This window comes from Triturus cristatus, chromosome 1_1 (genome assembly GCF_964204655.1).
Source record: "Triturus cristatus chromosome 1_1, aTriCri1.1, whole genome shotgun sequence".
Taxonomy (NCBI): Eukaryota; Metazoa; Chordata; class Amphibia; order Caudata; family Salamandridae; genus Triturus; species Triturus cristatus.
This window is the reverse complement of record NC_140579.1, coordinates 571,942,174-572,230,531: the sequence shown is the minus strand read 5'-3', so window position 1 is coordinate 572,230,531 and position 288,358 is coordinate 571,942,174. Positions and strand designations below refer to the sequence as shown.

The 288,358-nt window shown below is 45.7% G+C and overlaps 3 protein-coding genes across 4 annotated transcripts; all 3 read left to right on the top strand.

Annotated features, from left to right (window-relative positions):
* The first annotated feature begins 75,754 nt into the window (after positions 1–75,754).
* On the top strand, positions 75,755–282,278 carry LOC146870655 (protein phosphatase 1 regulatory subunit 12B-like). The gene is made up of 9 exons (XM_085643364.1): positions 75,755–75,881; positions 92,308–92,426; positions 130,860–131,019; positions 133,386–133,530; positions 221,809–221,883; positions 231,576–231,655; positions 245,539–245,681; positions 245,963–246,070; positions 282,193–282,278. Exons 1-9 carry the CDS (start codon positions 75,775–75,777, stop codon positions 282,276–282,278), a joined length of 1,023 nt encoding a protein of 340 aa, XP_085499490.1. The 5' UTR covers positions 75,755–75,774.
* On the top strand, positions 105,263–107,322 carry LOC146870657 (uncharacterized). Of its 2 annotated transcripts, none has more exons than XM_085644753.1 (2): positions 105,263–105,913; positions 106,741–107,322. In XM_085644753.1, the coding sequence occupies exons 1-2, from the start codon at positions 105,263–105,265 to the stop codon at positions 107,203–107,205; spliced, it is 1,116 nt and encodes a 371-aa protein (XP_085500879.1). In that variant the 3' UTR covers positions 107,206–107,322. The 2 variants fall into 2 exon arrangements, with proteins under 2 accessions (XP_085500879.1, XP_085500869.1); XM_085644743.1 differs by having other exon boundaries at positions 106,030–107,322.
* Positions 113,205–121,596, top strand: LOC146870656 (uncharacterized). The gene is made up of 2 exons (XM_085644731.1): positions 113,205–113,406; positions 113,685–121,596. The coding sequence occupies exon 2, from the start codon at positions 115,159–115,161 to the stop codon at positions 119,083–119,085; it is 3,927 nt and encodes a 1,308-aa protein (XP_085500857.1). The 5' UTR covers positions 113,205–113,406; positions 113,685–115,158; the 3' UTR covers positions 119,086–121,596.
* Positions 282,279–288,358: the final 6,080 nt, after the last annotated feature.

Genomic DNA, 288,358 nt, shown 5'->3' with positions numbered 1-288,358 from the left:
AATCAGATGAAGGGTGAAAACCCCAAACTGCTTAGGTGGTCCATTTCCCTACAGGGGATGGACTTTACAGTGGAGCACCGGACAGGTACTGACCATGGGAATGCAGATGGTCTCTCCAGGTACTTCCACTTAGGACATGAAGACGAGACTGGTCAAGGCTAGTTTAATGTCCCAGCGTTTGGGGGGGGGTTGTGTAGGAGAGTAGGGTCTGCTATCCTATGGTCACCCCAAATTTTTGCTTTTTGCTTCACTGGTTTTTGACATATTGAGGCTGTGGGCCTGCCAATCAGACCCCCAGCCTGCTGTTCTCTCTACTAAATTAAAACTATGCACCCTAGGTGCATAACCAATTGGAAGTGGATCACCCTGTCAGCCCCTGTACCAGTGTACACTAGGTACCCAGGGCATTGGTGTACCCAAGGCCTGCCAGGGGCTGCAGCATGTATTATGCCACCCCAGGCTTGGCCTAACAATCTGACACAACTGGCTGATCACTCAGCTGGGGTAAGTTGGTGTAATCACCTCTTACTTAGGTGTAGTATACCTATACCTAACCCTAAATGGGACACCTGGTAACCTATAAGTCACTCCTATGGCAGGCCTTAACAATCCTGAAGGCAGAGTGCTTGGTTCCATGTGAGATGGTGCTCTGGCATGAGCTGAGCCTGTCTGCAGTGGTCGGAACAACTTCCTTCTACTGTTTCCAGATATCGTCATACCATATACTCTTAAGTGCATTATGAACCTCGCGGTTAAATGCTATCTTTGGTTTGGCTTTATCAAAACATGTCGAGTAAGGTGTCATACGAATTGGAATACTAACCCCTCGCCAATTCTGGCGACGGGGTTAGCATTCCACCCTTCTAGAGGGACACGACATGTACAGTACCTGAAACCCGGGTAAAATCAGACATAGCCTCAGCTCCACAAAATGGATGCTGCCACCACAGACACAAGTCTGCCCTCCTGCTGCTGGGAGTCCTTCCAGCTTGGGAGGTGTGGACAAAGGGTTTCCTGCCAGGGGAGGTGCGTGCACCACCCCAGACAGGATTTTGTGTATTGGTCAGGTAGGGCTTGAAAGAAACCAGACATGCCTGTGGCTCACAAGGAGCCTCGGTGCATATGCCAGTTCAAACCGGTCCTGGGGCACACCAGTCCCGGGCCTGGGGCGAGCTGGACAAAGGATTGGGGGTGTAACCACCCCCCTTCCTGGTCCCACCCATAGGGAGGGACCTAGCAGGTAGTCCGGCCCCTAGAATCCGAATAAAGGTAGGAGCTGTGTCCTAAGACTTCAGACATCCTGGAATCAACTTGAAACTAAGAAGAAGACGGGAACTTCGACATTCTGCTGCACAGAAGACTGAAGAAAATCTCCCCTGTGGTCAGGGAGTGACCACCTTGCTAACGCAAGCACCATCCAGCGAATCACCGTCTGCTTTGCCGCCGCCTCCCGCCGGAGCCCGAGCCCAGAGACTGACAAGACCTGGACCTCCAGACCTCTCACCGCCCGATCCACAGTCCCTGAAAGGAGGAGACCCGTGGAGGCACCGAGACACGTGGAGCCAGCCATCTTGGAACGACTACGACAAGCTGACAAGTGCAACAACCGAGGCTCCCTCCAAGTTGTGCTTTGGGTCCTGAGAAGCCCAACCCTCGAGCAGCATCTGCACCAAAGGTGAGCCCTCCAGCATCTCCACGATCTGCGTGGGGCCCTTCTGCATTTTGCCACTCGACGCGCCTAACCGGTTGCTGGCCCGCTGGCTAGTGGCCATCTTGGCGACGAAATCTACGACAAACACCGCTGGTCTGGTTGCTCCAGACTGGCCCTTGCTCCCCTCCAAAGGAGCAATCCCTCTGACCTTGCTGGTCAGAACCAACAGCTGATTTCCGAATCCTTCTACAATTGCTTTTGCCAAGGCTTGTTTGCTTCGATCAAGTCGCCGACACCGCCGACAGCGAGAGCCTGCGTGGGACAGCTCGTGAGCCGACTCCTGGACGTCGTCGACCTTCAGGGACCACGTGGCTGCGGAGACAAGCTACCCCTCATCACCTGTTTGCGCCCGACATCGCCTGGTACCCACCTGGTGCCACGCTGGTCACTGGCTAGTGACTGTGAACACTGTCCCCTCTGCTTACAGGTCTTCAACATCTCCGATCCACTCTTGGATCCACTGCATCTCTTCCCGACCGACCGCCTGCAGCACTTTTGTCTACAGGCCCCACGGAACAGATAGAAGAAACCCGACGCACTTCGAGGCCTATGCACCCGCTTCCTGTGGGTGAGGTAAAGCTGGCACACCTGTGCCCAAGTGTAGTATTACATCTCTAGTGCCTGTGTTCCAAATCTTAAGTTCCTAGGTCATCCGGAAGATTCCTTTTGCAGTAACTTTGTACTTTTTACGCACCCATTGAAACCTATGGGAGCACGCGTGTGACTATTTGCTCTGCACACGCCACCCGTGGACCTCCTGGTCACTAACTGACGTTAGCTCCTTGTAGGCCCAGCGATTCTAGAGGCCCTAGGCCTTTTCCCTTTTCTGTTCGTGGTACTTATACCACTATTTTAGTATATGGTTCGAGTGGCCACCAGGGCCTATCCATATAAAGTGCAACTTCTGTGTATTATGTGATAATCTTGTTTGACGATTTGTGCTCCTGTGCTCATAAAGAGACTAGGGGTTACTTTGAGAAATAAATACATATATATTTTGAATATATATCTGTGTGGTGTCCTTTCATTGGTATAAAAGGGGGTTACTATTGGTAAAACAGCTTGCTTAACACGCTTCACGAGTTTAGCCTCAAAGACTGCTTAGCCTACGCTACCACTAGGGCAGCTAGTCCAAAAAGGTTGACTTACAACCACACCATAAGGGTTGCTTGGCATGATACAAGGTGGTCACTAGAACTAGTGAACAGCATATACCAGGCCAACTTCTCACAAGCGGGGTATGTGGTTTCTGTGAGGAGCAGAGGATGTGGTTCCTGTAAGGAGCGTGGGTAAGTGGTTCCTGTGAGGAGTGAGGTGAACATTTGCTTGGACGGATGATTGATGGCATGGAAGTAAGGGTTAACCTAATACCATTAATTCTGAAAGAGCGGAGGGATTCCTTGGGGGAGACAGAGAGAGAGAGAGAGAAGTAAGGGGCGGGAAGAGAGAGCAGAGAAGCAGAGGGAATTTAGGAGGGGGTGAGCAAGATAGGTGTCGCGGAATCGGGGAGAGGGGAAGCTCGTGGGGGAGGGAGGAGGAAGCACCAGGGAGAAACCACACTAGAGAGAGGTGGTCTTTGAGTGCGAGCAGATGAGAGAAAGCATTGAAGGGAGAATAACGGGAAATAGTGAGAAGAACGAGAGCGAACTAGGAGAAAGGTAGAGAGGAGGAAGGTAGAGCAGAGATGAAAGAGAGAGGTGGAAAAGAGACGAGACACGGAGAGCTGGACGAGGAGTGGAGGGCTAGCTGGGAGAGTCGACAGAGAAAAGGGGGCGGCGGAGAGAGCGGAGAATCAAACCAGAGAGAGTGAGCTGGTGAACGGGCAGAGGATCTAGAAAACATTACGAGAGTATCAGGCGGAAGACCCCCCCCTCCACAAACGTAGCTCAGGGTGCAAGGGATCGAGCACGAGCAACCAAAAGAATGTCAACATTGTGCCCATCCTGCTGCACCTACACATCATATTGGAATTGCTCTTACTACACTGACGAAGCCTCAAAGCGCTAATTCGACAACTAGCACGCTACTCGGGAACCCAAAAAGATTAGTTGTGAATTAGTATAGGGAAATATGAAATTATTTGGAGCGGTGGACATGCTAGTCTGTTCTTTGGATTAAAAAACGTAAAGTGGGGGGATGGAAGAGGGAAGGGATTTCATTTATATAGTGCTTGCTATGCCTGATGAGGTGTTGAAGCGGTTTTCAGCAGGTAGCACGCTACTCCAGAACCCAAACAGGATTAGTATGGAAATGAGTATATGTGAATGTTTTTTATTTGTATTGAAAAAGGATAGTGAAGTTATAGAAGAGCGAAGGGTTTGCATTTACAAATATCTCGGAGGTAATCTCCAGAGGCCGAATTCAAACATCTTTAGCCCACCAGCAAGAAACAAGCACACACATCAGACTCACGAGAAAGTATGTAGACAAGAGAACTGTACCAGTCCGTAGGTGTTCAATATCATTTTCAGTATCCCTTCAATGAAGAAAAGAGTGTAAAACCCCCCAAACACAGATACTGCTTTATCCATGTAATTATCTTCTTTGGGATCGGATCCAAGGGCCTCTGGCATAAGCTGTATATGTGCCCGTCGAGTACCGTGCATCAGGGTGACCAGGTTTGAGAAGGAAATAAACAGGGCAGGTCAGACATAAAATTAGGACTAAAGTCTTTATCCTGAATTATGACTGGCCTGTCCCGATATTTTGCTTGGGGGGGGCATCATCGTTTTTAATATACATGTACAAGCTATGCTTACAGAACATTAGCTATGGCTTCACCTTTGCCTGCCCTCCTGCCCCCTGCCCTCCTCCCCACTCTGTCGCTCCTCTCCTGCAGCATGCATTCAGCCCATATCCTTCTGCGCTGCCTGAATCAGACAAATTACACCTTTCACTTCTACTGCACAGGTTGACTTGTCCTTGTCCCAAAAACCAGGACATGGGTTCCAAATTAAGAAACCGGGACACCAGGACACTACTCGGAAAATCGGGACTGTCTGGGGAAATCCGGGATGTCTGGTCACCCTACCATGCATGCCTCCCCGACATTAGGGAAAAGTGAAGCTCACACAGTGTTTACCAGAAGCAGCCGTGAATATATGTCGAGGCTGCCGCCTGATTCTATCCAGAAAGACGTCCGGACGGTGGCTGACTGTGAGAAGTTGGCCTGGTATATGATGCTCACTAGTTAAAGTGATCACCTTGTACCATGCCAAGCAACCCTTATGGTGTGGTTGTAAGTCAACCTTTTCGGACTAGCTGCCCTAGAGGTAGCGTAGGCTAAGCAGTCTTTGAGGCTAAACTCGTGAAGCGTGTTAAGCCAGCTGTTTTACCAAATGCAACCCCCTTTTATACCAATGAAAGGACACCACACAGATATATATTCAAAATATATATGTATTTATTTCTCAAAGTAACCCCCAGTCTCTTTATGAGCACAGGAGCACAAATCGTCAAACAAGATTACAGTAGAATACACAGAAGTTGCACTTTATATGGATAGGCCCTGGTGGCCGGTCGAACCATATACTAAAATAGTGGTATAAGTACCACGAACAGAAAAGGGAAAAGGCCTAGGGCCTCTAGAATCGCTGGGCCTACAAGGAGCTAACTTCAGTTAGTGACCAGGAGGTCCACGGGTGGCGTGTGCAGAGCAAATAGTCACACGCGTGCTCCCATAGGTTTCAATGGGTGCGTAAAAAGTACAAAGTTACTGCAAAAAGGATCTTCCGGATGGACTAGGAACTCAAGATTTGGAACACAGGCACTAGAGATGTAATACTACACTTGGGCACAGGTGTGCCAACTTTACCTCACCCACAGGAAGCGGGTGCATAGGCCTCGAAGTGCGTCGGGTTTCTTCTATCTGTTCCGTGGAGCCTGAAGACAAAGATGCTGCAGGCGGTCGGTCCGGGAGAGATGCGGTGGATCCAAGAGTGGATCGGAGATGTTGAAGACCTGTAAGCAGAGGGGACAGTGTTCACAGTCACTAGCCAGTGACCAGCGTGGCACCAGGTGGGTACCAGGCAATGTCGGGTGCAAACAGGAAGAAAGGTGTAGCTTGTCTCTGCAGCCACGTGGTCCCTGGAGGTCGACGACGTCCAGGAGTCGGTTCACGAACTGTCCCACGCAGGCTCTCGATGTCGGCGGTGTCGGCGACTTGATCGAAGGAAACACACCTTGGCAAAAGCAATTGTTGTGGGAGATGAAATAAGCTGATGGTTCTGACCAGCAAGGTCAGAGGGACTGCTCCTTTGGAGGGGAGCAAGGGCCAGTCTGGAGCAACCAGACCAGCAGTGTATTTCGTAAAGTTCGTCGCCAAGATGGCTACTAGCCAGCGGGCCAGCAACCGGTTAGGCGCGTCGAGTGGCAAAATGCAGAAGGGCCCCACGCAGATCGTGGAGATGCTGGAGGGCTCACCTTTGGTGCAGATGCTGCTCGGGTGTTGGGCTTCTCAGATCCCAAAGCACAACTTGGAGGGAGCCTCGGTTGTTGCACTTGCAGCTTGTCGTCGTCGTTCCAAGATGGCTGGCTCCACGTGTCTCGTTGCCTCCACGGGTCTCCTCTTTTCAGGGACTGTGGATCGGGCGGTGAGAGGTCTGGAGGTCCAGGTCTTGTCAGTCTCTGGGCTCGGGCTCCGGCGGGAGGCGGCGGCAAAGCAGACGTTGATTCGCTGGATGGTGCTTGCGTTAGCAAGGTGGTCACTCCCTGACCACAGGGGAGATTTCCTTCAGTCTTCTGTGCAGCAGAATGTCGAAGTTCCCGTCTTCTTCTTAGTTTCAAGTTGATTCCAGGATGTCTGAAGTCTTAGGACACAGCTCCTACCTTTAAGCGGATTCTAGGGGCCGGACTACCTGCTAGGTCCCTCCCTATGGGTGGGACCAGGAAGGGGGGTGGTTACACCCCCAATCCTTTGTCCAGCTCGCCCCAGGCCCGGGACTGGTGTGCCCCAGGACCGGTTTGACCTGGCATATGCACCGAGGCTCCTTGTGAGCCACAGGCATGTCTGGTTTCTTTCAAGCCCTACCTGACCAATACACAAAATCCTGTCTGGGGTGGTGCATGCACCTCCCCTGGCAGGAAACCCTTTGTCCACACCTCCCAAGCTGGAAGGACTCCCAGCAGCAGGAGGGCAGACTTGTGTCTGTGGTGGCAGCATCCATTTTGTGGAGCTGAGGCTATGTCTGATTTTACCCGGGTTTCAGGTACTGTACATGTCGTGTCCCTCTAGAAGGGTGGAATGCTAACCCCGTCGCCAGAATTGGCGAGGGGTTAGTATTCCAATTCGTATGACACCTTACTCGACATGTTTTGATAAAGCCAAACCAAAGATAGCATTTAACCGCGAGGTTCATAATGCACTTAAGAGTATATGGTATGACGATATCTGGAAACAGTAGTAGGAAGTTGTTCCGACCACTGCAGACAGGCTCAGCTCATGCCAGAGCACCATCTCACATGGAACCAAGCACTCTGCCTTCAGGATTGTTAAGGCCTGCCATAGGAGTGACTTATAGGTTACCAGGTGTCCCATTTAAGGTTAGGTATAGGTATACTACACCTAAGTAAGAGGTGATTACACCAACTTACCCCAGCTGAGTGATCAGCCAGTTGTGTCAGATTGTTAGGCCAAGCCTGGGGTGGCATAATACATGCTTCAGCCCCTGGCAGGCCTTGGGTACACCAATGCCCTGGGTACCTAGTGTACACTGGTACAGGGGCTGACAGGGTGATCCACTTCCAATTGGTTATGCACCTAGGGTGCATAGTTTTAATTTAGTAGAGAGAACAGCAGGCTGGGGGTCTGATTGGCAGGCCCACAGCCTCAATATGCAAAAACCAGTGAAGCAAAAAGCAAAAAATTTGGGGTGACCATAGGATAGCAGACCCTACTCTCCTACACAACCCCCCCCCCCCAAACGCTGGGACATTAAACTAGCCTTGACCAGTCTCGTCTTCATGTCCTAAGTGGAAGTACCTGGAGAGACCATCTGCATTCCCATGGTCAGTACCTGGCCGGTGCTCCACTGTAAAGTCCATCCCCTGTAGGGAAATGGACCACCTAAGCAGTTTGGGGTTTTCACCCTTCATCTGATTTAGCCACAAGAGGGGCTTATGGTCGGTCTGAATCTTGAAGTGAGTGCCAAACAAGTATGGCCTCAGCTTCTTCAGGGCCCACACCACAGCAAAGGCCTCCCTCTCAATAGCTGACCAATTCTTCTCTCTGGGGGTCAACCTTCTGCTAATAAAAGCAATGGGTTGGTCTTGACCATCTACATTAAGTTGTGACAGCACAGCTCCCACACCCAACTCAGAAGCATCTGTTTGGACAATAAACTCTTTGGAGTAGTCAGGACTTTTCAGGATAGGTGCAGAGCACATGGCCTCCTTCAGGTCATCAAATGCCTTTTGACAGCTTACTGTCCACTGAACCTTTTTGGGCATCTTCTTGGATGTCAGATCATTAAGAGGAGTCACAATGGACCCATAGTTCTTAACAAACTTCCTGTAGTACCCAGTCAAGCCCAAGAAAGCTCGAACTTGAGTCTGGGTGGTTGGAGGAGACCAGTCCTTGATGGATTGTATCTTACTCTCCAGTGGTTGAACTTGGCCTCCACCTACAAGGTGGCTCAAATATACAACCTTACTCTGCCCTATCTGGCACTTAGTGGCCTTGATAGTGAGGCCTGCCCTTTGCAGGGCCTCAAGAGCCTTCTTCAGGTGGATCAGGTGATCCTCCCAGGTGGAGCTAAAGACAGCAATGTCATCAAGATATGCTGCGCAAAAGTCATCCAACCCAGTAAGGACTTGGTTCACCAGCCTTTGGAAGGTGGCAGGTGCATTCTTCAGACCAAAGGGCATCACCACAAACTGGTAGTGCCCACCTGGGGTTGAGAATGCTGTTTTGGCCTTAGACTCCTCAGCTAATCTGATTTGCCAATAGCCAGCTGTTAAGTCAAATGTGCTCAAAAACTTAGCAGAAGCTAGTTTGTCTATGAGCTCATCTGCCCTTGGAATAGGGTGTGCATCTGTCCTGGTGACAGCATTGAGTCCTCTGTAATCCACACAGAACCTCATCTCTCTCTTGCCATCTTTGGTGTGAGGTTTGGGGACCAGAACCACTGGGCTAGCCCAGGGGCTCTCTGAGGGTTCAATGACACCTAATTCCAGCATTTTATGTACCTCAACCTTTATACAGTCCCTGACGTGGTCAGGTTGTCTGTAAAGCTTGTTCTTTACAGGCAGACTGTCACCAGTGTCCACCACATGGGTACACCAGTCAGTTTGACTAGGTATCAAGGAAAACATATGTGAAAATGATTGTAGAACCTGTCTACATTCAGTCTGCTGATGGGCTTTGAGGTTGCCTCCAAGGGTCACTCCTTCAACTGAGCCATCTTCAGGGTTCTGAGACAACAGGTCTGGGAGAGGGTCACTCTCTTCCTCCTGCCCCTCATCTGTAGCCATGAGCAAGCCCATGTCTGCCCTGTCAACATATGCTTTAAGCCTGTTAACATGGAGTACCCTGTGGGGACTCCTGGGAGTTCCTAGGTCCACCAAGTAGGTGACCTCTCCCTTCGTTTCCAGGATTGTATGGGGTCCAGACCATTTGTCTTGGAGTGCTGCTGGGGCCACTGGCTCCAACACCCGTACCTTCTGTCCTGGCTGAAACTCAACCAAGACAGCCTTTTGGTCATGCCAAGCTTTCTGTAAGGCCTGGCTTGCCTCAAGGTTTTTGGATGCCTTCTCCATATACTCAGCCATCCTGGAGCGGAGACCAAGTACATAGTCCGGGGAACAACCTTTACAACGCAACTTTTACAACGCACTACCATTACAACGCATTTTTTACAACGCATAATCCATTACAACGCATGACATTACAACGCATGACACTACAACGCATTTTTAAAAACTACCTTTACAACGCATTCCATTACAACGCTGTAGGAGAGTAGGGTCTGCTATCCTATGGTCACCCCAAATTTTTGCTTTTTGCTTCACTGGTTTTTGACATATTGAGGCTGTGGGCCTGCCAATCAGACCCCCAGCCTGCTGTTCTCTCTACTAAATTAAAACTATGCACCCTAGGTGCATAACCAATTGGAAGTGGATCACCCTGTCAGCCCCTGTACCAGTGTACACTAGGTACCCAGGGCATTGGTGTACCCAAGGCCTGCCGGGGGCTGCAGCATGTATTATGCCACCCCAGGCTTGGCCTAACAATCTGACACAACTGGCTGATCACTCAGCTGGGGTAAGTTGGTGTAATCACCTCTTACTTAGGTGTAGTATACCTATACCTAACCTTAAATGGGACACCTGGTAACCTCTAAGTCACTCCTATGGCAGGCCTTAACAATCCTGAAGGCAGAGTGCTTGGTTCCATGTGAGATGGTGCTCTGGCATGAGCTGAGCCTGTCTGCAGTGGTCGGAACAACTTCCTTCTGCTGTTTCCAGATATCGTCATACCATATACTCTTAAGTGCATTATGAACCTCGCGGTTAAATGCTATCTTTGGTTTGGCTTTATCAAAACATGTCGAGTAAGGTGTCATACGAATTGGAATACTAACCCCTCGCCAATTCTGGCGACGGGGTTAGCATTCCACCCTTCTAGAGGGACACGACATGTACAGTACCTGAAACCCGGGTAAAATCAGACATAGCCTCAGCTCCACAAAATGGATGCTGCCACCACAGACACAAGTCTGCCCTCCTGCTGCTGGGAGTCCTTCCAGCTTGGGAGGTGTGGACAAAGGGTTTCCTGCCAGGGGAGGTGCATGCACCACCCCAGACAGGATTTTGTGTATTGGTCAGGTAGGGCTTGAAAGAAACCAGACATGCCTGTGGCTCACAAGGAGCCTCGGGGCATATGCCAGTTCAGACCGGTCCTGGGGCACACCAGTCCCGGGCCTGGGGCGAGCTGGACAAAGGATTGGGGGTGTAACCACCCCCCTTCCTGGTCCCACCCATAGGGAGGGACCTAGCAGGTAGTCCGGCCCCTAGAATCCGAATAAAGGTAGGAGCTGTGTCCTAAGACTTTAGACATCCTGGAATCAACTTGAAACTAAGAAGAAGACGGGAACTTCGACATTCTGCTGCACAGAAGACTGAAGAAAATCTCCCCTGTGGTCAGGGAGTGACCACCTTGCTAACGCAAGCACCATCCAGCGAATCACCGTCTGCTTTGCCGCCGCCTCCCGCCGGAGCCCGAGCCCAGAGACTGACAAGACCTGGACCTCCAGACCTCTCACCGCCCGATCCACAGTCCCTGAAAAGAGGAGACCCGTGGAGGCACCGAGACACGTGGAGCCAGCCATCTTGGAACGACTACGACAAGCTGACAAGTGCAACAACCGAGGCTCCCTCCAAGTTGTGCTTTGGGTCCTGAGAAGCCCAACCCTCGAGCAGCATCTGCACCAAAGGTGAGCCCTCCAGCATCTCCACGATCTGCGTGGGGCCCTTCTGCCTTTTGCCACTCGACGCGCCTAACCGGTTGCTGGCCCGCTGGCTAGTGGCCATCTTGGCGACGAAATCTACGACAAACACCGCTGGTCTGGTTGCTCCAGACTGGCCCTTGCTCCCCTCCAAAGGAGCAATCCCTCTGACCTTGCTGGTCAGAACCAACAGCTGATTTCCGAATCCTCCTGCAATTGCTTTTGCCAAGGCTTGTTTGCTTCGATCAAGTCGCCGACACCGCCGACAGCGAGAGCCTGCGTGGGACAGCTCGTGAGCCGACTCCTGGACGTCGTCGACCTTCAGGGACCACGTGGCTGCGGAGACAATCTACCCCTCATCACCTGTTTGCACCCGACATCGCCTGGTACCCACCTGGTGCCACGCTGGTCACTGGCTAGTGACTGTGAACACTGTCCCCTCTGCTTACAGGTCTTCAACATCTCCGATCCACTCTTGGATCCACTGCATCTCTCCCGGACCGACCGCCTGCAGCATCTTTGTCTTCAAGCTCCACGGAACAGATAGAAGAAACCCGACGCACTTTGAGGCCTATGCACCCGCTTCCTGTGGGTGAGGTAAAGCTGGTACTCCGGTGCCCATGTGTAGTAATACATCTCTAGTGCCTGTGTTCCAAATCTTAAGTTCCTAGTCAACCCGGAAGATCTCCTTTGCAGTAACTTTGTACTTTTTACGCACCCATTGAAACCTATGGGAGCACGCGTGTGACTATTTGCTCTGCACACGCCACCCGTGGACCTCCTGGTCACTAACTGACGTTAGCTCCTTGTAGGCCCAGCGATTCTAGAGGCCCTAGGCCTTTTCCCTTTTCTGTTCGTGGTACTTATACCACTATTTTAGTATATGGTTTGAGTGGCCACCAGGGCCTATCCATATAAAGTGCAACTTCTGTGTATTCTGTGATAATCTTGTTTGACGATTTGTGCTCCTGTGCTCATAAAGAGACTAGGGGTTACTTTGATAAATAAATACATATATATTTTGAATATATATCTGTGTGGTGTCCTTTCATTGGTATAAAAGGGGGTTGCATTTGGTAAAACAGCTGGCTTAACACGCTTCACGAGTTTAGCCTCAAAGACTGCTTAGCCTACGCTACCACTAGGGCAGCTAGTCCAAAAAGGTTGACTTACAACCACACCATAAGGGTTGCTTGGCATGGTACAAGGTGGTCACTAGAACTAGTGAACAGCATATACCAGGCCAACTTCTCACATTGGTGAGCAGCGGTTGGATTTGAGCTTGCTGTGTTTTACCATTGTAATCTCTTGGTTACCAATTGAAAGATCACATAGGTACCTGTAGGTACATATAAAACAAGATTAGATATACATAAGTTCTACTGAACTTAGTTGTTGTAGAGCAAAGGGAGTAGCACACCCTGACTACAACTACTAGATAGGTTTAGTAGGTAAACCCAAGTGTAGGTAGATTGCAACACATCCACCCACACTTAAGAGCAATGGCCGGGGCAGAGGGGTCCACTGTACCCATCTCTGTTGAGAGTGACCCCCAGAGGGCACCATCCAGCTTTGCTACCCTTAATCAGAATGAGCTCAGGCATTTGGCAACTCTTAGAGGCCTTAAACAGCCCAAGAACCCAAACTCTGCTGAGCTCAGAGAGCTCTTACAGAATGATGAGAATCAGAGAGCACTCAAGAAAGCTTCCCAGTTAGCCCCCTTAGGGACAGGAACAGGAGGCCCCCCTTCTAAAGATGCCACTGAAGTACCCCTTCCCAATAGTCACCCCTTAGATGGGATGCCTACCACAGAGGATGAGAGTGAAAAGGATACTGACAGTAGTGAGGATGAAGGGAGAACTAGCCCAGTGCCAAGTGTTATACTTGGCCCAGCTAAACCAAGGCTATTGGGGACTGACAGTGGGTTCAACCCACTGGATCTCCCCAGTGGACTTAACACAGGGCTGGGAAGGCAAAGGAATCGCTCAGGTGACTCCAATGCTTCCCATGGCTCTAGAGGCTCTCAAGGTCACTCCAGGAAAAGGATGACCACCCCTCAGAGGAGGGAACATGAGGCCAGAATGCAGGAAGCCCAGCTGAGGATCAGGAAGCAGGAGCTAGAAGTAGCCCTGATGGAAGAAAAACTGAACAAGGCTAGGCAACCTAGAGAGAGTGGGTCTATACCCACTGGTGGCAGCATTGTCCCTAAGGACAAAGATAGGGTCTTTGACAATAGGAACCTGTCTAAGGTTGTGCCCCCCTACAAAAGTGGGGATGACATCCACAAATGGATAACTGCTCTTGAGAGAGCCTGCAAAGTACAGCAGGTTCCTGAAGACCAGTGGGCAGCAATCCTCTGGCTCTCCTTTGAAGGAAGAGGCAGAGACAGACTCCTCACTGTTAGAGAAGAGGATGTCAGAAACTACAGAGTCCTGAAGAGTGTTCTGGTAGATGGGTTAGGCTTAACCACTGAACAGTACAGGTTAATGTTCAGAGACACCCAAAAGACACAGACTCAGGACTGGTCTGAATACATTGAATGTGCCACTAAGGCTTTGGAGGGTTGGTTGCTGGGAAGTAAGGTATCTGATTTTACAGGATTGTATAATTTGATGATGAGAGAACAGATTTTAAATAACTGTCAAAACCAGCAACTGCATCAACACTTGGTTGACTCTGATCTGACCTCTCCCCAAGAATTGGGAAAGAAGGCAGACAAATGGGTCAGAACCAGGGTTAAGCAAAAGAACCAGAACCAGGGCCAAGGGGGTGATCAGAAGAAAACAGACCAAAAGGGTGGAGATCAGAAACCTAAAGACCAGAAGTCTTCAACAGGGCCCCAAACTACTGCTAAGGAGGGTGGGTCCCAACAGTCCAAGAAGAAGAAAGAAGGTCAGAAGAAACCCTGGTGCAATCATTGTAAAAATACAACTCACTGGACTAGTGATTGCAAAAAGGGTGGAGCCCCCAACACTGTTGCCCCTAAGGCACCTGCTCCCAGTACTACTGTTAGCAGTGTTGGTCCCCAGACAAAGGGTGTAGTGGGAATCACTATGGGAACTGAAGGAGATTCTGACTTAGACAGAACCCTGACACAGGCAGTCTTGATCTGTGATGGGGACATTGATTTGTCCCTGACTGTGAGCCCCAGTAACCTGGGCAAGTACAGACAGACTCCTCTAATTAATGACAAAGTGGCTCAAGCCTACAGGGACACATGTGCCAGTGTCACTATGGTGACACCAGGCTTTGTGGACCCTGGTCAGTACATACCAGGTGAGAACTACCTGGTGACCAATGCCAGCAATGCCACTACTTCACACAGTGTGGCAGTTGTTAACTTCTCATGGGGAGGGGTAACTGGCCTCAAAAGGGTTGTGGTTAGTGCAGACCTCCCAGTAGAATGTTTGTTGGGCAATGACCTAGAGAGTTCTCTATGGTCAGAAGTGGAGTACAGGACTCATGCAGAGATGTTAGGTATATCATCACATGTCCTTGCTGTGACCAGGTCACAGGCCAAAAAGTGCCTCACTGAACCTCAGGTCTTGGATCCTGGAACAATGGACCAAGCACCTACCAAGAAGAAGAACAGGAGGGTCAAGGCTGTGCCTTCCCCCCTGCCTCAGAGTGATGATCAGCCTTCCCAGGAAGCTGATCTAGAGGACCCTGAAGGAACTGTCCCTGAAGAGCTTGAACCTGATCAGGTTGAGTTTCTGGGGACAGGGGGACCTTCAAGGGCTGACTTGAGGCAGGCTCAGTTATCCTGTCCCTCTCTTGAACCCCTCAGACAGCTGGCTGCTGCTGAGGCTGCTGGGAATGCTCAAGGTACCCATAAAGTGTATTGGGATGAAGGGCTCCTTTATTCAGAGGCTAGAGACCCCAAGCCTGGTGCAACCAGGAGGTTGGTTATACCTCTGCAATTTAGGGGCTTCCTTCTTACCTTGGCCCATGATATTCCTTTAGCAGGACACTTAGGCCAGAACAAGACTTGGGACAGGCTTGTCCCTCACTTTCACTGGCCCCATATGAATGAAGATACAAAGGAGTTTTGTCGCTCCTGTGTTACCTGCCAAGCCAGTGGCAAATCAGGTGGCACAACAAAGGCCCCCCTAATACCACTACCTGTGGTGGGGGTCCCCTTTGAAAGAGTGGGAATAGACATAGTGGGTCCCATGGATCCTCCCACTGCATCTGGGCACAGATTTATACTGGTGGTAGTGGATCATGCCACCAGGTATCCAGAGGCAATTCCCCTTAGGACCACTACAGCTCCTGTTGTGGCCAGGGCCCTGCTGGGAGTATTCTCCAGAGTGGGGTTTCCTAAGGAGGTAGTATCTGACAGAGGTACCAACTTTATGTCAGGATACTTGACAGCTATGTGGAAGGAATGTGGTGTCAACTACAAGTTCACCACCCCTTATCACCCACAATGCAATGGGCTTGTTGAGAGATTCAACAAGACCCTAAAGGGTATGATCAAAGGATTACCTGAAAAGCTCAGGCGAAGATGGGATATCCTTCTACCCTGCCTTCTGTTTGCTTACAGAGAGGTCCCACAAAAAGGAGTTGGCTACAGCCCCTTTGAATTGTTGTTTGGGCACCCTGTGAGAGGCCCACTGTGTTTGGTGAAGGAAGGATGGGAGTTACCTCTCAAAAAGCCTAAGCTAGACATAGTGGACTATGTACTTGGTCTCCGCTCCAGGATGGCTGAGTATATGGAGAAGGCATCTAAAAACCTTGAGGCAAGCCAGGCCTTACCGAAAGCTTGGCATGACCAAAAGGCTGTCTTGGTTGAGTATCAGCCAGGACAGAAGGTATGGGTGTTGGAGCCAGTGGCCCCAGCAGCACTCCAAGACAAATGGTCTGGACCCCATACAATCCTGGAAAAGAAGGGAGAGGTCACCTACTTGGTGGACCTAGGAACTCCCAGGAGTCCCCACAGGGTACTCCATGTTAACAGGCTTAAAGCATATGTTGACAGGGCAGACATGGGCTTGCTCATGGCTACAGATGAGGGACAGGAGGAAGAGAGTGACCCTCTCCCAGACCTGTTGTCTCAGAACCCTGAAGATGGCTCAGTTGAAGGAGTGACCCTTGGAGGCAACCTCACTGCCCATCAGCAGACTGAATGTAGACAGGTTCTACAATCATTTTCACATATGTTTTCCTTGATACCTAGTCAAACTGACTGGTGTACCCATGTTGTGGACACTGGTGACAGTCTGCCTGTAAAGAACAAACTTTACAGACAACCTGACCACGTCAGGGACTGTATAAAGGCTGAGGTACATAAAATGCTGGAATTAGGTGTCATTGAACCCTCAGAGAGCCCCTGGGCTAGCCCAGTGGTTCTGGTCCCCAAACCTCACACCAAAGATGGCAAGAGAGAGATGAGGTTCTGTGTGGACTACAGAGGACTCAATGCTGTCACCAGGACAGATGCACACCCTATTCCAAGGGCAGATGAGCTCATAGACAAACTAGCTTCTGCAAAGTTTTTGAGCACATTTGACTTGACAGCTGGCTATTGGCAAATCAGGTTAGCTGAGGAGTCTAAGGCCAAAACAGCATTCTCAACCCCAGGTGGGCATTATCAGTTTGTGGTGATGCCCTTTGGTCTGAAGAATGCACCTGCCACCTTCCAAAGGCTGGTGAACCAAGTCCTTACTGGGTTGGATGACTTTTGCGCAGCATATCTTGATGACATTGCTGTCTTTAGTTCCACCTGGGAGGATCACCTGATCCACCTGAAGAAGGCTCTTGAGGCTCTGCAAAGGGCAGGCCTCACTATCAAGGCCACTAAGTGCCAGATAGGGCAGAGTAAGGTTGTGTATTTGGGCCACCTTGTAGGTGGGGGCCAAGTTCAACCACTGGAGAGTAAGATACAGTCCATCAAGGATTGGTCCCCTCCAACCACCCAGACTCAAGTTCGAGCTTTCTTGGGCTTGACTGGGTATTACAGGAAGTTTGTTAAGAACTATGGGTCCATTGTGACTCCTCTTAATGACCTGACATCCAAGAAGATGCCCAAAAAGGTTCAGTGGACAGTAAGCTGTCAAAAGGCATTTGATGACCTGAAGGAGGCCATGTGCTCTGCACCTATCCTGAAAAGTCCTGACTACTCCAAAGAGTTTATTGTCCAAACAGATGCTTCTGAGTTGGGTGTGGGAGCTGTGCTGTCACAACTTAATGTAGATGGTCAAGACCAACCCATTGCTTTTATTAGCAGAAGGTTGACCCCCAGAGAGAAGAATTGGTCAGCTATTGAGAGGGAGGCCTTTGCTGTGGTGTGGGCCCTGAAGAAGCTGAGGCCATACTTGTTTGGCACTCACTTCAAGATTCAGACCGACCATAAGCCCCTCTTGTGGCTAAATCAGATGAAGGGTGAAAACCCCAAACTGCTTAGGTGGTCCATTTCCCTACAGGGGATGGACTTTACAGTGGAGCACCGGCCAGGTACTGACCATGGGAATGCAGATGGTCTCTCCAGGTACTTCCACTTAGGACATGAAGACGAGACTGGTCAAGGCTAGTTTAATGTCCCAGCGTTTGGGGGGGGGTTGTGTAGGAGAGTAGGGTCTGCTATCCTATGGTCACCCCAAATTTTTGCTTTTTGCTTCACTGGTTTTTGACATATTGAGGCTGTGGGCCTGCCAATCAGACCCCCAGCCTGCTGTTCTCTCTACTAAATTAAAACTATGCACCCTAGGTGCATAACCAATTGGAAGTGGATCACCCTGTCAGCCCCTGTACCAGTGTACACTAGGTACCCAGGGCATTGGTGTACCCAAGGCCTGCCGGGGGCTGCAGCATGTATTATGCCACCCCAGGCTTGGCCTAACAATCTGACACAACTGGCTGATCACTCAGCTGGGGTAAGTTGGTGTAATCACCTCTTACTTAGGTGTAGTATACCTATACCTAACCTTAAATGGGACACCTGGTAACCTCTAAGTCACTCCTATGGCAGGCCTTAACAATCCTGAAGGCAGAGTGCTTGGTTCCATGTGAGATGGTGCTCTGGCATGAGCTGAGCCTGTCTGCAGTGGTCGGAACAACTTCCTTCTGCTGTTTCCAGATATCGTCATACCATATACTCTTAAGTGCATTATGAACCTCGCGGTTAAATGCTATCTTTGGTTTGGCTTTATCAAAACATGTCGAGTAAGGTGTCATACGAATTGGAATACTAACCCCTCGCCAATTCTGGCGACGGGGTTAGCATTCCACCCTTCTAGAGGGACACGACATGTACAGTACCTGAAACCCGGGTAAAATCAGACATAGCCTCAGCTCCACAAAATGGATGCTGCCACCACAGACACAAGTCTGCCCTCCTGCTGCTGGGAGTCCTTCCAGCTTGGGAGGTGTGGACAAAGGGTTTCCTGCCAGGGGAGGTGCATGCACCACCCCAGACAGGATTTTGTGTATTGGTCAGGTAGGGCTTGAAAGAAACCAGACATGCCTGTGGCTCACAAGGAGCCTCGGGGCATATGCCAGTTCAAACCGGTCCTGGGGCACACCAGTCCCGGGCCTGGGGCGAGCTGGACAAAGGATTGGGGGTGTAACCACCCCCCTTCCTGGTCCCACCCATAGGGAGGGACCTAGCAGGTAGTCCGGCCCCTAGAATCCGAATAAAGGTAGGAGCTGTGTCCTAAGACTTTAGACATCCTGGAATCAACTTGAAACTAAGAAGAAGACGGGAACTTCGACATTCTGCTGCACAGAAGACTGAAGAAAATCTCCCCTGTGGTCAGGGAGTGACCACCTTGCTAACGCAAGCACCATCCAGCGAATCACCGTCTGCTTTGCCGCCGCCTCCCGCCGGAGCCCGAGCCCAGAGACTGACAAGACCTGGACCTCCAGACCTCTCACCGCCCGATCCACAGTCCCTGAAAAGAGGAGACCCGTGGAGGCACCGAGACACGTGGAGCCAGCCATCTTGGAACGACTACGACAAGCTGACAAGTGCAACAACCGAGGCTCCCTCCAAGTTGTGCTTTGGGTCCTGAGAAGCCCAACCCTCGAGCAGCATCTGCACCAAAGGTGAGCCCTCCAGCATCTCCACGATCTGCGTGGGGCCCTTCTGCCTTTTGCCACTCGACGCGCCTAACCGGTTGCTGGCCCGCTGGCTAGTGGCCATCTTGGCGACGAAATCTACGACAAACACCGCTGGTCTGGTTGCTCCAGACTGGCCCTTGCTCCCCTCCAAAGGAGCAATCCCTCTGACCTTGCTGGTCAGAACCAACAGCTGATTTCCGAATCCTCCTGCAATTGCTTTTGCCAAGGCTTGTTTGCTTCGATCAAGTCGCCGACACCGCCGACAGCGAGAGCCTGCGTGGGACAGCTCGTGAGCCGACTCCTGGACATCGTCGACCTTCAGGGACCACGTGGCTGCGGAGACAATCTACCCCTCATCACCTGTTTGCACCCGACATCGCCTGGTACCCACCTGGTGCCACGCTGGTCACTGGCTAGTGACTGTGAACACTGTCCCCTCTGCTTACAGGTCTTCAACATCTCCGATCCACTCTTGGATCCACTGCATCTCTCCCGGACCGACCGCCTGCAGCATCTTTGTCTTCAAGCTCCACGGAACAGATAGAAGAAACCCGACGCACTTTGAGGCCTATGCACCCGCTTCCTGTGGGTGAGGTAAAGCTGGTACTCCGGTGCCCATGTGTAGTAATACATCTCTAGTGCCTGTGTTCCAAATCTTAAGTTCCTAGTCAACCCGGAAGATCTCCTTTGCAGTAACTTTGTACTTTTTACGCACCCATTGAAACCTATGGGAGCACGCGTGTGACTATTTGCTCTGCACACGCCACCCGTGGACCTCCTGGTCACTAACTGACGTTAGCTCCTTGTAGGCCCAGCGATTCTAGAGGCCCTAGGCCTTTTCCCTTTTCTGTTCGTGGTACTTATACCACTATTTTAGTATATGGTTTGAGTGGCCACCAGGGCCTATCCATATAAAGTGCAACTTCTGTGTATTCTGTGATAATCTTGTTTGACGATTTGTGCTCCTGTGCTCATAAAGAGACTAGGGGTTACTTTGATAAATAAATACATATATATTTTGAATATATATCTGTGTGGTGTCCTTTCATTGGTATAAAAGGGGGTTGCATTTGGTAAAACAGCTGGCTTAACACGCTTCACGAGTTTAGCCTCAAAGACTGCTTAGCCTACGCTACCACTAGGGCAGCTAGTCCAAAAAGGTTGACTTACAACCACACCATAAGGGTTGCTTGGCATGGTACAAGGTGGTCACTAGAACTAGTGAACAGCATATACCAGGCCAACTTCTCACAAACGCATACTACCATTACAACGCATACCATTACAACGCATAATATTACACTATACTATCCAACACTTACCCTACTGATGCACCCCCTGGAGTTAGAATAGTAATTTTTACCCCTATACTATCCAACACTTACCCTACTGTTGCACCCCCTGGAGTTAGAATAGTATTTTTTACCCCTATACTATCCAACACTTACCCTACTGTTGCACCCCCTGGAGTTAGAATAGTAATTTTTACCCCTATACTATCCAACACTTACCCTACTGTTGCACCCCCTGGAGTTAGAATAGTAATTTTTACCCCTACACTATCCAACACTTACCCTACTGTTGCACCCCCTGGAGTTAGAATAGTAATTTTTACCCCTACACTATCCATCACTTACCCTACTGTTGCACCCCCTGGAGTTAGAATAGTAATTTTTACCCCTATACTATCCAACACATACCCTACTGTTGCACCCCCTGGAGTTAGAATAGTAATTTTTACCCCTATACTATCTAATACTTACCTTAAATGTAATTTAATATTATGCGTTGTAATGGTATGCGTTGTAAAGGTAGTATGCGTTGTAATGGTAATGCGTTGTAAAGGTATTTTTTAAAAATGCGTTGTAGTGTCATGCGTTGTAATGTCATGCGTTGTAATGGATTATGCGTTGTAAAAAATGCGTTGTAAGTGCATGCGTTGTAAAAGTGTGCGTTGTAACGTCATACATCCACATAGTCCACTATGTCTTGTTTAGGCTTTTTGAGAGGTAACTCCCATCCTTCCTTCACTAAACACAGTGGGCCTCTTACAGGGTGCCCAAACAACAATTCAAAGGGGCTGTAGCCAACTCCTTTTTGTGGGACCTCTCTGTAAGCAAACAGAAGGCAGGGTTGAAGGATGTCCCATCTTCGCCTGAGCTTTTCAGGTAATCCTTTGATCATACCCTTTAGGGTCTTGTTGAATCTCTCAACAAGCCCATTGCATTGTGGGTGATAAGGGGTGGTGAACTTGTAGTTAACACCACATTCCTTCCACATAGCTGTCAAGTATCCTGACATAAAGTTGGTACCTCTGTCAGATACTACCTCCTTAGGAAACCCCACTCTGGAGAATACTCCCAGCAGGGCCCTGGCCACAACAGGAGCTGTAGTGGTCCTAAGGGGAATTGCCTCTGGATACCTGGTGGCATGATCCACTACCACCAGTATAAATCTGTGCCCAGATGCAGTGGGAGGATCCATGGGACCCACTATGTCTATTCCCACTCTTTCAAAGGGGACCCCCACCACAGGTAGTGGTATTAGGGGGGCCTTTGTTGTGCCACCTGATTTGCCACTGGCTTGGCAGGTCACACAGGAGCGACAAAACTCCTTTGTATCTTCATTCATGTGAGGCCAGTGAAAGTGAGGGACAAGCCTGTCCCAAGTCTTATTCTGGCCTAAGTGTCCTGCTAAAGGAATATCATGGGCCAAGGTAAGAAGGAAGCCCCTAAATTGCAGAGGTATAACCAACCTCCTGGTAGCACCAGGCTTGGGGTCTCTAGCCTCTGAATAAAGGAGCCCTTCATCCCAATACACTTTATGGGTACCTTGAGCATTCCCAGCAGCCTCAGCAGCAGCCAGCTGTCTGAGGGGTTCAAGAGAGGGACAGGATAACTGAGCCTGCCTCAAGTCAGCCCTTGAAGGTCCCCCTGTCCCCAGAAACTCAACCTGATCAGGTTCAAGCTCTTCAGGGACAGTTCCTTCAGGGTCCTCTAGATCAGCTTCCTGGGAAGGCTGGTCATCACTCTGAGGCAGGGGGGAAGGCACAGCCTTGACCCTCCTGTTCTTCTTCTTGGTAGGTGCTTGGTCCATTGTTCCAGGATCCAAGACCTGAGGTTCAGTGAGGCACTTTTTGGCCTGTGACCTGGTCACAGCAAGGACATGTGATGATATACCTAACATCTCTGCATGAGTCCTGTACTCCACTTCTGACCATAGAGAACTCTCTAGGTCATTGCCCAACAAACATTCTACTGGGAGGTCTGCACTAACCACAACCCTTTTGAGGCCAGTTACCCCTCCCCATGAGAAGTTAACAACTGCCACACTATGTGAAGTAGTGGCATTGCTGGAATTGGTCACCAGGTAGTTCTCACCTGGTATGTACTGTCCAGGGTCCACAAAGCCTGGTGTCACCATAGTGACACTGGCACATGTGTCCCTGTAGGCTTGAGCCACTTTGTCATTAATTAAAGGAGTCTGTCTGTACTTGCCCAGGTTACTGGGGCTCACAGTCAGGGACAAATCAATGTCCCCATCACAGATCAAGACTGCCTGTGTCAGGGTTCTGTCTAAGTCAGAATCTCCTTCAGTTCCCATAGTGATTCCCACTACACCCTTTGTCTGGGGACCAACACTGCTAACAGTAGTACTGGGAGCAGGTGCCTTAGGGGCAACAGTGTTGGGGGCTCCACCCTTCTTACAATCACTAGTCCAGTGAGTTGTATTCTTGCAATGATTGCACCAGGGTTTCTTTTGACCTTCTTTCTTCTTTCCCTTGGATTGTTGTTGGGACCCACCCTCCTTAGCAGTAGTTTGGGGCCCTGTTGAAGACTTCTGGTCTTTAGATTTCTGATCTCCACCCTTTTGGTCTGTGTGAGAAGTTGGCCTGGTATATGATGCTCACTAGTTAAAGTGATCACCTTGTACCATGCCAAGCAACCCTTATGGTGTGGTTGTAAGTCAACCTTTTCGGACTAGCTGCCCTAGTGGTAGCGTAGGCTAAGCAGTCTTTGAGGCTAAACTCGTGAAGCGTGTTAAGCCAGCTGTTTTACCAAATGCAACCCCCTTTTATACCAATGAAAGGACACCACACAGATATATATTCAAAATATATATGTATTTATTTATCAAAGTAACCCCTAGTCTCTTTATGAGCACAGGAGCACAAATCGTCAAACAAGATTATCACAGAATACACAGAAGTTGCACTTTATATGGATAGGCCCTGGTGGCCACTCAAACCATATACTAAAATAGTGGTATAAGTACCACGAACAGAAAAGGGAAAGGGCCTAGGGCCTCTAGAATCGCTGGGCCTACAAGGAGCTAACGTCAGTTAGTGACCAGGAGGTCCACGGGTGGCGTGTGCAGAGCAAATAGTCACACGCGTGCTCCCATAGGTTTCAATGGGTGCGTAAAAAGTACAAAGTTACTGCAAAAGGAATCTTCCGGATGACCTAGGAACTTAAGATTTGGAACACAGGCACTAGAGATGTAATACTACACTTGGGCACAGGAGTGCCAGCTTTACCTCACCCACAGGAAGCGGGTGCATAGGCCTTGAAGTGCGTCGGGTTTCTTCTATCTGTTCCGTGGGGCCTGTAGACAAAAGTGCTGCAGGCGGTCGGTCGGGAAGAGATGCAGTGGATCCAAGAGTGGATCGGAGATGTTGAAGACCTGTAAGCAGAGGGGACAGTGTTCACAGTCACTAGCCAGTGACCAGCGTGGCACCAGGTGGGTACCAGGCGATGTCGGGTGCAAACAGGTGATGAGGGGTAGCTTGTCTCCGCAGCCACGTGGTCCCTGAAGGTCGACGACGTCCAGGAGTCGGCTCACGAGCTGTCCCACGCAGGCTCTCGCTGTCGGCGGTGTCGGCGACTTGATCGAAGCAAACAAGCCTTGGCAAAAGCAATTGCAGGAGGATTCGGAAATCAGCTGTTGGTTCTGACCAGCAAGGTCAGAGGGATTGTTCCTTTGGAGGGGAGCAAGGGCCAGTCTGGAGCAACCAGACCAGCGGTGTTTGTCGTAGATTTCGTCGCCAAGATGGCCACTAGCCAGCGGGCCAGCAACCGGTTAGGCGCGTCGAGTGGCAAAATGCAGAAGGGCCCCACGCAGATCGTGGAGATGCTGGAGGGCTCACCTTTGGTGCAGATGCTGCTCGAGGGTTGGGCTTCTCAGGACCCAAAGCACAACTTGGAGGGAGCCTCGGTTGTTGCACTGGTCAGCTTGTCGTAGTCGTTCCAAGATGGCTGGCTCCACGTGTCTCGGTGCCTCCACGGGTCTCCTCTTTTCAGGGACTGTGGATCGGGCGGTGAGAGGTCTGGAGGTCCAGGTCTTGTCAGTCTCTGGGCTCGGGCTCCGGCGGGAGGCGGCGGCAAAGCAGACGGTGATTCGCTGGATGGTGCTTGCGTTAGCAAGGTGGTCACTCCCTGACCACAGGGGAGATTTTCTTCAGTCTTCTGTGCAGCAGAATGTCGAAGTTCCCGTCTTCTTCTTAGTTTCAAGTTGATTCCAGGATGTCTGAAGTCTTAGGACACAGCTCCTACCTTTATTCGGATTCTAGGGGCCGGACTACCTGCTAGGTCCCTCCCTATGGGTGGGACCAGGAAGGGGGGTGGTTACACCCCCAATCCTTTGTCCAGCTCGCCCCAGGCCCGGGACTGGTGTGCCCCAGGACCGGTTTGAACTGGCATATGCCCCGAGGCTCCTTGTGAGCCACAGGCATGTCTGGTTTCTTTCAAGCCCTACCTGACCAATACACAAAATCCTGTCTGGGGTGGTGCACGCACCTCCCCTGGCAGGAAACCCTTTGTCCACACCTCCCAAGCTGGAAGGACTCCCAGCAGCAGGAGGGCAGACTTGTGTCTGTGGTGGCAGCATCCATTTTGTGGAGCTGAGGCTATGTCTGATTTTACCCGGGTTTCAGGTACTGTACATGTCGTGTCCCTCTAGAAGGGTGGAATGCTAACCCCGTCGCCAGAATTGGCGAGGGGTTAGTATTCCAATTCGTATGACACCTTACTCGACATGTTTTGATAAAGCCAAACCAAAGATAGCATTTAACCGCGAGGTTCATAATGCACTTAAGAGTATATGGTATGACGATATCTGGAAACAGTAGAAGGAAGTTGTTCCGACCACTGCAGACAGGCTCAGCTCATGCCAGAGCACCATCTCACATGGAACCAAGCACTCTGCCTTCAGGATTGTTTAAGGCCTGCCATAGGAGTGACTTATAGGTTACCAGGTGTCCCATTTAAGGTTAGGTATAGGTATACTACACCTAAGTAAGAGGTGATTACACCAACTTACCCCAGCTGAGTGATCAGCCAGTTGTGTCAGATTGTTAGGCCAAGCCTGGGGTGGCATAATACATGCTGCAGCCCCTGGCAGGCCTTGGGTACACCAATGCCCTGGGTACCTAGTGTACACTGGTACAGGGGCTGACAGGGTGATCCACTTCCAATTGGTTATGCACCTAGGGTGCATAGTTTTAATTTAGTAGAGAGAACAGCAGGCTGGGGGTCTGATTGGCAGGCCCACAGCCTCAATATGTCAAAAACCAGTGAAGCAAAAAGCAAAAATTTGGGGTGACCATAGGATAGCAGACCCTACTCTCCTACACAACCCCCCCCCAAACGCTGGGACATTAAACTAGCCTTGACCAGTCTCGTCTTCATGTCCTAAGTGGAAGTACCTGGAGAGACCATCTGCATTCCCATGGTCAGTACCTGGCCGGTGCTCCACTGTAAAGTCCATCCCCTGTAGGGAAATGGACCACCTAAGCAGTTTGGGGTTTTCACCCTTCATCTGATTTAGCCACAAGAGGGGCTTATGGTCGGTCTGAATCTTGAAGTGAGTGCCAAACAAGTATGGCCTCAGCTTCTTCAGGGCCCACACCACAGCAAAGGCCTCCCTCTCAATAGCTGACCAATTCTTCTCTCTGGGGGTCAACCTTCTGCTAATAAAAGCAATGGGTTGGTCTTGACCATCTACATTAAGTTGTGACAGCACAGCTCCCACACCCAACTCAGAAGCATCTGTTTGGACAATAAACTCTTTGGAGTAGTCAGGACTTTTCAGGATAGGTGCAGAGCACATGGCCTCCTTCAGGTCATCAAATGCCTTTTGACAGCTTACTGTCCACTGAACCTTTTTGGGCATCTTCTTGGATGTCAGATCATTAAGAGGAGTCACAATGGACCCATAGTTCTTAACAAACTTCCTGTAATACCCAGTCAAGCCCAAGAAAGCTCGAACTTGAGTCTGGGTGGTTGGAGGGGACCAATCCTTGATGGACTGTATCTTACTCTCCAGTGGTTGAACTTGGCCCCCACCTACAAGGTGGCCCAAATACACAACCTTACTCTGCCCTATCTGGCACTTAGTAGCCTTGATAGTGAGGCCTGCCCTTTGCAGAGCCTCAAGAGCCTTCTTCAGGTGGATCAGGTGATCCTCCCAGGTGGAACTAAAGACAGCAATGTCATCAAGATATGCTGCGCAAAAGTCATCCAACCCAGTAAGGACTTGGTTCACCAGCCTTTGGAAGGTGGCAGGTGCATTCTTCAGACCAAAGGGCATCACCACAAACTGATAATGCCCACCTGGGGTTGAGAATGCTGTTTTGGCCTTAGACTCCTCAGCTAACCTGATTTGCCAATAGCCAGCTGTCAAGTCAAATGTGCTCAAAAACTTTGCAGAAGCTAGTTTGTCTATGAGCTCATCTGCCCTTGGAATAGGGTGTGCATCTGTCCTGGTGACAGCATTGAGTCCTCTGTAGTCCACACAGAACCTCATCTCTCTCTTGCCATCTTTGGTGTGAGGTTTGGGGACCAGAACCACTGGGCTAGCCCAGGGGCTCTCTGAGGGTTCAATGACACCTAATTCCAGCATTTTATGTACCTCAGCCTTTATACAGTCCCTGACGTGGTCAGGTTGTCTGTAAAGTTTGTTCTTTACAGGCAGACTGTCACCAGTGTCCACAACATGGGTACACCAGTCAGTTTGACTAGGTATCAAGGAAAACATATGTGAAAATGATTGTAGAACCTGTCTACATTCAGTCTGCTGATGGGCAGTGAGGTTGCCTCCAAGGGTCACTCCTTCAACTGAGCCATCTTCAGGGTTCTGAGACAACAGGTCTGGGAGAGGGTCACTCTCTTCCTCCTGTCCCTCATCTGTAGCCATGAGCAAGCCCATGTCTGCCCTGTCAACATATGCTTTAAGCCTGTTAACATGGAGTACCCTGTGGGGACTCCTGGGAGTTCCTAGGTCCACCAAGTAGGTGACCTCTCCCTTCTTTTCCAGGATTGTATGGGGTCCAGACCATTTGTCTTGGAGTGCTGCTGGGGCCACTGGCTCCAACACCCATACCTTCTGTCCTGGCTGATACTCAACCAAGACAGCCTTTTGGTCATGCCAAGCTTTCTGTAAGGCCTGGCTTGCCTCAAGGTTTTTAGATGCCTTCTCCATATACTCAGCCAACCTGGAGCGGAGACCAAGTACATAGTCCACTATGTCTAGCTTAGGCTTTTTGAGAGGTAACTCCCATCCTTCCTTCACCAAACACAGTGGGCCTCTCACAGGGTGCCCAAACAACAATTCAAAGGGGCTGTAGCCAACTCCTTTTTGTGGGACCTCTCTGTAAGCAAACAGAAGGCAGGGTAGAAGGATATCCCATCTTCGCCTGAGCTTTTCAGGTAATCCTTTGATCATACCCTTTAGGGTCTTGTTGAATCTCTCAACAAGCCCATTGCATTGTGGGTGATAAGGGGTGGTGAACTTGTAGTTGACACCACATTCCTTCCACATAGCTGTCAAGTATCCTGACATAAAGTTGGTACCTCTGTCAGATACTACCTCCTTAGGAAACCCCACTCTGGAGAATACTCCCAGCAGGGCCCTGGCCACAACAGGAGCTGTAGTGGTCCTAAGGGGAATTGCCTCTGGGTACCTGGTGGCATGATCCACTACCACCAGTATAAATCTGTGCCCAGATGCAGTGGGAGGATCCATGGGACCCACTATGTCTATTCCCACTCTTTCAAAGGGGACCCCCACCACAGGTAGTGGTATTAGGGGGGCCTTTGTTGTGCCACCTGATTTGCCACTGGCTTGGCAGGTAACACAGGAGCGACAAAACTCCTTTGTATCTTCATTCATATGAGGCCAGTGAAAGTGAGGGACAAGCCTGTCCCAAGTCTTGTTCTGGCCTAAGTGTCCTGCTAAAGGAATGTCATGGGCCAAGGTAAGAAGGAAGCCCCTAAATTGCAGAGGTATGACCAACCTCCTGGTTGCACCAGGCTTGGGGTCTCTAGCCTCTGAATAAAGGAGCCCTTCATCCCAGTACACTTTATGGGTACCTTGAGCATTCCCAGCAGCCTCAGCAGCAGCCAGCTGTCTGAGGGGTTCAAGAGAGGGACAGGATAACTGAGCCTGCCTCAAGTCAGCCCTTGAAGGTCCCCCTGTCCCCAGAAACTCAACCTGATCAGGTTCAAGCTCTTCAGGGACAGTTCCTTCAGGGTCCTCTAGATCAGCTTCCTGGGAAGGCTGATCATCACTCTGAGGCAGGGGGGAAGGCACAGCCTTGACCCTCCTGTTCTTCTTCTTGGTAGGTGCTTGGTCCATTGTTCCAGGATCCAAGACCTGAGGTTCAGTGAGGCACTTTTTGGCCTGTGACCTGGTCACAGCAAGGACATGTGATGATATACCTAACATCTCTGCATGAGTCCTGTACTCCACTTCTGACCATAGAGAACTCTCTAGGTCATTGCCCAACAAACATTCTACTGGGAGGTCTGCACTAACCACAACCCTTTTGAGGCCAGTTACCCCTCCCCATGAGAAGTTAACAACTGCCACACTGTGTGAAGTAGTGGCATTGCTGGCATTGGTCACCAGGTAGTTCTCACCTGGTATGTACTGTCCAGGGTCCACAAAGCCTGGTGTCACCATAGTGACACTGGCACATGTGTCCCTGTAGGCTTGAGCCACTTTGTCATTAATTAAAGGAGTCTGTCTGTACTTGCCCAGGTTACTGGGGCTCACAGTCAGGGACAAATCAATGTCCCCATCACAGATCAAGACTGCCTGTGTCAGGGTTCTGTCTAAGTCAGAATCTCCTTCAGTTCCCATAGTGATTCCCACTACACCCTTTGTCTGGGGACCAACACTGCTAACAGTAGTACTGGGAGCAGGTGCCTTAGGGGAAACAGTGTTGGGGGCTCCACCCTTTTTGCAATCACTAGTCCAGTGAGTTGTATTTTTGCAATGATTGCACCAGGGTTTCTTTTGACCTTCTTTCTTCTTTTTGGACTGTTGGGACCCACCCTCCTTAGCAGTAGTTTGGGGCCCTGTTGAAGACTTCTGGTCTTTAGGTTTCTGATCTCCACCCTTTTGGTCTGTTTTCTTCTGATCACCCCCTTGGCCCTGGTTCTGGTTCTTTTGCTTAACCCTGGTTCTGACCCATTTGTCTGCCTTCTTTCCCAATTCTTGGGGAGAGGTCAGATCAGAGTCAACCAAGTGTTGATGCAGTTGCTGGTTTTGACAGTTATTTAAAATCTGTTCTCTCATCATCAAATTATACAATCCTGTAAAATCAGATACCTTACTTCCCAGCAACCAACCCTCCAAAGCCTTAGTGGCACATTCAATGTATTCAGACCAGTCCTGAGTCTGTGTCTTTTGGGTGTCTCTGAACATTAACCTGTACTGTTCAGTGGTTAAGCCTAACCCATCTACCAGAACACTCTTCAGGACTCTGTAGTTTCTGACATCCTCTTCTCTAACAGTGAGGAGTCTGTCTCTGCCTCTTCCTTCAAAGGAGAGCCAGAGGATTGCTGCCCACTGGTCTTCAGGAACCTGCTGTACTTTGCAGGCTCTCTCAAGAGCAGTTATCCATTTGTGGATGTCATCCCCACTTTTGTAGGGGGGCACAACCTTAGACAGGTTCCTATTGTCAAAGACCCTATCTTTGTCCTTAGGGACAATGCTGCCACCAGTGGGTATAGACCCACTCTCTTTATGCTGTCTAGCCTTGCTAAGTTTCTCTTCCATCAGGGCTACTTCTAGCTCCTGCTTCCTGATCCTCAGCTGGGCCTCTTGCATCTTGGCCTCATGTTCCCTCCTCTGAGGGGTGGTCATCCTTCTCCTGGAGTGACCTTGAGAGCCTCTAGAGCCATGGGAAGCATTGGAGTCACCTGAGCGATTCCTTTGCCTTCCCAGCCCTGTGTTAAGTCCACTGGGGAGATCCAGTGGGTTGAACCCACTGTCAGTCCCCAATAGCCTTGGTTTAGCTGGGCCAAGTATAACACTTGGCACTGGGCTAGTTCTCCCTTCATCCTCACTACTGTCAGTATCCTTTTCACTCTCATCCTCTGTGGTAGGCATCCCATCTAAGGGGTAACTATTGGGAAGGGGTACTTCAGTGGTATCTTTAGAAGGGGGGCCTCCTGTTCCTGTCCCTAAGGGGGCTAACTGGGAAGCTTTCTTGAGTGCTCTCTGATTCTCATCATTCTGTAAGAGCTCTCTGAGCTCAGCAGAGTTTGGGTTCTTGGGCTGTTTAAGGCCTCTAAGAGTTGCCAAATGCCTGAGCTCATTCTGATTAAGGGTAGCAAAGCTGGATGGTGCCCTCTGGGGGTCACTCTCAACAGAGATGGGTACAGTGGACCCCTCTGCCCCGGCCATTGCTCTTAAGTGTGGGTGGATGTGTTGCAATCTACCTACACTTGGGTTTACCTACTAAACCTATCTAGTAGTTGTAGTCAGGGTGTGCTACTCCCTTTGCTCTACAACAACTAAGTTCAGTAGAACTTAAGTATATCTAATCTTGTTTTATATGTACCTACAGGTACCTATGTGATCTTTCAATTGGTAACCAAGAGATTACAATGGTAAAACACAGCAAGCTCAAATCCAACCGCTGCTCACCAATGTGAGAAGTTGGCCTGGTATATGATGCTCACTAGTTAAAGTGATCACCTTGTACCATGCCAAGCAACCCTTATGGTGTGGTTGTAAGTCAACCTTTTCGGACTAGCTGCCCTAGTGGTAGCGTAGGCTAAGCAGTCTTTGAGGCTAAACTCGTGAAGCGTGTTAAGCCAGCTGTTTTACCAAATGCAACCCCCTTTTATACCAATGAAAGGACACCACACAGATATATATTCAAAATATATATGTATTTATTTATCAAAGTAACCCCTAGTCTCTTTATGAGCACAGGAGCACAAATCGTCAAACAAGATTATCACAGAATACACAGAAGTTGCACTTTATATGGATAGGCCCTGGTGGCCACTCAAACCATATACTAAAATAGTGGTATAAGTACCACGAACAGAAAAGGGAAAGGGCCTAGGGCCTCTAGAATCGCTGGGCCTACAAGGAGCTAACGTCAGTTAGTGACCAGGAGGTCCACGGGTGGCGTGTGCAGAGCAAATAGTCACACGCGTGCTCCCATAGGTTTCAATGGGTGCGTAAAAAGTACAAAGTTACTGCAAAAGGAATCTTCCGGATGACCTAGGAACTTAAGATTTGGAACACAGGCACTAGAGATGTAATACTACACTTGGGCACAGGAGTGCCAGCTTTACCTCACCCACAGGAAGCGGGTGCATAGGCCTTGAAGTGCGTCGGGTTTCTTCTATCTGTTCCGTGGGGCCTGTAGACAAAAGTGCTGCAGGCGGTCGGTCGGGAAGAGATGCAGTGGATCCAAGAGTGGATCGGAGATGTTGAAGACCTGTAAGCAGAGGGGACAGTGTTCACAGTCACTAGCCAGTGACCAGCGTGGCACCAGGTGGGTACCAGGCGATGTCGGGTGCAAACAGGTGATGAGGGGTAGCTTGTCTCCGCAGCCACGTGGTCCTTGAAGGTCGACGACGTCCAGGAGTCGGCTCACGAGCTGTCCCACGCAGGCTCTCGCTGTCGGCGGTGTCGGCGACTTGATCGAAGCAAACAAGCCTTGGCAAAAGCAATTGCAGGAGGATTCGGAAATCAGCTGTTGGTTCTGACCAGCAAGGTCAGAGGGATTGTTCCTTTGGAGGGGAGCAAGGGCCAGTCTGGAGCAACCAGACCAGCGGTGTTTGTCGTAGATTTCGTCGCCAAGATGGCCACTAGCCAGCGGGCCAGCAACCGGTTAGGCGCGTCGAGTGGCAAAATGCAGAAGGGCCCCACGCAGATCGTGGAGATGCTGGAGGACTCACCTTTGGTGCAGATGCTGCTCGAGGGTTGGGCTTCTCAGGACCCAAAGCACAACTTGGAGGGAGCCTCGGTTGTTGCACTGGTCAGCTTGTCGTAGTCGTTCCAAGATGGCTGGCTCCACGTGTCTCGGTGCCTCCACGGGTCTCCTCTTTTCAGGGACTGTGGATCGGGCGGTGAGAGGTCTGGAGGTCCAGGTCTTGTCAGTCTCTGGGCTCGGGCTCCGGCGGGAGGCGGCGGCAAAGCAGACGGTGATTCGCTGGATGGTGCTTGCGTTAGCAAGGTGGTCACTCCCTGACCACAGGGGAGATTTTCTTCAGTCTTCTGTGCAGCAGAATGTCGAAGTTCCCGTCTTCTTCTTAGTTTCAAGTTGATTCCAGGATGTCTGAAGTCTTAGGACACAGCTCCTACCTTTATTCGGATTCTAGGGGCCGGACTACCTGCTAGGTCCCTCCCTATGGGTGGGACCAGGAAGGGGGGTGGTTACACCCCCAATCCTTTGTCCAGCTCGCCCCAGGCCCGGGACTGGTGTGCCCCAGGACCGGTTTGAACTGGCATATGCCCCGAGGCTCCTTGTGAGCCACAGGCATGTCTGGTTTCTTTCAAGCCCTACCTGACCAATACACAAAATCCTGTCTGGGGTGGTGCACGCACCTCCCCTGGCAGGAAACCCTTTGTCCACACCTCCCAAGCTGGAAGGACTCCCAGCAGCAGGAGGGCAGACTTGTGTCTGTGGTGGCAGCATCCATTTTGTGGAGCTGAGGCTATGTCTGATTTTACCCGGGTTTCAGGTACTGTACATGTCGTGTCCCTCTAGAAGGGTGGAATGCTAACCCCGTCGCCAGAATTGGCGAGGGGTTAGTATTCCAATTCGTATGACACCTTACTCGACATGTTTTGATAAAGCCAAACCAAAGATAGCATTTAACCGCGAGGTTCATAATGCACTTAAGAGTATATGGTATGACGATATCTGGAAACAGTAGAAGGAAGTTGTTCCGACCACTGCAGACAGGCTCAGCTCATGCCAGAGCACCATCTCACATGGAACCAAGCACTCTGCCTTCAGGATTGTTTAAGGCCTGCCATAGGAGTGACTTATAGGTTACCAGGTGTCCCATTTAAGGTTAGGTATAGGTATACTACACCTAAGTAAGAGGTGATTACACCAACTTACCCCAGCTGAGTGATCAGCCAGTTGTGTCAGATTGTTAGGCCAAGCCTGGGGTGGCATAATACATGCTGCAGCCCCTGGCAGGCCTTGGGTACACCAATGCCCTGGGTACCTAGTGTACACTGGTACAGGGGCTGACAGGGTGATCCACTTCCAATTGGTTATGCACCTAGGGTGCATAGTTTTAATTTAGTAGAGAGAACAGCAGGCTGGGGGTCTGATTGGCAGGCCCACAGCCTCAATATGTCAAAAACCAGTGAAGCAAAAAGCAAAAATTTGGGGTGACCATAGGATAGCAGACCCTACTCTCCTACAGTCTGTTTTCTTCTGATCACCCCCTTGGCCCTGGTTCTGGTTCTTTTGCTTAACCCTGGTTCTGACCCATTTGTCTGCCTTCTTTCCCAATTCTTGGGGAGAGGTCAGATCAGAGTCAACCAAGTGTTGATGCAGTTGCTGGTTTTGACAGTTATTTAAAATCTGTTCTCTCATCATCAAATTATACAATCCTGTAAAATCAGATACCTTACTTCCCAGCAAACAACCCTCCAAAGCCTTAGTGGCACATTCAACATATTCAGACCAGTCCTGAGTCTGTGTCTTTTGGGTGTCTCTGAACATTAACCTGCTCTGTTCAGTGGTTAAGCCTAACCCATCAACCAGAACACTCTTCAGGACTCTGTAATTTCTGACATCCTCTTCTCTAACAGTGAGGAGTCTGTCTCTGCCTCTTCCTTCAAAGGAGAGCCAGAGGATTGCTGCCCACTGGTCTTCAGGAACCTGCTGTACTTTGCAGGCTCTCTCAAGAGCAGTTATCCATTTGTGGATGTCATCCCCACTTTTGTAGGGGGGCACAACCTTAGACAGGTTCCTATTATCAAAGACCCTATCTTTGTCCTTAGGGACAATGCTGCCACCAGTGGGTACAGACCCACTCTCTCTAGGTTGCCTAGCCTTGTTCAGTTTTTCTTCCATCAGGGCTACTTCTAGCTCCTGCTTCCTGATCCTCAGCTGGGCTTCCTGCATTCTGGCCTCATGTTCCCTCCTCTGAGGGGTGGTCATCCTTTTCCTGGAGTGACCTTGAGAGCCTCTAGAGGCATGAGAAGCATTAGAGTCACCTGAGTGATTCCTTTGCCTCCCAAGCCCCTGGTTAAGTCCACTGGGGAGATCCAATGGGATGATCCCATTGTCAGTCCCCAATAGCCTTAGTTTAGTTGGGCCAAGTATAACACTTGGCACTGGGCTAGTTCTCCCTTCATCATCACTACTCTCTGTATCCTCCCCACTTTCCTCCTCTGTAGTATGGTTCTCATCTAAGGGATGGCTATTGGAAAGGGGTACTTCTGTAGCATCTTCAGAAGGGGGGCCTCCTGTTCCTGACCCTAAGGGGGCAAACTGGGAAGCTTTCTTGAGCTCTCTCTGATTTTCATCATTTTGCAAGAGTTCTCTGAGCTCAGCAGAGGTAGGGTTCTTGGGCTGTTTAAGGCCTCTAAGAGTTGCCAAATGCCTGAGCTCATTCTGATTAAGGGTAGCAAAGATGGATGGTGCCCTCTGGGGGTCACTCTCAACAGAGATGGGTACAGTGGACCCCTCTGCCCCAGCCATTGCTCTTAAGTGTGGGTGGATGTGTTGCAATCTACCTACACTTGGGTTTACCTACTAAACCTATCTAGTAGTTGTAGTCAGGGTGTGCTACTCCCTTTGCTCTACAACAACTAAGTTCAGTAGAACTTATGTATATCTAATCTTGTTTTATATGTACCTATAGGTACCTATGTGATCTTTCAATTGGTAACCAAGAGATTACAATGGTAAAACACAGCAAGCTCAAATCCCACCGCTGCTCACCAATGTGAGAAGTTGGCCTGGTATATGATGCTCACTAGTTAAAGTGATCCCCTTGTACCATGCCAAGCAACCCTTATGGTGTGGTTGTAAGTCAACCTTTTCGGACTAGCTGCCCTAGTGGTAGCGTAGGCTAAGCAGTCTTTGAGGCTAAACTCGTGAAGCGTGTTAAGCCAGCTGTTTTACCAAATGCAACCCCCTTTTATACCAATGAAAGGACACCACACAGATATATATTCAAAATATATATGTATTTATTTCTCAAAGTAACCCCTAGTCTCTTTATGAGCACAGGAGCACAAATCGTCAAACAAGATTACAGTAGAATACACAGAAGTTGCACTTTATATGGATAGGCCCTGGTGGCCGCTCGAACCATATACTAAAATAGTGGTATAAGTACCACGAACAGAAAAGGGAAAAGGCCTAGGGCCTCTAGAATCTCTGGGCCTACAAGGAGCTAACTTCAGTTAGTGACCAGGAGGTCCACGGGTGGCGTGTGCAGAGCAAATAGTCACACGCGTGCTCCCATAGGTTTCAATGGGTGCGTAAAAAGTACAAAGTTACTGCAAAAAGGATCTTCCGGATGGACTAGGAACTCAAGATTTGGAACACAGGCACTAGAGATGTAATACTACACTTGGGCACAGGTGTGCCAGCTTTACCTCACCCACAGGAAGCGGGTGCATAGGCCTCGAAGTGCGTCGGGTTTCTTCTATCTGTTCCGTGGAGCCTGAAGACAAAGGTGCTGCAGGCGGTCGGTCCGGGAGAGATGCGGTGGATCCAAGAGTGGATCGGAGATGTTGAAGACCTGTAAGCAGAGGGGACAGTGTTCACAGTCACTAGCCAGTGACCAGCGTGGCACCAGGTGGGTACCAGGCAATGTCGGGTGCAAACAGGAAGAAAGGTGTAGCTTGTCTCTGCAGCCACGTGGTCCCTGGAGGTCAACGACGTCCAGGAGTCGGTTCACGAGCTGTCCCACGCAGGCTCTCGATCGAAGCAAACAAACCTTGGCAAAAGCAATTGTTGTAGGAGATGAAATAAGCTGATGGTTCTGATCAGCAAGGTCAGAGGGACTGCTCCTTTGGAGGGGAGCAAGGGCCAGTCTGGAGCAACCAGACCAGCGGTGTATTTCGTAAAGTTCGTCGCCAAGATGGCTACTAGCCAGCGGGCCAGCAACCGGTTAGGCGCGTCGAGTGGCAAAATGCAGAAGGGCCCCACGCAGATCGTGGAGATGCTGGAGGGCTCACCTTTGGTGCAGATGCTGCTCGGGTGTTGGGCTTCTCAGATCCCAAAGCACAACTTGGAGGGAGCCTCGGTTGTTGCACTTGCAGCTTGTCGTCGTCATTCCAAGATGGCTGGCTCCACGTGTCTCATTGCCTCCACGGGTCTCCTCTTTTCAGGGACTGTGGATCGGGTGGTGAGAGGTCTGGAGGTCCAGGTCTTGTCAGTCTCTGGGCTCGGGCTCCGGCGGGAGGCGGCGGCAAAGCAGACGTTGATTCGCTGGATGGTGCTTGCGTTAGCAAGGTGGTCACTCCCTGACCACAGGGGAGATTTCCTTCAGTCTTCTGTGCAGCAGAATGTCGAAGTTCCCGTCTTCTTCTTAGTTTCAAGTTGATTCCAGGATGTCTGAAGTCTTAGGACACAGCTCCTACCTTTAAGCGGATTCTAGGGGCCGGACTACCTGCTAGGTCCCTCCCTATGGGTGGGACCAGGAAGGGGGGTGGTTACACCCCCAATCCTTTGTCCAGCTCACCCCAGGCCCGGGAGTGGTGTGCCCCAGGACCGGTTTGAACTGGCATATGCACCGAGGCTCCTTGTGAGCCACAGGCATGTCTGGTTTCTTTCAAGCCCTGCCTGACCAATACACAAAATCCTGTCTGGGGTGGTGCATGCACCTCCCCTGGCAGGAAACCCTTTGTCCACACCTCCCAAGCTGGAAGGACTCCCAGCAGCAGGAGGGCAGACTTGTGTCTGTAGTGGCAGCATCCATTTTGTGGAGCTGAGGCTATGTCTGATTTTACCCGGGTTTCAGGTACTGTACATGTCGTGTCCCTCTAGAAGGGTGGAATGCTAACCCCGTCGCCAGAATTGGCGAGGGGTTAGTATTCCAATTCGTATGACAACTTACTCGACATGTTTTGATAAAGCCAAACCAAAGATAGCATTTAACCGAGAGGTTCATAATGCACTTAAGAGTATATGGTATGACGATATCTGGAAACAGTAGTAGGAAGTTGTTCCGACCACTGCAGACAGGCTCAGCTCATGCCAGAGCACCATCTCACATGGAACCAAGCACTCTGCCTTCAGGATTGTTAAGGCCTGCCATAGGAGTGACTTATAGGTTACCAGGTGTCCCATTTAATGTTAGGTATAGGTATACTACACCTAAGTAAGAGGTGATTACACCAACTTACCCCAGCTGAGTGATCAGCCAGTTGTGTCAGATTGTTAGGCCAAGCCTGGGGTGGCATAATACATGCTTCAGCCCCTGGCAGGCCTTGGGTACACCAATGCCCTGGGTACCTAGTGTACACTGGTACAGGGGCTGACAGGGTGATCCACTTCCAATTGGTTATGCACCTAGGGTGCATAGTTTTAATTTAGTAGAGAGAACAGCAGGCTGGGGGTCTGATTGGCAGGCCCACAGCCTCAATATGTCAAAAACCAGTGAAGCAAAAAGCAAAAAATGTGGGGTGACCATAGGATAGCAGACCCTTCTCTCCTACACTGACTTATAAAATGTAGGATTATTTTCCGATATTATGTAGCGCAAACTTGACCCGAAGAAATTGGAGCGCTTTACGTCAGCACCAATTTCATTACACAAGGACACATTATTTTTGTGTGTGATTTTACAAGTGTCCTGAGTTTTGACTCATTGTACAGGGGCGCTGGCACACGTGGAGGAGCGGCTTGTCAGTGGAAAGGAGGGACTGCAACAATTGATCCCAAGTAGCTGTGACCTCTGAACTTTGGTTCTTTTTTGATGAACATGTGACAACAGTATGTCATACATGTCCACTGAGTCAGTACATATGCTATTGGTGTCCTCCTTCTCTGTCCACTTTGTTTTAATATCTACTTAGCTATTCCCATGGGTAGTAGATCTTGGCCCTAAAATGAATGGATGAATGGTTTCCTGTTTGATGCATGTGTAACATGGACTTGGGCATCCACCTTCTTTGTCACTCTTTGGTATGGAGTCACTATGGAATGTATTTCTCTCTATAGGAGTGTGTGTGTATATATATATTATCTACTGGCGGTCGCCAGTAGATAGTTATAGTTACAACCTAGTTTCCATAGGAAATCTCAAAATTCTATTTTGAATAACTTTGGCGCCGGTTGACGAATCCTCGCGAAATTTTCAAAACTAATGGGGCGCTCCGTTCAGCTCCTACCCTGAAAGTCTCGGGGTGATTCGTCAAGCAGGGGCCGAGAAAAAAGGGGGGTCCCAAAACGCGTTTTCCCCATGCATTTTTCCATAGGACCTTTAGACACAGCTACAGCCCGAACGGCTGAACAGAATTACTTGAAATTTGGCAGAGAGGTAGCCATAAGGTCAAGGAAGTGCCTTCTGCAGGTCTGGTGTAAATCTGTTCAGTATTTCCTGAGAAAATAGCATTTAAAAGCATATATATATGTGGGCGGAGCCTAACCACACATCTCATCCTGAGATCTGATTGGCTGTCAGCACTTCATCCAAGAAGTGTTGGCAGCCATCTTGGGACCAATATACATGATAGCACCTCATTAAAAAGCATTGCAGTTAATAGAAGGTTTTAAGACTTTAGTTACATTATAAATCATTTGTTGATGGTACCATACTCATTTTAGGAATTGTGGTATGTTCTAAGGTGATTTCACTATGTGAAAAAGCCTTCTGCGGGGATATCATGATTGAGAGAAAAATATTTTTCCATGCTTTTACCACAGAGGTTTGGAAGGTGATCTATAAGCTAAACTGAGAGCTTATTTTCTGTAAATTCAAATCATCTTTCTCAGTCATGTGAGAATGAAGTCTGACATTCTCAGTAAAACATGTACATCCAACAAGGGCAGAGACTGTCAGTTGATTCCTTTGTGTTCTACTGCAGCTTCCCAGAGTGTTCCAAAGAACTACTAGAGCGCTAACAGTCCTACTTATGATAAACGTATGGCACACCTGAAGCCATCTTGCTTGGATTAAAGTGGTAACTCTTAAAACATTTAATTTAAAAAGGAACAAAATGAGGGGGTTCATTTTTCCATAAAAAGTATGATTAGTGCTGCAGAAAGAAAAATTAGGGCACATTTTGAGTGACTTCTCAAATCCTCTTCTATTTCATTAAAAAATTCTGACATGCAGACTGAAACATGCACTTTCAATACCAGCAGCAGTTTTCCCTGGTGAGCAGTAGCTTTACTACAGTGATCTAATGAGCAAAAAGAGTGCTAACATTCTGAATTTATGGCAAATGTGTGACACATCTGAATGCCTTCTTGATGGAATCAAAGTAAAAAACTGAAAGTATTTCCTACTGAGGAGACTGCAGTAAATGAGGAAATTAGGAAACTTCATAACAAATAAGTCTCCCAAGATGGCCACCAGAGACAAAAGAGCTCAAATGTAGCCCAAATATCACCCAGATGTAGCCCAAGTATAGCCCAATGACAGAATGTCCCAGAATGTTCTTAAAAGCAACTAGAGCGCTTACTGTCTTCATTATGACAAAAGTATGGCACACCTGAAGCCATCTTGATTGGAATAGACTGGTAACACTTAAAACATTTAATTTAAAAAGAACACAATGAGGGGGTTCATTTTGCCATAGAAATTATGATTAATGCTGAAGAAAGAAAATGAGGGCACATTTTGAGTGACTTCACAAATCCTCTTCTATGTCATTAAAATATTCTGACATGCAGACTGAAACGTGCACTTTTAATACCAGGAGCAGACTTCCATGGTGAACAGTAGTTTTACTACAGTGATCTAATGAGCAACTAGAGTGCTAACATTCAGAATTTATGGCAAATGTGTGACATATCTGAATGCCTTCATGATGGAATCAAAATAAAAAACTGAAAGCATTTCCTACTGAGGAGACTGCAGTACATGAGGAAATTAGGAAACTTCATAACAAATAAATCTCCCAAGATGGCCACCGGAGACAAAAGAGCCCAAATGTAGCCCAAAATCACCCAGATGTAGCCCAAATGTAGCCCAATGACAGAAGTGTGCAAAACACTTATTATTTTGTGTTTTTGCAGTGTTATATAGTGCAGACTTGTCAGGTATTGGAGTGCTTTACATGAGCATTGGTTACATCACACAAGAACAAATTCATTTTGGTTGTAGACATGGGGAGACTAAGTGATTTGACCAGAATCACAGAATGTCGAGCTGAAGCAGAAACTTCAACCTGGTTCCCCAGTTGCAAAGTCTGCAGTTCTGGAAGTAACACCACATCCTCTCCCCTAAGTGCAACATTTAATCAAGTGGTCAACTGGATAAAAAAAACATAAAGATAACAAATAATTTAAAAGTGCTTTGTCGCTATTTGAAAACTCAGAAAATATGTCCTTATTTTAGTCTTTTAGAGCACTAACCATAATTTTGATGCCAATAAGACCCTCTCATATATGTAATTTCTAAAGGAAATGCTCTAGGTATTACAGTTTTGATTACATCAAGATGATTTCAGGCGTTCCACACTTTTGTAATAAATATAGAATGTTAGCAATCTAGTTGTTCATTAGGATACTGTTGAGAGGCAGAGGCCAGGGGCACGGACTCTGAAAATTGTAGGCAGGTAGGAGGGTGCAAAGGCAACAAATTAACCACACTGAGCAGGCAGGAAGGGCCGTGGAAGCACAACAGACTATGGAGGGCAGTGGAAAGGGGGGCAGGGGCAACAAACCAACAATACAGGACTTGCAAGAGAGGCTGTGGCAATGTAATAGACCATTGTGGGCAGAAGGAAGAGGCAATGGTAATACAAACATACATGCCAACGGACCCGATTCAGCCAGGAAACGTCCAATGTTTTTAAGCTCAAATGGACTTTATTTGATCTGTCTCCTGTCTACAATCTCCTCTTTTTCAATGTAACTCAAAGGGGAAAATCAATACCCCAGTTTTTTTTCAAAATCTCCCTCTTACCAAGTTCAAAATGTTCGCAAGTATGGTACATTGGATCATGGAAGGAAATGGGATAGGGACATGGACTTGGATAACAGAGGACAGGAGGGACATGGAGAGGTGCACCAAACTGACCCTGCAGGGCAGGCATCAGGGTTTGCAGCAGCACAATACACCACACAGGGCATGCAGGACGGGAGTGCAGCACAACAATCCATAGAAAGCAAGAGGGAGGGGACAGGACCATGCACATGGACAACAGAGAACAGAGGGGCAAGAGGCAATGGTAGCTAGCTGACCATAATGGACAGACAGGAGAGAAAGCTGCAGCATAACAGACCATAAAGGGCAGGAGGGACGGATCAGGGGCATTACAATGGAACAGACAAGCCAGGAGGGAGGGAGTAGGGGTCTGCACATGTAAACAGAGGGCTGGGGGCAAGGGGGCAGGGCAGGAGCATCAAGATAGCCATGGAGGTCAGGCAGGATGGGCAGTAGAAGCAAGACACACCATGAAGAGCAACAGTGAGACTGTGATGGCATACACACAGACAATGGAGGGAAGGTGGGAGGGGGTCAGGGGCAGCTAACTGACCACACAGGGAAGGTGGGAGGGGCCATGGCAGCACAGAAGACCATGCATGGCAAGTGGGAGGGTTAGTGGCAGCACAATGGCTATGATGGGCAAGAAGGAGGGTGCAGGGGCATGCACAAAGGGCGATGGAGGATAGAAGGGAGGGTCAGGACCTGTACACAGACAAAGTTCAGGGGAAGGGGCCTCACAACAGACCACACGGGGCAGGCAGGAGGAGCAGTTGCAGCACAACAGACCAGAGAGGGCAGAAGGGTGTGGCAGTACAATGGACCATGTAGGACAGGAGGAAGAGGATAGGGGCATGACATGTGGACAGGCAGGGTGGAGGTGACAATGCTAGGCAGGTGGGAGGGGAGTGGCAGCTCAACAGAACACTCAGAGTAGATAGGAGTGGCAGGTCCATGGGACATGGTGGGCAAAAAGGATGGAGCAGGGGCATGCACAAAGACATCGGAGGGCAGGGGGAAGGACAATAGGGGCAGCAAGCTAAGCACAGAGTTTAAGCAGGAGGTCAATGATGGGGCATAGAATTGGGCAATGGAGGCAGGAGGAGTGGACTGGTACATCATACTAAATTGAGGGCAGTGGCAGCACATCAGACCATGCATGGCAGGAGGGAGGAGGCTAGTCCATGGATTCACACAACAGAGGATAGGGAGGAGGGGGATGGGGCAGCAAGCTAACTGTTCAGAGAAGGAGGGTATTAGGAACTTTATTGTTTTTAAAACATTGTCTGTGCGAACTACTTAAAATATGAACAAGTATGCAGCATAATCTCACTTTTATTCAGGAAGAAGAGGACGTTTGTGACTGTGAGTCCGGGCTCACTTGGCAGAAACACCCCCTGACCCTCCACCCCCTATCGCAAAATGTAATGCCCGTGAAAAGGGTAGGTGAACACAGTGTTATATAGAACATAGTCCTGAGAGCACGATTGAAAATGAAAACTAGATATAGTGTATGGTATAAACTATGCACAAAAAAGTGTGATATAAGATGAACCGGGCGTGAAATATAATATGCAATACATTGTGCGCAATGACAGGTTCATTGGAGAGCGCGAGATAGCACAGGCACTAGCGCGTGCTATGCGATATGCGCCTTGGAGTGTAATATGCACAGGGCAGTGTTGTGTAACCTAACTAGTCTCTAAAGTTGTAATATAAAATATGTGCTGGGGAGTGTAACGTTGCATATGCACTGTGACAAAGATATGGATCCCAGATTGTAATATGTATGGCATAGCACTGTGCGTTATAACATAGGCATCGAGGAAGGCACGTTAGATGGGGCAATATAACCCGTGCGAAGACAAGTGTGGCATGACATATTCACGGGGTGGTGTTACAGTGCACATGGGCTAGAGAGTGTCATAGCATATGCACTAGCTAGTGGAATACAACACAGAGGTGTGTGGCACTCGGCAGGCAATGGTGGGTGTAACACAGCATTGGGCTCTGTCAGGAGCGCGCTGTGACTCTCAAGTGGTGATCGGCCCCTTTCCAGAGAGTAAAATAAAAAGTATTACACATCCGGCAGTGGATGTGTGTTTTATTAACTGTGAGGGGGGTTTCTTGCATAGTTTTGGTCGATTTTTTGTCAAATCCCCTTTGAATGGCTTGGTGTGCATGTGTATTAAATGTGCCCGTCAATAGCTACCCATGTTTGTATAAATAAACGACAAGGGTGTCTACCGGGATTAGGCACGGTAGGGCATCAGACATGTCAGAGCTTCACTAGTGGTGTAAATACATTCCACGTGGATTCATTGCATGCATAGTCGCCTTTTAATGAATATCACACAAATCGTCATGGTGATAGGTACGTACGGTTTGTCCAGCATGTCCTAGGTGTGTCTATAAATATATATTTTTTAAAATAATAAAAAACAGTGGCCGGCCCTGGGGATTGGGGTAAAAAAAATATAATTAGGAGACAGGCCCTGGGGGATGGGGTCATCAGGGCCAATAAATTAGAATAAGAAGGGGAACCACACAGCCCCCCTTCTTAAAAAATTAAAATAAATAAAAGACTGGCATCGTGCCGGAGGCCATGCCCCCTCCGTGCAGCACTCTGGAAACGCGCCCCCAAAAGGCATCTCCAGTATGCGCCAGGGAGCTGCGCTGCAGACAGGTGGTCCAGGCCGTGCCACTTTTTACACCTCGCTGCAACACAGCTCTGTGGCACTTACTGGAGGTACCTAGTGGGCTAGTTGGACCCTAGGGACCCTCAGGATTCAAATGAACTTAATCTCCCAAATAAAAACGGACACAGGGCGTGTTTACACAGTGGTGAAGGGAGGGGACGGGGCCTGAGTTAACGTGTGCAAAAACGCCCTGTGGCCTGTTTTAAGAGGTAGTTTTAATCCCCATGCCCTATTATATACTAGGGGATTAGAGGAGGTCATGCTAATCACAGGGGGACCCCAACGCATAATGTTCCCTAGTGTATGTAGGTGTTTTCACTATATTCTAAGTGTCTTTTAACATAGCACTGGCTCTAGGACTGGTTAGTCAGACTCAGTTACCACCAGTATCCGTCTGAAAAAGTTGAGGGTACAGGATGATTTTACAACAAGGCTTCTTTCTGCTCTTCTTTTTGTTCTTTCTGCACGTTATCCTTCTTCCTGCACTTATCTTCGTATTTGAGGACTTCTGTTGCTTCTTTCTGCACTTCTTTTGTTTCTTTCTGTGCATTTTTTCTTCTTTCTTCACATATCCTATCTCTGTAGGCATAGTTAGAAATTAGCATTTAAAAAACCTTTGAAATTCACAGAAAAAACCATAGGTTTCAGGCACGTTATAGTTAGGAATTAGCATTTAAAAAACCTCAGAAATTCACAGAAAAAAACATAGGTTTCAGGGATGTTATAGTTAGCTGGACTTTTCACTTGTACAAAACCATTGAAATTCCCCTGTTATAGTTAGTTCAGCTAACTATAACTTGCAAGCCCGCAATGCACTGCTGATGACGTCACATATTACATCACTCATGACATGGTCAGTGACATCACTCATGACATCACTGATGACATCTCAAATGACATCATTGATGACATCACTGATGACATCATCCTTGTGATAGAGTGGCAGACCTCCTCTCACCCTAATATAACCTTTGATACACACATTCAAAAATAGAGACTACAATTTTCAAAACAATGGACATACCAATACCAGTTACAACAACCTCTTCAGTAATTCTAAGATCCACATACACATCCACTCATTCACCAACAGTCCTATATAGTCGCTCATACATGTACTCACTCATCACCTATACATCCTGTTACACAATGCCACTCATCCATAGAGTTACTCACACACATAGTCACTCATGCTAATAAAGAATCAAACATAAATTTACTTGCATATACAGTTATACACACACCACCACACTTACTTCTACGGAAACTTATACATACTTAGTCTTTTAAACAATCACTTATAGAAACACATACTTATTCATACAGGAACTCTTTCAATCTCTCACTCTCACATATACTCACATATATACACCAATAGTCACATATACTAGTTTAAAACATATGTACTCATAAAGACACTATTGAGACAGTCATTCACTCACTAACACACCCATACACACACTCATCCACCCATACAGTCCTGCACACATGCTGTCTTCAACACATACAAACAGTGAGTCACTCATTCATGCACCTATGCACTACGTAATACCCCCCACCGAACCATGCAGACACTCAGACTGATACTCAAAAAACCAACTAATAACCTATATAGACACCCATGTAGCTACTCACCAACCCATGCAGCCACTTATACACAAAGTGAGAGACTGATACAGATATTTACATATTTAAACATTACTCACTAAGCCATGTATTCACTATGATACACTTAATCAGTCAGTTACACAATCAATTTTTCAAAAACAAATCATCCATTTAGACACTTGTATACCCATTTATTCTTCCATCGACCTTGAGATATACATATATAAAACATATTTAATTTTCAGAAAAACACACATTCACTGGATGATGTCATCAGTGATGTCATTTGAGATGTCATCAGTGATGTCATCAGTGATGTCACTGACCATGTCATGAGTGATGTAATATGTGACGTCATCAGCAGTGCATTGCAGGCGCGCGAGTTATAGTTAGCTGAACTAACTATAACGGGGGAATTTCAATGGTTTTGTACAAGTGAAAAGTCCAGCTAACTATAACACCCCTGAAACCTATGGTTTTTTCAGTGAATATATATATATGTATAGATATTATCTACTGGCGGTCGCCAGTAGATAGTTATAGTTAGGACCGTGTTTCCATAGGAAATCTCAAAATTCTATTTTGAATAACTTTGGCGCCGGTTGACGAATCCTCGTGAAATTTTCAAAACTAATGGGGCGCTCCGCTCAGCTCCTACCCTGAAAGTCTCGGGGTGATTCGTCAAGTGGGGGCCGAGAAAAAAAGGGGGTCCCAAAATGCGTTTTCCCCATGCATTTTTCCATAGGACCTTTAGTCGCAGCTACAGCCCAAACGGCTGAACAGAATTACTTGAAATTTGGCAGAGAGGTAGCCATAAGGTCAAGGAAGTGCCTTTTGCAGGTCTGGTGTAAATCTGTTCAGTATTTCCTGAGAAAATAGCATTTAAAAGCATATCAATATCTATACGCACGCAGGGTGAGCGCACTGTGCAAGCACTGTGCGCGCACCCTGCCGTGCGCGAGCGTAATTCTGATTGGTTGTTAGATGTCAGTAAACATTCGAATCGGTCGAAATCAGGAAGTGTCGGCCGCCATTTTGTCTGTCGCACTGAAAAAGAAAGGTGGAGAACGTGAATAGGGGGCAGAGTAGGGAGTTCTTGACCCCCAAGCCATTGTCAGGGGGTCACAGTAGGACCACGAAGGGCAAAAAAAATTATTTAAATTTTTTTTAAAAACATCGCGAGGTGCGCACACTCTGCGCGCACCCGAAAAAAAAACATTAAAAAAATAGAAATAAAAATCAAGTTTAAGTGTTTAGATATTAGGTGGCTGTAAAAAGAGCCCTTGTGTTTATTGAGTGTTTTTCGGTACCTACAAGTAAGTACCGATGCAGAGTCTAAAGTTCAAGAGGAAGACTCTGTTCCCTTCATCATTGAAATGTACACCGTCTCCTCTATAAATGTCTTGCATGTTGTAACGCAAGTTGTTGTGGTATAAAGAAACCCATACCATAGTCTCTGAGGAAAGCAGAAACAGACTTATTGACGTGCTTTCTTGCTTTGTTAATCTGCGGACAAAATTGGTTGGACCAGTTCCACTTTTGCCTTTGGCATATATTAGAATATACAAAGGCAGTTTGTGGAAAAAGTGACATCAATTGCAGAAAGGTGTCCTTAATAAGCATTTCCAGACCTACCCCAGTTAAAGTGCCTAGGTCATTTCCACCACAGTGCACAATAATAAGGTTAGGCTGTGGGAGATGTAGAAAGGTTTTCACCAAAGGCATTAATTGGTGCCACTTTAATCCTCTCTGACCAATCCATTTAATGTCTACATTTGGCAAAGCAAGGTCTTTTACAATACCTCTTTTTTCTGCAAATTTTTCACTCCAGAAGACATAGCTATGACCTACAATCCACACTGTGAACATCTTTCAAGGAGAACAGGATGCACTCAGGAGGTGTCTTTCAGTAGAATGGCAATATGAAAAGAAAGACAGTTGGAAAATGGAGGCATACATACTTTTTTTTAATAAAAAGAACTCATTGGCTGATTCAAACCATTATACAGTTAAAACTAGGCTGTATGTTTACATTTTTAAAAGCATGTTTTGGATTGGTACAGAAAAATGTGTTCCCACTGAACATTACTTTGGATTTGCTGTTAGGTTTGAAAAGTCAAGCACTCTTGCTCTGTGGATTTGAAACATTGTGTGCTGAACTTCTGACCTCTCTGCTCACACCAGTGTTCCATGACCTGTTGCTATGCTAGCAGGCAGAAGTCATGTTGGGGGAAGGGATGATTTGGAAAGGGGTTGAAAGTTGCAACCAATAGAAATTTGTGATTCCATTTGAAAAAATGTGGGAAGGACTGTGATTTTACAATAACATGTATATGTGTGAAAAAAGAGAGGGAAACATTGCCATTTACTGGTTGTGGTGAGAGGAGAGAGGTGTACAGCTCTGAGATTCTGGCTCTGATAATCTGCTGTTTGAGTGCCACATTTCTTTCTCAACTAATTTTAAAGGTGAGTTATGAGTTTGAGAGGGGATGTATGTGGTGATTTTTGATATAAATATTAGAATTGTCATTCTTCTTTTAAAGTTGTGTTTTACATTTTGTGTTTTAGGAGATATTTAACTGTGTTGAACTTGTAAGATATTATGGAGTATGTCTTCACTGTAAGTTAAGGTGTAGTGGTATCACTGAGGAATACTGTTTTGTGCCTAGAATCACATCATGAGTCTGTCTGCACACAGGATTTGTTGTCAGAGATTTAATTTGCGTTGCTCTTGTTCTGTTAGCCTTGCACTCGCAGAAAAGGGGCAGTTTGTTTTCTTAAGGTGTGATGGTTAGCATTCAGCAGAAATCAGTTACTCACAAATGAGAGGCAAATGCAAACACAATTGAAAATAGCATGGTACATTTTCCTACTACTTTAAAAGTTGTGTTTTACATTTTATGTTAAGGAAGATATTTAAGTGCCTTGAACATGTTAGATATTATGGAGTATGTCTTCACTATAAGTTAAGGTGTACTGGTATCACCCAGGAATACTGTTTTCTGCCTAGAATCACACCATGAGACAGTGTGCACACAGGAATTGTTATCAGAGATTTAATTCGTGTTGGTCTTGCTCTATTACCCTTGCACTTGCAGAAAAGGGGCAGTTTGTTATCTTAAAGTGTGATGGTTAGCATTCAGCAGAAATCAGTTACTCACAAATGAGAGGCAAATGCAAACACAATTGAAAATAGCATGGTACATTTTCCTACCACTTTAAAAGTTGTGTTTTACATTTTATGTTAAGGAAGATATTTAAGTGCCTTGAACATGTTAGATATTATGGAGTATATCTTCACTATAAGTTAAGGTGTACTGGTATCACCCAGGAATACTGTTTTCTGCCTAGAATCACACCATGAGACAGTGTGCACACAGCAATTGTTATCAGAGATTTAATTTGTGTTGGTCTTGCTCCATTACCCTTGCACTCGCAGGAAAGGGGCAGCTTGTTTTTTGTAACACATGGTCATGGTGTCAAGGAGCTGTTAGGACAAGTGCTCTTTTCTGCTTGTCTAAAATATAAGAAAAAAGTGTCAGGCTGTCACAGTAATTATCACTTACTCCACCACAGTACTAAATGTGCTTTCAAATTGCCAAACAAAATATCGCTTTGTGGTTAGAATCACACCATGAGTCTGTGTGCACACAGGAATTGTTGTCAGAGATTTAATTTGTGTTGCTGTTTTGTAAAACTTGCACTTTTAAGAAAGGGCAGTTTCTTTTCTTCAACTGTGTTGGTTAGCACTCAGCAGAAATCACTATCTCAAAAATGAGAGGCAAATGCAAACACATTTGAAAATAGCATGGTACATTTTCCTACCACTTTAAAAGTTGTATCACCCAGGAATACTGTTTTCTGCCTAGAATCACACCATGAGACAGTGTGCACACAGGAATTGTTATCAGAGATTTAATTCGTGTTGGTCTTGCTCTATTACCCTTGCACTTGCAGAAAAGGGGCAGTTTGTTATCTGTTTTCTGCCTAGAATCACACCATGAGACAGTGTGCACACAGGAATTGTTATCAGAGATTTAATTCGTGTTGGTCTTGCTCTATTACCCTTGCACTTGCAGAAAAGGGGCAGTTTGTTATCTTAAAGTGTGATGGTTAGCATTCAGCAGAAATCAGTTACTCACAAATGAGAGGCAAATGCAAACACAATTGAAAATAGCATGGTACATTTTCCTACCACTTTAAAAGTTGTGTTTTACATTTTATGTTAAGGAAGATATTTAAGTGCCTTGAACTTGAAAGATATTATGGAGTATGTCTTCACCATAAGTTAAGGTGTACTGGTATGACCCAGGAATACTGTTTTCTGCCTAGAATCACACCATGAGACAACATGCACACAAGAATTGTTGTCAGAGATTTAATTTGTGTTGCTGTTGTTCTGTAAAACTTGCACTCGCAGGAAAAGGGCAGCTTGTTTTCTTCAACTGTGATGGTTAGCACTCAGCAGAAATCACTATCTCACAAATGAGAGGCAAATGCTAACACATTTGAAAACCACAGGGTAGATTTTCCTTCCACTCCTGCAATGGGTGAGGTAGTTCCTACATGTTCAAAACTCCAATTAACCTTTACCAAACATGTACTCTTACACACATCTGAAGTCTTCATGCAGTTGAAAAAGTCTCCATGCAGATCTCTCTTGCAACTGACAATACACAGTCTCCAGAAACACACTCTTTGCACACATGCAGCAGCTTCTCCTACACTCCCATGCATAATACTCAGCTCTGTGTTGTGTTTCAGATAGCAGTGTATAATGCAAACACATTCAACGTCACCAAGGCTCATTTCCTTTGCTCTACTCTAATCACTCACCCTGTAACACATGCTGATGGTCTCAAGTAGCTGTTAGGACATGTGCTCTTTTTTGCCTCTCTAAAATATAAGGGAAATGTGTGAGGCTGTCTCAGTAATTATCACTTGCTCCATCCACAGTACTAAATGTGCTTTCAAATTGCCAAAGGAAATATCGTTTTCTGCCTAGAATCACAGCATGAGTCTGTGTGGACACAGGAATTGTTGTCAGAGATTTTATTTGTGTTGCTGTTGTTCTGTAAAATTTGCACTTTCAGGAAAGGGCCAGCTTGTTTTGTTCAAATGTGTTTGTTAGCACTCAGCAGAAATCACTATCAAAAAAATGAGAGGCAAATGGTAACACATTTCAAATTAAAAGGGTAGATTTTCCTTTCAATCTTGTAATGGGTGAGGTAGTTCCTACATGTACAAAACTCCAATTAACCTTTACCAAACATGTACTCTTACACACATATCTGCAGTCTTCATGCACTTGTAAAAGTCTCCATGCAGATCTCTCTTGCAACTGACAATACACAGTCTCCAGAAACACACTTTTTGCACACACGCAGCAGCTTCTCGTACACTCCCGTGCGTACTACTCAGCTGTATGTGGTGTTTCAGATAGCAGTGTGTAACGCAAACAGATTCAATGTCACTAAGGCTCATTTCCTTTGCTCTAGTCTAATCACTCACCCTGTAACACATGGTCATGGTCTCAAATAGGTGTAAGGACATGTGCTCTTTTCTGCTTCTCTAAAATATAAGAAAAATGTGTCAGGCTGTCACAGTAATTATCATTTGCTCCTGAACAGTAGTAAATGTGCTTTCAAATTGCCAATCAAATATCGTTTTATGCCTAGAATCACACCATGAGTCTGTGTGCACACAGGAATTGTTGTCAGAGATTTAATTAATGTTTCTCTTGTTTTGTAAGACTTGGACTCGTAGGAAAGGATCAGCTCATGTGATAGGATTTGAAAAGCTGAAAAACAAATTGTAATGAATTAAAATTACATAAAGGTATTTTTTTTTAGTTTTTTGCAGGTATTGCTGAGCAACAGTGAAATAATTTAAAGATGCCTATAAAATCAAGAAAGAGAAAAGAAAAGCAACAACAACTATATTTGAAGACAACTGGTAAAAAAAAAATAGGCGGAGAAGCTCGTGTTGGAAAACAGAAAAAGTCTTCTGGTAAGCAGACTAAAGAATTTTTAAAAAATATCTTCCCAAAAAAAAAAAAATGATCGAAAGATAAATTCAAACAGTGTTTCAAGTACAAAACAACAGAGTCGACAGCAAAAACAAAATGCTAATGTAGACTCAGAAGTAAGAAAGAGTGACTTAACATGGAAAATAGATTTTAAAAACATTCGTCGAAAAATGTTTCAGAGAAGAGTGATGTTAAATTTGCAAAAGGATGTGAAAAAATATAAGAAGAAAACCAAATTTTATAAGAAAAAGAAATTAATTGAAAGTATTGTTACCAAGGCATTAGAAATAAAAAAAAACTATTCATTTTAATTTTGAACAGGATGCGTAGATTAGATAAATTAGTCAATGCAATGAAATCACAAAGCAAAAGGAAAAGAGAAGTAAAAAAAAAATAACTTTTGTAAAGTGTTCTTAGGAGAATGGAAGCATAGTTCAAGTACTGAACCATTTTTTAATGAAGAGAGTTATCTTCAAAGTAATAGTTTGTTGCATGCAGTTGACACCAATGGTAGAGCATATGAAGTTAAGGATGGTTGTGTAATGGAAAAGGAGAAGATGGTTCCAAGAAATGAGGAAGAAGTGATGGCTGATGAGGTTATGGGGAGACGTCCTAAAGCCCCAGTGTACACTTGGAATTGTAGTAGTATTTGTACTGTGCGTCAGGAATCTATTGATAAATTATGTGACTTTCTAAGAGAATATAGTAAAAAGAGTGTTAAACAGAAAATTAAGGTGCTTCAAAGACTATATCCATGCAGAGTGAGAGAGAATACTGGTTTGCAAGGACATTCTCTGACTTGTCTATCTAGGAAAGTGTGTCAAAGTGTTTTTCCCCATTTTAGGATGCTGGCTGTTCATCATACTGAAATGAGAAAGTTTGTGAGAACATTGTATTTTGCTAAAAGTCCAGCACTAAAGTTAAATGAGTTGAATAATGCTCTGTTCCGTGGATCTGTATCGGATGTAGTGAAGGTTACTGATGAGATTCAGTTTTGTTACTTTGGTCCAGAACAAGTAAGTGCAGAAAATGACAGTTATTGATGAAAATGTGGAAGAGAATGTAGAACTTACTGTTAGTAAAAATTTTGAAGATGAAATGACAAAATTTACTATCATCTCTAATGAAAAACCAAAAATTACTTGTATTTGTTGCCGGAGAAGCCATTATAAAAGTCAAACAAGGAATGTTGATCTCTATAAAAAAAAAAGTGAAAATGAAGATAATTATAAGTGGAAAGATTTTGCAACATATATATTTCTGGAAAATTGTTTTGAATTGGGTGAAGATCAGCGTATTTGTAAATACTGTTATAACAAGTTAGAAGAAAATAGAATGCCAGCAAGAGCTGTACATAATAAATTAGAATTGGTTTATATTCCTCCAGAACTTTCTGATTTAAATACGTATGAGTCTATAATCATTCAATGTGTCCATCCGTTTCCGACCATAGTGCGTATGGAGCCAAAAAAAAGGTAAATTACCTCCTTCGGATTTACAAAGAGGTTTAAAAGGAAGAGTTGTCTATTTGCCATTGGATTTGAAAAAAAATATCGAAACAATTGATGCAGATACTTTGGAAACTGAACCATTAGTTATTCTGGTTAATGGTGTACCTACAAAGAATAAGAAAATTTGGCAGGAGCTGGTGGATGTACGAAAAGTACAAAGAGCAAATTTATATTTGAAAAAAAATAATAAATGGAATGAAGCCATTTATATGGATGAAGATGAAGAAGAAATACTAGAAGACACAGGAATACCAACTGGGCAAATTGAAAAAGTGGATAAGTCAAAAGAAGAAGAAATTCATGAACATTTCAGCATACATCCTCTTCATTCTAAAGAAGTTATGGGAAACGCTATTGATCTGTTTCAGATGAAGAAAGCAAAAGGAACTCCTGTGAGTGTATGGGAGGAGAGCTTGGAAGCTCGTTGTTTTCCCCAACTGTTTCCTACAGGAGAAGGTGGACGATATGATGAACGTCCAGTACAGATTCCTGCTTCGGAGTATCGGACTACAAGATTATATGCAGAAGATCCCAGATTTCATCAAAGTATTCTTTATTTGTTCCATCTTTTATTTGAAAGTGACTTGTCTGCACTATCTTATGCAGTAAATCACATTTTGAAAACTGGAGTACATCTACATAATGTGTCAGCAAAGGACTTTATCAACAAAGTGCAACAGCGAGATGATCATTTGGAATCTCAATTGATCAATTTGATGGCTTGTCAGCGTGGAACTAATGAATATTGGTACCGACGCCATGGAGAATTGAAGTGTATGTTACGGAATTTAGGAACTCCTACATGGTTCCTTATCCTGAGCTGTGCTGAGTACGCTTGGGATGATTTACTGGATTTTCTGCGAGAGGCAAATTCAAACATTAAAAACATACAATACAAGACAGCAGGAGAATTGTGCTCATTGGATCCGGTTAATGTTTGCAGATATTTAATCATAGATTTGAGGCTATGATGTCCTTAATCTGCAATAAAAAAAATGCACCTCTTGGAGAAGTTGTGGATTTCTTTTGGAGAAAAGAGTACCAAGCAAGAGGTGCTCCTCATATTCATATGCTGTTGTGGATCAAGGATGCCCCAAAATTTGGAACAGATGCTGATGAAGCAGTTTTATCTTTCATTGAAGGATATGCAACATGTGCTATACCTAAAAGCACAGAAGAGAAAAACTTAAAAGAGAAAGTTTTACGTTTCCAAAGTCATCGATGTGGAAAATACTGTCGACGAAAGTACAAGAGTAAAGATAAATTCTACACAAAATGTCGATTTGGATTTCCACGACCTGTTCTTTCAAAAGGAAGAGGAAACAGTTTTAGGTCAGCTGTGCGACATACTATCACAAGAAAATCGCCTAAGAATACCTACAACCTAAGAAGAAAAGAAGAGTCAAAATATATAAATGACTACAATCCAGTCATTTTATCCATGTGGAATGCTAACATGGATATACAGTATGTGGCTGACAATTCTATTGCTGTTGCTCGGTATGTCACATCTTACATCACTAAATCTGAGAAAACGGAATTGAAGGAAATGTGGGAAGAGATTTCTCACGAGAAGACTGTCAGTAAAAAGCTATACAGTTTCAGTTTAAAGATGTTATCGCATCGAAAAATTGGATCCTACGAATGCTCAGATAGGTTATCATCTGCAAGTCTGTACTCGAAATCCAGAAGAATAATTTGGGTAATTTTAGGCCTTGCAGGAGTGCGAAATCGGGTACTGAAATCTATTCGAGAAATTGAATATTTAGCAGAGTTCGAACCAGAAAGTACAGATATTTTAAGAACAAACATGTTGGATACATATTACCCACAAAGAAGTCATCACCTTGAGGACATGTCTTTATGAAGTGCTGCAGAACTTCATTTTTAAACGGAATGCCACAGAAGATATCAACAATGGAAAATATAAAGTCAGTGGTGAGGAAGGATGTTTGGTGAAGCAAACAAAAGGAAGTTTGATAAAACACCGAAAGCTGAGTTGCGACACTCCTGACAAAAAGGAATTTTACTACTTGGCACTTTTGCAGCTGTTTAAACCATGGCGTTCAGAGGACGAACTACTTGGAGAATTCCAGAGTTATGAAGATTCCTTCAATGCTAGCAAAGACAGCATAGAATGCAGTACTTTCACAACTTATGTTCAAATGTTAAATGAAGAAATTGAACAAGAAGCAACAATTGCAGCTGAAGTAGCTAGAGACAGTCCTCAAGACAGTCAAAGTTCTGGGACATTCAGTCAAGATCCTCTAAGACAACCAATCGTAGAAAATGAAGCAGCAATAGCCATGAATGAAGTGGAAACAGCTATGAATCAAGCTCAGGAAGATTTAGTAGACTTAACATATTTGGAGCAGCAACTGAATGAAGAAGAAAAACAAATTTATGAAGAAATCAGGAAAAAAATTGATCACGGATTACTACATGAAAATAAAGAGTGCTCATGCACATCTTTTGAACCAATGAGAATGTATGTAAGTGGACAAGCAGGAACTGGAAAAAGTTTCTTAATTAATGTAATTAGAAGCTACCTACAGAAGAAAATGGATTCCATTTTGTCTTGTGTTGTTACTGCTCCAACTGGGTTAGCAGCGTATAACATAAAAGGAGTTACCTTACATCGTTTGCTAATGTTACCAGTAGAGCATGAGAACAAAATACAGTACCACAAACTAGCAGGAGAAGCATGCTTGGAAGTTTCAAGAGTATTGAAGAAAATGAAAGTACTCATTATTGATGAGGTAAGCATGGTATCAAACTTAATGCTTGCCTTTGTGCATTTAAGAATGCAGCAAATTCTGAAGACAGAGTATGACGTGTTATTTGGAGGAAAACACGTCCTACTTTTTGGGGATCTTTTGCAACTTACTCCAGTTAAAGGACAACCGGTATTCCATACACTTACACATGAAGACACGAAAAAGTCGTTAGGAAGTATAGGAAATGTAAATATTTGGACATATTTTGAGTATAAGGAACTCATTACCAATATGAGGCAAGCCAATGATGAGGACTATGCAAGTATTCTGAAAGATATAAGAATTGGACTACTCACAGAACATGTCAGAAAAGTATTAGAGTCGATTGCTGACTAATTTGTTTACAACAGAAGAAATAGTTCCAGAGAAAATATACAAGAAAATTGCTGAAAAAAATACTGTAATCTGCTTAATGCCAACACTACATGAATGCTCTGTATTCAATCAAGAACTTTTGAAATTGGAAAATGAAGAGATCATAAAACTGGAAGCTGTGGATAAAATTCAACTGTAGAGTAATTTTAAGACGTAATTTGGATGTAGAAAAAGGTTTAGTGAATGGAGCTATGGGTAAAGTTGTGGGTTTTGTAAAGTACCAGAAAAAAGATGGAATTGAATTCTTAAAAATAAAATTTGATCAGATTGAAGAGGTTAAAGTCATTAGTCATTGTTCAGTCGTTTTTTGCTAGTGAAAGACTTATATGTACGTAGGAAGCAGTTTCCGATTTCTCTAGCATATGCTGTAACTATTCACAAGTCTCAAGGATTAACTGTTGATACTGCTTTTGTAAACATTGGATCTACTGTGTTCAAAGAAGGTATGGCATATGTTGCTTTGTCACGCGTGAAAAAATTATCTGGTTTATTCATGATAGACTTTGATGACTCAAAAGTAAGTGCTGATGCAAACTGTGTAAAGGAGTATAATAGATTAAGAAGAAGCTATGCTCCTCATTTAGGTCAGTATCCTGTGTTTGAAAAACTTGTTGTTTGTCGGAAAAGGAGATTTGAGAATATCTGTAATGAGGATGTACAGAAGAGAAAACAAAAAGACAGTGATGTGACTGCAAGCAAAAAGAAAAAGGACAGTGTGGAAGAGGTTGTTGGTTGTCATGGTGTCAACTGCTACGCAAATGTAGTGCTGAATGTTGTATTTTATCTTGAAAGTTTGCAAGAGCAGATAATACTAAATCATGAAAAAAGATTCTGTTCTTTGCTGAGTCTCCTTTATGAGAAGCTGAGTAATGATAAAAATAAAATAGAAAGTGCTTCTGATGTTAGAAATCTTTTAGATGTATGTTCTGGATGTACACAGTTTACACAAAATGTCCAGCAAGATGAACAGGAATTCTTGATGTATAGCCTGATGGTACTGGAAGATGAAGGAGTAGACGTAGAAAATTTATTTGGTGTCTCTTATAAATGGGAACATTGTTGTGATAACTGAATGAACACAAGCAGTAGTAATGTTGATTCTGAAAGGTTCATATATTTACCATTACCAGAAAGTAAAACAGTGAGTTTTAGTAAATTAGTTAAAGATGCTAATCACAACATGGAATGTTCTAAATGTAAATCTGAAATGTTGTAAACGTTATTTTCAAGGAAATATGGACAGTATGTAATTTTAATGGTACAACGTTGTAGAGCTGATGGAACAAAATTGGAAACTTTACTAAAGAAGTTTGTTGGTAATCAATTATCTATATCTGGAAAAACTTTTGTAGCAGTTGCAATAATTTTTCATGACGGTCCTTCTATAACTTCTGGTCATTACACAGTTTATCTTAAATGTGAAAAAGGATGGACACTGTGTAATGATTCTCAATTGATTTTCAAGCAACGTTTGCCTTATGATTTACCCAATTGTTACTTAATTTTTCTGAAACCCAAATTTTAAATACTAAAATCAGCATCGGAAGAAAGCATTATTTAAATTTAAAAGGATTAAAATTGGATATTTCACTCAAAAAGGATTTTAAACTTACCATTTGGCCTCAAGGAAAGGTAAAACAAACAATTGTGGACTTCTTTGACAGATATTATTTTGGAAAATGTTCTTTTGCAACAAGATTTACAGATGTTATTGCTTGAAAATTGTTAATGTACTTAAAAGGTATTTTTGACATTTCCATTAAGGTATGTTTTAGTGAGGATACATTTGGGGCTTTTTTAAACAATCTTTCAGATTGTTTTTTTTTTTTGCCCGCTGTTAAATGATGAATACAATTGATTTCACTATTTTCAGTGAAAATCAAAACATTCTGAAAACAGCAAAAAAAAGGGCAAAAAATTGCTTTGCTAAATATGAAAAAACATGTACTGTTTAATAAAATATATTGTTGAATATTGATACTTTTTTCTTTTTTTCAGAACTAGAAAGAAAATTTAGAAAATGTAATTCAGTTTCCTTGCAAATAAAAAAAAACATTTATTTCCAAATAAGTTACTTTGATGGTCAGGTAAGTTTAACATATCTGTATGTGTCACTGCTTTCGTTTCATGCTTCCTTTTCTTCACCTCTCCTTACTCTGCTTTTCTCATTTCTCTTCTCACTCTCTCTTCCTGCTTTACTACTCTTTTGTAACTCCCTCACTCCTTCTCTACTACTCCCCTACCTTTACTACCTCCATCACTAATTTTTCATCCATGTTTCTTTCTCTGTATCCATATGTCTTAGTCTTTTTAACTGCCTTACTCCTTCTCAGTTGTTTGCTTTCTGTCTCTGTATCTGTCACTCTCTGTTTGTCTGTTTTACCCTTAATTTCCTTAACATCTCTGGGGCAGATTTACAAGCCACCTGCGCCACCACTACGTCACTTTTCTTGACGTGCTAGTGGCGCAGGGTGCTCCTCCATATTTACAAGGAGAGGATAAGCCACTCTGTGTGTCCTTTCCTTTCCTTGTAAATACAGCCAATTCAAACGCAGCACTAAAATGAGCTATTATCTTTTTTGATAGGTTTAGGGTACCTATACACAAGTACTGATGTAGAGTTTAAAGTTTAATAGGAAGACTCTCTTCCCTTCATCTGTGAAATGTACACCATCTCTTTTTTAATTACTTTGCCACTCCCCTCTCTTTGTCATTTGAGATGTCATCAGTGATGTCACTGACCATGTCATGAGTGATGTAATGTGTGACGTCATCAGCAGTGGATTGCGGGCGCGCGAGTTATAGTTAGCTGAACTAACTACAACGGGGGAATTTCATTGGTTTTTTACGAGTAAAATGTCCAGCTAACTAGAACATGTGTGAAACCTATGGTTTTTTCAGTGAATTTGTAAGGTTTTTTAAATGCTATTGCCTAACTATAACGTGTGTGAAACCTATGGTTTTTTCAGTGAATATATATATGTATATATATGTATGTATGTATATATATATATATGTATGTATATAGATAGATAGATAGATAGATATCTCACAGACACATACACCATCAGAGTAGAATGGATTAATGGATCGGGTACAAGGGTTTCATTAAAGCTCATCTTTAGAGGTGTGGCGCAGCGGCCAGGGCGACTGACGCTGGACGCTGGGGATCACGGTTCGATCCCTGGCACCGGTGGCAGGTCAGCCCAGCACCATGTGACTCTGGGCAATAGCTCGCTTAATCTTCCAGACGGCCTCCAGCTCCGGGATGCCTACGGGTAGCTGTGCGCTTTACAAATACTGGATTTGCATCTGAGTACCTTAAGTAAAATGATGGCAGAGTATGGACTATGTCAAAGATTTGGTGAAAACTTTGGCCCACATTTAGTTAGGCTTTACAGCGATGCCAAGTGGTGCAAAGCTGCACCTGCTGTTTGCTATCACGCAGGAAAGGTTTCCTTCCTTCAGTGCAAATACAGCTTTGCATCAAGAGGGCGTCAAAGGGGGATTACTGGAGCAGATCAGTTCAAACACCCAAAGATTTTGACACAAAGCCCGATCTAAAAGATAACCAGATTGGGCTTTAAATCTCAAACTGCCCCCTACTTGCAGCAGATGCGAACTAGGAGTTTGTTTCCTTAAAAAACAATGTATTGCAGATGTGCTGCAGTCCACAGTGCACAATCAATGCATGGGAGCTTTCTGAGTTAGTCAGTCTATGCATAAAACGGGGTACTAGAAGGGCATGCTTCCAGTAGAGGTCCTATGCTAGATAGCGCACACTCACATCTGCCCCATGGTGCGAGGCTGTGCATTGCACAGGTCAGTGTGTTTGTGCAGCAGTGCAGGTGATTATAGCAGTGACTGGCCAATCTGGAGAGAGAAGGCTCTCCGCCGTGTGTTTCCCCTGCACAACATGGCAGCACAGATCTGGATTCCGCCCTGCATTGTGTCGAAATGTTTAAACCTGGAACATAGTTCTCACTAGCATGGCGGCTGACATTTCATAGATGTCTCTTTTTCTGTACCAGAGTTTATATTTTACCAAATAGAAGGCAGGGCAGAGACGTCATTACAAATTGCAGTGAGGAATAGGTAGGTGTTTTGGCAATTTCATAATAAACTTTTTTATACCTCCGGGAAATCACCTGCCCAGCCATACTCTTGTAACTGGCAGGGATGTGTCCCTCCCAGCAGCCAGTGTCTGTAGTGCACCTATGTGGATCAGGAACGGCTAAAGATATCTTTATTTCCACTAGGCCTATAGGTGACCGTCAGCACTAAGCATTATGGGATTGGGGACCAGAATACCTCCTTTCAGAATACGTCCGGAAGATGCCAGGCTTCATTCATTAATCCCACTTCACTCAGTGCACACTTAGCATATCATGTGTTTCGTTCTTTTGCCCTTAACTCTGCCCGAGTCTCCATACTATGTCACAGGCTTTGAGGGTGCCACATTGCACTGTGTAAGTTAACGCTGCGCAATACACTCAACACACACATTCTGGTTGAAATAGTAGCACAAATGTGTGGGTGAGGAGATTTGCACATATAGGGCCTTATTTACGAAGAATTGGCGTAGTACAGCATCGCAAGTCATTTTGCTGCGCTGCCCTACGCCAATTTGAAAGGGCAATGTGCAACTCAGGCATGATTGTTTTTGTCCAGGAAGGAGCACTTCCTTGAAAAAAAACATTGTTACGCCTCCCCTGCAGAGGCGTACAGTTTTGATGCATTCCCAGGTTTGAAGATCCTTGTAAATGGGTCAAAATCCATGGGTGTTGCGTGGGAAAACCCACAGCAATGCGCATGAAACACCTCCTTGACGTTGAGTAAGGCCAAGCACCACTTTGCGCTGCCTTGCTGTACTCCATATCTATGAGGCCCTGCAGAGCCACGTAGGGTGGCTTTGCAGGGCCTCATAGATATGACTGGGAGGGCTGCACCACTGGACCATCATAAAATGTTATGCTCCGGTGGCGCAGTCCCATAGGGCCAGATGTACACAGGCCTTTTGCATTTCGTAATGGGCCAAATCGCAATTTTGGCGTTTGAGCCATTACGGAATGCAAAACAGCCTTTACCTATGTACAAAGGCCTTTAGGGATTAAAAAATGCGATTTCTACGCAGCTGAAATTGCATTTTGCGATTCCCTAAATAGGAAATTGCAAATCGGGATTTCCAATTTGCGATTTCTTAGCACACGTACAAAGCATTTCCTGAAAGCAGAATGGGCATTTAGGAAATGCAATTACTATCGACTCCAAGTTGATGGTAACCATGTGCAATTTTAAAAAAGCACCCTAAGATGCATTTTTTGAAGTACAATAAAGTGCACGTACGGGCATTTGTGTGCTCTACATGTGCACCACTATTTTTGTGGTGCATTACGGGTGGCCTTATGCCCATAGCCATCCTTGGTTTAACCTAATAGGAAATCGCTATTTTGGAACTACAAAACCAGCCCATTATCACGAATTGCACGGGATTTCCTAGTTGATATTTCTTAGTAGTTATACCTACTATGTAGGAATCGCTATTAGGAAATTGGCCATTTATACTTATCATTTTGCATTTCCTAAATAGCGATTCCTATAGAGTCGCTATTTAGGAAATGCAAAAGTGCATTTTCGTACATGTGGCTTATTGCAAGCAGAGGAACAACACATAGGCAGATACTGTAGTGATTCCATGCTGCACACTTCGCTTCACTCGGACCATCTGCATTCTTTATATAAACTGTGGTCTACATTTCCATTCACTTTGACACCCATCCCATCGGGTACTGAAGGAGGCTGCTGTGGCATGTCGGGCGCAAGTGGCATAAAAATGATATATTTCAGCATACTTCCGCAGATTCATTCCAGGCTTTACAGCTTCTCTTATCTAACCCTGTCCCACAATAATGTGATGCACAGGCTTCTGAGCTTCTACCTCAGTCGTAGGCGCTATGGAAGGCGCTGAGATAAATAGTCCTCGCGTTTGTAGCCTGCCACTCACCTCATCGCGATCTGCTAAACTCTATCGTGTCCCCTTGGCTTGTCCCTCCTTTCGTTCGTTCTTCTAACCTCGACATTCCTCCATGCATTACCTTGCACAGGACTTTAAGTCGGATGAAAAACTGGGGCGGTCTCTAAATGGGATGTAGGCTAATAAGCCTACCTAGGAATCCTTTCCAAGAAGCTTGGCCTATGTACTTAAGGGCATGGATGAAAATATTTAAACTAAAATCCTGTGCTTCTCATAGCATGCCTCCCAAAAGTATTTTTTGCTTCTATGTGAGCTTTTTAGGTCTCGCGAGCCAAAGGCTCGAAAAGACATTTTATATGTGGGATTTTCAAAGTGCTACCCACAGTCTTTTGGCTGGCCTAAACCTTGAGTGCACGATCACATGCACGTGCACAGCTGCTCCTCTGCTCATTGCATTCCCCCCTCCCTTCTCACCCAGCCCTTTGATGCTCTGCTCGATTACTTTCACTTTAGCCGCTTTGACCCTTGCATTCCCCCCTCCCTTCTCACCCAGCCCTTTGATGCTCTGCTCCATTACTTTCACTTTCGCCGCTTTGATGTTTGATCGCAAACGCGATCACTTCCGCTTGTTTTTAATTACTTTAGTTTACTTCACTTGCAGGAAATGTTCTAATTTTGTGTTATGTAAAAGCGGGTAACAGGTCTGTCAGCACCGGGCCCTCTACCGAGTTCTTTGATATGCGTTAAACATACCGACATTAATGTGTGGAATACTTCCGTGTTTACACAACTGCATTTCTCCCCCCCCCCCTATGTCCTCTAGCCATTCTCCCCTCCCTTTCCTGCTCGTTCTCCCTCTTGTATGTCCTTTGGTCCTTCTCTCCTCCCTTTCCTGCTGTTTCTCCTTCCCCGCTGTCCTACTGTCTACGCTTTCATACTCTCCTGTGTAGTGTCTTCTGTACAGTTTCCTGACGATTGCCTAGTCCCTTCTAGTCTCTATTCTTTTACCTTTCCCCTATGATCTGTCCCCCCCTATGTTCGTAGCTTGCTGCTCTGTTCCTCTCCCGTCACTCCTTTCTCTTTCAGTTGCAGCAACACTCTAGTGCCCGAAGTTACATATTACATAGCATAGCCTAATCCTTACACATGGCACTTTTGCACAGCGTTCTGATCCTGTTCCCTCGACGCCAAATGCCTCCCTGTTCCTCTCAAACCTCATTCTCTGAAAACTGCATCTTATTTCCTCTGTTTTCTCTCCTGACTCGTTCTCATTCACGTATGCACTCAAGAGGATACACAACTTGCCGTCAGCCAGCTTTGCCTTTGACATGCATTGGTTGTGTTAACTCGCCCTCCCAGCCCCCGCCATTGTTTTTAACAACTCATCCTGCTTTTAAACCACCACCTCCTCCTCCCGCTCTCTGCTGATTAACCCACCCCACTTCTTCAGCCACCTCCTGCGCCCTCATTTGTGTCCCCGAATGTATTGGAGTGCTTCCTGCAAGCTTTTACTTCATGCACAAAAATCTGGGGTTTCCACAATTCACAGCTACTTTTCAGTATTAAGACACTAATCCCACTGCTGCGCCGGATAGTGCCCCGTCACCAGGCACCTTAATTCCACATGAAAACACACTTACAAACACAGGCAAAATGCAAAGTACTGTGGTGGGGGAGGGAGGGTAGCGCGCACAAGCCCAAAGACGTGCAAGCCCGCTCCATTCATCAGCTTTTGGATGTGTTAAAATCCACAGTAGTTTAATACACCATAACATAGCATAACATAACAAAACATAGCCTAGCCTAACATAACATAACAAATCATAACATAGCATAACAAAACATAACATAGTATAGCATAACATAACATAGTATAGCATAACAAAACAAAGCATAGCATAACAAAATAAAGCATAGCATAACAAAACACAACAAAACATAGCATAGCATCACAAAACATAGCATAGCATAACAAAACATAGTATAGCATAGCAAAACATAACAAAAAATAGCATAGCAACAAAAAATATCAAAACAAAACATAGCATAGCATAATAAAGCATAACAAAACAAAACATAGCATAGCATAACAAAGCATAGCATAACAAAAAATAGCATAACAAAACTCAACAACACATAGCATAACAAAACAAAGCATAGCATATCAAAACAAAGCATAACATAGCATAGCATAAGAAAACACAAAACATAGCATAACAAAACATATCATAGCATAAGAAAACACAACAAAACATACCAAAGCATAACAAAGCATAGCAAAACAAAACATAGCATAACAAAACATAGCATACCAAAACACAACAAAGCATAGCATAGCATAACAAAACAAAACATAGCATAGCAGAACAAAACAAAGCACAGCATAGCAAAACACAACAAAACAGCATAGCATAAGAAAACATAGCATAGCATAACAAAACACAACATAGCATAGCATAACAAAACATAGCATAGCATAACAAAACACAACATAGCATAGCATAACAAAGCATAGCATAACAAAACACAACAAAACAAAACATCATAGCATAACATAACAAAACATAGCATAGCAAAACACAACAAAACATAGCATAGCATAGCAAAACACAACAAAACATAGCATAGCATAACAAAACACAACAAAACATAGCATAGCATAACATAGCATAGCATAACAAAACAAAGCATAGCAAAACATAGCATAGCATAACAAAACGTAGCATAACATGACAAAACACAAAACATAGCATAGCATAACAAAACAAAACATAGCATAACAAAACATAGTATAGCATAACAAAACACAACAAAACTTAGCATAACAAAACATAGCATAGCATAACAAAACACAACGTAGCATAGCATAACAAAACATAGCATAACATAACAAAACACAACAAAACATAGCATAGCATAACTAAACAAAATATAGCATAGCATAACAAAACAAACATAGCATAACAACGCATAGCATAACAAAACACAAGAAAACATAGCATAACAAAACATATCATAGCATAACATAACAAAACATAGCATAGCATAACAAAACACAACAAAACAAAGCATAGCAAAACACAACCAAACATAGCATAACAAAACAAAACAAAACATAGCATAGCATAACAAAACATAGCATAGCATAACATAGCATAGCATACACAAAACATAGCATAGCATAACAAAACATAGCATTGCATAGCATACCATAACATAAGAAAACATAGCATTAAGTTTGATAAACTCATAGTAGCGGGCTAGCTAGCTTTAACGGCCAGTGAGTGTAAGCAACTCCGTCAACCCAGAAGCAGTCACTCGGTCACCTTTGCTCTTGTATTGCAGTGGCTTCGTTTATTAAACAGTGACCATATTTATACTGTTAGCACTTTACTTGTGCAAATTTCAGGGCTCACAAAACTTTAATGAATCGAAATTCACAACTGAGGCTGTTAAGTTCGTGCTATATAAAACCCTAAGGATAAATAAAAAACATTGCCATTTACAATGTGAATAGCTCCAACAAACACAAGACCTTTTTCAAAGTACAAAACATTGCCATTTACAATACCAATAGCTCCAGCTCCAACAAATGCGAGACCTATTGCATTTCCAATGCTTGTTACTTTTGTATACAGACATAACGACAATGGACATACGCCTAAAATAATCCAGAAACATTGGCTGTGCTAATGCTTATTATTTATATAAGATAAATGAGTAACACTGATTTTGATCAGAATCAAACATATTTATCAATTCTGAAAATGCAAGTGTGTGTAAGGCTAGTGGTATTTGGAGTCTTAATCACTCCGTTTTTCCCTTCACTTCTCTTTCCTTTACAGGTTCTTTATTAGACACTTAAGGCCTTTTTCTCCCCACGTCTTTCTGAAGTACTCCATCTACATATCTCACACCTCAAGCCGTTCCTCTCTTGTACGCTCTTTCCCCTTTCTCCTGCGTGTACTGTCTCCGTCCTTTTTAGGTCTCGGCTCGAGGGCTGCGCTTGCAGTCTCGCTCCGAGATTTAATGACTTGGAGAAGAGGGGCTTGAACCCGCCCCTCTTCTCCCCTCTTCTCCATTGGCTGGCCTCTTGAATGCTGGCCAGCCATTGGAGAAGCGGTTTGTCTCTCCGAACAGGCCCCGTCCTTTTCGGATTCGGGTGGCGTGTTTTTTGCTACTTTTCTAATTATCTCCTCCAGCCAATGGCAAGAGGAGAGAAAAGAAAAACACGCCCCCGAATCCGAAACCGCCGCTGCCTTTCTCCGAGGCATTTCTGCTTCGCCTAGGAGAAAGGCGGCGGCGCTGGGACTGATTTCTTCAAACAGGCATCCCCTCTCCTTGCTGCTTCCGTCCCTGGCCGGTCTCTGCCTCCTGGCTGCCCTCTCCACCTCGGAGCCCGTCAGCCCGCAGAGGAGCCTGGTGTGGGGACATCGTCATGCCTCAGCGCAAACTCACATTGGTGTACAGAGTTTGGTGAATCCCGGCTGTATTTAATTTATGTGAAAGATATTCGATTTGTAAATTACGTTTCCGGGAAAATATTAGCTCTACTGTTAGGCACTGTTGTAGGTAGAAATGTGCACTCCGATATCCTGATTTGCCGAGTTTTGGTCATTGCAATAGATACTGTGTGACTAGTTAAAGGTCCCGAATGTGTAAGCGGCTAAGCTCACGGATCTCATGATCGTAGGAAATTTTAGTGGACATGTAAATTGATTCGCACAGATGCGAATTTCACAAGGTTAACGTCGTTGTGCGGGGACCTCTGGCCAACTGGTATCAGATTAAGTGTGTTAGGCAACTAGGTCTCACAAATATTTTATCAAACTATATTTCCTATTGAGGTAGCCCAGAAGTGCGAGTAGCGTGTGCAAGGGCTCAATCTGGAGTGAGTCCCACCACTTTAAAGTGTACTATTGGGTGCGTGCCTGCAGGGGCGTGGCTTGTCTAACCAGAGACGAATGTTCTCGGTGATATTGTGAGTGAAAAGAAGGGCTGCCTTACACTCTAGACAGAAGCAATGTACTCCTCTGCCACTCGGAACCTCGTGGCGTGGGCCGTTGCACGTGAGCTCCACACGAGGTGGGTGTCTCAAATCCTTAGGAAAATTACGGTCAGGACATTCCAGTATTAAGCGGATCCCGAGCCATCACTGGACAGCTCTTCTGTGGCCAGCTTGTTCCAGACCACGTCTATGTGGCTATGCCGCAGATATCACACACGTTGCCTATACCTAAACATTTCACTCAGAGTATATGTAGGCTTGACTGGTGGGTTGATGGTCACAGGCGTAGCTCATACATGCCAATATTTCGAAACAGGAAAGATGGAAGCTAGAGGAAAAACATTGGGGGGGATTTTTTTCTCTATTGACCAGTATTGAAACGTAAGAAATTTTAGGTGAAAGATGGCTAAAATAAACCCGTTTTTGGCTTTCAAAATAGGGAGTCTCTCACCTGAATCTTGTCTGCTAGCATCTTTGGTAGGTTCTATTGGTGTAGCAGGTGCAGTGAGACTCGGGCACAGAGGGGAACACTGAACCCTGATTGTTTATGTATTTTATAATTCAGACAGCAGCCAAGGTACCCATTTCCTTCCTTGCACTAGGGCCCATGATACACTGGCTACGCTACTGGGCTGTCCTTCCTTAGTCAGCAAGGGTCAGTCCATCCCATGATCCCATCTAAATGTGGTAATTTGCCTTACAATTTAGGCTCAACACTCCTTGATTATGTCATCAAGATGTCATATGAACTTATTATGGAGCACAGAGGTGTCACAATCACAAGCAGAAGTATTCTACATCAATGCTACTTCTAGTCCAAGATGCACAAGGGCTACAAACGCCGGATGTAGCTGAGTGGATGCGTGTTTGCCTTTACGAGTGTAAACAATCTGTGTGACCTGGCTATCCTGAGGGTCCAGGTACTCAGAAAGTGGGGATGCAGGGTTAGTTGAAAAACCCCTTGTGAATAATTACCAATTAAACACTAACCGCTGTTTTATGAATTTTTAGCCTTTTGATAAATGCATTTAAAAAAAACTTTTGGACACTGCTTCTGTACCTCGAAGCCCAGCTTTAAATAAGCAGGATTGCGAATGACGATGTCATTCACCATCTAGCTGTTTTCACGTTGTGCAATTAAACAGTGTACCACAAACATTTGCTAGCATACAATCCACTTTATTGAGGCAGGTTTGTGGTTTCAACTTATTGATATTGAAATACATCATAAAATCATCCTAGTAATTCATCATAAATTCCTGACATTCTTCCTTCCCTAAACCCCCCCCCCAAAGTATAAACATTCCCCCAAAACAACTTCCCATAACCCAAAATATCTATCTTCTATCATTCCCCTTCCCTTGCATTCCACAATGGGTGAAGTTTTGTAAATGTGGGCTACCTGACAGCGTATTCACACATTGAGATTTTAGGGCAATGGCCCCTTTAATCTCCAGATATCACACTTTATTCAGTTAAATTGGAATTCCATGTGTACAGTCGCATGTTTTGTATCATCCCAGACGCAATTTGTCTTTAATGATCAGATGAAATCTCTCCGCATGCTTTCCTCATTTCTACTTAAAGGAGTTGTCTTATCCATCCAGACACAGCTTGCGGTGCCAGTTGCAGGGTCAGGGTGTCCGTGTGCTGTCACCACAGCCCCCACACGCTTCATTGTTGTATTTATGTGCATTCATACCAACATGTGGGGCATTATTAACCCCTTCGGTGCTCATGACGGAATGGTTCCGTCATGACCCACGGTTGAGCTGTGCTCATGACGGAACCATTCCGTCATGACCACACCCGCGCAAGATTCCGTCAGCACAGCGGCGGAATCTGCGCAGCATCGAAGGGGTTAAGAGTGCATTACAAACTCAGTAGACTTTCAGTGATTGAAAGCCTGTGGAGTTCTGAAGCTAACTGTACCTTTGAAGGGGCCTCTACCAGTAAAACCCTCAAAGGGCTTCCCCCTTTCCTTTGCCTCAGAGTGCCGCTGTAAATCACAGAGCATCATGATCTCTTTTCATAAGAACCCCACCTTGGCATCACTTGGCACTGATAGGATGCTGGTTGTGCAACCTGAATAAGTTGTGCAAGTGTGGGCTATGCTGACGCTTGAGTTGTGCAGTATGCATGAAATGCAAGGCAAGAGTAATGCTGGGTATCAATTGCCTGGTGTGTGGTGTCCCCGACACAATATAGGTAGAGGGTGCCTAAGGCTATGCATTACAGAATCTTTGCAATGACCTATGAAGGATATGACTGAACACCTTTCATGAGCAGTGCTGGACATCATTCAATCAAGAGGAGGTATTGTGCATGAGGGAATTATTAGCTATGAGGTGTACAGGGTATGGGCTGTTCTATAGAGGAGATAAGTTGTTCCAGATGTGAGGTGTGCCATATCCAAGGGTTGGTCAGGAGCTATGCAGAAAACAAGCTGTGTGTAAATTGAGCTTTACTTTGCCTGAAGTTTGCAGGGTATGTACTGGAAGAGACAACTAAGCAAATTGCTCGAGGTGGGAAAGGCATGACCTTTGTACTTAACATCTTGACTGACAAGCCAAGGCCTGTTATAAGCATTGCACGTTGATGTTTTATCGTTTACCAATCTTTAGGATTTTCTAATTGATGCATTTACCTTGCTGGTGTCCTGGCAACCCTCCACCACCTCTGAAAGACAGGGGTCATTTCTCAGGGAAGTACTTAAGTGACAAGTTGACCTCTTTTTGCCAAAAGTATAGTCACCTACAGTTTATTGTGCTTATGTTTAAAACAAAATTGTGTAAAAAGTTAATGGGTCAAGTGCATTAAAGTTAGGTGGAGTAGAGATTTCAAGTTAGATATAGTAAAATACTGTGAGCTGGAAAGTCATTTTCATTACTGACAGTGGTTCTAACGTAAACGTGTGCAATATTCGGCAAAATGTAACTATTTGACGCTGTCATGCTTCCAGAAGGCTCCTCAGAAACCTTTCAGATAATCTGTCAATTTTTATTAGTCATTTATTTTTTAAATGCTTAATTTTTAGTGATAAATGCAAAGATCTAGAAACAACGGTGCCACTTCTGCTTTGGCTCCCAAGATCAATGTGTATGTGTCTAGATCTATGTGTGTGTGTGGTTCTGTATGTGTGTGTGGCTGTGTGTATGTGGCTCTGTGTATGTATGTGTGGCTCTGTGTGTGTGTGTGGGAGGCTCTGTGTGTGTGTATGTGTGTGCCTCTGTGTGTGTTGCTCTGTGTGGGTGGCTTTTTTTGTAGGTGGCTCTATGCGTGGGTGGCTCTTTCTGTGTGTGGGTGGCTCTTTCTGTGTGTGGGTGGCTCTATGTGAATAGATCTGTGTAGGTGGCTCTGTGTGGGTGGCTCTGTGTGTGGGTGCAAATGCAATAGGTCTCGCATTTGAGATAGATTAAGCTATTGACACTGTAAATAACAATGGCGTTTCTTTAAATGTTATAAAAGTAAAAACATAAACAAAAATAATGTAATGAGCAGTGCCAATAGCTCTAACTTTAACAATGCCGAGACCATTGCATTGTAAATGCTTGTTGACATTTTCCATGAAGTCTTCCTAGGGATCTGAAATGGCAACATTCTCAGAGAGCATAACATTTGTGGATGACTTTGATACCATTTAACTGACAATTGTTTTTAGATGGTAGACACCATTTCTTGCCTAAAGGATACTCAGGCAGAGTAAAATGCATTCATAAAAGGGAATCCAAAATGGTCTCCCTATATTAATAAAGGGACAGTGTCACACCATTGAGATTATTACAGGATATAGGACATGCACCTACCAGCAGTGCTTGGTAGTGCTGCCAATAACTAAAAAAAAGGAAATGAACAACTTAACGGTTTGTGCGATAGGGCTGTTAAAAATTATATAACCGTTTTAACACCCTGGCCTATGATATATCAACAGTTTATGAACCCTTTCGATGCTTGTGACGGAATGGTTCCGTCATGTTCACCCGTGCTCCTGTGCTCATGACGAACCATTCTGTCACGAGTACAGGAGCACTAAATCCCTCTGCTGCAGACAGAAGAGGATTTTTTTTTTATCTCCCCTTTCAAATGTTACCCTTCCCTAGTGGCACAGGAGGGCGATCCCCAAGCAGGGATCCACCCACTAGCCACTAGGGAGTGCTCCCCCCATAAATTTTGCCACAGACAGTCTTTCTGCCCATAATATGCCCCCGGGGGCAGAAAGCACCCTAGACGCCAGGGGTGGGGGCTGCCCAGAATGCCCCCCCCTCCCCAAAGAAGGCAAATTATTATCTGACCCCTTTCTTCGTTTTCGGTCCCGGGTCGGCTGCCATCCTGGGAAACCTACCAAACCCAGACATTTCTGAAAACTAGACACCCGGGGGAGTTCAGGGAGGTGTGACTTGCGTGTACCCCCCAAAGTTTTCCTACCCGGAATCCCCTGCAAACCTCAAATTTTGCTGGAAAAAATTAAATTGTTCTCAAATCTTTGTGTGGGAAAGTTGTAGGATAACCGGGCTGACACAAATTTCCTTCCACCTAGCCTTCCTCCAGGTCTCCTCATAAAAATGGTACCTCACTCGTGTGGGTGGGTCAAGTACCCGCGACAGGCAAGGGCCCAAAACGTGTTGAGGACACATCAAAATTACCTATCACAAAACAACCTGGTTTTGGAAAGGGGGGTGGGGGGAGTCACCTGAGTTTTTGGCCCCGACGGCCATCTAGGGAAACCTACCAAACCCATCCATTTCTGAAAACTAGACACCTGGGGGAGTCCAACGTGGTATGGCTTGCGTGGATCCTCCAACATTTTCCTACCCAGAATCCCCTGCAAACCTCAAATTTAGCTGAAAAAAACACATTTTCCACATTTTTGTGTGGGATCACCGTGCCGGCACAAATGTCCTACCACACAGCGTTCCTCTCAGTCTCCCGAGTAAAATCATACCTCACTTGTGTGGGTGGGACAAGGGCCTGTGACTGAGAAGAGCCAAAAACCATAGGGATTAAGGGTACACAGCGAAGTCTAAGCGCTACATTTAAAAAAAAAAATGTGTTAGCCAATTCTGCATTGGACACCCACACAAGTGAGGTATCATATATATGAGGTATATGGATATAGATATCCCCCAAAGTAATGTTGGATGTTGAAATTAGATAGGAACGTAGGTTTTGAAACAGAAATTCGCCAATTGTAGTTTTGTAAGGAAAAATGCTTGTGCCAGTCATACACTGCTCAAGACATCGCATATTACATTACTCATGACATGTTAAATCACATGATTGATGACGGGTACAAGTTATAGTTGGTTCACTAAACTATAACCAGGGCTGCTGGAATCATGTAGCAGGGTTAACAAAATTATGCGGGAAGAAAAGGCAAATTATACAGCGTAATGCTGCACATTTTGTGATAGTATTACTTCATTATTTTGTCATTTATACAGATGGTAACTGTCTGGGCAAATGTTTTACCCTAATAATACTAGTGTAAAACCCAAATTCTGTTATAAGGAATTGAGACGACCAGTCAACCTTTCCGTAGGGCCTTCCACCGCCCGGGTAGTAACTTTTGACTCTTTTAAGAAGACACATTTTGATTGTTAAAATTCATGCAGCAGTTGGTGAATTGTGTCTCAAATACGGTCAATCCTCAAGTATGCAGAAAAAACCTCGGTCATAGAATCACATAATTACAGTGGCTCTAGCATAAATTGGCGAATTTCAAGGTTTTTATTTTTAAATCTAAGTTCTTATCTCATTTCAGCACCCAACTATGTCACTTTAAGCTTTTGTTTTTCAGTAAATTTCTGTAGTTTTTGTGATCCTGTTCTGTGTTGAGAAAATGCCTAATCGTGTGCAACCAACTTAGTCACAGCACGCCATGTTCCGATGGCTGTAGCATAGGGTTGGCAGCAGGGTCTGACATCCGACCTTGCCCTGCACCTATCCCTTTACAGCTTCCAGCCACTGTACTCCACAAAACAACCAGCCAGGCCCTGCACCCCCGACCCCTCTTCTGCAGGTAGGTGGAGAATTGGCCACAGCGCCTGGCACCCCTCTGTTGGTTTCTATCACTCTGAAGCCAGTCCTCGGGAGGGGACCATCTGCAGTGGAGAACTGATCGCAGTGCCTAGACCCACCCTTCCGCACCCAGCCTATTCCTCAGTTATACATGACTGTCATAAAGAGCCAACTGACAAGCTTAGAGGCCAAAGTGTTGCTTTCCCTTGCAATATTAATTTGCTCATGTTTGTGGTACAGTGGATTGGGAGCCCGCAAATGTATGTCACACTGAATCTCGACATCATGGTGGAGAAGCTTTCTGAGTCGCACATGGTCATACCAGAGTCAGATTGGGGGTGGTGGTTTTCTTTTACCAGGCTAGGCAATGGGCATCATATTATGGATGCCCTAGTTGGCAAGAGTTTCTACTAGTACATGAGAACTAGCATTTTACCAGGTGCCAGCAGTGGGCATCCTCCTGTGAATGCTGACTAGTTGCCAAGAATTGATGTGTCCCAAAGCTGCAAATAATTCCCACCATTGTGAGTATCATTATTTCACCATAGATAAACAGTTTGCATCATTATCATACTGCACAGCATAAGCAAATAGCATTGGCAAAGCCAGTAGGTCCAAAAGGCTAGACCGGTTGGTTTTGCCAATGCTTATTAATTCTGGCAACGGCCAAGCCCTTTTGTTTTTATTAAAATAATATGGATTATATATTTTTTATCCTGGCTTTCACCAAGCCCTCTATAGCCATTGGGCTATTGTCAATGGTATTTTTCTTCCACCCACTACTGCATGGGGCCAGCCTACCATAGCACATTAGGTGCCTTCCATGAGAGTGATTTCATTTTGCTCTTGCACAGTGTGCACTTATATGAACAAGCATTGGCAGAACCAATAGGTCTCGCCTTTGAGACCTATTGGCTTTGCCAATTGCTTGTAGCCATGCTGTACAACACCCCTGATACCTTGAGGCACGACTTAAGAGTTTTACAAAAGCCTTTGATTTTTTTGGGGCACTTAGTATACAAGCTGGTTGGATAGGTATCTAAAAAGAGAAGTGTTTTTTTTTAAGTTCTTGAAAAGCAAGCAGTGGAATCCCTGAAGGCCACCAATGAACATAACCTCTCGACGGTACCTCTATGAATATTTACAAGCTTTCTAAATTTAATTTCTCTTCTTGTGTATAGTTCCGCTGCATCCATCTCTTACTGATTGTTGGCTCCGAGGTCTGTTACCATCTTACTTTTCCAGTTGTTCCTTAATTTGGCCCTTAAGGATTCTGTAATGTTTAATAAAAATGGGTTTAAACTTTTCTAAACCCATTTCCTAATTTGTTGTCACACTGTTCTTCGACATTTTGTTTTTAGTTGTCTTGCACCGTGCTGTTATGTACTTTAAGCCCCTCTTGCTATTTTGTAGAACACTATGTTTGAAGGGTTGAATAAAATGTCACTCAAAAGAAACTTTCAGATGCTTCACGGAAATCACTGTTAACGGTTGGCATTTCCCATTATAGAGGACTAGTGCAGTTTAGCAGTGTCACAGCACACATTATTCCTCTAATGTGTCTTTCTTGTAATTCTTGCGCAAACCAATCAAACCATGTTGCACTACATTAAAACTAGATTGTAATCTATACCAGTTACCACCATGTACTTGTGCTTTATCTTTGATTAAGCAAAGTGCTGCTATATACATTTTTAAAATCAAAGCTTATGTGATTCCCCCAACCCCCCACGTTTGTGTTCGTAAAAAGAAAGTTAGACCATGTGTGGGTGTTGACCATTAAGGCCTTGCAGGATCTCCCCGTTAACAAAATTCATCAGTATTTGATCCACCCCTGAAAGACTGAGCCTGTTTTGCAGTGATGCTGCAATTTCGGCTCCCAGTAACAAAAGCAGCAAACAAGCCTCAAAGGGCCATGCAGTGCTTCCTCAGGGGCTGGACCGAAAAAAGTGCCAGGGCTGCTTTTGGTTCCAGTCCAGCCCTGGTTGCACCTGTTTCTATTTGCTAGTATACCCCTCCTGCAGTGGGATCTAAGGTGGTAATAGATGCACATTTGTTGAATGTTGTACTTCAATGCCTGCAGAATGACATTTTGCAAGATTCACAACGTGCTAGAAGTGCTGAAGATTGTTTATTGTCCCTCTTTTAGGCCTGCATTGATGAAAACCTAGATATGGTAAAGTTTCTCGTGGAGAATGGAGCTGATGTGAATCAGCAGGACAATGAGGGCTGGACTCCCCTTCATGCTGTGGCCTCCTGTGGATATCTGAACATAGCCGAGTGAGTAAACACATGCATGCCATCAAGACCTATTTTTTCATTTAGATCACTTTTAGGATGGCCCCGTCAGACAACTGCCACTGGTTTTCAAGTGATTTGGTTTTCTTACATTTCACAGATCATGGTATGGCTCGTCTATAAAACAATTAAAATATTGAGGAAAAGGTGGGGAATGTACAATGAAGTAGCACAGAGAGAACATCAACTATTATGGTATGGGTATATGTACATCATTATAAAACACATTAGTAAGTTTTAGGGTTATATGTAGGAATATAGATCTCAGGAATGGCAGCAAAAACACCAACAATTAACTTGACCACAGGTTAGAAAAAATGATTAAAGCAAAACTTTTAAGTTTAACCTTTTGGTAATGGAAGGAAATTCAGCAAATTGGCCCAGTGTATGTAAATTAGCTCAACTGGGGATGGCAGTTCTTCTCACTGCCTTATGTATTTCGACATATGACCCAAAATGTTAAACTGATTGCCAAGTGGACATTTAATGAATTTGGAAATGAGGTCACTCCTAAAATGTAAATTGGCTAAGGAAATTGGGCATATAATATTGAAGCAAACTTCACTTGGTGACATCTTGCAAACATCAAGCCCTGAATGGGAATGGACCTGAATTGCATTTGAAGAAGAGAAGCGAGTGGGACGAGACCAACACAATTTCTGAAAAGCCTCTTGAAAGTGAGGAAATTACTGCAACAAATGTGAATGACTGAATGTGATTAGGAACATTGATGGCCTTCAATAACAGGAATGACCTTGATTGATTGTAGAAGCTTCCCTCATACTCCAGACAAAGGTCTAACCATTTGTGCCAACTCTTTCCAGGTTTCATCTGATCCTGTATCGGAGAAAACCTTGTGTTGACCACTTTCACTTTTGAGCTGCAAGTTAAAAAAAGAATAGACTGTGTGAAGAACTTTTACTTTTAAGTTGAACTGTGATATTAGGGCCAGGATGTTATCCACCATCAAGCCAAGGTTAAAAGAAATCAGTGGTGGAGGTAACTGCCTGAAGTGAAGCCGTTGCGAGGCAGACATGTGGATGAGATGTTTAGTCACTTTGATGAAATGTACAGTTTTGGACGCCTGTTTCTCTACATCCACTGCCTTTGGCACTTGCAAAAACAGATCAATACTGATTGAAATTTGATGGTACGGGGAACTTAGTACGTCTTGGTGAATCTATAGCTGTTTGTACACATCTATGCAAGCAAAAAAACATTGGAATGGATTTTAAGTTTTCTAATAACTTTAGCACTGTTTGACGAATCATCAGAAAACTTTCCACAAAAACGTTGAGCCATCTCAGCTGCTCTTGGAAAGGTATGTGGCGATTTGTCAAGTGGGGGGAGGGCCGTGAGTGGGCACACAAAGGGGACGACACATTTTTCCCATGCAATCTTCCATAGCAAAACTCAAAAGTGTAACAGCGAAAACTGCTGAACGGAATTTCACCTTTTTGACAGAACACTATATGTTTACCCAGAAAGTATGCTTTTCCAGCACTGGATATTTTATAAATTCACATGCTTGAATCATTCCACGTCATCAGATTGGGAATCCCCATATATTAATATAGCAGAAAACGGTGTAAAAATATACCACTAACAGTATACAATGCAAAAGGGCCACAAGAGGAGACTAATAAAATTTCCTGAGCATGATTTATTGTAGCCCCCTCTTCTGGTAATTTTCTGGATGAGCTCACCTCTAGACACTATAGAGACTATCAACCAGTGGTGAAGAAGAAATCTTCAAAAGACATCTTCAAAGGCAATGTCGGCGTCAAGACTGTCTGAAGACTTTTACACTGCCTCTAATGACCTTCCGTCGACGACTATCCTTCCATCAACGGTGATTTCCCCATCTACAGGGTTCCCGGCGACGACTACTTTTAGAGGAGTGGGGTTTTCACCATCAAAGGTGTCAAGTTTACCTCCTGCTCAAATAATCTAATCCGACCACGAAGAGGAGGCTAGTGATTATGCCTCCATGACGGCTTACAGCCCAACTCAGTTGAATGTGAGATATGTTCCAGATTTTGAAGAAGAAATGGAGGATGAGTCCTACAACGAAATTTGCTTAATAAGCAAGATTATAAGACTCCAACTACTCAGATTGTTGAGAGAGAAGCCACCAAGATATTATAGGTTCAAGTGCATATTATCTTGACACAGCACACCAGGGCAATACGTCTTGGGGAATGTGAAGAAGGCTACATTTTCATGCGAGGTACCTCAGGTGGGTCAGGTGAGCCACTCACAACTCAGACATGTCTATTTTAGGAAAATGCAGCACTTAGACAAATATTTTTTCCCAAAGACATTTAGCTAACAGTTGCTACCTTTTAAGAAGTACGTTCAAACATGGCACTTGTAAGGGAAATGTTAAACAAAAACCATTTTTAAGCAATAATTTTGTCAACATTACCTCCTAAAAACAATTTTTAACAACCACACAACCGACTTCTGCTAAATGTAAACCAAAAACGATTTCCAGGAATAACACTTTTTTAAAGCAAGCTAAAACCATATTACACAAAAAGCATTATGGAAATCAAAGGAAAGGTACGACTTTTTTTGTGTGAAATCAGCAAACTAATGCATGTTTACAAATTTAAAAAGTAGTAAATCGGCAGGTTACTTTGGAGGTTTGAAAGCAAATGTAATTCTAAGTGGAACTAGAAAACAAATGAGGAATGAAGGAGCAGAACGTGTGAGTTCAAAGACTGTGGAAAGCAGTGAATTCGTGGAAGACATCAAGAAATTCAGATCCTACAAGTGAAGTAATAAGTGAGTGGAGCCTGCCACTTTCTTCCAAGGTGACCAGTAAGATTAAAGCTTTTCCAGCTAACTTCCATATGTCACAGTAAGAGTGAGGGAGCCTTTTGACTGTTCTAAAATAACATTAATTGGCAAAATGTCTGTTTAATTATAGATTTTAATTATCGTACAGTAACAAAAGTGGCTGCAAACATTGATCTTTGTCTGACAACTATTACAAGGGTAGACGTGGTACAGTTGTCGCACATCCATAATAGGTAAATCAGTACAGATTCTAATACAGATTCGGGTAATAATATAGATTCATCAAGAGTATCTAGAGGGTTATTTGACCATGGAATATTGTAGTAAATAACTTGTCTACTATTCTCCACTCCACTGCTCTGCTAGAATGTTCCATGACATCATACTGTTAGAGTGTCAGTTAGTCAACTCAGGCTGAGCTGTTGGGAGCCTGCTCCTGGTGGGGCTGTCTTTCTACCATCTATCTTCTCCTACCATCCTGACCATCTACACTGGAACCAAGCTACTAATAAAGAAGTAACCTACATGTACAGATGGACTCTGTATCTTCCTTTACAACAATTTTGGCGACGATCTTAAGAACTAACGCATGCATTACGGAGTAAAGACAACTAAGGAACCAAAAGACAAAGATCCATGGACATTAAGGACTTTCAAAATGTCAATTGAAACTTAAAGGTAATGTCCTGGTCAGCCCCACCAGTGTCCTGTACCATCTGGACAGCCTGCAGCCAGGGCGTCTGTCTTCGCATTACTGAGAACACTGCTGTCACCTGGAAGACTTCCTAACAGTCTCTCCAGCAACAAGCCTCCCTGTGCCTCAATAGGTTTGCTCTTCTTGTTGTGTTTGCTTGTCTTACTTGGGCCCAATCTGTGTGGGGAGTCTGAGTCCGACAGCAGCTTCTATACAAAGTCTGCACTCTTCACAGTGAGAGTATCCCAATGTCTTGAGCGAGAATGGTATTTTGAACATTGTGGAGCCTGAACAACAACAACAAGCACCCTTCGTGTGTGTAATTTGGGGCAGTGCTTTATTGGGGACAGTGATTACATCAAACGGTTTTCAGCAACCTTCCGAGAGGAATTGGCCAAGTGACTCGCTGTACGAGTAGCGGCACCTTGTGTGAGACCGTGTGTCTTCGGGTGAAATGGTGCACTTTATTTTCCAGGATTCATCTTTTAAAGTGGACCCTCACGGCAGCGCATCGTTTAAATTCAAAGTCGTGCTCGCGCTTCTCACCGTTTCTCCAGCGTCGCCCGGATCCTCGTTCATGGTGACGTCCTTCTCCCTTCATGCCTCTAAGCTGCTTTGTGACGCCCGCCTGCAGCAGCGCACCGTGAGCCGCTCGGCGTGATGCAGCGTGCCGCCATCTTGGAATTGGCACAGCATGCTGTTCCCGCTACCTTTTGCCAACCACGTTTGTTTTGGAAGTTCTCAACGACTCCTACGGGCTCCAACACTTCCTTGCAGATTTCCATCTTCGCAGTCTGACAGATGCCTGCACTTAATAATGCTGTTTAGCAGACCAATGATGTGGCACGAGCAAGGGCATTGCTTGACGAGCACCAGGAGAATAAAGGTGAGATCGATTCCTGTGGTGACTGCTTTGAAGTTCCTGACGAGTTTGGGCTGGACGTGCTTGTTGCAGTTCAGTGTGCTCCTGTCAAAGTCTGCGAGGAGATGCCTATCCGAGCAGGGGTAAGAACAATGTTCTTGTAGCTGTGGTGGCTATGTGGACAGCCGAACGGACAATACATGGACCCGCAGCTCTTCTACCGGGACACGGAGCAAGTTGACATAATGCATGTCCTGTTTGGTATATGGTCTGTGTGTAGGGATCTCGGGTGAGAAACCGCTCACCGTGCTTAACAAGTGCTGTGTGATTATAACGTCTGTTCTCATTATGCATGTCCTGTATTGCTCTATACTTTCATTTTGTGAGGGGTGCTCAGTGTATAACAGTGTCTTGAGCGGACAGTTAGTTCCCCAGTTTTGTTGTTTATCTACTGTGTACCCTATTTAGGGGACCTTCTAGGTTTAAACTAGTTAGGGGAGGTTGTGTTTGTGGGTAGTCAATGCCTCATGTCAGTTCCCAGGGTGCCTACCCTGTGGTGTACCCTACCTAGGGGAAGTTGTGTTGTTTTCTAAAGTGATTAACTTGTAGTGTACCCATCTCTTTGGGGAGGTTGTGGGGTTAGTCAATGCCTCTAATTTAGTTTTCAGTTTTCCAGGGTGAGTACCCTGCGGTGTACCCTATTTAGGGGAGGTTGTAGTTTTTGTTTTCCAGGGTGAGTACCCTGTGGTGTACCCTACTTAGGGGAGGTTGTGTTACTTTCCAGAGTTATTACTCTGTGGTGTACCCTATTTAGGGGAGGTGATGTTGTTTTCCAGGATGTCTACTCTATGGTGTACCCTGTCTAGGGGAGGTTTTCTTATTTTCAAGGGTTAGTACCCTGTGTTTTTGGTGGAGGTTGTTTGGTTAATTCCTAACGTTACCATGGGTTTTCCTTTCATGTTGACACTATGCTCCGGTCGAAGTCCACCTGCATGGAACTCGTGGCCAAGCGTTTCACGTTTGTAGGACTTTGAGTGTGAAGTTTTTTTTCTAGGGTTTAGACCTCTTCCGTTACTCCTAACGGATTTTAAGTGTCAGCATGCCTTCTACCCTAACCAGGGGAACCTTTGTTTCGTTCCAGAGCGTTTTCTCTCTGGTGTATCTTTCTTGTTGAGGTTGCACTCTTCTGGTTATCTAGAGTGAATCTAACCCCTGTTGTACCTTTAATTGGGGATGTTGTTTTCTCCCAAGGGTCTGTGTTTACACCCACCTTTGTTTAACAGGGTGTCTACCCTGTGGTGTACCCGCTTATGGGGAGGTTGTGTGGGTGACCACCCTTCTCTGTTGCATTGTTTTTTTTTTCCATCTAAGCCATGCTTTGGTTTTCCCTAACGGAGGGGGATGGGGCGTGTAGTAATGTTATATGGCATCTCAACACATTTCTGTTCATGCCAGTGGAATTTCTGATACCTCATGCAATACACCTGTGGATATGTGCATCTCATTGTTGTATCTTCTTGCTAATGATATATTGAGGTATCTTACTTGTGTTTATCTTTACTTCTGCTGTTGTTCCCTAAGGAAGGAGGATGTGTAGTAAATTACTTGTCTACTATTCTCCACTCCACTCTACTGCTCTGCTAGAATGTTCCATGACATCATAGAATGCATGAGTGCCTCTCTGTGTTAGTGTCAGTTAATCAACTCAGGCTAAGCTGTTGGGAGCCTGCTCCTGTTGGGGCTGTCTTTCTACCATCTATCTTCTTCTACCATCCTGACCATCTACACTGGAACCACGCTACTAATAAAGAAGTAACCTAAATGTACAGATGGACTCAGTATCTTCCTTTACAACAAATATCTTGCTACCAGTAGTAACAGCTAAAAGGGTTGGTAATCCACAAGTAATCACATGTATAGCCAGTTAACTGAAGCACAGCATTAGATTCATGTATTACTCCTCGGTAAGACTTTTATTCTTTTTCGTGGTTACTATCTACATCACAGCTACCCTGCATTGTTCATGGTACAGACATTTTATAACCAATTTGATTTGAAGAACTTTACAAGTATCTACAAACAATCGACCTAACAGCACTAACAAAACCACTATTAACTATCAAACGCAACTAAACTTCTAATACAGAAATTACACAAACATGGTAAAATCTAAATTTTCATTTCAATGGAAAGGTTGGAGAGTCTCGAAATTAATTTTGTGTGAGGCAGTTTTTTTACTTAAATGCCTTTTGTAGGTGAAAAGAGTTATCTAGGATTTTCTTTTCATTTAAAGTACATTAATTCTGTCTCAGTAGCCTCCCATAATGATCTTCTTTTAGGTTAGTTTAGGGACAGAGGTGTACATGAAAAAATATAGCATAGATGTAATATTATACCCAAGTGATCCGATTACATTTTCACACAGTATGTTGTATAAATAAATAGACATGGTGTTTAACCCCTTCGCTGCCAGGCCTTTTCCCCCTCGTGTGCCACGCCCTTTTTTGGCTATTTGGGGTAGTGCGCGCTGAGGCCCCTGTAACTTTTTGACCACATAAGGTATCCACGCCAAATTTGCGTCCTTTTCTTCCAACATCATGGGGATTCTGAAGGTACTCAGGGTTTGTGGATTCCTCTGGAGGGGTCACAGAAATGAGCCAAAATACAGCAAATATTAGTTTTTTGGGGGGAAAATGGGAAAAACGGGCTACAAATGAAAGCATCTGGGTTTTTCCCTGCAAGTGTTATCAAAAAAGGGTTTGTGGGGCTGAAATCACCATTTTCCCAGCTTTTAGGGGATACCAGACTTTTGTCAGAAACCCAACATTTTTTACACAGTTTGGGCATTTTTCTAGGACATAGCCTATTTTTGCTATTTTTTGTGCTTTCGACCTCCTTCCAGTTAATGGTAGAAATGGGTACAAAAGCAATAATGGATCCTGGAAAGCTATACATTTTATAGAAGTAGACAAAATTCTGAATTCAGCAAGGGGTCATTTGTGTAGATCCATCAAGGTTTCTTTATAGAAACTAACAGTTAAATATAGGATAAATTGAAAATTTGTTGAAAAAAAGCACCTTTTGTGTCAACGTTTTCACCTGTAACTTCTTCTAATTATGACAGCTCTTTGAAGGCAATATACCGTTACATCCGCTGGACATTACTGGTTGTGGGGATATATAGGACTTATAGATTCACCAAGAACCCAATGAACCCAGAGCCAAAAACTGAGCAGCAACTTGCAATGGTTTTTTATTATGTACCGGGTATATAGTAATTATTCTGTAAAAATGTGTACATGGAAAAATCGGTATGAAAGACACCTATGTATTTCTGAAATGGGAACAAAATATAGAGTTTAGAAACAGTAGATATTTGCACATTTCCGAATTTGGGAATACTCATACTAGCATGAGAATTATCAGTCATTTTTTAGAATGACTTCTTTTTTACACAATGTCTTTCATTTGGAAGGCAGAAATGCATCGAAAGTCAATAGGTAATAACAGTTCCTTTACAAAACTGAATTACCCTAAGTCTCCCGATAAAAATGGTACCTCACTTGTACGGGTAGGCATAGTGCCCACGACAGGAAATGGCTCAAAACCCAACGTGAACACACCACATTTTCACAATGCAAAATTACCCTTTTTTAGCAAAGTGCCTAGCTGTAGTTTTTTTAACCCTAGCTCTGCCGGCACCTAGGGAAACCTAGCAAACCTATACATTTTTGAAAACTAGACACCCAGGGGAATCCAGGATGGGGTGACTTGACTGCCTCCCACCAGGTTCTGTTACCCAGAATCCCTTGCAAACCTAAAAGATTGCCAAAAAAACACTTTTTCCCCACATTTATCTGGTGGAAAGTTCTGGAATCTGTGTGGATCCACAAATTTCCACCCACCCAGTGTTCCCCAAAGTCTTCTGAGAAAAATGGTACCTCACTTGTGTGGGTCGGCCTATTGCCCGCGAAAGGAAACGGCGCAAAACGTAACGTGGACACACCTCAATTTCACAGCGAAAAATGACCCTTTTTTGGCAAAATGCCTAGCTGTAGCTCTGCCGGCACCTAGGGAAACCTTGCAAACCTATACATTTTTGAAAACTAGACACCCTGGGGATTCCAGGGAGGTATAGCTTGCGTGGATCCCCCAACGTTTCCTTACCCAGAATGCTCTGCAAACCTCAATTTTAGCTGAAAAAATCACCTTTTTCACACATTTTTGTGTGGGAAAGTTGTGGCATCTCAAAACGACCTGGTTTTGCAAGGGGGGTCACTTGGGTTTTTGGCCCAGTGCTCGGCGGCCACCTAGGGAAACCTACCAAACCCACACATTTCTGAAAACTAGACACCTGGGGGATTCCAGGGAGGTATGGCTTGCATGGATCCCCCAACGTTTCCTTACTCAGAATGCCCTGCAAACCTCAAATTTAGCTGTAAAAAATCACCTTTTTCACACATTGTTTTGTGGGAAAGTTGTGGCATCACCAGGCTGACACAAATTTCCTACCACCCAGCGTTCCCCCGGGTCTCCCGATATAAACGGTGCCTCACTCGTGTGGGAGGCCCAAGTACCCGCGACAGGCAAGGGTCCAAAACATAGTGCGCCTCAACAGGCAAGGGTCCTAAACATAGTGCGCCTCACTCGCTTTTGGACCCTTGCCCGTGGCGGGTCCTTAGGCCTCTGATACATTGAAGATGAAGACTCCAGGAAGGTAAGAGTAAAGTCTTTTATTCCTGACTCCTCTCTCCACCAGCATGCATATGCCTCACCAACATTCTAAGGTCCCCTTCAGGGACTTGGAACCAACCATTTACAGTAGGGGTGATTCAGGGACATACCATTGGCACATATATTGGTCAGTAACATGGCATGACTAGGAAAACACATCGTAACAGCCTCCCACACAAGTGAGGCACCGTTTTTATCAGGAGACCTGGGGGAACGCTGGGTGGTAGGAAATTTGTGTCAGCCCGGTGATGCCACAACTTTCCCACACAAAAATGTGTGAAAAAGGTGATTTTTTTTTCAGCTAAATTTGTTTGCAGGGCATTCTGGGTAAGGAAACGTTGGGGGATCCACGCAAGCCATACCTCCCTGGAATCCCCCGGGTGTCTAGTTTTCAGAAATGTGTGGGTTTGGTAGGTTTCCCTAGATAACCGCCAAGCCCGGGGCCAAAAACTCAAGGGACCCCCTTTGCAAAACCAGGTTGTTTTGTGATAGGTAATTTTGATGTCTCCTCAATTGGTTTTGGGCCCTTGCCTGACGCGGGCACTAGGCCTACCCACGCAAGTGAGGTACAATTTTTCTCGGAAGACTTAGGGGAACGCGGGGTGGGTGGAAGTTTGTGGACCCACGCAGATTCCAGAACTTTCACCACAGAAATATAAGGAAAATTTGTTATTTTGGACACATTTTTAAGTTTGCAATGGATTCTGGGTAAGAGAACCTGGTGAGAGCCAGTCAAGTCACCCCATCCTGGATTCCCCTCGGTGTCTAGTTTTAAAAAATGTACAGGTTTGCTAGGTTTGCCTACGTGCCAACTGTGCTAGGGCCCAAAATCCACAGGTATGCACATTGCTAAAAAAAAGCCAGAGCCCAGTGGGCTTTCTGCCGCCCTGGGGGGGAATCGGGGAAGGGGGTTTCATCCCGATATGCCCCTAAAGGGGCAGAAAGACTGTGGCTATTTTTTGGTATGACCATTTTGGGCAGCCCCCACCCCCGCGCATAAAAAAAGCCTGCGTACTCGCTGGCGCCTAGTGGGCTTTCTGCCCCCCCAGGGGGCAGATCAGGGGCCGCTGCCGCCAACTACCCTCCTGGGGGGGCCGAAAGACTGGAGTTTCTCTGGGGGTGGGGTGGGGGTATTGTTGTTCCCATTTTGGGGAGCCCCTACACTAATAAAACAAAACAATCAATGGTTTCTAGTGGGCCAGATTGGGGGCTACAGCTCCCATCTGCCTCCTGCGGGGCAGAAAGACTGTCAATTTTGTGGGGGGGGGAGGGTGAGGGCATTGGCGTGCCCGTTTCGGGCAGCCCACACCCTAAAAACAATTGCGCAAAAATGAAACCCTGGTGGATAGTGGGCTTTCTGCCCCTCTGGGGGGGGCAGATTGGGGGCTACTGCGCCATCTGCCGCCCAGGGGGGGGCAGAAAGGCTGTAATGGTGGCGGGGGAGTGGGGGCATTGGCGTGCCCGTTTCGGGCAGCCTCCACCCTAAATAAAATTCATCCCCCTAACGAAAATTGCGCGAAAAAAATCCCTGGCGTCAAGTGGGCTTTCCGTGGTTCCGTGGGCTAATCCCTGGGCTAATCCCTGGTATTTAGTGGGCTTTCTGCCCCCCCGAAGGGGCAGATTGGGGGCCAATGCCCTATCTGCCCCCCGGGGGGGCAGAAAGACTGTAGTAATTGGGGGGTGGGGTGGGGGCATGGGCCTGCCCGTTTTGGACAGCCCCACCCCTATTTTTATTTTTTTTAAAAACTCCCTGGTGTCTAGTGGGCTTTTTGCCCCCCCCCGGGGGGGCAAAAAGACTCAATAGTGCCACAATAATCAGGGGGGAGCAAAGTCCCTTGCCCAAGGGGCCGCTCCCCCCTCCCTGGTGTCTAGTGGGTGGATCCCTGGCCAATTCCCCATCTGCCCCCCGGGGGGACAGAAAGACTGTAGTAATTGGGGGGTGGGGTGGGGGCATGGGCCTGCCCGTTTTGGACAGCCCCCACCCCTATTTTTATTTTAAAAAAAATTCCCTGGTGTCTAGTGGGCTTTTTGCCCCCCGGGGGGGGGCAGATTGGGGGCTAATGCCCCCATCTGCCCCCCAGGGGGGGCAAAAAGACTCAATAGTGCCACAATAATCAGGGGGGAGCAAAGGCCCTTGCCCAAGGGGCCGCTCCCCCCTCCCTGGTGTCTAGTGGGTGGATCCCTGCTTGGGGATCGCCCTCCTGTGGCGATCCCCAAGCAGGGATCCACTGGGGAGGGGTACCATTGGAAAGGGGAGATTTTCCCCTTTCCAACGATACCTATCCCGTCTTTCTACGTGCTCAGGGGGCGAGCACGTAGAAAGTGAAACTGAAATGAGCCTCTTGGCTCATTTCAGTTTCACTTTCAGCGTAATGACGTCGGCACGACGTGCGCGCCTATCGTCATTACACTGAAAGGGGGGGGGGGCTCGGGAGCTGGGGAAGCTCTTCCCCAGCTCCTGAGGCTATTTTTAATTAAAGGGAATCCCTCTGGTGCCCGCATCAGAGGGATTCCCCAGGGAATGCTTCATGACGTGCTGGACTCGTCATGGGCACAGTGCGACTGTGCTCCATGACGAGTCCAGCACGTCATGGGCACAGAAGGGGTTAATGTTTTAGCAATATGAAAGTGGTGAAAGAGTACAAAACAACATTATGGATAACAGCAATGCTTAGTCATAAGAAAAATCAGGTTAATCAGAATTGCACCATATTTGTGCAGACTCTTTATACACTGATTTAGATAAAAAGCCTTTTCCACACTAGCTAATCTTGTAGGGTCATTCAGCCAAGTTTCCACTTGACACTTATTCGTGGATCAGTAAAGCTGCATTAATGCCTTTTTGGCAATGACTAATGCATGTCAGATAATTGTGTTGATAATATCATCCCCAGTGAAGCAAAGCCAAATAAAGAGATGAAAAAAAGACTTCTTACCAGAATTCAGGTACTCTATCTCTAACCTACATCATCTGACCAATTACAAGACACATTTATAGACTTTAGGTACAACCCTTTCCTAAGGTCCCAGGTCTTCATAAGCACTGCTTTGCATCATTTTCTGAAGATTGTTATGCAGAGGTAAACTCAGACAGATATCCAAAGGGTCAGAACAATGTGCCCGTAGTCCTGAACAAGAGTAGTACTTTTGTATTTTTCATATTTAGCTGCTAAATGGATAGACGTCCAAATGTCAGAATACATCCAAAGTAAAACCCAAAGAGATCACTGGCTTGGACATAAGATACAAACCATTGTCAGCATTGTATAGGGTCCTCTCCTCAAATCCTTCATGAATACCTCTTAGTTTTCATTATTTTGCAATGGCTCCAATTTTAATCAAGAGTGGCAATCCTGATGGGTTACCCTCTTTAGAAAGAACTTGTCCAGTAGTAGCTCATAGGTTAAGACATATTCGCAAGTCTTATCGGTCCATAGGGTAAAGGATCTTAAGAAGGGTAGTGTGAAGGCAAGTCTTTCAAGTGCCAGCTGTATCTCAAATGATCCCTCAAAGTCTTTAAAATATGAAACAGTTATGATTTTTCCAATAACCAACCTGCCCTTTATAAATTCTGTTTGTGTAGGATGGATTAGATTGGGAATTTAGTTTTTCTATTCCTTTTGTGAATATTCTAGCTAATACATTCAGAGCCATATTTAATGGAGAGCTTACTTTACAATTGAAGCAATTCAAGGTATCTTGCCCTTCTTTTCGGTTCTGCATTTTCACAGCCATGTTCTTTGAATTGTGTTTGACCTTATGCTGTGTAGTTGAAAGTGGAGCTAAGAATACACAAAATGTCGAAGAGAACTCCATTGGAAGGCCTTACGTACAAGGTGTCCTGACAATTTCTAGCAAATCACTTACTGCCTAAATCTCGTAAGTTCTTGTTTAAGTAAGTTAATAGATCCCTTATATTAGGTCTCAATGACACAACTTGTCTACTTTTTAAATGGGTTGTAACCTCTACTTCAGATGCCAGATTACCATCTCCATATAAAAAAAAGACAGTGTTCTTGATTGAGATACTATTTCTAGAGGCAGTTTTCCTAATGCTCATGTGAACTAACAATTTGCCCATCTCTTGCCTCTGACCAGATTCTTTTATAGTTCTTACAAATACATTTAGACCTTCTTTTAAAAAAAATGCTCATAATCAAGCCTCCCTTTTACTTTTAATTCAATCTCTGTTGCTTCATGTATAAGCAGTGTTACAGCAAGCACGTGGGTCCCTTGCTCACTGTGCCACTGGATTCAAGCTAGCCTGGCTGAAGAAGGGTGACATACCCTGAAACCGGTCCCAGGATGCTTGTTTCCGGTCCAGGGAGGACCTGGCCTGGCAGTCCGGTCTGGACTGTTCCCATGGGGCACAGGGTCAAGACTATTTGCATATGGCTGGGTCCAAACTGGGGTGGCGTATTGGGCAAAACAACAATGGATTTAACTCAGATCTTTTGACTGGGGAGAATGTTTGCATTGTCAGCATTCCGTCCATCATTTGTTTGCCCTAAGTGAGATGGGTATGCCCAGACGTGGTCCCTTGCTCACTGTGCCACTGGATTCAAGCTAGCCTGGCTGAAGAAGGGTGACATACCCTGAAACCTGTCCCAGGATGCTTGGTCCAGGGAGGACCTGGCCTGGCAGTTCGGTCTGGACTGTTCCCATGGGGCACAGGGTCAAGACTGATTTGCATATGGCTGGGTCCAAACTGGGGTGGTGTAGTGGGCAAAAGAACGATGGATTTAGCCCAGATCTTATGACTGGGGGAGAATGTTTGCATTGTCAGCATTCCATCCATCATTTGTTTGCTGTAACACTCGTGTATAAGCAAGCAATCTTTTTAGTGTCATGAGCTCTCCAGCCAAACTGACTTGTAGAGCAGCGTTTCTTAACATTTGTACTTATTTTACTTCTCCGGACCCCCACTGAATTATTATTAGAATCTGGGAAGCCCCACTGAATCATTACTAGAAGCCAGAAACCCCAGCCTAAGCAATATCTACAATTTGAATATAAAAAAATACACATATACAGACTCTACTTTACTTGAAATAAAGAAATTATTAAATCCTTTTTTATTTACAAGCATAGAAAAATCTAACTTTCAATGGAAAGGTTGGAGCTTTTCTATCTTTTATTTCTAAAAGACTTAGTAATATATCAGACTCTCGCAGACCACTTTGTGTTTTTTGCTCCAAATGCATGTTTTCTTTGGTTAGACCATCAATTAACGCCACTCATTGGCCATAGTAAACTCTATTTGCTGTGCTTGCGCTGCTTCCATGAATCAAACTAAAGATACAAACATTATTTTTAGCCTCCAGTTTCAAATTCTTTCATATTTACAGAAAGATTTACAGTTTTTAGTTTTACATTTTGTTTATTCATGTATACTTTATTTAATCTGCTAATGTATAATTTCCTAAACCACTGCAGACCTCTGAGTGGCGGTCACTTACACAAAGTGCCTCAAAGAGGGATTCAGTGAGGGTTCACAGAAATCAAAATATTATCCCAAGTTGTCTGCTAACCATAAGTTAAGAACCACTGTGTTGAACAGATTTCACAAACTGTTTTAAAAGAATATGCAGATCTCTTCTTAGTCTTCAAACAGAAATAATGTAATTCCCCACATATCTGATCTGAAGAAGGGAGGAATTCAATAACTGCAGCTTTTATGTAGTAAGTTTAGATGCATAAAGATCTGTTGACAAATATAGGAGCATGATGTAAAAATGCAGTCTCAGTTGTGCAGGATCTTCATGTAAGCAATGAATGAGATTATGAAATGGGCAGTCCTCAAATAATTAGAGTGGGAAGAAGTAAAAAGCTAAAGGGTTTGTCAAATAGTTGTAAGGTGCTCCAAACATGAGAAATAACGAAGCCTCTTCCCATTTGCTGTTATTTCATGCTATAGTTGTTGTTACCAATGAAATGAGAATGGCAGTAGAACTGTCAAATCGTCAGACCAGAAATTCACCACCTATTGTTTGTGTCACAAACGAGAGAAGATAGTTTTTCTCTTACAAATTGGAAAAAGTTATCGTGGTTAAATTTGGAGCATAGATATAAAAAAAAAATGACACTTTGCACTTCTATAAAAGACAAATCTAGCATAAGGTTCGGAGACTGCTTTGTTTCTGTAGTGATCTTCCTCAAAGGTGTTAAAGCCACACTTAGACATGTCCTAGAGAAGTTCCTGTTAGCCTTTCTCACCAAAAATTGCAAAGCATTTTTCAGAATGTGGGTTTGCTGGTGCAGATTATCACCAGCTTTTTGATCGATTATAGGCCTTTATCTTTAATTAGAAAAGTTTGATCTTAACACTCCATTTTACAAGTTGTTGCCTCAAATTATAAGGAAATATATTGCTTAACTCATATAAACGACTCTTATTACACCTCAAAGTGATTGGTCCATCTATAATTGTGAAAAAGTAACAAGGAAAATACAAGAAGACAAAAAAGTCGAAAGGCTTAAAGCTTAAAGTAGAGAACATCTGCATCAGATACTTTGCAAAGAAAGAATGGCTATGCCACCTTCTGTCCAGACGTTAATACAGTTCATAAAGATATGTTAATATCCATTTAAAAGACAATTGAGAGATTTGTTATTTGATTTTGTTAATTTATACATAAGTAATTTACAATATAAATTGCAGGCACATACAAGTAAATAAGTACAATACTCCAAGAGTGAAAAAAGAAAACACAAATTGTAAACTATATGATCAGTAAATAAATTAATACATTTATAGATAGTGAATAAACTGACACTGACAGGTCTAGTACTTGCCACACAAGGTGCTTTATGAGACTCATGCATAGAAAAAATAAAAAAGTGAAGCTCTGCTATTACATTAAAATGTGATCTCAGTCGTAAAGGAGTTACATGATCAGAAATGCAAGCATGATAAAACAATACATCATCAGGATTGTATTTTAAAAAACAAATGTTCTTGCAAATGTGGCTGAGAAACCCATATAATTAGCTCTGACATTAAGGTTTGCTTCGTTGTGCATCGTAATAATATTGCTAGTTGCCTTTATTCAGAAATTATGGATAGATGTTAGCGATATTTGTTAAAGTCAACTTTGTGTCTTATTTGACTTCAGTCTGGTACATTGTTATTAAAAGTTAGTAATGGCACATAAGTTTTGACAGTTGTGTACTAGATGCTCAATTAGCTTGAGATACCAAAGCTACTGTTAATGGGGAGTAACTTAATGCCTTCCCAACTACTTTGTCACCTCAAAGCCACTTTCAGGTTTGTTACTACCAGTGAGATATTACATTGCGTTGCCTTTTTTCAGATATTTGATAAGCCATGGGGCCAATGTGGCTCCTGTGAACAGTGAAGGGGAAGTTCCGTTGGACCTCGCGGAGGAAGCTGCTATGAAAGACCTTCTGTTGGAGCAGGTGAAGAAACAAGGTAAGCATTGTATGTACGGATGCCTGGATACCTTATCGGGTGATTAGCCGTGCTTTATAAATCTTTATTGATTACTGCATCTTTTAATTATTGGTGTCTGTAGATGCTTACTCTGTCACCTGATATAGTTTGGATTTTGCGTGCTAAAATTGTTTTCTTGCCGTTCTGTGCTAGCTATGAAGGACAGTTCGAGGCATATGAGCTGCAGATTGTACACTTTGCATAGATCGCCATCTGGTATTGGGCCCGGATGTTTGCAGTTTGTTTTTGTTCTTTGTACAGTCTTTGGAAGTCACGAGTTCGGTGACTCCTCCTTTGGTCCGTACTGCGCATGGGCTTCGGCTCCATCCACAGATTGTTTTTTTCCGCCATCGGGCTCGGATGTGATACTTCGTGCTCCGGCTTCGAACTTCTACGGTTCCAGCCTCGACGGAAAATCCTCGTTCATCGAGTTTCTTCATCTATCTTCATCTCTCGAAGAGGCACTTTTCTCGATTCCACACATCGGCACCGGCCTTCGGGCCCTCCTCGACTCCGGTACCGGCCGATGGAAAGGACTCCGTTCAAAAAGTGCCCAAAATGTGGGTCTAAATTTCCCCACACCGACCTCCATCAGGTGTGTAACCTTTGCCTCTCTCCAGAACACGAGGCTAGAGACTGCCCCGCCTATAAGTCTTTTCGATCAAAAAAGACCATCCGGGATCGAAGAGCTCGACGCACCATGGCGCACTCATTGACCGCGGCTCCACCGGACATCTTCGGAGACGACACCGAAGCTTCGGGGCAACACCACACCGAGCAGGAGGAAGACATCGTCAGCGCTTCCGAGGCCGACGACTCCGACCTGGAGGACATCACACCGGCGCAGAGGGTCGTGAGTACTCTACCCCCTCCCACCCCCGCGCCCAAATCCAAAGAGACTTACACCTTCGCCTTCGGGCCTGGGGAAAACCAAACACGCAGCTTCTATCACCCCACCTTCGGGCCCGGTGTCGAAGCCTCACAAGTCTCACGGCAGCTCGGGCTCGAGCCAGCCGACGCCTGGTGCCGATAAGCACCGTTCGGCATCGAAGAAAGTGACGCCCAGCTCGACTCCGAAGCCACCGGTGCTGAAGCCTGGACTTTCGGTGCCGATGAAACACAAGCACAAATCCCTCGGCACCGACGCTCCGGCACCGAAGCCTACCTCGACGCCAAAAAAAACGGAGGTTCCAAAAAGACATGGCGCAGAGAAACCCCCCAAGTCCTCGGCTCCGAAAACATCGGCGCCAGCGGACGATTCGGCGCCACCGGACCATTTTACACCAGATCCTTATCAAAAAACCTTATCAAAGGATCCAAAGACTGGGCTATTGACTTTGACTGTCAAGAAAAGACGTCTTGACACACCAGCTCCTCCTCCACCACCCAAGCGGAAGGACTCTGCCACATCTCCTCTCAGAGTGCCCTCCCCACCACCTCCTACACCTCCTCCTCCTCCTCCACCTCTTCCACCTCCTCCACCTCCTCTCCCTCCCAGGTCTCCGCCACCCTTGCCTCATCATTCCCCGACCCCGTCCCCAGATCCGGATTACGGGGATCCAGATTATGACCCGGCGGACGCCCCAATGGACCCCACACCACCGGGGACCCCAGACCCATGGGAAGATTACCAAAACCCTGACATACCAGATGTGCCTCAAGATGACCTCTACCCATCCAGGCCATCTCCCCCAGAGGACTCACTAGGGTTTCACCACTTAGTGCAGAGAGCAGCACACTACCACGGGGTGGAACTACATAGTGAACCAGTGGAAGACGACTTCTTACTGGATACATTTGATATTCAGGATAAGTCCACAGCCATCTTGCCCATGCTTAAGGGTGTCACCAAGCATGCTGCAGAGGTGTTCAAAGACCCTGTCAGGGCCAGGGTCTTAAACCCCAGAATAGAAAAAAAGTACAAGGCAGCACCCACAGACCCCACATACATTAAGGGCCCTGCTCCCTTAGATTCCCTAGTTATGTCCACAGCTAGAAAGCGGTCTAACTCCCAGTCCTCAGGTGAGGCCCCACCGCCAGATAAGGAATCGAAACTCCTAGATGCGTCTGGTAAACGCACTGCCTCGCAAGCCGCGAACATCTGGCACATTGCGAATACACAAGCGCTGCTTGCGCGTTATGACAGAGCACACTACGATGAGCTTGAGGCTCTTATGCAGCACCTCCCGGAAAAACACAAACGTAAAGCTCATGACCTAATACAGGAGGGAAAGCTCATTACTAACACCTCCATTAAATGTGCCCTCGATGCAGCGGACACTGCTTCTAGAGCCATAAATACTAGTGTCCTGCTTCGTCGTCATGCCTGGCTCAGGATCTCAGGGTTCAAGCCAGAAGTCCAGGCATCCATACTAAATCACCCCTTTGACCAACAAAATCTCTTTGGGCCAAAGGTAGGCGAAGCATTAGAAAAAATGAAAAAGGACACGGACACAGCAAAGTCTATGGGGGCATTACAATCACAGACCCCTAAACGCTCCTTTCGGCGTTCGTCCTTTCGTAGCACAGGCAGAGGCTACTCCACCGATAGCGCCTCTACCTCCTACAAGTCCCCTCCTCAAAATACCTTCTCAAAGGGCTACCAAAGGGGTGGATACAGGGGCAACAACAATAAGGGCAGGGGCAAAACTAACACCACCCGTTCTGCCACCCCGCCCGCACAATGACTTCCCTCCGCTCCCCCCAGACCATCCCACTCCGGTCGGGGGCAGACTACGACACTTTATCCACGCCTGGGAGTCCATAACATCGGACAAATGGGTGACCCAAATTATTCGGTCAGGGTACTGTCTCGAGCTAACATCTACCCCACCCAATTTCCCACCAAGGCACCGTCCAATGTCTCAAGAACATTCCACACTGCTGAAACAGGAGGTGCTCTCCCTCCTCCAAAAACACGCTATAGAGCAGGTCCCCGTCAATCAGCAAAATCTAGGGGTCTACTCTCTGTATTTCCTAATACCGAAGAAAGACGGGACCCTGAGGCCCATTCTGGACCTCCGGCCTCTAAATGCATACATACATTCAGACCATTTCCACATGGTCACCCTACAACAAGTCCTCCCGCTCCTCTGTCAGGGAGACTTTCTCACTACCTTGGATCTGAAAGACGCATACTTTCACATTCCAATACACCCTTCTCACAGGAAGTACCTCAGGTTTGTGGTGGACGGTCAGCATTACCAATTCACAGTTCTCCCCTTCGGGGTCACCACCGCACCACGGGTGTTTACCAAATGCCTAGCGGTAGTAGCAGCACACCTCAGACGTCAACATATTCACGTCTTCCCTTACTTAGACGACTGGCTGATAAAAGCCGCGTCCTACGACCAATGTGTGCAACATACAAACAGCACCATCCAACTGCTCCACCAGCTAGGCTTCACGGTAAACTACCAAAAGTCCCACCTCGTACCATCTCACACAAAGCAATATCTCGGGGCCACTATAGACACCTCCAAAGGTATTGCCTATCCCAACTCAGCCAGGATCGCAAGCATACAAGCCTTGCGCCAAACGTTCCTTGCTCAGCACTCTCCCAGCGAGAGTGTTTATGAAGCTAATAGGGATGATGGCATCTTGCATCTTCATAGTGCCCCATGCAAGACTCCACATGCGTCCACTCCAAGAGTGCCTAGCACAACAGTGGAACCAGGACCAAGGACAGCTGACGGATCTGGTGTTGGTGGACGGCCGCACCCATCACTCTCTGCAGTGGTGGAACACCACAAACCTTTCCAAAGAGCGGCCGTTCCTGGACCCGGTTCCTCAGGTGATTCTAACAGCGGACGCATCGCTCTCCGGCTGGGGAGCGCACCTCCTACACCTCACAATGCAAGGTCTATGGACGCCACAGCAAAAGTCGCTCCACATCAACCATCTGGAGCTCTTGGCGATCTTTCTAGCCCTAAAATCCTTTCAAAAACAGATGTCAGCCAAAGCAGTCCTCATTCGCACAGACAATATGACTGCAATGTATTATATTCAAAAACAGGGGGGGACACACTCTCCCCAGCTCTCCCGCTTAGCCCAGAGCATATGGAGATGGGCAATTCCACAAAACATCTTTCTCCTGGCACAGCACGTCCCAGGCATACAAAACACCATGGCAGATCTGCTCAGCAGACAAACGCAACAACTACACGAATGGGAACTGCATCCACAAGTTCTTCGCCAATTCTTCCACAAGTGGGGGCATCCTCAGAAAGACCTCTTCGCCACCCACGAAAACAAAAAATGCCCAAGCTTCGCCGCCAGATACCCACACCCATTGTCCAAAGGCAATGCGATATGGATGAACTGGTCAGGCAGATTTGCATACGCCTTTCCACCTCTCCCACTAATTCCATTGGTGGTCAGGAAACTGCAACAGCACTACCTCACGCTCATTCTGGTAGCCCCAACATGGGCCAGGCAGCCGTGGTACACCACACTACTACAACTATCAGTGGTACCACATCAAAAACTGCACCTGTCCCCATGCCTCCTAACTCAGAACCATGGAGAAATCAGACACCCGGACCCAGCGCAGCTCAACCTTGCGATCTGGCTCCTGAAATCTTAGAATTTGGGTACCTTAACCTTCCCCCTGACTGCATGAATATTATCAAGGAAGCCAGACGTCCTACCACTCGAGCATGCTATGCCGCAAAGTGGAAGAGATTTGTTGTTTACTGCCGTAACAATACAATCAACCCTTTAGATGCATCCATACAGCACATTATATGCTATCTGCTCCATCTTCAAAGGTGTAACCTGGCATACTCTTCCATACGCTTACACCTAGCAGCGATTGCTGCTTACCTGCAAAACAGACAGCATTTGTCGCTGTTCAGGGTGCCTGCTATTAAAGCCTTTATGGAAGGCCTTAAACGTATAATTCCACCCAGGGCACCGCCTTCTCCTGTATGGAATCTAAATGTAGTCCTTACAAGGCTAATGGGTCCGCCCTTCGAACCACTGCATAAATGCGAGCTACAGTTCCTCACCTGGAAAACAGCTTTTCTAGTGGCTATCACTTCCCTTAGAAGGGTTAGTGAAATACAAGCGTTCACTATACAGGAACTCTTCTTACAAATACATCACAGCAAAGTGATACTTCGTACGAATCCAAAGTTTCTGCCCAAGGTCATTTCCCCTTTCCATCTCAATCAATCGGTGGAATTACCTGTTTTTTTCTCGCAACCTCAATCTGTTGCGGAAAGGGCTCTACATACACTTGATGTTAAGAGGGCTTTACTGTACTACATACAGAGAACACAACCTTTCAGGAAAACTAAACAATTGTTTGTTTCCTTCTCTCCACCGCATAAAGGCAACCCCATCTCTAAATCAGGGATAGCTAGGTGGATTGTAAAGTGCATACAAATTTGCTATCAAAAGGCAAAAAGAACATTATCTGTTCCACCTAAAGCCCACTCTACTAGAAAGTTAGGGGCTTCTATGGCTTTTCTAGGGAACATACCCTTAGATGACATCTGCAAAGCAGCCACATGGTCAACTCCGCACACCTTCACAAAACATTACTGTGTAGACGTGCATTCCAAGCAACAAGCTAGTGTGGGCCAGGCTGTACTAAAGACACTATTTCAAACCGCTGCAACGGATACCGGTGGTCGCCGCTAAGGTTGGGTACTGCTATATAATCTATGCAAAGTGTACAATCTGCAGCTCATATGCCTCGAACGGAATATGCTACTTACCAGTATGCATCTGTTCTTGGCATGTAGAGCTGCAGAGTTGTACACGCCCACCCGCCTCCCCGGCTACCTGTATCCGTTCCAGTCTATCTTATTTAGATACAACACACATGGGTTTCTCACTGTTATTACTACGCTCCATCATTTCCCTGCTGGCGAAAAACAATCCGAGGATGGAGCCGAAGCCCATGCGCAGTACGGACCAAAGGAGGAGTCACCGAACTCGTGACTTCCAAAGACTGTACAAAGAACAAAAACAAACTGCAAACATCCGGGCCCAACACCAGATGGGGATCTATGCAAAGTGTACAACTCTGCAGCTCTACATGCCAAGAACAGATGCATACTGGTAAGTAGCATATTCCTTTTCCTGTTTCAAGATGTTTTTAATCAAGTTTATTTTAATGTATTCTGTTTAAGAAGATTTTCTAATCCCACTTTGGAATCATGGCTCAAGACCAAAATTAAGGCATGTTGGTGAGAAGCTTAGTACACATGCAAGGTGATAGTCTGGTTGAATAATATGTATTCTTTTCAATTTGAATATAAATTGTTTGTTTTACATGATCTCTTAAAATGGCAATTGCAGTAGAAATCTCCATACATGATATCCTAACAGTTTTGTTGAATTTTTTTATTGTAATATCCATTGCATTTTATTTCGACGTCTGCTTTACTGTTGTGAGTTTCATGTGTTGCAGTTGAGCAAGTGGGATTGGGCTAACTGTTTTCTGGTTGTGGGTTCTTGCCTGCCTTCCAGTTGTGTTTTTCCTTGGATATCAGCCTCATTCTTTTGTGCTGATTGAGTTTTCTGGCCACATTCAGCAGTCCTAATTACTTTTTTAGCGGGCAGTAGTATTTTATTTTTGTCACCTGATTAGCAGGGTGATGATGGGTGGTGGCATCTACTTTCAATTAGCTGCTGAGGCTTCCTTACCCCAACTCCGCGGACCCGCTTGGCGAGCCTTTTAAAAAATATTTGGGGCACTTCTCAGTTAAGCCTTCATAACTTTTGTTCCCCACTAAAGTTATCCAGGCTAAATGTCATACTTTTTTCGTCACATGTTGGACATGCTGAAAGTACCATGGATTTGGAGGAACCTACAAAGTAGACAAATTATCCCAACTTGTTTCTTTTTAAATGTGAAAAAATTCTCTGCAACAAAACATTGTTTTTCTGCTAAAAATGCCTATGAAAAATGATTTGCTGTGGTACATCATCATCGTCCCAGGTTTTAAGAATAATTTTTTACAACAGTATTTATATTTTTCTAAATAGTTTTGTATTGTTTTGTTTATAGCTGTTTCTAGTTTGTGGTGGTAACAGGCTTGAACCTGGAAAGTAGACAAAATTGCCAATCTAGCAAAGGGTCATTCAATCAATCAATCTATCAAAGCATTTATATAGCGCACTACTCACCCAGAGGGTCTCAAGGCGCTAGGGGAGGGGGGTCCGCTACTGCTCGAACAGCCAGGTCTTGAGTTGCTTCCTGAAGGCGAGGTGGTCCTGGGTCAGGCGGAGGTGGGTCGGGAGGGACTTCCACGTCCTGGCGGCAAGGAAGGAGAAGGACCGTCCCCCTGTGGGGGCTCTTCGGATGCGGGGGACGGAGGCGAGGGCGTGGCCGGTCGATCGAAGCTGGCGTTTGGGAGCGTAGAAGTTGAGGCGGCTGTTGAGGTATCCTGGGCCTTGGTTGTGTAGGGCTTTGTGTGCGTGGGTGAGGAGACGAAAGGTGATTCTCTTGGTGACCGGGAGCCAGTGAAGGTCTCTCAGGTGTCCGGAGATGTGGCTGCGACGGGGGATGTCCAGGATGAGTCGTGCTAAGGCGTTCTGGATCCGCTGAAGTCTTTTCAGGAGTTTGGCGGTGGTTCCGGCGTAGAGGGAGTTGCCGTAGTCCAGACAGCTGGTGACGAGGGCCTGGGTGACCGTCTTCCTGGTCTCGGTGGGGATCCACTGGAAGATCTTTCGTAGCATGCGCAGGATGTTGAAGCACGACGAGGAGACGGCGTTGACTTGTCTGGTCATGGAGAGGGTGGAGTCCAGGATGAAGCCCAGGTTGCGTGCGTGGTCTGTTGGTTTGGGTGCGCTGCCTAGGGCAGGGGACCACCAGGAGTCGTCCCAGGCGGAGGGTGAGGATCCCAGGATGAGGACTTCCGTCTTGTCCGAGTTCAGTTTCAGGCGGCTGTTCTTCATCCATTCGGCTACCTCTTTCATCCCTTCGTGGAGGTTGGCTCTGGCGGTGGCGGGGTCGTTGGTGAGGGAGAGAATCAGCTGGGTGTCGTCGGCGTAGATGATGTTGAGGTTGTGCTGGCGTGCGATGTCTGCGAGGGGGCTCATGTACACGTTGAAGAGGGTTGGACTGAGCGAGGAGCCTTGAGGAACGCCGCAGATGACTTCGGTGGCTTCAGATCTGAACGGGGGGAGGCGGACTCTCTGTGTCCTTCCGGCGAGGAAGGAGATGATCCACTCCAGTGCCTTCTCCTGGATTCCGACGTTGCTGAGTCGCTGCACTAGTGTACGGTGGCAGACCGTGTTGAAGGCCGCAGAGAGGTCTAGGAGGATGAGGGCCGCTGTTTCTCCGTTGTCAAGCAGAGCTCGGATGTCATCGGTGGCTGCGATCAGGGCGGTCTCGGTGCTGTGGTTGGCCCGGAAGCCAGACTGCGAGAGGTCGAGGGATCCGTTCGTCTCGAGGAAGGCGGCCAGCTGCTTGTTGACGGTCTTCTCGATGACTTTTGCAGGAAACGGGAGCAGCGAGATGGGGCGGTAGTTCTTGAGGTCGGTGGGGTTGGCTGATGGCTTCTTTAGTAGAGCGCTGAGTTCGGCGTGCTTCCAGCTCTCCGGGAAGGTAGCGGTGTCGAAGGAGGTGTTGATGATGTCTCGCAGGTGGGGTGCGATGACAGCGTCGGCCTTGTTGAAGACGTGGTGAGGGCAGGGGTCGGTAGGAGATCCGGAGTGGATGGAGTTCATCGTGCGGACGGTGTCTTCGGTGCTGATCGGGGTCCAGGCGCGGAGGGTGGTGGTGGGGGGCGGTGGTTCGGTCGTGGCGTGCGTCGGTTGAGTGCTGAAGCTGTTGTGTATGTCCGCGATCTTGTTGTGGAAGTAGGAGGCGAGGGAGTTGCAGAGGTCTTGTGAAGGGGTGATGTCGTTGTTACCGGCGTTGGGGTTGGAGAGCTCTTTGACGATGTTGAAGAGTTCCTTGCTGTTGTGTGCGTTGTTGTCCAGTCGTTCCTTGAATGCGGTTTTCTTGGTGGCGTGGATGAGTTGGTGGTGTTTTCGGGTGACGAGCTTGAGGGCAGTCATGTTGTCCGGTGTTGGGTCCCTGCGCCAGGTTCTCTCGAGGGCTCGGCAGTTTTTCTTGGAGCTCTTGAGTTCGTCGGTGAACCACGGGGCTTTCTTGCTACCGGGTCTGCTAGTCGGGGTCTTCAGAGGGGCGAGGTCGTCTGCGCAGTCGCTGATCCACTTCGTGAGGTTGGTGGCCGCTTGGCTGGGGTTCGTTGCGCTGGTGGGTGGGTTCTTGCTCAGGGCGGTCGCGAGCTGGTCGGCTGTGATCTTGTTCCAGCTTCTGCGTGCAACCTGTTGCTGGTGGTGGTGGATCGTGGTCCTTCTGAAGCTGAAGTGGACGCAGCTGTGGTTCGTCCAGTGGAGTCCGGTGGCGTGGCTGAAGGCGATGTCCTTGCTGGATGAGAAGACGGGGTCGAGTGTGTGTCCGGCGTAGGGGGTGGGGGTGGTGACCAGCTGCTTGAGTCCGAGGTTGGCGTGTGGTGGTGTTGCGGTTGTTGTTGTTCTCCAGGTGGAAGTTGAGGTCCCCGAGGAGGATGTAGTCAGCGGAGGGGAGGGCGTGCAGGCTGATGAAGTCGGCGATGTCTTCGCTGAATTGTGTGCGTGGTCCCGGGGGTCAGTAGATGAGGGTGCCTCTGAGGGTGGTCTTGGGGTTGATGTGGACCTGGAAGTGCAGGTGCTCAGCGGGTGCGAGGGTGTCGTCGGTGTTGGTCGTGATGCGGATGGTGTTCCTGTGGATGATGGCGATGCCTCCTCCGGTGTGGTTGATGCGGTCCCTTCGGATGATCTTGTAGCCGTCTGGGATGGCGATGGCAATGTCGGGCGTTGAGGAGGCGTTCATCCAGGTTTCCGTGAGGAAGGCGACGTCTGGGGCTGTGGTGTCGAGCAGGTTCCAGAGCTCGACGGCGTGTCTGTGGACGGAGCGGGTGTTGAGCAGGATGCATTTCAGGTGGCTGCTGCTGTTGCTCGTCTTCGTCTTGGTTGGTGCTGGAGTAGTGCAGGTCCGGATGCAGGTGAACTTGCAGGAGTTGCAGCAGAAGGGTCCGTGGGTGCGTCTCGGGGTGGCTCGGTAGCATCCTGGGCTTCGGCCGGCGTTGAGAGCGTTGAGGTTGGCGGCATCGTACGTCCGGCGGGTGGGCTGGGGTCTGCGGGGGCCAGGGGTCCTGGCGCTGGGCGCGGTCCAGGCGCGGACGGGCGTAGATGGGCTTACCTTTGGCGCACCTTCGGCGCTCAATCGGTGCTCCCGCTGCGCGCGTCCGCTGCGCGGTCACTCTGGGGACGTCATAAGAAGGGAGCCGGTCGGGAGGGTCTGCGGGGAGGCGGGAGCGCGAGCCAATCGGCTGGCGGGGGGGCGGGGCCACGGGCTAGGGCGGCGGGAAAGCTGGAGCGGGCTTGGCGGCCCTCGGGTGGCTGGGGCTGCGGGAGGCTGGTGTGGGCTCGGCGGCCCTCGGGTGGCTGGGGCTGCGGGAGCAGGCACAGGCACAGGAGCGTGGGGGTGACCATTTATGTAGATCAGTAATAGTTTTTTCAACAAAACTAATCCATAAAAAAATAGATAAAGGACAATAAGTAGGAAGTAATAGATGACAACATTTGTATCTGTAAGCTTTCTTGTTTGTAGGATACATAGTGTTTATTGGCCCTCTAGAAACTGGTAGTACCCATAGCCAGTAACTGAGTTGCAGCTTATATTATGTTATTGTGTACCAAACATTCCTCATTTTCTGAGGTAAATTGTAATGAGTCAAACACGGTATGAAGGAAAGCCAGGCATTTTTTTAAAGTTCCCTAGATACTGAGTTTATAACTGTTACTAGTACAACTCTGAATTTGGGATTACCCATACTATTTTATGATGCAGTGGGCGTTTTGGAAAATGTTTTTCTTGCTCACTGGATGCCATTTGGAAGCAATAAACAGACAAATTCAGTTTATAATTAAAATGATCTACTATTCTGTTTTCCCACAAATCTCCTGATAAAAATGGTGTCCCACTTATGTGGGTGGTGGTGTTGGCTACGCGATGACGCACGCTTTCAATGCTTGTTTACAGAGCAGCCCTGTCAAAGTTCAGTTTCCTTTCGCTGGAATTCATGATGTGTTGTTTCAGAGAACCATTTTTTTTCTAATTAGTTTTCCATGCCAAGGCTTTTCTTCAGGTATGGCAACGCGCCTTTCTTTTGTCAGGGACATCGCGGCTTGCTTTCAGTTCAAACACACTTTCACTCTCAGCGCGGTGCTCTCGAAACGGGCGCTGCGCTTTGCACTCCGCGATGGTTCTGTGTCCCTTCACCCTGTGGTGTATGTCTTCTCCGCGGCTCATGGCAAACTCCGAGCGCCGGCGTAGCAGCATTTTAACCCCCTGCTGGTGTCCCTGGTCAGTATGGGAAGTTTACGTGATTTGCCCAAAGTGACACAGTATGTTGTTAAGCCGATGCCGCGACTCAAACTTGGGTATGCTATATTAAAGTCAGCAGCTCCCGGTATGCAGCGGGGATAACTCTGAGTCCGCAGCTCCAGCTGCTACTCTGATACAGTGTAGTATTTAGAAGAGCTGCACACGGCCTTGACCCATATGTGAGCCGGACATGATGACTCGCACACTGAGATAGCTAAGGCGGGACTTCTTTCTACTGCTGCCGGCGGCGCGCTTCAGTTTATCATTAGACAGTTGCAGGCTGCATTCATTGGCAATGGCAGCGCTGCTTGTGCGTGTGCACATTAAATGAAATGCAGATGCCGTGACCCGTAGACCCACTGGTTGCTGAATGAACTGCGGGAGTCATTGCCGCCTTGAGGCTGGCCATCACGGAATTGTTTGCCGGCCTCGCTAAGTGAGTCAGTTCCTGGTGATAACATTTTCTTTTAAATTAATAGAGGAGTCACAATAATCATCTTCAGCTGCCTGCTGGTCTGTTTCAAGCAGGAAGGTGCCAGACAGCGATGTGTGATACTAATCTATGCAGCATGCGCGAAGTTGTAAACACAGTTTTCAGAGCCTTTGTGTAGGTTTGATAAAAACCTTTCATCTTGGCAAGAAATGCAAATATTTCCACTTTTTTATTTCTATTACAAAGTTATGACTTTTACGACAATTTAAATGGCACATTTACTCAGTTACCATTAGCAAATCGATCCGGGGCTCATGTCAAACTCCAAGTTCCTGCATAGCACCATTTTAACCCCCTGCTGGTGTCTCACGTCAGTATGGGGAGATTACGTGATTTACCCAGAATCACACAGTATGTGGAGCTAACGCCTATACTCGGACTTGGTTACCCGGTTTCAAAGTCGGCAGCTCTGGTACCACTGGTCTGCTATCCACGTTACTGCCACGCACCAATGCTACAGCATAGGGCAGTAGTATAGGTTGTATACTACTCGTCACCATGTATTTTTTGACAGGTGGCCACGCCCCTTTGACCACGCCCCTTTGGTCCGTGTGTCTATATTGGACGTGTTCCAAGTCTGATTTTAATCGGGGTTTTAATCGGTCCTTATAACGTATTGATAAGATTATAGCATTTTATTGTTTTATAGGTCGTTATTTTGTGAATCAAGGCTTATAAAATGATACGGCGATGAAATAAAAAATAAAAATAAAAAAAATAAAAAAAATAAAAAGCGTATAAAACGATAAGTTAGGATTTGTGAATCAAGGCTTATAAAATGATACGGCGATGAAATCAAAAAGCGTATAAAACGATAAGTTAGGATTTGTGAATCAAGGCTTATAAAATGATACGGCGATGAAATCAAAAAGCGTATAAAACGATAAGTTAGGATTTGTGAATCAAGGCTTATAAAATGATACTGCGATGAAATCAAAAACGTATGAATCGACCACGCATGCAGGAGGGTTGCTAAGAAGTGGGGGTAGTGTGAAATACGAGTCTACAAACATACCGCGGGGCGTGTCTAGTATGTTCACAGAGGATATAAGCCAGCATTCCGAGGACCGTGTGTTAAGAAACCCCCGCTTTTTTCCGACAAAGAAAAGCTCGAGCTTTAAGACAACTTTGAGAATGTCTTGCTCTAGCGTGGAAGCGGGGCCCCTTGGAGAAACTATAACAGCGATGCTGAAGGAAGCGGCAAATGCTGCAGACGACGCTGCAGAACTCGACGATAGTGATAAGGAAAATTGCGCGCCAACAACGCCTGCGGGTACTACGTCGGAGATGTCGTCGGCGATGCTGAATAAAAAGCCCGAGACAGACGTCGAGGCATCGGCTATGCCGAATATAAAGCCCGAGACCGGAGCCTGCGAAGAGGCGGTTGGTGGCGTTGCTAAAATGGCGTGCAATACCTCCGATGCTACAGACGGCGGTGGAAGAGCGGAACCAAGTGAAGATGACGAGGGTATTGACCTGCAAGAGCCTGAACCCGAGGACTCCAGCGACTGTACAGAGATGGATTCCGGAGAAGAATCTGTAAACGAAACAGAAAAGTGCGAAGTTGGAAAACGAAAAGTAAGTACGAACCGCAATTTTTCGGCAAATCCTCTGGGGTGTTTAAGAGTGTGATGATGAGGCGTGTAGTTGTGAGGAAGGCTGAGGTCGAAAAACCCCTTTTTTCTTTTTATCAGCAAAAGAGAGGAGGAGGAGCCCCAGGCGACAAAACCGCTAGCACGACTATGGAAGTCACACAGCCATCGCTACGTTTTTCATGTCTCTGCTGCTCAAGACAGAAAAAACTTGCCGTAACGCATAAAAACTGCAGCTGTAAGCGCTTAGACGCAATTGTACAATTTTGTCGTGGTGAAAGTTGGAGCACGGATCGATATCGCGGACTTTTGACAGCGATAGCCGCGATCATAAAATTGTGCTTAAAGGCGGGGTGGTACGACGAATGCGAAGGTTGTAAAATTGACGACCCGAGTCAGTTGCATCACGACTGTCTCACGACGGGTGATGAATATGAAGACAGTTTGATACGGAAACTATGTTACAAGCTGGACCCCTATAAGATTATGGCGACGTTGGGGGCGGTCTATGGCTTGAAAGAAATGTCAGTACCCGAAGATTGTAGTAAGATGATTGCGAATGTTTTAAAGTATATTAAGAGAGTACAGTCCCCATCAGAGCATGTGAAAAGTATGTATGAAGCGGGTGATGAAGACATACGCTTGATAATGAAACAGCATTTGAGAAGGAAGAATTACCGTAGATATTTTAAGATCAAGTATCTTTACAGGAGTTTAAAACCGAGGAACATGACATTTCTTAATGTAGAGTAAATGAAAACATGATGATCTTCGCGATTGCTACTATTATGTATGTGTGTTTTTCCGTTGCAGGAAAGTGTGTTTCGACACATGGTTGAGATCGGCGTGCGACCGAGCGTTAGATGCCTGGAAGACGCTTTTTATTTTCTGATCAGAGCAAAGATGGCGTACCCCAAACCAGTGTTTCGCCCGACCGCGCTATGTCGTAACAAGCGATGTGAAATCATCGAAGAGCTTGAAAAAGAACTGGGTCAGAAACCTAGAGGCTTTTACGACGTTGAAAAGAGCAAAATCTTCTTGGGCGCTGACGACGTGCTCGAAGATTGCATCGACAATTATATCAGGCGGACATTTTGCACCCTAGGAACTACTCTGAATAAGAAACAGTTTTTCAATTTCATGAATACAATATCTGATTTGTTTTGTCGAGCCTTCTTGAAGGGGCGTGGGGAGGATGTAAGAAGACTGGTACCGTTCATAGCTAGCAAAATCCAAATATTGATTCTACGTCACGAGTTTTTGAGAGCATTGTGTTAAATATCTATGTTTTTATCGTTATTATCGTTTATAGCGCTGTACATTCCTATATTACCAGTTTAAATCATACACTGTTTAATTCGTGTGTTATTAAATAATCTACTATTGTAAAATAAACCGGCTTCTAGTTCTGATTATTTGATAAAGAAAAATAATAAAACAAAAGTGAATTAATAGAATAGGGGGGCGGGAGTAGGGGTTGCGGTATTTTAGTTCAAGAAGCGCTACGATGCAGAAGCTTTTCAAAAGAGTTTATTACAACCCCTCGAAAGTTGGTAGTTTTGGCGGTGTAGAAGCCTTGTACAAGGAGAGCAAAATCCACAACGACGGTGTTAAAAGAACACAGGTACGCGACTGGTTATCGGGCGAAGATGCCTACACGCTACATAAGGGGTCGAGAAAGCGCTTTCAAAGACGGCGTGTGATAGTCAGCGGCTTAAATCATCAATGGCAAGCGGACCTTCTAGACGTCCGTGAACATGCCGCGGTTAATGATGGTGTAAAATTTATATTAACGGTGATAGACGTACTGTCAAAGTATGCATTCGCCGTTGGCCTGAAGGAAAAATCGGGGAGCTCGGTCACAAAAGCCTTTGATTACATTTTCAGCAGCGGGAGAATTCCTAAAAAGTTACAAACAGATAGAGGAAAAGAGTTTGAAAACAAGACGCTAAAAGCTCTGCTGAACAAGTATGGTGTAAAACATTTTGTTACAAACAACGAAGTGAAGGCGGCGATTGTAGAAAGATTCAACAGAACTCTCAAGGCACGAATTTGGCGGTATTTTACAGCGTACAACACATTTCGTTATATAGATCGTTTACAAGATTTTATTGAAAGTTACAATCATAGCTATCATAGAACCATTAAGACGTCCCCTGTAGAAGTATCCCCGCAAAATGAGTTGAAAATTTGGAGAACTGTGTACGGGTCCGTGTTCACCAACAACCCTGTTTCAAAAAACACTCTCAAAAAAGGTGATCATGTTAGGGTATCTAGATGCAAGGGGGTATTTCAAAAGGGGTATGAGCAGACTTTTACAGATGAGATCTTTGTGATAGACAAGATTTCCAAGCATTCAGGCGTTACAGTTTTTAACTTAAAAGACTATGCTGGGGAGGAGGTCGAAGGGTGTTTTTACAAAGAAGAGCTGCAAAAAATAAAACAGGATCAAGATCGTGTGTACCGTATTGAGAACGTTTTGGCAAAGAAGGGGCACGGGGCACAAAGACAGTGCCTAGTTAAATGGCGGGGATGGCCTGATAAATTTAATAGTTGGGTCTCTGAGAGTGAATTAAAGGATATACAAAGTCTACAACAGCGGATATAGGCATTTAGGTACCGCGGAAGCGCCATGGAGGTCGGACCTTTTTATCTGACGCTCCCGAGTAACGCGTCTTTGGACACTTTCCCTAATAACAAAATTTCAAATTTTACGGTGAAACTAGCAAAACCTATTCATCTACAAGGAGATTGGGAGGTGGCCCTAACAGAAATTCAGTACCCGCACACGTGGGACACTTTTGAAACAGAGGATGTTAGATTTACGGTGGTACGCAAGAAGGAAAGCGCCCACGAACTTTCTTTCCCGCCGGGGCACTATGACAACATACGAGACATTGTAGAAGTAATGAATAAATCCATTGGTAACATATCGGAACTTGTTGACCTTAGATTAACGTATGAACCACGACTTCGAAAAGTGCAGTTGAGGAATGCTCAAGACTACGGTATTTTGGTGCGTGAAAAACTGGGGAGAGTGTTGGGGCTGACGCCTAACGTTCACCACTCTTCATCAGCGGGGAAAGCCTACACGGATGTACACGGCGGATTTTATATGATGTTTGTATACTGCGACGTGATAGAGCATCAGAGAGTGGGGGATAGCTACGTGCCTCTCCTCCGGTGCGTGGAAATCACAGGCAAGAATAATAGCATGATAAACATCATTTACACCAAAAGAGATTATGTACCGATCAGCAAAAAACATTTTCACACAATAACTTTGGAACTGAAGGACGATTTGAACACTAATATAAGATTTAAAGTGGGTAAAGTCATAGCGAAGCTTCATTTCAGGCCGCGACGTGGTGAAGTGTACTAGAATAATGATTTTACCTGAAAATTACGGCGACGCGTCGCTCTATAGGGATTACTATAGAGCACAAGCCGGCTCAGGCCTCCCGGGGTTCCACGGGGCACCTATTATGTACGGGGCGGGTGTTGGCGGTATATTCAGAAGCCTTTTCAGAAAAGCAGTACCGCTTTTAAGAAGAGGGTTCCAGTTGGTAAAACCGCACGTGAAAACCGCTGCAGCAAATATTGCCCGAGACGTCGCAGGGCACGTTTCGGGGGCGGTGATGAAAAAGTTTACCAAAACGGGTCAAGAAGGCTCAGGTTTAATCTATCTCGAAAGAGGAAGGAAGAGAAAAAGGGGTGTATCACTAAGGGGGCCGCCCGCGTTCCTTCAAAGCGTTGTGAAGCGCCGGCGACCGGCTCAAAAGAGTTCGCTTAAGACCCGGAGAAGACACGGAAAAAAACGAGTCTCTAAGGGCAACATATTTTAAATCGGACCATGGCCTCCGTCCCTTGCGGTTCCCAGGAATGCACAAAGTCAGAGTTGGACCTATTCCAAGTACCACCAACGCAAACCAGCATTGAAAGTTCTCTATATGTCGAAGTACCGCCACTTTCAGCCCTGTCAGACACAGCCCCCTTAGAGTTCTTCATAGCTCGGTCGGATGACTACCTGGACCTTTCAGCTACCCTGATTTATCTGTCGTGCAAAATTACTAACGCAGACGGATCCGATTTGGACGCCGCAGCCCGAGTGGCGTTTTCTCCATACCCCATAGCCTCACTTTTTAACCAACTGGATGTGAGCCTCGGCGACCGGCTCATCAGCCAGTCAAACAACACGTATCCATACAGGGCTTATCTCGAAACGGTACTTAATTATGGGGACCCCACTTTAAAACGCCAACTTTCTGCAGGTCTCTTCTACAGAGACACCGCTGGAGAGCACGAGGACACGACTTTAACCGGTGCTAACGCGGGATTTAAGAGCAGAGCTAGCTTTACAGCCCGAAGTCGTAAAGTGGAACTGATTGGGCAATTACACTGCGATTTATTTTTCCAAGACAAATTAATGCTTAACGGTCTAGATGTGAAGATTAAACTGATTCGAAATAAAGACACTTTTTGCTTAATGAGCGGCGACGCAGAAAATTACAAAGTGCATATCTTAGCGGCGTCACTATTTGTGAAACGTGTCAAAGTGAGCCCGGTGGTGCGTTTAGCTCACGCCGAGACTCTGTTAACCAGTAATGCCAAGTACCCCATCGAAAGAGTGGAGCTCAAAGTGTTCAGCATCCCAGCCGGTGCGCTACTATCGAATACTGAGAATATTTTTTTCGGATTTTTGCCAAGAACTGTAATAGTAGCGCTGGTCGATAACGCAGCATTTAGCGGTGAATATGGCAGAAACCCCTTTAATTTCAAGCATTATAATATATCTCACAGCAGCCTCTCCGTAGACGGCCAAGCTATACCGGCAAAACCATACACGCCGTCATTTGGAACTGGGGGTGTGGCTAGAGAATATTTGGGTGTGCTGCAAGTTGCTGGGAAGTACGCATCAGACCGACCCTTCTTTGTGGATCGTGTAGAGTATTCGAAAGGCTATTCTATGCTGGCTTTCGATCTATGCCCTGACAACGACGTGGGTGGCGGCCATTTTTCGATACAAAAATCAGGCAATGTACGTCTGGAGCTCCGTTTTAGCGCCGCTCTACCGTCTACTATAAACCTTCTGATTTACGCTGTCTTTCAGAATGTTATACAGATTAACCATAGGCGAGAGGTGCTAATCGACTATATGTGATGAATACGTGGCAACTGGAACGTTTTCTCGCCAAAGACGAGACGGCAAAACATTCATTTTTAGGTGTATTCGCAGCTGACACTCTACCAATGTATCTGGGTAATCGCCAGCGACCGCTTCATTTAATAGTTAATACAGACGGTAAAGATCAAAGGGGTCGACACTGGTTAGCAATATTTCTAACGGAAAAGGACTCTGAGTTTTTTGACTCCTATGGCGTGCCACCAAACAGTTATCTGTACCCCAATACCATATGGCAATTTTTAAAAAGAAACACTTCAGGCCTAATAACATTTCATGAAAACCAGATTCAGGATGATGTATCATTTACCTGCGGGGCACATTGTTTGTTTTATTTATTTCATAGATGCCGTGGTGTAGACTTTGAAAGCATTTTAAAAATGTATTCAGCTGATTTGAAGGCAAATGATGCTCTAGTAACAAGGTTTGTGTTGAGGCAATTACGCAGATTGAAAAGAGGCCGTGTAAATAACAGACCGATGCAAAATTGTATTTCATTCACTGATAATATGCATGTTTACAGTGTTTATGATAACTAGCAGACATCCACAAGGTCTATTTTACGCTCTCATTGGACTTTTAAAATCATATTTGTACCGAACATTTTTACTCTGTGATATAAAATGTATCTAAATAAATTGCATGAAAAAAGCCCTTAACTTTACGTGTCGGTCTGACTTTTTTCAGCACCTAGCTGCCACGTTAATGCACAGCTGTTATATTCATCCTGAAATGCTTAGACAGGCTATTGTACGCATATGGTGCCTAGTGTCCGGTCGAGGTTTGCAAAAAAAAATGAATGAATAAAAAAAAAGGGGGCCTAACTTTACGTGGCGGTCTGACTTTTTTTCAGCACCTAGCTGCCACGTTAATGCACAGCTGTTATATTCATCCTGAAATGCTTAGACAGGTTATTGTACGCATATGGTGCCTAGTGTCCGGTCGAGGTTTGCAAAAAATATGAATAAAAAAAAAAAGGGGGGGCCTAACTTTACTTGGCAGTCTGACTTTTTTTCAGCAACTAGCTGCCACGTTAACGCGCAGCTGTTTATATTCAACCTGAAATGCTTAGTGGATTGTACCGTTGTGAATTGTGGCGGGAAACTGTCGGGTTTTGGGTATAAAACGTGAGGTCTGCAAGAACATTCAGGCTGGAGCTCTCAGGAAAGCTACGACGCTCCAACCAACGGCGCTGGTGACACCTTCATTCTCCCACCACATCGGTCGCTTGAAAAGCTGAAGCCCCTGAAAGATTTCACCACCTGATGACTGAGCACCGTTTCCATTTATGAACATGTCTGAGGACCAAGAATTGTTGGTAAGAAGATTGTTTTATGTTTTTTATATAATCCTCTAGCTCTTTTTGAAGTTGCGCTTCTATTAGCGTCATCTCTCAAAGGTTAAATGCTTTTTTATCAGGGATGTAAGCTTTTTTTCCGGCTCAGACTGTCACACTAAGACGAATTAGACCGAAGTCCCGGGCAATGTTCTAACATGTGGTTCTAATTAAGTCTTTCGCTCCTCTGTCAAAAGGTTTTAAGCAATAGATAAAATTAGGTGAAACTCGGGGTGTTTTGAATTAACTGTAACTGCTAGTCAGGAACCGTGAAAGATGCATAAAAAAAAGCGTGTGTGTGTGTGTGTGTGTGTGTGTGTGTGTGTGTGTGTGTGTGTTTGGTTTTTTTGCCGGACCCCGTCTGAAATGTTCTAGCATGTGGTTCTAATTAAGTCTTTCGCTCCTCTGTCAAAAGGTTTTTAGTAATGTTACAACAGCTGGCATTTTAAGCAATAGGAAATATGACATGATACTCGGCGTGTTTAGATTTTGCACATGCTCTTACCTCAAAGACTATCTGCTCATTGATCCGTGTTTTTAAGTCAAGGACTAGTCCGCCTCCTTGCTTTACAGATCATGATTTAATAGCGCCCGAGGTCTTAAATAATGTCACTATATAGCCTGGGGCCAGCGAGCCGGGGTTGAGCTGCGGCTTGAAAAGCAGATAATTTGACAACTAAGGTCTGGGTCTATTTCTGCGGTCGTGTGTGTGTGTGTGTGTGTGTGTGTGTGTGTGTGTGTGTGTGTGTGTGTGCTTTTGTTTGCATGAGCTTGTAAATACGTATAGCGGTGCTTTCAAGTAATTTAATTTAAACCGATATAGGAAATGTGTTACAGCTGTTTGCATTTTTGTCTTCGCAGGAAGTGGCCGAGGCGGCAGACGCACTTTTATTCGACACTGCGCTTGAAGGCCCTAATCCTATCGCAGCCAGTCAAATTTGCGGCTTCAGCGCGCATGCTGGTAAGAATTAATTCTCTTTTCTACTGGTAGTATGTTCTACCATAGACCATGCTGATGTGCGCGTGCTTGTGCGTGTGTGTGTGTGTGTGTGTGTGCTTGTGTGTGTGTGTGTGTGTGTGTGTGTGTGTGTGTGTGTGTGTGTGTGTGTTTGTGTGTGTGTGCTGCCACCAGCGAGCTTGCGCTGCCACTCTCAGTCTAGTTGTAGCACTGATGACTATTGAGGACTCTTCCGACTGTTCATTGCTTGAATTAAAATTGTGTTTTTTGCTCTTACTTAGATAAAACTGATGATGCAATCTCCATCCAACACGTGCAGCAATCAAATACACAACAACCGGTTGTACAAAGGAGTTCAAGGTTGCCGCCTGACGATCTGAAAAGCAAAGGTCAGAAGCGTAAAGAAGCGAGGCGGCGAGGGCCACCACAAACATTGCAGGGTGGTTTTGGGGGGAGTACTGTTGGGGGGCCTGCATTGCATGAGTTTCCACCGGTGTCTGTAAATGGTGGCGGTTTGAGAAAGAGACACTCTGGCTGTAAAGAAAAGGGTGATCAAAAGCGCAATAGGAAAGCGAATGCTAATGATAACAATTCTGCTACTCTACAGACCTTCCAGGTTTCGAATTCAAACACGCCTACCCCTGGTTGCGTTCTCCCCAGCCGAAATTCAGAACAGATTCTAGGTGTCACAACGCACCCTTGCAGCGATACTCCGGTATTAGTGCACCCCCCACCTACTCCTACCCCCAAGTCTCACTCTCAACCATCAAAGAACTTGCATGCGCAACCAGCAAACGCCATTATTCCCCCCGATGAACAAGAAATAATTTCGCTGCTTGACGATGATGACTGTTGGGGGGAAAACGCGAATGTACCCGTTCAACAAAACAGATCAAAAGCAGGACCAGCTGTACACAGCGAATGCTCCAAGAACCCACGCTCACAAGGGGGGTGTCACACAGATGTTACAATAGGAGGAGGACCAGCCATCACCATCCCCCCAGTAAGGGTCGCACCAGGTGCTATTCACCATAATTTAAAGACTGAAATTGCCCACAGTGCTGCAGCAAACGGGGCGTCCGCCGCGGCGCTACAAGCTCCTAGACATAACCCCACACCACCCCTAAACATTACCGCAGCAACATCAGCATTCCACGATATTTTACCTTTAATAACAAACCTTAGGGGAAGCACTCTGAACACAGCACCTCTCTGCGAAGCTATTATTTTTGCTTTAAGTAATCGTGATACAGTAGCTCAGATACAAGCCATTGAACGCATCAAAGCAGGCATCGTACTTATACAGCAAAATTTAGAGAAATCACTTTCAGCTGCTTTAGTAACTGCTCAAAATCAGCTAGAGTCCTCTGTCTCCTCACGCGCCATAGATGACGTCCTAAGTGTCAAAAAATCACTTAACGTTGAGATAAAGACACCACTTGACCCCCGCAGTGGGGCTGCTGCTGCTGCTGTTAAAGCTTCACTCCCCAGCGACGCGGCTGTACTTCAGGCAATTTACGCCATTTTTCCCCTAATAAATACCCTAGAAGGATTAGGCTTGAACTCTGCACCCGTCAGTTCATCCGTTTTTAATGTTCTACGCGTACAGGAAGCTTCCGGACATATCGGCGGCATAACAGATGTCAAACTAGCAGTAGAGGACGTGATCCAAAATACTCAGACTTCGCTCGCATCTATTTTAGCAGATGCCCAAGCCAACCTTGATTCCTTGAGTCTCGACTCGGGAAACTGATAATGACCCCCAAAGAGCATAGGTCGCCGAGAAGGTCTGAAACTACAGTCGCCAAACGTAAAGAGAAATGGTTAGCCGCTAAAGTAGTCAGAAATCGGTTAGCCAAAAACCTAAAAAGAGCCAAAAACCATTTGAGAAATATACGCCGTAATATTCAAAGCAACAATGGGTATTTACCACCGAGCCCCACGCAGTTAGAGCAAACACCTCAGAGAACGGCTGTCGCTTGCGATAATTCTAGCATCAGTAACAACCCTGCGCCGGTGTTTTTAGAAAGCGTGCGACAATATCAAAGAGTTATCAAAAAATTTAGAGCTATAGAATTTTATGAAGAATTTCGTTTTGTCAATCTTCATCTCATAGATTCTATTAGACTGGCCCTAGAAGCGGTTATTAACTCTATCCAACTGCTGCTGGACCAAATGGCCCCAGACATAGGCCCCAACGATTATGTACAAATTCGCCTGAGCGGCGGTGGTCTGGCTAACTCTTTTTACACTCGCAGGCTACCGCATCACGACCTAGATGCCTCAGATTTCTTAAACAAAATTGTTGACATGATGAATAGCAATGCAGAGATTCTGGGGTCACAAAGTTTAACACTTGTTGTGACTGTGATAAAAAGTAGGGGCGGCGGTGCCAGACGGGCTCTAAATTCTGTATTGTTTACTAAGATCATTCAAAAGAAACGTCGATGGTTGATTGATTTGAACAACACAGCTGGAAATTTGTGCCTGGCGGGGTGTTTGGCAGGGTTATTGGCTCACGGTCAATCTACGGATAGAACGTTGACAGAGCAGGCACAGTTAATGCACGATGCCCTAAACATCCCCCCAGATACGGATGTCTCTTTGCAAGACATAGAAGCATTTGAAAATTACTTGGGTGTGACGATTAAAGTATTATATCACGAAGGCGGCTGGCGTTATTTCACCAGCGGTACCGCCAACAAATCTAAAATTCTGTTTGTTCTTTTACATGAAAGCCATTTTTACGGTGTGAAAGATATAAAAAAATTCCTCGGCGCTAGGTATTACTGCGAATATTGCCATTCGGCCTATACCCACAAATACAATCACTCGTGCGCAGACTTCTGCAAAGCGTGCGTTACGAACGATTGCCATGACATTGCCAACGATCTCCAAAGGTGTCCGCGGTGTCGACTGTTTTGTCGTTCTTCGGAGTGTTTAGAGCGTCATCGTGCTTTAGCCGTGGCGGGGGAGGTGAGCTGTCTCAGCAAAAAGTTGTGTGATTCGTGCGGTCTCTACGGCCCCGAAAGTCATGAATGCGAAGGCCTTGAATGCGGTGTCTGTAAAGCCCGGGTGTTTTCATTTGATTCACATCTCTGCTTTATGAGCAGACTCAAACCGCCGACCAAAACAAATGATTATATATTCTACGATATGGAGTGCCGTCAGGAAAATATCATTCACGAGCCAAATTATATTTTTGCCAGACATATTAATGGTGAGCCTACTTGGGAGTTTTCAGGTCCTACATGCGTCAATGATTTTATCAACACATTCATTACACCCCGATTTCAAAACTATAGTTTTCTCGCACATTTCTCTAAAGGATATGACTGTTATTTTGTAGTGAAAGCTCTAGTGCTTGAAAAGGTGGCAATGTCACTGATCACTCAGGGAGGAAAGCTCATGTGCGTTACAACCAAAGTACTCAATATCAGGTTTATAGACTCTATAAACTTTTTGCCCATGAAACTCAGTAAACTTCCACAGGCAATGGGTTTCCAAGAGTCTAAAGGGTATTTCCCGCATTACTTTAACACTTTGCAGAACCAAAAATACGTTGGTGCTATGCCCTCAGCAGAATTTTACGGTGTAAACTATATGTCACCCTCTGAGAAAACAGAATTTGTGTCCTGGTATGAATCGAACAAAGATCGGGAGTTTGATTTCCAGAAGGAGCTGTCTCATTACTGCCAACAAGATGTGAACATTTTAAGAGAGGCGTGTATCCGCTTTAGAGAAGGCGTCATTGCCATGTCTAGCAAGCAAATCTTGGTGAACCCGGGTCAGGCCAATGAGTATGCCTATGTTGACTTCATCGACCCCTTTCAGTACATCACTTTAGCTTCAGTCTGCTTGGCGATGTTCAGATTTTGTTTTTTAAAACCTTACACATTAGCGTTGCTACCTCGTGATAATTATCACAGACAGCAAAAGAGATTCTCAACACCCGCTATTCAATGGTTGATGTATTTGGAATACAGTGAAAGAATCACCATCCGTCACGCTTTGAGGGGCGGGGAGCTTAAAATTGGGTCCTATTTTTTAGATGGTTATGCCAATATTGACGGGGTCCCTACTGCCTTTGAATTTAATGGTTGCTTTTTTCACGGCTGTCCAATTTGTTACGCCGGAAACGATTTTAATAAGATGACCGGTTGTACATATGGTCAGTTGCTTAACCGCACAACTATTAAACAGGAGTTTTTAAAAAGACGCGGCTTCAACGTCAGAAGTATTTGGGAACACGCGTGGCGTGAGCAGTTAACATGTAATCTAGATCTGCAGACTTTTATCAAGGATCGTGACTTACCCGAGCCCTTGAAACCGCGTGATTCTCTCTACGGAGGACGAACCAACGCCGTTACTCTTTATCGAAAGGCCTCTGGTGATGAAAAGATTTTTTACTATGATTTTACCAGCTTATACCCCTTTGTTAACAAGACAAAAGTCTACCCTGTGGGACATCCTAAGATCCTTTATAAAGATTTTGGAGCCCCTCAAATGTATTTCGGTCTAATCAGATGTAGAATTCGTCCGCCTAGAGGACTTTTTTTCCCGGTGCTTCCTTACAGATTCGAGGGAAAACTATTATTTACCCTGTGCCGCTCCTGCACAGAAGCCAGACAGACCTTCCGGTGTGATCACTCTGATGACGAACGTGCTCTGACCGGCACCTGGTGCACTGTAGAAGTGAATGTAGCTCTGAAAAAAGGCTATGTGATAGATCGCATTTATGAGATATGGCATTTTGAAAATGTTTCTAGTGATCTGTTTACCGACTACATCAACTTGCACCTTAGAGACAAGCAAGAAGCTTCGGGTTACCCCCAGTGGTGTAGTGATAATGCCGAGAAACAGAAGTACCGGAGGGAATATTTTCAGAAAGAGGGTATTCGATTGCGCTCTAATAAAATCCATGTGAACCCCACTAAAAGACAGATTGCTAAACTGTTTCTCAACTCTCTATGGGGAAAACTGGGGCAGAGAGAAGACCGCTCAGAAACTACTCTAGTGACAGAGCCGGATGAATTTGATCAGTACTTTTTTACTTCCTACTGCGAGGTGTCATCTTGCGAGTTCATAGATGATGATACCGCTTGTGTGTGTTGGCGGTATACCAAAGAACATTACCCGCCTTCATGCAACGCTAACATATTTATTGCCAGTTTCACCACCGCTTATGCTAGATTGGAGTTGTACAAGCTCCTGGAGTTGCTTCAAGACCGCTGTCTTTACCACGACACAGACTCTGTGATTTTTGTGAGCAAAAAGGGCGATGTTAACCCTCCGGTGGGTGACTATCTGGGGGAACTCACTAGCGAAACACCTCCCGATGAACACATCACAGAGTTTGTTTCAGCCGGCCCCAAAACCTACGGTTACCGCTTATCAGGCGGTAAAATCTGCTTGAAGGTGAAGGGGATCACCCTCAATGTTCAGAACCGCGAAAAAGTAAATTTTCAAAACTTAAAAGAGCTGGTCACTCAATATGCCAAGCACGCCGAAAGAGGTGAATGTGTTCCAGAAGATGAAAGCTTAGTAGTGCAGCACCCCTGCATTGTGAGAATTAAAAAACGTTGGGATATTGAGACACGCCCGCTTCGCAAAACGTTGAGGGTTGTATATGATAAGCGCGTTCTTAAAGAGGACTATAAAACCCTGCCCTACGGCTTTTAAGAGTTATGCAGCCTCTGTGTAAACACGGGGCTAGCGAGAAAAAGGACTTTCCGCTTTTGGTGTGTATAGTTTATTAGAGGTTGTTTAAAGTATGGATATTAGATTGCAACATCCGTTCTCATGCATCCTCGCAGGTCCTTCCAATTCTGGTAAAAGTTACTTTGTAAAAAAACTTTTGGAAAATGCGCATCAAATGCTGACCCAGCCACCCACCAACGTAGTGTGGGCCTATTCCTGTTGGCAGCGGCTCTATCAAGAACTCGCGCTAAAGCTTCCACACCTCAAATTTGTCGAGGGGCTCCCCGCCGCCTTAAATGATGACATTTTATTTCCACCCTCTAGTGTTAATATGTTAATTGTAGATGATCTAATGGCCTCTGCTTGTGACAGCGGTGAAATTGAAAAAGCTTTTACTCAGTATGTTCACCATCGTAATCTTAGCATTTTATACATTGTGCAAAACGTCTTCTGCCAAGGTAAGAGCTCACGAACCATCGCTCTGAACACCAAGTACATGGTGCTTTTCAAAAACCCCCGAGACAAGCTTCAAATAACGACTCTAGCCAGACAGATGTACCCGGGTCGCTCTAGTTTCTTTCTAGAAGCCTTTGAGGACGCCACTCAGAGCCCCTATGGGTATCTTTTTGTAGATTTAAACGCCGGCACGCCGGAGGATTACAGATTAAGGACCGGGCTTTTCCCACCGGATCTTCCTGTTGCTTATACTCTAAAAAAGTCCTACCCGGCTATAAAAAGAAGATAAATAAAAAGCAGCGCTCCAGTTTAGAGCTCCAACACACTCATGACCATGTCCAGCCGGATAGCGCGCAATCTAGCTCTTTTAAGACTGTTGGTTTCATCATCCCCACAACAAAGGAAAGCTCTTCTATGCTCCGCGTCTGACGATTTAGTAGCAGCGATATCGGAGATAGCCCTAAATACCTTGAAGGGCAATGTCCCTTTGAGTCCTCAACAGATCCGAGTGCTTAAAAAGAAAAGTAATCTTGTTAAAAAACTGAGCAATAAGAGGATCTCTATTAAAACAAAAAAAAGTCTTGTCAAGCAGTCTGGGGGCTTCATAGGATCGCTGCTAGGCATTGCTATCCCGCTTCTCTCGGGCCTGCTGCGCCGCCGGTGATGGCTCACATTGAAAAAATGTATCTCGTTCCTAAACATCAGCTAGACAGAATGCGGAGTCCCCCAAGCGCTGATACCGACATTAGAAAATCAGCCACGGATCTGTTGGACGCTGAGATGCGCGAAATTCTTCATCGTAGTGATTTACCGGTGCACGAGAAAGCTAAGCTTTATACCGCTATCCTTCAAAAGTATCTGAACTTTGTCCATCATGGTAAAATGGAAAAAGAGGGCCTGACTTTATTCATGCCTGAAAGTCAAGAGCCACCCGTTTCACCGGTCAGAGAGCCAGAATCACACGCCTTTAATCTAGTTAATGAAATCCTTGACAACGTTAACCCCCGGCACAAAAAGAAAGCAGAATTACTTCTTAATAAAATTCATCAAAATAAAGACATCGCTTTCTGGAATGATAAGGGGGAACTTCTTTATAAAGGTAATGTTATACGTGGTTCAAACCTGCATGATTTGATCAGAGGCGCCACCCAAACACACTCTTTTGCAAATAATAAAGCGCCTGTCGGTTGGGATGCCTTCATGCAGAGCCTAGCAGAACTGAACATTCCGACATCGGTGCTAGGAAATGGTGGTCATCGTATCCACTTAGAAGATTTAAAGAACAACGCCGTTGCACCATTTGTTATCCCTTCTCCCCCCGCATCACCATTTTCACTGACCCCTCGAAGAGCACCGACGCTTGCCCTCCGTGATACCGCTGACAATGCTCACGAACCCGTAACAACACACGGCCAAGCACTCCCGCCAAAAAAAAGAAAACACTTCGCGAGATTGCCATGGTTGTCTGTTTAGCACCCGTGACTTATAATAGAGACCTATGCTTTTTACTGGGTAACTAAATATTTTTTTATGTAAATACCTCATCTGTATCACAACATATAGTTTTTGTATAATTTTATGCCCTGTGGCCATACTGCGTATTACTGGTTGATGTTAATACGCTATGGTTTCTTGATTTTTATGTACATCATTTTGTTTTCAGTGTTGATACTGTGATTTATATGCCAAGGTGCATAATGTATTTGCTAACTACGGCTACCTCATTATTCAACTATAAGCTTAAATATGTGAATTCTATATTTATATATGTATTATCGCTATCCGTGATTATTATAAGTTAACAACGATAAGCTGTGATTCTTCTTTTAAAAAATGTATGTAACTTCCGCATATTTGATGTCTGCTGTTGATACTGTGATTCATATGTCTTGGTTTATAATGTATTTGAGAACTACCGCTACCTCACTATTCAACTATAAGCTTGACTATGTGTTTTCTATACTTTACAAATGTTTTATAGCTATCTGTGATTATTACCGGGTACCAAAAATATGCTGTGATTCCTTTTTAATGTAACTTCCGCAGATTTTATGTGTGCTGTTGATACTGTGATTTATATGCAATGGTTCATATTATATTTGATAACTACCTCTACCTCATTATTCAACTATAAGCTTGATTTTCTTTTTTTTTTTCTATTGTCACTAAATGCTGTCAGTATATGTAATTCCATATAATGAAACTGTAATTACATAAAATGTGATTTTCTGTTATGTAAAAAATGGTTTCAATTAAATTGTAAATATTGACCCAAAATAAAACTTCTCCGAGCTTTCATTTTACATTTAATAAAAGCAATTTGTTCTAAAACACGTTATTATTCTTTTCAATAATGTGATGATGGGAAATGTATAAAATATCATTTTAATTCGTAGCTGCACCCCATATATCCGATTACTGAGCCCCCATAAACACGCCTAAAGCAAGACATGCCCGGGCATGCCTGGTCGATTTATACGTACTGAGTCCCCCATAAACATGCCTAAAGCAAGACATGCCCGGGCATGCCTGGTTGTTTTACACGCTTTATGATTTCATCGCCGTATCATTTTATAAGCCTTGATTCACAAATCCTAACTTATCGTTTTATACGCTTTTTGATTTCATCGCCGTATCATTTTATAAGCCATGATTCACAAAATAACGACCTATAAAACAATAAAATGCTATAATCTTATCAATACGTTATAAGGACCGATTAAAACCCCGATTAAAATCAGACTTGGAACACGTCCAATATAGACACACGGACCAAAGGGGCGTGGTCAAAGGGGCGTGGCCACCTGTCAAAAAATACATGGTGACGAGTAGTATACAACCTATACTACTTAGGGCAATTGGACAAACATCCCACCTATGCCATTGCCTCCCTTCACTTTAAGTACCAATATTTTGCTAGAGCATATTATGCTCCCTGCCTTACAAGTAGTTGTAATGTAATACAAATACAAGTAGTTCCCTTCTTTTTATTTTCAATGCCTTTTTTAATTTCTTTGATTCTTCGTATTTTCTGTTTTATTGCCCTCACTCGAATAACTCAACTTTACTTTAATGCTCGTAGCAGTCCTGGCAGCTTCTTTTCCCCTTCTCTCCTCCTTTCGCTTTTCCTGTTGGTCCTGGCATCTTTTCTGCCCCTCTCCCCTCCCCCTATGATGGAAGTCACAACAGAGTCTCTACATTCTTACTTTATTACACATGTTAAAGCTGCAGCTTGCACCATTGTAAATCCACCTACAGTTTGCACTGACAATCTATGCAAAGTTTTACTTTTTAAATGTATTTCGTGATGTTGTATTCCCCCAGCCTCTTAGCTTGTCTCCTCCCTGCTCTCACCCTCCCACTGAGTAGAAAACAGCCCTGCTCCTGACAGAACTTTCTTATAGAATTTTAGTTAATTTATATACCTAATACAATGTTGCAACATAAATATAGCCAATTTAGAAATTGTGTTCGGTAATCTTGTGCTATTTATATAGTATACAATATTGTTTTTTTTCTTTGTTGTTTTGGAGTTTTATATAGCGCAAACTCGACCCGAAGGTAACAAAACGCTTTACATAAGCACCGGTTGCATTTTTGTTTTACTAGACGTGTTTCCCAGCATTTTTATTGACAGCTGCCTATGTGTGCCTGTAAACGAATGAATACTGGAATTTGTTATTTGTGTGAGAATTGACACAAAGAAAGGCCTCTGGATTTGATTTAAAGATGTTTTGAAATATTTATAGAATAACTTTTACTACTGGATAGGCTTTGCACTGCACTGGTATGCAGACGTGGTTCAGACAGTTCTGGAGAGGGCCTCTGACATAAAGAGTGAAGGTATGTTTACATGACAGACAGAGGCCTTCGCATCTGCAAGTCTGTTTTTAGGAGCTGTATGTGTTGCCAGAAGTATGCCTGAAGCATAGCTTAGATTCATTTCATGGAAATCAACAAAGTGATTTCAGCACAAATATGGGTGTATTCCCAACATGTACTATAAACAGTAAGATGGAAGGATGGCTTAGTGAGTTTAACTGTCACCATTGAAAAATGCAGTGATTGAAAGGTCAAGAAGTCACATCTGATTACGGTCATCTGCATTCCACCCTTCTTTTATTTGAACCATTAGAAATGATAGGATTGTACTATATATAATCAATATTCAAGTTGGCACAGTGGCTCAGCGGCATAACCACTTGTAGTAAACATTTGGCGGCATCTGCAAGTCACAATTACATATCTGCTTCCTACACAAACTACCTATCCCTCTCTATCTTCCTATTTATTCTGTGCAGCTCTCAACCCTTTTCACCATGCCACATAAGTCCATTACACAAATATACTCCACACCACAAAATTCCACAACTATCAATTCCAATACAACCCACATAATTCCACTCACATCCACAACACTCCACACAAAAACACATAGGCAAAAGACATTGTCATTGACAACGCCAATAGCTCTAACTCTCGCAAATGCAAGACCTATTGCATTGCAAATGCCTGTTAGCTCCTATTGTTGGGGTAATAACTTGGCCAAAAGGAGACATTCACTCGATGGTGATGCTTCCTCGTGTGTTGCCGCTTTCCCATACTCTTACTGAGGCCTCAGCTTATGTGTGGGAAATGATCCACCTGGGTCCGCTGAACTAGCTCATAAAGCTGAGTCTCCAAATATTGGGCAAGTCATTAAACAGGAAAAAGGGGTGCAAACATTCCTGGAACATGTGAAAGGGGAGTTAACACATCTGGCATGTTTCCTGTGTCTTCAAACATTGAGGCCCCTCTATCCAAGGTCTTACTCATGAGGCTCGATATTTTGAATTAGCAGCATCTTAAACCCACCCTTGATAGACTGATGTGAACAGAAGGAATGTTTAGTCTGGAAGCCCAAGATACTCTTCACACTTCCTCTTTGAGGCCCAAATCCAGCCAGTCGTGCCACCCCAATGTAATCGCCTCTTCGCTGTCGGGCAATGGATTGATGCAGGCTGCAGATGCTCTGGGCCCTACCTCTTGTTTGGAGAGAGCCCACATAAAGTATAGGAAGGTACAAGAAGGCTAAGATCTGATCTCCACGATGGTGATATGAAGAATGGCAAATGCTCGCAGTGCCTTGGCGGGCAGTGGTCTCATGTAGCAACTCTAGACCATTGCCTTTTTTGAACTTTTCACAGGAGCATGGCCATATGTTTTAATACGTGCAAAGGTTCCGGCCCTAAGGACTTGATTGGGGAAAAATGCATTGCAAAAAAATCCTTTATTGGATGTCTAGACATTTAGATTTTAATACTTACAAACCTGATCACATTTTTTCTTTGAGAATAGTTTCATGAATTGGGGCCTCCATGACAGTTTTTCAAGAGGATTGTGAAGTAGTTCATTTATGTGACCAGTTTTTGCATTCGGGTCTTTCCACTAGGTTTTTTCTACAGGTCTTTCCCTATTGGTCCAGTGTCACACCATGACTTTGCTCCAACTATGAACACTAACTCTATACCATTTCACTGTAGGTTTTCCCACTTATAGGGCTCCTGCAAATTTAACTGACTGGAACTATCATCTCGTATAAACTTTCAGCAAGTAGGTTTCAATAATGGTCAGTCTAATACTCACTCACAATGGTTTCTGTGCCTATGTTAAGTAGAATTAGTTCGATATTTGTGGGGTTGGTAACAGAGTGGCTATCTGTTATTAACGCTTATGATACTGTAGTGCTTCTTCATCAGTGCCCCCTTGTCCTCATACCTAGGAGGACCAGAAGGCTCCATTCGTGGCCTTTTCTTTTACATATCAGTGCATTCTGGGAGTTGTAGTCTTGGTTCATTTTAACGAGACCATTATCCCTGATAACAATGATATGTAAAAGCAAAACCCAGGAAAGGAAAAGTGGGGGGGATGAGACATATGCTCACCATACTCGCACCAGTCCACATCGTTCGACGCGTCGGCTAATGCAATTCAGCGCATAGAGCTAAATCTATTTGTGGTAAGGCATTATACACACTTTCCTCACTCAGAAGTAACCTGCAATTATCTCAGGGTCTGTGTAAATCTCAGCAGTGTTGGCTCAGCCTTTAATCCTTTGGATGCTGATAACTTGAATAAGATGTAGATGCAAACTATTCTCAAAGACAATACATTTGTGGTGGTGTCGATGAAAGAACACAAGTATTGCAGATCTGCTCTTTGTACCAGAAGGCCTGCTTTAAGTTAAGGACCGGCGCAATACATTTAAGAGGAAACAGACAAGGCACTTTACATCCCTGTTCGCAGCAGGTGAGGGGCGTCCTCCAGGAGTCAGTACAGTCCTTGTACCCCTCCTTGATGTCCTACCCACAGCCCCTTACCCTCATGCGCACAGCCCCCCTCGGGCAAGAGGCCTCAGTTTGACAGTTCAGCCTCAGCTGAGAGCAACAACAGAGGCCAGGGAGTGACCTAACAAACGACACAACAGCAGGAGGATGTGGGAGGGGAGGGGACAACAGGCACTCAGGCCGAAATGTAGAGCTTGGATGTAAACAGATACCCTGCTCTCCAGAGACCACGAACGCAGGGATCCCGGAAGAGTGAGAAGGTGCACAGGAGAGTCATCTGCCACAACATTACAGAGGGTAGTGGTGCTACCCAAACATGGGGCCGCAGGGTGTGCTCTAACGCTATCTCGTGCCCTCTCCTGCCACCGCCTCTTCTCTTATTTAAGGAATTCATGGAGCGCGCCACATGGTCAACGGGTTTTTATATTGTGTTATTGACATGGTCGTGGGGCGCACAGGGCCTACCGGATGCAGGTGTGTCTTCAGAAAGCGACATGTGGGCTGGGGGCTTTCAGCAGAGAAAGGTGAGGCATGAATGTCACTAGAACATCAGAGACAGGCAGGTACACCCCTCCTGACCTGCACTGCCATGCAACCTGTCAGTACTAAACAAACGCAAAATGATCAGCATTTCTTACTCCTCAAAGTGCTTTTGATGCCTCATCAAGGGTACCGAGAGCTATATAAATGCAAACCCCTCCCTCTTCTATCCCTCCACTATCCTTTTCAACTCAAATAACAGACTTGCATGTCCACTGCTCAAATTCATTTATTTTTTCCCTATAAAAACTCACCACTAATCCTTGTTGGGTTCCATAGTAATGTGCTACTCGCCGAAAAGCGCTTTGACATCATGTCAAGGGTAGTAAGCACTATATAAATACAATTACAATTACACTGGGACCGATCCACAAAAGAATTCATGATTGCAGGAAGTAGTGCTATCAGAGTACTCTTTTACATACTCTTTACCTACTCCAAGCATTGGCATAGCCAATAGGTCTCGCTTTTTGGACTCTATAAGTATTTAGTTATGCAGCACAATATCCTTGGTGCAACAATATCAACTGTTGCATGGCTAAACACTTATAAGGTCCCAAAGGCGAGACCTATTGGCTATGCCAATGCTTGTTTTAAGAGCAGTCATTAAACCTTTCCTCCTCCATAGAGGATGCAAATACTTTAATGGCATATGACTTTAGAAATGAGAAGTTTGATAAAGGTAAATGTATTTAATTTAGTTAGAGATGCAAAGCAAATTATCTATTTCATTTCTGACAAAAGGGGGGAAATGGAATTAAAGTCTTCATTCACATATGTGCCATGCTTCATCGCAGCTACTACTTGGAATCTTCCTTTTGTGTTGTATGGCATTTGTAAAAATGCAAAAGTGTTGCATGCATGGCAGTACCTGTTGACAGAGCTGTGTGTGTAACTAGAGAGGTCTATGTCTTTAGAATGAATACGTAAGTAGTGATGACATCAGTGTGTCGCTCCTTCTTTTGACAATCTGCCCTATATCTACATGGGATCCCTATGAAAAGAAGGCTAGACTAAGCTTTGACTATCTTTTTATGGCTCTGTCTCACTCTGTTTCGCAGACAGGGTGCTTCTTCAGAGTATGGCCGATGTCCTGTCACAATATGGCTGAAAGATCACCTTTTGATGGCGAATCAATGTGGCAGGCAGACCTCAAATATTATCTTTGTGAGTACAGATGGATGCATTGATCTATACAGCACCCCTTCTTCGACCATCTGACTTTCACGTACATGAAATCCCTATTGAAACAAGCCTAGGTTAATTTTTGACTATAGCGTGGTCTCATCCGGAACACCTGATTAACAACATGCCAGTTCTAGGTGAACATTTTCGTACACCTACTCATGACAGCTTGCTTAGCCTTAAGACAACTTTTCTTTCTGTGACAGTGCACTCACTGCTTTAAATCGAACTACTTCCACTGCATGGCAGTAAGTTGGGGGTGTCCGAGGCTGTCTTGTAAACCATCTCTTGGATAGTGTAAATTTAACAATTTTAACACTGGGGTAAACCTGCTGTGCCAGACTCCTAAATTCACTAAAGAGCACTTTCAGAGGAACGAAGAACCTTAAGGTTTTGCAGCAGCATACTCACTCAACAGAGGGTAAATGTCCCATTCACTTTTATGTGCAGAGCAGCAACTGTAATGCATGCGTAATACGGTGGACTTAACCTCAGCCATGATTTGATGGAGGATGAAGGCAGCAAGCAGGCGACAATCATGACACATGTACCTGTTTACTGGAGTCATTAACATATTGTGGCTCAATACTAATTTCGGAAGACTACTATCCTTGGATCATGGTAGGCTAATAACATCAGCAGGCCGCTCAGCGTGTTGACTTCATAAATTGAAGCGATTTCTCATCAGCCCCTGTCATTGATTGTAAAAATTGGGGCAAGCCTCCGGTGCAAGCCGTTCATGTCCTCTGCCCTACGGAGGTAGGGCAGTGGTTGTGAATGATTCATACACCACATGAAAGAGGGTAAGGTTTTACAATCAAATTGCTGACTGGAAGCAGTTGTTGCTTCAAATCAGACCATGTCTCCATGCTAACATTGAATGGTCTCATTGTTCTATTCCTTAACTTCCTCATTTCGAGGAAATGTGCCAATTTCGCCTTTGTATGTTAAACTCAAAACCACTGTGACTGAAAACTCACACCAAGTTGCAAAATAATTGATTAGAGCAATTGACTAGGTTTATGTTGCATGTAACTAATTCACTTGCCGCTACACAATGGAACATTTAAGTGAACAAACAGTCCATAATTGTCAAACAAGCTTGAAAATAATTTATGGGTCATGTGTTAAGGCTTGATGCAAGAATATGGAATTTCTGGTCTCTGATAATTGTGAATTTAACCTTTGAGGTGTTCAAATGTGGGAACATGATTATTACGATGTCAGAAATCTTCCATGATTGTATCTGCATTGTTTATGCAGGAAACATGGGGTCCTCTTTTTTTAACTCTTGTCAACTATCAAAGGGCTTTGAAAAGCTTATTTTTCAAAGGTAACATGCAGCACACTAATGTGTGTGATTTAATATTGCAAACGAACCAGCAAAACTAGATTCTTTGGAATAGTTAGTCCCAATCTTACCCTAAGCACAGCATGCCCCACTTTTCCTGAAAAAAAGCATGTCTGGAAGAATTTGTACGTGCCATTGCACCCACAGCTTCCTTACATTAATGCCTTTTAGCTTCCCTGATTCCACAGATTTGCATACGGCTGGTCTTTTTCTTGAGTGTAATAGTGGGCACAAAAATGTGGACTGGAAAGTAGCCTTAGTAACTATTAGTGGCTGAGATTATTTCAGGCATTCTACCTTGACGTTTCATTCTACTAAAAAAAAACCCATTAATTGGCAATCCTCTACAGCAGTCGAAAGTGCTACTAAATAGAGAAATGGCAATCTGGCTGAAGGACTAAAAATTCAAGTTGGTACGTAAAACGGGGAAATAAAACCCTCCTTCTGATTGCATGTCAACAATCCCATGCCCAAAACAAGTCCTTGACCTTCTATTGCATAACAAAATAGCAATTTGGTGCAGCAGCATTACCAGGCTGAATTCACAGACATTAAAGAATTTCAAATAAGAGAACAAGGAAAGGTCACCGATGTGTGAGGACGTGTACTCGAAGGACTCCGATATTCTTGTTGTTGCCATCCAAAAATCAAAGTAGAGTAATCGCAACAAAGGACACATTCGTGATGTGGCTCCCAACATTGGATACTAAGATGTAAAGCACCATAAACGTTTAACATTTACCAGAGTTCAAGCAAACCATCCATCCCATATCAGTTGCTAATTTCTGGCCCGTTTGATATGGTTTAATTTCTTAGATACTGGCTGCCAGTCTTTAGGCTCTCATAAGTATTTACTTGCCTTTCTGGACCACTATTCAAAACCAATTTATAAGTCAAGCAATTTTCATTGAGACAGCAGCTACACTACACGCTCTAAATAAGTTATTTGCAGCTCGGCAAATCGCAGACACCTCAAAATAAACATTTGGCTCCTGTTTAATGACATTCAATTTGGGCCATTCTTCAGATACATCAGATTGACACACATGAAATAACATCGGTTAGGCCTCTAGCAAGTGGCATGGTAAAGCAGCTTATTGGAACAATTGAAAAAATGTTTGCTAAGGAGCAGGTTTGAGCAGAATACCTGTGTGAAACGTTTTGTCATTTTATGAGAGATTACTGAAACAAAGATTTGCCATGCAGCTAATTTTCTTATGACTATTGCCAACTTGCCTCTCGCAGACGGTTAGGGAACCACAGAACGAGCATGCCTTAATCGTGCAAAAAGAAAAGACGGAAATTAAAGAATGTTATCAGGAAAAGTACTTGGAAGATTATAACTGCTTTCAGGAATACCAGAAGGCAACTGTAAAAATTAACCCGTTCAGTAACATTCCAGTCCAAGTCGCCCACATTGCAACGGCATGGTTGTGCTATGTTTGAACTGTGCTGGATGGCCTTAAGTATATATTGCTTCCTGTTATTCATAGATCGAGTGTGCAGACTGTCGTCAAGACACTCATGACAATACACCCAGAAACCTAGAACTTCTGCCTCCCAATGAGAGCTCGCAGCAGGTTATAGATGAGGGATGAGTATTTTTATTGGACAAAATGTGTGATTGGAATGTTGATTGAGCAGAGGAGAGCTGGAACTGGGCTGGAGGGTTAAAGAAAGACGACCAGCAGGTAGGAACCCGGGGCGACACTGTTGTCAAAGCTCGAACCATCTGTAGGCCAGATGTGATTAGAGGGGGCAAAAAAAGTTCTCCTCAGCACTTCTGTACCTGTTGGTTTTTCATTTGTCTGTATAGAAGACAGATTGTGGTCTTTAAATTGATAAAAGTTAATGTTCTTCAATAGAAAGGCCCTGTAATGTATTGTATTTGTCCGCAGGAATTGATTTGGAAATGGCACGCAAAGAAGAAGAACAGCTGCTCCTTCAGGATGCAAGGGAATTGTTGAACAGCAGGAAGATAGAGGATGTGAAGCATAAGCGGTCTGGCGCTACGGCTTTGCATGTGGCAGCGGCCAAGGGGTACTTGGAGGCTATGAGGTGATGACTGTTGGGTTTCTCAAATTTCTTTACAGTTGCCTGCCTCGACAAGGGTTACCATCTTACCCCATCTGTACAGGACACATGTTTCTAGGCATGGGCTTTTCTCTTGGCCCTGTTGACTTAAATGATTCATTCCAAAACGAAATCTCCTATGATTTAGTTGGCAAATAAAAGCGAAGCATGGTATCTTTCCAACTTGGAGTAAGGTGGTCATGATTCTGCTAATTTTTGCTTGTAGAAAGAATACTTTTTATAGGCGACCACCTCTCCAGCCGCTGTTGGGGGGATGTTATTACTTTCTTTATTTAATGTTTTGGGGCCTGGAGAGGGGCTAATTCTTGGAAATTGTTCACACATAAACCTAAACACTTCTTATATCACTGCCTTCTTAATACTTCGATATTGCTCTCTTGCTTCTAGCTACAATGCTTACTTTGACATTCATGTACAGTCCTGCTTTAATATAGCGTAAAAGTAAGCCATGCATTTCTTACTGAGGCTACACAGATCTGAAAACTGAAAGAATCATGAGTTAATGTAGTAAACCCACTTTGTTGATGAAATCAAACTCCAGATTTCCTTTTCATTTTTAAAACCCAAAGCAAGCTTTTAGGCAAAAGTCTCCTTTCATGATTAAACCTAAGTATTATTGACCCACCCCAAAGAACTGCTTCATGCCTCAAAGAAATATCCTCCTCAATAAGCCTTCAGTACACAATTCTGTACCAAAATGTTACTGATTCTTTCATTGGAAAAAATCTGCTTCCTATCTCTCAGAGACACAGACACACACACACCCACCCCTTCCCTATTAGTGGCCCTTCTCTTAAATCCCCATATGTGTAATATTCAACAGGAAACCAATATCCTTTTCAGATTCAGTCATTTCTCAGCAACTTACACCAGTTCACAAAACGTGAATCTTACCCATAGCTTTCTTTTATCAGGGATCTTGCTTTCAATTTTATTTTCACTATGATCATAAATCAGGCTAAATTCTTCTCCGAAAACCCTTTTGTCCATGATTGGGCTCCCGCACCTTGTAAAACGAATCCAACACTTCTAACCAAATTTTAGGAATATATTGAGTCATAGAAACGGTTGAGTCCTTATTGGTCTGGGAGTAGCAGAACAATTGCTACCCATCAAATCATAGAAGATGCTCTCACGATATTTGGTTGCAGTGATCGTCCTCTTGAACTTATGTGCAGCATTCCACAGTTGACCCTAGGACATTAATCTTCACCTTACCCGGCCCAGATGGTTCTGGGACAAGATGCTAAAGTTGTTCACCTATTTTCTCTCAGGTTGCAGCCACTTTGTCAAGATTAAATCTTTTAGATTATTCATCTCCTCAAGTGTACCAAGGGAAGAGTTTTGTCACCAACACTTAGATTTTATCTACATGGAATAGAATGGTGAAGGTCCTAAATAACTTGTTTTATCAGCATATTGACTGCACCAAACCATACGTAATGGGTTGAACAGAAAGGATGTCATCTAGCAAGATGGGTTTCTTGATGTTATCCAGAAATGTATCTGTCTAAAACAGACTTTTTCCATCTCCTTCAAAATCATTCCTGTGCTTTCATCTGCGTGCAGTCTTCGGCACAGAACGCTAGACTAGTCTCATAACCTCAAAACACACATTATATACAAATATATAATTCCAGTATTTCAACACTAACTGCTATGGAATAGCATTTTTTCCACTCAACTCCTGACTGATATCCCTGACTGTTCCTAAGTTGTTCTCTGTTCTTCTGTTATCCCTATAGCTGGACTAAAAAAATGTGGCCACATTTTTAGAAAATGAACCTCCCTCAACCTTGCTTCTTATGAAGGCATGTATTACCTACAAACTTCTCTGCATCACTTTCAGTGGCATTAAACTTTGAAGGTCGATCTAGCTTTCTCTTCAAAATGTTTTGTTCCATACATACTCCTTCAAACAACACCAAAATTTGCTGCAACTTACTATCCCTATTCGTCAAGAGATCCAAAACATCTGCTCAAGTATTCTAAGCAACTGCCCCAGAATTTGGGACTCTCTCCCGATGAATTTATGATTTGTCTTTTAGGTGTATTCTAATTATCTACCTTTTGTCTTTATATCTGACGTGTAGAGTCCTATTTCCAGCCTGTTCATATGAATTGCGTATTCTGGTTCTGTCTGTCCTTGATCGTTTCATACCCTTCTTCAGTTTACTATTTCAATTTTAGCTTATGTTCCACTTCCATTTATTAGCTTAATTGATTATCGCAAAGCATTCTTTTATTATAAGGTTGCACAGCTTGTATAGAAGCTGCAAATAAGTTAATAAATAGTTTTTGTTTGTATATGCTCCTTACTCCTTTTTTAGGCTATTGATCCAGGCTGGGTATAACCTCAATGTACAGGATGTCGATGGTTGGACGCCCCTCCATGCCGCAGCATACTGGGGCATTAAAGAAGCCTGCACTATCCTTGCTGAGGAACTCTGCAATATGGAGATCAGAAGCAAATTGGTTAGTTTGTATTGAAAGATCTCTTACCATTTTGTGAGGGCATTAGGTCCTCATTCCATTTGTTACACATCGTCTGTATGGTTTATTAAATTGATGATTTGGGTAAAGCAACCCTCAGAAGTAAGAAACCCCGGTAGAGTTCCTCCACCCCTAAAAACAAGTGACGTTTTTCTATGTGGTTTCATCCTGAAATAGATACTGTCTGTGACTGAATAGGACTTTTTTTCCTGTGTCTACCACTGCTATGATAGTAACTGACTATCATACCAACGTCTGCATTGTGAACGAACATAACTAACATGCCCCCATGTTTTATGGTCCTATAATACCGTCAAGTTCTTCTGTTAACAGGTTAAAAGCCAAGGCCCATTGCTGAGTGGGGTGTAAATGCAAGCAGGAACAGTGATTTGTCCAGAATACCCGTTAACAGCCATAGATAGACCATATTACACCAATTCGTTTTTTTAGGTCTAGCGTTGCAGTGCGTAGCAATGCTCGCGCAGCGAGAGACCTCTTGTAGGGGGTTTGGAAACTGACCTAGGAATCGCACACGCTCGTGCGTGTACTTTTCCTTTTGGGCCATGCTATTGGTCTTAGCGTGCGTCTTTTTTACAAAGACAGCACGCAATTGGTCAATGGCGGGCGCATTGCTCCGCCCTTGGCCTATTGGTGTCTGTTATGCGCAGCAGCAGCATATGTTTCCAATTATAGTGCCCAGATACTGGCGCAATAATTGGAAACCTATGCTGCGGCTCGCAACAGCGCACGCACACCAGCAGCTCCCGCATCTCGCGCGCACCATTCGCAGGCTTGTTGTATATGGCTTCAGTGAGCTTTAAAACGGGTTGCTTGGATTTCGGAATGCTCCTTTGGGGAGCATGGTGTGTGCGCGTTGTGGGGGGCTGTTTGCACATGCCTGGAGCTAATTACAGGCTGTGGCAGGCATGTCTAGCCTGGGATAACAGCAACAGCGAAGCGTCTGTCTGTCCAAGGGCAGCGTTCGGTGACTCATTTTCACAAACTAGAAAAAATCTAAAGAGCAACACACGTGTTAAGGAGAGTGGTCGGGATGAGACAGGCGCACTGCCCTCTCGAGGGCGTGCATTAGCATCTGCTCAAGCAGCATTCCCAATCCTTAATCATTTTTGGGTTCCGGGGTAGCGTGCTACACGCCGAAAAGCACTTTGACGCCTAGTCAGGGGTAGTAAGCGCTATATAATTGCAATTAAAATACAATAATATCATACGTGCCAGGTAAGTACCAGTAAAAAAAAAATACACACACTGCCTGACGAACACTCCTACCTGAAAACTAGACATAGAATTGCATGCATGAATGGGTAGCATCACTCGGGCGTAAACATTCCTGCCTGGCCAGTGAATGCAATGCAGTATTTTACGTGAAGATACAGAAGTGCATGACTCATTTTCCTGAGTGCTGCTTGCTTCTGGGAAGTGCTGGTACTCTCCAATTAAATGCATTGCAGCAGTGCTGAAGAATACAGGTACTGTCCTTTTCAAATTAAAGAAGGGCATGTACTCAGTACCTGCCTGCTATTGGGAAGTGCTGATACGCTCCCATTCAAAGCATTATTACACTCCTACTGAGAAATTGAGGTACTCTCCCTTTCGAGTTCTAGAGTCACAGGCACAGAGTTCCGGACAGTACCTGCCCACTTACGTCACTATGCTTAACCGGAAGCTATATGGAAATGCAATTGCGTATGTTCTTCTACATATGAAGCAGAGGTTTGATGACTGTAGCGCCTCGCCTTCTTCTCGGAATCTACTTCAAAATGGGTGCAATATTGTGATTTCTTTATTTTGAGTTTAATTGCCGTAACAGAAATGTCGAAAAAGTCAATGGATAAATCTGTACAGCACACTCCGCCAACATAGTGGCATATATTTTTTTTGCGGTTTACACATTGTCACGTCTGTTGACAAGAATTTGACCGAAATTACAAAAACATACAGACAGAATTGCATGCAGACCCGCTTTCAAACTAACTCTTTCAACAGAGTGTTTATGATTTTTTACACATTTTGTATAGCGTGAACTTGACCCGAATGCACTGGAGCAGTGTACAGGAGCACCAGTTACATCACATAACAGCACATTCATATGTTAATAAAATAAATTAGGCATCGGAAGTTTGTGATTAGCCCAGAATCACAGAATGTTAAGCTGCGGAGAATCGAGCCTATCTCCACACTTCTAAAATTATCACCTCTGGCCGTAACTCCACATTTTCTCGCCATTTTCTACAAACTTTTTTTTTTTTGGCCAGTGCACTATATCGAAACATTATTCCATTTCAGCAGACTTTGCACTTATCCTCCCATAGTAATCAAAAATGTCATTTGCCGTCTTGGCGCTTTAAAATAAGTGGGATTCAAAACTCACTTCTACACTCTATATCAAAGGTTTCCTGCCACCACAAATGATTCTCAATAAATGGCCGACATTAAGAATACAAAGATATTGTGTCTGGCGAACGGAGGGACTTTTTCCCCCCGTTTTTACTGGGTACAAGGTGAGTGGGTGGGGTCTCTTCTAGTGAATTGTCCATCAGCACCCCGCACGGATGCACATGCCAGGCCCAGGGCTGCCCATCCAGGAGCTCCCTCCGCTGCCCCTCGGAGGACCTGGGAGTGGGTGATTAATTGGCGCAACACAGCCTCATCAGGGCCAATTGGGCATGAGCTCTTCTCTTAGGGTACGTGTAATGAGGGCACTGTTTAGTCAACACTGGTATCAATAGAAGCCAATAGGCGCCGCGAAGGTGCCTGGGAAGGCGCACTGAGGAACACCGTTTTCAGGTAGGTGATGGCGCAGTTGGCTTGCAGTGGGCACGACCCTGTCTCTTTGCCCTGACCCCGCAAGCTCGCCAGGGCTGCAGCCAGGCTGCGAGTGGAAATGAAGGGATGTCTAATAAAAACAAATACAGGTGGAAGGTTATTGGAGGTAAATATACATTGTGAGGGCAGGCCAGACAGCGATAGGCGCTGGGGTCGGTTAGCCCCGTGTGTGAGGAGCTAGGCGACACTGCGGAATCATTGATAAGCATGGTGAAGTCAGGCCGGTTTATTTGCTAGACAATCATTCACCCCACCTGTCTGCCCCTGCAATGGGAGGTGGCGCTGCATGTTTGACTGGTGTGAATTGCCGTGTGTACAGGAGCGTGCCTACAGTTCTGTCACAGTAGTGAATGAGCAGTGTCTGTCTGACAGTCTGAAAAGTGTACACTGTATCACTCCTTGAGAGAAAAGACACAAGCTGCTGTGTGCGTCAGGTGACATGGTGTATACAGGCCCTGCAAAGAACTGCGCGTGCGTACAGGGGTTGGCTGGACCAAGGATTCTATATAACACGGATCTGTGAGTGCTGGAGCTGTGACGTGGGAGCCACGCACCAGCCTCCTACTTACTACTAAGAATGAAATGCAGCATGCCACTGCCCGGAGGCCGGTCTCCCAGCATGCTCTGCGGTATGCCATTATTTGCACTTCTAGTCAAGTGAGCCCTCGCCTTTGCACTCAATGGCAGATAACTATTCCCCAAGAGTCCTGTTTGTGCCCCCATACTTAAGCACAGCTGTGAGCGCACTACATTTGGTTTGGTCCCTAAAGTCCCACCACGTCCCACAATCTCGTCTCTCCTTGACGAGTGCACGTCCTAATACCTTTGCTGAAGTCCCAATCGAGCATTAAGATGTTGCAAAAAATTGACAGCCCTTCCCACCCGTCCCACCCCTCCCATTCTTCCTTAACAGACTGGATGTCCCTACCGCAAGGGTGACCAGTCGCCCCCTGCACGAGACAGGAGTACTGACCCAAGGCCCTCACTGCTCCTGTCCCGGCATAGGAGCTTGAGGTGGAGTCTGTCAGACCCGCCCCACTCCAGCAGGGGATCCATCCAGATGTGCACGGCAGGAGTCCATAGCTGCAGGCCTGTTCCCTGCCCCCGGTACCTCCTGGGGGGTGAGGCTCTGATGTGGCTCGGGTGCACTGGCAGAGGAGATATCGCGAGGCGAATTCCTGGGGGCGATGCTGCAGATGACAATTAGGCGCTCAGGAAAAGCAAAGCCGGAAGCGCACTCCACTGTTTCAGTTTGTTTCAGATTACAGACCATGTTTTGGCGCTTCTCAGCCTCCCACGTACATTGCCAGTAAGGTGAGGAGAAAGATGGACAGGAAGCTCGGTGGGCGAGTGCACCTACTGCTGAGAGCTGCGGCAGACTCACCCAGCGGCTCATCATTCCAAGGTATAAAACACGGAAAGAGTGCCGCGGAGCTGGGAAGCTCCTCTCGGAGAACTCTATTTAGTGCAGGCGTCTAAATCCGAAAGTATGGGAAGCAAGCAGGCTGCCGTCTGACAAATGTATACAATATGCTGAACTGCTTTAAGGCGACGAGGCTGAGCTCCTGGACAGTCCTTTCTCTCTTGCCTCTTAAAACAAGCATTTGCAATACAATAGGTCTCGCATTTACGTGAGTTTGAGCTATTGACATTGCAAATGATAATGCCTTTTATTTTTGTTTTCGTTTTTAAAACATAAATAAAAGGCATAGTCATTTACAATGCCAATAGCTTAAAGTCGCGTAAATGCAAGACCTATTGCATTGCAAATGCTTGTTTAAATAGGCATATGAAAGAGATGGTACTTTCAGAAAAGGAAAATGGTTCCTGAAAACATTAAAATAAATATTGTAGTGTTCTATCTAGAGATTATTATAAATTGTTTTTTATGTAGTGCTTCGTAATGCTGTTTAGAAGTGCTGTAACGGCTTTTACCCAATTTAATGGTACATTTTGGATTCCTCTAGTATGTGATAAAATGAAACGAACGATTAGAAATTGTAATGTTAGTAGAGGGGTGTTTAGTGAAGACATTTTTGGTTTTATAAGCTTACGGGGATCACAGTTAATTTTTGCAGTGTTATTTTCTGGGTAGAATGCAGTTGAATAAATGGCCTTAACTGAACTGATTGAAGCGGATAGTGTGGTTTGGTTATTGAAAGGAGGCCGGGTAAAGCTTAGAGGCTAATTGACTGGTCAGCAGGAAATCGGAATGTGGAACACATTTTTATTCTTCTTTTGGCTGAAATCCAGTGGCATGGAAAATGTGCAGTTCCTGTGAATTATGCAAAGCACCATGCAGCTATGACGACATTCTTGTGAATTAAGGGTTTTGAAACCTCTAATGACTGTGCCAAAGATATATTTTTTCGGAAATGGGACATTGTGAGAAGTTGGCCTGGTATATGATGCTCACTAGTTAAAGTGATCACCCTGTACCATGCCAAGCAACCCTTATGGTGTGGTTGTAAGTCAACCTTTTCGGACTAGCTGCCCTAGTGGTAGCGTAGGCTAAGCAGTCTTTGAGGCTAAACTCGTGAAGCGTGTTAAGCCAGCTGTTTTACCAAATGCAACCCCCTTTTATACCAATGAAAGGACACCACACAGATATATATTCAAAATATATATGTATTTATTTCTCAAAGTAACCCCTAGTCTCTTTATGAGCACAGGAGCACAAATCGTCAAACAAGATTACAGTAGAATACACAGAAGTTGCACTTTATATGGATAGGCCCTGGTGGCCGCTCAAACCATATACTAAAATAGTGGTATAAGTACCACGAACAGAAAAGGGAAAAGGCCTAGGGCCTCTAGAATCGCTGGGCCTACAAGGAGCTAACTTCAGTTAGTGACCAGGAGGTCCACGGGTGGCGTGTGCAGAGCAAATAGTCACACGCGTGCTCCCATAGGTTTCAATGGGTGCGTAAAAAGTACAAAGTTACTGCAAAAAGGATCTTCCGGATGGACTAGGAACTCAAGATTGGAAACACAGACACTAGAGATGATACTCTACACTTGGGCACCGGAGTGCCAACTTTACCTCACCCACAGGAAGCGGGTGCATAGGTGTCGAAGTGCGTCGGGTTTCTTCTATCTGTTCCGTGGAGCCTGTGGACAAAGATGCTGCAGGCGGTCGGTCCGGGAGAGATGCGGTGGATCCAAGAGTGGATCGGAGTTGTAGAAGACCTGTAAGCAGAGGGGACAGTGTTCACAGTCACTAGCCAGTGACCAGCGTGGCACCAGGTGGGTACCAGGCAATGTCGGGTGCAAACAGGAAGAAAGGTGTAGCTTGTCTCTGCAGCCACTTGGTCCCTGGAGGTCGACGACGTCCAGGAGTCGGTTCAGGAGCTGTCCCACGCAGGCTCACGCTGTCGGCGGTGTCGGCGACTTGATCGAAGCAAACAAGCCTTGGCAAAGGCAATTGTTGTGGAGAACAAGATAAGCTGATGGTCCTGACCAGCAAGGTCAGAGGGACTGCTCCTTTGGAGGGGAGCAAGGGCCAGTCTAGAGCAACCAGACCAGTGGTGTAGTTCTTGAAGTTCGTCGCCAAGATGGCTACTAGCCAGCGGGCCAGCAACCGGTTAGGCGCGTCGAGTGGCAAAATGCAGAAGGGCCCCACGCAGATCGTGGAGATGCTGGAGGGCTCACCTTTGGTGCAGATGCTGCTCGAGGGTTGGGCTTCTCAGATCCCAAAGCACAACTTGGAGGGAGCCTCGGTTGTTGCACTTGCAGCTTGTCGTGGTCGTTTCAAGATGGCTGGCTCCACGTGTCTCGGTGCCTCCACGGGTCTCCTCTTTTCAGGGACTGTGGATCGGGCGGTGAGAGGTCTGGAGGTCCAGGTCTTGTCAGTCTCTGGGCTCGGGCTCCGGCGGGAGGCATCGGCAAAGCAGACATTGATTCGCTGGATGGTGCTTGCGTTAGCAAGGTGGTCACTCCCTGACCACAGGGGAGATTTCCTTCAGTCTTCTGTGCAGCAGAATGTCGAAGTTCCCGTCTTCTTCTTAGTTTCAAGTTGATTCCAGGATGTCTGAAGTCTTAGGACACAGCTCCTACCTTTAAGCAGATTCTAGGGGCCGGACTACCTGCTAGGTCCCTCCCTAAGGGTGGGACCAGGAAGGGGGGTGGTTACACCCCCAATCCTTTGTCCAGCTCGCCCCAGGCCCGGGACTGGTGTGCCCCAGGACCGGATTGAACTGGCATATGCACCGAGGCTCCTTGTGAGCCTCAGGCATGTCTGGTTTCTTTCAAGCCCTACCTGACCAATACACAAAATCCTGTCTGGGGTGGTGCACGCACCTCCCCTGGCAGGAAACCCTTTGTCCACACCTCACAAGCTGGAAGGACTCCCAGCAGCAGGAGGGAAGACTTGTGTCTGTGGTGGCAGCATCCATTTTGTGGAGCTGAGGCTATGTCTGATTTTACCCGGGTTTCAGGTACTGTACATGTCGTGTCCCTCTAGAAGGGTGGAATGCTAACCCCGTCGCCAGAATTGGTGAGGGGTTAGTATTCCAATTCGTATGACACCTTACTCGACATGTTTTGATAAAGCCAAACCAAAGATAGCATTTAACCGCGAGGTTCATAATGCACTTAAGAGTATATGGTATGACGATATCTGGAAACAGTAGAATGAAGGGGTTCCGACCACTGCAGACAGGCTCAGCTCATGCCAGAGCACCATCTCACATGGAACCAAGCACTCTGCCTTCAGGATTGTTAAGGCCTGCCATAGGAGTGACTTATAGGTTAACATGTGTCCCATTTAAGGTTAGGTATAGGTATACTACACCTAAGTAAGAGGTGATTACACCAACTTACCCCAGCTGAGTGAACAGCCAGTTGTGTCAAATTGTTAGGCCAAGCCTGGGGTGGCATAATACATGCTTCAGCCCCTGGCAGGCCTTGGGTACACCAATGCCCTGGGTACCTAGTGTACACTGGTACAGGGGCTGACAGGGTGATCCACTTCCAATTGGTTATGCACCTAGGGTGCATAGTGTAAATTTAGTAGAGAGAACAGCAGGCTGGGGGTCTGATTGGCAGGCCCACAGCCTCAATATGTCAAAAACCAGTGAAGCAAAAAGCAAAAATTTGGGGTGACCATAGGATAGCAGACCCTACTCTCCTACACAACCCCCCCCCCCAAACACAGGGACATTAAACTAGCCTTGACCAGTCTCGTCTTCATGTCCTAAGTGGAAGTACCTGGAGAGACCATCTGCATTCCCATGGTCAGTACCTGGCCGGTGCTCCACTGTAAAGTCCATCCCCTGTAGGGAAATGGACCACCTAAGCAGTTTGGGGTTTTCACCCTTCATCTGATTTAGCCACAAGAGGGGCTTATGGTCGGTCTGAATCTTGAAGTGAGTGCCAAACAAGTATGGCCTCAGCTTCTTCAGGGCCCACACCACAGCAAAGGCCTCCCTCTCAATAGCTGACCAATTCTTCTCTCTGGGGGTCAACCTTCTGCTAATAAAAGCAATGGGTTGGTCTTGACCATCTACATTAAGTTGTGACAGCACAGCTCCCACACCCAACTCAGAAGCATCTGTTTGGACAATAAACTCTTTGGAGTAGTCAGGACTTTTCAGGATAGGTGCAGAGCACATGGCCTCCTTCAGGTCATCAAATGCCTTTTGACAGCTTACTGTCCACTGAACCTTTTTGGGCATCTTCTTGGATGTCAGATCATTAAGAGAAGTCACAATGGACCCATAGTTCTTAACAAACTTCCTGTAGTACCCAGTCAAGCCCAAGAACGCTCGAACTTGAGTCTGGGTGGTTGGAGGGGACCAGTCCTTGATGGATTGTATCTTACTCTCCAGTGGTTGAACTTAGCCTCCACCTACAAGGTGGCCCAAATACACAACCTTACTCTGCCCTATCTGGCACTTAGTAGCCTTGATAGTGAGGCCTGCCCTTTGCAGAGCCTCAAGAGCCTTCTTCAGGTGGATCAGGTGATCCTCCCAGGTGGAGCTAAAGACAGCAATGTCATCAAGATATGCTGCGCAAAAGTCATCCAACCCAGTAAGGACTTGGTTCACCAGCCTTTGGAAGGTGGCAGGTGCATTCTTCAGACCAAAGGGCATCACCACAAACTGGTAGTGCCCACCTGGGGTTGAGAATGCTGTTTTGGCCTTAGACTCCTCAGCTAATCTGATTTGCCAATAGCCAGCTGTCAAGTCAAATGTGCTCAAAAACTTTGCAGAAGCTAGTTTGTCTATGAGCTCATCTGCCCTTGGAATAGGATGTGCATCTGTCCTGGTGACAGCATTGAGTCCTCTGTAATCCACACAGAACCTCATCTCTCTCTTGCCATCTTTGGTGTGAGGTTTGGGGACCAGAACCACTGGGCTAGCCCAGGGGCTCTCTGAGGGTTCAATGACACCCAATTCCAGCATTTTGTGTACCTCAGCCTTTATACAGTCCCTGACGTGGTCAGGTTGTCTGTAAAGCTTGTTCTTTACAGGCAGACTGTCACCAGTGTCCACCACATGGGTACACCAGTCAGTTTGGCTAGGTATCAAGGAAAACAGATGTTGAAATGATTGTAGAACTTGTCTACATTCAGTCTGCTGATGGGCAGTGAGGTTGCCTCCAAGGGTCACTCCTTCAACTGAGCCATCTTCAGGGTTCTGAGACAACAGGTCTGGGAGAGGGTCACTCTCTTCCTCCTGTCCCTCATCTGTAGCCATGAGCAAGCCCATGTCTGCCCTGTCACCATATGCTTTTAACCTGTTAACATGGAGTACCCTGTGGGGACTCCTGGGAGTTCCTAGGTCCACCAAGTGGGTGACCTCTCCCTTCTTTTCCAGGATTGTATGGGGTCCAGACCATTTGTCTTGGAGTGCTGCTGGGGCCACTGGCTCCAACACCCATACCTTCTGTCCTGGCTGTAACTCAACCAAGACAGCCTTTTGGTCATGCCAAGCTTTCTGTAAGGCCTGGCTTGCCTCAAGGTTTTTGGATGCCTTCTCCATATACTCAGCCATCCTGGAGCGGAGACCAAGTACATCGTCCACTATGTCTTGTTTAGGCTTTTTGAGAGGTAACTCCCATCCTTCCTTCACTAAACACAGTGGGCCTCTTACAGGGTGCCCAAACAACAATTCAAAGGGGCTGTAGCCAACCCCCTTTTGTGGGACCTCTCTGTAAGCAAACAGAAGGCAGGGTAGAAGGATGTCCCATCTTCGCCTGAGCTTTTCAGGTAATCCTTTGATCATACCCTTTAGGGTCTTGTTGAATCTCTCAACAAGCCCATTGCATTGTGGGTGATAAGGGGTGGTGAACTTGTAGTTGACACCACACTCCTTCCACATAGCTGTCAAGTATCCTGACATGAAGTTGGTACCTCTGTCAGAAACTACCTCCTTAGGAAACCCCACTCTGGAGAATACTCCCAGCAGGGCCCTGGCCACAACAGGTGCTGTAGTGGTCCCAAGGGGAATTGCCTCTGGATACCTGGTGGCATGATCCACTACCACCAGTGTAAATCTGTGCCCAGATGCAGTGGGAGGATCCATGGGACCCACTATGTCTATTCCCACTCTTTCAAAGGGGACCCCCACCACAGGTAGTGGTATTAGGGGGGCCTTTGTTGTGCCACTTGATTTGCCACTGGCTTGGCAGGTCACACAGGAGCGACAAAACTCCTTTGTATCTTCATTCATGTGAGGCCAGTGAAAGTGAGGGACAAGCCTGTCCCAAGTCTTGTTCTGGCCTAAGTGTCCTGCTAAAGGAATATCATGGGCCAAGGTAAGAAGGAAGTCCCTAAATTGCAGAGGTATAACCAACCTCCTGGTAGCACCAGGCTTGGGGTCTCTAGCCTCTGAATAAAGGAGCCCTTCATCCCAATATACTTTATGGGTACCTTGAGCATTCCCAGCAGCCTCAGCAGCAGCCGGCTGTCTGAGGGGTTCAAGAGAGGGACAGGATAACTGAGCCTGCCTCAAGTCAGCCCTTGAAGGTCCCCCTGTCCCCAGAAACTCAACCTGATCAGGTTCAAGCTCTTCAGGGACAGTTCCTTCAGGGTCCTCTAGATCAGCTTCCTGGGAAGGCTGATCATCACTCTGAGGCAGGGGGGAAGGCACAGCCTTGACCCTCCTGTTCTTCTTCTTGGTAGGTGCTTGGTCCATTGTTCCAGGATCCAAGACCTGAGGTTCAGTGAGGCACTTTTTGGCCTGTGACCTGGTCACAGCAAGGACATGTGATGACATACCTAACATCTCTGCATGAGTCCTGTACTCCACTTCTGACCATAGAGAACTCTCTAGGCCATTGCCCAACAAACATTCTACTGGGAGGTCTGCACTAACCACAACCCTTTTGAGACCAGTTACCCCTCCCCATGAGAAGTTAACAACTGCCACACTATGTGAAGTAGTGGCATTGCTGGCATTGGTCACCAGGTAATTCTCACCTGGTATGTACTGTCCAGGGTCCACAAAGCCTGGTGTCACCATAGTGACACTGGCACATGTGTCCCTGTAGGCTTGAGCCACTTTTTCATTAATTAAAGGAGTCTGTCTGTACTTGCCCAGGTTACTGGGGCTCACAGTCAGGGACAAATCAATGTCCCCATCACAGATCAAGACTGCCTGTGTCAGGGTTCTGTCTAAGTCAGAATCTCCTTCAGTTCCCATAGTGATTCCCACTACACCCTTTGTCTGGGGACCAACACTGCTAACAGTAGTACAGGGAGCAGGTGCCTTAGGGGCAACAGTGTTGGGGGCTCCACCCTTCTTACAATCACTAGTCCAGTGAGTTGTATTCTTGCAATGATTGCACCAGGGTTTCTTTTGACCTTCTTTCTTCTTTCCCTTAGTTTGTTGTTGGGACCCACCCTCCTTAGCAGTAGTTTGGGGCCCTGTTGAAGACTTCTGGTCGTTAGATTTCTGATCTCCACCCTTTTGGTCTGTTTTCTTCTGATCACCCCCTTGGCCCTGGTTCTGGTTCTTTTGCTTAACCCTGGTTCTGACCCATTTGTCTGCCTTCTTTCCCAATTCTTGGGGAGAGGTCAGATCAGAGTCAACCAAGTGTTGATGCAGTTGCTGGTTTTGACAGTTATTTAAAATCTGTTCTCTCATCATCAAATTGTACAATCCTGTATAATCAGATACCTTACTTCCCAGCAACCAACCCTCCAAAGCCTTAGTGGCACATTCAATGTATTCAGACCAGTCCTGAGTCTGTGTCTTCTGGGTGTCTCTGAACATTAACCTGTACTGTTCAGTGGTTAAGCCTAACCCATCAACTAGGACACTCTTCAGGACTCTGTAATTTCTGACATCCTCTTCTCTAGTAGTGAGGAGTCTGTCTCTGCCTCTTCCTTCAAAGGAGAGCCAGAGGATTGCTGCCCACTGGTCTTCAGGAACCTGCTGCACTTTGCAGGCTCTCTCAAGAGCAGTCATCCATTTGTGGATGTCATCCCCACTTTTGTAGGGGGGCACAACCTTAGACAGGTTCCTATTATCAAAGACCCTATCTTTGTCCTTAGGGACAATGCTGCCACCAGTGGGTATAGACCCACTCTCTCTAGGTTGCCTAGCCTTGTTCAGTTTCTCTTCCATCAGGGCTACCTCTAGCTCCTGCTTCCTGATCCTCAGCTGGGCTTCCTGCATTCTGGCCTCATGTTCCCTCCTCTGAGGGGTGGTCATCCTTCTCCTGGAGTGACCTTGAGAGCCTCTAGAGGCATGAGAAGCATTAGAGTCACCTGAGCGATCCCTTTGCCTCCCAAGCCCCTGGTTAAGTCCACTGGGGAAATCCAATGGGATGATCCCATTGTCAGTCCCCAATAGCCTTAGTTTAGCTGGGCCAAGTATCACACTTGGCACTGGGCTAGTTCTCCCTTCATCCTCACTACTTTCTGTATCCTCACCACTTTCCTCCTCTGTAGTATGATTCTCATCTAAGGGATGGCTATTGGAAAGGGGTACTTCTGTAGCAACTTCAGAAGGGGGCCTCCTGTTCCAGTCCCTAAGGGGCATAACTGGGAAGCTTTCTTGAGCTCTCTCTGATTTTCATCATTTTGCAAGAGTTCTCTGAGCTCAGCAGAGGTAGGGTTCTTGGGCTGTTTAAGGCCTCTAAGAGTTGCCAAATGCCTGAGCTCATTCTGGTTAAGGGTAGCAAAGATGGATGGTGCCCTCTGGGGGTCACTCTCAACAGAGATAGGTACATTGGACCCCTCTGCCCCAGCCATTGCTCTTAAGTGTGGGTGGATGTGTTGCAATCTACCTACACTTGGGTTTACCTACTAAACCTATCTAGTAGTTGTAGTCAGGGTGTGCTATTCCCTTTGCTCTACAACAACTAAGTTCAGTAGAACTTATGTATATCTAATCTTGTTTTATATGTACCTACAGGTACCTATGTGATCTTTCAATTGGTAACCAAGAGATTACAATGGTAAAACACAGCAAGCTCAAATCCAACCGCTGCTCACCAATGTGAGAAGTTGGCCTGGTATATGATGCTCACTAGTTAAAGTGATCACCTTGTACCATGCCAAGCAACCCTTATGATGAGGTTGTAAGTCAACCTTTTCGGACTAGCTGCCCTAGTGGTAGCGTAGGCTAAGCAGTCTTTGAGGCTAAACACGTGAAGCGTGTTAAGCCAGCTGTTTTACCAAATGCAACCCCCTTTTATACCAATGAAAGGACACCACACAGATATATATTCAAAATATATATGTATTTATTTCTCAAAGTAACCCCTAGTCTCTTTATGAGCACAGGAGCACAAATCGTCAAACAAGATTACAGTAGAATACACAGAAGTTGCACTTTATATGGATAGGCCCTGGTGGCCGCTCAAACCATATACTAAAATAGTGGTATAAGTACCACGAACAGAAAAGGGAAAAGGCCTAGGGCCTCTAGAATCGCTGGGCCTACAAGGAGCTAACTTCAGTTAGTGACCAGGAGGTCCACGGGTGGCGTGTGCAGAGCAAATAGTCACACGTGTGCTCCCGTAGGTTTCAATGGGTGCGTAAAAAGTACAAAGTTACTGCAAAAAGGATCTTCCGGATGGACTAGGAACTCAAGATTGGAAACACAGGAAGCAGGTGCAAAGGTGTCGAAGTGCGTCGGGTTTCTTCTATCTGTTCCGTGGAGCCTGTGGACAAAGATGCTGCAGGCGGTCGGTCCGGGAGAGATGCGGTGGATCCAAGAGTGGATCGGAGTTGTAGAAGACCTGTAAGCAGAGGGGACAGTGTTCACAGTCACTAGCCAGTGACCAGCGTGGCACCAGGTGGGTACCAGGCAATGTCGGGTGCAAACAGGAAGAAAGGTGTAGCTTGTCTCTGCAGCCACGTGGTCCCTGGAGGTCGACGATGTCCAGGAGTCGATTCACGAGCTGTCCCACGCAGGCTCTCGCTGTCGGCAGTGTCGCCGACTTGATCGAAGCAAACAAGCCTTGGCAAAGGCAATTGTTGTGGAGAACAAGATAAGCTGATGGTTCTGACCAGCAAGGTCAGAGGGACTGCTCCTTTGGAGGGGAGCAAGGGCCAGTCTGGAGCAACCAGACCAGTGGTGTAGTTCTTGAAGTTCGTCGCCAAGATGGCTACTAGCCAGCGGGCCAGCAACCGGTTAGGCGCGTCGAGTGGCAAAATGCAGAAGGGCCCCACGCAGATCGTGAAGATGCTGGAGGGCTCACCTTTGGTGCAGATGCTGCTCGAGGGTTGGGATTCTCAGATCCCAAAGCACAACTTGGAGGGAGCCTCGGTTGTTGCACTTGCAGCTTGTCATGGTCGTTTCAAGATGGCTGGCTCCACGTGTCTCGGTGCCTCCACGGGTCTCCTCTTTTCAGGGACTGTGGATCGGGCGGTGAGAGGTCTGGAGGTCCAGGTCTTGTCAGTCTCTGGGCTCGGGCTCCGGCGGGAGGCGGAGGCAAAGCAGACGTTGATTCGCTGGATGGTGCTTGCGTTAGCAAGGTGGTCACTCCCTGACCACAGGGGAGATTTCCTTCAGTCTTCTGTGCAGCAGAATGTCGAAGTTCCCGTCTTCTTCTTAGTTTCAAGTTGATTCCAGGATGTCTGAAGTCTTAGGACACAGCTCCTACCTTTAAGCGGATTCTAGGGGCCGGACTACCTGCTAGGTCCCTCCCTAAGGGTGGGACCAGGAAGGGGGGTGGTTACACCCCCAATCCTTTGTCCAGCTCGCCCCAGGCCCGGGACTGGTGTGCCCCAGGACCGGATTGAACTGGCATATGCACCGAGGCTCCTTGTGAGCCTCAGGCATGTCTGGTTTCTTTCAAGCCCTACCTGACCAATACACAAAATCCTGTCTGGGGTGGTGCACGCACCTCCCCTGGCAGGAAACCCTTTGTCCACACCTCCCAAGCTGGAAGGACTCCCAGCAGCAGGAGGGCAGACTTGTGTCTGTGGTGGCAGCATCCATTTTGTGGAGCTGAGGCTATGTCTGATTTTACCCGGGTTTCAGGTACTGTACATGTCGTGTCCCTCTAGAAGGGTGGAATGCTAACCCCGTCGCCAGAATTGGCGAGGGGTTAGTATTCCAATTCGTATGACACCTTACTCGACATGTTTTGATAAAGCCAAACCAAAGATAGCATTTAACCGCGAGGTTCATAATGCACTTAAGAGTATATGGTATGACGATATCTGGAAACAGTAGAAGGAAGGGGTTCCGACCACTGCAGACAGGCTCAGCTCATGCCAGAGCACCATCTCACATGGAACCAAGCACTCTGCCTTCAGGATTGTTAAGGCCTGCCATAGGAGTGACTTATAGGTTAACATGTGTCCCATTTAAGGTTAGGTATAGGTATACTACACCTAAGTAAGAGGTGATTACACCAACTTACCCCAGCTGAGTGAACAGCCAGTTGTGTCAAATTGTTAGGCCAAGCCTGGGGTGGCATAATACATGCTTCAGCCCCTGGCAGGCCTTGGGTACACCAATGCCCTGGGTACCTAGTGTACACTGGTACAGGGGCTGACAGGGTGATCCACTTCCAATTGGTTATGCACCTAGGGTGCATAGTGTAAATTTAGTAGAGAGAACAGCAGGCTGGGGGTCTGATTGGCAGGCCCACAGCCTCAATATGTCAAAAACCAGTGAAGCAAAAAGCAAAAATTTGGGGTGACCATAGGATAGCAGACCCTACTCTCCTACAGACATCTATAATTTAAATATATCTATAAAAGTTTGTGGGACGATTTCTACTCACTATCATTATATTTTTCCTCCTGGAGATTTTCATCTTCTGTTTGAAAAGTAAACTTTACCCTTTGCACACTGCCCATCTGTCTGAAACTGCTCAACAGCACACCTTTTTTGTAAAGAAACATAAACCTGTTTGAGACGTAGGAGTGTATGTCACAAGATGTTTTCTCTAGTGATTGACCACCCAATAAACCCGCTCCGGATATAGATACTTTTTTGTGGGGAAGGTGTTTACTTTGGGTTGGTTGAGAAGCACGTGTTGATAGTTCTGTTGTCGAAATAGACCTTACAGCATCTAGGCATGTGGGTATAGAAATGCATTGTAATAGAGCAGCATTTGCTAAACTCTTCCAGCCTATTATCATTAAAGGCATCTCAGAGTGGCTGCAGCATATCTGGCCATTCAATGACTTAAGCAAAAATGTTTGATTGTACATGCCTCTGTGGTCTAACTCAACACAGCTCCAAGATGAGAAGGACAGATACCTTCTAAGGTTCAGAAAACGCTTGAAACCCCTTCTCTTTCACTCTGTATATCTCTAGATCAATGCTACCCACACTTTTAAGAAGCTCGACCCCCTTTTTAGTGCAATGAACTTTCGTGACCCACCTGTTTCTAATGGACATGAGGTGGTGATCGTTATTTATTTTTTATGTAACTAAGGCATCGTGTGGTAACTCATTGTGATTTACATACCGCATAATTTCCATTAAAATCGGCACAACATTTTCACAGACATAAGGTTTTACTGATAACGCTATATTGCACACACATGATAATTTGTGGAAGTCGGGTTTCAGTGAATATTTATAATTTCTTCAGCTCTTAATAAAGTGTATTGATTTGTTCTGAACCTATTAAAAGCTTTGCTCCCATCACACCTCAGAATTACAAAAACATTGTGCTGCATGTTTGCTTTCCTAACGGCTGAATGCGTACAGTTCATTTACTGGTATTTACATTTTGTTGTGTTAACGAAAATAGCAGAAGACTTAGCCTCACATTTGACCCCTGCCTTTGAAGCGATGCAAATGTGACAAGATAAATACAGAATTTAAAGGCCTCATTATTTATTGCTTTGACTTTCCCAAACCACCAAAAATCAAAACTGGACCCACCAGTCATTTGCGTCCCACAGTTAGAGAAACACTGCTATAGATAGCTCATATTTAAGCTTTGTCTAAATGCTTTTTAGGCCGAGCCTGGGCAGCGCATGCGCATTGTCCTTTGTAACTGATTGCTTCTGATTTGTTAATAGGCTTGTTAGTCCCTCCTTTGTACCGCCTTGTCTTCATTTGTAACCTCCCTTGAGGACTGGCCCTTTTACCTCTGTTGTTACACGGTATGTCTTACTTAGTCTGTAAGCACCATTTTCTTTAATGAGTTTCTCCGACTGCAGGTACGACATGCTTTCCTGCAACATTCAGCGCGCCATGTGCGCTTTCACTTTCCAAGCAGCACGGGACAATGGCGGCCGCTTCTCTAAAATTAAATAGGTCTCGCATTTACAAGTGTTTCAGCTATTGTTATTGTAAATGACAATGCCTTTTATTTATGTGTTAATTATCAAAACCGATAAATAAAGGCATTGTCATTTACAATTCCAATAGCTTAAACTATGGCATATGTGAGACCTATTGCATTGCAAATGCTTGTTTGTGTAAGATTCATTTTAAAGTACCTTTTGCTGTAAGATAAAGCTGCAAACCCTACTGGCCGAAAAAAGCACCCAGACGAAATCTGACTGGGAGAGCCAGTGTCTAATTTTGCCAGTGCCTCGCTAGTTTGAAAAATCAATAAAGATGCCATCAAAATTTAACATTTGAAAGGACTCAGTCGAGCTATTCTTTTCTGCATCATGCGATATGGAAGCCCTTCCAACACCAGTTTTTCCGACCAAAAGCATTAACAGCCCCCTTCATTAGGTAATCCAAGACACTGAGCCTGATCAGGGGGATATGGACAACGAGGAAACACCTGAGAACAACTATAACAAAGAGATGGCCTGGGGCCCGATAACCAACTTGGAGTTACTCTCATTCAGGTCATTATCACCTCAAACGTCTCCCAGACTTTTACTAACAAATGGTGCCTGTAGGAAGGTGAAATCTGACTACATGGTTGCCCCCACTTTTTTCTGGTGTTTTGATGGTTTTTGACTAGTCTGGCTGGGATCCTGCTATCCAGGACCCCAGCCTATCTGCTTACTCCCTTAAACGACATGGTGTGCACATTAGATGCACTAGTGATTGGATACTGTGGTGCTTTGAGTCCCTAGTATATGGTACCTTAGGTACCAAGGGCATAAGTACTTCACAGGCCTACCAGGGGCTGCAGCATGTATTATGCCACCCCTGGGAAGCAGACTAAATCTGACACCACAGGCCTGCTACTGCAGCCTGGGTGAGGTAGTGTTAGCACTCCTCACTGAGATATTGGTTCCCTATATCTCTCCTCATACACACACACATATAAACCTATCAGTCACCCCTAAGGCAGGCACTAACAATCCTGAGGGCAGGATGCTTGGTTTCCATGTGAGGCGGTGCCTCTGCCCGAGCAGGGCCCCTCTGCAGCTCTGAGTCTGTTCTCTGTAGCTGTTTGTGAATGCGGTCAAACGATATACTCAAGTGCATTATAACCTAGCGGTAAATGCTAACTTTGGAATGGCTGTATCAAAACATGTCGTGTTTGGTGTCAAACGCTTTGGAATCATACCCCCACACCAGTAACTGGTGTGGGAGTATGATCCCACCCTTCTAGAGTGATAGACATGTACCCACTGTGGAAACACGGTAGAATCCTGAAGAGCCCTGGCATTACAAAATGGATGCCACCAGCACAGACACTGGGCTGCCCTCCTGCTGCTGACCGAAACTCGCAGTGGAGGAGGCCCAACAATAGGCATCCTGTCACAGGGAGGTGTAACCGCCTTCCAGACAGGATTTAGTGTATTGGGGCTGGGTGGGTGCACTCCTAGAGTGCTTTGAAGTCCTGCACTGGGGGAGCAGTAGGCTCCTCTGTGCATATGCCAGCTCAAACTGGTTCAGGGGCTGCCAGCCCCTGCTCTGGCGCGAAACTGGACAAAGGGAAGTGGGTGTAGCCACCCACTCCCCGGACCCTCCCATAGGAGAGGTCATAGAGCTAGTCCCTCCCTTCCTTGTAGTAGAAGTTAGGGAACCCTTGCCATTGCAAATTAGATATCCCTGGACGACGCTCTGAAGAAGAATCCTGGACCTTCGACGTTCCACTACCTTTGGAAGACTGAAGAATCTCCCTTGGAGTCAAGGAGTGACTCCCCTGCTTGGCAGGCACCAAAACTTTGCATCAACGGTCACAAACATTCCCGCTGCCGCCGGAGTCCGAAGTCCCTGCAGCCCCGGAAGTGGATTTCCTGACTTCTCCAAGGCCATCGTGAGTCCCCAGCGAAGCTGAGTAAAGTGGACCCCACGAGTGACGAGGAACAGCAATACCCGGGTACCGTGCACTATTGTCGAGTGCAACCCCTTCACGACGTTCTACGAACTTGTGCTTTGGACCACGTGTGGTCCAAGCCTCCAGCAGGATTTCCTCCGAAGATCAGAGGCCTACCTCGTCTTGAGTGACCGTGGGCTCCTGGTGAGTGAAACCTCCCGAGGCGTCTTCGCGATCCCTTGCCGGTTGGCTTCTGGGTCCCCAGAAGACTTTTCTACAGAAACAAAGGGCTCCTCTGGTTGCACCAGGCCTGCCCTGACTTACCCTCGCTAGGTGAGTCCCTCAGACCTTGCTGGTCTGCACCGCTGACTTTCTTCACTTTCCACGAGACTTGCTGTTGCCAAGACTTGTTGGCTCCAATCCGGTTGCCGACACCTCAGTAAGCTGCAGACTTCGTGGGACACGCCGAATCCAGCTCCTGGTCGTCGTCGACGCCTCCTGGACCTTGTGGCTGAAGTCAAGACACCCGTGAGCACCTGAAATCACCCTACTACTGTGGACATCCAGCTTCCTGGCCCCGGGTCACTGGCAAGTGACTTTGAACACGGTCTCCTGTGCTTTCAGGTCTTCTTTCTTCTGAATCCAGCCTTGGATTCCACCGGACACTGCTCCTGTCTTCACAAGCAGCAAATCTTCTTTGGCTCCCATTGAAAACGACACGGCGACCCAACACCAAAAGACACCTATGCACCCGGCTTCCCTGGGTGAGGTAACTCCAGTACTAGTGTGCTCCTGTGGGTGTTGGCTCTAGAACTACTTACCCTGTAAGTGACTTGCTTGTAGACTTTCCTGAAGTGTCCTAAAACTTTAAAATTCCAACCACGACTTGCTCCATTGAAGTCTATCGGGATCCGCGGCTGTGTTCTCACACTGCATGCGTCTCCCGTGGGTCCTTTACTTACCTGCCTTGGGTGGATTAGTGAGGCCCCAGCGCTTCTGAAGGCCCTAGGCCTTGTCTCTTCTCAAGTCGATATTCCTAAACCTCTTTTTTAGTATATGGTCTGGTACGCCCCTAGGACCCCAGCCATATTTGTGCTTAACTTGTTGTGAAATGTTGATTTGTGCATATGTCCTTGACTTCTAATCTCATAAAGAGATTAGTAGAGTGTGTTAGAAATAAAGACATCTATATTTTATATATATACCTGTGTGGTGTTCTTTCATTTAGTGATTCAAGAGATTATAAGGTAAAACAAGCTGCTTTACATTCCTCTAAAGACTTAGCCTGAAGGCTGCTCTCCACAGCTACCACTAGGATAGCTTTCTTTAAAAGGTTGTCTTAAACCTACTACCATAAGAGTCGAATTGTACTGGTACAAGGTGGCCACTTTAACTAGTGACCAGCATATACCAGGCCAACTTCTCACACCATGTCATTTAAATGATCAAATATCCTGCTGGACAGGGGTGTGGCCAACACCATGGCTGGGTAGCTGTGTGGCTCGACTGCTCCGCCGGCCCCGATCAGATCCTGGTAAATTATCTTAGCCTTCTACACCATCAAACGCAGGAATAGAGGGTGGACTATCCTCAGAAGCTCAGAATCTGCAATCGGGATTCAAGCGAGATCCCTGGGAAGAGGAGAGCCCCCGGACCGAAGCAGTCGGAATTGGAAGACGCAAGCCAAGATGGCGTCTACTTGGAGGAACTGAACGCCGCACAAACAGAGGTCGCCTCAGCCTGAATCTGTGAACCTGAGGTGTTGGAGAAACCTGAGGTGTTTGAGTGGCTGCCCTGACGTGACAAAGACCGTGCTGGGGGCACAACTGGCAACTAGATTCCGCCTGAAGGTATTACTGGGGCCTCCGAGAGGAGCCTGGAGATTGGAGCTGCCGATGGAGCCCCAGGCGGACTCAGATATACCCAGCGGGCGAAGACTTTGAACGACAAATGCCCAGTTAATACCAGGAACAGGGTCCAGAGGAGTAGAGAAGGGCAACCCTCCAGGCAATGGACACCCTGAGATAGGGGCCTAGTGGGATTGATAATTAAAATCCGCGAAGAGGTAGGCACACAGCAGATGGAGCACAGAGGCACACCGTGGAGGCGTCAGAGACTCCAGTAATTGATGGTCACGCAGAGCCTCCAGCGACTCGGGTGGTAGAGAGAGAACCAGCTAGCAGTACCACTGGCATTGGGCCCTTCCCAGTGGCATAACGACTCCCTTCACCAGGGCTGAATAGACAGCCGGAAAGTACTAGTGACAACATGCCTGTCTGCACTGGGCCCGAGCCCGCAGTGAGGCCCCGGTAGGGAGATAAACTGAAGTAGTGAAGGTATAGAACAGGAGGCCCGGATCGCAGAGCGACCGAACCACAGGCAACCATGACCTACTTAACTGACAAGTACAAACAGGTGGCCAGTGTTCACGAATAATCCCTGTCAGCGCCTTGTGTGGAGGAATGGCACCTTCCCCACTAAAAGAAGTAGCAGAGAGTGAGAGGCGATAACTGGAGTGCACAGCGTTGAGTCACAGAGGCCCTCACTATTCGTACTGACTTGATACAGAACTTTAAAGAGCGCAATCCTCCTTCAAGAGAGAGAGGGAGGCCTCCAAAAGAGGCACCGCAGTACTACCCCGAGAAAACCTCAGGGATTCAGGTGCAGAGAAGAAGATTAAAAGCAGGATTCGGAATCACCGTGACCAGCTTAGTTGTAGAAAACAAACCCAGAAACGGCTTGGAGTGTGGAATAATCAACTGAGAACTTGCATCAAACTGATCACAATGGTGAAAGACAAAGAGCCTAAATCAACGAAGCAGGGGAAAATGGACTGCTATGCATAAGTGCTCTCCACAGCAACAGGGGCGGAAGGAGATGGCACATCTCTCCCAGACAATGCAGCCATACTGCAAGTAATCCATATGTCCAGAGAGGTCCTTGAGGGGAAGATGGCAGAGGTCCGCTCAGAGGTAACGCTGCTACATCAGGACTTGAGAAAAGTCTCAGAGTTATAGAAGCTGAAAATCGTATCTCTGAGGTGCAAGATGTCTCCCACATCATGCGCAAAGAGGTGACGGGGCTCTTAGCCTTGATGAAAGCAGTATCCTGGAAAGTAGACCATGCCGAAAACAGGGCCCGTAGGAACAACCTCCGGTTTATTGGATTTCTGGAAGGTACAGAAGGAACAGACCCGGGTCAATTCCTATTGTCATGGCTAAAGATTTTCTCCCTAAAGCACAATTCTCACCCTGTTGTATTATAGAAAGGGCTCACAGGATGCCAAACACCCGCCCGCCACCTGGGGCCCCTCCGAGGACCTTAATTGCTCACTTCCTAAACTTTTATGATCGTGATTTGATACTCGGAGAGCTGAGGCAAAAGGGAGAAGTTAATTACACAAAGACACGGGTTATGGTATTCCCTGAGTACTCTATTGAAGTGCAAAAGCATAGACGAACTTTTGACTCAGTTAAGGCGAATCTAAGAACGCTTGAGATCCAATACATGTTGCTCTTCCCAGCAAAACTCAAAGTAATCTTCCTGGGCACCTCACAGTTTTTTCAGACTCCGGAGGAAGCTTGGACCTGGAACGAAGAGCGCCCCTCTCTGAGACGCAGATCAGTCCAAACAGATACACTCCAATCAGACAAATGGGAGAGATCAGGTCAGGAGAGACCCAGAGGGAAAAGACAACGGCGTGCAGCGACAGCGCGGAGAGCCAATGTGGGAACGCCCTTGCGACCTATAAGGCCCATGGAGGAAAGATCACAAATTTCGGACTCGGAAGAGGACACTTTGTGAGAAAATGCTGCCTAGACCCAGCTAAGGTGTTGTGAAATTGCTACATCAGAGCTATCAGAAAGAGAATACTCGTCAGATGCCGGCAGTGATCATCGCCTCTTCAGGGACATTAGACAGATGGAAGTTCGGGATTCGAACTTGGCGAACATGAATGAACAGCAGCAGCAACAATCCAAAAGTGGCTAACAAAGTTGACATGCGGGGGCCGGATGGCCGCCAAGAGACAGTAAGACATCCTCAGGGCCAAGTAGACATGGCATTTTGGCTCTGAGGTGGTGAGACTGATAGTAACTATACAGTACGTAAATACATAGTTGATAGTTTTGGGAGAGGGGTAGGGAAACAGACCTCTTTGAAATTTACCTGTGCCCCAGTTGTCATGTTGACGAATTGGGGGGGGCGGCGTGGGTAACTGAAAAGCATGGGGGGGGGCAAGTTGAGAAGAGAGAACTGTTATGTTATAAGTTCAAAATAGGGGAAGTCATACTCTGAACACAATAGACTGGATATCGAGGTTAGGACTGGAGTGGAGGGTGATGAGGGCTCTGGTGAGATGAGCCAGAATTGCGATGACTCACAACCATATCAACAATGGAAGAGGGTCAATACACAGTAATGACGTGGAATGTTAATGGGTTAGGGAATAAAATCAAAAGAGGGCTAGTAACTAAATAGCTCAAAAGACTCAAACCCGACATAGTCCTCCTACAGGAGATGCCCCTGATGGGCCCACACTGCTCCTTCCTTGTAAGAGGACAGTACACCACACTGGCGCACCCAGGGTTCTCCACTGGGTCGAGAGGAGTGGCTATTCAGAGATCACCCCCCTTTCATGTTACCAAACAATAGATCGATCCCAGCGGAACATTTGTGGTGGTATAGGGGGTTTGGAATCGTAAAGAGTTCCTGCTTGTTAGTGTATATGCCCCCCCCGAGACTACAACAGCAAACACTAGATAAATTAGCCAGGATACTCTGGCAGTCCGGGCCCGCCACACACATTATAGGGGGAGACTTCAACGATGTGATAAATCCTCATCTAGATCGCACACAGGTGAACCCAGGGACATGCGGCCCCACACACCTGGCCCAGTTTCAAGGCACACTCGGACTGATTGATTTATGGCGACGACGCCACTCAACCATGCGTGCCTATACCTACTTCTCTGGAGCCCATAGGGTATTTTCCAGAATGGATTACCTCTTTACTCCGGCGGGAGAGATGGAGACAATAGAAAAGGCGGAGTACCTAGCAAGGGGCATAGCTGATCATTTGCCGCTCTGGCTCACAGTGAGAGGGAAAACCACGGGACATAGAAAAGAATGGAGACTGAGCGTCTGGGCTTTGCAGGACAGAGAAGTTGCCAGGGAAATCCGCACAGATTCAAAATGATACTTTAAAGAAAATGAAGGTTCAGTGACATTGGGGGCCACCTTATGGGAGGCGTTTAAGACAGTGATACGAGAGAGGGAGCAAAATAATTATTGCACACAAAAAAATGTAAACACAAGAGATGGAGACCCTGGAACGCACTACTAGATTTAGAAAACAGTGGGGAACCCGAAACGGATAATCACACCCTCCGCCAGATAGAGATAACAAAAAGGGAATATAAAGCGCTGGTGACCCAAGAGATTAAGGCCCATCTACTGGCCACTCAGCATCGCCTATACGTGACAGGGGACAGAGCAGGGAAACTCCTGGCCTGGTTGAGTAGGAAAGAGACAGAGGCGAGATGGATGACATCCATTCAGGAGCAAGGGCAGACCCACACGGCACCGCAAGACATAGCGGGCGCCTTTGCCCGCTACTATGCTGAACTTTACAGATCTAGTCCATTAGCGAGCTCCCCTCCCCCGATCTCCGAACTGCCACAGTGGTGGTACTTCACAAACAGGGTAGCCCCCAAAGGACTGTGGGTCATACTGGCCAATATCGCTGCTTAATATATAGACAAATATATTGGCCACCATCCTGGCGACGCGCCTTGTAGCGGTTATCACCCCTCCCCCCCCCTAATACACAGAGATCAATCTGGCTTTATGCCTAAACGAGCCACACGTCTCAATCTGCGCCGGCTGGCCAATTGGATAGACACGGTTAAACATAGTCAGTCCACACCTGCTCCTCTCCCTCAACGCTGAAAAGGCATTTGACACGGTTCATTGGCCGTTCATGATACAAACCCTGAAGAGATTTGGATTTGGACCGGCCTTTATGGAATGGCTGGAACTCCTTTACACAGAAACAGCGGCCAAAGTCCGAGTAACTGGAGTGACTACCGCAACCTGGCCCATCCAGTGAGGCACTAGGCAGGGATGTCCCTTATCCCAACTACTGTTTACCCTAGTACTGGAACCTCTGGTGTGTGTAATTAGATCCTATCCAGAACTGAGTGGCTTTACACATGAGGAGCAACTTCTTGACGAAGAGGGCACATCACTTTACGCAGATGACATTCTGCTATATGTCACTTACCCTGCTGAGACACTCCAGAAGATCCTACAAATATTTGAGGCATACTGTTATCCCGGGATGTTTGACCCAAGAAGGGCTCCGCTACCTCTGGCTTTATATTACTACTGACGTAGCGGCTAGTCAAGCAAGTCCTGGTAGAATTCCATGTAGATGTCAAGAGGTGGAGGAGACTCCCTCTGACGAAAATGGTCAGGGCCGCCATGTACAAGATGTTCACACTTCCCAAGTTACTCTATATATTACAAAACACCTATAGTTAAATACCAGAGAGCATTTTCACATCACTAAATAATGAACTACGTGTACTCCTGTGGGACGGGGCTCACCCAAGAGTAGCGCTTCAACGCAACCCATACAATGGAGGTCTTGCCCTACCAGACAGAGCTTACTATAGAGCAGCCCACCTAGTTGTAATTAATGAATGGAATTATACTACTAGAGATCACCCCACATATGCACTCGAAAGGCTCCAGTTCCGACACCATACACAGCTACATTATATATATAATATATAATATATATATATATATATATATATATATATAGTGTGCCCTAGTGTATGTAGGTGTTTTCACTGTATTCTGAGTGTCTTTTAACATAGCACTGGCTCTAGGACTGCTTAGGCAGACTCAGTTACCACCAGTATCCGTCTGAAAAAGTTGAGGGTACAGGATGATTTTGCAACAAGGCTTCTTTCTGCTCTTCTGTTTGTTCTTTCTGCATGTTATATTTCTTCCTGCACTTTTCTTCGTCTTTGAGGACTTCTGTTGCTTCTTTCTGCATTTCTTTTTTTTCTTTCTGTGCGTTTTTCCTTCTTTCTTCACATGTCCTATCTCTGTAGGCATAGTTAGAAATTAGCATTTAAAAAACCTTTGAAATTCACTGAAAAAACCATAGGTTTCATGGGCGATATAGTTAGCTGGACTTTTCACTCGTACAAAACCATAGAAATTCCCCCATTATAGTTAGTTCAGCTAACTATAACTCGCGCGCCCGCAATGCACTGCCCAGTGGCCGTTCTGAGTTGAGAGATTAAGTCCCCTTGAATCCTAAGGGTCCCTAGGGTCAAACTAGCCCACTAGGTACCTCCAGTAAGCGCCACAGAGCTGCGTTGCATAGAGGTGTAAAAAGGGGCGTGGCCTCAGAACCCCTGGCGCATACTGGAGATACCTGTTGGGCTAGTTGCCCCTCAGGGACCCTCAGTATTGAAGGAGAATTAATTCCTCAACTTACAACTGGCCAGGGGGCGCGTTTGCAGAGTGCTGCAAGGAGGGGGCATGGCCTCCGGCGTGATGCCGGTCTTTTATTTATTTATTTTTAAGAAGGAGGGCTGTGTGGCCCCCCTTTCTTTTTCTAATTTATTAGCCCTGGGGACCCCATCCCCCAGGGCCTGCACCCTAATTTTTTTTGTTGAAAAAAATTAATTTGGCCCACCCAAGGCCTTAATCGGCCCTGGGGACCCCAACCCCTGGGTCATGGCCTTTTTTTTTTTTTTTTTTTTTTTTTATTCTTTAGGAGGGGGGCTGTGTTGCTGGACAAACCGTATGTACCTATCACCAGGACGATTTGCGTGATATTCATTAAAAGGCGACTATGCATACAATGAATCCACGTAGAATGTATTCACACCGCTAGTGAAGCTCTGACATGTCTGACACCCTACCGTGCCTAATCCCGGCGCCCCCGCTGGTGGGTACTCTCCAAGTAGACACCCTTGTCGTTTATTTATACAAACATGGGTAGCTATTGACGGGCACATTTAATACACATGCACACCAAGCCATTCAAAGGGGATTCGACAAAAATTCGACCAAACTATGCAAGAAACCCCCTCACGGTTAATAAAACACACATCCACCGCCGGATGTGTAATACTTTTTATTTTACTCTCTGGAAAGGAGACAAACCTCACTTGAGAGTCACAGCGTGCTCCTGGCTGAGCCCAATGCTGTGTTACACCCACCATTGCCTGCCGAGTGCCACACACCTCTGTGTTGTATTCCACCATCTAGTGCTTATGCTATGACACTCTCTAGCCCATGTGCACTGTAACACCACCCCGTGAATATGTCATGCCACACTTGCCTTTGCACGGGTTATATTGCCCCATCTAACGTGCCTTCCTCAATGCCTATGTTATAAAGCACAGCACTATGCCATACTTATTACAATCTGGGATCCATATCTTTGTCACAGTGCATATGCAATGTTACACTACCCAGCACATATTTTATATTACAACTTTAGAGACTACTTAGGTTACACAACACTGCCCTGTGCATATTACACTTCAAGGCGCATATCACATAGCAAGCGCTAGTGCCTGTGCTATCTCGCGCTCTCCAATGAATCTGTCATTGCGCACAATGTATTGCTTATTATATTTCACGCCCCGGTTCATCTTATATCACACTTTTTGGTGCTCTCAGGACTATGTTCTATATAACACTGCGTCCACCTACCCTTTTCACGGGCATTACATTTTGCGATGGGGGGTGGAGGGTCAGGGGATGTTTCTGCCAAGTGAGCCCGGAGTCACAGTCCTAAACGTCCTCTTCTTCCTGAATAAAAGTGAGATTATGCTGCATACATTTTAAAAACAAAGTTCCTAATACCCACCTTCTAGGAACAGTTAGCTTGCTGCCCCATCCACCTCCTCCCTATCCTCTGTTGTCTGAATCCATGGACTAGCCTCCTCCCTCCTGCCATGCATGGTCTGATGTGCTGCCACTGCCCTCCATTTAGCATGATGTACCAGTCCACTCCTCCTGCCCTCCATTGCCCAATTCTATGGGCAATCATTGACCTCCTGCTTGGCCTCTGTGCTTAGCTTGCTTACCCTATTCTCCTTCCCCCTGCCCTCCGATGTCTTTGTGCATGCCCCTGCTCCATCCTTTTTGACCACCATGTTCCATGGACCTGCCACTCCTATCTACTCTTAGTGTTCTGTTGAGCTGCCACTCCCCTCCCACCTGCCTAGCATTGTCAGATGACTGTAACCTGTCCCTGCCACCTCCACCCTGCCTGTCCACATGCCATGCCCCTATCCTCTTCCTCCTGTCCTTCATGGTCCATTTTACTGCCACACCCTTCTGCCCTCCCTGGTCTGTTGTGCTGCAACTGCTCCTCTTGCCTGCCCCGCGCGGTCTGTTGTGAGGCCCCTTCCCCTGAACTCTCTTGTCTGTGCCCAGGTCCTGACCCTCCCTTCTATCCTCCATGGTCCTTTGTGCATGCCCCTGCACCCTCCTTCTTGCCCATCATAGCCATTATGCTGCCACTAACCCTCCCGCTTGCCATGCATGGTCTTCCGTGCTGCCATGGCCCCTCCCACCTTCCCTGTGTGGTCAGCTAGCTGCTCCTGACCCCCTCCCACCTTCCCTCCATGGTCTGTGTGTATGCCATCAGTCTTACTGTTGCTCTCCATGGTGTGTCTTGTTTCTAGTGCCCATCCTGCCTGACCTCCATGGTCATATTGCTGCTCCCGCCCTGCCCCCTTGCCCCCAGCCCTCTGTTTCCATGTGCAGACCCCTATTCCCTCCTTCCTGGCTTGTCGGTTCCATTGTAATGCCCCTGATCCGTCCCTCCTGCCCTTTATGGTCTGTTATGCTGCAGCTTTCTCTCCTTTCTGTCCATTAGGGTCAGCTAGCTACCATTCCCTTTTTTCCCTCTGTTGTCTGTTGTCCATGTACATGGTCCTGTCCCCTCCCTATTGCTTTCTATGGATTGGTGTGCTGCACTCCCGTCCCGCATGCCCTGTGTGGTGTATTGTGCTGCTGCAAACCCTGATGCCTGCCCTGTAGGGTCAGTTTCGTGCACCTCTCAATGTCCCTCCTTTTCTCTGTTATCCGAGTCCATGTCCCTACCCCAATTCCTCCTGCCTACCATGATCCAATGTACCATACTAGCGAACATTTTGAACTTGGTAAGAGGGAGATTTTGAAATAAAACTGGGGTATTGATTTGCCCCTTGGAGTTACATTGAAAAAGAGGAGATTGTAGACAGGAACCAGATCAAGTAAAGCCCATTTGAGCTTAAAAACATTGGACGATTCCTGGCTGAAACGGGTCTGTTGGCATGTATGGTTGTATGACCACTGCCTCTTCCTTCTGCCCACAATGGTCTATTACATCACCACAGCCTCTCTTGCCAGTCCTGTATTGTTGGTTTGTAGCCCCTGCCCCCCTTTCCACTGCCCTCCATAGTCTGTTGTGCTGCCACTGGCCTTCCTGCCTGCCTAGTGTGGTCAAATTGTTGCCTCTGCACTCTCCTACCTGCCTTCAATTTTCAGAGTCCGTGCCCCTGGCCTCTGCCTCTCAACAGTATCCCAATGAACAACTAGATTGCTAACATTCTATATTTATTACAAAAGTGTGGAACGCCTGACGTCATTTTGATGTAATCAAAACTGTAATGCCTAGAGCATTTCCTTTAGAAATTACATATATGAGATGGTCTTATTTGCATCAAAATTATGGTTAGTGCTTTAAAAAACTAAAATGAGGACCTATTTTCTGAGTTTTCAAATAGCGACAAAGAACTTTTACATTATTTGTAATCTTAGTTTTTTAATCCAGTTGACCACTTGATTAAATGTTGCATCCAAGGGGAGAGGGTGTGGTGTTACTTCCAGAGCTGCAGACTTTGCAACTGGGGAACCAGGTTGGAGTTTCTGCTTCAGCACAACATTCTGTGATTCTGGTCAAATCACTGAATCTCCCCATGTCTAAAACCAAAATGAATTTGATCTTGTGTGATGTAACCAATGCTCATATAAAGCACTCCAATACCTGACAAGTCTGCACTATATAAAACTGCAAATACACAAAAAATAAGTGTTTTGCACACCTCTGTCATTGGGCTACATTTGGGCTACATTTGGGTGATATTTGGGCTACATTTGGGCTACATTTGGGCTCTTTTGTCTCTGGCGGCCATTTTAGGAGATTTATTTGTTATGAAGTTTCCTAATTTCCTCATTTACTGCAGTCTCCTCAGTAGGAAATGCTTTCAGTTTTTTACTTTGATTCCATCAAGAAGGCATTCAGATGTGTCACACATTTGCCATAAATTCTGAATGTTAGCACTCTAGTTGCTCATTAGATCACTGTAGTAAAGCTTCTGCTCACCAGGCAAATCTGCTGCTGGTATTGAAAGTGCATGTTTCAGTCTGCATGTCAGAATATTTTTATGAAATAAAAGAGGATTTCAGAAGTCAAAATGTGTTTTTCTTTCTGCAGCACTAATCATAATTTATATGGCAAAATGAACCCCCTCATTTTGTTCCTTTGTAAATTAAATGTTTTAAGTGTTACCACTTTATTCCAATCAAGATGGCTTCAGGTGTGCCATACTTTTGTCATAAGTAGGACTGTTAGCGCTCTAGTTGTTCTTTGGAACACTCTGGGAAGCTGCAGTAGAACACAAAGGAATCAACTGACAGTCTCTGCCCTTGTTGGATATACATGTTTTACTGAGAATGTCAGACTTCATTCTCACATGACTGAGAAAGATAATGTGAATTTACAGAAAACATGCTCTCAGTTTAGCTTATAGATCACCTTCCAAACCTCTGTGGGAAAAGCATGAGAAAATAGTTTTCTCTAAAACATGGTTCATGATATCACAGCAGAAGGCTTTTTCACATGGTAAAATCACCTTAGAACACAACACAATTCCTTAAATGAGTATGGTACCATCAACAAATGATTTATAATATAACTAAAGTCTTAAAACCTTCTATTAACTGCAATGCTTTTTAATGAGGTGCTATCATGTATATTGGTCACAAGATGGCTGCCAACACTTCTTGGATGAAGTGCTGACAGCCAATCAGATCTCAGGATGAGATGTGTGGTATGGCTCCGCCCAGATATATATATGATTTTACTTTTGATTTTCTCAGGAACTACTGAACAGATTGACTCCATATATGCAAAAGGCACATCCCTGAGCTGAGGACTACCTCTTTGCCAAATTTCAAGTAATTCTGTTCAGCCGTTCGGGCTGTACCTTGGACTAAAGGTCCCTATGGAAAATTGCATGGGGAAAACGCGTTTTGGGACCCCCCTTATTTCTCAGCCCCCGCTTGACGAATCCCCCCGAGACTTTCAGGGTAGGAGCGGAGCGGAGCGCCCCACCTATTTTGAAAATTTCGCGAGGATTCATCAACCGGCGCCAAAGTTATTCCAAATATAATGTTGCGGATTTCCTATGGAAACACGGTCCTAACTATAACTATCTACTGGCGACCGCCAGTAGATAATATATATATATAATATATATATATATATTGGTGGAGAGGTGTGGCTCACTGGTTAGAGGTGGCAGACCCGTAAGCAGAGAATCGGCCAGGGACAAGGGTTCAATTCCCGATGCGGCAGGGTCGTGGACCAGGGTCAAAACGGACTCGATAATTCTCGCCTCGGTACCTACTCTAACCAGGAACACACTCGGCAACTCTGGGCATTAAGCTTGCCTCATCTCTACAACGGCCCCCCACAGACGCCGGGGATGCCTGGTTTCACCTTGGAGATACCCAGAAAGGGACCATCTCACAGGGATAGCCAGGATGGGTTCCCCAGCGGTCTACAGCGCCGGGACGCCCCGTTGCTGGGGCAGCTGTGCGCTTTACAAGTCTACAACATTTACATAACATTTACATATATATATATATATATCCATCCATCCATCCTACTGGCGGTTGCCAGTAGGTAGTTATAGCTAGGACCTATTTTCCATAGGAAATCCGCAACATTCTATTCCCAATAAGTCTGGCGCCAGTTGCCGAATCTTTGCGAAATTTTCAAAACTTTTGGCCAGCTCCGGTCTGCTCCTATCCTGAAAGTTTTGTGGTGATTCGTCAAGCGGGGGCAGAGAAAAAAGGGGGGTCCCAAAACGCGTTTTCCCCATGCATTTTCCCATTGGACCTGTTGACGCAGCTACAAGAAATCATTGGTTGTTTGACAACCTTCTACACTGAAAGGTAGGTGCATGTTTCTGTTTTTTAAATGCATGATTCTTATTAGCTAACAAAAACTGAGTGAAAGGAACATTATATATGATAAGCTGATATGTTGAAAAGTCAAGCACACTTGCTGTTTTGATTAGCAACATTGTGTGCTGAACTTGTGACCTGTGTGCTCAGTTCAGTGTTCCATGACCTGTTTATATGGTAACAGGCAGAAGGCAGATTGGGGGTAGGGTTCAAATTTATGTCATTTGGAAAGGTTGAAATGTTTAACCAATAGAAATGTGTGTTTGGTTTTGAATTTATGTGGGAAGGAATGTGATTTGATGTTTACATGTATATGTGTGGAAAATGAGAGAGAAACTTTGCCATTCTTTGGTTTTGCTGACAGGTGCACAGTGCAGAGATTCTGTATAAGAAAATCTGGTGTGTGACTGATATACTTCTTGATCTACAAAACAACTTGAAAGGTGAGTTATTTAATTGTGAGGGGATGTATGTGCTGTATTTTGATTTGAATCAGACTAAGGTATTTTTCCTGGTAAAGTGCAGGGAGTACTTTTTTTTGTCTACAATCTTATTGACAGTGTGTGCGCCTGTGGAAATCATTCCGTGATAAGCATTTGTGTTTTTCATGTCTTTGCAGAAAGATAACTGTGCTGTTTTTATATTTTGGTACAATTAGAAATCAGTCATTGTTTATAAATTTGCCTAATGAGTCCTGTTTCTACACTAAAATGTAGTATTCGTAGATTAAGAAATGTGTTTTGGTATAGTGCAAGGGATAGTGTTTGTCTAGGATCACACAGTGAGTCTGTGTGCATTTAGGAATCATTTTGAGAGAAACATTTTGGTACTAATCTGTAGTAGTAGATTTTCTGCAATGTGTGCAGTCACCTTAGATCTTGTAGACTAGTAAATGTGTTTTGTACAAGAGATCGTTGTCTGTCTACAATCACACTGTGAGTCTGTGTTCGTTCCGGGTAAGGATTGTGAGAGAAGCATTTGGTAACATCATGTATTTGCTGACAGATAACTGTTTTAAAACCTCTCATTTTGTCAAGTTTTAGTAGCATTAGAAGCCAGTCTTTGCTTATGGATTGATAAAATGAGTCCGGTTTCACACTAAAGTGCAGTACTTTAATATGTAGATTGTGTACAGTACCGTTACCCCTTCCAGACTAGTGAATGAGTTTTTGTAAACTCCTAGGATAGTGTTGCTTGTCTACATCACACTGTGAGTCTGTGTTCCTTTTGGGTAAGGATTGTGAGAGAAGCATTTGGTAACATCGTGCATTTGCTGACAGATAACTGTTTAAAAACCTGTCATGTTGTGAAGTTTTAGTAGCTTTAGAAGCCAATCTTTGCTTATAATAATAGTCCACATTTGTAAAGCGCGAACAATCACCCGTAAGGGTCTCTAGGCGCTGGGGGCTGCCGGGAAGATTAAGCAAGCTATTGCCCAGAGTCACATGGTGCTGGACTAATCTGCCTCTAACACCGGGGATCGAACCGTGATCCCCAGATTCCGGAGTCAGTCGCCCTGGCCGCGGCGCTACGATGAGTCAGGCTTTGACACTAAAGTGCAGTACTGAAATATGTAGATTGTGTGACGTCCCCTTACCCCTTGCACAGTAGTGAATGAATTTTGGTAAACTCCTAGGGATAATGTTGCTTGTCTAGAATCACACTGTGAGTCTGTGCATTTTGAACCACTGTGAGAGAAGCATTTGGTAAAATTATGTATTTGCTGACAGACAATTGATTTTAAACCTGTCATGTTGTCAAGTTTTAGTAGCATTAGAAACCAGTCATTGCTTATGCATTGATAAAATGAGTCAGGCATTGACAGTAAAGTGCAGTATTGAAATATGTAGATTGTGTGCAGTCCCCTTACCCCTTCCACAGTAGTGAATGAGTTTTGGTAAACTCCTAGGGATAGTGTTGCTCGTCTAGAATCACATTGTGAGTCTGTGTGCATTTGGGAACCACTGAGAGAAGCATTTTGGTACTTCATATGTTTGAATACGCATAACTGCTTAAAAACTTTCCTGTTCTCAAGTTTTGGTAGAATTAGAAGGCAGTCATTGCTTATGTTTTCACCCAGGAACTGTCCTTGTAATACTGTACAGTTAATATTCAAGTAGTAACAGAGTGAGGCAGGCCTTAGCACATGCATTGATTCAAATGCTTATCCACTATGCATGCAGTTCTCTAACCATCTACACAGTTCTCTTTCACACCTTTAATTCCACAGTCAGTATCCATACACTTCAAGCAAACACCCTGTCACTCCCCATGTACTCCTCTAGTGACCCATTCAGCAGCATATACTAAACCATTCACTTTGCCAAAACCCAAACACTTATAAATTCACTCAGGCACTCTCTTTGCAGTACTCTCATCATTCAGTCAGTATCCAAGTACTCGTGCAGCGAGCCAGGCCTTACAACATGGACTGCTTCAAACCCCTATCCAGTATGCATACAGGCCTCTAGTCACCTACACACTTGTCTTTCACTTCTGTAATTAACTAGTCAGTATCTATATACTTCAATAAACATCCTGTCACTCATCTTGCACTCATTCAGTGACTGAACCAGTACCATGTACTAATCTTTTCACTGCGCCAAAACTGAAAAACTTAAAAGTTTTACCCAGGCACTCTCCTAGCAGTATTTTAATGATTCAGTCAGTTTCCAGGTACTCATGTAGTGAACCATGCAGTACCACATAGAGGACTACAAATGTCTATGCAGTATGCATGCAGTCTTCTAACTCACTATACACTTGTCTTTTAACAGCTTCAATTCCCCAGTCAGTATCCATGTACTTTCAGCAAACATCCTGTCACTCCCCTTGCAGTGTTCCAGTGACTTATTCAGCACCATGTAGTAATGCATTCACTGCGCCAAAGCTGAAACACTTGTAAATTCATCCAGGTACGCTTCTTGCAATAGTCTAATCATTCAGTCAGTACCTAAGTACTAATGGAGTGAGGCAGGCTTTAGCACGTGGATTGATTCAAACGTGTTTGCAGTATGCATGGAGGCCTCTAACTACCAACACAATTGCCTTTCAGACCTTCAATTTCTCTCAGTATCTATAAACTCCAATAAACACTCTGTCACTTTAATTGCACACCTCCACTGACTCATTTGGCAGTAAGTACTAACCTATTCACTGCACTAGAATCCAAAATCTTAAAGATTCACCGAGTCACTCTTTTTGTAGTACTCTAATGATTAGTCAGTAGTCAGGTAGTTTTGCAGTGATCCAAGTGTTACTCTATGGACTGTTTCAAACGTCTATCCATTATGGATGTAGGTCTCTAGCCACCTACATACTTGTCTTTCGCACCTTCAATATCCCAGACAGTATTCATACAGTTTCCGCAAACACTGTCACTCTCCTTGTACTTCTCCAGGGACCCATTCAGCACCATGTACTAATGCATTCACTGCACCGAAAGCCAACCACTTATACATTCACCCAGGCACTCTCCTTGCAGTACTTTAATCATTCAGTCAGTACCCAAGTACTCATTTTTTTTTTTTGTTTAAACATTTTTTTATTGTTTTCTTACCAACATCCCAAAACAATTCCCACAAGAGCACCAGCAACTCACCGGAGAGTAGTATATACGACAGTTCAGCCAGTTATGCAGTGGGAAAGTTACACTTCCCGCGTGGGCTCCCCCCTCCCACTCCCTCCCGCGACCCAGGTCAGTGTGCCCCCGTCTTCCTGTCCCCCCCCTGGAGAGACCCCCCCCATTACCATGACGCATGTAGGGGTACTCAAACCTATCTCTATCAGCTCGGGTGTTCCCCCGGGTTCAGCCATGTGGAATGTGTCCACCCACCACCGTGACCCCCTTCCTACTCCCCGCTTATCGCTTCCTCCTGTCGGTCGGGTATGCTCCCCTCTCCTATGTTTTCTGACATCAGCCCCTGAAGTTCAACCACCAGTGACTCCCATGCACGGGCCGTCGCTAACGCCTTTTCGGCGTTCCTCCTATGCACTAATTGCAAGCGAAGTGTGCCCTCCGCGCCTGCCCATTTCGCGAACGCTGTCCTCCACCTCAGAAAGCTAGGCCCCGCCCTTGACTTCCAGCGCATGGTGAGCTCCCTCTTGGCCATAATCAACCCTAAGTCACAGAACTTGCTAGTAACCCTCGTGCGGCGGGTGTGGGGGAACCAAAGCAACAGGCAGCCCCCCATCTCAAATTCGATGTTGCGATCTGTCACTTGGTTCAGGCATTCCGTGACGTCTTCCCAGTAACTACCCAGCGCCGTGCAAGACCAAAACATATGGCGAAAATCAGCCCCATCTCCCCCACACCGCGGGCACTGAGAATGCGTGCCCCCAAAATATTGCAATATCTTAACTGGCGTTAGATATGCTCTATGCAGTGTAAAGAACTGTACTAGCTGAAACCGGGCATTACGCGTACCCTTCCAGGCCCGCCGCACCAACGCAGGCCATGTCGTCTCGGGGATGGGCTTCCCAAGGTCCGCTTCCCATTTATCTTTCAACGTGACTAGGGGAAGCAAGCGCTCCGTCGACAGCTTTCGATATAGGCAGGTAATAGCCTTGGACGTACCCGCGGCCATAACCACATATTGGCAGCCAGCGGTGACTGGCGGCTCCGAGAGCCCTGCATTCCAGTGCTTCTGGAGGCCCGCTACGAGGGCAGCGTGAAGTAAATAATCTCCCCGTGGGAGCTCATAGGAGTCCTGCAGGTCCTGGAAGGGCAAGAGCACCCCCTCCCTGTATAGGTCGCCTACCACTTGTATGCCAAGATCCTCCCACGTGGCCAGTCCCGACCAATCACCCCCATGAGGGAGCGCCGTGCACATTCCAAGGGGGATCTCCGGGGCATAAGGGTGGACAATGGCTGCCCTCCTCTGACACCGGTTCCAGCACAACCTGAGGGTGCGTTCCTCAAGAGTGAGCTGGGCTAGGTCCATACGCTGTTGGAGGACGATAAAAGCAAGCACATGGCGAGGAATTAACCTACCCTGCGGGCCCTCTGGGCCTCTATACTCCCGTGCCACCGCCTGCGTGAGCCATTGCAATTGTGCCGCCAGATAATACCACTCGAAGTCTGGGACCGCCAGGCCCCCCTCTGCTCTTGGCCGCCGTAGTATGGACAAAGCTGCCCGCGGACATCGCTCGAAGCCGCTCAAAAAACGATGCCGGTATCCATATGGGCAATGTACGAAAAAAATACAGTAGGCGCGGCAGCGCCACCATCTTCAGCAGCGCTACTCGCCCAGCACTCGAAAGTGGGAGCGTGCTCCAGAAACCTATGCTGCCACTCAAGCCCCGGATTGCTCTACCCACGTTCCCTTCCAGCAAATCAAGCTGGGTATGATAGATATTGACTCCCAGATAACGCAGACAGCGGCCCTCCCATCGTATCACTCCCAGCGATCGGGGGGCCTGTCCATTAGGCGACAGCGGGAACAAGCATGTCTTGCCCCAGTTCACTTTGAGCCCTGACAGGCGACCAAAGGCATCCAACAAGGTGGTCGCTCCGTGCAGTGCGCCATCTGCGTCTGCCAAAAACATCCGCAGATCATCCGCATAAAGGGATATATAGTGGGCCTCCCCCCGGAGCCATAATCCAGCATATGAGCGCCCCAGTCGGGCGTGGGCCGCCAGTGGCTCAATGGCCAAGGCGAACAACAAGGGGGACAGCGAACAGCCCTGTCTCGTCCCTCGTCGCACCCGGTAGGGAGCGGAGATGGTAGTTCCCGTCTTCACGCGGGCTGTGGAGTCAGTATATAGCAAGGTGGTCCAGCGCACAAAGCCCTCCCCTAGGCCAAATTCCTGCAACACTCTACATAGGTATGGCCACTCTACGCTATCAAAGGCCTTTTCTATGTCGACAGAAAGCGTTAGGGCCTCTGGGTATTCTTCTCGATCCACCCCCATTACCCGCAGCAGGCGTCGAACAGAAGTTGCCGTGCTACGTCGAGGAATAAAGCCCGCTTGATCCGGGTGTATCAAGGCGGTCATGTGGGTCAACAAGCGTGTCGCTAATATTTTACTCAGAATTTTGTAGTCCACCGTTAACATGGAAAGCGGGCGATATGCTGCCCGAACACTAGAATCTCCTCCAGCTTTCAACAGGGGCACCACCATCGCCTCTCGTGCGGAGGTGGGCAGGCGCCCAACTCTCCAAGCTTCACTATAAAGGGCTTGCAGCTGCGGGGCCAGCAACTCCACATATGCCGCGTAAAACTCGACGGGCAGCCCGTCCGTACCTGGGGTCTTCCTACGAGCCATATGTTTAATCGCGGCGCGGATCTCGCCCAATGATATGGCGTCCCCTAAATCTTTCTCCTGCTCCAGGTCCAAGCGGGGCAGCCGAGCCGCCAATAAAAACTCATCCAACTCCCCAGGCGCATCCTGCATTGTGCTATCATACAGCCCCTCATAGTAACTGAGGAATTGCCTATTAATCTCTTTCTGGGAGTAGACCGGAGTCCCCCCTGCCACGGCTAAGGAAAGTATTGGGGTACCTCGGGATGTCGGAGTCGCCAACCAGGCCAGGAGGGATCCCACCTTATCTCTCTCCGCATGCGCCCGGGTAAGGTATTCCTTATGATCAAAGCAGCGAAGCCTCTCCACTCGCGCGGCTACTCCCTCACGTGCCGTAACAACCGCAGCTAACATTTCCTCCCCTGCCTGATTCGCGCGTTCGGCCGTACGCAGTTGGGCCTCCGCTCCCTCTATGTCCCTTAGCAACGTCTTCCGAACCCCAGTGGTGGATGCTATGCATACCCCTCTAATGACCGCCTTAAACGCGTCCCATTCCAATGCCCTACTGGACGCTGTTCCTGTATTAGCCGCAAAATACTGTTCTATGCAACCGCTGACCTCGGTCCGAAACACCTGATCCTCCAGCAGCACAGTACCCAAGTACTCATGCAGTGAGCCAGGCCTTAGCACATGAATTGCTTCAAACGCCTATCCAGTATGCATGCAGTCCTCTATAACCACCTACACACTTGTCTTTCACACCTTCAATTCCCCTCTCAGTATACATACACTGCAGCAAACACCCTATCACTCTCCTTGCACTCCTCCAGTGACCCATTCAGCACCATGTACTAATCCATTCACTGCGCCGAAAGTCAACCATTTATACATTCACCCAGGCTCTCTCCTTACAGTACTCTAATCATTCAGTCAGTACCCAAGTACTCATGCAGTGAGACAGGCCTTAGCACATGAATTGCTTCAAATGCCTATCCACTATGCATGCAGTCCTCTAACCACCTATACACTTGTCTTTCACACCTTCAATTCCCTAGTCAGTATTCATACACTACTAGCAAACACCCTGTCACTCCCCTTGCAGTCCTCTAGTGACCCATTCAGCAGCATGGACTAATCCATTCACTGTACTAAAACCCGAACACTTATAAATTCACCCAGGCACTCTCCTTGCAGTACTCTAATCATTTAGTCAGTATCCAAGTACTATTGGAGTGAGACAGTCCTTAACATATGGATGGATTCAAACATGTGTCCACTATGCATGTAGGTCTCTAATCACCTACACACTTGTTTTTCACACCATCAATATCTATGTCAGTATTCATACACTTCTAGGAAACACCCTGTCACTCACCCAGTGTGTCTCCTTATAGTATTGTAATCATTCAGTCAGTTAGCATGTAGTAGTGAGGTAGGCTTTAGGGCATGAACTGCTTCAAAGTAGTATGCACTATGCATGTAGTGTTTTAACCATTGTCACGCTTGTGCTTCAGGGCTATAGTTTCTTACTCAGTTTTTATATAAAATGTGTTTCTACAGTAATAGAATAGTATAAATTTGAAAGTTATTAATATACTTTTATTTGTGATTCTTTTTTACAGATACTGTTTTTCAACGTTAAAATAGAGAAATCATGCCAGAAAAAGAAAAGAACAGAGACAGGAGAATTACTTGAAGAAACATCAACCACAAGTATTGAATGTACAAAATAATGTGGCTAAAAAGAAAAAATCTTCTGGTAAGATCACAAAGCAATTTATTAAAAATGTTTGTAGGAGCAAACAGAATGTACAGAATGATGAAACCACTGAGAATGTTTCAACTAGAAAAAAAATTCAAAATAAGAGGAAAAGCAAAAAAACAAATGTTCAGTCAAAGGAGACAAAGTATGCTAAAAGAAGGCACAATCAGTATAAGGAATTACGCAAAAAAATATTTTACAAGAGAGTAGTACATAATTTGCTGAAAGATGTGAAGAAATATAAAAAGAGCTCTATTTTATAAAAAGAAGAAGCATATTGAAACCATTGTTGAAAAGGCTTTTGAAGTAAAAAGGAAACTATTCATTTTAGTATCAAACAAAATTCGATCAGTAGATAAACCAATCCATTTCTTGAAGGCCAAAAGTAGGAGGAAAAGAGTAATTAATAGAAAAACAAATTGTGATTTTTTTTTTTTGGGTGAGAATGGAAACACAGTTCCAGTTCAGAGCCTTTCTTTAATGAAGAGTTATTTACAGAGCAAACAATTACTGTTTGCATTTGACACCAGTGGTAGAGGTTATGAGGTTAGAGATGGTTGTCCAATTGAGAAAGAGAAAATGGTTGAAAGAAATGCAGAAGTAGTGATAGCTGATGAAGTTCTAGGGAGACGTCCTAAACACACTGTGTATACTTGGGATTGCAGTAGTATTTGTAGTGTACGACAGGAATCTATTGATGAACTATGTAGTTTTTTACGAGCATATAGTAAAAAAAAGTGTTAAAAGATTAAGGTGTTGCAAGGACTAGACCCTTGCTGAGTGAGAAGTACTGGTTTGCACGGTCATTCTCTGGCTTGTCTTTCTAGGAAAGTTTGTGAAAGTGTTTTTCACCATTTCAGGATGCTGGCAGTACATCATACTCAAATGCGGAAGTTAGTGAGAAGATTGTATTATGCGAAAAGTCCAGCACTAAAGTTAAATGAGTTGAACAGTGCTCTGTTGCGTGGCTCAGTATCGGATGTGAAGAAGGTTTGTGATGATATTGAGTTTTGTTACTTTGGTCCTCAGCAAGAGAGTGCATAAACTGACACATTAGTAGAACAAAATGTTGAAGACGATGAGGAACCCGTAATTACAAAAAAATTTGAGGATGAAATCACAAAGTTTAAGGTAATTTCAGGTGAAAGACCAAATGTTTCTTGTATTTGTTGTCGGCGAACTCACTATAAAAATCAGACTAGGGGTGTCAATCTGTATTTAAAAAGTGAAATAGAAGATAATGATAAGTGGATGGAATTTGCAACTTATTTGTTGGTGGAGGATTGTTTTGATTTGGGATCTGAGCAGCGTATTTGCAAATATTGTTATAACAAATTAGATGAGAATAAAATGCCTGCTAGAGCTGTTCATCATCATCTAGAGTTGGTTGCTATTCCTCCAGAGCTGATAGATTTAAATACGTATGAGTCTATTCTCATTCAATGTGTTCATCCGTTTCAGGCTATTGTTCGTATGGAGCCTAAAACAGGTAAATTACCTCCATCAGAGTTGCAAAGAGGATTGAAAGGAAGAGTTGTGTATTTACCGTTAGATTTAAGGAAAAATATTGAAACAATTGGTGTAGACCATGCAGAAAATGAGCCACTAGTCATTCTAGTTAATGGTGTTCCTACTAAGAATAAGAAAATCTGGCAAGTGTTAGTGGATGTTAGAAAAGTGCAAAAGGCATCATTGTATCTGTTAAACAAGCATTTACAATGCAATGGTCTCGGCATTGTTAAAGTTAGAGCTATTGGCATTGCTCATGACATTATTTTTGTTTACGTTTTTGTTTTTAAAATATTTAAAGAAACGGCATTGTTATTTACAATGTCAATAGCTTAATCACTCTCAAATGCGAGACCTATTGCATTTGCATACACACACAGAGCCACACACACAAAGCCACCCGTACAAAAACAGTAAAGGTCTCAAGGTGCTGAGTGGGGGGGGAGGGGAGGATCTGTGGTTAAGTGTTGTGGGTACGATTACAAGATGGTAGTCTGACTGTTACATGCCACTCTTGAAAGTTTTAACGGCCTTTTGGCATTGACTCTGTAAATATTTAATATGTATTTGTGTAACCTTAATCTCTTTAACTTTTCTAAATATGTAATCTGTAATGAATATGTAACTTAAAAATATGTAACTCTTGTTATGAGTACCGTAGTAGCTATACGTATTGACACCTATTACTCAGAATTTCAAATGTAACGCTCTTTGCTCTATTGTAAAGCGTTGGGACACCTTTGGGTAATGTCAGCGCTGTGTAAAAACGCATAATTAAATGGCAGTCCCAGATCTTTAAAAAAATTAACGCAGACAAGGATTTGTAATTTTAGTTCACTTAATTTCATCCATTTGAACTAAAAGACCTAAAAAACAATCAATCGGAATAGAAAAGTACTAGACTGGAGCATTGCGTCCATGGTGACGAGGAGGCATCGGCTAAGAGTAGGTGATGGTTGGCAGTCATGGATAGACAAGGACATCCCGTGGATTTCACATTGTGGGCAGCAGAAGCACGGGGGAGTCTTAACAGCCCCCCCCCTCGCCAATGCATCAGTTTTTGCACTCTCTGGTTCATCGACCAGCTTTGAACTCGCTCATTCATTAATTTTCACAGAACACGGCGAAACGCTTTATTTTTATTTGCAGTTTTAAACAGCGAACTAGGCCCAATGGCATTGGAGCACTTTACATACGCGCCAGATGACTTTACACAAGGTCAGATTCACTATTAATGTGTTTAAGGTGAGATTAGGTGATTTGTCCAGAATCACAGGATGCTGAGCCGACGCCGGGACTCTGAAGCTGATTCCAAAGTCGATAGCTCTAGCCGTTAGCCCACATCTCCTCCCAGATGGGTCAATTAGAGAGCTCTGACAGCAAAAGCAGTTAAATTATCTTTATGCAAGTAGAACACCACATTAATGTTTTCCTAACAAATGCCAAAGGGGTGGGGGCGGCTTTGTGCTATTATGCAAGCACCCTCTACCTCGCCTCTTTTATTCCACGCATGGTGTGGTCTACTCCAGAGCAGCCCGAGTGGGACATCAGTGCCCCCCTACATGGTCAACCCTAAGCCCACACCTACGCACCACGATCCCCACTCATCTGCCACCTCTCCAAACCCCAGGCTGTCCATACATATGGACCGAGGGCCGTCCTTCCCCTGTCACCCTGCCTTGCCCTCTGTTCAGGGGGTGCAGCTCTGCACTCCTCTAGCACGGTACCCTCTTTTTTTTTTTCTTTTCAGATTTATATAGCGCATACTCGACACAAAGGTATTGCAGCGCTTCACATGAGCACCAGTTTAGAGCGTACATTTCTATAGTTCCATTTGTTTCCTCGTTGCACTACTTAACCCCCACTAATCCCCCGGTACTGCAGAACTTCAGAGGGGACGAACACCAGCCGGGCCGTGTACGGGGTACCATGGTGGACGGGGATGACGCCATGAACACCACCATCTTTCTCCGAGGTCAAGCAGAAATGCCTCGGAGAAACGCAGCGTCATTTTCGGATTCGGGGGTGTGTTTTCTTTCTGTCCTCTTCCCATTGGCTGGAATGTTTACATTCCAGAGGAGAGAAAGAAACTAAAAAACACACCGAATCTGAAAAAGACGGGGCTTAAATGGACAGACGCCCCTCTCCTCCAATGGCTAGCCTCCGTTTAGGAAGCCAGCCAATGGAGAAGAGGGGCGGGTTCAAGCCCCACACAAGAAACATAAGATCTCGCCGGCGAGACTGCGCAAGCGCAGCCTACTCAGGCCGAGACCTAAAAATGAGTACTCTAGAAATGTGTTTGTAGGAGAAGAAGAAATAGATTTAGCAGAAGATACTGAAACATTAAGTGGACAAATTGAAAAAGTTTATATGTCCAGATGTGAAGAAATCTATGAACATTACAGTGTACATCCACTTCATTCCAAAGAGGTGATGGGGAATATGATGGAGTTGTTCCAAATGAAAAAAGCAACAGGAAGTCCCATGAGTGTATTGGAAGAGAGTTTGGAAGCTCGTTGTTTCCCGCAGTTGTTTCCAACAGGAAAAGGTGGACGATATGATGAACGTCCTGTGCAGATTCCTGCATCTGAATATCGGACAACAAGATTATATGCAGAAGATCCAAGATTTCGACAATGTATATGTTTCATCTTCTGTTTGAAAGTGACTTGTCTGGACTTTCATATGCAGTAAATCACATTTTAAAAACTGGAATGCATCTGCAAAATGTAACTGCAAAGGATTTTATGGATAAAGTGCATCAGAGAGATAATCATTTAGAATCTCAGTTGATTAATCTGATGGCATGTCAGCGTGGGACTAATGAATATTGGTACCGTCGTCATGAACTGAAATGTATGCTATGTAACTACATGGTTTGTTACACTAAGCTGTGCTGAGTATGCTTGGGTTGATTTACTTGAATTTCTTCGAGAGGCAAATTCCAATATAAAAAATATTGAATACAAGACACCTGGAGAATTGTGCTCATTGGATCCTGTTAATGTATGCAGATATTTCAATCATAGATTTGAAGCTATGATGTCTTTCATCTGCAATAAAAAGAATCCTCCTCTTGGAGAAGTTGTGGATTTCTTTTGGAGAAAGAAGTATCAAGCAAGAGGTGCTCCTCATATACATATGTTCAAGTTCAAGTACTATTGGAGTGAGACAGTCCTTAACATATGGATGGATTCAAACATGTGTCCACTATGCATGTAGGTCTCTAATCACCTACACACTTGTTTTTCACACCATCAATATCTATGTCAGTATTCATACACTTCTAGGAAACACCCTGTCACTCACCCAGTGTGTCTCCTTATAGTATTGTAATCATTCAGTCAGTTAGCATGTAGTAGTGAGGTAGGCTTTAGGGCATGAACTGCTTCAAAGTAGTATGCACTATGCATGTAGTGTTTTAACCATTGTCACGCTTGTGCTTCAAATGTAACGCTCTTTGCTCTATTGTAAAGCGTTGGGACACCTTTGGGTAATGTCAGCGCTGTGTAAAAACGCATAATTAAATGGCAGTCCCAGATCTTTAAAAAAATTAACGCAGACAAGGATTTGTAATTTTAGTTCACTTAATTTCATCCATTTGAACTAAAAGACCTAAAAAACAATCAATCGGAATAGAAAAGTACTAGACTGGAGCATTGCGTCCATGGTGACGAGGAGGCATCGGCTAAGAGTAGGTGATGGTTGGCAGTCATGGATAGACAAGGACATCCCGTGGATTTCACATTGTGGGCAGCAGAAGCACGGGGGAGTCTTAACAGCCCCCCCCCCTCGCCAATGCATCAGTTTTTGCACTCTCTGGTTCATCGACCAGCTTTGAACTCGCTCATTCATTAATTTTCACAGAACACGGCGAAACGCTTTATTTTTATTTGCAGTTTTAAACAGCGAACTAGGCCCAATGGCATTGGAGCACTTTACATACGCGCCAGATGACTTTACACAAGGTCAGATTCACTATTAATGTGTTTAAGGTGAGATTAGGTGATTTGTCCAGAATCACAGGATGCTGAGCCGACGCCGGGACTCTGAAGCTGATTCCAAAGTCGATAGCTCTAGCCGTTAGCCCACATCTCCTCCCAGATGGGTCAATTAGAGAGCTCTGACAGCAAAAGCAGTTAAATTATCTTTATGCAAGTAGAACACCACATTAATGTTTTCCTAACAAATGCCAAAGGGGTGGGGGCGGCTTTGTGCTATTATGCAAGCACCCTCTACCTCGCCTCTTTTATTCCACGCATGGTGTGGTCTACTCCAGAGCAGCCCGAGTGGGACATCAGTGCCCCCCTACATGGTCAACCCTAAGCCCACACCTACGCACCACGATCCCCACTCATCTGCCACCTCTCCAAACCCCAGGCTGTCCATACATATGGACCGAGGGCCGTCCTTCCCCTGTCACCCTGCCTTGCCCTCTGTTCAGGGGGTGCAGCTCTGCACTCCTCTAGCACGGTACCCTCTTTTTTTTTTTCTTTTCAGATTTATATAGCGCATACTCGACACAAAGGTATTGCAGCGCTTCACATGAGCACCAGTTTAGAGCGTACATTTCTATAGTTCCATTTGTTTCCTCGTTGCACTACTTAACCCCCACTAATCCCCCGGTACTGCAGAACTTCAGAGGGGACGAACACCAGCCGGGCCGTGTACGGGGTACCATGGTGGACGGGGATGACGCCATGAACACCACCATCTTTCTCCGAGGTCAAGCAGAAATGCCTCGGAGAAACGCAGCGTCATTTTCGGATTCGGGGGTGTGTTTTCTTTCTGTCCTCTTCCCATTGGCTGGAATGTTTACATTCCAGAGGAGAGAAAGAAACTAAAAAACACACCGAATCTGAAAAAGACGGGGCTTAAATGGACAGACGCCCCTCTCCTCCAATGGCTAGCCTCCGTTTAGGAAGCCAGCCAATGGAGAAGAGGGGCGGGTTCAAGCCCCACACAAGAAACATAAGATCTCGCCGGCGAGACTGCGCAAGCGCAGCCTACTCAGGCCGAGACCTAAAAATGAGTACTCTAGAAATGTGTTTGTAGGAGAAGAAGAAATAGATTTAGCAGAAGATACTGAAACATTAAGTGGACAAATTGAAAAAGTTTATATGTCCAGATGTGAAGAAATCTATGAACATTACAGTGTACATCCACTTCATTCCAAAGAGGTGATGGGGAATATGATGGAGTTGTTCCAAATGAAAAAAGCAACAGGAAGTCCCATGAGTGTATTGGAAGAGAGTTTGGAAGCTCGTTGTTTCCCGCAGTTGTTTCCAACAGGAAAAGGTGGACGATATGATGAACGTCCTGTGCAGATTCCTGCATCTGAATATCGGACAACAAGATTATATGCAGAAGATCCAAGATTTCGACAATGTATATGTTTCATCTTCTGTTTGAAAGTGACTTGTCTGGACTTTCATATGCAGTAAATCACATTTTAAAAACTGGAATGCATCTGCAAAATGTAACTGCAAAGGATTTTATGGATAAAGTGCATCAGAGAGATAATCATTTAGAATCTCAGTTGATTAATCTGATGGCATGTCAGCGTGGGACTAATGAATATTGGTACCGTCGTCATGAACTGAAATGTATGCTATGTAACTACATGGTTTGTTACACTAAGCTGTGCTGAGTATGCTTGGGTTGATTTACTTGAATTTCTTCGAGAGGCAAATTCCAATATAAAAAATATTGAATACAAGACACCTGGAGAATTGTGCTCATTGGATCCTGTTAATGTATGCAGATATTTCAATCATAGATTTGAAGCTATGATGTCTTTCATCTGCAATAAAAAGAATCCTCCTCTTGGAGAAGTTGTGGATTTCTTTTGGAGAAAGAAGTATCAAGCAAGAGGTGCTCCTCATATACATATGTTGTTATGGATCAAGGACTCCCCCAAATTTGGAACAGATTCAGATGAAACTGCTTTGTCTTTCATTGAAGATTATGCCACATGTGCTGTACCCAATAGCAGAGAACATAAAAACTTAAAACAACAAGTCTTACGATTCCAAAGCCATCGATGTGGAAAATACTGTCGACGAAAGTACAAGTCAAAGGATAAGTTCTAAACCAAATGTCGTTTTGGATTTCCACGTCCTGTATTATCCAAAGGAAGAGTGAACAGTTTTATGTCAGCTATGCGACATACCATCACAAGAAAGTCTCCGAAAAATACCTACAACTTACAAAGAAGTGAAGAATCAAAATACATAAATGACTATAATCCAGTTATTTTATCCATGTGGAATGCTAACATGGATATTCAGTATGTTGCGGACAATTCCGTTGCTGTTGCACGATATGTAACGTCCTACATTACTAAATCAGAAAAGACGGAATTGAAATTGAAATTGGAGCATATGAATGTTCAGATCGGTTATCATCTGCAAGTCTATATTCCAAAAGTAGAAGAATCATTTGGGTGAGTCTAGGTCTTGCAGGAATGCGAAATCGGGTACTGAAATCTGTTCAAGAAATTGAATATTTAGCAGAAAAAGAACCTGAAAGTACAGATATTTTGAAAACGAATATGTTGGACACATATTACCCAAACAGAAGTCATCATCTTGAGAACATGTGTCTCTATGAAGTTCTGCAAAACTACACTTTTAAACGGAATACTACAGAGAACATCAATGATGGAAAATATGCAGTAATTGGTTCTGAAGGATGTCTGGTGAAACAAAGGAAAGGGAATTTATTTAATCACAGGAAACTGAGTTGTGACACTGCTGATAAAAGGGAATTTTACTATTTAGCCCTTTTGCAAATGTTCAAACCATGGCGTTCAGAACTGGAATTACTTGGAGATTTTCAGAACTATGAAGATTAATTTAATACTTGTAAAGATAGTATACAATGCAGTGCTTTTGCAAATTATGTGAAAATGATGAAATTGATCAAGAAGATACAATTGCAGCTGAGATTGCTAGAGACAGTTCTCAAGACAGTGAAAGTTCTGCTGCACTGAGTCAAGATCCACTAGGACAACCAATTGTTGAAAATGAAGCAGCGATTGCCATGAATGAGGTGGAAACAGCAATGTATCAAGCTCAAGAAGATGTAATGCAGTTAGGAAACTTGGAAGAACAACTGAATGTTGAACAGAAACAAATATATCAACAAGTGAAAGAGCAGATAGACCATGGATTACTTCATAAAAAGAAAGGGTGCTCATGTACATCATTTCAACCTATCCGAATGTATGTGAGTGGTCAAGCTGGAACAGGAAAAAGTTTCTTAATTAAAGTAATTACAAGTTATCTGCAGTCAACAACTGAGTCGCATTTGTCTTGTGTTGTCACTGCTCCAACTGGGTTGGCAGCACATAACATTAAAGGAATTACTTTACATCGTTTACTAATGCTACCAGTAGTGCATGAGAACAAATTGGAATACCACAAGCTATCTGGAGAAGCTTGTTGTGAAGTTTCAAGAGTGTTGAAGAAAATGAAACTTCTCATTATTGATGAGGTGAGCATGTTCTCAAACTTGATGCTTGCCTTTGTGCATTGAAGAATGCAGCAAATTCTTAAAACAGAGTATGATGTGTTATTTGGAGGAAAACACGTCATAGTTTTTGGAGATCTATTGCAACTGACTCCGGTAAAAGGATAACCGGTATTTAAAACACTTGCACATGAAGATACCAGAAAGTCTCTTGGTAGTGTTGGTAATGTGAACATTTGGACTAATTTTGAATACAAAGAACTGACAACAAATATGCGACAGGCAAATTAAGCTGAATATGGAAGTATTCTTCAAGATATTAGAATTGGAATTCTTACAAAACATGGCAAACAAGCTTTGGAAAGTCGATTACTTTGCAATGTCTTTCCAAATGAAAATGTAGTTTCTGCAAAAGTGTACATGAAAATTGCTGAAAATAAATCAGTGATCTGTTTAATGCCAACACTGCGCGAGTGTTTCATATTCAACGAAGAACTATTGAAACTGGAAAATGAAGAAATCATAAAAATGGAAGCCATCGATAAAATAGAGCATGAAGGAATCACTATTATTTTGACGGGAAAGTTGAAAACAAAACTGGATTCTTTAGAAAAAAAAAATCTAAAACAGCTGGTTTAGAAAAGACACTGTATGCGTGTGTAAACTGTCGGGTAATTTGAAGGCGTAATTTGGATGTAGAAAAGGGTTAGTTAATGGCGCAATGGGTAAAGTGGTAGATTTTGTTAATTATCAGAAAAAAGAAGGAATTGAATTTTTAAAAATTAAATTTGATCAGATTGAAGATGTTAAAGAAATTGGTCGTTGTTCAGTTCGTTTTTTGCTTGTTAAAGATTTGTTTGTCCGTAGGAAACAATTTCCATTTTCTCTGGCATATGCAGTGACTATTCATAAATCTCAAGGATTAAGTGTAGACAGTGCATTGGTGAACATTGGATCTACTGTATTTAAAGAGGGTATGGCATATGTTGCTTTTTCGTGAGTCAGAACATTATATTGATTTTGATGAGACAAAGGTTACTGCAGATGCAAACTGTGTAAAAGAGTATATTAGGTTAAGAAGGGTGTATGCTTCAAATTTAGGTCAATATCCTGTATTTGAAAAGCGTGTGATTAGTCGAAAAAGAAGGTTTGAGAATATCTGTTCTGAAGGTGTCGAGAAGGGAATAGAACAAGATAATGTTGTGATTGCAAGTAAAAAGAAATTGGACACTGTTGAAGAGGTTGTTGGTTATCAGTTTGAAAATAGTTCAGGTGTCAAATGCTATGCTAATGTAGTGGTCAATGTTGTTTTTTATCTTGAAGGTTTGCAAGAACAAATTATGCAGAATCGGCAAGAAAGATTTTGTTCTCTGTTGCATTCTGTTTTTGAAAAATTGACAACAGATACAAGTAAAATACAATCTGTTTCAGATGTTCGTAATCTTTTGGATGTGTGTTCTGGTTGTACACAATTTACACAAAATATCCAACAAGATGCTTTTAATGTATATGCTTACCATTTTTGAAAATGAAGGTGTAGAAATAGAAAATATTTTTGGCCTTTCTTACAAATGGGAACAACATTGTGAAAATTGCATGTATACATGTTCCACTAATGTAGACACTGAAAGATTTCTGTATTTAACATTACCAGACTGTAAATCAGTGTCTTTCAATAAATTAGTTAAAGGTGCAAATCAAAAAATGGAGTGTAGCTAATGTAAATCAGAAATGTTATCCACATTATTTTTAACAAAATATGGACAATACATAATTTTAATGATGCAACGTTGTACAGCTGATGGAAGAAAATTGGATACTTTAATAAAGCAGTTTGTAGCAACACAAGTATCAATATCAGGAAGGACTTTTGTAGCAATTGCAATAATTTTCCATGATGGTCCTTCCACCACATCTGAACATTACACTGCCTATCTAAAATGTGACAAAGGCTGGACACTTTGTAATGATTCCCAGTTGGTTTTCAAACAATGTTTGCCTAGGGAATTACCAAATTCCTACCTAATATTTTTAAAGTCAAAGTTTTAGGAAGATAATTCACTCTCTGAGAAATGTATTATTATAATTTACTAGGACTACCATTGGACAATTTACATAAAAAGGAGTGCAAAAATACCATTTGGCCTCAAGGAAAGGTATATGTTTGAATTATGGACTTTTCTGTGCTCATTGACTCGGTGAATATTTTTAAGCGACAACAATTACAGTTTTTATAACTTAAACTTATAAAATTTTGTTAGCCATAAGCATTTCATATATGTGTGATTTGTATCTTATGGTATTTCACTGAGAATAGCATGTTGGGTTTTTTTAAACAATCTTTTTGATTGTTTTTTTTTTTAGCCTGCTGTGTACGATTGAAATCACTATTTCTAGTGAAATTCAATATATTCTGAGAACAGCAAAAAAGACAAACAAATTACTTTGTTGAAATTATGCTGCGTTGTAAAAAATGTATCATTACATGTTATAACTATTTTTTCTTTTCTTTAGAGATCCTAATCAATTTTATTGCAAAAGAAAATCTGAAAAAAATGTATACCATTTTTAATTTCTATTACTGTGAAGGTAAGTTTAACTAAGTATAAATATGCAGAATGGGCAGATCTGCAAGATCTTACAAAGATTGAACAACTTTTTAAAAACACCCGGGTTATACCGATGTATTTTTGAAATCTCTCGGTTACCGGATATTATGTGACCTCCAAAAAAAACAGATTTGAGTGGTTCATAATATCTCCTATTGTACCTATTGAAGGACCGCAATCATTTCAATCATTCTTCTTTGAGCATCTTTGCAGACAAAACTGTGCTTACCTTAAATTATTCGGAAGCAATTTTAAAATAGAAATATGTCAGTTTTTGTAACAGTTATTGTGCAAGACACTCTTTCATGTTTACAAAGAGAGGAAAAGGCACTCTGTGTACTTTTTCTACTCCATGTAAATACAACTTCATCATATGCACCACTTTGCGTTGAAAGGTTGTTCTATAAGTGTTGTTGTGTATGATTGCGCTGAATACTCATAGAACAAGACATATCTCCAGATTCATCATAAATCTCGATATGTGTGTGAATGCTGCACCATTCTCTAATTGGTGTATGAAAGCAGAACAAGGAGAATTGTTTTCTTTTCTCCTCATTTTTAAATCTTCAATGCATGCTAAAATGTTCAGCATACATTGAAGGAGAAAAATGCGTTTATGGATTGTTTTTGTGCAGGAAGGTGTGTCTTTCTGCACAAAAACAAACAGCACATTACACAGATATCCTTGCACTATGGTGCAAGGGTGCCTGTGTCACCACATGGCTGCAATTTAAGCAGCCGTGCAGAGAGAAGCATAGATTTGCAAAATATTTATGTACATATGTTGCATCCCTGTGCTTCAGAAGTACTACAGCACACTGCAGTTAAAGAGGTTACTGTGTGATGCTGCAGCACTCCCTCATAGTTCTGCACTTATTCATTCACCATATGCTATTAATACATTCATTCAGTCAATTACATACTACACATACATTCATCCAAACTTTCACACACCAACAATCAAATATAGCTCTTTTTTTAAACCAGGAAAGTTAGTTCTTACAAGAACTTTTTTTTCTTTTATATATTTTTATGGTTTTTTGAACAATTTGTAATTTTTTTTGTGGTTTTTCTTGAAAAAAAAAGGAAAAAACAGAACTGGAGGAACAAAACAATGAATTTCAGGGTAAAAAAAAAACTAACAATGATGGATTTCTTGCATCCTGCAAATTAAGTCAATAGACTGCTCTCCGTAGCATAGCACTGCATTACACTTCAAGCAGAGTACTTTCAGTGTGGCAAACTGAGGACGGATGTCCAGGTGTTGGTCCGATGGATGGACACGGGAAGTACTTGGCTCTGATGTCTGTGAAGGTCCAGGAAGAACTCTCATTCTTCGGCACTCTTCACGTGCCAAGTTTATTGGATGCATGGTTTTGAGATGTTTTTTCATGCTCGCTGTACCACATGAGTACTTCTTTGCTGGATCGCTACGGGAGAGCACTCTTTGACATATCTTGCATGTCACTTTGGTGGCATTGGTCTTCGATTGCCCCTCTGGAAAAGTAAAAAAAATTCCAGACGATGGATGAATATCTTTCCGGGTGTGGTGCTTCAACCAGAAATTCATCTCCAGAAGAATGTTGAGATGCTGGAGATCCCTCCTGCCCTGAAGCCATTATTTTGCAAAAAAGTTTGAACTAAGTGAAAACTTAGTCAAAAAAGCTTCTTCTCTGCAAAGAGATGCTCCTCCAAAGAAGGTCTAAGAAGAATTATTGAAATGCGTGGGGTCTTTCAATAGTTAGAACAGGAAGTGTAATGAACCAATCAAATCTCTTTTTTTCAGGTCACATGGGAGCCGCGCACCGTGCGCATAGCCAGCACTCACCCAGCGCGCATCCGCGAAATTGAATTTAAAAGGAATATAGGATTACAAGTAAAAATATATTACTTTTATGAGTAGTTTAGAGTTTGTCTTCAATTAATATTCACATGAAATACATATATGTTTTTTTAAATGTAAAATATTTCGCGGGATTCACACATCCACCGCGTCATACATGCATATGACGTATCGCGGAAGCGCGCAAGCGTCGCGTAACGTGCATCGTATGTATCGCGTATAGGCTTGGTCGCGTACCGGTGGCATTGTTATTGCGCACTAAACACTTACCCAACGCTTACCGTACGCGGATGCTTTCGCATACGGGTCGTGAAGGGTGCGCGTAGGGTGCGCGGATCCCCAAAAAATTGAGAATTTTTTTTTAAAAATAAAGTTTTGAAAATATAGTTTACAAAATATTTTTACAAAATCTAAAAATATATTTTAAAACATTAACATTTTTTTTTTATTAAAAACCCAATAAAAACAAATAATGTTTTTTAATTAAAAGAATTAATTGAAAAAATACGTTAAGAAAAGTGATAAAAATTAATTTAAAAAAAACATAATTAAAGGAATTGACAGACTGAAATAGAAAAATTTAGAAATCCAATGAAAATCATTAAACATCATAGCTTTAGTGATAAATTATAGATAGGAATTAGCATTTAAAAAACCTTTGAAATTAACTGAAAAAAACATAGGTTTCATGCACGTTATAGTTAGGAATTGGCATTTAAAAAACCTTGGAAATTCACTGAAAAACCATAGGTTTCAGGGGCGTTATAGTTGGCTGGACATTTCCCTCATACAAAACCCTAGAAATTCCCCCGTTATAGTTAGTTCAGCTAACTATAACTCGCGCCCCCGCAATGCACTGCTGATGACGTCACATATTACATCACTCATGACATGGTCAGTGACATCACTGATGACATCTCAAATGACATCACTGATGACGTCATCCATGTGATAAATTAGTGCATCTTCTCACACCCTAATATAACCTTTGATACACCGACTAAAAATTTCAGACGGCCATTCTCAAAACCATAGATACTCCAATACCAATAACTACATACCCACTCATTGACTCTTAGGTCTACACACACCTCCACTCACTCACCTGTACAGTCACACATAATTACAGTCACTCAGTACAGGACTATCATATGCAATTATACACCTATATAGACACTCAGACACCGCCAATCATCCATAGACGTACTCACACACCTAGTCAGTCATGCAAATAGTTAATCACACTCCAATTTACTCACCTATACAGTTATACACACACAAGTTCACTTACTCATAAAAATACTACCACATTCTGACTCTTATACAATTACTGATACAAGCACACACTCATCCATACAGCCACTCTCACAATCACACACACTCACGTATAGCCAGTTATATACTCTTACACACAAATACACTGCCTTCCACACATATGTAGTTACTGACACATGTACAACTGAGATATACATTCAATCACTAACACACCCATACATACACTCACCCAACCATACAGTCCATCACAGTTGCACTTTAAAACCATGCACCCATAGAATCACCCACTCAGACATCTATGCACAGTCACACACACCCTACCCACACAAACACTCAGGCACCCATACAGATACTCAGACAACCAATCAATAACCCATATAGACACTCATATAGCTATTCACAAAACCATGCAGCCACTTATACACCAACAGACAGACAAATACAGACATTCACACAGTTTAGTCACTAGTCTGCAGTAAGATACATTTAATGACTCACTTATAGAGTCAGTCACGCACCTAGAACATCATCCATTCACACACTTGTTCACCCACTCATTCTTCAACAGGCCTTTCCCTATGTATATTAAACATATTAAAACTTTACAGAAACACAGACTCACTGGATGACATCATCAGTGATTTCATTTGAGATGTCAGCAGTGATGTCACTGACCATGTCATGAGTGATGTAATGTGTGACGTCATCAGCAGTGCATTGCGGGGGCGCGAGTTATACTTAGCTGAACTAACTATAACGGGGAAATTTCTAGGGTTTTGTACCAGGGAAATGTCCAGCTAACTAGAACGCCCCTGAAACCTATGGTTTTTTCAGTGAATTTCTAAGGTTTTTTAAATGCTAATTCCTAACTATAACGTGCCTGAAACCTATGGTTTTTTCAGTGAATTTCAAAGGTTTTTTAAATGCTAATTTCTAACTATGCCTACAGAGATAGGACATGTGAAGAAAGAAGAAAAAACGCACAGAAAGAAAAAAAAGAAATGCAGAAAGAAGCAACAGAAGTCCTCAAAGACGAAGAAAAGTGCAGGAAGAAGTATAACGTGCAGAAAGAACAAACAGAAGAGCAGAAAGAAGCCTTGTTGCAAAATCATCCTGTACCCTCAACTTTTTCAGACGGATACTGGTGGTAACTGAGTCTGACTAACCAGTCCTAGAGCCAGTGCTATGTTAAAAGACACTCAGAATACAGTGAAAACACCTACATACACTAGGGAACACTATGCGTTGGGGTCCCCCTGTGATCAGCATGACCTCCTCTGTAAGCCCCTAGTATATAATAGGGCAGGGGATTAAAACTACCTCTTAAAACGCGCCACAGGGCGTGTTTGCACATGTTAACTCAGGCCCCGTCCCATCCCTTCACCACTGTGTAAACACGCCCTGTGGCCGTTTTAAGTTGGGAGATTAAGTTCATTTGAATCCTGAGGGTCCCTAGGGGCAAAATAGCCCACTAGGTACATCCAGTAAGCGCCATTGCAGAGAGGTGTAAAAAGGGGCACGGCCTGCACCACCTCTCTGCAACGCAGAGCAGAGGCGCTTAATGGAAGCACCTGGTGGGCTAGTTGGCCCCCAGGGTCCCTCAGGATTGAAAGGGAATTATTTCCCCAACTTAAAACGCGCCACAGGGCGTGTTTGCACACGTCACCTCAGGCCCCGTCCCCTTTCTTCACCACTGTGTAAACGCGCACTGTGGCCGTTCTAAGTTGAGAGATTAAGTCCCCTTGAATCCTTAGGGTCCCTAGAGTCAAACTAGTCCACTAGGTACCTCCAGTAAGCGCCACAGAGCTGCGTTGCATAGAGGTGTAAAAAGGGGCGTGGCCTCAGAACCCCTGTCTGCAACACAGCTCCCTGGCGCATACTGGAGATACCTGTTGGGCTAGTTGGCCCTCAGGGACCCTCAGTATTGAAGAAGAATTAATTCCTCAACTTACAACTGGCCAGGAGGCGCGTTTGCAGAGTGCTGCAAGGAGGGGGCGTGGCCTCCGGCAAGATGCCGGTCTTTTATTTATTTAATTTTTTTTAACAAGGAGGGCTGTGTGGCCCCCCTTCTTTTTCTAATTTATTGGCCCTGGGGCCCCATCCCCCAGGGCCTGCACCCTAATTTTTTTTGTTGAAAAAAATAAATTTGGCCCTCCCAAGGCCTTAATCGGTCCCGGGGACCCCAACCCCCGGGTCATGGCCTTTTTTTTTTCAATTCTTTAGGAGGGGGGCTGCGTTGCCTCCCTCCTCAGGCCACTTATGGCCCCAGGGGCCCCATCCCCCAGGTTCGGCCTTTTTGTTTTTTTTTTTAATATATTTATAGAAACACCTGGGACATGCTGGATAAACCGTATGTACCTATCACCATGACGATTTGCGTGATATTCATTAAAAGGCGACTATGCATACAATGAATCCACGTGGAATGTATTTACACCGCTAGTGAAGCTCTGACGTGTCTGACGCCCTCCCGTGACTTACCCCGGCGCCCCCGCCGGTGGGTACTCTCCAAGTAGACACCCTTGTTGTTTATCTATACAAACATGGGTAGCTATTGACGGGCACATTTAATACACACGCACACCAAGCCATTCAAAGGGGATTCCACAAAGATTCGACCAAACTATGCAAGAAACCCCCCTCACGGTTAATAAAACACACATCCACCGCCGGATGTGTAATACTTTTTATTTTACTCTCTGGAAAGGAGACGAACCTCACTTGAGTCACAGCGTGCTCCTGGCTGAGCCCAATGCTGTGTTACACCCACCAGTGCCTGCTGAGTGCCACACACCTCTGTGTTGTATTCCACCAGCTAGTGCGTATGCTATGACACTCTCTAGCCCATGTGCTTTGTAACACCACCCTGTGAATGTCATGCCACACTTGCGTTCGCACGGGTTATATTGCCCCATCTAACGTGCCTTCCTTGATGCCTATGTTATAACGCACAGCGCTATGCCATACATATTACAATCTGGGATCCATATCTTTGTCACAGTGCATATGCAATGTTACACTCCCCAGCACATATTTTATATTACAACTTTAGAGACTAGTTAGGTTACACAACACTGCCCTGTGCATATTACACTCCAAGGCGCATATCGCATAGCACGCGCTAGTGCCTGTGCTATCTCGCGCTCTCCAATGAATCTGTTATTGCGCACAATGTATTGCATATTATATTTCACGCCCGGTTCATCTTATATCACACTTTTTGGTGCATAGTTTATACCATACACTATATCTAGTTTTCATTTTCAATCGTGCTCTCAGGACTATGTTCTATATAACACTGTGTTCACCTACCCTTTTCACGGGCATTACATTTTGCGATAGGGGGTGGAGGGTCAGGGGGTGTCGCAGTCACAAACGTCCTCTTCTTCCTGAATAAAAGTGAGATTATGCTGCATACTTGTTCATATTTTAAGTAGTTCGCACAGACACACATTTTAAAGACAATAAAGTTCCCAATACCCGCCTTCTCTGAACAGTTAGCTTGCTGCCCCATCCCCCTCCTCCCTATCCTCTGTTGTGTGAATCCATGGACTAGCCTCCTCCCTCCTGCCATGCATGGTCTGATGTGCTGCCACTGCCCTCAATTTAGTATGATGTACCAGTCCACTCCTCCTGCCCTCCATTGCCCAATTCTATGCCCCATCATTGACCTCCTGCTTAAACTCTGTGCTTAGCTTGCTGCCCCTATTCTCGTTTCCCCTGCCCTCCGATGTCTTTGTGCATGCCCCTGCTCCATCCTTTTTGCCCACCATGTTCCATGGACCTGCCACTCCTATCTACTCTGAGTGTTCTGTTGAGCTGCCCCTCCCCTCCCACCTGCTTAGCATTGTCAGATGACTGTAACCTGTCCCTGCCACCTCCACCCTGCCTGTCCTCATGTCATGCCCCTATCCCCCTATCCCCTTCCTCCTGTCCTCCATGGTCCATTTTACTGCCACACCCTTCTGCCCTCCCTGGTCTGTTGTGCTGCAACTGCTCCTCCTGCCTGCCCCGTGCGGTCTGTTGTGAGGCCCCTTCCCCTGAACTTTCTTGTCTGTGCACAGGTCCTGACCCTCCCTTCTATCCTCCATCGTCCTTTGTGCATGCCCTTGCACCCTCCCTCTTGCCCATCATAGCCATTGTGCTGCCACTAACCCTCCCACTTGCCATGCATGGTCTTCTGTGCTGCCATGGCCCTTCCCACCTTCCCTGTGTGGTCCGTTAGCTGCCCCTGACCCCCTCCCACCTTCCCTCCATGGTCTGTGTGTATGCCATCACAGTCTCACTGTTGCTCTTCATGGTGTGTCTTGCTTCTAGTGCCCATCCTGCCTGACCTCCATGGCTATCTTGCTGCTCCTGCCCTGCCCCCTTGCCCCCAGCCCTCTGTTTACATGTGCAGACCCCTACTCCCTCCCTCCTGGCTTGTCTGTTCCATTGTAATGCCCCTGATCCATCCCTCCTGCCCTTTATGGTCTGTTATGCTGCAGCTTTCCCTCCTGTCTGTCCATTATGGTCAGCTAGCTACCATTGCCTCTTGCCCCTCAGTTCTCTGTTGTCCATGTGCATGGTCCTGTCCCCTCCCTCTTGCTTTCTATGGATTGTTGTGCTGCACTCCCGTCCCGCATGTCCTGTGTGGTGTATTGTGCTGCTGCAAACCCTGATGCCTGCCCTGCAGGGTCAGTTTGGTGCACCTCTCCAGGTCCCTCCTGTCCTCTGTTATCCAAGTCCATGTCCCTACCCCATTTCCTTCCATGATCCAATGTACCATACTTGCTAACATTTTGAACTTGGCAAGAGGGAGATTTTGAAAAAAAGCTGGGGTATTGATTTTTCCCTTTGAGTTACATTGAAAAAGAGGAGATTGTAGACAGGAGACAGATCAAATAAAGCCCATTTGAGCTTAAAAACATTGGACGTTTCCTGGCTGAATCGGGTCTGTTGGCATTTATGGTTGTACTACCATTGCCTCTTCCTTCTGCCCACAATGGTCTATTACATTGCCACAGCCTCTCTTGCAAGTCCTGTATTGTTGGTTTGTTGCCCCTGCCCCCCTTTCCACTGCCCTCCATAGTCTGTTGTGCTGCCACGGCCCTTCCTGCCTGCTCGGTGTGGTTAAATTGTTGCCTTTGCACCCTCCTACCTGCCTTCAATTTTCAGAGTCCGTGCCCCTGGCCTCTGCCTCTCAACAGTATCCTAATGAACAATTAGATTGCTAACATTCAATATTTATTACAAAAGTGTGGAACGCCTGACGTCATCTTGATGTAATCAAAACGGTAATACCTAGAGCATTTCCTTTAGAAATTACATATATGAGAGGGTCTTATTGGCATCAAAATTATGGTTAGTGCTCTAAAAGACTAAAATAAGGACATATTTTCTGAGTTTTCAAATAGCGACAAAGCACTTTTAAATTATTTGTTATCTTTATGTTTTTTTATCCAGTTGACCACTTGATTAAATGTTGCATTTAGGGGAGAGGATGTGGTGTTACTTCCAGAACTGCTGACTTTGCAACTGGGGAACCAGGTTGGAGTTTCTGCTTCAGCTCGACATTCTGTGATTCTGGTCAAATCACTTAGTCTCCCCATGTCTACAACAAAAATGAATTTGTTCTTGTGTGATGTAACCAATGCTCATGTAAAGCACTCCAATACCTGACAAGTCTGCACTATATAACACTGCAAAAACACAAAATAATAAGTGTTTTGCACACTTCTGTCATTGGGCTATATTTGGGCTACATCTGGGTGATTTTGGGCTACATTTGGGCTCTTTTGTCTCCGGTGGCCATCTTGGGAGATTTATTTGTTATGAAGTTTCCTAATTTCCTCATGTACTGCAGTCTCCTCAGTAGGAAATGCTTTCAGTTTTTTACTTTGATTCCATCATGAAGGTATTCAGATATGTCACACATTTGCCATAAATTCAGAATGTTAGCACTCTAGTTGCTCATTGGATCACTGTAGTAAAACTACTGTTCACCTTGGAAGTCTGCTCCTGGTATTAAAAGTGCATGTTTCAGGAAGGAAATGGGGTAGGGACATGGACTTGGATAACAGAGGACAGGAGGGACATGGAGAGGTGCACCAAACTGACCCTGCGGCGCAGGCATCAGGGTTTGCAGCAGCACAATACACCACACAGGGCATGCGGGGCGGGAGTGCAGCACAACAATCCATAGAAAGCAAGAGGGAGGGGGCAGGACCATGCACATGGACAACAGAGAACAGAGGGGCAAGAGGCAATGGTAGCTAGCTGATGGACAGACAGGAGAGAAAGCTGCAGCATAACAGACCATAAAGGGCAGGAGGGACGGATCAGGGGCATTACAATGGAACAGACAAGCCAGGAGGGAGGGAGTAGGGGTCTGCACATGTAAACAGAGGGCTGGGGGCAAGGGGGCAGGGCAGGAGCAGCAAGATAGCCATGGAGGTCAGGCAGGATGGGCACTAGAAGCAAGACACACTATGAAGAGCAACAGTGAGACTGTGATGGCATACACACAGACCATGGAGGGAAGGTGGGAGGGGGTCAGGGGCAGCTAACTGACCACACAGGGAAGGTGGGAGGGGCCATGGCAGCACAGAAGACCATGCATGGCAAGTGGGAGGGTTAGTGGCAGCACAATGGCTATGATGGGCAAGAAGGAGGGTGCAAGGGCATGCACAAAGGATGTTGGAGGATAGAAGGGAGGGTCAGGACCTGTGCACAGACAAGAAAGTTCAGGGGAAGGGGCCTCACAACAGACCGCACGGGGCAGGCAGGAGGAGCAGTTGCAGCACAACAGACCAGGGAGGGCAGAAGGGTGTGGCAGTACAATGGACCATGTGGACAGGAGGAAGAGGATAGGGGCATGGCATGTGGACAGGCAGGGTGGAGGTGGCAGGGACAGGTTACAGTCATCTGACAATGCTAGGCAGGTAGGAGGGGAGTGGCAGCTCAACAGAACACTCAGAGTAGATAGGAGTGGCAGGTCCATGGAACATGGTGGGCAAAAAGGATGGAGCAGGGGCATGCACAAAGACATCGGAGGGCAGGGGGAAGGAGAATAGGGGCAGCAAGCTAAGCACAGAGTTTAAGCAGGAGGTCAATGATGGGACATAGAATTGGGCAATGGAGGGCAGGAGAAGTGGACTGGTACATCATACTAAATTGAGGGCAGTGGCAGCACATCAGACCATGCATGGCAGGAGGGAGGAGTCTAGTCCATGGATTCACACAACAGAGGATAGGGAGGAGGGGGATGGGGCAGCAAGCTAACTGTTCAGAGAAGGCGGGTATTAGGAGCTTTATTGTTTTTAAAACGTGTGTCTGTGCGAACTACTTAAAATATGAACAAGTATGCAGCATAATCTCACTTTTATTCAGGAAGAAGAGGACGTTTGTGACTGTGACTCCGGGCTCACTTGGCAGAAACACCCCCTGACCCTCCACCCCCTATCGCAAAATGTAATGCCCGTGAAAAGGGTAGGTGAACACAGTGTTATATAGAACATAGTCCTGAGAGCACGATTGAAAATGAAAACTAGATATAGTGTATGGTATAAACTATGCACCAAAAAGTGTGATATAAGATGAACCGGGCGTGAAATATAATATGCAATACATTGTGCGCAATGACAGATTCATTGGAGAGCGTGAGATAGCACAGGCACTAGCGCGTGCTATGCGATATGCGCCTTGGAGTGTAATATGCACAGGGCAGTGTTGTGTAACCTAACTAGTCTCTAAAGTTGTAATATAAAATATGTGCTGGGGAGTGTAACGTTGCATATGCACTGTGACAAAGATATGGATCCCAGATTGTAATATGTATGGCATAGCACTGTGCGTTATAACATAGGCATCGAGGAAGGCACGTTAGATGGGGCAATATAACCCGTGCGAAGACAAGTGTGGCATGACATATTCACGGGGTGGTGTTACAGTGCACATGGGCTAGAGAGTGTCATAGCATATGCACTAGCTAGTGGAATACAACACAGAGGTGTGTGGCACTCAGCAGGCAATGGTGGGTGTAACACAGCATTGGGCTCTGCCAGGAGCGCGCTGTGACTCTCAAGTGATGTTCGTCCCCTTTCCAGAGAGTAAAATAAAAAGTATTACACATCCGGCAGTGGATGTGTGTTTTATTAATCGTGAGGGGGGTTTCTTGCATAGTTTTGGTCGAATTTTTGTCGAATCCCCTTTGAATGGCTTGGTGTGCATGTGTATTAAATGTGTCCGTCAATAGCTACCCATGTTTGTATAAATAAACGACAAGGGTGTCTACCGGGATTAGGCACGGTAGGGCATCAGACATGCCAGTGCTTCACTAGTGGTGTAAATACATTCCACGTGGATTCATTGTATGCATAGTCGCCTTTTAATGAATATCACGCAAATCGTCATGGTGATAGGTACGTACGGTTTGTCCAGCATGTCCTAGGTGTGTCTATAAATATATATTTTTTAAAATAATAAAAAACAGTGGCCGGCCCTGGGGATTGGGGTCAAACAAATATAATTAGGAGACAGGCCCTGGGGGATGGGGTCATCAGGGCCAATAAATTAGAATAAGAAGGGGAACCACACAGCCCCCCTTCTTAAAAAATTTAAATAAATAAAAGACTGGCATCGTGCCGGAGGCGACGCCCCCTCCTTGCAGCACTCTGCAAACGCGCCCCCTGGCGAGTTGTAAGTTGGGGAATTAATTCCTCTTCAATACTGAGGGTCCCTGAGGGCCAACTAGCCCAACAGGCATCTCCCGTATGCGCCAGGGAGCTGCGCTGCAGACAGGTGTTCTGAGGCCAAGCCCCTTTTTACACCTCTCTGCAACGCAGCTCTGTGGCGCTTACTGGAGGTACCTATTGGTCTAGTTTGACCCTAGGGACCCTTAGGATTCAAGGGGACTTAATCTCTCAACTTAGAACAGCCACAGGGCGCGTTTACACAGTGGTGAAGGGAGGGGACGGGGCCTGAGGTGACGTGTGCAAACACGCACTATGGCACGTTTTAAATTGGGGATATAATTTCCCTTCAATACTGAGGGCCCCTGGGGGCTAACTAGCCCACCAAGTGCTTCCAGTAAGCGCCACTGAGCTGCATTGCAGAGAGGTGGTCCAGGCCGTGCCACTTTTTACACCTCTCTGCAACGCAGCTCTGTGGCACTTACTGGAGGTACCTAGTGGGCTAGTTGGACCCTAGGGACCCTCAGGATTCAAATGAACTTAATCTCCCAACTAAAAACGGACACAGGGCGTGTTTACTCAGTGGTGAAGGGAGGGGACGGGGCCTGAGTTAACGTGTGCAAAAACGCCCTGTGGCCTGTTTTAAGAGGTAGTTTTAATCCCCCTGCCCTATTATATACTAGGGGCTTACAGAGGAGGTCATGCTAATCACAGGGGGACCCCAACATATAATGTTCCCTAGTGTATGTAGGTGTTTTCACTGTATTCTAAGTGTCTTTTAACATAGCACTGGCTCTAGGACTGGTTAGTCAGACTCAGTTACCACCAGTATCCGTCTGAAAAAGTTGAGGGTACAGGATGATTTTGCAACAAGGCTTCTTTCTGCTCTTCTTTTTGTTCTTTCTGCACGTTATCCTTCTTCCTGCACTTTTCTTCGTCTTTGAGGACTTCTGTTGCTTCTTTCTGCACTTCTTTTTTTTCGTTCTGTGCATTTTTTCTTCTTTCTTCACATGTCCTATCTCTGTAGGCATAGTTAGAAATTAGCATTTAAAAAACCTTTGAAATTCACAGAAAAAAACCATAGGTTTCAGGCACGTTATAGTTAGGAATTAGCATTTAAAAAACCTCAGAAATTCACTGAAAAAACCATAGGTTTCAGGGGTGTTATAGTTAGCTGGATTTTCCATTTGTACAAAACCATTGCAATTCCCCCGTTATAGTTAGTTCAGCTAACTATAACTCGCGCGCCCGCAATGCACTGCTGATGACGTCACACATTACATCACTCATGACATGGTCAGTGACATCACTCATGACATCACTGATGACATCATCCTTGTGATCGAGTGGCAGACCTCCTCTCACCCTAATATAACCTTTGATACACACAATCAAAAATAGAGACTACAATTTTCAAAACAATGGACATACCAATACCAGTTACAACAACCTCTTCAGTAATTCTAAGATCCACATACACATCTACTCATTCACCAACAGTCCTATACAGTCACTCATACATGTACTCACTCATCATATGTACTCCTACACCTATACATCCTGTTACACAATGCCACTCATCCATAGAGTTACTCACACACATAGTCACTCATGCTAATAAAGAATCAAACATACATTTACTTGCATATACAGTTATACACACACCACCACACTTACTTCTACGGAAACTTACACATATTTAGTCTTTTAAACAATCACTTATAGAAACACATACTTATTCATACAGGAACTCTTTCAATCTCTCACTCTCACATATACTCACATATATACACCAATAGTCACATATACTAGTTTAAAACATATGTAGTTACTCATAAAGACACTATTGAGACAGTCATTCACTCACTAACACACCCATACACACACTCATCCACCCATACAGCCCTGCACACATGCTGTCTTCAACACATACAAACAGTGAGTCACTCATTCATGCAACTATGCACTACGTAATACCCCCCACCGAACCATGCAGACACTCAGACTGATACTCAAAAAACCAACTAATAACCTATATAGACACTCATGTAGCTACTCACCAACCCATGCAGCCACTTATACACAAAGTGAGAGACTGATACAGATATTTACATATTTAAACATTACTCACTAAGCCATGTATTCACTATGATACACTTAATCAGTCAGTTACACAATCAATTTTTCAAAAACAAATCATCCATTTAGACACTTATATACCCATTTATTCTTCCATCGACCTTGAGATATACATATATAAAACATATTTAATTTTCAGAAAAACACACATTCACTGGATGATGTCATGAGTGATGTCATCAGTGATGTCATTTGAGATGTCATCAGTGATGTCATGAGTGATGTCACTGACCATGTCATGAGTGATGTAATATGTGACGTCATCAGCAGTGCATTGCGGGCGCGCGAGTTAGTTAGCTGAACTAACTATAACGGGGGAATTTCAATGGTTTTGTACAAGTGAAAAGTCCAGCTAACTATAACACCCCTGAAACCTATGGTTTTTTCAGTGAATATATATATATATATATATATATATATATATATATATATATATATATATATATATATATATATATATGTATATATATATTACCTACTGGCGGTCGCCAGTAGGTAGTTATAGTTAGGACCCTGTTTCCATAGGAAATCCGCAACATTCTATTTGGAATAACTTTGGCGCCGGTCGACGAATCCTCGCGAAATTTTAAAAACTAATGGGGCGCTACGCTCCGCTCCTACCCTGAAAGTCTCGGGGGGATTCGTCAAGCGGGGGCTGAGAAAAAAGGGGGGTCCCAAAACGCGTTTTCCCCATGCATTTTTCCATAGGACCTTTAGACACAGCTACAGCCCGAACGGCTGAACAGAATTACTTGTAATTTGGCAGAGAGGTAGTCCTCAGGTCAAGGAAGTGCCTTTTGTAGGTCTGGTGTAAATCTGTTCAGTAGTTCCTGAGAAAATATCATTTAAATCAATATATATATCTGTAAGCGCGCTCCGAGCGCGCACCGTAAGCTTACCGTACGCGTACGGTGCCGTGCGCGAGCGCGATTCTGATTGGCTGTTAGATCTTAGTAAACATTCGAATCGGTCGAACCCAGGAAGTGTCGGCCGCCATTTTCTCTCTCGCACTCGGAGGGGTTGGAGGAAAAACAAAGTTAGATATCATAAAAAGGGGGCAGGCTAGACAGCTCCTAACCACCTAGCCTTGGTTATGGTGTGCCAGAAGGCCATCCAAGGCCAAAAATTAAAAAAAAATTTTTTTGAAAAAACGCCGATTACGCTTACCGTACGCGTACGGTAAAAAATTAATTAAAAAAAAACAAAATCCATATTTTCCCCCCCCGTGTGCAAAAGGTGCCCGCAGGGCGCATTTTGTGCACTGCATATCCTCCAACAGTGAACATTTAATAGAAAACCTTTCAGAACGAAGCGCATAATATGTCCGTGTGCGGACGGTGCGCGAAGGGCATCGTGCGTACATGGCCCATCCAGCCTAACGTGGGCACGCGGTGCGCGTAGCGCACCGCGTGCCCACCGTGCGTGCACGGCACTAACTGCGTTAAGTGGGCGCGCGGTGCGCAAAGCGCACCGCGTGCTTACTGTGCGCGCACGGTGCGCGAAGCAAACCGTGCGCGCACGGAACGAACTGCGTGAAGTGGGCGCGCACGGCACGAACGGCGTAAAGTAACTTAGCATTTAAAAAACCGTACAAATTCACTGAAAAAACCATAGGTTTCACACACGTTATAGTTAGGAATTAGCATTTAAAAAACCTTGCAAATTCACTGAAAAAACCATAGGTTTCACACAAGTTATAGTTAGCTGTACATTTCACTCGTAAAAAACCAATGAAATTCCACGTTATAGTTAGTGCAGGCAACTATAACTCACGCGACCGCAATCCTCTGCTAATGACATATGTGTCTTTATGAAAAAAAAATATTTGTAATATATGTATAGCTAAAATTTAATGGAAGAAGACATGGGCAAATAAGTGTCTAAATACAGTATTAGCATCAGCAGAGGATTGCGGTCGCGTGAGTTATAGTTGCCTGCACTAACTATAACGTGGAATTTCATTGGTTTTTTACGAGTGAAATGTACAGCTAACTATAACTTGTGGGAAACCTATGGTTTTTTCAGTGAATATATATGTACACACATACACATACACATACACATACACACAGGCACTAACCGACTCCTACCAGCCTCCCAAAGGGTGATAGAAGCATGAAAGGGAGCTGAGAAACAGATGAAAGGGGACGTTAAACTTACGAGAGTGGGAGCTGGCATGACTACCAGAGATCGGGAAACTTAGGGGCTTTAAGCAATGGGACACGATTGGGATCCCCAAACTGGGTGACATACTAGAGAAAGACACCATTGCACCCTTTGACACACTCCAGGCCACGTACCAATTAAGACACTCAAAACTATGTATACCTCAGACTGAAACATGCCTGGCAAGCAGAGGGGTTGGGCGCAATCGAATTACCAGAATGTTCCCCCTAGAGGGCAGACTCTTACAGGAGGAAATCCCAAATGGGAACTTACTACAGCGCCAATGAAAGACGTTGACTGGTAGGCAGCCCTAATGCACCCACGTGAAGTGGCAGTAAAGCAGAGGTTACGCCTCATACAGTACAAAATCCTACACAGGGTCTATTTCATTAGAGATAGATTACATAACATAGGAAGAGCAGAAACCCCAGACTGCCTTAGGTGTCGAAACGAGCGAGGCACATTCATACATACTCTATGGGAATGTAGTAAAATTAAAGCATACTGGACCAAAATACTGGGGGAACTGAACAACATACTGGGTGCACAACTTGAGCTAGAGGCCAAATATGTCTTGCTATGTATCGCATTAGCCAACCTGGGGGTAGTGGTGGCTATGAGAGACATAGCCTGTTATTGGGGAGTTCATACACCCCCCACGCTCAAGGAATGGAGAGCCTGGTTAGACCAACACATGGTAGCAGAAAGAGTAACATATTAAGCTAAGGGGATGCCATCGGATATTCAAAAAGATTTGGGCTCCTTGGATAGATAACTACAGGCTGGAAGTCGGAGAGAGAGAAGATGGAATGGGTTTGATAAGAGAGGGACCAGAGATAGAGCCAAGATAGTCTCTGCCCAGACTTTCCACGGATGGACACACACAGTTTACATGCAACCCTCAAGTATTGTAACTGCAGGAAGACCGACTCAAATGTTTCTTCCATAGGAGGCACCGTCGCTGCAATCTAAGTCCTATGCAATTTGGTGATGCGTTGTATTCTGTGTATCTCGTATATCCAAGGCTTCTTTGTTTTTAATGTCTATAAAAACATTTTGGGGAAAAAAAATATCCTACTAGACAGTTTGCAAGACCCAAAGACCCTGGAAAATGTGGCAACAGGAGATTTTTATATGAACCTGTTGAGACCTTTTGCCCAAAATGACCATATTACACAACAGGTCCAATTCTTGCTTGTCCCCAAACAATCTCAGGAACCACAAGCAATAGGAAAAGGGATACAAAGGAGGTGTCGCTTGTAAAAGATCTGGAATCCCTTGGGCTAAGAATATTAAATGGCAGATACCAACAAGATGCCCCACCAGCATGGACTTATTACTCATCTGACTTACACTCTACTATTGGCTTTACAGCAGCCACTATCCCTCTACTTCGCTTAATTGCATCATTCCAGTTCAAAAAACGGGCAAAATCGACCAGGGTCAACAAATCACAGAGACTGATTTTAAATGCACCCTCCATCTGCAGACGAGCACTCCTTTGAGGGAAATGGAAACAATAAATTACAAGAGATTACGGTGGTCTAATGATGCTATAGGGGCCATCGAGGAAGTGGCAGTAGCCGCTGTTAGGTATTGCTTTATTATTGAACACCTAACTCCGAGCACCAAGTGGGCGCTCTACACAAGAATTTTAATAAACAACTATTTGTCAAGAAACCGCCCAAGCACATACCAAGTTACAAAGTTCTCACAAGATCTAACAAGGAGTCGCATATCTGCCTCATGTCATATTACGAAGAGGAATCGTAACAGAATCCTGAGAATGTCTCTGAGGCAGCTCGGGAATCCGCTGATAGAAGCCAATGTGAATTGTATAAATAAAATTCAGGAGATGGTTTGGGAGAAAAATCTAACCAGGCAAAAGGTCTGGGCTAAAGCTCTGTATCTCAGTAAAAAGAAAAAATCCAGGGACTTCTGGAGGATGGCGAACAGCCTAAACATGGCCTGAAATGCCTTAATTAATTCAAACTTAACAGAAACAAGATGGTTCAAATTTTTAACCAAATCAATCCCCAGAGGAAGCAACAACCTCCAAGAATGAGACAAAGAGCGCAAACTCACTAATGATCACATGTCATGACGACAGTATGCTCAGCTTTTCTGAAAATCAAGTATGCAAATCCATTCAGACGTGCAGATGTGATGGTGCCCCCTGCCCGAATGGAATACTAGAAGCATTGTATATAGCCAATCCTATCTTGTGGGCGGCCAGCCTGATGGTAGTCTTCAACAATGCTTTCCTTTTTTTTTTTTTTTTTTTTTTTTTTATTTGAGAGTGCGTACCGTCAAATACATATTACTAAATGGGTACATAAGTACAAAGAATAAAACATATGATTATACCCTCATACAGTACAAAAACAGACAAAGTAATAAACAGTGACATACAATACAAATTAAATTGGCATATTAAATATTGACACAGCCAATATATCATTCGTTTGTAGTCAATTTTGCTGCCCTCCATGTAGCCACTGGGGCCCAAAGTCGCTTGCCCAAATCCCTTAACTTTGCTCCCTTTAAATCATATAGTGCCTCCTCAATATTATGTATACCCAGCATTCTACACAACCACATTTGAAAAGTTGGGGCTTCTGTATCCTTCCAGGCTGCGCTGATTAGAATCCTAAGAACTGCTACAGAGATAAAGACTAAGGCTTCAGCCTCGATACTTATGTTTAGTTTCACATCACAGCCGATTATTAACAGGGTCGGGGATAGATTAATTTTAACATCGAGTAGCCTCTCTAAGAACCGTGTTATTTCAGTTTTGATTAATTTCAATTTTTCACAGCCAAAGAACATATGTATAAGATCTGCCGAACCTTTTCCACATCTGGGGCAGTTACTGTCGATCGCTTTCCCCCACGAAAATAGTTTTTCGGGCGTATAATATAGATTAAATAGGGTTTTGTAATGTTGGGCTCTGAGATTCGTAGAGCGTAAGAATCTCTTGTCCATAGCTAGCGCCTTATCAATATCTATTTCTGGATCTCCTAATTTTTTAGCCCATGCAGCTTCGATTTTGTTGATGTCATCTGTTATTGCATCATTAAATATTTTATATATAGCTCTAATTCTGTGACCCCCTGATTTCAAGTACTCAATTAATTCAAATTTCCCTAGCAAAGTGATACATGGCCTAATTGATTTAATTTTATTTGCAATCTGCATGTATTTAAACTCTTGAAAGCCTCGTAGTGAATAATGTTGTGTAGGTTCTTCAAGTGTTCTACACTTATCGCCAATCATTATTTGGCCCAGCTCTACTATGCCATGACTCTCCCATTGACGCCACGTTCCATCCCTACTAAAATTTGGAAAAAGTGTAGAATTCCAAAGTGGTGTGCGATAATGGAGGGTAGGTATATCTAGAGCTTTTTTAACAGTTTTCCAAATATACCATACATCCTCTAACGTCTTATATCCAGTTTCCTTGAAATAACTCGTCTGAGTTTGCCTTAATAAAAGCCCTACGGCTTCACCGCCTACCAATAGCTGAAAAATTGATGGTATTTCCGTTTGTCTGAGGGTTGGGCCACCCGGATGAAATAGAATAGCCATGTCTGTAAGGAGACATGCAAGATGGTAGCTCTTAATATCTGGCAGACCCAACCCACCTCTGTCTTGTGGTAGTGACATATATCTATTTGACCGCCTTATTTTACCATATTGCCATAAAAATTTCAAAAAGATCGCCTCAATCCTCCTAATAATTTTATCATCAATTTTAAATGGGATTGATCTTAATTTGTAGAGCACTTTAGGAAACATTGTCATTTTTATAACGTTAGCCCTCCCTATCAATGACAGCTGTAATGAGTCCATTCGTTTTAAGTCTGTTTCCATAGATTTCAAAAGAGGGGTGTAATTGTCGTTGATTATTTCACCTGGTTCTGCATTTATTGTTATACCCAGGTAAACTACCGATGCTACATATCTTCCATCCACCTTGGCTATTTTTTTTTAACATAATACCTGAGTTTTGTCAACATTTAGTCGATAGCCAGACACATCCCCAAACTGAGTGGTGATGTTAACTACCTCCCTCATTGCTAGCTCTGGATCTTTTGTGATGACTGCTAAATCATCCGCATAAGCGAGAATTTTAGTTTGAAACCCATTTGATGTTACTGGTTTGATATTCGCGCTGTTCATTAATTGGGTTATTAAAGGATCTATGTAAAGCGCGAACAAAATTGGAGAACAAGGGCAGCCCTGTCTAGTACCCCTTGTTATATTGACCCTATCTGATCTTTCCCCCATTAATTGAATTCTAGCCGTTGGTGATGAATACATAGCACGAATAGCTTGACAGATTCTGGGGCCAAATCCCCTTGCTTCCATAACCTTCCATAGAAAACTCCATCTAACGCGATCAAATGCCTTCTCTGCATCGAGGAGGATCATTGCGACCCTCTCCCCCCTAGCAGCACCAACAATGCTTTCCAGCTAGAAAGTATCCTCAACTAATGGAAGCGACCCATAATTAATCGGGTCTTCAAAGGGAGTGACCGCCAGCAGCCTGAAAATTGATGCCTCTCACACTGTTGTATACTGAGGCAAAGCACTTTGCAGGCCTTCTACTAACCGAATTATCACGTTGGACCGAAGATAAAACAACATCCGACCTAATCAGTCTGGGTTCACTCAAGGTGGTGGTATGGCAATCAACATCTTATCACTTTCTGTAATAATAGATAAATTAAAGTTAAACAAGCAAGCGACCTATCTTTGCTTTGTGGTCTTCAAGGCCGCATTTGACTGTGTGCAGCGTAATCTCCTCTAGCATAAATTGTCATGCTGGGGCATCCCTGAATGTCTCTCAAAAGCAATACAGATGCTATACTTGAATAACTGGTCAAGAGTGAGAATAGGGGATGGTTCTTTCTTGTCTAGAAAAATAGACACTTCCCAGGGTTTAAAGCAAGAATGTGTATTTGCTCCATATTTGTTCTACCTATTTTTGGCTGACCTGACTGCAGCCCTGTACGAGGTAAATGCTCATACCCCAAAGCTAGAAGACTTGCATATCTCTAATCTTCTGTACGCAGATGATGTGATTCTCCTCAGTCAAACGAAAGTCAGACTAAAGCGCCTCATCGACATACTATCTAATTATTCAGTAACCTATGGCATGTCAATGAATTAAAAGCAAACCAAAGTCATGGAAGTGAGTAACAGGATAGAGAAAAGGCATACATGGTATATACAAGGACAACAACTGGAATCTGTGAAAACCTATAGATACCTTGAGTATTATTTGATGATAACGGCTCCTAACACAGGCAGGAGCTACAAAGAAAGGGTAACGCTCTAATTCGGTCATTTCAAAAGCTACAAAAATCCTTGTATGGTCCAAGCTTCCTACCATTGCTAAAGGTAACAGCAACACAATTAAAACTGATTCTGTCCTATAGAAGTGAGGGGGTTGCAAGGCAAAGACAATTACTTTAAACTCAAATTATTACAAAAACATTCAGATAGCACTTTATAACCAATGTGGGATTTGAGCCCGCAGACTGGGTGTGATTGTGTGCTTCAAGGCAACGGACATCATTTTGAATTGTCATTTAAAATATTTTTTAAGCAAGGTGCAAAAAAACTGAAAAACTGTGAACCTTATTAATTATGTTGCTTTAAGCTTATGGACCTCACTTTGAAGTACTATTTTAAAATATTTTCTTATATAAAGCAACCTGCGAAGCATTTAAATACTGTAAACTTTATTAGTATCATGTTCCTTTAATATCAAGCCCACTAGTTTCTTTAATTGTTCAATGTTTTATGAAATTTGCTGTGGCAGTAAAAATATTCTAATGTATGCTAAGGTTTTTATTAACTGTGCATAATAAAATTTACTTACGACAAAAATCACCCTTTTACATACATCTGCCACTCATGTGTCCGTATTTGGCATCATATGTATATAGGGCATTTCTAAACTATTTTTTGTGCTGTTTGTAGTTATTGATAAAAACTATAAAAATGTTGGAACAGGGACTTTCCAAGTACATAATATCTACTGATGTGTTCAGATTGTCCAGAGACAACAGGTAGTCCCTTCTCCCAGATGCATTTAATGCTATTTTGAATTGTTTTGCATCTTTGGGTGTTTAAAGAAAGATGCTAAGTTTCAATTGTTGTCTCAAAAGGCTTTTGCTTGCAGTACAGCTGAGAAAAGGTCGCAGACGTCGAGGGCTCAACCCAGTAACTTACCATCAGTGTCACTTCCCCAGAGTACTGGTTTCCTTGCTTATGCACTACCAAATGTATGCTTAGCACCCGTTTGTTGCTTTCTAGGTGATGGCTGGCTAATATACATAATGCAAAACATTTATGTTTATTGCAAAGGTAGTTATTTGTTTTATAGGTATGATGTGTATTTCTGAGCATTTTAGTGAGTTTCAAGACCTACCTATCCTCCCATCTTGCTAAGTGTGTTTTCATAGATTTATTCTTTACAGAGCAGAGGCATTTGAGAACCGTAAATAAATTGAGCTGTGTTGCCTCTTAGATCTATCAAAAATAATTGATCTGATGGCGTGTGATGTGTTGCGTTTCATAAGGCAGGTAGCACAGACCTACTTGGGCTAATATAAAAAGATTGGAAATGGAGCTGAAAAATTTGTGGGAACACAAATGGGGGTATAGTACTGTGATGACCTTGGGATGGTGAGTGTAGAACTTTGTGCATTACTGAACTGAAAATGTACTTTAAAAAAAAATGATTTTCATAAGAAGACTGCACATTGATGGAGATGGGATAGATATTTTTTAGAACAATTAAGAAAAATCATTGCCATAATCATGGGCTTAAAGTCCGCTTTCATGCGGAGTTCTAACTTTTCTTCATTAAAACGTGTCCTATGACTAAGAAGTGGCGGGCAAGTCAGAGTGAGACAATCAAAAGGAAAGGGGGTAGGAATTAATTTGAAAAGACTCAGCCGTATAAAACACTAAATAATTTAAATTTAACAAAACCTCGTTGGGTTCAAATGTGCACTTTTGTTACATCATAAAACCAGACAAAGGAGTGCAAAACATCCCAAAGCCATTAAATACATTATTTGTAATAGTGAAGTTGAGGCCCAGTCCACAAGTTAATTAACAGTAAGGTGCCACCCAAATACTGAAGATAGAGGTGTTGAAAGCAATACCACTGTCATTTAGAGCATGACTAGATGTGGTATTAGATACATTTTCACAGAGGCCTAGAATGCTTACGACAGTCAACGTTTAAAAAAAAACCTGTCATCAGTTGTATAGATTCTCAGTTTAGGCAGACTTCCGGCGTCTCGTTACAGGAACGAGTGTTGAGGATTCTAAACATCGGCGTTAACCAAATCTTTCTATTTGGGAAAAGCACAATGTGCACAGAATCACAATGTAGAATAGTCATTCTGTTGGATGATTACAAAAGCAACATGCAGGCTCCATAGTTCCCTTCATCCTACCCTACCATATCTGTAGCCTTTTAACGGAATCAGGTAAAATCATAGCCGCATCAGCTGATTTTTCTGTGGCTTCGACAGGCGAGTTAAGCATGTAGGCTGTCACAAGAGGATATAAAGTTAGAGTGCTCATCTACCATGTGAGCATTTTGCCAGCTCCTCTACATCAGTGAGGGCAGCAATAATTTTCGCCGGCTGGGCGAGTACCTTTGCAAGCAATTTAGTGGGTAGAGAGTATTTCCGGAGATCCACTGTGTCCAGATTGTGTTGTAATACCTGCTTGAGTTGAGTATTTCAAGCTGAATCTTTGCATGTTATTTCTTGCCATATGAGGCTCTTGAGGGATCCAGCGATGGCCGTCTTCGCTTTGTAGTAGTAAGATAATAAAATGGCCATAGGCATAAGTTGTTGTCTTGCGGTATTGAATTCTAATCAAATATGAGCTAACCCAGTGCATGAGGGCAGATGGAAAATTTGTCAGATGCAGTTGTACTGTTGGCTCTCCAGCTAGACAGTGAGTTTGTTTGGCAGTGCTATGATGCCATTTGATAGCGTGGACATTAACTTGCTGGTGGTCACTCTTCTTACTGCACTTGTATCGGGGCAGGCCAGATTCTTATATAGCCTTTGGAAAACTCAGTTTGGTGAAAGAGACATGTTTTTAGAGCATTCAGATGCGTGATGAGTTCGTGCTCTCTATAGTCCACCTATAACCCCAAGTATTTGTATGATTGAGATCTCACTAGCGTCAGATTATTCAAGGCCACCAAACCCTTTTTAAGTAGTTTCTGGCCGAAGATCACTAACTTGATTTTTAGCAGTTATTATTTAAGTTCTATTTTCTTTGCAAAACTGCCCATGTGCTTCCAATTATCTTTGCAGCGCCATCCATTTTTGAACCAAAAGAACTCTTATCAGCATATTATAACGCCTGGAACTTCTAACTGGCAACTGTTTTTGCTCATGTTCCTAATTCAATCATCATCTAAATGTCCCAGTTCAGTTGTTAAATGGCTTTTGATAGAATGGATGGAATACCCAGTTGGTGAGTTTAGCCCATACAAGACCTGTGTTGACTCAAACAGCGCACAATAATATGGAAAGGAGGCATAAAATGAAATCGCAATGTCACCTGTTTTCTGGGCAACTATTATTTGGAATGAAGACAATATCCGAGGACTCACCCTCTTTTCTAAAGCCAACTTGGCATATAGGGAGAAAGTTAACCAGATGAGCTTCTTTTTCTAGTTCAGCTAGCACAATCTTGCTAAATTGTGTTGCCTCCAATAGAGCAATTATTACTATTATTCTTCAGATTATTTTTGTCTCCTTTTTAGGTCTTGCCTGGCGTAGGCTGTGCGCAAGCGCAGTCTCGCTGGCGAGATTTAATGTTTATTGGATTTTTTAGTAAGGGGCATTAAGCCCCGCCCCTCTTTCCCATTGGCCGGCGTCACCGTTTATGGTAAACGGTGGCCAGCCATTGGGAAAGAGGTGCTGGTGACGTTTTCGCTTGGCTTTTTGAGCCGTCCCATTTGGACGGCCTCGCCTGCCTTCCTTCTGCTGCAAAAGGTTTCTTATCTTTATGGGGCCAAACACATGGCCCCATAAAGAAAAGAAACCTTTTAGCAGGTGAGGCCACGGCAGAAAAAGCCAAACGGAAACGTCATGGCGAGCGCTTGTATTTGACTGGAGCTCCGGTCTGAAGAGAAGATGTTGCCTGGGAAGGCGGCCCTGTGCTTCCTAGTGCAGTTTCTGCTGCAGTTAACGTCAGTCTTCGAGGCGCTCCCGACGTACCAAGGTAAGAGAGAGGGGTGTGTTTCACGCCCGTGGTTGCTTTAAGGCAGACGGTGAGCTGCTCACGCATGGCACTGGAGAATTAGAGAGCTCTAAATCATACAAGTAACAACTGTGAAAAATAAAGTAAAAACTTCCAATAGTTGAAACTTTTATATTATGATCAAAACTAGTTAAAATTCAACACATTTGTTTGTACGCTAGTAAAGTGACACTTAAAAAGAATGTGGTTGAGTTTCCCGGGGCATCCGTTGAAAACATGTCCTTGAAAAGATGGCTGCTGCATTTGCAGATTATTAGGCAGCTTCGAGATACGCACAGCTCTCTGATACGATAATCAACCCTTCTCGCTCCCCCCTCCACTCCCTCCCTCCCTAGTTAGCCTAGAGTTTCTGGTCTTTGGTTGCGCCAGTTGAGAAACTGGGTTTTTCGGAAGCATGGACAGCTAACCCCAGACCTAGAAATGGTCTATGTGGCGTATTACCTATTTTGATAAAGTCCTGGAATATTCTGGTGAAAATTAACAAATTCCCAAAACATTGTAAAAATGTCTTCAAAAGGTTGGGATGTAGTGCCTCAGTGCAATCCCAGCGGCTGCTGCTCTGAATGCGCCGCTATGACAAAAAAATACCCAAATACCATCTTAATGAATCAGGCTCAGGGATAGGCAGAGAGACCTACTGTCGCAACCTTGCAAATGTAAATATGGGCATGGCCTTGCAGGTTTCGATTGGTGGTTGATCTTGGAGTCGTCTAAAAGGTTGGCGCGACATAAACAGGATTTGAGGGGTGGGCGTTGCTTAGGAGTTCGGTCTGGGATGGGTGTGTTTTCATAGAAGGGGGTTTAAGTGGGCAATGAAAAGGGGAGGTATACCGAATATAAAGATGTAGGCGTTGTTTTATCCGGATGAGTATAGTTCTTAAATGTGATTGGCGTGACTTTAAACAAATGGGCGTGTCTCCAAAGTATGAATGGTTGGGTCTGAGCAGGGGTGGCCGTGATTACTCGACCAGTAGGTGTGACTTTAGAAGCAGGTGGGTGTGGTTGTATCCGCTGCATTCTAGAGGTGGGCGTGGCTCCTGACGCGGAAGTGTGCAGGGTAGTTAAGTCCTGGGCCCGGATCCGGAACACTGAGGGTGGCTGCCGTGGTGATCTCCTGCTGGGTCCTCTGGTCAGGGGCGGTGCCAGGGGCCCAGGAGGGGCCCTGAAACCTGTAACTTAAGCGGGTGGGCCAGGAGCCGGAATGGAAGCAGCCATGAGTGAGTACCTGGACTGTGCCTTGTATAAATCAGCAGAGCTGAATAGTTGCACAGAGCTAGAAAACGCTGCTTAGTTACACAGTACTGGTTGTATGGACCGCATTGAACTATGCAGTGGCGAGGACGCGAGAACATTAGTTCAAAGTAGAGTACCCGGGAATCACTTTATAATGAACAAGGCTTTACTGCACTCTGCTGCCTTTATATACTCTGGTGTACTACTTGTACTGCACTTTGTAGCCAATAATGCTTCTCTGTCCAGCACAACGATAACCAGCCATCTGTATCCCATGCTGCCCAGTGTACAGGGACAAGTACGGTGCTAGTGGTGAACGAAATATATTATAATGCTGCTTTACAGCACTGTATACACTGCTAGTTTTGTGCTGTACAACAGAGAGAACATAGATATCACTTTTTAAAATCAACATTGTTTCAGTGTTCAGTATCAAGCGCATCTACATCGCCGTAGCAATCTATACGGAATACATGGGAAGCACTTTACCTGATACTGTTGCACTTTACAACTCTGAATAAATGGCACTTATTTAAAGTTCAAAATGTTTTATTAAATTTTCCATAATAATGAACAAGTACAGACATTACAGAAAAAATTTATCATAAGCGAAAATACCTATATAAAATAAGAAATTACCAAAAGCATCTCTAAATACAATAGGTAAAGAAGTATAAATAATCAATTAATGGAGGGAAGATAAACTAAAAAGAAGGGAAGGGAGGGAGCCATGGAAAATTGCAATGTCAACTTATTAGAAAAAAGAGCTACATATGTCATATAAGGCTATAAGTAGACTGACTGCAAAACGGTGAATCAAATATAAATATACAATTATAAAGCTAAGTATACATCTATAGGTAACCAAAACGAGTGAAACAAATTAGAGTTATGATTGATCCCTTTTAGGGATAATTGAGCCCCTCTTCTTGTAAAAATAACCCATGACCACCAAGCATGAACCGATAAAGACGAAATATCCTTCCAGCAAAATGTAATAGACTTTAAAGCAGCTGACAATAGGAAATTAAACAGTTTACCTTCTAATTCAGTTAAGTTATGCAGAAGACCAACAGATTTACATATTAATATTTTGTAAGAAATAACATCATGAATATGAAATATTTGTTGAATAATATCCCAAACATCAGACCAAACTTTAAAAATTAATGGACAATCAAAAAGCATATGTCTTAATGATCCAGGAAATAATTTACAATGCCAGCAAATGTCGTCTTGCATCAGTTTAGCACGAAATAAACGCACTGGGGTCCATAAGCAATTAAATAAAATATAAGAATTAGTTTGGTAAAGTGAAACAGGCAGCCATCCTGAAATACTATTAAGCCAAACAGTCGTCCAAATATCATTGGACAAAGAAAGTGAAAGCTCAGCATTCCAAAATGTTGAAATAATATGTAAATTGTTTCCTATAGAATTAGATATTTTTTTATATAAAATAGAGACAGTATGTGATGATGTAGAAATAGTTCGAATATATACTGCTAAATCTACTTTAACATTAAACGGAATACCATGAGGAAATGAATCTAAAATTGAATTACATAAAGACTCATATTTAATAAAATCAGATTGAGGTAAACTAAATTTCATTTGTAAAGCTTCAAAAGAAATAAAAACAGTGTCGAGATAGATGTCTTTAAGATAAAAAATACCAGCTTTAATCCAAGCACTCCAAAAATTTACATTTCTATTCAATTTAATCACATTACTATGCCACAGTGACATATCTACAGTATGACTCATAGGGGTCAAAAAAATTGAATCCAGGTCATTAAAAATGAGTTTAGTGGATTTAATAATAACCGATTTATGCACATATGTTGACCTATTGGACATTGTTAGCAAGGTGGTCAATGGAAAAGGATCCACAAGAGACTGCTCTATATGAAGCCATGTAGGTTGGTTATTTAAAGAGGAAGGAGGAAACCATATGGAACTTTGTTTCAGTATAAATGCCTTGTGGTATAGAAAAAAGTCAGGCAAGCCAAATCCAGCATTGCATTTGGGTATTTTTAATTTTTTATAACCAATACGAGTTGATTTATTATTCCAAAGAAATTTGGAGAGGAGTCTATCAATGTCCTTATAGAATTGCAATGGAAATTGAATAGGAATCATAGCAAGCGTATAAAAAAAATGGCACTTATTTAACTGCAAGACTCTGCGATCAAGTGCAGCACTGTATCACTAATACTGGTTCGCTGTACACGGAGCACAAATACACTTAGTTATGCTGGGCACTGATTTACTGCACAGCACGAAGGTCAGGAGCAGGTCTAACCCATAACGAAAAGTGTTCACCTTACAGTTATGAGTACGTACGTGGTATTTTATACCACAATAATTTACTGTGTAGACCGGAACAAAGAACAACTCTACCTGACACAGCTTTACAGTAGAGTTGTGTACATTGACAGGGCTCTGTATCCAAAATATCACTGTTTATAACTAAATACAGTAGCACGGCGTCAAGCCTCAGCACTGCTTCAACGCACAGTGCCTACTTCATGGTCAACACTGTATGCATAGCATAATCTCTGCTAATTAATTGGTTTGCGGATTTATATTTTTTCTGAAGACACGGCCACGTACATGTAAGAATGTAATGTTATGGACCCATGAATTTACGCTATAAATAATACCCAGGATGCTACTGTTGAGCAGCCGAATCTAGAGAGAGCAAATTATGATTACGGGTGCATGCCGTGTTGGCGAAAGAAGATGACTGAATGCGCACTCCAAGGCCAAACCAAAGTGGGCTGCACAATTATTTCAGTTGTTCAATGGACGAGAAACGACCTATAGTGTGCCCATTCAATAGCCGGCCTCTAAACATAGAGCTTCAAAACTTGTATCATTGGATTTGAGTGGGGTCGCCTGACCTATTTGTACTTAAGAGAGCGAGTTTTTGTATTTTTTTTGTATATTTTCTATGTTCCTTGCCTTTTCGAGTTTGAAAATTTTTGAGCCCTGGGGAAAAGACACATGTTTAATCTTTCATATACTTTTTGACTGTGTTGGAAAATCAATTGGATATTCTAACAGTGAGTTTTTAATATTTCTTACAAGGATACATGCAGTATTTTTTATGGAGCTCACCTGGCATATTGCATCGAAGAACCTTAAAGAAAACATTACACTACTTAAAAACAATCTTCCATAGAAGCGGTGTACTTTGATTGCCCTGTGAGGCAGGAGAAAGAGGGCAAACAAATCGTTTGTTTGTTTAGTAAGCAAGTACTTTGCAGAGAAGCAATGTGTACTGAGGGTTTGCTTGCCCTGTAAATAGACCCTTCTAGAGAAGCTGGTTGCGTTATTGGTTTGCTTACCCCGGGAGTGGAGATTTTCAAGTAAAGTAAGGATGTTGGTGGGTTGCTTACCTTTGCAATGGAGGTTTTTGGGAGAAGTCGTGGTGCATCCATGGTTTATTTGCCTTGCAGGCATACATTTCACAGAGAAGGGGGACATTTATGATTTCTGGGACTAGAACATTTCTGAAGGAGACAGTTGCATTTATGGTTTCTTTACCACATTTAATTGTTGCTATGTTGTAGCTTTGTGTTTACCCAATTAAAATGTATTACTTCTTAACTACGCTGAACTCTTATGCACATTCGTAAAGTATGCACATTTATAAACTGTGCACATTGTGAGATGAGAAGTAAAACTTCGCGGCACGTTAGATAACTTGCCCTCACGTCATGCTTTCAAACTCCTATATCCCCCTCAATAAAGAAAGCATTCCTCGGGTTGCCCGATTCATGTGTATTCTATATGAAGAGTTCAGGTCGTCATACATTGTCTAGGAGGCACTGCGGCCTGTGTGGCGATTTCTCACTTTTTATCCCCCCCTTCACCTGGAGTTACGCGCTCCGATCGGTGAGTCTTTGAGCCCTGTGTGCATGAATTTAAAGGTTTTTAAAAAAAGTTATTTTTAATTGGCTATGATGGTTGTAAAATCCTCACATCAGGCGGAGACATCAGAGCATACCAAAAAAGTAAGGCGAGTTGGCACGTAGACTTAATGCTCCTTTGTATTTCCAGTGAACCTTGAGCAGTCTAAATTCACCAGTTTCAAGTAGCCTGCTCGCATTTCGAATTTATTTTATCAAAAATCGGATTTTCCTACTGTTTGTACGCACACTCGCTCGTGTACATTTGGCACCTGTTTGTAGATTGACTTTTATTATGATAGGCACAAACCCACGCATCATTGTGCATAACTATTATTGCAAAAGATCCTACCTTTCTCTGGTACATAAGGCTGAGGGGGTGCCACCTACCACACAATTCTGATGTCATCTAGAGATCCAGCAAACAGAGGACTCGAGCACTGGAGATGTGGGGCACTGATACTCACACCGCACCAGAAACACAGTCACTGGTTTGATGAAAGGGTCAAGGCCCCATGACATGGGCACACCATTGGGATAAACCACACGGGTTGTGATAAGTGAGATAACACAGTTTGTCACTAATCTTCGCACTTGTAGTGGCTGATTTGTATAAAGTAAAACCAGAAAAACTGGATCCATTGCAGCTTCCCCACTTAAATTGTGTGATCTTAAGGACATATTTTACTTCACCAAAATTCGTTTTTCGTCATTACCCTGTGTGAAAGCACTTTCACATATTTACGTTCAGAATACCAGCTGTACGAAAACCTATTGAAACCTTGAGACACGTATGGGTGAGCAGTCGTACTTAATTGACTTTTGAAGTGCTCGGCTCGTGCATGGGCTCGAAGAGCCGAGCAGACCATTGGCTCGGCTCTCCCTGTTAACTTGTTGGCTCGCCCGCTTCTACTTATCACAGAGCAATTTCCCACACGCACTTTGTAGCACTTACTGAACACACATGGCACTAACCGGCACAGACCCCCTGCTTATGAGCACCCCCCCACACATACACACATGGCCCCGCCTCTCGGTGCTCACCAGCAATGCCCTCCCTGACCCACCCAGATCTGCCCTCGCGTGCCTTCTCCCGCTCCACCAACGAGAAATAACAAATCAACCAGCAGGGGTGGGGGCTTGGGGGCCTCGCCACATCCCACAACACAGGGATGGGGGATAAGGTGAACCCCGCCCCCCACTCTAAACAGACACCCCACCTGATGGAGTGGTGGGAAGGTACTCGCCACCCAGAGACCCCTCTACAACTGCCCCCACACCCTCCCCACCCCCTGCCGGCATCCCACACACAGGACAAGGTACTTCCTGGCTCCTTCTCCAAGGGGGTCTCTCTTCCATCAGTTAGACTGGCCCAGCCCCCCCCCAACCTTGGGTGCTCCCTCTTGTTTAATGCGTTCATCAGCTGAGGCGGTTTGAGGCCCATTAAAGCGCTACTGGTGGCTTTCTACCACAGGCCTCTGTGCACGTGCGAATCCAATATATTTATTTATTTAACGACTTTTATAAAACGGGCACGTCTCCAACAAGCATTTGCAATGCAATAGGTGTCGCATTTACGCGAGTATAAGCTATTGGCATTGTAAATGACAATGCCTTTTCTTTGTTTTAAAAACGCAAACAAAAATAAAAGGCATTGTTATTTGCAATGTCAATAGCTCAAACTCGCGTAAATGCGAGACCTATTGCATTGCAAATGCTTGTTTATCAATGGTTTGGAGAAAATACTCTCTCCAGCAGTCTGATAAAAATTGTATTTGCAAACACATCAAAAACAATGCTGTTAGAGGCCGAGACCAAAAGACTGGATCAGCCTTAAGGATATTGACTGGTATCCCTTTCTTTCTAGACGTGCCTAATGGGTGAGTATATTTAAGGTAATAGATCACATTTTTGTTCTGTGATGTGGAAGTGTAGTTTGCTACATGGTAAAAGCTCTCAATTGCTCATGGAAGCGTTGTGGTACAAATCTGATATCTACGTTAACATGTATTGGATTAATGGTATTTCACGCTTCTTAGAGATATAATTTGTTCATAAAAATTCCAAAATATGTGTGTGTTGTATCTTGGACTGTCTGGTTATATCCTCCCACTGCTTTGCTTCAAAAATAAATTTTTCAACTTAGCATTGTTTCGTATTTGCGTTTTATTGAAACTAAATCTATCCTTGTTATCAACTGCTCCCATTTTATGTTTGATTTGGTTACTTCTCTTCATAACCCTCAGATCCTGGAGATGGTACATGAGTTGTTTCTGACTTCTAATTTGTCTCTCCGTTGTAAGAATTTGGGAATGGTGCCCTGTGGGTTCGTACTAGTATCAGGGTCCTGAGATTTGTATGATGATGCAGATGTACAGAGACTCCTTTGGGGCGTTGGTGTATGTTGCCTGCACCAGCATGATTGGAATACGTGATTCAGGGCCCCTGATCTGCACTTTCCCTTCATCCTTCCGTACACTTTACAACCCAGAATTTCCTGTGGTTGACTTCTATTTATCCCCACTCCTCAAGCAATTCTGCAGCTTGACCAAATTAACCTTTGTGGCTGGCCTCTCAAGATATGAAGTTGGTCCTAAAATGTTTTCTGAACACCCATTTTCTTGGTCATACTTACTTCCTTCTTGTCATCATGCCAGACTCCATCTTGATTTGGGGCACAACCATGACATTATTGGCGTATCTTCTCTTAGCAGTTTTTTCACTTAAAGGTGCTGTAAGTCTCCCACAGGCTTCTGTTACCCTGCTCTTTTGGTAACTGTAGAAATTCATTCCTTTGGATAACCACCCAGCATACACTTTCTGCGGATGTCTAACTTCCTCCATTTTGTTCTGAGTTTCTGCACGTTTAGTGCCATGGAGCATTCTCGAGCAGCCATGAGACAGATGTTCTACTTATTTATGTATCTATGTGTGTGTTTATGGGGCATATTGTACAGCAGTGACACAGCAACACGGTAATTTCAGAATAATGAAAAAACTACATTGAATAGGTTGGATCCATGGATTTAGGACGAAAGTTCTAAATCTGTCTTTCTTAAATTGCTCCCCCAGATATAGGTTGTTCAATATTTAAACAGTATATAAACTAAGTAACAGCCATAAAACCCAAATCTCATGCCAGAATGTGATGTTAGGGTAGAATGATAGTGTCTTTTTTGTTTGTACTTCTTTCCGATTCAGTTGTTTAGCTCCTTGTTTTTCACGCATCCAACTATTTTTCAAATTTGTTTTGTACACAACCAAAACATCACTTTAGTTTTCTATAATATATGTTTGTGAACACTGGAAGATTTGTTACTTTAATTGATGCTTCTCTTTTGTATGTCTGCCTGCAGCTATCTTTAATTATTCGCCTGATCTAGTTTGCCAATACTTTAACATATACATAGAGTGGTTGTTGGCTTACCCCGCATTTTTCTCCCACCTCATGTTTTTGTCTGTCTGAAGGTATACCGCTGCCTTCCATTACAGTGCATGAAGGGCTATTTAACACCTGCAAAGGACATTCAATCGTCTCGCTCATTTCCTTGTTTCATACATTCATGGTATACTTCGATTATTTGTTTCTGCAAAATGCATATTGCTTTTTTTTAATTCCACTGTTTTAACAAGTCACACTACGCTGCATATTAGGTGCTGTCACTAAGCATTACTTACCCCATGTTGTGCTTGTTGTTACAAATGTAAGCAGCAACATTTTGGAGGCAGCTACATTTTGAACAATAAATGCTTGTTTGTGGAGCTATTGTATAGAAGTAAGTGATTTATTATTTCATATTTTAACTATTAGTCGCTAGCTATACATCAAAAAAGCTTTCTAGAGTTGTCACTTCCATTTGACTAAGAATTCACGTTTTCTATCAAATCACGAGTTTTTTCAGGTTTCATCAGTCTCATGATTTGACAGACAATTATCATATTCTCTAAAATCAATATAATTTCAACTATCTAAGCTCAGGACATATTTAATAGCTAACACATGGGAGTCTTTTTAATTTCTACTGTTAAGGGTGTATAAAAAATAGGACAAAACTTGGAAAACAATTTACATCCATGGAAGCAATGATACATCAGTTGCACATTTACTGCAAATCATGTATTAAACGCATAATATAATCATAGTATTTTATTTTTTATATTATGAAGAACTACATGAAAGAACATCTTGCACAGAAAGGCAAAAGCAGGATTAAATATTATGGCCAAATGTGATAAATATATTTATATGAATTGTTCCTTACATTCATGCTATTTTCACATCCACCTAGAAGTACTGATATAAAAGTAGCCAATCTGTCAAGTGTTGATATTAAAAATCAGTTGGTATGTCCATGTGTACGTAAAAACAAAAATGCTAGGTAGATTATTTACATTCCATTTTTTATCAGTTCAGAATAATCAAACATCTCGACACCCAGAAGATTATGATGACAAACGTGTCTTAATGATATCCAACCATATCTGATTTTTTAACTGAAAGTATATTGGTACAGAGAAAAAAAGTGTAGCCTTTGTCTCACCAGAGTATTGATTTGGAGAGAGAAGAACCACTTGTAAGGTTTTCTTCAACATCTTAATACTCTTAAAGACATCTAATAATGGGCATTTTACTATATATAAAACACCTTTTTTTTTAACATAAAATACATGAATTCTTTGTTAAATGAAATTGACAAATCTTTAAGGTTTTTGATGTAAGATATCTACTAATATTATGAAAAAATGAATAATTATAAACAATAGTCTCTCACACATACTTGTTGCACAGCATATTGGTGCCACAAAATGTTGTTTAAAAAGCATTAATATTTTAATGGATTTTATCAGTGCAAGACTGCAACCCTGACTCAGAGTGTGATGTACTCTCTTTGAATTAGTATGGCCTGTACCAAGGGTGATTTCCTCATAGTCCTACTTTCACAGGGCCTGGCAGGCCTTTCTCATCCTGCTTCCAGGTCACTACTATTTGTTCAGCATGCCCCACAGTTCCCTTTCTTCATCCTGCCGGCCGCAACTTGATGGCCTCACTGCAAGTGGATCATCTAGAAGTCTTGATATTCTGGGTCAGCGGCCAGCCCCTCTACCTTTTAGCATGCCTAGCTTCTCCCTTTCCCTTTGCTGCTGGACAAAGTGCCCACTGGCTCCTTTCATTCTCCCCCACCAGATCTCTGAAAACAAGCACTGACAAAACCCCAGGAAGACATATTGATTTTGATAACTTATTTGCCTTGTTGTTTTCTTATTGTGATTTATTTTGTTCTTCACATTGGATCCATACGAAAATTCATCACATTAACCATGTACTCCATCTCGATTTCCTAACCTGTTCTGTTCATTTCCTGGAATTGTTGACATGCAGGGTCAGACACCATTCGATGTGGCGGATGAGAGTGTAGCTGAGCTCTTAGAGGTTTTGCAAAAGAAGCAAAATTTGGTGAGTTCAATTATTTTACGTCGTAAAATAAAATATTTATGTTCATACCTTTCATATAGTTATGCTAATTTCATGATTAATTGTGGATGAGTATCTGCATTTATTTCCCATTTAGCACCCCTGTTAACACACCTAAATTCCTTTTGATGTAAGCACCTAGCTGATCATTTTGCAAGAGCACTGCTTAAGATTTCTTTTATTTGAGGTCAAAGCTGAAGATAAATCAGGCTGTAGTTTCCAAGTAAGTGCCCGATGTTTATAGTCATCAGTTTGATCCACAGTTCTGGTGAACAAATTTAGAGCCATTAAGCACAAGACTGAGATTACAAGGTGTAAGAGGCTAATAACCAACCAAAAGCCAAGTGTTTTACAGTAGCCTTCAAATGTAGACCTTTTACCTGCTCCAGCACATAGCTTGATCCATTTCAGAATCATACAGCTTTTTGACTCATGGTGCCATAGATTGAGCTCTAAATTACACAACCCATGAAAAAGCCTCTGTCATCAAAGTATGCTTCCTGACTGCACCAGCCCAAACAGGGATTATCGGCAAATAACATTTGGATCACAAATATTGTACAAGATGGCATATTTTCATTTGGCTCATGGGGCAGTAAACTGGTTGGGTGGAATTACAAAGGCCATTGTGATTGTAAGTGTTAAGAACAGCAAGGACCAATTGATATCTTACTAGAACTTGATAAAAAGAATATACAAAAAATGAAATTAGATTGTAAAAATAAATTGCCATATTTACACAGTTTGGTGTCCCTGCAGGATACTTCACCTCCATTGTCTTCAATTTTCAAAAGGAGGAATTTGTTTAGCATTGTTACGGGCTTAATGGCCATTCACTTCCAGTGGATGGGCTCTAGAAGGTACCTAGGGTGATTTTGGACTAATGTGAAGTGCAGATTAGCTGTTGTTCAATTACAGATGGGAATATGATTTGTTAAAATATCTGAGATATAGCCAGAAATGTCTTTGAAGACTAGCATTAGAAGTTTATAGAGGGGCTTGCCTTTGTCAGAAAGCAAACCAGACTTCAGGATTAATATAGAACGTGAAGTTGCTGTGTTGCTAGTGAGAATAGTGTCAACATTTAAGATTCAGACATTTGGATTGACAGTGCTGAAGATGGTCCACTCTAAGACTACTGCAAACATTTTGCTTATTAATAGTTAATCAATGCCTTGGTTGTGTGAAAGGAAATATGACCGGTTATAAGGATATTTAAGGCTTGATATCTTGCTAAGGTGAGTGTGGTTAGATTGGAGTGTGGTTAGATTGGAGTGGTTGAGGTAAATTGAGATGAGCCGGGATTTAGGGTGGATGGGGTGAAGTGTGTCTTAGAGTTGAGTTGGTTGTCATGGAGTGGCTTGTGGTGAAGTGGCTTGTGTAGGAGTGGAGTATGCATGGGTGTGGTAACGCACTGCCATTACAGACAACACATTTTCAATTGTAATGACCATTTTACTGTGCCCAAAAAATGTATGTAAATGTCATAACCTAGTGTATTGATGTGTTTTGTATCTTATTCAAATATTTATTTCCATCACATTTCAGAAATACCAAAAAAACTGCATTTGTACTTTACTAATTCTGATATATATTGAAATCTCAGCGCAGTTCATTTTGTTGTGTACTAGAAAAAAGTCTTTACGTTCCACAGCAAGATTGACACATATATTCTATAACTTTGAAGTTAGAAAAAGAAAAGTAACTCCACTCTCCACGGAAGACAGAGCCTGATATTTGACATCTGTCTTTGAATGCACAGCAAATGTGACAAAATAAGAACAAGATTTAATGCCCGTTTCCAGAAAACAAGCACTAGGGAGGATACAGTAAACAAGGGATGCTGTACCAGACGGACGAACTCGAGCAGGACAGCCTATAGCAAATAAAGCCAGCATATAGAAAGCAAGCAAATGTGAGTTAAAACGACAAATCCAACTATCCACAATGGGTGGAATGCATTCCCAGATGTCTTCTTTAGTAGGCTTCGACCTAAAAAGAGTGAACCCAACACAGAACCTTTTGGGAACGTCAACAGATTGTTAGGAGTGGATATTTTAGAAAGCAGGTTGGAAGATTGTTAGGCCGAACTAGATGTATGGAGGGCATTACCATTAAACTGCATGTTTCATGGAGCCAGCATGAAAACGTTGTGTTCGAGGCATATGAGCTGCAGATCACACACTTAGGATAAGATTGCCATCTGGTGTTGGGCTCGGATGCTTGCAGGTTGTTCTTGTCTTCGGAAGAAGTCTTTTGGTCACGAGATAGGTGACTCCTCCCTTGGACTACAGTGCGCATGGGAATCCACTCCATCCTCAGATAGTTTTTTTCCGCCATTGGGTTTGAATGAAACTTTTCTACTCCGGTAGAAAACTTCTAAACCAAGCTTTTCGAAGCGAAAAACCTTTATAATTTTCATCGATACACCTTTACTCGACATCCAATTCATCGGGCCGGTTCCGGACGTCGACGCAGGCGATTAAACCTATCCGCGCCGTGAGGCCTGCGGCTCATGGAAAGGACGCCGTTTAAAAAATGCCCCAATGTGGAGCAAGATTCCAGCACAGTGACCATCACAATGTCTGCAACCTGTGCCTATCACCGGAACTCGACGAGTCCAGCTGTCCAGCCTGCGCCGCATTTCGATCCAAGAAGACCATTCGGGATCGAAGAGCTCGACGCCATATCATGGCACACAGACCAGCTCCGGAACCAAAGGACATCTTTGATGAGGGCCCGATGTCCCGGAAGAAGATTCCGAGGAACTTCAAATTATATCAGAAGCAGACGACTCCGACGACCCCATTACTCCGGGGCAACGCGTGAGTACAGATGCACCTACCCCAACCCCTCCAAAAAAGGCATTGGTCAAGACTTCGCCAGCTGGCCCCAGTCGCGATCGAAAACAACCTTCAGAAGCCCCGCCTTCGGGCTCGGCTCCGGAGAAATACAAGCCTTCAGGTGGCTCGGGCCCGAGCAAACCACATATTATTGTACCCCCAGCACCTTCGGCACCGAAGACACAAGACCTCTCGGCACCAAAGCCAGCTCCGGCACCTTTGGCACCGAAACCATCGAGGACCATAGACAAACCGGCACCGAAAGCTCCCAAGCTTAAAGACTCCATTTCGGCACCGAAACCTTCATCGGCACCGAAACCCTCATCGATACCGAAACAACCGGCTAAGGTCTATACTACACCTCCTAAAGACTCTACCAATCACCCAAAACATAGATCGGAACCGAAAAAATCAGTGCCAAAGTCTGTTCCTGAAGTCCAAGAACTTTTCCACCCAGATCCAACGCAAAAAAGGATCTATACTAATCCAAAAACTGGACATGTCACTGCTGTGCCATGTAAGAAAAGGAAGCTAGACACAACACCTTCTCCAGCTCCTGTAAAGAAGAAGGACTCGGCCACCTCACCCATTCCTCCTTCCTCTCCTGTACGACCTCTTACCCCACCCCCCCTGCCTCCACCACCATTACCTCTACCATCTCCTTCATATACACCACCTCCACAGGATGATGATGATGACCTAGGGGGAGGGGGTGATCCGGATATTCTTAATGATCCTAATGATCCTTTCACAAATCCGGATATTGTACCATTAGACGACTGGGCTTACCCTCTGCCTGATATACCTGATCCTACTACATCCCCTCCAAAACCCTCACCTCCAGATGACCACCTGGGGTTTGGACAGCTAGTACACAGAGCAGCACTTTACCATGGCGTCACCATGCACTCAGATGCACCTGATGAAGACTTCCTTTTAGACACTTTTGAGCAGTCTCAGAAATCAGTTCAAATTTTACCTATGATTAAAGGGGTCATAAAACACACCACAGAAGTTTTTAAGGACCCCGTACGGGCCAGGGTACTTAACCCTCGAATTGAGAAAAAATAGAGACCTGCCCCAGAAGATCCTTCTTACATTAAAGGACAGCTCCCTCTGGATTCTTTGGTGGTTTCCAACGCAAGGAAGCGGGCTAACTCCCAAACAACAGGAGATACACCGCCCCCAGACAAAGAATCCAAACTATTAGAAGCCTCGGGCAAAAGAGTAGCAGCACAAGCAGCTAACCATTGGCGTATTGCCAACACACAAGCCCTATTGGCACGCTATGATAGGGCTCACTATGATCAGTTAGAAGATCTCATTCAACACCTACCAGACCAATACAAGACCCAGGCATATGACCTTATACAAGAGGGAAAGCTCATCTCAAATGCCTCAATTAAATGTGCACTTGACGCCGCAGACACTGCCTCTAGAGCAATCAATACAAGCGTACTTCTTAGACGCCATGCATGGCTCGTATTTCAGGCTTTAAGCCAGAAGTACTAAGTACCATACTTAGCCAACCATTTAACCAACAGCACCTGTTTGGACCAGCAGTAGATACTGCACTTGAAAAAATGAAGAAAGACACCGAGACTGCTAAGTCCATGGGAGCATTGCAGTCTCCACAACCACGTGGCTCCTTTCGACGCTCCTTCTATAGAGGAGTATCCAAAAATATTGGAGCCGACACCTCCACCACGTTCAAAACCTCTACACAAACATCCCCCAATAGAGGATATTTTAGAGGAGGATATAGGGGAAACAACACCAAGGGACGAGGTCGAGGCAATACCAACACTCGTACCTCCCCCCCCCCACTAAACAGTGACTTTCCTCCACTCCCCCCAGACCATTCCACTCCAGTCAGGGGAAGACTCAAACAGTTCCTACCTGTCTGGAATTCCATTACAACAGACAAGTGGGTAAGACAAATTATCCTGTATAATTACTGCCTGGAACTCACAAATACCCCCCCACATATACCACCCAAACAGCGTTCCATGTCGCCAGACCATCTTACACTCCTCAAGCAAGAGGTTCTCTCCTTGTTTCAAAAACACGCAATAGAGCCAGTTCCCCTCCAACATCAGGGCACAGGGGTATACTCTCTATACTTCCTAATCCCCAAGAAGGACGAGACGTTAAGACCCATACTCGACCTCGGACTCCTAAATCGGTACATACACTCAGATCATTTTCATTTGATCACTCTTCAACAAGTGCTTCCACTATTACAGAAAGGCGATTTCCTTGCCACACTAGATCTCAAGGATGCCTATTTTCACATTCCCATGCATCCTGCTCACAGGAAATATCTAAGATTCCTGGTAGACGGGCAACACTATCAGTTTACTGTCCTCCCATTCGGAGTGACAACTGCGCCCAGAGTATTCACCAAATGCCTAGCAGTAGTAGCAGCGCATCTCAGGAGACAACAAATTCATGTCTTCCCATATCTCGACGATTGGCTCATAAAAGCCAATTCATTCAACAAATGCGTTATACACACTCACCAAACTATTCAAATTTTACACAACTTGGGATTTACCATCAACTATCCCAAATCTCAACTACAACCCTCCCACATACATCAAATATCTGGGAGCCACCATAAATACCTCCAAGGCCATAGCTTATCCCAGCCCAGCCAGGATAGCCAATATACAAGCTCTCATCTTAAATTTTCAGTCCCAACACTCTCTCCCAGCAAGAGTGTTCATGCAACTCATAGGCATGATGGCATCATGCATGTTCATTGTGCCTTATGCACGACTTCAAATGCGTCCCTTGCAAGAAAGTCTAGCACGTCAGTGGAACCAGGCTCACGGACAACTTGCGGATCTGGTGTTAGTGGACAGTCGCTCACTAAAATGGTAGAACACCATAAACCTGTCCAAAGGGCGGCCGTTCTTAGAGCCTCTTCCAAAGATAGTGCTGACAACCGACGCATCTCTCACAGGGTGGGGAGCCCATCTCCTAGGACACACCACTCAGGGCAAATGGACCACTCAACAAAAAGTGCTCCATATCAATTACCTGGAACTACTGGCAGTGTTCCTAGCATTAAAATCATTCCAATTACATCTAAAGAACAAAACTGTCCTCATCCGGACGGAAAACATGACAGCCATGTATTACATACAGAAACAAGGAGGCACACATTCTCTCCAACTGTCCCAGCTCGCACAGAACATTTGGAGATGGGCAATTCCCCAGAACATCTACCTGCTAGCAGAACACCTTCCAGGAGTTCACAATCAGATTGCCGATTTGTTGAGTCGACAAACCCAACAGATCCACAAATGGGAATTCCACCCACAAGTCCTACTCCCTTTCTTCCAAAAATGGGGCCAACCAGACATAGACCTGTTCGCCACACACGAAAACGCAAAATGCCCAACCTTCGCCGCCAGGTTTCCCCACCCACAGTCGAAGGGCAATGCGATCCGGATGAACTGGTCAGGCAGATTTGCGTACGCTTTTCCGCCTCTCCCACTCATTCCATTCGTGGTACGCAAGCTCAGGAAACAGTCTCTCAAGCTGATACTAGTAGCTCCCGCATGGGCACGTCAACCCTGGTTCACAACACTGCTGGAACTCTCTCTAGTTCCACACCAAAGACTGCGCCTCTCCCCGTCCTTATTAACCCAGAACCATGGAGAAATCAGACACCCCGATCCACATCAACTGAACCTAGCGATCTCGCTCCTGAAGGCCTAGAGTTCGGTTACCTCAACCTACCACCAGACTGCATGAATATTATAAAAGAGGCCAGACGGCCTACTACTAGAGCCTGCTATGCTGCAAAATGGAAAAGATTTGCCATTTACTGCACTAACAATGATATACGCCCACTGGATGCATCCATCCAGAACATCATTTGCTACTTACTACACTTGCAAAGATGTAATTTAGCGTACTCATCCATACGTCTCCACCTAGTAGCATTAGCAGCCTACTTACAAAATCGACAACACTTGTCACTATTTAAAGTGCCTGCGATCAAAGCCTTCATGGAAGGTCTTAAAAGGATTATTCCTCCCAGATTACCACCCTCTCCAGTGTGGAATCTAAATATTGTTCTCACTAGGCTCATGGGTCCCCCATTTGAACCTCTGCATAAATGCGAACTACAATTCCTTACATGGAAAGTGATTTTCCTTATTGCTATCACATCCCTTCGAAGGGTAAGTGAAATCCAGGCTTTAACCATACAAGAACCATTCCTACAACTACATCGTAACAAAGTGGTTCTTAGAACAAATCCAAAATTCCTGCCAAAAGTCATTTCTCCATTCCATCTTAACCAATTAGTCGAGCTACCAGTGTTCTTCCCAAATCCGGACTCGGTAGCTGAAAGAGCTCTTTATACCTTAGATGTTAAAAGAGCCCTGCTTTATTACATTGACAGAACCAAATCTTTCCGCAAAACCAAACAATTGTTTGTTGCTTTCTCTCCACCACATAAAGGCAACCCCATTTCCAAATCAGGGATAGCCAGGTGGATAGTTAAATGTATCCAAATATGTTACCAAAAAGCTAAACGCACTCTAACAGTTCCAGCTAGAGCGCACTCCAAACACAAAACAGGGGCTTCCATGGCATTCTTAGGAAACATTCCCTTAGAAGATATTTGTAAGGCAGCCACATGGTCTACAACACACACCTTCACTAAACATTTCTGTGTTGATGTGCAAGCCAAACAACAAGCTTCTGTGGGTCAGGCTGTCCTTAAAACTTTATTCCAAACTGCTGCAACTGATACAGGTGACCACCGCTAGGGGAGACACTGCTGTATAGTCTATCCTAAGTGTGTGATCTGCAGCTCATATGCCTCGAACGGAATATGCTACTTACCAGTATGCATCTGTTGTTGGCATGTAGAGCTGCAGAGCCACACACGCCCACCCACCTCCCCGGGACCTGTATCTGTTCCAGCATTGTCTTAATTAGACATTACACATGGACATCCTTTCTTTATTCTTACACACTCCATCATTTCCCATCATGGCGAAAAACAATCTGAGGATGGAGTGGATGCCCATGCGCACTGTAATCCAAGGGAGGAGTCACCTATCTCGTGACCAAAAGACTTCTTCCGAAGACAACAAAAACCTGCAAGCATCCGAGCCCAACACCAGATGGCGATCTTATCCTAAGTGTGTCGCTCTGCAGCTCTACATGCCAAGAACAGATGCATACTGGTAAGTAGCATATTCCTTATGTAGCAACAATTGAAGGTTCTACAAAACCAAGCATTTGGCCACCTCACATAAGGTTGTGTTAGGGTTGCTTTCGATTCACATGAAGGGAGCAGGGGCCACTGTTTATAGGTGCTGACATATTGTGTGACTTTACTATGTCGTCTAGTTTTGCAATTGCTACGATTTGTAGTGCACACTCTGAAACCTGTGTATTTATCGTTTTAGTGATTATAAAAGCCTGTACGTGAACGTTGCTGTTTGCGATGCAGTGCAGTAGAGCTGCTTGCATGAATTAAGTTTGATTTACTGTGTGCAGTAAACCATCTGAGGAGATATTGTTCCAAAATGGTGTAGTCTGTCTCTAACGTTGTCAGAGCATGTGAGATTACGCTGTGAAGACTACAATGCAGTGCTGCTGTTCACTGTACACGATGGAACTCTGGTTAGTGTACCCCATAGGCCGGTAGTAACAGAGCTCCACCTCTGTTGTAGAAGCTGTGGTGGGTTAGCAAGTGCTTTGATGTTGGCAAATGTCAGCTTGAAACAAATTTGCGAACACAACTGATACAGCATTACATGCTTTTTTCACATTCTAAGGTGTAATTTGCTGTATTGCAACACAAATAAAAAGGGTATTCTTATAAAAATCAGACTATTCATGTCACCAATTACTTTCATGATTATACATCTTTGATTCACTAGCTCAGTACTGTCCCAAATAAGAAATTTGATTCCCTACTTGTGCATAAATTCTTTACACACACCTTTAAAAAAAGTCACCAGTAATATACAACTGATTGTAGAAAAAATCATCTGCATTGCTAAATAGGAAATCAACGTATGATTATGATGTATATAAAAAGGAAGATGAGTGCTGAGATTCACAAAATAAAAACAATGCATTTCTTCATGTCATGATTGATGTAATATGTAAGGTATTAAGTAGTGTATGATAGGGGACTAATTAGTTTTTTTTTCGTTCTTGCTGAAAACGTAACGGTCACACTGCATTTTCACCTAACTCATGTAAGTTTAACCTTTGGTTTTTTTCCAGTGAATTTCTAAGGTTTTTTTCAGAATGTAAAGTAAAATGGAATTACAATTCCTACATATAGCGTCACTTTAGCTTTTTTTTCCTAGCGTGAAGTAATATATTCTTTCCAAGGTCCAAACAATATGGTGTGAGGAGAAACCTTCCCGTCTGCTCATACCCGTTCCTAGGGAAACGGCAGTGCATGGTAGTGTTAGGGGATGGACTGCACTGTCCACTGAAGCCTGTGTTTTGAGTGATATGTGAGTGTAACAGGGCGTGATGAGGGACTGTTTTCTCTGCTTAAACCCCTCCCCAGAATGATGAATGTATATAGTGCATTGTGCGCAAGGAGTGGCATCTCTGCTGAGTTCTTTGTCTTAGAGAATGGGTGTACATATTGTGGCTTAGGCAGGGACTGGCCTCTCTTCACAGCCCTCACTGTAGGAAAACAGCTGTGCATAATAAGGTGTGTAATACGGATCTTTTCAATGAGCACTAATGGCCTAATGTTTGTTGTGATAGTTCTGTGTGTATGTTTTTTTGTTATAATCCACTGACAGTGTCATTGATTTTTTTCCTACTCAGCTGCGCAGTGAGAAAGAAGCCAGAAGTCAGCTAATAGAATCCAGCCTCAACGGCAAACTGCAGAATGACTTCTTCAAAAAGTAAGCAGTGTGACTGGAGTTTGGACCAGTAAGATCCATAGGTGCATCGGAAGCTGCCAATTCTCACAAGCATATTGTTAGAATTGAGGGGGCTCTGGTTGACGCAGGTGTGAACCCACAACAAGCAGGGACCCTTTACTTCTTGTCAGGGCGAAGGATGACTCCCCAGAATAACCCCTGCTCACCCTCTAGGTGCGTGGCGCGAGCAGTCTAGGCTAAGTCTCAGGCGTACACGGTTAAGCAAATGCAATTACACATACAGTAAACCCCTTGCATGCACCACAAACGGACACCAATCAGGAAGTATATAAAAATAAGCTTTTATGTAGGTTCAGCAGATTCAAATACAAGGCCCAGTAACGTTGAACTGATGGGGCCACAATTCTTGGAAATACGGTAAAGTTCTCTTTGTTTACGGAAAGTTCTTTAGGCGGGCACAAGGTAACTGTGGGCCTCAGCGCACTCCGTGCTGAGGCGGCGTCCGGGAAGCACACAGCAGATGACAGGGAAATCAGAATGTTGCGGACCCTGGATCCGATGCGAGCTCGCGGTCGAGTTCGTAAGTACAGTACCTTGTTTCTTGACGCAAAGGCGGGTGCGGGATTTCAGCGGCTCTTCGACAGAAGGGCGAGGCGGCGTCCGAGGCTCCCACACTTCACGATGGGTGTCTGATCTTCAGGCTCACGACAAGAGCGGGGTGTTGCAGGTGGCGGGTGAACAAAGCGGGGCAGCCGGGCACGCAGATACGTCTGGGCCGTCCGAGGCTTGGAGATGCTCACAACCGCCGATTCCGGCGGGAGGGTGAAGGTGCACAGCGAGCCTCCAACGAGCGAGGTGACAGGTGCAGCCCAGCACAGCGTAGGGGGAGTGGCTCCGATCGAGCGAGGCTCTTCCCAAGGCGGGGGCGGCTAAGCAGTCCTGGTCACGGCTCAGGGAGGGACTGGGGCACGAGGGTCACAGCTCCGGCGAGGGAAGGGACACCACAGTCCAGCGGCAGGCGAGTGAAGATCAGGTAGAGCCCAATGGTCCTGGGGCTCAGTTCAGGGGGCAAGCTCAGTTCCAAGCCCTTAGAGATCGTTTTGGAAAAGCACAAGTCTTGAAAGTAAAAGTAAAGTAAAAGTCTTCAGCAACAGTTTCTCTTCTCTCCTTTGGCAGCAAGGTCACCACTGCAGGCCAATCCCCCAGGATAGGGACAGTCTTCCTCCTACAGCTTTCCCGGTGCCTCCTCCTCAGGCAGAGATTCTTCTTGGTCAAAAGCGGATCTAGTTTCTTAGGAGCAGGGCTCCTACATTTATACAGCAAATCTTTTGTTCTCCCAGGCCAGGGGGGCCCTTGCCTAGTTCAGTCCGGTTTCTGAGCACTTTGTTTACGCGATGCAGGCTTCTTCTTTCAGAGTGCAGGGCAGAGTCCTCAGACGCTCCACAGGGGGCGGAGCCGGCATTGAGGTGGCAGAGCACTGTCCTATTCAGAGCCTAGGAGCACTCCTCCCACCCATCTACCTGTCGATCGTCCTATTCACCACCAGGCTACCTAGCCCTGCCCATCTGGGTTCCCCCAGCCCTGTCACTCACACCAGCCAGACATCAGATACACATCACGCAGAGGCGGGCTGAAACGTTTAGGCAAGCAAAGGCCAGCTTTCTAAAAGCGGCATTTGCAAACCCGGAATATTAAAATAAACCTTACGAAAAGATGTACCTTATTATTCCAAGTTCAGGCATACTAAACTCGATCTTCTACCATGTTCCCTGGGTCGGTTAGGATCATAGGGTGTAACAATCCAAGCCGCCCATACTGGCCTATGAGAACAGGGTAGCCTTACAGCAGTGAACAACAAAATGGCGGCCATTCACTACCAGGACATGCCGCGCATCTAGGCTTGTCCTACCTTAGGCTTACAACGCACCCTGCCCGTGGGCCTACCAGAGGGGTGACTAATATGTAGCTAAGGGAAGGTTTCAGGGACCAGCAAGTGTGGGCACCTGCCAGTCAGCATGTCAGTACCAGACTGCACGCAGGTTCTGCGATGGCAGACCTTACACGTATTTTACTGGCCGCTTCTGTGGGTGGCACAACCCGTGCTGCAAGCCCACCAGCGGTGTTTGCGTTTACATGCCCTGGCGCTCCTGGCGCACTTTACTGGGGCCTGACAGTAAATCAAACAATCCAATCATGGAATCCAACCAACATATACAATTTACATAGGGAGCACTTGCACCGCGACACTGGTTGGCAGTGGCACAGCGCGCTGAGCGGCCAACACCATAAAAACACATGAGGCACAGCGACAAAAAGAGGAAGGGAGACTCACGCCAAGGTGCCAGGTCTAACACGTGTCCCCTCCAGCTGAAAAGTGGGGAGAACTACCCTACCCCAGGGAGTTCCTCATCACTAAGGCGGAAAAATCTGGACAGACCGTCAGCATTGGCGTGATCTGTACCAGGGCGATGTTCCACCGTGAAATCCATACCCTGTAGGGAAATGGACCACCTCAACAGCTTTGGATTCTCACCCCTCATATGCATCAACCATCTGAGGGGCCTGTGGTCCGTCTGAACCCGGAAGTGAGACCCAAACAAGTAGGGTCTTAGCTTCTTCAGCGCCCAGACCACAGCAAATGCCTCACGCTCAATAGCACTCCACCTCTGTTCCCGTGGAAGTAACCTCCTGCTAAGAAAGGCTACGGGTTGATCTAGGCCCTCCTCATTAATCTGTGAAAGAACAGCCCCCACACCATGCTCTGAAGCGTCTGTCTGAACGATAAACTCTTTGGAGAAGTTGGGAGCCAAGAGCACGGGCGCCGTGCACATAGCAGTTTTCAAGGCCTCAAAAGCTTTCTGACAGGTGTCAGTCCAAATCAATTTCCTGGGCTGCTTCTTCGAAGTCAGCGCTGTCAAGGGGGCAACCATGTTGCCATACCCCTTGACAAACCTCCTGTAGTACCCGGTGAGACCTAGGAAGGCTCTCACCTCCGTCTGGGTTTTGGGCGCCTCCCAATTCAGGATGGTTTCTATCTTGGGCTGAAGGGGTGCCACCTGGCCACTCCCAACTTGGTGTCCCAAGTACACCACGGAATTCTGCCCGATCTGGCACTTACTCGCCTTGATTGTGAGGCCTGCCTTGCGCAGCGCCATCAACACTTCCCAGAGGTGACGCAAGTGTTCCTCCCAAGTGGAGCTGAACACTGCAATGTCATCCAGGTAGGCTGCACTGAACGAATCCAGCCCAGCCAACACCTGGTTGACCAATCTCTGGAAGGTGGCAGGGGCATTCTTCATCCCAAACGGCATAACCCGGAACTGGTAGTGCCCATCTGGGGTGGAAAATGCCGACCTCTCTTTGGCCCCCTCGGTCAAGGCGATCTGCCAATACCCAGACGTTAAATCAAACGTGCTGAGGTAGTTGGCAGCCCCTAGCCGATCGATGAGCTCATCAGCTCTGGGGATGGGGTGTGCGTCGGTCCGAGTGACCGAATTGAGTCCTCTGTAGTCCACACAGAACCGGAGTTCGGGTGTGGCTCCCGGCGCTGCAGCCTTTGGGACCAAGACCACGGGGCTGGCCCAAGGACTGCTAGAAGACTCAATTACCCCGAGTGCAAACATCTTGGAGACCTCCTCCTTGATGCATGTCCTCACCCTGTCAGTCACCCTGTAGGCCTTGTGCCGCACAGGTGGACTATCCCCAGTGTCCACATCATGGACGCACCAATCAGTGACACCAGGGACTAGGGAAAACAGGTCAGAAAATTGTCCCAGCAACTGGCGACAATCATTCTGTTGCTCAGGGGTCAAGGTGGAAGAGAGGATGACACCATCCACTGACCCATCTTGCTCCTTGGCTGACAGGAGGTCAGGAAGAGGTTCTGTCTCCTCTTCCATTCCAGCATCTGTTGCCAAGAGCATGCCCACTTGGGACCTCTCCAAGTGGGGCTTGAGGCGGTTGACATGTAGGACCCTTAAGGGGTTCCTAGGAGACTTCAGGTCCACCACGTAGGTAACAGGACTCTTGAGCTCCACCACCTCAAAGGGACCGGTCCACTTATCCTGGAGCGCACACGGCTCCACGGGGGCCAAGACCCATACTTTCTGTCCAGGCTGAAGCTCTACCAGAGTGGCATTCTGGTCGTACCACCGCTTCATCTCCTCCTGGCTGGCTTCCAGATTTGCCTCAGCAAGTTGCCTGAATCGCCTAGTCTGATTCCTGAAGGCCAGCATGTAACTATATACATTCTGGGGAGGTTTCCTGGGAGATTGCTCCCAGCCTTCCTTGACCAGACTTAGAGGTCCTCTGACTGGGTGACCATACAGAAGCTCAAAGGGACTGAACCCCAGAGACTTCTGTGGCACCTCACGGTAAGCGAAGAGAAGGCATGGTAAGAGGACGTCCCACTTACGCCTCATGGGTCCTTCTAGGCCCATTATCATGCCTTTGAGGGTTCGGTTGAATCTCTCAACCAACCCGTTTCCTTGGGGGTGGTAAGGTGTGGTGAACTTGTAGGTTACACCACACTCTTGCCAAAGAGATTTCATGTACTTGGACATGAAATTGGTACCTCGGTCAGACACCACCTCTAGAGGGAATCCCACTCGGGAGAAAATTCCCATCAGTGCCCGTCCCACCACGGGGGCCGTCACTGTCCTCAGAGGAATGGCTTCCGGGTACCGGGTGGCATGGTCCACCAGGACCAGGATGAACCTATTGCCCATCGCTGTCCTGGGGTCCAGTGGCCCTACAATGTCAATCCCCACTCGCTGGAATGGGGTACCGACCACAGGGAATGGCTGGAGTGGAGCCTTCTTCTTCCTTCCACTCTTTCCACTTGCCTGGCAAGTCTAGCATGTCCTGCAGTGAGTATCTGAACTCCTGCGCATTTGAGGCCAATAAAAGTGGGTGACAAGCCTTTCAAAGGTCTTGTCCTGCCCCAAATGCCCTGCCAATGGCACATCGTGAGCCAGCCCCAGTAGGAAGGCTCTGAAGTCCTGGGGTACCACCAGCGCACGGGCTGACCCAGGCTCAGCAACCTTAGGCTCTGTATATAGGAGGTCGTTCTCCCAGTAAACGAAATGTGATCCTGACTGATCACCTGCGGCCTGGTCTGCAGCCTGCTGCCGCATACCCACGAGAGAAGGGCACTCCTTCTGTGCCTTGCAAAAGTCCTCCCTGGTGGGACCCCCTTCCTGCTGCCAATGGGTCAGCTCCGGCAGGTCTCCCAGTTCAGCTATCTGCTCCCCTGTAGGCTCCAGGGCATTCCCCTCAAGGTCTGCTTCCTCCTGGACCGTGGGAACTTCAGGGGCCGGCTTCCCGCGCCCCTTGCTCCTTCTCTCTGAGGCCGGTTCCTGGGCCTCCCTCTCAGGCTCCAGGACCTCTTGAGTCCCTCTACTGGCTGCCATGGACCGTGTGGTGACACACGCCCAATCCGGCATACCCAACATCTCCAGGTGAGCACTCCGCTCCACCTTAGCCCAAGGTGAGCTCTCCAAATCGTTCCCTAACAAACAGTCTACAGGCATGGCGGGCCTCACAGCTACCTGAAGAGTACCAGAGACCCCCCCCCACTCAAAGGGAACCTGAGCCACCTTGCAGTGTCTCTCTGTGTTGTCAGCGGCAACAACGGGGTAGAATGCATTGGGGACCACCTGCTCTTGAGACACCAGGTGACACCTGACAGCTGTCACACTGGCTCCTGTATCTCTTAGAGCTTCCACTCTATGGCCATTTATGGTCACCCACTGCCTGTACTTCTTAGTGTTTCCAGGCAGCTGGGTTGGAGGGACCACTTCATGGTCTCCTAGCGAGACCAGGGACATCTCTGCGGGACCCCACCCACCTTGGACATCCCTCTCCTCCCCCAAGGCTACACTAGTCACCTGCCAGGGTGGAGCACCAGTGGGTGCTGGTTTACCAAACAATGGACACTTTACATCAGAGGCAAAATGCCCCAAATTGTTACACCTGTAACATCTGACGGGCTCCTTCTGAACAGGAGGACCTGTCGGGGCCCCGGTCGGTTTCTGGGGTGGGGGAGGCTGAGAACCCTTCCCTTGGTTCCCTTGGGGACTATTTTGGGGCCCTTTTTGGAACGGCTTCTGTTTACCCCTGTCCCCCCCACTCTTCTGCTGGGGACCCTGCCCACCTTTGGCGGAATCTCCCACGGTACCCTTGTGGACCCTGGTACTGACCCAGCGGTCCGCCTCCTCAGCAAGCTTCCTCGGGTTAGTCAGCCTACTATCGATCAGGTGCTGGCATAGCTCAGGAAAACAATTACTGGACAAGTGCTCCCATGCCATTAAATCAAGAAGCCCTTGGTAATCATTTACCTTACTACCCTTTACCCAACCATCCAGCGCTCTGCAAAAGAAAGTCACATACTCCACATACGTACTATTGGGAATCTTAGTGCAAGCCCTAAACCTCTGTCTATATAACTCAGGGGTCAACCCATACCTAGCCATCAATGCTTCCTTCATATGGGCATAAGAATTATGAACATCAGCAGGTAAATCTAACAGTGTGTCCCGCCCTTCACTCAGGAACCGTCCCCACAACCCCGCTCCCCAATCTTTCTCAGGGACCCGGTGGGAAGACATGGCTACCTCGTAGGCTCTGAACCACTGCCCGATGTCGTCATTCTTGAAGAACTCCTTCACTACATCCTTGGGAATATAAACTCTTGGTTCCGCCGTTACTGGCGGTGTGCTGCCACCAGAGGGATTAAGCTCCAAACTTTTTGCTTTCAGCTCCAGCTCCCTCAGCTTCATGTCATGCTCTAATTGTAGTTTCTTTTCTTCCATTGCTAATCTTTGTTTTTCCATATCTATCTGCCCATGCAGTTTTGCCATCTCCACCTCGTGTGCCCAGGTTGCTGCCCTGTCTACCAACTCTTCTGGCGACAGGCCTCTGCCAAACTCATGGACACTTTCTGGTGGAACCATTTCCACCTGATTCTCTGGTGCCTTTGACTCATACCAGGCCCTCAGCGCCTTCACGAGTTGGGTCTTGTTTTTCAATCCAGTTTGGGCAATTCTGAACTTGGAGCAAAAACCTCTCAACTCTTCATTGGTATAATTCTGAAGTGCGCTTTCTTCCCAATCTACGTCCTCAAATCCAGAGATTATAGAAGCTGCCCTTCCGGCGGGAAGTGAACCAGGCATGGTTCTAACAACGGAGATTCTTGGCAAAACAAAAACAATTGCTAGTCTTGTGGCTGTGTTACTGGTCTGCTCTCACTGCGTGGTGATCAGTGATTCACTATACGCAAACCACAAATGCAAATCCGTAAATCCTCACCGCTGCCACCAATGTTAGAATTGAGGGGGCTCTGGTTGACGCAGGTGTGAACCCACAACAAGCAGGGACCCTTTACTTCTTGTCAGGGCGAAGGATGACTCCCCAGAATAACCCCTGCTCACCCTCTAGGTGCGTGGCGCGAGCAGTCTAGGCTAAGTCTCAGGCGTACACGGTTAAGCAAATGCAATTACACATACAGTAAACCCCTTGCATGCACCACAAACGGACACCAATCAGGAAGTATATAAAAATAAGCTTTTATGTAGGTTCAGCAGATTCAAATACAAGGCCCAGTAACGTTGAACTGATGGGGCCACAATTCTTGGAAATACGGTAAAGTTCTCTTTGTTTACGGAAATTTCTTTAGGCGGGCACAAGGTAACTGTGGGCCTCAGCGCACTCCGTGCTGAGGCGGCGTCCGGGAAGCACACAGCAGATGACAGGGAAATCAGAACGTTGCGGACCCTGGATCCGATGCGAGCTCGCGGTCGAGTTCGTAAGTACAGTACCTTGTTTCTTGACGCAAAGGCGGGTGCGGGATTTCAGCGGCTCTTCGACAGAAGGGCGAGGCGGCGTCCGAGGCTCCCACACTTCACGATGGGTGTCTGATCTTCAGGCTCACGACAAGAGCGGGGTGTTGCAGGTGGCGGGTGAACAAAGCGGGGCAGCCGGGCACGCAGATACGTCCGGGCCGTCCGAGGCTTGGAGATGCTCACAACCGCCGATTCCGGCGGGAGGGTGAAGGTGCACAGCGAGCCTCCAACGAGCGAGGTGACAGGGGCAGCCCAGCACAGCGTAGGGGGAGCGGCTCCGATCGAGCGAGGCTCTTCCCAAGGCGGGGGGGGCTAAGCAGTCCTGGTCACGGCTCAGGGAGGGACTGGGGCACGAGGGTCACAGCTCCGGCGAGGGAAGGGACACCACAGTCCAGCGGCAGGCGAGTGAAGATCAGGTAGAGCCCAATGGTCCTGGGGCTCAGTTCAGGGGGCAAGCTCAGTTCCAAGCCCTTGGAGATCGTTTTGGAAAAGCACAAGTCTTGAAAGTAAAAGTAAAGTAAAAGTCTTCAGCAACAGTTTCTCTTCTCTCCTTTGGCAGCAAGGTCACCACTGCAGGCCAATCCCCCAGGATAGGGACAGTCTTCCTCCTACAGCTTTCCCGGTGCCTCCTCCTCAGGCAGAGATTCTTCTTGGTCAAAAGCGGATCTAGTTTCTTAGGAGCAGGGCTCCTACATTTATACAGCAAATCTTTTGTTCTCCCAGGCCAGGGGGGCCCTTGCATAGTTCAGTCCGGTTTCTGAGCACTTTGTTTACGCGATGCAGGCTTCTTCTTTCAGAGTGCAGGGCAGAGTCCTCAGACGCTCCACGGGGGGCGGAGCCGGCATTGAGGTGGCAGAGCACTGTCCTATTCAGAGCCTAGGAGCACTCCTCCCACCCATCTACCTGTCGATCGTCCTATTCACCACCAGGCTACCTAGCCCTGCCCATCTGGGTTCCCCCAGCCCTGTCACTCACACCAGCCAGACATCAGATACACATCACGCAGAGGCGGGCTGAAACGTTTAGGCAAGCAAAGGCCAGCTTTCTAAAAGCAGCATTTGCAAACCCGGAATATTAAAATAAACCTTACGAAAAGATGTACCTTATTATTCCGAGTTCAGGCATACTAAACTCGATCTTCTACCATGTTCCCTGGGTCGGTTAGGATCATAGGGTGTAACAATCCAAGCCGCCCATACTGGCCTATGAGAACAGGGTAGCCTTACAGCAGTGAACAACAAAATGGCGGCCATTCACTACCAGGACATGCCGCGCATCTAGGCTTGTCCTACCTTAGGCTTACAACGCACCCTGCCCGTGGGCCTACCAAAGGGGTGACTAATATGTAGCTAAGGGAAGGTTTCAGGGACCGGCAAGTGTGGGCACCTGCCAGTCAGCATGTCAGTACCAGACTGCACGCAGGTTCTGCGATGGCAGACCTTAGACGTATTTTACCGGCCGCTTCTGTGGGTGGCACAACCCGTGCTGCAAGCCCACCAGCGGTGTTTGCGTTTACATGCCCTGGCGCTCCTGGCGCACTTTACTGGGGCCTGACAGTAAATCAAACAATCCAATCATGGAATCCAACCAACATATACAATTTACATAGGGAGCACTTGCACCGCGACACTGGTTGGCAGTGGCACAGCGCGCTGAGCGGCCAACACCATAAAAACACATGAGGCACAGCGACAAAAAGAGGAAGGGAGACTCACGCCAAGGTGCCAGGTCTAACACATATGAAGTGTGCCCTTTAACTTGGTCATTGGCAATATTTCCTCAAACCTTGCTATGCCATTCTTATAGCCATGGTCATTTGTGGGCGCCGAGAGTGAGGAGCCAAGAGTGGCAGCACTAACACTGTGGAGTTTACAAGTAATGTTTGATATTATTGGAAAAACAAATCACTAGCAAGGTGTCGCTCAGATTGTTTTACGTAATGTTGTGACTGAACAGTTATTCACACCATAGTGATCAACTCTTGTCTTAGCAAACCTGCCTAGTCACCATCAAATAGGTATCTTCTGAATTTGTGTTGCTCCATAACTGGCTAACAGATGCCATGTGTGAAGATGTATTAGGGTGGGACTAACCCTTAGAACAAATTAAAGAGTGGATATTCATTTCCCATTGTGACAACAGAATTTTGAAGAGTACAGTTTAGTCGTTCATGTGTGGTGGAAGAATATATTGTCTCTCAGTAGCTTCGAGCCATCTAAATAGATTTGAAAGGCACTGACCAGTATTCCGTTTGAAGGATACCTTACCCCATTGTTACTTATATAACTCACGTTTTTGCTATTTATATTTTTAGAATGTTAGTGGTCCATAATTCAGTTTGACTCTCTCTCTTGAAATGGCTTGTTATACTGGTTTCAGGATCACTCCTAGTGGAGGCTACATGGTAGCCAGAGATGATTGTGCAAAATGCGTCTTTATTGATACATTAGGAGGGTCTCAGAGAGCTTCCTCTAGGGTTTCAGTGTTCAAATGGCAGTGAGCTGTCGTTGGACATATGGTGTACGTAATTACATACCTTATTATCCAACTTAAAATTACCAGGTTTTTAAAGGTCATTTCATATTTCCAAATCAAGCCTATTGTCCTAAACGGTGGCGCTTAAGAAGTTAAATGTTTACCAAATCTTCAAGTAATGGTTTCATACTTCATACATTTTCTATCGACTGTCTCTGTGGAATTCAGCTCTGCAAAGCATGGCAAGATCCCAAATGCCAGAAAAGATTTACTGGAAATGTGCCTGTCAGGTTGTATTTAAGCTGCTTTGAATGATTGTAGTGATAAACTGAACATTCATTTTCGACTGCATTTTCAGAAAGGTCAGATTTGATTTTTTGCTCAGCCTAGATGTTTCCTATTTCACTTTGCCATCTTGGAAGATTTACTTCTTGGCGTTATCTAAATGTGATGTAGGTTATTTATGATTCTTGTTTAATTATGACGCACCTGATTTCATGAGCAGTTTCTTCATGATCGTCATTTTATGGCAGGCTTTTCTTGCACTGTTCGAATCCATTGTCTCTGGTTGGCGCAGGTAGCCACTTGCGACAAGCAGGGACCCTTTCCTCTAAGTCAGGGCGTAGGGTCACCTCTTTAAAAATAACCCCTGCTCACCCTCTAGGTAACATGGCGCGGGCAGTCAGGCTAGATTCCAGAGGGCATTAGGTTAAGCGTTGCAAGTTGTCCCACACAATAATCACCACCCCACCACACAAAGACACAAGGCTGTGGTTATATCAAAATAAAGTTCTTTATATAAAAGATTTCTTTGCAGGCAGGTTGATAAAATACAGTTCTCGTGTAAGTACTAATCCAGTTACTCTTTAAAGGCTTAAAATGCAGTCCACAGTTATAAAAATGGCACAGTTCTGATCAAAATAAGGTTATTTGGGGGGTTGTGTCCTCCGTAGCGCCTCAGGTACGCTTCGTACCGCTATTTCAGGACGTCGTGCCGTTCCTCACGCTTCTCGCTTGAGTACGCGTATGTAGGCAGTGAACCAGACGGGCCGTACCTACGTAGGTACGCGTCGAACTCGATCCAGGCTTCGCTCGCCAAGTCTCACGCTTCCCGCGTGAGCGCCGGTAATGCTTTTCAATGTGGTACGGTCCGGACAGTGGCAGAGACGCGCCGTACACGGACGGCAGCACAAGTACGGTTCAAACTAAAGGCAGGTACGGCTCAAATTATAATACTTTCGAGGCAGGTACTGTTCGAACTAAAGGCAGGTACGGCTCAAATTATAATACTTTCGAGGCAGGTATGGTTCGAACTAAAGGCAGGTACGGCTCAAATTATAATACTTTCGAGGCAGGTACGGTCCGTACGAAGGCAAGTACGGGCCGTACTTTAGCGCACAGCTCCCAAATATGTTTAAAGCAGGTACGGCTCGTACGAAGGCGAGTACGGGCCGTATCTTAGCGCGGACAGTCACAAATACCTTCTTTCTTCACGGGGATGGTCACGGCAGCCTCGGGTTTCCACGGGGAGGTGTCCCACGTCGCGGTGTCGTACCTCGCAGTCAGAGGGCGGCGGTGCTTCGTGGCACACTCGCAGAAGGTCTCAGCCACACGATAAAAGTCAGACGAGGGGAAGGCAGCTCCGGGGCAATTCTTAGCGCGTTGCAGCACCAACAGAGTCTCGGTAGATCACCAGTATATCGCAGGTCCTTGTGGGGATCTCGGCGGCGCGGGGTCGCCAAGGCTCAGTGCGCAGACACTCAGGGTCCTTTCCTTGCGGTGCGAGCTACGGCTCGGAGGGGCAGGTACTTGCGGTGCTGGGACCAGGCAGGTCCTAGCGGTGTTCGTGGTAGCCCCAGGTGGCAGATGTCGCGGTGCCGGGAAAGGGGTAGAGGCACACAGGTTCTCTGGGAGTCAGCTTCACAGAATCGCTTCCAGGCACTTCTCCTCTTCTTTAGGAAAGGTAGCGCCCACTGTTCCTGGGGCGCAGATCAGGGGGCAAGTTCACAAGCAAGGCCTTGGAGATTGTTTAGAAGCACATGTTGAATCAAAGTCTTTTTCTGTAGTCTTTTCCTCTTCTTCCAGCAGACAGGCACCCACTGCAGGCCAGTCTCTTAGGCAGAAAGACAGTATTCCTCCTTCAGCTTCTCCAGGTCCTTCTCTTTCAGGCAGAGGTTCGTCTTGGCGTAAACAGGATCTGATTTCTTAGGAGCAGGGCTCCTTCTTTTATAGCACAATTATTTTGTTCTTTGTCGCCAGGGGGCCTGGGCCTGGCTCAGTCCAGTTTTGGAGCACTTTGTTGTGGTGACTCTGCTCTTTCCTTTCAGCAGCAGGGCAGAGACATCAGCCGCTCCACAGGGGGCGGAGCCAGCATTGTGGTGGCAGAGCACAGGTCTATTCAGAGTCAAAGGTGTACTCCTCCCACCCATCCTGGTGTAATCTCTCTACCCACCACCTGGCAGCGAGCCTGTCTCCTGGAATTCCCCAGCCCTGCTCCTCACTGATGCTAGGCAGAACACACACACACAGCAGAGGCGGACTGAAATGGCCTGGTCAGTAAATACTAACTTTCTAAAAGTAGTATTTACAAACGCAGGATATTAAAATAAACTTTACTAAAATAATTATTTTATTATTATGAGTTCAGGCATACTAAACTTGACTTTCTACCATGCTCTGAGTCCACTGGGATCACATGGTGTAGCAATTCCAGCAGCCCATTCTGGCCTATGGAGAGCAGGTAGCCTTCAACAGTGAAAAACGAAAATGGCTGTAATTCACTATTAAGACATGCCACACACATCAGGGCATGTCCTACCTTATGCCTACAATGCACCCTGCCCTTGGGCCTACCAGAGGGGTGACTAATATGTAGTTAAGGGAAGGTTTAGGGACTGGCAAGTGGGTGCACTTGCGCAGTCAGCGCAACAGTACCAGACTGCGCGCAGGTTCTGCAGTGGCAGATCCTAGACACATTTTACTAGGCCGCTTCCGTGGGTGGCCCAAGCAGTGCTGCAAGCCCACCAGCGGTATTTGTATTTACAAGCCCTGGCACTCCTGGTGCACTTTACTAGGGGCTGACAGTAAACCAAATGAACCAATCATGGACACCAATCAAAGTATACACTTTTCAAAGGGAGCACTTGCACTGTGGCACTGATTAGCAGTGGCACAGTGCCCTGAGCAGCTAACACCAACAAAACACAATGAGGCACATCAGCAAAAAATGGAAGGGAAACTCACGCCAAGGTGCCAGGTCTAACATGCACCATCTAAAATCCTGCCACTGTGAAATAGCTGATATTTTCCTTAATTGGTCGGGTAACTTTGGCTATTAGTCTGGGTTGGGGCTGTTAGGAAAACAAATACCAAATTTTTAATGTAAAGGTCCCCTTTCATTGACTAGTTAAGCCAATGTTCTTTGTCTTGGTGGCATGTTAACTTGATTTGGCCAAGGCAGCATTTTGTAGGGCAGTTTAACCAATAATGCACTCAGAGTTCTTTCAAGCCATTGAAGTGAGGTTTGTCAATAACAGGAAAAATGGATGGGAAAAGATAGGAAATTCACATCAATGTATTCTCTTACAGCAAAGAGAAACTGCTGTATGAGGGAGACAAAGAAGAAACATCAAAATTCATTGAGCGCGATGATGAGGGGAAGGAGGAATCCAGCTGTACCAGCTCAGAAGAAGATGAGGAAGCCTCCGAGTCAGAGGCTGAAAAAGAGTCGGGTAATCTGGAAAATGGGGCCACTGTCATTTGTCTAATCTGTACCCCTTGGACTAATAGTCCTTTCTAGCAATTGTCCCGGAAATTAACCGGTCTTCAAAGTTTAAAATCTATAATAACATGTCATCTTGAAAATCGTTCATAGAAATTGTTAAATAGATAGCCTGGATCCCTCTGGGATGTGGTCATCGTTTGGTCTTTGCTCTTATGCTCCCTAATTTGTCTTTTATGTTTCCCCAGTTGAATCTTTAGCCTAGCTGCCCTTCCTATTTTACTTTTTTAGGTTTCAAGCTGCCTAACTTTCCTGTTAATTCCGTTCCTGCCCTGGTTTTGTGGTCCCTTCTCTACTATCTTTTCTTGCTTCCTTTTACCCTGCCCTTAACCCCGACAAGCTCTTTAAGCCATCATAAAGCACACTCTTTTTTTTTATTATTCCTAAACAGAAAGGCATCATAATATTACAAACAACGATGTAAATAAAGGCAGAATCCGTGAACAGATTTCACCTTCAGCCCACACTGTACTGTCTTCGTCTACAGCAAAAAAGGTAAGTTATAGTGAAGCTAAACGGTTTATATTGTGTAATTTTCATTTTGGTTGTTTGATTGCTTATTGTGCAGTTAACTCATTTTTATTATCACTCAGACCATTATCATTTGCCATCTTCCCTTCTCACTGGTCCTTTTATTTTACTTGACTTCATCGTGTACACAGTCAAATTTTGCGCTGTTAATATTATATATGGACTCGCCCTGACAGTTTGAAAAAACCTTTCCCATTACCTTACTTCAAAGACCTTTACTAAAGCAGAAGTAGGTCGACTAATACAGCCTCATGACTAATTTCTTAGTTCAAGCTGAATTCTACAATTAACTTTTTGTAAGTCTGCCCCAACATGCCTTGATGAATGAAAAGTTCTAAATTCCATAGAGGCAGGCTTTGGACCACATCCTGGCACAGTGTTCTAGTAAAGGTATGGTTGGCTCTTAAGGTTTTTTAATGTAAATAACTTCACTAACAGACTTTACCTGGTTGAAGCCTTATGTAGTAGCTCTCACCAAATCTAAAGTTGGTGGCCTTAGTTTTGTAAGTTCTCAAACTAGTTTACAGAGAACAGTGTAATGTTTGGATATTGTCTATATCACCCCAACTCCAAAACAAATACTGACATAGTATATTAGGAACTGTTGAGGAAATTAGGTGTATTATATGGTGTGATTGTGCGACCTCACCGTGTAATACACTTACCAACCCCATCTGATAAGAGACTAATCTGGAAATTTTCCATGAGCAGTACCCCTGTCCACCAGTAGGTCTCGTCATCAGCATCGTCCTCGCACCACCCCAGCACGCTGACCTCGGTTCTTTTCCTTCTACGCAATTCAGCACAGATCTGGTGAGAGCTACCCTGTCACTTACCTTTTGACAGTTTTTTTTTGATGGTTTGTCAAACGTTTTTAGGTCTCGCCTAGCGAAAGCAGCGCATGTGCTGTTCTCGCTATTGCGAGTACCATTTGGAATCGATTCTGCCAGGGCTTGCATCTGCATGGACAAACATGGCTGCTCTTGCCATTTGTCCATAGCAAACAGCATGCACGTGTCCGTAGTCCGTAGAGACTGTGGACAGCCCGACGCCATTTTGCATTTTGGTGTCCTAGCAACGAAAATGCTGTTTCCTGTACAGCGTGGAAGGTGTCCTAGCAACGAAAATGGTTATTTATTTATTCTTAAACGGCACGTTTCTTAAAAATGCCGCTTAGACTGAGTTTGTATTTATTTTGTTGAAACGCGCGCCGTGTAACTTGGCATTGGCATACTACTCACTCTCTACTACCCCTCTACCCCACCCCTCTACCACCCCTCTACCCCTCTACCACCCCTCTACCCCTCTACGACCCTACTACCCCTCTACCCCTCTACGACCCTACTGCCCCTCTACTACACCACTACCCTAAAACCCCACTACCCCCTACAACCCCACTACACCCCTACTATCCCACTACCCCCTTACTATCCCACTACCCCCTTACTATCCCACTACCCCCTACTACCCCACTATGCCTCTACTACCCCTCTACCCTACTAACCCACCCCTCTACCCTACTACCCCTCTACTACCCCTCTACCACCCCTCTACCCTACTACACCTCTACCCTACTACACCTCTACCCTACTACCCCTCTACTACCCTACTACCCCTCTACTACCCTACTACCACCCCACTACCCCACTACCCCTCTACCCTACTACTCCTCTACTACCTCTCTACTACCCCCTACTACCTATCTACCTCACCCCTACTACCCCTCTACCTCACCCCTCTACTACCCCTCTACCCCCCTCTACTACCCTACTACTACCCCTCTAATTCCCCACTGCTACCCCAATACCCCACTGCTACCCCAATACCCCACTACTACCCCAATACCCCACTACTACCCCAATACCCCACTACTACCCCCATACCCCACTACTACCCCATACCCCACTACTACCCCAATACCCCACCTCTACTACCCCCCTCTATCCCCTTTATCCCCCTCTACCACCCTACTCTCTACCCCTCTCTACCCCTCTACGCGCACACATATATATATATATTCACTGAAAAAACCATAGGTTTCAGGGGCGTTATAGTTAGCTGGACTTTTCACTCATACAAAACCATTGAAATTCGCCCGTTATAGTTAGTTCAGCTAACTATAACTCGCGCGCCCGCAATGCACTGCTGATGACGTCACATGTTACATCACTCATGACATGGTCAGTGACATCACTGATGACATCACTGATGACATCTCAAATGACATCACTGATGACATCATCCAGTGAATGTGTGTTTTTCTGAAAATTAAATATATTTTATATATGTATATCTCAATGTTGATGGAAGAATAAATGGGCACATAAGGGTCTAAATGGATGATTTGTTTTTGAAAAATTGATTGTATAACTGACTAAGTGTATCTTAGTGAATATATGGCTTAGTGAGTAATGTTTAAATATGTAAATATCTGTATCACTCTCTCATTTTGTGTATAAGTGGCTGCATGGGTGGTTGAGTAGCTACATGAGTGTCTATATAGGTAATTAGTTGTTTTTTTGAGTATCAGTATGAGGTGCCGATCACGATCCGGTAAAAAATGTCCCCGTGCGACTCGTATCGGGTCTTTTTACCGTACGAATCGTACAAGTGCCTTACGAACTGGCAATCACGATTCGCATGGTAAAAAGTCCATACGAACCGCACTGGGAATCATTCCCCACACGTCCTCGGGTCGGAAAATGTGTCCGACACGTCCTCGGACGATTTACCTTACAAACGTGAAAAGCCAAGTCCGACCGAGGAATCACGATCCATCCCGTGCGTCCGAGCGTACAACCGTATGGAAAAAACACCGTCCGCACCGAACTCCTATAGCAACCATGGAGACATGTGCCCGCATACGCGCCCAACACTCCCCCCAGCCCCCGTACGTCCGACACGTACCCCCCGTGTATGTATACCCCCACCCGTCTAGGTACACCCCAGTACGTTCAAGTCGTACCCCCACCCCAGTACATGTCGTACCACCGTCTATGTACACCCCAGTACGTTCGAGCTCCACCCCCACCCCAGTACGTGTCATACCCCCGTGTACCTACACCCCAGTACGTTCCAGTCGTACCCCCACCCCAGTACGTGTCAAACCACCGTCCATGTACACCCCAGTACGTTCCAGTCGTACCCCCACCCCAGTACGTGTCGTACCACCGTGAACCTACACCCCAGTACGTTCCAGTCATACCCCCACCTCAGTACGTGTCGTACCACCGTGAACCTACACCCCAGTACGTTCGAGCCCCACCCCCACCCCAGTACGTGTCATACCCCCCGTGTACCTACACCCCAGTACGTTTGAGCCCCACCCCCACCCCAGTACGTGTCATACCCCCGTGTACCTACACCCCAGTACGTTCCAGTCGTACCCCCACCCCAGTACGTGTCGTACCACCGTGAACCTACACCCCAGTACGTTCCAGTCGTACCCCCACCCCAGTACGTGTCGTACCACCGTGAACCTACACCCCAGTACGTTCCAGTCGTACCCCCACCCCAGTACATGTCGTACCACTGTGAACCTACACCCCAGTACGTTTGAGCCCCACCCCCACCCCAGTACGTGTCATACCACCGTGAACCTACACCCCAGTACGTTCCAGTCGTACCCCCACCCCAGTACGTGTCGTACCACCGTGAACCTACACCCCAGTACGTTCCAGTCGTACCCCCACCCCAGTACCTGTCGTACCACCGTGAACCTACACCCCAGTACGTTCCAGTCGTACCCCCACCCCAGTACGTGTCGTACCACCGTGAACCTACACCCCAGTACGTTCGAGCCCCACCCCCACCCCAGTACGTGTCATACCCCCCGTGTACCTACACCCCAGTACGTTCGAGCCCCACCCCCACCCTGTACGTGTCATACCCCCCGTGTACCTACACCCCAGTACGTTCGAGCCCCACCCCCACCCCAGTACGTGTCATACCCCCGTGTACCTACACCCCAGTACGTTGCAGTCGTACCCCCACCCCAGTACGTGTCGTACCACCGTGAACCTACACCCCAGTACGTTCGAGCCCCACCCCCACCCCAGTACGTGTCATACCCCCCGTGTACCTACACCCCAGTACGTTCGAGCCCCACCCCAGTACGTGTCATACCCCCGTGTACCTACACCCCAGTACGTTCGAGCCCCACCCCCACCCCAGTACGTGTCATACCCCCCGTGTACCTACACCCCAGTACGTTGCAGTCGTACCCCCACCCCAGTACGTGTCGTACCACCGTGTACCTACACCCCAGTACGTTCGAGCCCCACCCCCACCCCAGTACGTGTCATACCCCCGTGTACCTACACCCCAGTACGTTCCAGTCGTACCCCCACCCCAGTACGTGTCGTACCACCGTGAACCTACACCCCAGTACGTTCCAGTCGTACCCCCACCCCAGTACGTGTCGTACCACCGTGTACCCAGTACGTTCGAGTCCTACCCCCACCCCTGTACGTGTCGAACCACCGTGTATGTACATCCCAGTACGTTCGAGCCCCACCCCCACCCCAGTACGTGTCATACCCCCGTGTACCTACACCCCAGTACGTTCCAGTCGTACCCCCACCCCAGTACGTGTCGTACCACCGTGAACCTACACCCCAGTACGTTCCAGTCGTACCCCCACCCCTGTACGTGTCGAACCACCGTGTATGTACATCCCAGTACGTTCGAGCCCCACCCCCACCCCAGTACGTGTCATACCCCCGTGTACCTACACCCCAGTACGTTCGAGCCCCACCCCCACCCCAGTACGTGTCATACCCCCGTGTACCTACACCCCAGTACGTTCGAGCCCCACCCCAGTACGTGTCATACCCCCCATGTACCTACACCCCAGTACGTTCCAGTCGCACCCCCACCCCAGTACGTGTCGAACCACCGTGTACCCAGTACGTTCGAGTCCTACCCCCACCCCTGTACGTGTCGAACCACCGTGTATGTACATCCCAGTACGTTCGAGTCCTACCCCCAACACAACCTCCTAACTACGGAGCGCACCCCAGGCCCCAACATCACAACCGCATGTACGAGTCGTACCAAGCCACACACAAGGACAGCACCGTACAACCAAATGGCCCATGTACACACCGTACACACGCTCAAAACGCACGGACACAACCAGGACAAAACAAAACAACACAACAATACACCATTCGAATGGCACAAAGCCACTAAACATGGCCAAAAAACACCAAAACAACACCTTCACTGACCTGCAACTGCCAAAAACAAACAGAGGCCCAATACACCACCACTCCTTATAACCAACCCACCCACAATTCAAACACAGCCACACCCACCAATGGACCAATAAAAAGGGCCCACACACACAAACCATGAGCCTTTGCAACAGACCCACTGCTGCCAGACCCCACAGACAACCCACAGCACCAGACCTCAACCTTTACTACACCTTACACTTGCACACCTTCACACAACCACCTTCACAAACACACCCTCATCACATTCACACACACACGCACCTGCACAACCACACCCACACACCCACAACCATCCACACACCACCCCCACCATCCACACCCCCCCCACCATCCACACCCCTCATCATGCCCACTACCAAGAATCCAAAGTTCAGTAACCGAGAGTTGGAGGTTCTTGTTGATCAAATCCTCAGAGTCGAGCCACAGATCTTTGGAACATTGGTCAGAAACACCAGCCAGGCAGCAAAAACAGCCATGTGGCAGACCATCGTCGATGCTGTGAATGCTGTTGCGGACACCAGACGGACCAGGCAGGAATGCCAGAACAGGTGGTACGATCTGCGGAGGAGGGTCCGAGCCAAGAGGCAGGATGAACACGACCAGGCCAACGCCACCGGAGGAGGGCCCTCCCGCAGACCCGTACACTACCATCCCTGGGAGGAGAGGGTGATGGCCATACTGCCGGTGGAGGATTAGAAGGACTCCGAGACCCGGGTGAGTACACAAACAACGCACCTCACATGGGGGGAACGGCATCCACAACCAACATCACTAACAGGCACGCAACCACCACAAGCCATCGCATGACTCAACCACACTCCATGAGCACGCACATGCCACTGCTGCCACCATGCCCCATGCACCCAGCTGGACAATGTCAAGTCACAGGCCACAGAAGACAACAACACATGACACGGTAACCCGGATGGCGGGAGGCTGGGCCCAAAAAAGCACATAGTGCAACTCAGAAGCAGACAACAATTCACTTTACCCATATGGCCTAGGTCACAGCCAGACAAACAGTGTGTCCCAACACAGGAATGACTTGCCAGCAAATGGCGGACGCCTTGCATCAACACATGGGGGTGAAGGCACTGTTTTGCACATGACAGCAGCTAATGAACAGCCAACATTGTGAAAGAGTGGCAGCACACACCACCACAGCAGCAGCGCACAGACACACATCACACCCAATGGGTGCCTGGAGATCAGAAACAAACTCACATCAACAAGCCAAGGGCCACTCAAAGATCTGCTAACAGTGTGTGCCCAGGAAGCTGGGCCGAGGTGACAGAGGGTGACACACGGAGGGAGGGAGAGGGGGACAGAGAGGGAGGGAGAGGGGGACAGAGGGAGGGAGAGGGGGACAGAGAGGGAGGGAGACGGACAGAGGGAGGAGGCTGACACACGGAGGGAGGGAGAGGGGGACACAGAGGGAGCGAGACACAGGGAGAGCTAATCAGCCGTGTTGCGTGTGTGAATGTCTGCTCGTCAGCAGGTAGACTGCGTGCATGTAGACAAGGGTGGCCAGTGCCAGAACCCCCCCTCTTCACCATGGCAAAACACAGGGCCATGTCACAACCTGTACACGAGCACAAGGAAAGCTACCTGGATCATATAAGTGTGTGGATCCACTCCATGTGCGCATGTACAGTGCTACACGGAAGGCGCCAATGCATGGCTCGCCACACCTGCCCACTCCACTGCTGACTGCAGTCACACTTGACGCAGCAAGTAAGACTGTGCCACACATAGTTAAAGGGGCCAAAGTGGTGGCCAAGGGACACACCCATGCACAAGTGCACTGTGAGTGGAATGCAAGACAGATCCTAATTCCAAGAGGAAATGTGCCAACTTTGAAACGGATGAAACATGGATGTTGCATGGACCAAAATTAACATTGTCTCTCTCACACACAGGTCAACGTCGTGGTGCACCCCCAACACTGGGGGGGAACACTCACAGGACCCAGATCTGCAGGAGCCCGATCCCACCGGCAGCGACCACGCTCACCACTCTGCGGACGACCCCGACCGACCTGGCCCCTCTGGTGTCCAACCACCTGCAGCACCTGCGTCAGGTACAACTGTGCCAACCACCACCCCCACCTCCTGCCACATCCCAGGAGACACCCAGGATCCCTGCCCCAACACCACAATGCAGCCAGGCTCGCCAGGAGGGACACGGTGTCCCGGGCACCCAGGAGGAGGCAGGCGACAACGCCAATGCCACCCCTCAGGGGTCCCGGAGACCCCATGTGCCCACAAGTGCAGGCCAGGCGCAAGTGGGCAGGGGTGGTGGGAGTGGAGGACGGCGGAGGCGCGAGCCTGACCAGTTGGCTGGGGATCCGGTATTTTCCCATGTCCGTAACATCCTGGACTCATACCGGCAGGACACCACGGGCATGGCCCAGGTTGTGTCCGTCCTCGAGGGGATCAAGGCCCAGCAGGCCCAGCAACATGCGGAGCTAATTGCCTGTCTACTGGTACACCAACGGAGGATGGAGGACAGACAGGCTGAGCAAGTGACGGCATTCCAGGGGATTCACGCTACACTCCGTCGGATGGCCGACACCATGGCCGACCCTCCCTGTGCCAGAAGGCGGAGAACATCACCACCCACAGGGAGGGATCAGGAGGAGGAGGAGGAAACATCCGACGGAGCATCCCAGACGTCGTCACGGCCTGCTGGTGAGCTTCCCCGCAGGAGGCCGGGTCGTCCACGGAAAGGACCGTGAGGGTGGCTGCTACATCACCATCTCCCAGGACACCTGGCCTGGCACCTGGCCCACTGGAGCAACAGCATCACAGCATCAAGAGACATTCTCTGCCACATGGCCCTGCTGGTCACTGGCTGACCAATGTTGACAAAGACTGTGGCATGGACTCTGAGGATTTCCAATGGCAAGGACACCAACTCCCCTACTGAACTTTGGATTCCCTAATCCCGGAAAGCCCCTCACTTTGTCCCCCCCCCCCCCCAATAATAAATCACACTATGAAGAGTATATGCCTGCTGGTAGCATTATTACCTAACATGTGTCTTGTAAAGTCTAAACATGCCTGAGTCATCTTTTCTCTTCAACCATCCACACCCTGGGGCCTGAGTCTGGCACAGGACACATGGGTCACAGTTTATTAGGCAAGACAGACATGGAGCACCATACACACCCGTGATGGGCACAACCAGCTGAGGGGGTGGCCGAACAACCGTGCTGACACACACATTGAGTACACCAACAGTCATGCGCAGAGGTCAGGGATCCAGTCCAGTGTCCTGGGTGGCACCCAGGTATGTGTAGACAGGTGGCAGAACCATGTCCTGCAAGCTTGAGTCCGGTGGATGCAGAGAATGGGGGCCTGGACAACGTTGGATGCATGGGGATGGCACATGTCACAATACCCACGCAGTCATGGACATCATGCCCAATACACAGTCACAGCCCACACACACAGCTTGCATCTTGCGAATCGACACATTGACACATAGCCACAATCAGGGAATACCATGCCAGACATGCAGGATGCACCGTGCCAACACACCAGCATTGACTGAGAAGAGGCACCTTGGAGGCATAGGGACACCTTTATTAGTCATGTATTCGGGTTTGCAGAGGCAACTCGAAGTACACATGAACACATCATGTGGAGTGACATGTGGGTCCAACACTGGCACCCCCCTTCTGCAGCACAAATGCGTGATAGCCATGGTACTGGCACACAAGCGTCGGCTAACAGATAAATACCCACAGCTGCACACGGAGAGCCTGCCATACACCATAGATCCGCTGATGTGGAAGTCCCACACCATGTCAAGCCAATGCTAACCGTATGTGTCCGAGGGCAGTGTCACACACATTGATGCCATCATCACAATCCACTATCCCATCACTGATGACTGTCAACCAGGCAGACCATCTATTCAGGTGTACACAGCTGCATGTCGTGTCCCATGGGGATGCGACATGGCTGCAGAGGAACCAAACCCCGACAGGGGCAGTGTGCACACATCGTGAACAACTGCCACACCCAATACACCCCAGATGCATCCCTTACCCCATGGAGACTTCCAAACGTGTCCGTGCCTGTAACGCTGAGTCAGCCCACGATGTCATGTCCATGAGGAATAGCAGTGCCACAACAATGCAACCAGCAAACGGCATGCGCAGGTACCTGGGGAAGAGAGACACACAAGAAGTCAGCCACAAAAAGCACAGCCACTTGCATGTGCATTTACTCGACACATGTATGGATGACAACATGCTAGGTCACAATTATGACTGGGGAAATACTACCATCACTGCCACCATCACTCCAGTGACACACCCACACACACCTCTGACCCACGTGCCATACATGCAGGTGGAGACACACATCACAACGCATGCCACACGGGGACCAATGCGTGCACACTCAGACACTGGTACTCACCACTAAGCAAAGAAGTCGCGTATGAGCCGAGTCCGGATGTCCTCTTGCGGCTCCACATCCTCCACATCACTAGCCCAATTGCCAAGCCCTTCGTCCTCCACGGGTGGATGGTCCTCGTCATGTTGATTCAGGATGAGTGGCACAGCTCTTTCAACTGCCATGTTGTGCAGCATGCAGCAGACCATGAAGATCTTGCAGACCTTCGCCGGGGCATAAGGGAGTGCACCGCCGGTCTTGTGGAGGCACCGGAATCGGCTCTTCAGCATGCCAAACGTCCTCTCTATCACTCGCCTTGTCCGGCCATGGGCGGTGTTATAGCGGAGCTGGGCCGGCGTGATGGGGTTGCGGAGAGGTGTCAGCAGCCAAGGCATGTTGGGATAGCCAGCGTCCCCTACATGGGAAGCACATGGACATCGTTAGAACTGGTGAAGCGGTCGTGCTGGTCGGCTATACAGAATACAGGACGGACAGACTGTACCCACCAACAACACATGCCCGTTCGTTGCGCAGCTGCATCATCATATCAGGCATCCCGCTACGCCTCATGATGTAGGCATCGTGTGCTGATCCTGGGAAACGAGCACAGACATGTGAAATCACCATATTGGACAGACACACCACAAGGGCATTGATGGAGTGGTAGTGCTTCCGATTGCGGTACGCCACCTCCCGTGCGTGTGGTGGTACCAAACCTACATGTGTCCCATCTATGGACCCAATGACATGGGGCATCCCTCCCAGGGCATAGAATCCACGCTTGACCTCAGTCATCTGTTCAGGGGTTGGGAACTTGATGAAGTCATCCAGGTGAATCAACATGGCCTCCAAGAAATCATGCAGCACACCGCTGAACATGCTCTGGGACATGCCACCAACATGAGCTATGGTATTTTGGAAGGTACCCGTGGCAAGAAAATGTAGGGCAGCCATTACCTTCAGCTGGGGTGTCAGTGCCGTAGGATACCTGTGCTGCGGTTGCAGGTGTGGTTCCAGTCTCGCCGTCAGCTCCAGGATCAACGGTTAGGTGAAGCGGTAGAGCCGGATCCTGTCATTCTCCTGCATGGCAGCCAAGTCTGGAATTCTTCGGGCAAGAGGCGGCGCTCTGCAGTAATTTGGAAGTGACAAGGAAGAGTGAGTGCACTACGACAACAACTCATGTCTACTGAGCACATGTAAATCTGGCAATACACACATGCTACATAGGGAGTCAGGTATGTGCTACATGCCCAGGACACGTATGGATGCAAGATGACACTCCTTCCAAGACCCAGCTACACACGGAGATTGAGAACCTCCCCATGCCACGCCATGGGAATAGCTGTGTCCCAGTGCAAGTGAACAGCCCGACGCAAGACAGGAGTGACATACACCCACACATCAGCAGAAGTGGGATGCCGATTGCAGAGACTGGTTGCGGAACACCGGAGCCACAGGTCACATGACATTACACTAGGCCTGCCCACACACCTTGCCATGAAGGTGCACATGTCATGACTCACCACACATTCCTTGTGAGGATGCTGACATGGCCTTGTCACGCTACTCCGTGTCCCATGCATACATGTGCACCTCACATCCGATACCACATGTGGCATGGTGTGCGGAACAGTGTGCAATGACAATCTACACACAGACACATGTTGGTTGCTGCAACGGCTGCAGCTTTTGAGGGTGCTACAACATCAACCTGATGAAAATCCCGGACACATAAATGACATAGTCACATTGTGCACTGTGGGTAGTGACAAGTCATGTGTCATGACCCCTGTACCGGGCATCATGGGACACTTCCGTGTGTTGGTGTCCGTGCCATGCCAGTGACGCTCACCCCAAGTGCGCAGTACGACATGCACACATGTCAAAGGAGTCAAGGGCATGCCTGGCACACATTGCACCGTCACACAGTACACCTATGCACATCTCATCATACATCTGGTGCCTTCTCCACTCAGGAGGCATGTTCCACATCACAGCCTGTCACACCTGTGCCCCACACATGTAGTAATGCACAGACGATGCCTTGATGTCCATTCCTGGACAAGTATGTCCATCCATGGACAAGTATGTCCATCCATGGACAAGTATGTCCATCCATGGACAAGTATGTCCATCCATGGACAAGTATGTCCGCCCTATTCCTACCTGTGTGTCGCCTATCACCACTGTGATGTGTAAAAACCGCCGTACTGCTGCTAAGAGGGCCTGTGTATGTTCCCAAATCACTGTGGGAGTGCTGCCGTATGTGTACCCATCGTGATGGCGAGCGTACAGGCATTTGTACGGTCCGTACCACTACGGGTACGCATACGCGTGCAGACCCATAGTGATAGTGAGCGTAGATGCGTGTGTACGGTCCGTACCACTACGAGTACGCATACGCGTGCAGACCCATAGTGATAGTGAGCGTAGATGCGTGTGTACGGTCCGTACCACTACGAGTACGCATACGCGTGCAGACCCATAGTGATAGTGAGCGTAGATGCGTGTGTACGGTCCGTACCACTACGAGTACGCATACGCGTGCAGACCCATAGTGATAGTGAGCGTAGATGCGTGTGTACGGTCCGTACCACTACGAGTACGCATACGCGTGCAGACCCATAGTGATAGTGAGCGTAGATGCGTGTGTACGGTCCGTACCACTACGAGTACGCATACGCGTGCAGACCCATAGTGATAGTGAGCGTAGATGCGTGTGTACGGCCCTATCACTATGGGTCTGCACGCGTATGCGTACCCGTAGTGGTACGGACCGTACACACGCATCTACGCTCACTATCACTATGGGTCTGCACGCGTATGCGTACCCGTAGTGGTACGGACCGTACACACGCATCTACGCTCACTATCACTATGGGTCTGCACGCGTATGCGTACTCGTAGTGATAGTGAGCGTACATGCGAGTGTACGGCCCGTACCACTACGAGTACGCATACGCGTGCAGACCCATAGTGATAGTGAACGTAGGCATGCATGTACGGGCCGTTGCCATGCATTTGGGGTGCCCTAGGGCCCCGAAACGCACCGTACCTGTGTGTGATGCTCCAAATTACATAGGGGACAAGTATTAAGGCCTACATGCATGCTGGTTGTCATGGAGACCAAGTTCAAATTTCGAAATTGTTCTGGAAGGTGCACAGCAGAAGTCAGTTGGAATTATTCTACTTTGTTGCAATGTGTTTGTGGGGCTGACATCATGCAGGAGAATGAAACCGATAGAGAACCCACAGACTGCTAGGTTTGAAGGGATTGGTGGAAACATAGGATGCAAATGTGAGTGACCAATCACTCTGTACTCCTGTGCATGAGACTGGGCAGAAGGGCACATATAAGGCAGCCAGGTCCCATGAGGGAGTACTTGCCTGCACATCTTTGCATTCGTCGACCCAGCTGCTGCTACTGATTCCCTGGAACCATGTCAAGGGCTGTGGAGAGGACACAGCCATTCACCCTGGAGGAGAACATGGCTCTGCTGGATGTGATCCTCCCACAGTACTCCATGCTGTATGGGCGACCAGGGTATCAGGTGAGTGCATAGGCCACTGCCACAGACTGTCCCTATGTTGTGACTGTGACTTCTGCCATTGTGTCCAGGTGTAACACACATGCCATGTACTGTCGGGGGGGTGCCAGGGGGGGGTGCCTGATGTCTCCCAGCAGTGCCCTGAGACAGGAGGGGTGGGGGCCTATCACTCACAGCAGTGCCCTGAGCCAGGAGGGGTGTGTGCAGAGTCCTCCCAGCAGTGCCCTGAGACAGGAGGGGTGGGGGCCTATCACTCACAGCAGTGCCCTGAGACAGGAGGGGTGTGTGCAGAGTCCTCCCAGCAGTGCCCTGAGACAGGAGGGGTGGGGGCCTATCACTCACAGCAGTGCCCTGAGACAGGAGGGGTGGGGGCCTATCACTAACAGCAGTGCCCTGAGACAGGAGGGGTGGGGGGCTATCACTCACAGCAGTGCCCTGAGACAGGAGGGGTGGGTGTGATGCACAGTGTGAGCCTTGATCATTGATTGTGACATTGCCATCATTCCACCTGTGTACCCACTGTGGCACGTACTGCTTTTTCCCTCACCAGGGGATGATGTCCCTATGACAAAGGTGCAATGCGTTGGCTGCATGACATGCCTTGTTGTAACCAGCTAATTTGTACCCATATGTCTCTCTGTGACATGTGGCTGGTGTATTGATGTGGTGTCACTTGTTCCTCCTCACAGGTAGGCGCCACTGCCAAGGAGCAGATCTAGCTGACCGCCGTCAGTGCCGTGAGGGGTGTGGATGGTCGGAGGCGGAGCCTGCCCCAGGTGAGGAAACGCTGGCAGGATATCCGGTGCTGGACGCGGAGGATTGCACGGCTCCTGCTGGGGGACTCACCTGAGAGCCACAAGAACCGCGGCCGCCGCCGTCTGAGCCACCTCCACAGGCGTGTGCTGCCGGTGGTCTTTCCAGACCTGGAGAGGCGCTTACAGGCGATGCAGCAGCCGGAAGGGGGTAGGTACATGTGTGTTTGTTGTGTGTCACCGGCATTTGTAAGGGCACAGTAGCATGAATTCACTGGCAGGGTTTAAAGGTGCTGTGCAGATCCTGTTTGCCCCAGTATAGCGCTGCGCCCCTGCCACCCTTCCCCTCCTTGCAATGTGTTCCCTGGTCTGTGTGTAATCACTCCTACACAAGGTAATGTTGGCTGGCGCTTTGTCCACGAGAACAATGACTGTAGCATCATGTGTGGGGGTGGTGTGTAACAGGTTGTGGGACCTTGCCTGTGCACTGTCAAGTTCACTGCATGTGGGTTCCATGTCAGTTGGCACTGATGCTGACTCCAGACATGGGAGTTGGTCTCTCATGTGTCATGCCTTACAGCGCGCATGTCCTATGTAGTGGCCTGTGACATGATGTGCATGAGTGTGCGATACACATAGTGCAGGGATGGTGACGTGTGTTGCAGTCATTACCATTCAGTAGCATGTAGTTGCGTGCCCACTACTGTCCCCTGGGGCACCTTTTCCTCAGTGGTGTATGTGTCATCATAAACGTGGACAATCTCAGTGTCTACAGCGTAGGTTGTGCTCTGTGCCATTGTCCCCTGTCACCATGTATATAGACGTGCTATTTTGTACAGGTGTCCACTGTGCAGCCTGACCTGATTGTCCTTCTTCATACTCACAGTTGCCAGTGCCTGTGTGTCTTGTTATACTCATCTGAGGATGGGCACTGGTACCTCATTATTTGTACAGGCGCACCTTGGCTGTTTGGCGTCCAATCTTGCTTTTTGCCTGCCCCTGTGTGTATCACCCAGACTATGAGATGTTGGTGCCACCTGTGTCTCAACAATTTGCCTCGTGTAGGGTCTTGTTGGGGCGGGCAATGCCTATGTGTCAAATCCTAATTTCTACTTGCTGGGTCTGGGCAGTGTGTGATGTGTCTGGACACACACGCAATGTGCAGTGACCGAGTCATGTTGGGCATGTTTTCAGCATTACCTATGCAGCATGTGTCTCAAGTTCATGGATATGGTCCCTGGTCATCGGTATTTTCGCCAACGCTGTGTGGTGCAGATGCAGTGCTGGATTGTCCCCAGGGCCTGGGTGCTATGTCAGACTCCGTTTCCTGTGTTTAGCTATTGTCTCATGCTCTCCATGGTATTTCAGTGGCATGGTGGCTCAACCAACTGTGTGTTTCATGCCCTACATCGGTACCTTGTTTAGTAGATGTTAGGGATCTTCCTTTTCAGGCTATGCAGTGTTACTTATGTCGATTGGACTCATGTGACTGATGTGTACAGCTGTCTGATTAATTTCTGTCTCTCCACCCTGCCCACAGCATCGTCGGGGGACACAGAGGGAGACATGGACACAGGCAAGGCGGAGGGACCGAGCACCAGTGCCAGCCGTGACATCGGGGCTGGCACATCGAGTGGGACAGAGGTGGAGGATAGTGCGGCCGAGGACCTGTCGACTGGCACGTCAGAATACGAAGCTGACAGGTCTGAGGAGGATGTCTCCGAGTGGGCGGTGGCTGCACCAGCAGCTGACAGCGGAACAACACCTCGCACCACCCCCTCAGTTCCCACCAGCCGCCTCCCACTTGCTCGTGTCCCTTCCCAGCGTGCCCGGTCACAGCATGTCTCCTTCCTGCCAGGCACCGCACCCCCTGCCCCTGTCTCCACTGCTGCCGCCAATGCAGAGTCTGTGGACATCCAGCGGCAACTGCAGGTTGGTCAGGCTGCGATCCTTAATGTCCTCCATGCCCACGGCAAAACCCTCACCAACATCGAGGCTTTCTTGGAGGGCATTCATTCATCGCAGGCTGACCAACGCAACTTGCTGAGGTCCATAGACTCCACACTGACTGCAGCAGTGGGTCTCCTGCAGCGCGACCTCCCGCCACCTACCCCTGCCCCATCCACACTTCCCACTCCCATGCCTGTCCCACGTACACCCAGACGTCGGCATGCACCCACATCAACGGACACGGGCACCACACCAGCAGGGAAGGTCCACCGCACTCCTCCTGACACGCACACACAGGGTGAGGTAGGCACACCCACTGGGTCGGGGGGCAAACGTGTGACACACAGCCATAGTGGGAGTCCGCATTCCACCCAGTCCACTCCCTCCAAATCCCCTCCCCTCAGCTCTCCTGGCCACATCTCCCCCAAGGACTCCTTCATGGCCGCTCTGTCCCTGAGCCCCACAGTTACACCACCACGCAAGCGGTCAAGGAGGTCCCCGGTCAGGGTGGTTGAGTCTCCCCCCCTGTCTCCACCCTCCCCCGGTGGCGCTGCGACCCATCCCTCTGACCCCCCCCCCTCCTTGGGGCCTGAGGTCCCTTCGGGTGCAGGGGACTCCCTGGAGGACCTTGCAAAGGTGTGTAGTGCCATCCTGGCCTCCGCCTTTGGCACTGACCCACCCCCTGTGGTGGAGTCCTCCATCCCTGCACCCACAACGCCGCCCCTTTGCCCTGATGTCCCTGCGGTGCCTGTTGCTTCCCCCCCCCCTGATGCCCTCACCAGTGTGGAAGACGATGCCATTTGACTGTGCAGGCAAGGTAGGGGACACGCATCCCACTGTGTCCCCCATCCAGCTGAGAATCATTGACTGCCCTATGGGCTTTGTGAAGATTGAACTGCCTGCGATCCACGGACATTGTGCTCATGCTGAATAAAGCTTAATTTTGTTTTCATTATCACACTACTGCTATGCTGGTATTGGTGTTGGTGGGGCTGCTACATGGTTTTGGGTGGTGTGTAAGGATTTGGGTGTGTGGGATATGTAGTAGTGTACTGCTCATTGGTGGGACCCTGGGATCTGTGTGCCATCACAAGGTGTTGGCTAACTTTCTTTGTTCATGTAAGCAGTTACTGCATGGTGCACTTGTCCCAGGGTGTATTCCTTCCTCTGTGTACCCAGCTTTCTTCCCTGCAGGGTGTTCCCAATGTTTAGCGCAGAGCTGTGTCTACATGAGCTGTGTGTGTGACGGAGCCCTTCTACTTTGGCCATGCATGCAGGGCCATGTCTCCACCTGCAACAATCGTGGCATCCTTGGTGATCAATGTACTTGTGTGTGGAGTCTGTTGACATGAGTTCATGGGGACATGTTCCCTTGTAGCCAGTATGCATGTGGATAATTCTGGCCTCACACACATGTGTTACACCCCTCCTGTCTCAGGGCACTGCTGGGAGTGATAGGCACCCACCCCTCCTGTCTCAGGGCACTGCTGGGAGGACTCTGCACACACCCCTCCTGTCTCAGGGCACTGCTGGGAGGACTCCACACCCACCCCTCCTGTCTCAGGGCACTGCTGGGAGGACTCCACACCCACCCCTCCTGTCTCAGGGCACTGCTGGGAGTGATAGGCACCCACCCCTCCTGTCTCAGGGCACTGCTGTTAGTGATAGGCACCCACCCCTCCTGTCTCAGGGCACTGCTGGGAGGACTCTGCACACACCCCTCCTGGCTCAGGGCACTGCTGTTAGTGATAGGCACCCACCCCTCCTGTCTCAGGGCACTGCTGGGAGGACTCTGCACACACCCCTCCTGGCTCAGGGCACTGCTGTTAGTGATAGGCACCCACCCCTCCTGTCTCAGGGCACTGCTGGGAGGACTCTGCACACACCCCTCCTGTCTCAGGGCACTGCTGGGAGGACTCCACACCCACCCCTCCTGTCTCAGGGCACTGCTGGGAGGACTCCACACCCACCCCTCCTGTCTCAGGGCACTGCTGGGAGTGATAGGCACCCACCCCTCCTGTCTCAGGGCACTGCTGGGTGGACTCTGCACACACACCTCCGATTTCAGGATATGTACGCTTGGAACATACACGGTGGGGGTACGCTCAATGCATTCGAGGTGAGGGTACGAGTCTACTTACACTGGTGTGGTGGGGGTACGCTCCATGCATACGCGGGTGAGGGTACGGGTCGTGCTTACACTGTTGGGGTGTGGGGTACGCTCCTTGCATACGCGGGTGAGGGTACGGGTCGTACTTACACTGTTGGGCTGGGGGGTACGCTCCTTGCATACGCGGGTGGGGGTACGGGTCGTACTTACACTGTTGGGGTGGGGGTACGGTCCGTGAGTCCGCGGGTGGGGGTAGGAGTCGTACTTACACTGGTGGGGGTGGGGGTACGGTCCGTACGTTTGCGGGTGAGGGTTCGAGTCGTACTTACACTGTTGGCATGGGGGGTACGCTCCATGCATACGCGGGTGGGGGTACGGGTCGTACTTACACTGTTGGGCTGGGGGGTACGCTCCATGCATACGCGGGTGGGGGTACGGGTCGTACTTACACTGTTGGGCTGGGGGGTACGCTCCATGCATACGCGGGTGGTGGTACGGGTCGTACTTACACTGTTGGGCTGGGGGGTACGCTCCTTGCATACGCGGGTGAGGGTACGGGTCGTACTTACACTGTTGGGCTGGGGGGTACGCTCCATGCATACGCGGGTGGGGGTACGGGTCGTACTTACACTTTTGGGGTGGGGGGTACGCTCCTTGCATACGCGGGTGAGGGTACGGGTCGTACTTACACTGTTGGGCTGGGGGGTACGCTCCATGCATACGCGGGTGGGGGTACGGGTCGTACTTACACTGTTGGGGTGGGGGTACGGTCCGTGAGTCCGCGGGTGGGGGTAGGAGTCGTACTTACACTGGTGGGGGTGGGGGTACGGTCCGTACGTCCGCGGGTGAGGGTTCGAGTCGTACTTACACTGTTGGCATGGAGGGTACGCTCCATGCATACGCGGGTGAGGGTTCGAGTCGTACTTACACTGTTGGCATGGGGGGTACGCTCCATGCATACGCGGGTGGGGGTACGGGTTGTACTTACACTGTTGGGCTGGGGGGTACGCTCCATGCATACGCGGGTGGGGGTACGGGTCGTACTTACACTGTTGGGGTGGGGGGTACGCTCCTTGCATACGCGGGTGAGGGTACGGGTCGTACTTACACTGTTGGGGTGGGGGGTACGCTCCATGCATACGCGGGTGAGGGTACGGGTCGTACTTACACTGTTGGGGTGGGGGTACGCTCCATGCATACGCGGGTGGGGGTACGGGTCGTACTTTCACTGTTGGGGTGGGGGGTGCGCTCCTTGCATACGGGGTGGGGGTAGGGTCCGTACATATCCGTCCCCAAGCTATGTGATGCTTGTGCGGTCCGTACCCAGGCCTTTGCCACGTGGGTGCGATCCGTCCCGCCATTGTTGGGGTGACGTGTGTGGGCGTGGTCCGACTCGTACCCACGCTCTTCAGGCGTGGGTACGGGACGTACCTGTCTGGTTGTGTTGCCGGTTCGCGTGGTGACGGACTTCCGTTGTGGCGGTCGCTGGCTTATCAGGACACGCCCCCACCCCCTCGTGGTGACCAGGGCATGGGAGTCAGGTATGTCCAGGCCATGTGTGGTGTGTGACTTATGTGGTTGTTTTGTGGCCTGCCCTGGTCCTGCCACCCCCACCCCACCCCACTTTCCCCCCTCCCTTAGTTATTCTGACCTTCTGCGGCGTCTGCGTCGTAACCTGTAGAGGAGGTGGACTGCTATGAGGGCAGGGATGACTCGTAGGTTCGGGTCCATGTCTGTCCGTCGCGTACTGGTAATCCTTGATCGCGTCATCCTGTCGCGTACGGGTCCTCCTTGATCGCGTCGTCCTGTCGCGTACGGGTCCTCCTTGGTCGCGTGGTCCTGTGTGTCCGTCGCGTACTGGTCCTCCTTGTTCGCGTCGTCGTCTGTCCGTCGCGTACTGGTGGTCCTTGTTCGCGTCGTCCTGATTTCCCGGCAGTTTTTGGCTGCCGCAAAATATTCACCGTGCGGGGTGACGTCGGTGCGAATCGTGATTCCTGGGTCGTGAATGGCTGGCTGCGAGCGTCCCGACGTCAGGTCGGCGCTTTTCCGGATCGCATTGGTAGGTTTTTTTTGGTCGGTCGGGCTTTTTTACGATTCGTACGGTACTGGTGTACCCGTGCGAATCGTAATTCCTTGTTTGTAAAAATTGACGACCGGGTACGCGTCGGACGGAGATTATGCTCCGTCCGACGGTTCGTACCCGGTTTTTGCCGGATCGTGATCGGCACCTGAGTGTCTGAGTGTCTGTATGGTTCGGTGGGGGGTATTACGTAGTGCATAGGTGCATGAGTGAGTGACTCACTGTTTGTATGTGTTGAAGACAGCATGTGTGCAGGACTGTATGGGTGGATGAGTGTGTGCATGGGTGTGTTAGTGAGTGAATGACTGTCTCAATAGTGTCTTTAGGAGTATCTACATATGTTTTAGACTAGCATATGTGACTATTGGTGTATATAAGTGAGTATCTGTGAGAGTGAGAGATTGGAAGAGTTCCTGTATGAGTAAGTATGTGTTTCTATAAGTGATTGTTTAAAAGACTAAGTATGTGTAAGTTTCTGTAGAAGTAAGTGTGGTGGTGTGTGTATAACTGTATATGCAAGTAAATGGATGTTTGATTCTTTATTAGCATGAGTGACTGTGTGTGAGTAACTCTATGGATGAGTGGCATTGTGTAACAGGATGTATAGGTGTATGAGTACATATGATGAGTGAGTACATGTATGAGTGACTGTATAGGACTGTTGGTGAATGAGTGGATGTGTATGTGTATCTTAGAATTACTGAATAGGTTGTTGTAACTGGTATTGGTATGTCCATTGTTTTGAAAATTGTAGTCTCTATTTTTGAATGTGTGTATCAAAGGTTATATTAGGGTGAGAGGAGGTCTGCCACTCTATCACAAGGATGATGTCATCAGTGATGTCATTTGAGATGTCATCAGTGATGTCATGAGTGATATCACTGACCATGTCGTGAGTGATGTAATATGTGACGTCATCAGCAGTGCATTGCGGGCACGTGAGTTATAGTTAGCTGAACTAACTATAACGGGGGAATTTCAATGGTTTTGTATGGAGTGAAAAGTCCAGCTAACTATAACGCCCCTGAAACCTATGGTTTTTTCAGTGAATTTCAAAGGTTTTTTAAATGCTAATTTCTAACTATGCCTACAGAGAGAGAACATGTGAAGAAAGAAAAAAAACGCACAGAAAGAAAAAAAAGAAATGCAGAAAGAAGCAACGGAAGTCCTCAAAGACGAAGAAAAGTGCAGGAAGAAGGATAACGTGCAGAAAGAACAAACAGAAGAGCAGAAAGAAGCCTTGTTGCAAAATCATCCTGTACCTTCAACTTTTTCAGACGGATACTGTTGGTAACTGAGTCTGACTAACCAGTCCTAGAGCCAGTGCTATGAAAAAAGACACTCAGAATACAGTGAAAATACCTACATACACTAGGGAACACTATGCGTTTGGGTCCCCCTGTGATTAGCATGACCTCCTCTGTAAGCCCCTAGAATATAATAGGGCAGGGGAATTAAAACTACCTCTTAAAACGCGCCACAGGGCGTGTTTGCACACATCACCTCAGGCCCTGTCCCCTCCCTTCCCCACTGTGTAAACACGCCCTGTGGCCTTTTTAAGTTGGGAGATTAAGTCTCCTTGAATCCTGAGGGTCCCTAGGGTCCAACTAGAACACTAGGTACCTCCAGTAAGCGCCACAGAGCTGCGTTGCAGAGAGGTGTAAAAAGTGGCACGGCCTGCACCACCTCTATGCAACGCAGAGCAGTGGCGCTTACTGGAAGCACCTGGTGGGCTAGATGGCCCCCAGGGTCCCTCAGGATTGAAAGGGAATTATTTCCCCAATTTAAAACACGCCACAGGGCGTGTTTGCACACGTCACCTCAGGCCCCGTCCCCTCCCTTCACCACTGTGTAAACACGCCCTGTGGCCGTTTTAAGTTGGGAGATTAAGTCCCCTTGAATCCTAAGGGTCCCTAGGGTCAAACTAGCCCACTAGGTACCTCCAGTAAGCGCCACAGAGCTGCGTTGCAGAGAGGTGTAAAAAGGGGCGTGGCCTCAGAACACCTGTCTGCAACGCAGCTCCCTGGTGCATACTGGAGATACCTGTTGGGCTAGTTGGCCCTCAGGGACCCTCAGTATTGAAGGGGAATTAATTCCCCAACTTACAACTGGCCAGGGGGCGCGTTTGCAGAGTGCTGCAAGGAGGGGGCGTGGCCTCCGGCGCGATGCTGGTCTTTTATGTATTTTATTTTTTTAAGGAGGAGGGCTGTGTGGCCCCCCTTCTTTTTCTAATTTATTGGCCCTGGGGACTCCATCCCCCAGGGCCTGCCCCCTAATTTTTTTTGGGGGAAAAAAAATTGTAAGGGGGCCGCGTGGCCCCCTCCCTAGGCCTTAATCAGACCCGGGGACCCCAACCCCCGGGGCATGGCCTTTTTTTTTTGTTTTATTCTTTAGGAGGGGGCTGCATTGCCTCCCTCCTCAGGCCACTTATGGCCCCAGGGACCCCATCCCCCAGGCCGGCCTTTGTTTTTTAGGTCTCGCCTGAGCCAGCGCTTTAGCGCTGCTCTGGCGAGAGCTTTTGCAAACGGGGGATTTGGAAGTGCAAACTAGTGCTTTTCAGGCCTCCAAATACAGTGCATGTGCGCAGGGCGCGCGCACCATTTGGCAGCCTGCCTGGTCACTTTCGCGGCCGCTTTTGATGTTCTCAGTGAGCCGCGCGGCCACTGAGAACATCAAAGAGGCCACGAAAGTGCTCACCATTTGCCACCCCCTCCCTTATCCCACTTCCTGCTTGTTTTTGTTTACTGCCAAAAGTGGAGACCATTGATATTGAAGGGGATAAAAAGCGAAGCAGTATTTATGACCGATTTGCACACACCATCAGCTCATTTCACATATTATCCACTCGCTATTGTCAGCAATGAAAATCTGGTTCAAAAAGTGAACACATTTGAGGCCACCTGGTCACCAGGGCAAAAAAGGTTCCAAATATGTGTTTCTGTTTTCTCACCAAGATCTGTGACAAAATGGACAAGGAGGGGTGCGGACTAAATTACGGGAGGTACCTAAGGAAGCGATAGATGTTGTTTGACCCAGGAACTGCAATGCAATTTAGTTTAACATCCAGAAGGTGGCGCTGTTTTGGGTATTCACAAACATGCAGAAATGAATTTGGAGTTATTTTTCCGACTAAGACGAGGCATGACTGGGGCAGTGTAGGAAATTCCTTCAAACCGCTCAATTTAATAGGTCATGCTAAGGGAGGCGTGCCATTCATTATAAAAATGGAGGGCACGAAAAAAAAACGTTCATACATTATTACAAAAATTGCACAATATTCCTAACCGTACGTATGAGCAAAGGACAAGTCGTGTAAAGCACATACATGCAAAATATGGAACACAGGTATGTGTCAATATCGTGAGTACCATTGCACACGTGCATTGCGACATGAACATTTTCTGCATTGATAGAAGTAGAGTGTATGTGAATACTTGAAGAATACTTGAACAATAACACCCAAGCGCGGGCAAACGTTTTGCATGGCACAGTTCACTTCACGCGTGTAACACCTACTTATCTCCAAGGGTCGGTCCCACGCTGTGTTTCCTAACACCCTTTGGGCGCATGTTGCAACTACCTTGCATAGAGGTTGTAATAAAATCCAGCAGAATCTAACAAATGCTTTAACAAACATGAACAACAGACTGCTTGGCACCTTGTGTCAGTTCGCAAGAGGAAGAGAGCGAAGAGTGCGTGTTTGAAATGCACCCGTCTCTGGCATGTTTTTACGAGGTCTGTGCTCGGGCTGCAGTCGCTGTCACAGAGCATGATTTGCTAGGCCACAAAACCGGCTTCAGCGCCTGACCCCGAAGAGCTGACAAGACCACTTGCTTACTCCGGTTCAAAATGTGGTGTCAGGCGATTCCCTAACGGTGCCATTTCTTCCCATTTTGTCTGGCCGGGTTGATGGTGATGATACGGGAAGGGCCACGCTTCGAAGTTGAAATGGCCGGGTGAGCCACTTCTGAAAAGTGTGATGCTGACAGCCGGAGGCAACGCTGAGGAGTGATATTACACTGTAGCTGCTTTTTCCTCCTGCAACAACAAGCAGCATCCTTTATTATTCACCTAATTGCAATATTGGTCCCAGGAACTCAAATAGCAAGCATTGGCATAGCCAATAGGTCTCGCCTTTGGGACATTATAAGTGTTTAGCCATGCAACAGTTGATGTTGTTGTTCCAAGGATATTGTGCTGCATAACTAAATACTTATAAGGTCCCAAAAGCGAGACCTATTGGCTATGCCAATGCTTGTTATTATTTTTTCAAAATATATATTTATAGAAACACCTAGGACATGCTGGACAAAAACCGTATTTACCTATCACCATGACGATTTGTGTGATATTCATTAAAAGGCGACTATGTATACAATGAATCCACGTGGAATGTATTTACACCGCCAGTGAAGCTCTGACGTTTCTGACGCCCTACCGTGCCTAAACCCGGCTCCCTCGCCTGTGGGTACTCTCCAAGTAGTCACCCTTGTCGTTTATTTATACAAACATGGGTAGCTATTGACGGGCACATTTAATACACACGCACACCAAGCCATTCAAAGGGGATTCGACAAAAATTCGACCAAACTATGCAAGAAACCCCCCCTCACGGTTAATAAAACACACATCCACCGCCGGATGTGTAATACTTTTTATTTTACTCTCTGGAAAGGAGACGCACCTCACTTGAGAGTCACAGCGCGCTTCTGGCTGAGCCCAATGCTGTGTTACACCCATCAGTGCCCGCCGAGTGCCACACACCTCTGTGTTGTATTCCACCAGCTAGTGCGTATGGTATGACACTCTCTAGCCCATGTGCACTGTAACACCACCCCGTGAATATGTCATGCCACACTTGCCTTTGCACGGGTTATATTGCCCCATCTAAAGTGCCTTCCTCGATGCCTATGTTATAACGCACAGCGCTATGCCATACATATTACAATCTGGGATCAATATCTTTGTCACAATGCATATGCAACGTTACACCCCCCAGCACATATTTTATATTACAACTTTAGAGACTAGTTAGGTTACACAACACTGCCCTGTGCATATTACACTCCAAGGCATATATTGCATAGCACGCGCTAGTGCCTGTGCTATCTCGCACTCTCCAATGAATCTGTCATTGCGCACAATGTATTGCATATTATATTTCACGCCCCGGTTCATCTTGTATCACACTTTTTGGTTCATAGTTTATACCTTACACTATATTTAGTTTTCATTTTCAATCGTGTTCTCAGGACTATGTTCTATATAACACTGCGTTCACCTACGCTTTTCACTGGCATTACATTTTGCGATGGGGAGTGGAGGGTCAGGGGGTGTTTCTGCCAAGTGAGCCCGGAGTCCGTCACAAACGTCCTCTTCTTCCTGAATAAAAGTGAGATTATGCTGCATACTTGTTCATATTTTAAGTAGTTCGCACAGACACACATTTTAAAAACAAAATTCCTAATACCCAACTTCTCTGAACAGTTAGCTTGCTGCCCCATCCACCTCCTCCCTATCCTCTGTTGTCTGAATCCATGGACTAGCCTCCTGCCTCCTTCCATGCACGGTCTGATGTGCTGCCACTGCCCTTCATTTAGCATGATGTACCAGTCCACTCCTCCTGCCCTCCATTGCCCAATTATATGCCCCATCATTGACCTCCCGCTTAGCCTCTGTGCTTAGCTTGCTGCCCCTATTCTCCTTCCCCCTGCCCTCCGATGTCTTTGTGCATGCCCCTGCTCCATCGTTTTTGCCCACCATGTTCCATGGACCAGCCACTCCTATCTACTCCGAGTGTTCTGTTGAGCTGGCACTCCCCTCCCAAATGCCTAGCATTGTCAGATGACTGTAACCTGTCCCTGCCACCTCCACCCTGCCAGTCCACATGCCATGCCCCTATCTCCTGTCCTTCATGGTCCATTTTACTGCCACACCCTTCTGCCCTCCCTGGTCTATTGTGCTGCAACTGCTCCTGCCTGCCCAGCGCGGTCTGTTGTGAGGCCCCTTCCCCTGAACTCTCTTGTCTGTGCCCAGGTCCTGACCCTCCATTCTATCCTCCATGGTCCTTTGTGCATGCCCCTGCACCCTCCTTCTTGCCCATCATAGCATTGTGCTGCCACTAACCCTCCCGCTTGCCATGCATGGTCTTCTGTGCTGCCACGGCCCCTCCCACCTTCCCTCCAAGGTCTGTGTGTATGCCATCATAGTCTCACTGTTGCTCTCAATGGTGTCTTGTTTCTAGTGCCCATCCTGACTGACCTCCATGGTCATCTTGCTGCTCCTGCCCTGCCACCTTGCCCCCAGCCCTCTGTTTGCATGTGCAGACCCCTATTCCCTCCCTCCTGGCTTGTCTGTTCCATTGTAATGCCCCTGATCCGTCCCTCCTGCCCTTTATGGTCTGTGATGCTGAAGCTTTCTTTCCTGTCCATTATGGTCAGCTAGCTACCATTGCCTCTTTCCCCTCTGTTCTCTGTTGTCCATGTGCATGGTCCTGTCCCCTCGATATTGCTTTCTATGGATTGTTGTGCTGCACTCCCATCCCGCATGCCCTGTGTGGTGTATTGTGCTGCTGCAAACCCTGAGGCCTGCCCTGTAGAGTCAGTTTGGTGCACCTCTCCATGTCCCTCCTGTCCTCTGTTATCCGAGTCCATGTCCCTACCCCAATTCCTCCTGCCTTCCATGATCCAATGTACCATACTCGCGAACACTTTGAACTTGGTAAGAGGGAGATTTTGAAAAAAAACTGAGGTATTGATTTTCCCCTTTGAGTTACATTGAAAAAGAGGAGATTGTAGACAGGAGACAGATCAAATAAAGACCATTTGAGCTTAAAAACTTTGGACCTTTCCTGGCTGAATCTGGTCTTTTGGCATGTATGGTTGTACTACCACTGCCTCTTCCTTCTGCCCACAATGGTCTATTATATTGCCACAGCCTCTCTTGCCAGTCCTGTATTCTTGGTTTGTTGCCCCTGCCCCCTTTCCACTGCTCTCCATAGTCTGTTGTGCTGCCACTGCCCTTCCTGCCTGCCCAGTGTGATCAAATTGTTGCCTCTGCACCCTCCTACCTGCCTTCAATTTTCAGAGTCCGTGTCCCTGGCCTCTGCCTCTCTATCCTAATGAACAACTAGATTGCTAACATTCTATATTTATTACAAAAGTGTGGAACGCCTGACGTCATCTTGATGTAATCAAAACTGTAATACCTAGAGCATTTCCTTTAGAAATTACGTATATGAGAGGGTCTTATTTGCATCAAAATTATGGTTAGTGCTCTAAAAAACTAAAATGAGGACATATTTTCTGAGTTTTCAAATAGCAACAAAGCACTTTTAAATTATTTGTTAAATGTTGCACTTAGGGGAGAGGATGTGGTGTTACTTCCAGAACGGCAGACTTTGCAACTGGGGAACCAGGTTGGAGTTTCTGCTTCAGCTCAACATTCTGTGATTCTGGTCAAATCACTTAATCTCCCCATGTCTACAACCAAAATGAATTTAATCTTGTGTGATGTAACCAATGCCCATGTAAAGCACTCCAATACCTGACAAGTCTGCACTATATAAAACTGCAAAAACACAAAAAATAAGTGTATTGCCCACTTCTGTCATAGGGCTACATGTGGGCTACATCTGGGTGATATTTGTGCTGCATTTGGGCTCTTTTGTCTCTGGTGGCAATCTTGGGAGATTGATTTGTTATGAAGTTTCCTAATTTCCTCATTTACTGCAGTCTCTTCAGTAGGAAATGCTTTCAGTTTTTTACTTTGATTCCATCAAGAAGGTATTCAGATACGTCACACATTTGCCATAAATTCTGAATGTTAGCAGCCTAGTTGCTCATTAGATCACTGTAGTAAAGCTACTGCTCACCACGGAAGTCTGCTGCTGGTATTCAAAGTGCATGTTTCAGTTTGCATGTCAGAATTGTTTTATGAAATAGAAGAGGATTTGAGAAGTCAAAATGTGCCCTAATTTTTCTTTCTGCAGCACTAATCATAATTTATATGGCAAAATGAACCCCCTCATTTTGTTCCTTTGCAAATTAAATGTTTTAAGTGTTACCACTTTATTCCAATCAAGATGGCTTCAGGTGTGCCATACTTTTGTCATAAGTAAGACTGTTCGCGCTCTTGTTGTTTGTTAGAACACTCTGGGAAGCTGCAGTAGAACACAAAGGAATCAACTGACAGTCTCTGCCCTTGTTGGATGTACATGTTTTACTGAGAATGTCAGACTTCATTCTCACATGACTGAGAAAGATAATGTGAATTTACAGAAAATATGCTCTCAGTTTAGCTTATAGATCACCTTCCAAACCTCTGTGGGAAAAGCATGAGAAAATACGTTTTCTCTCAAACATGATTCATGATATCACAGCAGAAGGCTTTTTCACATGGTAAAATCACCTTAGATCACACCACAATTCCTAAAATGAGAATGGTACCATCAAAAAATGATTTATAATGTAACTCAAGTCTTAAAACCTTCTATTAACTGCAATGCTTTTTAATGAGGTGCTATCATGTATATTGGTCCCAAGATGGCTGCCAACACTTCTTGGATGAAGTACTGACAGCCAATCAGATCTCACGATGAGATGAGTGGTTAGGCTCCGCCCAGATATATGTGTGATTTTTTATTTTGATTTTCTCAGGAACTACTGAACGGATTTACATTTAAGCAAAAGGCACAAATCTGAACCAAGGTCTACCTTTCTGCCAAATTTGGTGTAATTCCGTTCAGCAGTTCGGGCTGTAGCTGCGGCTAAAGGTCCTATAGGAAAACACGGGGAAAACACGTTTTGGGACCCCCCTTTTTTCTCAGCCCCCGCTACATGAATCATCCCGAGACTTTCAGGATAGGAGCGGACTGGAGCTGGCCAAAAGTTTTGAAAATTTTGCGAAGATTCGTCAATGGGCGCCAAAGTTATTCCAAATAGAATGTTGCAGAATTCCTATGGAAAATAGGTCCTAACTATAACTACCTACTGGCGACCGCCAGTAGGTAATATATGCATATGCGTTTAGATATCTATATGTATGTGTGTATATATACACTGAAAAAACCATAGGTTTCAGGGACGTTCTAGTTAGTTGGACATTTCACTAATACAAAACCATAGAAATTCCGCCGTATAGTTAGTTGAGTTAACTATAACTCGCGCCCCCGCAATGCACTGCTGATGACGTCACTTATTACATCATTCATGACATGGTCAGTGACATCACTGATAACATCACTGATAACATCTCAAATTACATCACTGATGACATCATCCACGTGAAAATCTGATGCACCTCCTCACACTCTAATATAACCTTTGATACACCCACTGTAAAATACAGACTACCATTTTCAAAACCATCGACACACCAATACCAGTTACTACATACGCACTCACCGATTCCTAGGTCTACACACACATCCACTCATTCACCCATACAATTACACATACATGCAGTCACTCATTAATACAACACTATCATATGCACTCATACACCTATACAGACACTCATACATCACCACTCATCCATGGAGTTACTAACACACCTAGTCAGTCATGCAAAGAATCAATCACACTCCCATTTACTCACCTATATAGTTATACACACCACCTCACTTATTCATACACATACTAATGCATACTTACTCTCTTATACAATCCCTGGTACAAGTACACACTCATCCATTCTGCCACTCACAATCACTGACTCTCACGTATAGTCATTTATATACTCCAACTCTCACATACACTGCCTTTTACATATGTATTTACTTGGACATGTGCCACTGAGTCATCAATTCACTCACCAACACACCCATACACACACTCACCCACCCATACAGTTGTTTCCACATGCACTCTTGAAACCATACACCCAGTGAATCAACCACTCACACATCTATGTACAGTCACACAACACCCACCCACATACACACTCAGTCTCTCATACAAATACTCATGCAACCAATTAATAACCCATATAGACACTCATGTAGCTACTGACTAACCCATGCAGCAGCTTTTACAACAACAGACAGACTGATGCAGACATTCACACAGTTTAGTCACTAACCCATGCATTCAGTAAGACAGGTTTAATCACTCACTTATACAGTCAGTCACGCACCTACTAAATTCTTCATCCAGACACTTATACACACACTCATTCTTCAATACATCTTGGCATATATATAAAAGATATTTAAATTTTACAGAAACACAGTCACTGAATGATGTCATCAGTGATGTCACTGACCATGTCATGAATGATGTAATATGTGACATCAGCAGTGCATTGTAGGGGCGTGAGTTATAGTTAGCTGAACTAACTAAAACGGCATAATTTCTATTTTTTTTACCTCCAATAAGCACCACAGAACTGCGTTGCAGAGAGGTGTTCCTAGGCCATGCCCCTTTCTACACCACACTACAAATGTGGCTTCTGGAGCTTTTTCTGTTTTTCAGAAGGGGGGCCTGTGTGGCCCCCCTTCTTTTCCCTTTTATGGGGCCCTGGGGACCCCATCCCCCAGGGCCTGACTCCTATTTAAAAAAAAAAATAATAATAAACGGGAAGGGGGCCGCGTGCCCCCCCCCCCCATCCCGAGGCCTATTTCGGCTGCGGGGGCCCCAACCCCTGGGGCATGGCCACATATTTATTTTTTAAATTGAGGGGGCTGCGTGGCCCCCCTCCTGAGGCCTCTATTAGCCCCAGGGAGCCATCCCACGGGGCTGTGCCTCTTTTTTAAAAAAAAACAATGTATTGAGGGAGGGGGCTGTGTGGCCTCCCTCCCGGGCAACTTCTGGCCGCAGGGACACCATCCCACAGACCGGCCCTCTCCGGTGGGGACCATGGGGGGAGCCCCAATTCCCCCGTGGTCCCGCCAGCACCTCACCTTCTGCGGGAGCCGGCATTGCTTTTCCACAAGGGGAGTTGCTGACATGCAACTCCCCTTGTGGAAAAGCAATCCTGCTTTGCTTCATTGAAGTGAGAGCAGGTTTTCCTGCTCGCACGGCCCCCCTCCCAATGTTTAAAGCCCCAGGGAGGTGGTGGTCCCCAGGGCTTGGGGTCCATAACGGACCCCCAAATTTAAATATTTAGTGCCCCGGGGAGGTGGTGGTCCCCAGGGCTGTATGGGGGTCTTGAGCCCCCCACACTAATTATTATTTAGAGCCCCGGGGGGGGGTGGCAGTCCCTGGGGCAGCATGGGTGTGTTTGGGGCCCCCCCACGCATTTATTTTAGATGCCCCGGGGAGGTGGACAAAGCTACAGCCCAAACTGCTGAACAGAATTACACCACATTTGGCAAAAAGGTAGGACAGGTTCAGAAAGAGCCCTTTTTTTTTTTTAAATGGTGTAAATCTGTTCAGTAGTTCCTGAGAAATTAGACAAAGAATGGGTTCGATATCTGTCCTCATTAGGAAACTTTAGACAAAGCTACAGCCTGAACTGCTGAACGGAATTACACCAAATTTGGCAAAAAGGTAAATCTTGGTTCAGAAAGAGCCCTTTTTAGGTCTTGCCTGACCCAGCGCATGCGCTGGTCTGGCGAGACTTATTGAGCGGGCTCCAAAATGTGCTACCAGGCCAGCCTAGAGCTACAGTGCATGTGCGCGGGCGCGCATGCCGCGCTTTCCCGCGATTACTTTCACTTTCACTTTCGCGGCCGCACGCCCGCTTTGATGTTTGATCGTGATCGCGATCACTTTCGCATAGCCAATAGGTCTCGCTTTTGGGACCTTATAAGTATTTAGCTATGCAGCTGTTGCATGGCTAAACACTTATAATGTCCCAAAGGTGAGACCTATAGGCTATGCCAATGCTTGTTGTTAAATGGTGTAAATCCGTTAAGTAGTTGCTGAAGAATTAGAAAGAAAGTTTTGATATCTGAGCACCGAGGAGGGTTTGCAATGCCTCTCAGGCACAAGCTTCACTCTGATTGGCTGCCAACACTCAAAACCAGGAAGTGTTGGCAGCCATCTTGAGACTCGATAGAACCGAGTCACAAGAAAAAGGGGAAAAAAGGAAAAAAAAAACAAGAAAAGGGGCAGGGTAAAAACACCCTGACCCCCTAGGCCTGCTCAGGGGGTCCCACACGGACCCCCAGGGCCAAAATAAGCATTTTATTTTTTTAAATCGGCAGTATTCGCCATTTGGCGTTGCAGCGTGCGCGATGTAACTCATTTTATTTATTTACTTAACTCCATTCGGCCGTATGCCGGAGTTTAATAGCACATTTAGTTGTCCATCTGGCACTCTTTTTGAACCATTTATTGTGTGGTTTCTTTCTTTTTTCGGTGTGCTGCTCCCTCCTAGTGTTTTGTCTAAGAACACTCTCTACTTAAACAATGAATTCGGGAGAAAGTGATGCCTCTCACTTCCAAGTTGGAGGTACGCACAATTATACTTCGACCTGTTGAGGTCTTATTTTACATTTAATCTGTTCAATGAAAATTCCATCCAATTCAATCCAGCTTTACATTCATATCTTTTATTTCGTTTCTGTTTTCATATTGTGATATATTCCACATCTCTTTAGTGAAGAAACATATTCGTTTTGCATATTCACACAACCCAATGCATTTCGGGTCAACAAAAGAGACCCTTCTTCAGGGGTCTAAACGGAAAAATAAAGGAAATATCATGAGCTATTCAGTGATATACTCTATTATTTACATATTGAGCTCTGTCCAATGTGTTAATAAATTAATATATTCAATGACCTTAATACGATCTGTCCCCCAAGTCTCATATGCTGTGATTCTCATTATTCTTTGATATTTGAACTGATAAGGTTTTAAAATTGACTCCCATCTGTATTATAACAAAAAGAAAAAACTGAGTGCTGCGCTACTCTGTAACTTGTCAACGCTGATGTAAAAATGGTCTAAATACAATTTATACGAGTTGCGCTCGTGTTTGTTCCTAACAGTTTGCTATTATCTGCTGTTGGTGACTAACTATTTAATCTATAATGCGAAGAATGTAAATATCGCAAAATAACGTAGCAATACTTAACAAAACCTAATAGTTACTTACTTCCGTGTGTGGCAAAACTCCCGCCTTTCCCTCTGTCAATACGAGTTCTGTTTACGATTGAACGTGTGCCTACGGTATTTATGTGTTGCTTAATTGGTTGAGAGCTCGCTGACGAGTCGTGCCTCCAGCCAATGGCGTAACAGTACTTAACGGAACCTTTCGGTTACTTACTTCCGTGTTTAAAGAAATTCCGCTTCTATCTCTACCAATCAGGGTTCTGTTAGTAATTAAACGTGTGCCTACGTTATATTATGTGTTGTTTAATTGGTTAAAGCGCGTTGACAAGTCGCACCTATAACCAATGGTTAAAGCGATATGTACCACGCTAATAATGCTTATACAAAAAATGTGAAAAATTCTAATATGAGTTTAAGATAAATTCCGTGATTAACAATGAACCAAAAAGATGAGAGAATAGAAATAAAATAAAATAAAATGAATAATACATGAAAAATGAAGAATAAGTACACTAAGCAAGACAGATGGGTATTGCCATCAGCAAATGATCTTTGTCAGTTCAATCATGTTAGAGATGTACTGTCCATGCAGGAAACCAAACACTTTTTCCTCAATAGTTTATAAGAAACAGGATAGTTCAATTCTGTCATTAATTCCTGCCGGTTGCATGCTGCCCATTTTCCTGATCCAAAAGTATTCTGCTCTAAATGTAAATGTTGTAGACTTGTAAAGCGCACAGCTGCCCCAGCAACGGGGCGTCCCGGCGCTGTAGACCGCTGGGGAACCCGTCCTGGCTATCCCTGTGAGATGGTCCCTTTCTGGGTATCTCCAAGGTGAAACCAGGCATCCCCGGCGTCTGTGGGGGGCCGTTGTAGAGATGAGGCAAGCTTAATGCCCTCAGTCTCTGTTTATGGATGTCCATCGATAAATTTGGTTTAATCACTTCTAGTATGGTGAATTGTAATTGCGCAATATTATGACCAGCTTCTATCCAGTGCATGGCAAGTGTGGACTTTCGATTTTTGTTTCTAATGTTGCTTTTATGTTCTGTGATCCTGATTTTTATCTTACGTTCTGTCTGACCCACGTATAATTTACCACAAGGACATTTTATTCCATAAATTACTCCTTTCGTGTCACAAGTGCTAGAGTGCAAGAGTGGAATCATTTGCCCAGTCATGGGATGTCTAAACTGTTGACCCGTTATCACATTATTGCAATGTGTGCAATTTTCACATCTTTTCATACCTTTGTAAATCATCTTCTCACTTTGATTCGATTGGTTCTTTATAAGTTCTTTCAAGTTTTTTGATCTCTTATATGCGAATGTAATTTGATTAGCTACCAGTGGTTGCAGATCTGGTTCTTCTGTGATATGAGGCCAATGCTTTCTCATGATAGTCGTGATCTGTTTGGATTGTGCTGAGTATTTTAATACACATACCGTGAGTTTTTTTTTCCAATTTCTCCTTTTTGTTGAGTAAAAGTTCTCTGTCCATGGACAAAACTTTATTCTTTGAATCCTGTAGTTCACTTTCAGGGTATCCTCGTTTTAAATATTTCTTGATCTGATTATCGATGGAGGAGGATAAGTCGTTCGGGTCTGATGTAATTCTCTTGAATCGAATGAATTGAGATAATGGTAAGTGTGTCTTCAATGAGTAGTGATGAAAACTCTCATAATGCAAACTGCTGTTCCTGTCTGTGTCTTTTGTGTGAACATTGGTTATTATTTTGCCATCTTTGATAGTTATTTTCACATCCAGGAATGCTAACTCATCGGTGTTTATTTGATGAGTGAACTTGATCCTATCATGTATCTGATTCAGTACATGAATGTTTTCAATTAGTTGTTCTTTAGCTCCTTTCCAAATTATAAAAATGTCATCTATGTATCGTTTAAAGATCATAATTCCTTTCATCCACTGTGGGTTATTCAGTATGTGGTCATGCTCAAACTTTGCCATGAAGGTGTTGGTGTAGGAAGGAGCCCCAGCAAAACCCATAGAATTTCCACTACATTGTTCATAGAACTCATTATCCCATTCTAAATAACTGTGGAATAACGCAAAATGTAATTATTCCATCAGGAATTTTTTTTCTGTTCTTGTGATTTCATTCTCCAGTAATCTCCATTCCATCGCTTCTAAACCCTCATGATGGGGGATAGAGGTGTAAAGTGCTGTAACGTCAATGGAACATAACCATATTTGCTCATTTTTTGGAATTATCACTTTGTTTAGAAGGTTTAAAAAAGCTGTGGTGTCTTTAATGTAGGTACTCCAGTTTTGAACCAGTGGTTGTATGAACCAATCTAGATATTGACCTAGTGGTTCTGAAATTGATCCACAAGCTGACACAATGGGTCTAAACGGTGGTCTGGTGGCATGCTTATGAATTTTCGGGAGCATATAGAATTGAGGTCTCCTTGGATACTTAATGTTTAGAAAGTGAAAAGTCTTCTCAGTTATCCATTTCAACTCTAAAGCTTTTTCTAGGATTGATTTCAATGTTTCTGCGAAAACGTCAGTGGGATCTTGTTCAATTTTACGATATGTGTTAGTATCCTGTAGATGTGTACGTACACTTTCAGTATAAAATTCAGTGCTCATCACTACTATAGCTCCTCCTTTATCTGCTTTTTGTATGGTGATGTTGGTCATTTCTTTTAAAGACTTCAATGTGTTCCAATCCTTTTTCGAAAAATTACTTTTTTTGCCACCTAAATAGTTGATTTTCTTCATTTCAGTCGTAATCACTCTTTCATACGCATCAATAGTCTTGTGTGACGTAGGAGCGCAGAATGTGCTCTTTACTTTAAATTCTCTCATTTTGCTTTCAGATTTTTCAGACGGTTGTAAATTCGAGAAGACATTTTTTAACCGCAAAGTACGTAAAAATTTAAAGATTGCAATTTCTGTTTCTTGAGAATTTGATCTATAATTTGGCACAAAAGTAAAACCTTTATTCAAAAGTTTAGTTTGAGCTGATGTTAATTGTACCTCTGATATATTTATGACAACGTTGTCTTCTTTTTGGTTGATCGAAGTGCTCTTTCTGTCTCTGTCTCCTTTGTTTTTTCTTTTTCCCCTTCTTGTTTTTGGGACTCTCCCGTTGTTATTGAACCTGAAGGAGCATTGTTGGCAGCCGGACTGGTCTCTAAAAAAGTTACCTTGTTCTGTTGGTCTCTACGTGCTGTTTGTATGTTCTTTCCTAAAGGTTTCCTGTTTTGTGCAATCTCAGATTCTGATATGATACTTTCTTGTGATGAACTCACTTCTGTTTGCGGTCTCTTCCAATTTCTTTGATTATAAACGTCTGCCCAACTATAGACTTCTTCCAGCTTATAATCTATAGTGTCTCTTTTATATTTTTTAATTTTCCTTTCTTCTATTTCTTTGGCATATTTCTCTAGTTTAGTATTGATGTCTTCCAATGTCGTTGCCAAGTCCTCGTGTGTGTTCAATTCGCGTTTAATTGTCTCGAGTTCTTCTTCCAGAGTCTTTAACTCCTTAGACAGTTCCTCCACGATCAATAAAATCAGATCCAAACTGCATTTGTTCAGTATTTGATACCATTTATTGAGGAAAACTTTGTTGCTCCTGCATAGCATTGGTTTTAAAGCGATTCTGAGACCTCTCGGGATACGCTGGTTTTTATGATAATGGATTAAGGTTGTAGCGTGTAAACGCTGATTGATCTCTCGTTTACTGACATATTCCAATTGTTTCAGTAATTGACTGACAGTGTTCAATTGTGGACTGAATGCTCTTGTTTCCTTTATTAATCCGTAAATTTGTTCAGCTTCCTCTGTGCTGTAGGCCAAGGTTTCTGCCTTGTTTTTTGTGATTTGCGCTATTTCTTCAAGATTCATTTTTCGTGGTGCTCTGATGGGGGGTAGACAAAAATTGAATAATTCATTTAGTTGTCCATCTGGCACTCTTTTTGAACCATTTATTGTGTGGTTTCTTTCTTTTTTCGGTGTGCTGCTCCCTCCTAGTGTTTTGTCTAAGAACACTCTCTACTTAAACAATGAATTCGGGAGAAAGTGAGAGGCATCACTTTCTCCCGAATTCGGAGTTTAATAGCACCCACCCTGCCCCTTCCCCGCCCTACCTCACCACCCCGCAGCACTCCCTCGAGGAGCCGCCAATGTGCGCTTTGTTGGATATCAGATGACAAAACTTCTTAGTATCCCTTTTCACTGAGGTGTCTTACAAATTATCCCAGAACAGAAAATGCCAATCATTCTGAGCTTTATATAAGACCTGCTTGTATCATTTCCTACAAGATCTAATGACAGGGTATTCCCCTTTCACAAGGGGCTTCCACAGTTCAAGTTTCACCCTACTAGTCTTTATTGAATCAAGTGCGTGTTGGAGAGCTACTTATGCTGGTGCGATTAGATGTAAAGTATGTAAGGCTCTCCGGAACCTTGAATGAGTACTCCTCAGAATCCGGGTGATGCACAAAGATGTCCACCTCTTGACATCCCCAACTCTAATATAGGTACCACAGAGTGTTAAGGTGATCAAGCGAGGGAAGGGAATTAGGATAAGAACAGCTGGGAATAGGACACCTGTAGGGAGTGAACAAAATACTGGCTAATCAATTCTATAAATAAGAAATAATCTCATACAGTCTCACTAAATTAAGCTATACCTTAACCAGGCAGTTGTCTCTTCAAATATATCTCTGATTCTGAAGTGTGCTACCATGTCTCAAATACATACACCTATAGAGACAAATCACAAGATCAATACACCTTCATCTCCTCCAAAAGCAAAACTGCATTGAGCACCCAACACACTCTTAGATACCAGCTTCTTCCATTTTAAAGTCGAAAAGAGAGCAAGTATCTTGAAGGTAGATTCCATCAAGTGAAGGAAACTAAGTAATAGTAAAACGTGTGTTTATGTCTCCCAAGTCAAAAGATCCTTGAAAAGTAAAGGGAGAAAAATAAAATCTTCTTATGAATACTCAATCCAAATGAGCAACTTGACAAGGATAAATAAAGTTTCATTGAAAATAAGCACTCCATTTCCATTGTCAACGATAGAATAACCCCATACCATATAACTTCCTACCTGGAAGTCTTCAAGTACTGTATGGAGGTGATACCTTACTTCAGTTTGTCGAATAACCCAACCTCCTGCAAAGTCTTGAGCCACCAAACAATCCACCACCCAGGTTTGGGTAGTCAAAGAAAGAGACTCCTTTTCCTCTGCAGTATCAGTGACGTTGAATCCAGGAAGCCTGTTTCCAAGAATCATGCAAAAGAAGCTGCGGTCTGTCTGTAGAAAACCGCGAGTTACCAAAGAACTGGCTATCAAACAATAGTGGAGAGACGCTCCTCGGCTCTCCCTGGAAATGGGGAAATATTTTCTCCCGAGAAGCGAGAGAGAAGCCCCACATGAGGCAGAGAAGCCGTTCAGCCGAACGGCCTGAAATACAGGAACAGGAAAGAATTCTGCATGCCGGCGGACGTGCGTCCGTGTTAAAAATATCCAGTGCCTTCCCCAACTTCCAGCCCAAGCCTCCTGGGAGTTGTAGTTTTCACCAATATAGGCGAAGGACGGATGAGGAATGCACTGTCAGACCGGAGCCCTGACAAAGTATTTTCCCAGTGTGCAAAATAGTGTATGGTGTATTGTTGGCATTGCTTGAAGTTTACTTTCTATAGAGTGCAATGTTCTAATTTAGCAGTGGCTTTAAGAAGAGCCCTTTTCATTTTGTCCCTAATGTCTGGGTAGAGGTCGAGGACCACTTTGGCCCATTTGATTCTCCTCCTATCATTGGAATGTATCATGTTTAAGGCCTGTGAAGGGACGACCATCTCTGGCTGACTTAGGTGAATATTCACAGAACGGTGCAGGGCATTATGATCACTATCGGATCTAGGAAGGACCCTCATGTCCACTAGATTGCACCAAATTGGAAGGCCTAACATTATATAACCAATCCTTCTTGTGGCACCAGGGTGATTAAAGTTGTGGAGCACTTCACGTTTGATGGGGTACACCAATTGCAGACTCTAAACCCAAGCATAACTGTAAGTTATAGGAACTGATAGACTATATCTGTCCAACACTTTACCAGGGCAACATTCAAAAGGTGAAATACCCCATGTTTCATCCTCATCATAAAAAAATTCAAATAACTATTATCCAGGGGCTCATATGTTGTATTGAAGCCCTCTGCAATAATAAGGTAATCCTGTGACACAAATAAATTCCTATGGTCCGCAATCTGGAGTAAGGTGGGGGTTTGCCCTCCCCGCTGTTCCCTCAGCTGTATATGTTGTAAATATAATACAAGCGGGAGTCTGCCCCTGAAACCATAATGCCTAGTATGTCATAGGACTCAATATCCAATAGGAGGAGTTTGGCATTCAATGATGTGTAAACCCAAATCAGAAGCACCCCACTGGGCGACACCTCCCACTATTGGAAGCTGGCTTGAAAAAGGTAAAACAAAAACAGGCCTGTACACGGTCACATTTCTTGAAGAATGCATACATGGAAAGAATCGATTGATGTTCCACACTTAGGATCATCCAACTTGTCTCTGACCCTGGCCACATTCCAAGATTGCATATTAATAGGCTGACCGAGGTTACTCGCTCACTAAGATGTATGTTCTATGGCCTCAACATCAGCTATTGTATATGTTTATATATATGTTTATATCTATACATGTGTATGTGTATATATATCCAAGAGCAAAAACAGTCCCATCAAGCTCTCAGCCCCCAAGAGCAGTGCATGACTGGGCATGGGGCTTGGTAATATCCAAACCAACAAACTCCAGGAGTAAAATCACATGCACTCCCAGCAGGTAATTGCTTCAAGGTTTATTGAGCAGCAGACTTAACGTGATTCAACACCAAAGTGTCTTGATCACATTACTGATAACATCTCAAATGACATCACTGGTGACATCACTGATGACATCATCCAATGAGTAAGTATTTTCTAAGAGTTCATGAGAGTTAAACATGTATGCTAAGCTACTACAAAAGCTGAATTTGTATACTATGTGTTCTACTATCAGTGATACTATTTCTAACATATATTTTGTGAGTGGCTGTGTGACTGTGTCTCTCCATTTGTGAGTGGGTGTCTGAGTGCCTGTATGGGTGTGCGAGTGGGTTTGTTAGTGGCTGTATGGGTGTATAAGTGTGTGTGAGAGTAGCTGTGTGGGTAAGTGAGTGGCTGTATGAGTGACTGTATTGATGATTGAGTTGGTGTGTCAGTGACTGTATGGGTGACCAAGTGGCTGTGTGAGTGGCTCTATGAGTGTGAGTGGGTGTCTGAATGGCTGTATGCGTGAGTGACTGGCTGTGTAAGTGGCTGTATGGGTGATAGAGTGGCTGTTTGAGTGGGTGTTTGGTTAAGAGAGTTGGTGTATGAGTGGCTGTATTGTAGAGTGTCTGTGTGAATGGGTGAGTGAGTGGATGTGTTAGTGTTTGTATGGATGTATGAATAAGTATGTAAGTGGTTGTGTGGGCATGTGAGTGAGTGTGTTAGTGTTTGTATGGGTGAGGGAGTGTCTGTGTTGAGAGGCTGTATGGGTGAGGGAGTGGGTGAGTGAGTGGCGATTTAGGTGAATAGGTGGGTATGTAAGTAGCTGTATAGGTGTGTGCTATGTGAGTAGCTGTGTGGGCAAGTGACTGGTTGTATGATTAGCTGTATGGGTGAGTGAGTGGTTGTATAAGTACTTGTATGAGTCTGTGAATGGGTATTTGAGTGATTTTGTGGGTGTGTGAGTGGTTATATGGGATATGAGTGGGTGTGTAAGTGCTTCTGTGGATGATGTAATCAAGGATGTCATTAGTGATGTCATTTGATATTTCATAAGTGATGTCATCAATGAAGTCACTTACCGTGTTATGAGTGATATATTATGTGAGGTTATTGTCATGAATAGGCCCTGATGGCATACATCTGCTGGGCATGTGAAGTAACTACACGAGCGGTAGTTATATATGGCAAAACTACATCTCCCATAAGTCCCAGAGGCCTGTTTTCACCCTTCAACTTTCACTCTCTTTAGCACATTTCTTCTGATTTCTGCTCCGTTTCACCGTCTGATTCCTCTCTCTCGCTCCGCTTCTGCCTCTATCTGCTCCGTTTTCACCCTTCAGCTTTTCTCACCCTTTTACTCTCTTTAGCACTCACTGTGTACACTTTATATCTTTTTACTTTTCTTTTTCACCCTTTTACCCTTTTTTCGTCTTTTACTGACACGCAGACTCCAATACGCAGTGATCTGGAACAAGGCCCTCGACTGGATCCACTCCTTCCTCTCTGGCAGAACGCAGCAGGTCAGACTCTCTCCTTTCCTCCCAAGCCCTACACCAACCACCTTCAGAGTCCCCAGGGGTCCTCCATGAGCCCCACGCTCTTCAAGGTCTACATGGCTCCGCTCTCCCCATCGTCAGATCCCACAGACTCAACATTGTGTCATACGCAGATGACACCCAACTCATCCTCTCCCTATCCAACGAACCCAACGCAGCCAAACACAACTTTCAAGAAGGCATGGAAGCTGTCGTCAAATGGATGAAAAGCAGCTGCCTACAACTCAACACTGACGAAACAGAAGTACTCATGGGCCCAAACACCGACACCTGGAACAACACCTGGTGGCCCCCCGCCCTCTGAAGCCCAGCCACCCCCACGGACCACACACGCAACCGTAGAATCATCCTAGACTCTGAGCTCAAAATGGACCACCAGATCAACTCCACCGCATCCTCCTGCTTCCACACCCTCCGCCTCCTACGCAAGACCTTCAAATGGATCCCCCTCGAGCACAGAAAGCCTATCACTCACGCCCTCGTCACCAGCAGACTCGACTACGGCAACGCACTCTACGCCGGAATAAAGAAACACCTCACCCACAAGCTATAAAACATCCAGAACGCCGCCGCAAGACTCATCCTCAGCCTGCCATATCTCCCAGCACCTGCGCACGCTCCCCATCGAGTTTAGAATCAACTTCAA

Coding starts and splice junctions, on each gene's coding strand:
- LOC146870655 (XM_085643364.1), top strand. CDS start 75,775: ATGGTAAAGTTTCTCGTGGAGAATGGAGCTGATGTGAATCAGCAGGAC. Junction 221,884..231,575: donor TGCAAAAGAAGCAAAATTTG/GTGAGTTCAATT, acceptor TTTCCTACTCAG/CTGCGCAGTGAGAAAGAAGC. Junction 231,656..245,538: donor CAGAATGACTTCTTCAAAAA/GTAAGCAGTGTG, acceptor ATTCTCTTACAG/CAAAGAGAAACTGCTGTATG.
- LOC146870657 (XM_085644743.1), top strand. CDS start 105,263: ATGAAATCAAAAACGTATGAATCGACCACGCATGCAGGAGGGTTGCTA. Junction 105,914..106,029: donor GCGAAGTTGGAAAACGAAAA/GTAAGTACGAAC, acceptor TCTTTTTATCAG/CAAAAGAGAGGAGGAGGAGC.
- LOC146870656 (XM_085644731.1), top strand. CDS start 115,159: ATGACCCCCAAAGAGCATAGGTCGCCGAGAAGGTCTGAAACTACAGTC.